Source organism: Populus alba, chromosome 7, assembly GCF_005239225.2.
Source record: "Populus alba chromosome 7, ASM523922v2, whole genome shotgun sequence".
Classification (NCBI taxonomy): domain Eukaryota; kingdom Viridiplantae; phylum Streptophyta; class Magnoliopsida; order Malpighiales; family Salicaceae; genus Populus; species Populus alba.
In genome coordinates this window covers 534,496-749,270 of record NC_133290.1, presented here as the reverse complement: position 1 = coordinate 749,270, position 214,775 = coordinate 534,496, and the positions used below count along the sequence as shown (strand labels likewise).

Below are 214,775 nucleotides of genomic sequence, written 5' to 3'. Positions count from 1 at the left end.
AAAACCATCATGTTTCAAGCAGAAAGTAACATTTTCATATCGTGCATTTGGTGTGTTAGATGAATGGACTTGAACCAACTTCTTTTATGATGCATTGGAGTGCTCCTCGACTTAGTTTTCGTTTTCCCCAGCGAGCACATGACCATAATTTTTCCTCTTACGAGACCCCAAATATCTCTAGTGTTTTTAACAAGCCCTAGCATACCGGACAAAAAGGAAGGAGCTGGCTTACTGTTTGCTAGGGTTTAGGTACTTGGCCTCGAGGGGAGACCAGGCCCTTGCTAGGACGCCGATCGTTCTTCCTTCTTTGCTTTTGGACGCTAAATGGCTGTTTAGAAATAGTGTAATACTCCAACTTGTTAAAAAAAAAAAAAGGGGGTTGGAAAACGGAAAACTAGTTTTTCAATTTTTCAAATTTGTATTGAGTTTGAAAAAAACATTTTAGAAATTATTTATAATTTTTCAATATAAATCTTGCACTTTTTTCAAATGAAGAAAAAACATTAACGATAATTTTTTTCTTTTATCTATATGTATTTTTTCAGCAATGTAGAATATTTAAATTATTACTTTTTTATACCTTTGTTTTATTTTGTGGCATAAATTTAATTTTCACTATAAATCTAAAGTTATTTTTTATGATAATCTTTTATTTAAATAAAATAAATATTTTATAATTTTTTTAAAAAAAACATCGCTTCTAAAAATACACCCATAATCAACGTGGGAAGCATCGGTTTGTTGAAGAGGCAAGTAGGAAATTTATGACAGCATCCTCGAGATCCAAGTTTCAGATTTCAACAACTCCAAGTATTGAATATTTTCAGCAAAACCTTATCTACTTCTGTGTACAAGAATGGGAGCTATTAACAGCCTGCTTTGTTGCCACTTCAAAATGTTTTCCTTTCCACTTGTCAATCCTTCCTTTCACTTCACTGCTCAAGCTTATGCTCGCTCCTCTTCAAGATTCAAGTTCATCAATGAAGGACCTTTCAGAGACTTCAACATTGCTGAATATGGAGCTCGACATCGTGCCCTGCCAATTTCCAATAACCCCTTTTACCTCTTCTCTTACACCACCACCCCCTAATGCTTTCACTCTTGCCCTGAGCATTGGAGGGCCTGATTCAATGATTTCATCCCATTAACTTGGTGGATCATCTTGTTTTCTTATCTGTCTAGTCAAAACTCAATTTAACTTTTTAAAAAAAATTCTTAAACCTTATTATTTTGATTAACCTAAAATAATTTGTGAATTAAGGTGGTAAATTATCTCGATTTAATAACTTTAGTTGTGCACCGAGTCTAACCCTTACATTTACAATCTCTAATGAATGTGCTAGATACTTAGTTTCTAAAGGAAGACATTAAGCATATTATATCCAAAATATTTTTATTTTATTTCTTTATCTCCATAATTTTAACCACGTATATTTTTTTTTAAAAAAAAGAAGAGCTACAAACATCATTAATGCCAAGTTTTATTTATTTCACAAGTAAAAGTCGGTGTGGTTAATTATCCACATGCTACCCCTTAAATATGATTTGCATTATAACCTACCATGCAACCTGCCTATGTCAATGTCTATTTATTTTATCATATGTTCATCCTTGTTTGCATTTATAGTCCTCTGAGTTCTAGCTTCCTTCCACGTCTTCCCCTTACTGTGTTTTATTAATTATAAATTTATTATAAATTTGCTGTAAAAAATGGAAATTAAGCAACAATTCAAAAATTAATATTTCCATGGCTTTGCCTGGTCAGAAACTCACCATTTGAATCTTTTTTCTTTGATCACATTGGCTAGAGGGGTTTAAAAACAAAGGAGAAATACCATTCTACCTATTAATCTATTCTTATAAAGTCTCCACTTCTAGCTGTCTTGTTTTAAGTTTTTTTTGATAATATGGTTTAACTTGTTTTTTAAATTATTTTTTCATCTCAAAAAATATTAAATTAATGATTTTTTAAGTAAATTTTTATATTTTTGATGTGTTAATGTCAGAAATTAAAAAAAATTAAAAATAAATTATTTTTATGTATTGTTTATTAAAAAAACATTTTTATAAAAGCATCATACACTATATTACAAAACACACATATAAAATTGAATGGAATTTTATCTTAAATCTTTGAGAGGATGCATGTCAACTTTTATTATTATTATGATTTGGTTGATCATAAGAAATATTTATAAAAATAATGTAAAGGTCCATTCTTGCCTACCGTTGGGACTACTGTTTGATCATAAGGAGCTGGTGGAGCGATGGTGATGTTTCTGCAAAATGAATACAAAATTAGTCACGCGTGGTCATTTTGCCATTCCATAAATAATTGCTAGGCACTTCTCCATACGTTATCATCATTATTTTCTCGTAAAAAGGCTTAAGGTATTCTAAGTTTTTATATTATGGAGATTAATAAATTCTTTTACGGCTTTTCTTCAATTAAAATCCGAAATTATAATACAAGAAACAAATCAATTTCTCACATGAAACCAATTCGTGAATCCAATTGATGGGATCATCCAAGCAAAACTATGAAGTTTCCTCTAATTCTTAGTCTCCTTTTCTCATGTCGGGAGTTTGATTGTGGTTTTTTTTTAAATATTTTTCATGTTAAAATACATCAAAATATTTGTTATATTAAAATACATCAAAATAATATATATTTTTATTTTTTAAAATTTATATTTGAAATCAATACATCAAAACAATTTAAAACATATAAAAAATTAATTTTTAGCAAAAAAAAATAATTTTTTTAAAAACACGAATATAACCACGTTTTCAAACACTCAAAGTCTAGTATAATTATTAAAATCAACTAGATTCAACATCTAAATCACAAATTATAAGGGTTAATCTCGATTAATCTTTAAAATCCAGTTCTAAATCAATTTTCTAGGTCAGTCCAATTTAATAACATGAATCCAAGTCATTTGAGAAAAATAAAATAACTTTATTACTTAAATAATTAGATTAATTTTCTATATTAAGAGAAAAACAAAAGGTAACATGAAAAAAAATCAAGAGGAAGAAATATTTTCTCTTGAGAGTGTTTTGGTTGTGTTCTTAACTAATCGGCATTGTTAATCCTTTTTTAGGGATTACTTTGCTAATGAGTGTTGTCAAGAAACCAAACCTTCTTGCTTTATCGATAATTAACTATAAAGCAGCAAATAATTACAAGCCCTTTAGCTTATTTTAATCCTTAATCAAATCACTTTATTCCTTGTTTTCAAGTGGTTGAACAAATTCCCAATAAATAAATAAATAAATAACAAAAAAATTATTAGGTAATAAGTCACAACAAGGTGTGTAAATGTGTGATGTGTCGGCAATCATGAGATGAGTAGTTATTATTGAAAACAAAAAAAAACCCAGATCTTGCTTGAGATTTACACTATGCCTTTTTTTCATCTTCATTTTTTTTTTTTTTTTATTTTCTTAGATTTTTTTGCTGAAATGTTGGAAATTAGAAGAAAATTTACAGTCTGCCTGATTGTATTGTCTTCCGATCAAAGTCATGCCTCGTTTTAAATGAACAAAATAGGTGTCAACTCTCCATCAATGGTGCCATATCAACCTTTCCTAAATTAAAAATTAAATTCATATACTGTTATTCAAACACACAAAATAATAATAAAAATAATCTCATACTTTTCCAATAAAAAAATATATTTAATTTAGTTTCTCTTGATCATCATGTACAATTCAAATATAATCATGTGAAAAATTTAGGTAAAAATGACATGTCATTATTCTTTTTTATTTTTTTTTCATTGTAAATCTTTATGTAAATACCAAGAGAATATTTTTATCGATAAAATTCATCGGCAATTTATCAACAAAAATATTCTCTCGGTATTTCTGTTTGTATTTACCGATTTTCTGATAGTAAATTGAGAAATAATTTTTTATTTTTTTAGTTTTCTAGATAATTAAGAAATAAAAAAAACACATATTCTTAAGAAAAATAATTCCATTTTTAATTAAAAATATGTTTTTCTTTTAATTTTTCTACTTAAAAAAATTGAAAAATATTTTACGAGTAAACATTGCCTTATTTTTCATTGTGCAAAACAATATTCAAGAACACCCCAACAGTTAAAAAAAAAAAAAACAGTAAAAAACTAAAAATGTTTACTAGGGCTAGGCTTTTCACCTTCTTAAAATCTTTAGAAGTTCCATGCATTCACATCATTTATGTGCATGAAATTCCTTAAAAAAATGTTCGAGCTTCAGAATCTATCAAACATGACTGCAATCATTAGATAAACTTTTTGCAAGTGACTACTACCATGATTCAATAAAGCATTTATTTTTATTATTTTGACATGTTTTAGTAATGTGATGTATGATATTTTTTAAATATTTTTTATTAAAATAATTTTAAAAAATTTTAATCTCAATACATCAAAATTATTAAAAAAAATAAATAATATTAATTTAATATTTCATCTTTAAAAAAATCAAATTAGAAGAACAGAATAAAACAATATTAAAATCAGCCATGGCTGCTGTGAAATTGACGAGCACTGTGCGTTGACTGAGTGGTCATGTCAAATGTCAACCATGCGCATCAAAGAGATGTCCTCTGATACCTTTCTCTTTCTGTCAGTGAGATGCCCTTTTCCTTTGTTGACTTTAGAGTATAGCTTTTGATTTTTTTTAAAAAATGATGCCTTTGCGTGTTGCTTGCTCGTAGCACAGTGCTTTACTGTCTTAAATTGTGGGTTTTCATTTCCAATTAGGACTGTTTGAATAAAAAATAGTACAGGTATAAAACTGCAAAATAAAATAGTTTTTATTGCATGTTTGGCTTAAGCATAATTATAGTTATTTTTTAAAATATTTTTTATATTAAAATAATAATTTTTTTTATTTTTAAAATTATTTTTAAAATCAATACATCAAAACGATTCAAAATATAAAAAAAAAATTTAATAAAAAAAATTAAATTTTTATAGAACATGGCTTCTATCGTGTTCCTAAACATTATTTTAATTTCATCATTATAAATTATTATTTTTTAATGTTTTTTGATTTATTTTAGCCTATTTTAATTATTTTTTAAAATATTGTTGTTGTCAATATTGGATTTTTAAAATACCACTCTTTCTAACCACAATATTTATTGAATTATGTTATTTTAATAAAAATGTTTCATTGTGTGTTATTTTACCTTTGTTTCCGAAAACTATGATAAAATAAAAAAGGAGATTTACTTCTTAATTTAATTGTCCAAAATCACCCTGCATTTCTTTACTCTTTTTCTTCTTTTTTTTTAGTTCACAGCTTGCTGGGCATATCACAAAATCTTGTCCACAAAATCTGTATTATATTGTGGATTATTTTGATACGCTGATCTTAAAAATAATTTAAAAAAAAATAAAAAATATATTATTTTAAAATATTTTAACATAAAAATCATTTTAAAAAGCAATTTTAATCTTATTCAAAAGACAAGTAGCCACCAACTTTGGTGTCCAATAATGGCCCAAATGGTTCAAAATCCAAACTCAGGTCCTCCATTAAATCCTTCACCTCCTTATCGCTCAAATTATTAGATATTTGATTAAGAATGTAGAGTATGCATGCGTTTTGATTCTGGATTTTGCTTCCAAGTATACACATTAACTGATATAATTGGAATTATTTAATCTCCATATTCAATAATATTGAATTAGGATGATGTTTTTATACAATTATGGACATAAATATATTAATCATATATAGAAGTGAAATCTTTCAAGTATATCAACCAAGGAATGCCTTAGGGCACACATGTTTAAAAAAATCGTTTGATTTTTCATTTATTTTTAAGTTTATAGGCACGTATAAGAGTGCATTTTTTTTCTTTTTCTAAACAGTTAAATATTTATGAAAGCACCAAAAAGAAATTATCATGAAAAAACTTTAAGTCCTAGACCTGAATTACAAGATCGAGTTAATCTAATTTAATTTTTTAAAAAATATAAAATTAATTAAAAAAAGTTAAAATAATATATTTATTAGAAAAATAAAAATCTAAATTAGATTTTGACTCAGTTACAAGTTGACTCACATACTAAATCCCTGATTAATAGGCCATCGAATCAACCTATTGGCCAGGCTAGATTTAATATTAGTGGCAAGTACATCAACAGATTACTCGAGCAACACAAGCCATGAATCTAAATGATATTTGCGGACAAAATACACGTTTGAAAATATGATTGATATTATTTTTTATAATGTTTTTTTATTTGAAAACATCAAAATAATTTATTTTTGACATTAATACATCAAAACGATTTAAAAATATAAAAATAATAATTTAAAACTAGAAAAAATCAAAACTTTTTAAAAACGACGACCCTAATACCAAACATATAAACAAATAATGCAGTACCTACGCAATCTCGGTGCTGTGAGGTGAAATCTAGACATCAGTTGAACGATAATGTACACAATTTTTGTGGGGCAAAAGATAACCCAAATCATGCAAGCAATAAAAGAAGATGTTGAGCCTATGTTGGTAACACGATCCTGTGTGTTAATTGCAGGAGACAGAGCCAAATTGTTGTGGGGGCAAATATTGCCAACTGACCTAAAAACTAACCCTATGGAGATTAATTAAACAATCAATTAACCTCATCTTCTGCCTGCCTACTTGCACAAAATAAATGCTAATTAAGCTTCTAATTAGCAAGGAAGCAAGAAGCTAGGGTTTCAGGCCAGACAACCCGTCCTAAATTGTTGTCGTTGATATGGTAATATTAGGGTTCGTTTGGGAAGTTTGCAGATTCCTGATTGTACTTTCATCTCTTTTATAAGCTCAATAAATGGGATGCTTGCTGCAATAATTTAGGACGGGTTGAATATTGAATATTGTACAAGTTATCAACACTCAAATTAATGTGTTTGTACATTTTTTTTTCTTTTATCATATATACTCTTGTGTTGATTAATGTATTTATACGATATTTTTATTATTATACTCGTGTTGAGTTTTGAAGAAGGGCTTAATATTTGCTTGGGAATGCAGTAAAAGAAGATGCTTTTGATTTTGGAAGGTGCAGCCGTGTTTTCAAATGAGACTTTAAGCTTGGTGATAGCAACATCATGTTTTTAGAGGAAATGCTGGGAGTTCGAGTCCATGTATGGAGATGAAAAGTAAATTTCTTTAAAATAATTACATGGGAGGTGAACTCACTGAATACAAAGCACAAACACCTTATACAAAATCAAATGCTTTTTTTTAAATCATGAAAACCTTTAGACATGATTGAGGTTTTTTTGACTGAATTCTTGGCTGGTAAATGATAGGCAAAACAAGTTTTTATTAGGTAAGGGACCATTCAAGGCTTCAATTAGTAAATGTAAGAGAAATACGTGTGTGAAAAGAGAAATGTGTGGAGAGAGTATTTGTGTGGAGTATTAAGAATAATATATAATTCCAATTATGTTTGAGTGAACATGCTCGAGTCTCTTTTTGTTACCTCGTGATTTTTGGCATTTATAAATACTAGAGATTATATAAGGTTACTTGAAGAAAAAAAAACACAACGAGTAATATCTAATTTTTTAAAATGCTGAGTCATTGATGGTGTATCATACTTGTCATTGGCTGATAGATTGATACTTAATAGCAAGTTATTGGTGAAAAAAGTGGTTATAATAGGAGAGTTTATGTAGTATCGGTTTTATAAATGACTATTTGTGAAAATATTGATCTAATACAGTGTAAGAGAGGTTGTTGATTAATAAGAGAGGATTACGAGGCGGTTTGGCACTTGCGGTCCAACCTGTTTTTTACAAAATTTTAATTTTTTTTTTTTAAAATTAAGTGCGGTTTGTACTTTCTGAATCGTTTTGATGTGCTGATATCAAAAATAATTTTTAAAAAATAAAAAAATATTATTGACATGCTTTTCAGCATGAAAAGCTATTTAAAAAACAACCGCTATCACATTACCAAACACCCTCTACATATGTTAAAGGTTAAGTTGGGTCAAAATCTCTCTCTCTCTTTTTTTCTTACCTTTGTACGAGTTTAGATCAAGAATATCTTGGCTCAAGACTAAAAAGAATTAGGTAGGAAAAAAAAATGGAGAAGAATGAGAAGTTCAAAATAGTCAAATCTTGGTTGCCGAGGGTTGCTAAAAGTGAAGCATCCCCATTGATAATGCTATTAACCCAATCGAGATTGAAACTGCAAAATTTTAATTTCAGTTTTTATTTTTTATTTTTAAATATGCAACATCATTATTCATACTCTAACTAAAGGAATCATAATAACTTTTTATGTCCAAAGGACCAAAGTTCTAGAATTTGGATGAGCTTGAACTTGAAAATAAAATAATAATAATAAAAAAAATTTATGTTTTTCCTTTAAAAGAAGACTTTTAGTTTGAAGGATGTGATTAAAAAGTTCCAAAATCTCAGAACTAAATGTAAACTTTAACAGGCAGGATCGGATCTATCTTTGTAATCAAGTACCTATGCCTTCCTTTTGGAATACGGCCCCACAAATTCTCAGTTTCTATGCAGCTGAAAGAAAGATTTTACTGCCAGAATTTCAGGCACAATAAAACCAAAATAATATAATTACTTTTACAAATACATGTGCCCTATGAGTAACCATTCCTTTCTCCTCCCTGAAGCACTGAAGAAGAAGCATCACTGGGCCCACCAGTGACATCCACCACATGCTTCATATTGTGAATGTGAATCATAGGCCTCATTGGTCAAGAAAGAAAAACAAAAACCCTAATTGTTCTTTTTCATAGAATAAAAATAGATTAGTCATTAAAAAATTGAGACAGGATACAACTGCCATGCTATCTTGGAGATGTGACACCTTTTCAGGTAGCCGACACGCCATTACATTGTTCTTAACACCCCATTACTCAAGCACATGCACGCATTTGCATTCTCAAACACATAATTAATATATATACAAGAGAGAGAGAGAGAGAGAGAGAGAGAGAGAGAGAGAGAGAGAGCTTAAGGATTATAAAGGATCGTCAACGAAAACGTTTTGGTATGTTGTAGAAATAGTATTCTTGAATCAAATTACATGTTAGTTAACGATTATCTAATATGTTTTTTTGTGATTCATGTTGTTTATGATTCATATATTATTATTATTATTTATGTGTTTTAATTGGATATATGTTTATTGTTAAAAAAAAAAATATGTTTTCATCAATCGTGTTTTGAATAGATGGTTTATTGTATTTATGATTTCTTATGATTGTGTTTTTTATTCAAATTAAGATGATAGAGGGTAATAGTCCTCCTTTTTTTTAAGTCCACATCTCAAGAATACACTCAATAAATTCTTTAACTAATGAAATTATAAAAAAAATAATTAAGATTTTATTTTTAAAATACCACAGATGATATAACATGGTAATAAATTGTTTTATCTTTTTTAACAAGACAATATATTACTGGAAAAATAAGTAACTTAATTAATCCTTTTATTCCATGACAAGACTCCTCTACCAGTTTCTGCAAGAATTCAAGAGACCAAAAAAAAAAAAAAAAAAGAAAAAAAAAAAGAAGAATTCAAGAGACCCTCTTGTTTCATATTCCAAAACCAAAAACAAACTCTTCCAGCCCAGTAAGTACAATTTTCCATTCCCTTTTATATTCAGTGACTGAACTCCTCAATCCAATGAAAGAAAGCTAGTTAAAGAGGGTTAGGTTTCATTTTTTTTCTTGGACACATTGAAGTGTTTCCAGTTGTTGAGCATATGTCAATGTGTCAGGCTCTGACACCTCTTCTCTCTCTCTCTCTAGATTGTACAGTAAGCCTGGCATCAATTATTCTCTTTAGCTTTTCATTGGTTTGTTGCAAAGTTTTCAGTTTCCTATGATCACATGATATGATAACCCTTGGTACATGCTGCACTTGTCAAAAACTATCTAAAGCTTCTTTGGATGTGCTTTTCTATTTGAAAAAGGTTGCCTTTTTCAACTCCATTTTGATCTGCACAATAAATTTCCAAACTTTCTTGGGCTTTTTTTATCGTATTTTGGTTGTCTTGCGATTAGTTGTTTGCAAAAGATGCCAAATTTTATTGAACAGTCCTTTATCTCTTTCTGGGTTTTGAGCTTTTGAGGGCACACTTAACTTGCTTCTGCCAAGCTGTACACCATTATCACTTCTCAGAGCATCTTTAAAGGAGTGTTTAGTTTCTGGGTTTGTTTTGTTTTTATTGAATAATTTATTATCGTGAAAAAAGTTTCCATCTTGGTTGGTTTTGGTGTCTTATTTGGTGCTCCTTAGGGTTTTGATTATTGGGGTCTGGTTTTGTTCATAATTTTTATGTTGCCTGGTGTCCTGTGTTTGGCCTCTGAATAAATTATACCACCATTATTAGCTCAAAAGCATTTCTTATCTGGATCTTGAGCATTCCATTTCTCTCTCTTTTGAAACTGATGCGATGTTGAAATCTTTTGTGTTGACAAATATCATTTGGGTTTAAACTCTAAAGGGTGATCCTTTCTTTCCTTCCGTGACAAAAAGTTCAAATCTTGATAGAAAATTTCCAATTTTTACAGTCCGGGTATTGACCAAGACTTCCTTTTCAACTATATCTTCAAGTTCTCCATCTGGGGTATCGTCGGAGTGATGCGAATAGAAGGTCTGTTAACAAATGGCAAATCTTGTACCTGGAGTCTTACTCAAGCTTTTGCAGCACATGGATACAGATGTCAAGGTTGCTGGGGAACACAGGTCATCTTTATTGCAAGTTGTGAGCATTGTACCGGCATTAGCAGGTGGTGAGTTATTCTCTAATCAAGGGTTTTATCTCAAGGTATCAGATTCATCTCATGCCACTTATGTGTCTTTACCTGACGAGCACGATGATTTAATTCTTAGTGATAAAATCCAATTAGGCCAATTTATTCATGTTGAAAGGCTTCAACCAGCCTCACCAGTGCCTATTCTTAGAGGGGTCAGGCCAGTACCTGGGAGGCACCCTTGTGTAGGGAGCCCTGAAGATATTGTAGCACCCCAGTCCCCTGGTTTTCTCAATAATAATCTGGAGAAAGTGAAATCACCCAAAAGGGGTGTTTTGGGCGGTTGTAATGTTGGAGAGAAGGATAAATCAGTGGGGGGTAGTGTGAATGGTAATTCTCATAAGGAGGCTTTGTCAGATAAGAAAGCGACTCAAACCAGATCAAAGTCTCAATTGTCAAAACTTACACTAGATTTGGATTTGAAAAGGGAACCTGCGGCAAAATCTAAGTTATTGAGTTCAAGATCAATTCCTTCTTCTCCAACTAGTTGTTATTCATTGCCTAGTTCATTTGAGAAGTTTTCAAATGGGGTTCGGCAGCAGTCAGTGACTAAGGGATCGGACAATGGATCACCTAGGATTGTAGAAAAGGCAAGTTCTGTTCGTGGGGCAAGTCCCACTGTGAAGAGGGTGCCGGTGATCAAGAATATTGTTCAGGGGATTGGGTTGGGGGCCAAAGCTTTGAGGAAAAGTTGGGAGGGGAGTATGGAGGTGAAGCATAGAGAGAAATCAAATCTGAGAGGAGCCAGACACGATCCAAAGCCTGAAGCTTGGAGTGTTTCTGTAAGTATTATCATCTATGGATTTAGTCTTCTAGCAGAGTATGATTTGTTTGAGATGTACTTGAAAAAACACTTGTTTCAGTTAAGATATAAAATGCTGTAATTTCGGAGTGATAGGCGGTTAAGTCTGATTTCATTCTTTTCTTGATCATGGTTTTCAATGTTCCTCAAGATTCAATAGTTGAGCCTTTTTTTCAAAATTAGATCCTTTTTATTTGGTTTGATTGGTAAAACTGTTGTGTTGAATTGGTCTATCTCATTCTTGTATTGTCCTGATTTCGTGTGACCCAAAAGGTCCTGAGTTGACTAAAAAATGTTGTGCTGTTTACTGCTATTCTCCATTTCACCTTTTTTGTGTTTTCCAACTCTTCTTTGTAAAATCACTATACTCGCCACCTAATGTAATTGTATATGGCAGACTCCAAGAAAAAGTACATCAAGTGAGAGATTGCCACCTAAAGAGGATTACAGGACCCAAGTATCTTCTAAGTCATCCAAAGAGGAGAATAAAATTCAGACACCTACCAAAATTTTTTTTGCAAATGGAAGTTTGGATGAACAAGACAAGTCAAATAAGCTAAGAACAACCGCTGGAAAGAAATCATCAGAGCATGCTAACAATGGATTCCCAGGAAATCTGGTCAAGGTTTCAATAAATAGCAGAAGATTGACTGAAGGAAGTGTTTCATGGAGTTCACTGCCCTCTTCTCTTGCCAAATTTGGAAAGGTAAAACTTAAATCTTGATAAGTTCATAGGCCTTCTTTCTGTTTTCCGAGAGAAAAGTAGTGGTAGATGTAAGAACATTTCCACATTTTATTAAAGCTCGCCATCTGTTGAGTGTTGAATTATGCTGCCTAAGAACATACCATTGTGTTCTCTTCTAGTGAATTACGTTGAACTATTTTTGACATTAACTATGGCTCAGGCTTAGCTTAGTGGCCACACCTCCTTTGACGAGGAGGTATTTAAAACCTGTCCCAAACAATCTCATCATCAAAAAGAAGTAGAAACAGAAAGTGCAAAGAATTTAATTAGCATTATTCTATGAAGTAAAATAGGTATAATCTTGAATGAATGATAGCAGAATGAAGTCATAGATATCTGTAACGTGGTCTGCACCTTGAAGGCTGGGACCTCAGGCCACTGAAACCTTAAATCTGCTTTCAGCTATTTGCTCTCAGTGGCATGGTCCTCTGTATTTAAATGCATGACACAATGCTGTATTGTACATTAAGTAGTTAGCTAGCGATTTGCTTTGGGGGATTGAAAATTTTCCACATAAACCAGGGACATTGCTGATATGTTAATTATTTTAGTGGTAAAGAGCTAATTCTTTTGATGCCATGGGTATTATCTGTAAACATCTAGTTCAATTGGTTTCTGGTCTTCTATTAATTACTTTGCCTTTTCAATCTTCACATGTCTATGCATTTTTTATTACAGGAAGTTATGAAGCATCGAGATGCTGCGCAGACGGCAGCAATAGAGGCTATTCAAGAGGCAACTGCTGCGGAGAGCTTACTTCGATGTCTAAGGTATAACTACTCAAGAAATAGTGGTTGATTAGAAAAGTAGTAGAAAATGTCAAAACTTCCCAGTTATGTTTACAATTTCTTTATAGCTTGGATTATATTGACTCCATATTCGAGAAATGTTGGACGAACCAAGACAACTTGAGTTCTATTTGCTTGATTAAAATGTTGGGAACACGAGAAAAGTTATTGTATAAACAATTCAGCTTAAGCTTTTCTTTTTCTCCTAACATCTTGTCCTGTGCCTCTTTCCTCTTGCAGTATGTATTCAGAGCTGACTTCCTCTGCCAGGGAAGACAACCCACAACCTGCTGTGGAGCAGTTTTTAGCTCTTCATGCAAGCTTGAATAATTCTCGCTTGATTGCCGATTCTCTTTTTAAAATTATTCCAGCTGGTTCTTCCCCGGATTCTAATGACAATCCATCTGAAGAAGCGCTAAAGGTCACATCTGATAGACGTAAACATGCAGCCTCTTGGGTTCAAGCTGCACTGGCCACCAATCTGTCATCCTTTTCAGTATTTACCAAAGATACTACTTCAGCTCCTAGTCAAGGTCAAAAGGCTATTGCCAGCAATCAATCGATTTTAGTCCTTGAAAACTCTTCTAAGAATACCACAACGAAAACTCAAGGGAAAACGCGTCCAACAGTTGGCTCCAAGCTTGTAGCTACAGGAGCTTTCCGCAAACCAGGGGATAACTCTACCATTAGTCAAAAGGCACCACCCCAACCTCCAGCAGAGTGGATCAGAGGAAATGGCCTGGATGAGGCCGTGGACTTGGCTGGAATGTTGCAGATGGAATCCCAGGATTGGTTTTTGGGATTTGTTGAGAGGTTCTTGGATGCTGATGTAGATACCTCAGCTTTGTCAGATAATGGTCAAATAGCAGGGATGTTGACGCAGCTCAAAAGCGTGAATGACTGGTTAGATGAGATTGGGTTGAGCAAGGATGAAGCAGAAACACCCCATGTTTCATCAGAGACCGTTGACAGGTTACGGAAGAAGATTTACGAGTACCTTCTTACTCATGTGGAATCCGCTGCCGCGGCACTAGGTGGTGGATCACAGCCATCACCGGCAATCCGAAGTATAGAAACTAAATCAAAGAGGTGATATTATTAGTTTTTGCAGCTTGGCCACATGCAGCGTTGGAGATGCATATAATAGTAACATACCATTAGAGCTGTGCCCCTTAACAACCAAACCAAGTGGGCTAAGGAGCTCAGTGCTGTATTCAATGTACATAAATCCTACATGGGTTTGAGGTATAGATCACTATTAATTATCAAAAAAAGGCATCAAATGTAAGTGCAGGGTTTTTTGTTTCTGTTTCTCCTGAAACTACACAAAATTAGAACAATTCCATGAACTGGAAAAGCAATATTTTCTCTCGTGTTGGAATGTGTATGAAAGTTTCTATCATAATATGATCTATTTAAATGTCATATTGTGTATTTTGATGTTGTAATAATGATTGTTTTTTAAAATATTTTATTTAGTAGATTTTATTGACTTAATTAAATTTGATCAAGTTGATACTATTTTGTTTTTAAATAAAATAATATAATTTTAATAAAAGTTATCGGTTTGATAACTATTAACCCAATAAACCAGATGATTTTTTGCAAGTTAGATCCTAGCTTGGATCCCACAACTACAACAAAACCACCACCACGACCCCTTGTATGTAATTTCATGGTTCAAGGTTTTCTCTAACCCCAGATAAAAGTTTGACATCGTTTGTTTGTGGCTCAGCGGGTTTTTTAAATTTTTTTTGTTTTTTTTTAAATTAATTATTTTTGTATTATTGATTTGCAGATATCATCTCTTTTTGCTTGTTTCTCCTCTTTAATATTTTGAAAGTAGAACCCAAGGTTAAAATTGCTAAAAAAACCAAGAAGAAATTAAATAGAATTAACAAAATCTGAGTTATAGTTACCATATTCAAACATATTTTGCAGTGTAAAAAATAATTAGAAACAGAATTTCTTAAAGAAATTGTCATCTTCATCCTTTTTTACCCCTCCTTGGTTATCTATCAATATCACTCTCAAGTCTTGCAAGTCCTGGTAGATGTTCAAGCATTCAGGCTGACCCAAGAAATCTTTGAAGCAATTAGCAAGTGTTCAGCAACTTGACGAAGCCCCTGAGATTTTCTGCCGTCAGTCTTGGTTTCACATCACGGACCGTGACGATCGGCAGACGAGCCAGAGTCATGATTCTTGCCATTCTTGTCCTTTCCAAAGTCATGTAGTTTGAAGGTGTCTTCCAAGTCCTGCCTGCCTAGCAATAACTTTGCTAAGTCATTGCAACCAATCAAAAATGTCCAAATTCCTCCCCCTTTCACACCACTCGGGTTATTTGAGAGTGTTCTAAACTTTAAATAAGAAAAGAAACTTTATATTTATATATTTATAGGGAGGTTATTTATGTAAAATCAGTGTTTAACACAAGATTCTCTCCCTTTGGTATATAGTGCAATTAGATCCAATCACCTACATCACTGGCACTTGGCCAACTGGTTCGCCAGAAATGGAGAAGAAGCTAAGACTACATGTCGTTCAAGCCTTAAAGCTACTATTTTTGCTCATCACTATCCACTTTCTCTTCCTCTTCCCTGTCACTCTCTCTGAAATCTTCTTTGAAGAACGTTTTCAAGATGGGTGGAAAGATAGATGGGTTTTATCAGACTGGAAAAGAAGTGAAGGCAAAGCTGGTACTTTTAAGTACACAGCAGGGAAATGGCCTGGCGACCCAGATGATAAAGGTATATAAAAAAATGTTAAAGAATTTTTCTTTTTGAGTTTATCTTATCCGGGGTTTGATTTTTAAGGAAATTTCGTGTTTCAGGTATTCAAACATATAATGATGCAAAGCATTTTGCTATATCTGCAAAGATTTCACCTGAGTTTAGTAACAAGAATAGAACTTTAGTAGTTCAGTATTCTATTAAGTTTGAGCAAGATATTGAGTGTGGTGGTGGGTATATTAAGCTGTTTTCTGGTTATGTTAATCAGAAGAAATTTGGTGGTGATACTCCTTACAGGTAAAGAAAGTGACCCTTTTGATTTTATTGGGGTTTGAGAATTGGAAGGTGGCTAAGCTTAAAGTTTGTTGTGTTTTTGTCTTTGCAGTTTTATGTTTGGACCTGATATATGTGGGACTCAAACAAAGAAGCTTCATGTTATCATGTCTTACCAAGGACAGAATTATCCAATCAAGAAGGATTTGCAGTGTGAAACTGATAAGTTGACTCATTTCTATACATTTATTCTTAGACCTGATGCATCTTACAGTGTGTTGGTTGATAATAGAGAGAGGGAATCAGGAACCATGTATACAGATTGGGATATACTTCCTCCGCCGAAAATCAAAGATACCAAAGCAAAGAGGGTATGATAGGAACTTGGGATTGGGTTTTGGTTAAATTCTTTTTAGGGAAATGTGGTGCTTAGATTATGAATTGCTGATGGTACTGTTGTTGATAGTTTGGTGTTTTTGGTCAAACCAAAAATGGTTGACTTTTATTGTTTTATAGCCGGCGGACTGGGATGATAGGGAATATATTGAGGATCCTGATGATGTCAAACCAGAGGTATTGCCTAATAATCTGTTTAATAACGTGGTTGAAATAGTGATTTATACATGTTCCTGATACATTCACTTGTTTTATCTGCTTTGATGTTGCAGGGATATGATTCTATCCCCCGGGAGATTCCTGATCCTAAGGCTAAAGAGGTTTGTTTGGTGCCCTCATTTTAGAATTTCCCATGTAATTATCCCTTTCTCGACTGGTTGGGGTTTGAAACACTCTATTGGACTAGTCATGGATTAACTTGCCTTTATATGGCAACGATGTTCTAGGAAGATGTCTTTCTATTTTGCTCTCCCTTATTCAACTTGATGATTGGATAGTTAGGTTATAAATAAGAAGAGATTATCTTGGTTTATTAGTTGATTTTAACAGTCGCAGCCTGGAAGACATAATATAATGGGCCTTTCTCTGTGTTGCTGCTTTGAGTAGCCTGATAATTGGGATGAGGAGGAGGATGGAATATGGAGGCCACCCAAGATACCAAATCCAGCTTACAAAGGACCATGGAAAAGAAAGGTGTGCATCCATACTACTAAACAAAAGTTTGAATAAATTACTCAAGCTGATTATAACGATTATTGAATTAAGTTGTTATCCTGATACTGCAGAAAATCAAGAACCCCAACTATAAAGGAAAATGGAAGACTCCATGGATCGATAACCCAGGTACGAATCATTCCATTAAGGCAAAGTAGTTATTTTTAGCGCTTATTTGGGGGGAGAATGCTTAGGACCATTTTCCATATATAAATGTTCAGGAATAGGAAAATGAGCATGTTGGCCTTTATATTAGCATTTAACCAAGAATGGAGTAGGCGGTATGTTCAAATTGCTGAAACCTGGTACTGGATGTTAGGCAAGTGTGTTGTTGTATAAAAAATGAAAATTTCATTCTGGGCTACTAACAGAGCATAGCAAAATGAGTTAGCTTCTAGGTTGCAGTAGGAATGTTTTTTAAATGAAAAGCAAAATGGTTTTTCAATGCAACCAGTCACTTCAACAAGGTTGTGTCTGAAGTCTCTCAAACTATGTGGTCAATCTAATAGCTTTACCAGATTTCAGTATCCAATTTCATTTTGTAAATACTCACAATCCTCATTTCCTTCTTTCTCAGAGTTTGAAGATGATCCTGACCTTTATGTGCTAAAGCCCATAAAGTATGTGGGTATTGAAGTTTGGCAGGTGGGCTCATAACTTCTTTCCTTCAACAGGAGATCATTGATACAAATTGTTTGGGGAAAAGTAGCAGACTAATAATACCAAAAAGAGTAAAATTTTGTTATTTGAAATTAAAAAAAAATGGTTGTTTTATCTGATCTGACAAATACATTTGTCACTCTTATATAACCTGGCTTTGCTTATCTGAAGTCATCTGATTAGGCAAGATAGCACATTTTATTATATTCATATTAGTAAACTGGTTAACTTGAGTGCTGACTAGCTTTTCATTCTAAATTGAAAATCTATTGACTTCAATTCATTTCTGGTTGTAATGGCTTCTTGGCTCATGTCTACCCTCTTGAGGAGTTTGGATTTGTACTCAAGTCTTTGATTTGTCCAAATAACCAAGCTGCCTTGACACTTGAAACTGATTTGAACTTCTCATTGTGCGTTTTTGGCGGAATGATTGAAATCTTTCATAATTTTTGTTTTCAGTGGAGTTTGGATTTATGCTTCTAATAAGACCCATACTGAGTTACTGTAATCTGATAAGATCAAATATTGCATTGCAGGTGAAGGCTGGTTCAATTTTTGACAATATATTGATCTGTGATGACCCACAATATGCGAGAGAAATTGTGAAAGATGTATTCCAGAATAGAGAGGTGAATTATCGATTTTATAGTCCATGTGGCTGATTGGTTCTGAGGAATATGGCTTGATTTGGATTATCATTTCATGTACATTCCAGATCGAAAAAGATGCCTTTGAGGAAACAGAGAAAGTGAGAAGAGCTCGAGAAGAAGAGGTGACTTACTTTGTTTACTTGCTTTTGGAAATATGCAATTTTTTTCTTTAACTCTGCTGTTAACCACTTTTTTGAGCACTGTCCAATTGATTTGAATCATTGCATTTGTAGGAAGCTCAGAGAGCTAGAGAGGAAGGTGAAAAGAGGAGGAAAGAAAGGGGCTCCAGGAAGCCTCGTAGAAGGGTATAGTATCTCTTTATTTCTTCTCATCAAAACTTAGTTGATACTTTTAATCTTGCATCTCTTGATTGGTAGCTGAATTAACTTTATATGATACTCCATGCTCAAATAAATAAACTTCTTCTAATGCTCCAAACCATTTAAAAATGTGAGGTACTACTCATAAAACCATTTTCAGATGATCTTTTCATAATGTTTTATTGAGAAAGAGAGATGGACAGCCAAGGAGTCACAGAAGTAAAACATCATTTTTTGATCATGATCATTGTGATGCTTTTTATTTCTTTAGTGAATGTGATTTAACATAATAAGATTCTTTTGCAGCACGATCCTCGGGATTACTTGGATGATTACCATGTAAGCATATATTCGGCACTCTTTCTCTCATTTTTCCCATTGTAGAACTTTTTTCAATAGCATCATAGCAAGTGGTAAAAGATCAATGGCGCATCTCTACTGTAGGCAGTAATTACTTAGCTTAAGCCCTTTATTTTTCATTACATTTCATAAAAAAAACGGTGCCTATATGTTTTATTAAACAAAAAACAATACTAGCAAATGAACTCTAAGGTAAACTGTTACAGCATCAATGTCATGGCAATGAAGACAATATCCAGCTTGAGGCTTTCTGAACATTGATACATTATCTACACTGAAAACTGTTTCACGCTTTAGTTCAAATAATTTAGTCTGAGCTCGGAACTTTCCTTTTGCAGGATGAACTATAAGCTTTCCATGGCTGGCTCCATCTGTGTCTTACAACTGGAAGAGATACCAAGTTTCAGATTTCTGAAGGCAGCATTGCCTGTCAAAAGTTGTATTGCTGTTGTTGTAACATTAGAAACTCACCAGGGCCACCGCAACAAATAACTTGCCCAAGTTGACATGGCAATTCAGCCACAGAGGTTTAAGTGGGCTCTCGTTATTTGAGTTGACAGTGAATTAATGGACAATTTTGAGGCTAATCATTGAAAATTCTTATGGTTTGGATGGATTAAGGATTGATTATCAGTTAAAACTTCATCTGCATGAGTTCTTTTTGTGGTTTAACTTGTGCCAAGAAGATAGCTCATATACCAGGCATGTGCCATAGAGGTTTGATCTCCACAATATTTTATTTTCCATTAAATAGCAAAATCAGATAAAAATGGATCCTTTTAAGTTTATGGTGAGGGGCCCTTCAAAGGAAATGTGGGACCTCCTCAACATGGCCTGAAAACACTGTTGGACCTCACGTCTCAAATTTTTGTCTGTTGTTAGGACTTCACCAGATCGTCTCATTCCCATCTATTTCTCTGCGCCTTTTGGAACGCGGCATAATTTCTTTTAAAAAAAAAAAAAATTAGATGATTTTATCATATCTTCTGTAATGAATAAAACCAAACAAAAATTAAGTAGAATAATATCAAAATAAAAAAATTGCAGTCCATAAAAATAGAAAAAAAAATCAAACAAAATAAGAGGCTAATGATATTTAACAATAAAAAAAACAAGTGACAATGATAATCCCATTGGCCAGCAAAACAAATGTGTGAAAGGCATTTGTCTAGTAATTTTCTATATTAATCTTTCGCTAATTTATTAGATTTAAATATTAAGATCACTCAAAATTTTATAAGTTTTCTTTAAATGTATTAGGTTAAGAATACATCTTTGATATTATTCAAGTAAATTAATCCTCATTTGGTATTCAAGCTGTTAAGAATATATTTATTAATACATAAAAATATCTAAAAACAATATAAAAAACATTTATTCTTCTATATGCATTTTGATGATAATGATGGGATACAAATCTGATACAATTTAATATGTTAATTCCTCTAAAAATATCTTTTTTCTAATGATAAAGAAAAAAAAAATTTAGTTGTTTTTAAATCTCCTCTACATGTATTGAAAAATCACATTATTAGTGAAGGTAAAATAGACTAAATTATAAGATAATTTAGAGGGTAAATTGTTACACATACAGCAAGATATAAATTGTAATTTTTTTCAGCATGAAAAATAAATATAAAAACAACTAAACTATAAAATAATTATATATTTTTAAAAAATAAACAAAAAATCATTTTTTATTATTCCAATTCTGCTGACCCATTTTCCTTGTCAGTCACCAAAAGTACTTCAATAATAATATTCATCATAATTAATCAAGTGCCAACCCACACCCATCCACAATAACTCTCTCTAGAAAAAAAAAAAACAGAGAAATAAAAGAAGAGTGAAGTGATGCAGATGATCTCCAAAGCATCCTGTGCCATGGCTACCCTCCCTTGCTCCAGGGTGGGGTTGCTTGCTTCCATTTCTTGTTTACTCAAGATCCATTTGATTTTGTTGAATGTTTTGTACTTTAGTGTTGGTTTAAACTTTAAAGTCTCTTTCTTTATGGGAAATGAGTGATCTTGATGTCTGAACCCATTTGAGAGATTGGAGAATCCTTGCTTCTGTTTTATTTTGGAGTATTATTTGCTTGATTTTTGTTTAAAGTTTTCATTCTTAACTTCTTTTAAGAAAGCCCATTTACTGTTTTGTACTAGTTTTGATGGTGGAGGTAGAAGGAATGGTGAAATTTCATTTTTCTTCTCCTAGTGGTGATGTAGGTTTTTTACCAGAAGTTTAATTGGTTGGATAGTAAAGAATCAAGTGATTTGATGTAATGGGCACTTTGTTTTATTTTTAGTGGAAGTTGAGCAGAAGGCATAATTGGTGAATTGCATGTTGACATATGAGCTTTTGAAGACAGGAAATCATCTTGAGAAGCTGAACTTTCTGTATATAATTTTTGGCCTTTCTAATGTAAATGATTTCATCCATCTATCACTGTCCATTTGCTTCATTTGGTTTTTCATATCAGGAGATGATTTTCCTTCTTTGTGGAATAGGTTCGGTGTTTATTTCTGGTGATGTAGTGGATATATACTTGCTAAAACTGTGGAGATTGAGATCCAGGACCTTATATTTTTTTCTCTTACATTGTTAGGTGAGGAGTGGGCTTTGCATATTGCCAGGCATGAGGCAACTTAGCCTTAGTAAAGGTCTTGTGTATGGATTCACGCGTTTGTTGTCTACGCCATTTAAAACCTTGCGTGGAGCAAGTCGAACACTCAAAGTTGCCCAGTTTTGCAGTGTTTCTAATATGTCATACTCATTGCAAATTGAATTGGTAAGAATCTGTGATGTTTTTATTTTGCAAGCTCTGTTGTAATTTTGAAGTGTTGAGTGCTCTTATTGTGAATGGATGCCTCATATCATTTTTTGTTACCTTCATTGCTTCAGGTGCCATGTCTTAAGGACAATTATGCATATCTCTTACGTGACGAGGATACAGGCACAGTTGGAGTTGTCGATCCGTCTGAAGCTACACCTGTTATAGATGCTTTAAGTCGGAAAAACTGGAACTTAACTTACATACTAAATACTCATCATCATCATGATCACACAGGTGGGAATCAAGAGTTGAAAGCAAGATATGGTGCAAAGGTATATAACTGGGTTCTCATTTTCTTTCTTCTCCCAACTTACATTGGATGAGATTAGATGAATTCAAGGAGCTTTGATACAAGAGCCTTATAATGGTCAAAAACCAGAGTTTCTATTCACCGTTTTAAATCTGCTGGTATTGAGTCTAATTCTTGAAACTTAGCTTAGTCTAAGGTTTTCAATGAATGCTGAGGATTCTTCATTGAGTATTAAGAGAGTCCTTCATGGTTGTTTGTAAAGTAGCTCTCAAAATTTTCTGTGGTTTTTACGGTTCCACTTCTTGTTTGTAGGTAATTGGTTCGGGAGTCGACAGGGATAGGATTCCTGGCATTGATATAGTTCTGAATGATGGGGATAAGTGGATGTTTGCAGCCCATGAGGTGCAAGTAATGGACACTCCTGGCCATACCCGAGGTTGTATTTCCTTACTGATTAATCTAACATTAGGAAATCCTGTCGATTATAGATATTCATGAGAATCATATCATTATAATGTCAAAATGGTTTCTTTTCTTCTGTTAATTTTGAAATGACACTGAAAATGCATTTTAAATCAATGCATTTCCATGCTGTTCCAAAAAAGAAAAAATAATGCATTTTCTAGAAGCATGAACTTGTGATTCACTACTTAGAATAAAACTCATGAAATATGTAAATTGCCAATATAAAATCCAAGTCACATGAAATAGTTATAAATGTATTGCACAATGGAAGGCTGCAACAGGTGATAACTTCCAATATCTGTCTTGCATGCCATTAAAATGGGGATCTTAGAATTTTCTGTTTGGAGATTATCCAGTTGCATGGGACATGTGGTATAGACTCAATACAAAAAATAAATATGAAACAGACAGTTTTTTGTTGGCTTCATCTAAACCAAAACAGAAATTTTGTCAAATTTGTCAGTAAATTTCAGTAGTGTCTTCATAATTTCTAGTAAATTGCATACATGGATAGCGCTGGTTATTTCTGGTAGGATGGTGGACGGACTTCTCTTGTTGGTTTTGGGAGGAGTAAAGAGTTTAAGACTTCATGGTTATGCAGCTATTGCAGTTTTTGTTGTTCTGACGTTCAGCATTCATTTAATTGTTATTGTAGGCCACATTAGTTTCTACTTTCCTGGTTCTGGGGCTATTTTTACCGGAGACACTTTATTTAGTTTATCATGTGGCAAGCTTTTTGAAGGAACACCTGAGCAGGTAATTCTTGACATTTATTCTTCGTTTTACCATTTTTCTGAGGTTCAAAACTATATCTAATGATGCACATATTGGGTTGGACTTTCTATTTGAGTAAAATTGTTTCAGCACATGAATCTGCAAGGTGAAATTATTTTCAAAAGAATCATTTCATCATTTTGACTTGAAGAGTATTGAATTGTTAATGATACATGTTTTCTGAACTTGAATGCTGATATATTTCCCTAGCTTTCACCGCCCAACAAAAAGAGATCTGTGATTTTGAACCTCCAAAAAAATCGTTTTCTTTTCAGTTAATTTTTCTAAATTTCTGTCTTTACTTTACAGTTTACAAGTTGTACATTTAATGAAATATTTTATAGTTAGAAGGGGACATCCCTGCAGTCAAATCTTGAGATGATTGGGTGAAACATTGGAGGATGGGATAGAACTACTTCCAATTGTGTAATCCAAATAGCAGGCCTCTTAATTAACCAACAGAATACAAGATGAAGCTAGTCACTTGATTATTATGTATGTAATGCCTTTCTGCAGTCAATATTTCGTTGTTAAAAATTTTGTCCATATTGGAGGCATTGTGGAAACTGGTTGCCCTTTTCATCTTGTTTCATGATGATTTAATACTATAGCATCTGATTGTCTTTGTTGCAGATGCATTCTTCCCTCAGGAAAATCGTGTCACTGCCTGATGATACAAATATATATTGTGGTCACGAATATACATTGGTTGGTCACTGTTATCTTTGTTTTTCGTATCCTGCTTGCATGATCTAATAAAAATCAAAGATCAAGGCCCTAACTACGATGCATCTTTTCTGACAGAGTAATTCAAAGTTTGCACTGTCTATAGAACCAAATAACGAGGCACTCCAGTCCTATGCAGCCCACATAGCACATCTTCGCAGCAAAAGTTTGCCAACAGTGAGTCGTAAGCCTTTTTATTTGTTCTTTTGAAATAACTAACCAATGATGGGCTGCCACAACGCCTGAACCCACCCCTACCCTCAAGTTCACAATGAGAGCAGGATCCAGTCCTATGCCTCTAGTACAAGGCCAGGAGAATATAGCAACGGAGTAATGTGCCGCTGGATTTTCTTATTTCCTATCTTTGTGATCTAGAATGAAAATTGATTTTATGATTTGTGCCCCTTATCAGTCTTGACAGTGCTCACATAGCCCTTCAACTCGTTAGAGATTCCTATCCATGATTGAGCTCATGATGTTTCAAACTGAAACATTGACTTTTGAAAGGTATCTTGCCTTTTGGAAACAGATATAGGCACCAAATTCAGTTGCAAGTCAAGCATTTGCCTTACAAGGGATGTGTGTGCTACTGTACGTGAGTACATACCCTCTTTGGCTTTATAGAAGCACTTAAAGTTTTATGTCCGTAGCTTTCCTGCCTGGCTCCGGCTATTAGAGTTTTTAATTTTGTAGAACAGCACAACCTTCCTCGTGGACACGCCTTGAAATGGTATTCAGTTTCAGTAAACTTGGAAGTAGCTTGCAAGCTGAGTTCCTTAGACATCAACAATCTGCATAAATTATCGATCAACTTGATTTAATTTCATAGTCCTGGATGTGTTTTTTATTTTCTTTGCTTATCATTGAACTTTAAATTTTATCTTTTTAAAGTTTTGCATAGAACGTGAGTTTTTCTGTCTTATCAGATTCCAACTAAGCTAAAGGTTGAAAAGGCTTGCAATCCTTTCCTCCGCACATCAAGTACAGAAATCCGGCAGACCTTAAACATTCCGGCAACAGCAAGTGATTCAGAAACCTTAGGCGTCATCCGCCAAGCGAAGGACAATTTTTAGATCACATACAAGATTATCAACTTGTTATAGGATAGGTGATTCAGCTATGTATTATTCTCTGCGGGTTTTGATATCTTGAATCTCCTTCGGATTCTCTAACAAAAAGAAATAGCAAATCCTGCTTTCTTCTATTTGGATAAAATGGTTTAATTCCGTACCAGCTCAGCTTTTATTAGCTGTGAAAACATTGCGAAGAAGGTATTCATTTCTGGTTCTGGTTCATGCATGATGCCATTTCTTCCACTACTGTAAACACTTATTTTTCTGCTGTTCGACTGAAGTTGGACTTGGCAAGAGCTTTGACTGTGCTCTTCGGCAAGTGCCGCTCCATGTAGCGTGAATTATGTTCAGCTGGTTCAAAGATGGAGAGCTGGATTTTCTCTCTTTGATTATAAATTCAGAAAACGAAATGCCAGAATTAGATTAGATATGTGTGACCTAGTCAACCTCGACACTGAAAGAAAAACATGGATTCAGGCGCAGGTAGTGGTTTAGAACAGAGCATGGAACTAGGAACTTAAAATTTAGGAGACAGACACGTAGGGACCACGATGCCTTTTGCCATGACTCCTAATCACTTGCAGCTAGGAAAACCACTCTGAACCATTTATTAATCAATGGCGTTTGTGGGGTGAATAATGAACTGCTTTATCATGGTGGGACACCAGCAAATGAAGGCTGGTTTTCGTTGAGTTAGGAAGAAATCTGGGCCCGCCATGGTAGAAAAAAACAAGGAATTGGGCAAGGTATGGCAGAGGCTTGTGTCTCTTGTGTTGTGGGCGAGGTTGCTTACCTCCATCTGCCTCGTGTGTTTGTTTCTTATGGCTTTGTGGTGTGGTAGGTGATGGATGGGTTTACCAAATAAAGCTGAAAAAGATCTTACATCACTCCCATCTCCCATTGAAGCAACTGGCACCAAATCCATCAAGTTGTCTCGCATAGTCACGTCTTTAATGAGAGATTTGCTATACTTTTCAAAGTATTTAAAAAAAATTAATTTTTTTTAATTTTTTTTAATGTTTTTAAATTGTTTTAATTTACTGATATCAAAAAAATAATTTTTAATATTATTTTTATTTACTTAAATCAAATTTTAATTAGATTAATTAGAATTCAAAATTAACTTATAACATTAATTGAATTTAATATATCAACTTCCAATGAGTTTACCTATTTAATTAAATGAAGAGGGTTCAATAAAATTAATATATGGGTCAATTTCACGTAATATAAATAAATTGATCTCTTTAATTCCGATTTAAAAACATATAATTTATGCACATCGAAACTATATAAATTATAAAAACTTCACTCCTCGTATTAATATTAATATACTAAGGATTCGTTTCACTCGAAATATCAATTTGAGGAAAAAAAAAAAAGAAGGATTAGGAATCTCGTAGCCTTGGAAACCTCGTAACATTCTACATGAGATTGCATCATAAAGACATGAGCACCATGTCAAGCAGATGAGTGGGCGTTGTCTCTCTTTTTAAGCCACTTTCTTGCTATTCAAAATGCACATCAAAAGCAACTTTTATTTTCAATGTCTTTAATAATGTCTTTAGGGTGACTTTAAGGGAGCAATTGTTGTTAATTTTTTAAAGAGTTTTTTTATTTAAAAATATATTAAAATAATATATATTTTTTATTTTTTAAAAAATTTTTAATATATTAAAATGATATAAAATTATAAATAAAAAATTAAATAAAAAAATTTTTAAATTTTGTGCAACCCCGTTTAGAATACAACAACAAAAGGGGGCTAAAAGGAGGATGTTCTGAAGTTTCAAGAAAGCAAATTCCTTTTCAAGTTAGCTTTTATGTCAAAGTTTATGTTTTCTTTTGTTTTATTCAACTGGTCCGACGTTGATCCATTGAATTTTAGGATAGCTCGTTTTTTAAGTTTTGTGTATCTATAAAATAAGCAAAAAGGACTAGATGACTGTACTAGACTACTTAGTTAACTATAATAGCATTTTTAATTATGGTTATAGTTATTTTTTAAAGTGTATTTTGTATTAAAATAATATATTTTTTTTATTTTTAAAAATTATTTTTAAAATCAGTGTATTAAAACGATCTAAAATATATAAAAAAAATAATTTTTAACAAAAAAAATTAATTTTTTTAAAAACATGAATACAATCACATTTTCAAATATTAATATATGTGATTTTTTTATTTAGATATGGAAATATAGTTGTCAAGGTTGATTTATAATTTGGTAATTTGTATAAGTTGATAAAAAATTAAAAATAAATTATTTGATTTTATCTGAATTAAATCACGATTTAATTAATCTAGATAAAATTTGGTTAAAAAATTCATGAATATATTTTAAAAATATATATAAATAAAAGTACTAAAATTTATATAATTTTTAATTAGTCCGAATCAACACTATCAGTATCAGTTTATAACCCGAGTTTTATACTTAGAATACTCCGTATCAAGTTTTAGAACTGTAAGATAAACTGAATCCGAGTTTCGAATATACCCTTCACCATCAACCTATGTGTAGGGAAAAAATAAATAAAAAGGAAAGCAGATCCTGTGGGACCCACCAACAATTAAGAGTCTCAATAAACGCACGCACAGTTTCCCCGCCAATTCTTTTCCTCATTTATAAACAATTCCCAAACCCCCAAATTTCAAGAACATTAACCAAAATCCTCTAAAAATGGCGATCGTCGACGATTTGATAAACCCTAGAGGAGCCCAAAGAACTTGCGTCGTGGTGCTTGGTGGCCGGAGCTTTTTAGGCCGATCGCTTGTTACACGTCTCCTTCAACTCGGTGATTGGATCGTTCGAGTCGCCGATTCGACTCCCTCCTTGCAACTCGATGCTGACTCTAATCATGGCGATTCTGTCCTTCGTGATGCTCTTGCGTCAGGTCTTGCTTCTTATTGTCAAGTCGATGTTCGCGATCTCTCTCAAATCATTAAAGGTAACAAAAAAATCGGAGATTTCGAGCGTTTCCTTTTGGCTGTATGTGTATGTGTTTGTATGGTTGGTTGGTGAGCAAGTGTGAGAAAGGAAGGGGAAATGAGAGAAAAATGGATTTTTTTTTGGATTGCTGTGGTGATTTCTGGCAGTACCGTGGTCAAATGAGGCTGTAAATTATTTGTTTAATTGTTTAACTCATTGAAATTTTGTAAAGTTACTATCTCTTATTCAATTACTTCTTGAAATTTAAAATATTAAGGAATATCATGTGTTTTTGGCTGGTAAAAAGGTAATTGAAAAGGAAAGAAATGGAGAGAAAATTACCGTGATGACATAAATCTGTGCAAGCTGCTTTAAGTTAGAGTTCAACTTGTTTTATGGTTTTTGTAATTGAAGAGAGTTACTGAGGTTTAGTTTACTGTAGTTTTGGGGTTTTGAAACGAGTGATGGAATGTCATTTGTGGGATTCTGGAGTGAGTTTCTTTTGTTTGGTTTCTAAGAAAATTGAAAGAAAGAAAAGAAAGTTTAGTTTTGAATTATTTATTCAATATAGTGTGAGTGTTAGCCCTGTAAAGTTCATATTATTTCATGAAAATCTTGAGTGATTTTAGCTTCTTAACAAATGGTTAGATGCTCATGGTGGTGGGACTCTTTGTTTGGTTGCTGAGAAAATGGGAGAAATGGATATCTGAATAATGTGAAAATTCGTGGGTGGAAATTTGAATTTGGTTAATTTTTTCTGGATGATATGTAAATGAAGAGAGCGAAATGTATGTGATCTGTCTTTTTGCAGCTGTTGAAGGATCATCTGTTGTATTTTACATGGAAGCTACTGACTTACCGAAACATGATTTCTATGATTGCTACATGATTATAGTTCAAGGTAATTAATGGGCTATTACTTTTTTATATTAAAACCATGCACCATAGAGGGGCTAGTTGGTACTGGGGGTGGAACATTTCAGAATAATTTTTGTCTGATTGCTTGTTTTCATTTTATACAGGTGCTAAAAATGTTATCAATGCTTGCCGAGAATGCAAAGTCAGACAGCTTATATATAACAGTTCTGCAGATGTAATATTTGATGGTTCACATGATATATTTAATAGGGACGAGTCTTTTCCATGCCATTGGAAAGTATGTTTGTTGCTCTAGAGATTTCACCTTTTCTTCTTTGTTTTTTTCTTTGGAGAAAGAAATTCCCTTCTTACATTTTCTATTGGGTTATGTAATTTTTCTTTTCCCTGTTGACTGGTATTTTTTTTTATCATGATACAGTCTGCAGACATGCTGAGTGATCTTAAGGCTCAAGCAGAAGCATTAGTCCTGTATGCTAACAACATTGGCGGTCTTTTAACATGTGCACTGCGGCCTAGCAATGTCTTTGGACCTGGAGACACTCAGCTTGTTCCTTTTTTAGTGAATTTAGCAAGATCTGGCTGGGCAAAGGTTTGAGGACTATTTGTGCTCAACATCTTTTGTGTGATTTTTCATGCTTTATTGATTTTGTGAGCTTCTTATACTACTGTGATTGAACTTTCCCCTACTCTTTCTGTAGTTTGCTTTAGGTATCTAGTTGATATATATTGTTTGAAGCTGTAATAATTCTTTGGTACATTGCAGATTTACCTGTTATGCAGGTAGATTTTTGTTTTCATCTTTCCATGTTTGGGTGTCATATATTGTACACCAAATTTCTTTCCATGAGCATGAACTGTGGTTTTTGAATTCTTTTGAAGTGATGTGGTTTCTCATTTCAGCTTATTATAGGAAGTGGTGACAATATGTCTGACTTTACCTATGCTGAGAATGTTACTCATGCCCACATCTGTGCAGCAAAATCTCTGGATTCTCAGATGATCTCTGTGGCTGGAAAGGTATTCCAATAGTCTTAATGGTCATGTGTGGTGAACACTTTAGTTTCTGTGTTTGGTGACATTAAATGCATAAGGAAAACATTACTTGTTTTCAATCAAATGCAGGCATTTTTCATCACCAACCTCGAACCTATGAAGTTTCAGGATTTTGTATCATTGATATTAGAAGGCTTGGGGTATCAAAGGTAAAGTAAGCATATTGATCTTTTCTTTTTCAAATGATGCTAGGTTGGTGGTGTGTTGGCTGCTGCAGGATCTTTAGAATTTCAGCAGTATAATTTAAAAAATCTGAATGTAGGGATTGTAAACCAGTTTTAAGCCTCAACCTGGTGTTGAAAGACTTAGATTTCAGCTCTAAGATGCGAACATACTTTTTTTTGTTTTCATTCTTTTGTATGCTTGTCTTGGATTTTCTCATACTGCAATCTGAATCTGAGTTTGTATTTACTTTGACTACAGACCTTCCATAAAAGTTCCCGCCAGGATAGTCAGCTATGTTCTCTTGGTTGTCGAATGGATGTGTGAAAAGCTTGGCTCCAGAAAATATAACCATGACATCTCAGCTCGCTTCTTTCATTTAGCCTCATGCACCAGAACTTTTAACTGCTCTGCAGCTCAAAAGTACATTGGATACTCACCAGTTGTCTCTCTGGAAGTGAGTTTTGTTAACTGTATGTATGGTCCCTTATGTCTTTCTTGCATTTAATTGTCAAATCATCAATGTTTTTCTTAGAAACCTTAGTTCTTTTACCCAGTCTTTGTGGCCATTCTGTTATCCTCATAATTCTTGAGCCTATAAGCTTTGAGATTTTCCAACATTCAGCACTTTTGTCCATTTGAGTGTCATTTATCTTGTAGTCCAATATTTACCTGGGGGCAAGGAAAATTGATGTTGTGGCCCCTTTGCAAATATACTCCGTCAGTATCCAACAATTGATTGGTCTTGCCAGTCTAACATGCTTGATTGATTCGGATAACATTTTCCTTGAAAGTCAAAGTGACCTTTAGATTACCAGCCTTTTTTCGGCAGGCACTCATTGCTATGATGGACATCAAATGAAATAAAAAGTGCGTTGTCATGTTTCAATAGCTTAATTTTAAGTTTTGGAACACCTACAACATAACAATTTATTGTTTGTGTTGGTTAATATGCAGGATGGCATCAGATTGACCATTGAATCATTCTCTCATTTGGCCAAGGACTCGTCTTTTGGAAGATTCTTGAATTTTGAAGATCAATCAAAAGCTGAGAAGCTGCTGGGCAGTGGTAAAGGTTGAGATTTTTTTCTGTTATGTACAAGTTAAATTGGGCTGTGCAGTAATACTGGTAGTACATTATATAGCTGTAGGTTCATGTCTCTACCAACATAACCTATGAAACTTTCAGATGAGGCTTTATTGATCTGGGCTTAGATTGATAGATTTTGCGGTCTTGATTCAGCTTCCAAGTCACATGAGGTAGATGTATTTAGCTGAATGGCCGTGACTATTGTTGCAGTAGCCACAACTAATCATTTTGGTTGTGTCTATGCTCAACTGAAACCACTTTCTGTCTGCATTAGCCTTTTCTTTTTAGTTATACATCATTTCAACCATATTTTGTAGTAAGGTGCCTTTTTTTGTCACTATAATGACTTGAACTCTCTTTTTGCAGTTTCAGACATTTTGCTGTGGAGAGATGAGAAGAAAACATTTACTTGTTTTGTTGCTCTTGTCCTGTTGTTTTACTGGTTTTTGCTTTCTGGAAAAACGTTTGCCTCGTCTACTGCCAACCTGCTGCTTTTAGTGACAACCATCCTATATGGATATGCCAATCTACCTCCAAAGATGTGAGTATTATCAACTTCTATGAAGGCCTGAGATTGAATATTACCAGGCTCTGTAACTTTATATAATTTCTTCAAATTTCTAACATATATATATATATATATATATATATATTTCTCTTCATCTTGACACCCGCCCCCCTTTTTTTTCTACTTCAAATATGCGAGTGTTATAAATGTTTTTGCTCTAAAACTCATTCTCATCAAAATCATTGTGCTGAATGTTATATCTGGTCTGTTGATTGTGATGCTTTTGCAACAGTTCCAGTTTCAACACTCCGAAGATATCTTTGTCTTCGTTTGAAATTTCAGAAAATTCAGTGAGAGATTCTATAATGTCCATAGTATGTCTATGGAACAGAGGGCATCTCACTATAAGATCATTGGCCCAAGGAGAGGATTGGAACAAATTCTTCCAGGTATAGATTATGATAGCATTTGTTTTACATTTTGAGTGATTTTATCAGTTTTCTATTTTATTTTTGTTATTTAGAACGCAATTAGTGTAGCCTTCTTCAATGGAGAGTGGGTTAAGTCCAAGTCTTCTATCAACTTCTTTTTTTTTTAGTGGATGTAATTTTCTCGTGGAAATTCTGTTGCTAAATAATTTTTATCATCAATTCAGGTGGTACTTTTTCTCTATTTCGTTAAGTGGATCCTGGTGGAATCGTTGGCTGTGGCAATAGGTTTAGGTAGGGAACAGTTTATTTTATTTATTTTATCATGATCAACTCGTGTTTGTTTCTTAGTTTGACCTTGTTGGAACTAAATGCAGCTCTGGTCTTCACCTTCACCGCCTTCTTCGTTTACGAACAATACGAATCAGAAATCGATGGATTAACCGCGATGCTCTTCAGCTTAACAAAGGGACTGTTGACGAGTTATGTTCCTGCATCCATGGCATCATTTCTACAAAACAAGGGAGTACTGCGGAAAGAGAACGGCAAGGTGGTTAATGATGAATGAGCAGCATGTGGATCGAAATCTACTTAAACTCAAATACAGAATTCAAGCTGTTCATACACAATATGCCAGTCGATTTAAGTTTCAAAACGAGCTCTATGGAGATGAGATGCATCCCCAGAAAAACAAAAAAACGAGGTATGTTAATACAGTACAGGCCGTATCCTTTTGCTAGTCTCCGAAGGACAGATGGTCGTATTCGTAGATATCCTTACTGTTAACACGTCTGTAACTCTTGTGGAATGCTAGACAGAGAATGTTCTGATATGATGATGGATAGCTTTGCATTCTGATATACAACTCTGATGGCTCTGATCTTGACTAGTGAAAAATGCTCTACCCAGATCAATCTCATAGGAACTCGTTAAAAACAAGTTTATTAAATAAAAATTTAAACAATTTGGTTCTCGTTTCATATTTGACAATGAGAATGTCACTATTTTATTTTTATTTTTTTATTAATATAGATTTCTAGATCAATTTATGTATATCTTTCACAAGGATGATATCAAAGTTATTAAGAGAGTGTTTGGCATTGCGTTTGTAACTGCGTTTCGTCAAATTTTGAATTTTTTTTTTTTTTTTTTGCTAAAATTGAGTTCGGTTTGTACTTTTCAGATCGTTTTGATGTGCTGATCTTAAAAATGATTTTTAAAAAATAAAAAAACATCATTGGCATGCTTTTCGGCACGAAAAGCTATTTGAAAAGCAACCGCTACCACACTACCAAACACGCTCTAAAACAGTTTGTTCATGATCAAAACTAATATTTGGATAACAGGTTGAGTGAGTTTATCTGGTCAATTTAAAATAATATTATTTTTTTATAGGAAAACTTAAAATTAATTTGAATCTTTTTAAATTCAAATATAGATTTTGATTGAGTTTCATAGAGTTGAGCTATAAATTCAAGTTGACTTTAATAATTAATAATTGCTTCATGTATATGGAAGCATTAAGTAAATTCCTCCCCAAGTTCGTGGATGTCACGATACTCATCACGCACAAATAATTTTATGCATGCGAAAAGTCTATCCATGAGAAAAAAAAGAAAAAAATTGGGATACAAACCTCATATTATTATAGATAATAAGAAGTAAAATTACTATTATTAATTCCTCAGCATAGAGAATAAAATTCCAAAATTATGTTAAAAGTATTTATAAAATGGCCTACACTACCAATTAAATAATTTCCATATAAATATAAAGAAAAACAGGTAAATTTGTTATCTTAATATGTGTGAGTCCCACGCCCCTGTAACCCTGTACAGAAAGAATCTTTAATGTCTTAATTCTTAAAAATATTCCTAAAAATACACTCTTAGAGTGTCTACTCAAATGGTAAAAAAATGTTTGCTAATCATTTATAATATCGTCAAATAGTTTGGTTGGTACATCAATATTATTTCAATCTTATCATTCAGTTTGAATTAAAAAAAATTTATTTTCTCTTGAATGTAGAAATCCAACTTAAAACTCTATTATGAAAATAACTTAATTTCTATGCGAAAAAAGTCAAAAAAAATAATCTTATCATTAATAATAATAATAAAAAACTTGTAAATAATTTGTTCGATACTCATCTAGTAAAGATGTACGTTTTTTTTTTTTTAAGGATATTTAAAAAGTATATTTTACTTGAAAAATATTGAGTTGATGTTTTTTTTTTAATAATTTTGATGTGATAATATAAAAAATTAAAAAATCATTTTAATATATTTTTAGATAAAAAAATATTTTTAAAAAACATTAAATATCACAATACTAAACACACTTGTATCTCATCATGCAAAATTAGCCAAAAACAACACCTCACTTTTTAAATTATAATTACTAAACATGGCTTAACTTAATAATTTAATTTGAAAAATTTAAAGCTTGATTTAAGGTAAGTTTTTAATTAAATTAAATGATATATTATTTTGATTGAGTTTTTAATAATTTAATTGATCTATATCAATTAATATCTTATATAAAAAATAACAAAATATTATAATTTTTTTATAAAAATATTGAATCAATGATTCTTATGTTAACTCAAAAACTCAAGAATTTAAAAACTGTTTTTTTTTTCTGTCCTTTAATTATGATTAAAACTTTTAGAAAAGTAAAAGTAAAAGTAAAAGAAAAATATTTAAAAATCATTATTTAACCCAACAATAAAACTCGAAATATAATTTATGAGATAACTTAACTGATTAGATTTTAAATTTATTTTATAATAATCATAGAATTTAAATTTTTTTAGAAACATTAAGATTTAGATGGTTAAAATTAATCGAGTTGGATATAAATTTATATTCGCACACTCATCAATTAAAATAAAAATGAAACGACAAACCGTTCACCACCTTACCTCCCCTATAAATAACAGCCATCCGTCCCTCACTCGTATTTACTATTTATCGTCTTCTCTCTCTAGAAAAATTCCGAAATTAATTTTTTCAACCGGCAAAGCCCTAATTTCTCAAAATCCCTCCAATGGCGCCGGATCCTATTAAATCAAACAAACCGGGAATTATAAAATCAGAGACAGACCAGAAAGACTCAATGAAAGAGAGAGAAGCGAATAATTTATGGGTAGGGAACATATCAAGAGATGTAACAGAATCAGATCTAATGAAATTGTTTGCGCAATACGGTGCGATTGATAATGTAACGACGTATACAGCAAGAAGTTATGGGTTTGTTTACTTTAAACGTGTTGAAGATGCTAAACAAGCTAAAGATGCCTTACAAGGGACTTCTCTACGTGGAAATCAGATTAAAATCGAGTTTGCTAGACCGGTTTGTTGTTCTTTTCATCTTATTAACTTTGTTAATTCTGATTTATTTTTGGGTTTTGATGATTTTGGGTTTGTGGATTTTTGTTTGAATTTGATGATTGATTTGTTGTGTAATATTATTTATTTGCGTCTGGTGATGGAGATAACAGAATTTATTAACCACAAAAAAATAATTTTTTCCCCTTAACAGAGCATCGGAGATGGCGTTGATGATTTTGTTTGAAATGGGGCGTTTTGATTTAACATGCAAGGCTTTCCTTATCAAAATCAAATCGAAATCCACATAAAAATACGGTTTAAAGTGATTTAGAGAGAAAATTATGGTTCATTTGAAAATTGGGTTTTTGTTTTTTTAAATATGATTATTGTAGTATAATGATTTATTATCAGTTTTTTTGGGTTACTTTTTGAGAGATTAATTAGAGGGTTGGTAGAGGTAGAAATATTTAAAACAGATTCTTTTTAAAAAATTCAAAGGGTCGTAGTTGATTTTTTTTCCTCCATTACAGTTTTAAAAGTGTTTTTTGATAATTAACCCGTACTGCATATTATTTGTATAGAATTACTTGAAACAAAGCTTGATTAAAATTTTTATAATTTATAATTATTATTTTCAAACTGCAACCCAAAAACTGCCACTATTGCCCGACAAAAATTCGTATTCCACTCCAATAATTATCAAATTCATATTACATTCAGCGTCATTAAGAAATAAGAGAGGAAAAAGGAATCCACATTCCATTCTACATCATCAAGAAAAAGAGGAAAAGGGATATAGCTGTTGCCCGACTCTTTTTCCTCGCCATTGTGTTCGTCAATGAATTGCAAATCATAATTGTCTGCGGTGTAAATGGCTGGCAAAGCTAAATCAAATTGTCATTCAATTCAATGGATGTCGTGAAGTTGCTGTTAGTCAGCATATTGGTGGTCAAATCCCATTAGGGCCTATGGTTTTTTCTTTAACATGATAAGTTTCTTGCATCTCTAGATACAGAGCTTTACCACGATCATAAAATATGCTAAAAAAAAGTAATGAAGAGGAAAGTTAGGGAAAAGGGATAATTTCTGGAAATTTATTAGATGTACAAACGTGAATTTGCCAATCCAAAATATATGCATAAGAATTAATCCGAGTTAAGTTGTGATTTGATTAAAAACTGAAGTTTTATAAAAAAATAAAAATAAAGAAGTAATTTGGTTAAAAATTCAGTTGATTTGTAATTTGATTATATATTTTATTGTTTTTTTAAGCAATATTGTTCATGATATTAATTTTTTTTTTGTTAACTTGAGTTAATTTTAATTAACTTACCCCACTAATGACTAGAGCCTTGCATTGTATTATCGATCTCTAAATTGGGTATGTATAACGCTACCTTACGCCTTAAGCTCGTAATCGTGTGTCTACCGTGTGGGAACTAGTACTCATCATTCATGACATTTTAGAAAGGATATATAATCAAAATTGCCTGCTGCTGAATATTGGATGAGAAGGAAAAGCCCTTGGATTCTAAATCTAAATATAAAGTTCAAATTTTGAATGTGCCTGGGGTACATGCAAAAGTTTTAATTTTATGAATTTGAAGATAAATCCCAAGCAATGAAAAACTTTTTTTTTTTTTTTTTTTATCGGATATGGTTTATTTCTTGAATTTGACAAAGTACACAATTTTACCTCAGGAATAGTTTAGGATTTTATTAGGTAAAGTAGGTCTTTAATAGCTGCATAATGGAATCTGCACCATTTTAGCCATCAAAATACTCGGTTAAACATTTGGCTTCTTCCCGTTGATCTTTGTACTTAGTCACATGTGGGAGATAGACCTTTCAAAAGCAAGTTGGAGCATGTCCGAAGACATTACTAAGAGATTCATACTCTAGAAACATGTACTAAAGCAGTTCCTCTTTTAAAGATCATTGTCTTCTTTTATCATGGCAAGGAAAAAGGAAAGAAAATGGAGTTACTCCTTTGAAAGCCTTAGTAAGTTTCATGGCTATCAACCTGAAAAACATGAAGAAAGAATTATAATATCATCTTTTCTCACCAAATGATTGTACAGTGGCAAGTTTTCAAGAATCTGTCTGTTTCTGTAAAAACTCTCCTAATGGAAAATTGACAAGCTGGTAACTATGAAGTTACTTTTGTAACAGGTCTCGAAAATGGTAATACAGGCAACATGTTTTTTTCCCATGAGAGCACGTGTCCCTTGATTTTAACAAGGATGTTTTTTTTTTTTTTTGATGTGTTTGAGAATTTACTGGTGCATAACATGTCGGGTGAGCTCCTTCTTCTTCTTCTTTCAGGCCAAACCTTGTAGGCATCTATGGGTGGGTGGAATAGGCTCATCAGTTTCTGAGGAATGGCTGGAAGAAGAGTTTCTCAAGTTCGGTAAAATTGAGGATTTCAAGTTTCGTAGAGATCAAAATACTGCATATGTTGAGTATTTCAAACTGGAAGATGCTTCCCAAGCCATGAAAAACATGAATGGAAAGAAAATTGGTGGTGATCAGTTACGTGTGGATTTCCTTCGAACACAATCCTCAAGAAGAGTAAGTTGATATCTTTTGAACGTGTTTATATCTATTTTTGGCCTAGGGACTTCACTGATAGAGCTTCCATAATACAAGAAAACTAAAGTGATTCTGGCATGTACTCAATGTGTCTGTGCTCCTATGACACCCACCCCTGATTGTTATTTTTATTTTTTTTCAAATGGAACCTTTATGTTTGAGTGGTATAGTTTTTCGTTTTTCCCTTTCGGTCCATTGTATAAACAGAGGTGACATTTTCTTTACTGGCTCCAGGAACAATTACCCGACTTTCATGATTCAAGACAGGATCAGTTTTCAGCAACACATTATGGAGTAAGACGACCTCAGGTGATAAATTGTGAACAACCCTAATTCCAATACAATTGCAAAGCTCTCTCATTTCTCCTTTCCTTAACTAGCATGTTAAGTTATTACATGTCTGCTGGTTGTATGCCCTTGTGCTCATTGCACAACCTTGAGGAGCATGTACTGCAGACTAGAGTTGCAAGCCTGAACTTATTCTGTGATTTTGTGGGAGAAACTTGGCTTCATGCAGTGATATTTGAATAGATTTTTAGTTGGTCGGTAATGCTTAAACTGGCTTAGATGAGCCAAATTTTGTTTGGTTGTAGTCTGTTCATGTGGATTATATTCTGAATTTTCGTTTTTTATGTTGTAGATACCTAAATCTCCAGGGGAGCGGAAAGATGGCCAACCCAGCAATATTTTGTGGATAGGATATCCTCCTTCTGTGCGGATTGATGAACAAATGATACATAATGCCATGATTCTTTTTGGTGAGATTGAGAAAATTAAAAGCTTTCCTTCGAGGCATTATTCATTTGTGGAATTTAGAAGTGTTGATGAAGCCCGGCGTGCCAAAGAAGGCTTGCAAGGGCGGCTTTTCAGTGATCCTCGTATAACAATTATGTTCTCAAGTAGTGGACCGGCACCTGGGAAAGAGGACTCTGGTTTTTATCCTGGAGTTAAAGGTCCTAGGCTGGAAATGTTTAACAAACATCCTTTTGCACCTATGAACATCATGTTTGATCAACCTGGTGGGCCAAGAAATTTTCCTGGTCCATTTCCACCCAGTGGCATTCATAGACCGAACCTGCCAGTATGGCCTTTTGGTCCTCAAGGTGTTTTTGACCCTATACTTCAAGGTGGAGAATATAATAATTTGGCTCCATCACATAGCGACCGAGATCCTGCATCTGGGATCCTCCCTTCTCCTGCTTCAGGTATCAGGCCACCCATGAGGTCAGTTTCTAGTGGTTGGGATGTGCTTGATCCAAGCCAGTTTCCTAGGGAGGCCAAGCGGTCAAGGATTGATTCTGCACCATCTGTTGATGATGATTCTTTTCCTGCTAGAAAGATGGATGATCGTGATTTGGGTTTGGACAAAGCATACAGGCTAGGTCCTAGAGGTGCATATCCAAGTTTCCAGGGGAATAATAGTCTTAGTCCAGTTGGTGGTAGGCTTAAGGGTCATTTTGATGATGATTTCATATGGCGTGGGATTGTGGCCAAGGGTGGAATGCCTGTATGCCATGCCCGTTGTGTCCCTGTAGGGAAAGGGATAGAATCAGAGATGTGAGTATGAAATTTGCTCTTACTAATTCTTGTCTATGCCTTTTACACATTGCAAGCATTTGAGATGTTGTAGCCTGTATCTAATTTTGTTTACTTATAACACATGCTTCTTTATGTAAAATGGTTTCACCCAATAGATTCCCTTACAGAATTATTTGTTTCTGCTAGTTGTAGAAGCTGAGATGTGGTCGGTTGGCTTGCTAAATTTCCTTGAAATGTACAAAAACTCTTTACCTTAAATGTCTGCATGAAGTTGCTCGTAATGCCTTTTCTCTATCATCATTAAAAATTTCCTGGTGTTGTTTTTTAGCTGAAACATCATTTTGCATCATAAATATTCTTTTGCTAACTCCGAGTTACAACATTCCTAATTCCTTCCTGAGTAACTCCAAGTCTTCTCCTCTGACTTCAAAATTAGCTGTCACTGGATGATACCACTCAACAATGGCTTTGTTCTCATTAGCATCTCACCTTTTCCATCATGCACTTGAGCAGTAACATCCTTTTCCACCCTAACATGTGATCTTCCCATTTTGTAGACCACCTGTCATAAATTGCTCGGCAAGGACGGGGCTGGATGTGCTGGCTAAACACTATGCTCAGGCAATTGGGTTTGACATTGTTTTCTTCTTACCAGATAGTGAGGATGATTTTGCTTCCTATACAGAATTTTTGCATTACTTGGGTTCGAAGAATCGAGCTGGTGTAGCAAAGTTTGATGATGGGACCACTCTATTTCTCGTGCCCCCATCAGATTTCTTAAAGAATGTGTTGAAAGTTGCGGGACCTGAACGCCTGTATGGTGTAGTTCTCAAGTTGCCGCAGCAGGCCCCTAACAATACATCAACACAGCAACGATTGCCTCAGCCCATCCATTTTTCTCAGTATACGAACACTCAGATTTCACCACCAGAAGCTGACTATAATTTGCTCCATCAGCAGGAGGAGCAAGTGATGTCAATCCATCATAACAGGGTTTTGCATGAGGATTCAAAGCTTTCTTCAAAACCAATTTATCCGTTGACAACAGTGTCCCATGCAGTGCTGCCAGTCCCCCAAGAATATGCCTCAAATCACAGTGCAGCATCGTCCTCTGCTGGAATTTTGACACCTGATCTTATTGCTACTCTTTCAACTTTACTGCCTGCCAATAAGCAGTCTAGTTCAGAAAGTAACCAACCAGAATTGGGCTCTCCTATTGTCAGGCCACTGTTTTCTTCAGTTATCCCTGACAAAGGAACTTCCTCTCAGGGATGGAAGCATGATAATCAAGTTTCTGGAAATACAAGTCATTTACAATTTGGGAACCAGTTGAATTATCAGGTACAGGTTCAGTCTCAGTTCCAGCCTTACCCATCTGGCCCCAGCACATATAGCCATTCAACAAATGTGATCCCTAGAAACAGTCAAATCCAAGATTCTACTGTCAGCCTATCTCATCAGCGTGCAACTCCATCCAGGCCATTGGCTAGCTTTTCCATGCCTTCTCAAAGTGGACAGTTTGCTTTGTCTCCACAGGTCAGCCAGCAAAATCTGTTCAAAGTTCCTCATACCACTCAGAAAGGCTATGGGGTGGTCCATGGAACATATGTTATGGACCCGTATAGTCCATCAGTTATTCAGAAACCTAATGATACTGATACCTTGTTTTGTCAGGTTCAGGGCACAAATTTTTCCCAGACCCAATCTGGGATCCCACCATCTGCAGACAGAGGGAATGGGGAGCTTCCCAGTCAAGTGCAGCAATTCCAACCTGCTCTTTCTGTATCCGGGCAGGGTACCTCAGAGGCTGATGCTGAGGCTGATAAGAATCAGAGATACCAGTCAACGCTGCAGTTTGCAGCCAACCTCCTGCTCCAGCTACAGCAGCAGCAGAATACCAGCAACCCTGATGCACGTGGATCTGGGAATCAGCAATGAATTTTCTCTTAAGGTAATTATTTCTGCGATGACTTGTTGATTTACTAAATTGTTGATTCCTTTTAGATGGAAGTGATAAATTGGCTGTAAATGTGGTAAATTTTGTTTGTTTGTTCAAGTGATTAGATGTGTTTGTTGTTTGTCTATGATCTTAACTAACAGGTACAATACAGAACTGAACTTTTGTCTTTCATGTTTATTTCTTTCTTAATCTATTTGCCCATTTCTATTGAATTTTTTTCAGATCTGCTGTGATTGTCATTTTGATATAGGATATGCTTTGATATAGGAAACAAAGATGTGCAGATAAGTAATTTCATGGAAGTGCTTGTACATTGATTTTGATATAGTAAAGTTGGATGTTGGGAAACAGAATTGTCGTGGCTGTTTTGAGGAGCTTGAGTTTTTTTTTAAGGTGCCCAGGAAGAGATGACTTGCTTTAGATTGGGTTAGAACTTAATTATCGGAGTTGTATTTGATATTTTGATGATACAAGGGATTTGGTTCAGGAAGAAATGACCGATTTATTCATGGAGACCGAATCTCTCCCATCCTTGTGTCTATTTCTCTCCCATGCTACAAGTATTGGTAGTTACAGTGCAAACACTATAGAATTTTTTCAAAGAGAGGCTATTTATGTTGGTCAACTGTCTGTCGTAGTTATTTATCCATGTAGCATTTCCTATCCAAGCTCTCTGGACCAACAATTATGACAGCAATGGCAATTGCAGGAGGTGCCTTTAACAATCTAGCAGTTGCACTTAATGCTTATCAGTGTAGTCTATTTCTCAACTTTTGGGGGTTTCAATAGCATAGGCTTACTCTATGATGCTCTCTGTACAAACAAAAGTAAAGAATCGCTACGAGTTTTGAGTGAGTTCTGGTTGGTAGGCTCCTATCCAAAAAGGCCTTCAATAGGTTTTCCTGTTTGTTAAATGCTGTGCTATGTCGGACATGAAACCTGACTGAAAGTAAGAACTGGTTGTGTTGTGCATCTTGAATTGAACCTAAAAAGGATTTCTTTTGCCTTGTGTAGGTAAGTGGACCCCAATTTTCCTCTCAAAGTGGCATCTGTACAGAATCTACTGCCAGGGTTGGCTATTCTGTCTATATATATCAAGGAGAAAGTGCAAAATCATAGCTGTCTAGGGTTTGAGTTTGGCTAGGGTTGGGTTGATTTTATAGTCAATTCAGGAATGTAAATGGGTTTTGTTCCCCTCTCTCAACATGGAGTTATCAGGATTTTTTTCTTTTCTTTCAATCAATTAAATACAATTTTTTCTAGTTACTGCTCTCTCCCTCCAATCTTGTACATGAATTTGACCTTTAAGGTCTCAAATGTTCATCCTTTCATCATTTACTAAGACTTTATAGTTATAATACTTGGCTCAGGGTCTAATCTGTTCTAGGACTGGAGTTGTATGTTAGCATTATAAGACCTAGCTCAGGGCCTAATCTGGTCTGAGACTGGAGTTGCGAGTTAGCATTATAAGACCTAGCTCAGGGTCTCATTTGGTTTAAGACCGGAGTGGTGGGTTAGTCAGGTCATTCATTTTTCCACCCCAAAATGATTTCCTTTTGATTAAAAATAAATCCAACTTGAAATTAAATTTAGTTCTAATTAGGCTCCGAGTTGAATGGTTGACACAACACACGCATGCATATATATATATATATATATATATATATGCTTTCTACTAGTTTGCTGGAGAGACCAGCAGAATAATTAATTTCTGAAAAGTAGAACGCCAAATTGATCAAACATCTAAAAATTGCCTGCCCAAAAATGTGAGCCCTATGCTTGAAGGAGTTGCAGCATGTTCTCTCTCTTTCTCACTCTAATCTACAGAACATTGGCAATGTGATGGCAACTCTGTAAAAGTAGATCACATGTTAAGGTAACTCCCGATACTTTCTTGTAATGAAGAAAAGCATGACTACAAGACCAAAAGTTCCTCAAACAAAGGGCTCTCAGCCAAAACATGACAGAGCAGAGCATGGATTTCACTTCCCTCTTCTTCTTCTTCTATTTATCTTCCCAGCCTTGGAGCCATGATCACAAGAACAGCCTCCATAATGAAGCAAAGGAGGGTGATTCTCATTGCGCTGCCATCTCTTGTTCTCTTCCTCTTTTTCTTTTTCTACATCTTGTTCAACATCAGAGTGAAATCACTTCTCCTATCTTCATCCAACAACCATTCCATTACACTCACCAAAACACCTCTTACAGAAACCAAATTTAGCGTCCTGATTGGAATCTTGACCCGCCCGGATAACTATGATCGCCGCCATTTCCTTCGCCTTGTCTATGGAATCCAGTCATCTTCGATAGCTGAAATTGATGTAAGGTTTGTATTTTGCAATCTCACAAAGCCTGAACAAAGGGTACTCATAGCTCTAGAAATCCTTCGGTTCAACGACATCATCATTCTTGATTGCATTGAGAATATGAACAATGGCAAGACCTATGCATACTTCTCTTCACTCCCGCATATCCTACCAAGACATTATGACTATGTCATGAAAGCTGATGATGATGTTTTCATTAGGCTAGAGCCATTGTCTTTGTCGCTAAAGCCACTGCCATGGCAAGACCTGTATTATGGTTTTGTAATCCCTTGCAATAGCATGAATCCCTTTGCGGATTACATGTCAGGGATGGGGTTTTTGTTGTCCTGGGACCTTGTTGAATGGATTGGCAAGTCTGAAATCCCTGCGAATTACACAGTTGGGCCAGAAGACAAGATGGTTGGGAAATGGTTGAAGATGGGAAACAAGGCCAAAAACAGGTTCTCCGACAAGCCTGCAATGTATGATTATCCAGGAACAAATGGTAGGTGCTCGCATGAGCTCATACCAGAAACTGTGGCAGTTCATAGACTTAAGAGGTGGGATCAATGGCTGAATGTGCTTGAATTCTTTAATGTAACTAAACAACTTAACCACTCCAAACTATATCATGTATGATTTTTGTTTTTTGTTTTTGGATGAATCATGTATGATTGATCTTGAAGGAGAACTGGGAATCCATAGCACGACATCTTGCAAGATTTGTAGCACAATGGTAAAAGGGCATGCGCCTCGCTCATAGTACGTGCTAGAATCATGTACTTGAATTGAAAACACATCTTAATTTCTTCTTCTTTTTTCCACCAAGGATAAAACACATCTTAATTTATTGATAAATTATAAATTGTTTATATGTTAGGGTTTGGTTATTGTCTTAAACAAAAAAATGAAGATAATTGAGATAAAATTGACATATCCCTATGTCTTTCATAAAAATAAATGTTTATATTTGATTCACGTATTGATATTTATATATTTTGATTACAACAATTAAATAAAAATAAATTAATCATATACTTGATTTAGATTAAATTTAAACAAGTTTATACAAAAATCATCAATAAATATAAAAAATAAATGAAAAAATAAATCAACAAGTACAAAATACAAAACAAATAAAGACTTAGTTTATCAAGGATTCATTTTAGTGCTTATTATGTAAATATTTATATTTTACTTGATAGCACAAATTAAAATGAATTCATACATTTTCACATTGTATGTATTATAGGATTGATATGCATTTAAAAAAGTTCAAGATTCAACAAGCTTATAATTATAAAAACTGGATTTTAAATTGAATCGGTTGATCACGTGACCATATCAAGTGAATCAATTAACCGCTTGTTTATCAGGGATGAAAACCTGAGAATTTGCAAGAACCGATTGATTATTTTAGTTGTCAAAAAAACAGTAACGACTATAAAATAATTAATTTTTGCTAGAAACATATATATATATATATATAATAATATAGCTATTTTAAAAGTAAAAACACCTAATTCACCCACTATAAGAATTAATTGTGTTAATTGTAATTTTTTTTTTAGATTAATATGGGTGTCTGGGCCAACTTGAGCACACCTCGACTAATCTCACGGATTATAAAGTTAACGATCATGTAAATCTTTAATGGCCCTAGAGATTGAGATTGTGGGAACTCGAACTAATAACCTCTAGAAAACAAACCTAGAACCTGACTAGTTAAGCTACACTTCTTAGGGTTAGTTAATTGTAATATTTGTTAGTATTAGTGAAACACCTAATTCACCTCCACTTAGATTAAACATCATAGTAAAATCACTTATCCTCTCTCTCTCCCTCTCTCTCTCTCTCTATCTATATATATATATATATATATTGTCTAATTGAAGGATTACATATATAATTTGAATATATATTACAAGATATTTTAAGAGTAAAAACACCTAATTCACCCAATATAAGAATTAATTGTGTTTAATTACGTTGATTGTAATATATTTTTTTAGGTGTTCGAGCTAGCTTGTGCGCATCTCAACTAATCTCATGGGTCTTGAAGTTAACAACCATGTAAACCTCCAATGACTCCAAAGTTTGTGGGATTCAAAGTGGTGACCTTTAGAAAGCAAACATAAGACCTAACTAATTAAGATATACTCCTCAGAATTAGTTAATTACAATATTTCTTAGTATTAGCAAAACACCTAATTCACCTCCACTTTTATTATTGCCTCAATCCTAAAAGAATAATAAATTCATCCAAAGCTGATTTATTTTTATGTTAACATCTTCATCTTTCCACTAAAATATATTTTTGTCTATTTTATATTTATATATTCTCTCTATAACACTAACCAAACATAACTTAAATGATTAAAAATAAATTTAAAGTAGCTCCTATTTATTGCTCATCACCTCACAAGTTACTATAGATTCACACAATAACTCATTTTATTTATTTTTTATTTAATTTTTTAACGTGGTATTTATTAGGAATTTTCGATAATGTTATTATATTCTCAAGAAAAGACTCTAGCATTGGGTTGATGCTTTATATTTTGGGAAATAATACGATTGAAATTTGAAAACTAGGGCCCAAAATTAAGAAACAATTGAAATGGCAGGACTTTTATAAAAATCCAAATGGTCCTCACGCTTTTTCCCCATATTTTGCCTTGGGGATTTGATGAGGTTGCTTTTTGGTCCCTCTCCTGATCTTCAGGGTGTTATTTGAAGGATGCATCATCAGTGGAATACACTTCGGCTCTTGTCATCTGCACTTGAGCAACTCTGTTATTTCAAGGAAAACCCTTTATATATATATATATATATATATATATATATAAGCTCATGCAAGCGAATCCAAAGGCCGATAAATTGGATTGATACATATTAACTTGGTGAATTGAATCATGAATTTTATTGGTTTAATATTATTTTTTATATAATTACATAATAAAAAATATAAAAATTAATTAAATATTAAAAAAAAAATTAAAAAAAAAAACTATAAAAATTAAATTTAAAATAAAAAGTCAAGCCATGGTCTAGGACATACCCGGGCAAGGCCATATCATTTTTTTTTTTTTTTGGTACAAAGGAGTGAATCACTCTTTTTGTTTATTAAAAAAAAGAAGTAAAAAGAAATGCATATCTCACGACACTTTTAACCACCATTATAATGACTCAAAAATTTAGGAGAGAATGGTTTTTCAAGTTATTTTTCATCTAAAATATACTTTAAAAACACTATAAAAATCTCTCTAGACTAAAATAATTTACCAACTCATAACACCCTAAAATATCCTAAAAAACAAAAATCTATATAAAAAGATAAGAACAAAACTCGATTTTTCTTTTTAGATATGGTTATTGAAAAAACTCATCACCATTAAACTCATCTTATTAAATGGAATTAATTGAGGATAAAAACGATGAGTTTTGTTTTTTAAAAAGTGACCAAACAAATAACATTTTATTTGTTGTTGTTTTCAAGCGGCTTTCTCTCTCCTCTCTCTTTTTAATTAAAAAGATTAAAATATAAAAAAAATAAAGTTTTAGATCAAGATTGAACTTTTATAAAAAAAAATAAAAATTATAAAGGAAGATAAAGCAAAGTAAGAGGATGAAAAAGAACTTCTCCAATGGATTTTAGATTAGTCATGCAGTTTTGTTTTACATTGTGGAAACTCTTTATTTTGATTTTATCTTTTTTTAACAAATTTTTAGAGAGTGATCATCAAATGGTTCGATTGAAAAGGTAAGAAAAAAATAAGGAGAAAAAAAAAACCACTTTTAGCTAAGCATTTTAATATATTTTGTAATGTAATTGTCATTATAATTGTAATTTACAAAGAAATTTTATGGTACTGAAAAAATAATTAATAAAATTTTATTAGGTACTCTCTCAATCCACTTTGAAAAAAATATTTATAATTTATAAAAATTATATCACAATTTTTTCTTCTATTTATATTTATTTATTTTATAAAATAAAAATAAAAATAATTAATAAAATATCCCTAATTACTTCAAAATTATCTCTAGCATTCCCTTACATCTACGAACGGGAATGTACTAGAATACCACTAAGCACACACTCTCGCTACTATCCCCCGACAACAAACAAGCAAAACCAAGAAACTAAAACTAACCACGTCATAATCAGCAAGAGAAACATTCACATAATTTAGTGAGACAGAGACATGGGGCTGGAATCAGTGGGAGATCTAGCTCTGAACATAATCTTAACAAAACTTGGTCCGAAAGAGACAGTAAAAGTATCATGTGTCAGCAAAAAGTTCAAGGATTTAGCTTCAGAGGAATCTCTCTGGTCATTATTTTGCCGTCAAGATCTTGATCTTTCTGCTCCTCTTGACCATCATGGAAATCATCTGCCTTCTTTTAAGGTAATTTACGATAAATTCAATCATGTTTACATTCTGGGTTCTTGTTGGTTTTTCTATATATGATGAATTCTTGGTAAAGTTTGGAGCTTTATAGTTACTTTCTGCAGCCAATCATTGAAGAAAATTTGTTGAAGTTTAGAACTTTATAGAGTGTTGGTTGTACTGAATTGCTTGTCAAAATGTGTAATTTGGAATTAACTTGGAATTGTAATAAATTAATTAGAACTTTATAGAGTGTTAATTGCACTGAATTGCTTGTCAAAATGTGTAATTTGGAATTAACTTGGAATTGTAATCAATTAATTGCTTCGCCCTTGGACTTGTAGCTTGTTGGTATGTTTTGTTGCTGATTTATTTGGTTTCTGGCTTTCTTTTTCTCTCTCTTTATGAAGAAAGTTTGGTAGTTTATAGTGTTGTTTGCACTAGATTGTTTGTCTTGATGTGCAATTTGGAACGGTAATCAATCATGTCCTTCTCCTTGAAAATTTGGTTTTGTGGCTTGCCGATTTCTTTGTGGACATGTATCCAAACAAGAAGGAAGCGTATTTTGTGGTTTATTCTTATGATGGTCACTGTTTAATCTTAAAATATGATGAATTGGGTGGGATGGCGCCTAGCTTGACTTTCATCGAGTCCAAAAGCTGAATATTTTCACTGTGCGCATATTTTTATTGTTTTTTCTTGGTATGTATTATTCATTTTTTTAAGGAATTAATGAAATTTATATTTATTCATGTAAATCTTGGAGAAAATTATTTGAGGTCATCAGGAATGGTGTGATCCGCAGGATTATAGAGGTAGTAATTGCCTATGGCCATAGTTAGAGATTACTGAAAAAGGGTTTCAAGTTGATGGCATTAAGTTGTAGTTTGGACTAATGCCTTGTTGATTTGGCTTTTATATTAGAATCATGTGATGGCATCATACATGTTTACTTACATACACACACTCTGTTTCTCCAGGCAACTTATAAGTTATGGAGAGAAGCCTTTCGTATGTATCCTTGGCCCCTTGTAAAGCGAGTTAAAAGTTGTTGGGACAGACTCACGAGCTGGTTGACCACGAACTTTCCTGAAGTTAGGGCGACCCTAGGAAAGGGTGCATCAGAAGGTGAGATTCAAAAGTTGGAAAGAATTTTGAAAGTTAAGTTGCCTCTTCCCACAAGACTCCTCTACCGCTTTCATGATGGTCAACATTTCTCAGGCAAAAATCTGTCAAGTGGCATGGCTGGTTGTCCATTGGGCCTGATAGGTGGCTACTGTTTTTATAATCACTTGGTTAATGTCTACTTATTATCACTACATGAGGTGATCTCTAAAACACGGGAAATAGTGCGGCACCTGAACTTACCCAATACATCCGAGTATATTGTTGTGGCTGCTTCATCCTCATACATCGGAAAGTTTTTCTTCCTGAACTGTTCTGATGGCCAACTCTATGTTGGGACCCACAATTTTCCAACAGATGCAGAAATGATGCCGTGTGTACCTCAGGCATTGATTAGTCCAGTCCATGATTTCAACAGTGACCAACAACAGGATGCTATGTTGTTATGGTTAGAAGAACATGGCCGTCGCTTGCACAATGGCATGATCAAACTTCTCGACAAAGGAAATATTAAAAGCATCTCTCAGTTTCCAGAAGAATCTCCTCTCTGTTCAACTGCTGTAACCTGTGGTGTAAAGGTAAGCAATTGTAAATGGGCTTGCTCGTGTAGTTTTATATCAGGGCTTTTTTTTTTTGTTTTCCTTTTTCCTCCTCTTCAGTCTTTGGATAGGATTTTATTTTTTGCTTTCCATGTAGCAAGGTTTGTACGCGATACGCAGTTGTCAAGTTAACTTGGAATGTAGAATTTAATAACTTCTTGGAGAACTGAGCAGGATAACATAGACCTGGGTTGAAATTTTGCAATTAAGGAATTTCATCAATTCTTGGGTGGGGGGTGGAAGCTATCTGTCTCCGGTCCATGTCGAGGGTTAATGGCCCTCTGGCACCTAGGATTCACTTGGAAGGGGGATTAGCTTTTTCCTGGTTCTGCACAAATTACATGCGAGTCAAATAAAAAAAAAAAATGCTAAATTTCATATGTTCCATTTCTTCAGAGTGGTATGTAACAGCTGTTTGTGTTGCACTACCTGAGGCTATATGTTTAATTCAGTGCATGCCTATAACTCTTAACCAATACCGCTGATATAATTTTTTAGAAAATCAACACAATATCTGCTGAATCACACCTGCAGTGTTATTTTGATATGGTATCAACTTATAACTTGCAACACTTTCCTAGTAAAGTGTTGGAGGGAACATATAGTCTCTGAAGTGTCCAAATTTCATGAGTAAAGCAGAGGATGATGTCAATATTATTGAAATCTTTTGGGAATACTCAGTAGAAATGTAATGTTATGCATTCTTGTCTTTGTTAAAGTGCTGCTACTGCAATTTTTATTTGTATCCACGGTTCCCCTGCTGGAATTATGACTCTCATTTTTACTTTTGCTAGAAAGATGAGTAAACATTACTTTCTTTGATACTAAATATGTACATATTTTTATTTTTGTTCTTTTTAAATAAATAGTCATGTATCAACTAAAAGTGTTAGTAATTGTTTCCAGGTTCGTGCTTCTGCTGTTTTTGTCCCAGAGGCTGTTGATCTGGAAGATATTTCTAGAAAATACGTGTTTGCTTATTCAATCCGCATGTCCCTTCTACCAGAAGGATGCATCATCAATGGAATGCACTTCAGCTCTTGCCAACTGCACCTGAGGCACTGGGTTATCAGTGCTAATGATACTGTTGTATCTAATGTCAATGCAGAGGCTGTGATAGGCAAGGTATGGCTTAAAAATTTCTTGGGTAAATATTCATTTCTATCTTGCTTTGAGTGGGAATTTCATTTTCTTTTCTTGGGTAAATAATTGGACTGCACTCACCAATCTTTCCACCCCTTTTTTCCCACCTTGTTCATAGACTTCTCAGGGTCCACCTGTGTGGCCTTCTAGATGCAACAATTGGGAGCTTCTAAAAGTGCCTACTGGGGACAAAGTAGATGATATGAATCTTATGTAATGTCTTAGTTTCCCAATAATTTAAGAAAGCTACCGGGGAGAGTGCATGTGACCTTACTGAATCCATTAGATTGGCAACTTTTATATGGGTTTCCACCCTTTGTGGGGTAACCAAACTCCCAAAAAGAGATGAAGGCATGGTGCTAATTTATTTTCCTTGATTCAACAAACTTGAGCTTTAGGTAGCGTGAAGATCTTACTGGACTGATGCAACTTCTTGGTCCAAAAAAGGGGAGTGAAAAAATAGGAACTGCTGTTGCCCCACTTGATATTTTCCGACTCTACCAATTTGCAAGTTGGATTTCTAGGCCAGTGATTGCCAAGGATGATATGCCATGAATCAGGAATTCACAATAACAATCATATGACACAATAGAAGAAACTTCTTTGTGCCTATAGAACACCATCTAAAAGGGGGGGGGGGGAAAAAAAAAAATTAGTTGCTTTTTGCTGCATATAATCATCAAAAATCCATATTATGAGGATATCTTTTGTTGTTTGGTAATTGTGCAGAATCTCAGACTTAACTTGTATGTTTGCAGTTCCCACTCTTGTTTCCAGGCGAGAAAGAATTTGTTTATGAGAGTTGTTCACCTCTGCCAACTTCTACTGGCTCTATTGAAGGTTCTTTCACATTTGTCCCTGGCAGGTAGTCCACATGGATTCTCCATATCCTATTAGTTACATCACTTCAATATCTTTAGAGCAAGGATTATAAGTCCTGGATGTGTCTGGAATGATCTTACAAAGATGGAACTGCCTTTTAGTTTTATGGCATTCTGTCACTATTTGGGGATTTTTGAGTTTCACATGACAGATACGTAAATCTCATACGCCAATTTGATTGAACTATTATCATTAAATGAATCTGTTTATGGCTGTAGGCAATGCTCACCAAAATAGGGATATATTCGGTTGCTTGATCAGAATCTTGCTAATTCTTATAGCCTTGTAATTGCCAAAACCTAACTGTGGTTTTATCCTTGAACAGAAAATTTGAACACTGCTTTATCCTAGTCCGACAATGATATTAGCAGCAACAGTCACATCTTTCATGCACTAGTTTCTAATGCAAACTTATGCGGCTTTGTTTCTTTGTTTATAACCATATTTCTTTTGGTTTCCTCAAGATTGGCAGATCCAAAAGGAACTCCATTTAAAGTTGAAGTCGGTCGGTTTCCGCTCCAACTGCCAGACTACATTTTCTGATGATCATCCTCGAGGTTGAAGGTCCTCAATAAAGAATACTTCCCTTGTTAATACATATAATAAAGTTGTGTTGTTTGGGGAAAACCTTGCTACATTTCCTGGATTGCCTGTTGTGTGCGAGCCACTGATTTCTCATTTACGAGTGCTTTGGTGGAAATGAACTATCTTCTTTCATTCTTTGCTTTTATATCTGCCATCATACTGTTTCTTAGACTATGAATTCGTTGATTTCAAAAAGTGATTATCAAAACAAAATGTTTTCAAGCCATCCCAGATAACAAGTGTTAGAAATCCTAATGCACAGCTTTTTTTTTTTTTTAGAGCTTTCTCATTTTTGAAGTGCCTAACGGTGAATTGCCAAATCAAGAAAATTTAAAATATTTTCAAGTATTGAATAGTGAATTACCAAATCTTTAGATAGATTACCACAACGTTATGGGAACATTCATAAACAAGCCAAGTTCAGGCATAACAAGCAAACTTGCAGGATTTCTCCCAATTATAACAATGTTGTCTATTGAACCCGTCAAACAAACTCCATATCAAGTCCGGTGCTAAACGCAAGTTTTGCCCCATCCAGTTTGGCTCTAGCTCGGGGTTAATCCAGTTCAATACATAATAGTGTTGATTTGGTTTTGATAGGCTCAAATCTAGGTCATAGATTGATTTGTTCAATCAACTAGTTTTGACCGGATTAAGTTTTGACTTGGTTCTACATAAAAATCAGTCTAGATCCGGTTGAGGTCTGTAAATTACCAGGTTGCCTTGCTGAGTTGAACTGGATTTTATAACAATGTGATTATCTTCTAACAGTTGATTAATACTGAATCATAACAACATGAAAGGATTACAGAGTGTCCTGTTCGGGTCTATGAACACGATAGGATGGTAAGGGTGCATCCAGATCTTATGAAAGGAACTGGTAGGGGAATTACTGGTGATCTCTCAAGAACTATGAGCTCAAATGTTATGCTAATTTATCCATTGATTACAATTTGCAAAATTTTTTAATTAGTTTTATGTTTTCGATTTGATTTGATATAAATTTACTTATCTTACAAGGCAAAACTATTACTGCTACTACTTAACATTTGACTATCCTTATCCTAAACAAACTCCCATCCACCTGCATGATTATTGTTTTCAATTTTTCCTGAGGATGTTGGGTTTGTGTGGTATGGGTTATAATAAATTTTCTCCATTTTATTTTATTCTTGTCTTTGAGAGTACTTTAGCATTGTTGAAGATTGCTTTGTGATAGAAAAAAGGGAATAACAAGGGTACATGAAATGTATTAATAATGGAATATAACAATATAAAATAATATATTTTCTATCTTTCTCAATTCTCAGTTTATTGGTCCTTTATGTCAATTAAGATTATACGTGTGTGTGTGTGTTGTAAAATAAAATCCATACAAATGGAGATAAGCGTTTAATGTAATGATGTAATAGATGGTATGTACCATGTGTATAACATAATATATCACTAGCCGTGTCATACAAATGGAGAAATGTTTTTTTTTTCTTTTTTATTTGATGATAAGTGATTTTTTTTTGTTACTAGGATGATTTTTAGGAAAAAATATTTATATTTATTTTTTATTAAGTTTATAAAATTAAATATTATGCTTAATAATTTTATTTTTTCTAATTTTTTTGGACTTTTATTTTTTTCTTTTATTGTTGGGTTTCCAAGTTTGTTTATGTTGTTTTTTAAGCTTATTAAAGGAGTTGTGAACCTTTTAAAGATGAGGCTACTTGATGTGGTGAATAATTGAGAAATAAAATTTTGAATTAAGGTTTTTGATGTGATGACCATGCTAGGTGGAATTTTGTGTTGTTTGTTATCATTTTTTTCTTGCGTTGTTTTCATCTACATCAGTTGATATTAGAGCTTTGTGTCAGTTGGTATCAGAGCCTAATGGTTTTTAATTACTGTTTGCTTGTTGTGTACTGTAAAATAATCATAGTTGGAAAAGATCACAAAATAAAATGTGTTCATGAAGGAGGGGATGAAGAGGTTACCTCTTGAGAGAAAAACGTTAAAAAGATGGTGATTGAAGATACACACAGTCATATTATAGAGCTTACTTGGCGGTTGGTAAAAAAGACCCAACGAGAATAAAAGCATAGTAATTGTAGGTCCCTGACCAATACTGAAATCTCGTTTCAGAGAAGGTAGCCTTTTGATCATGCATAACATTATAGAGATTTTGGGTTTTGAATTAAACTTCTTGATTTTGCAGGAACTTTATAAGCGAAAAAGTTTATCGATTGGTTAAATGAAGTTGAGAGGATTTTTATATACATGGAAGTTTCAGAGCAAATAAGAGTGAAGCTCATTGCCATTAGATTAAAGGGGTGAACTTCTTTCACCAAAATAAAATAAAATAAAATAAAAAGGTATTGTGAGAGATAAGACAAATAAAAGATTAATTATGGTAAGAAGATGAAGGAGCACTTTCTTTCATTATGGTAGATTCAAACTTTGTATCAATGAATCCATACATTGAGATAAGGTGGGTGAACTTTTGATAAATACACTAATGATTTCTACCAACTAGTAGCCATGAATGATATGTAAAAAACATAAAAATAGTTGGTTTCCATATATTTAAATGGATTATGATAGTCCATCCAAGATGTATTGTGTTTGCAGTCTTTGTACATAGTTTTAGAAGATATTAGAGGGCTTTGATTATAGAGAAATAACAAGTTGTTGGGGGTAACTAACAAATATAGCTTTTAGTTTTACCAGATTAACAATGAGGCGCACACCAATGAACAAACACCATTCGTTCAACCTGAATCAACAACTAAAAAAACCACAAGTCATGGTTCAAGTTCTAGATATAGTTTTAAACTTTTGGTGTTTTAGATATGGTAAAACAAACCATAATGATGACTATTGGTGGAAATGTTAGCCTAAAAAGCTAGTAAGAGATTATTTATTGGCAAGAAAGGGTAATGTATTTTTAAGAATAGAAATATTCTTGAGGTGTGTGTCAATGCTTGATAAGAAAAAAAAGATGAAAAGAAAAGAAAAGAAAGGAAAGGGAAGAAAACCGAGCTTGGACAAGGAGCCAAGCTCGATTTAGGCCTGCTGCCAAGCTACAAACTCAATGCGGGCTAATAGCAAGGTGGTAGGCCCATTTATGGCTTGCTGCCACGGTAGCAACCACGGTTTGACCCCATGCTATCTTGCCAGCAACTCCAATTTTATTTTTGCTTAATCATCAATTTCAATAACTTGAAATTCATCTTTCTCATGACATAAGAAAATATTTATAATATGATAATAAACTCTTTGAAATAAATTATTAAAGATCATTTAAATGATGATTGATGTATTTATTAAACTTTTTTAAATATGTTTTAAAAAATATGATTATCTAACTATCTTAATAAATTCACTATCTTGATTATCGATATTAAAGGTATACATAAATACATCTAATTTTTTTTTCATAGATTCATAAAATCTTTATATCTATAGAATTGATAAGTTCTTTCATGACTAGATTGTCATCTTAAAATTTTCTCATTTACAAATTAATCAATTACAAATTACAATATTTAGTGAAGAAAATAAAATTTTAATATAGTTATTTTATAGTTAAAAAATTAAGCCTAATTAAACTAAATAATTTATAAAATGTGCATGTGTGTGTGTATATATAACCTTTCTTATCCTTTCATCTAGAATTTTAAATATAAGCAAACTTGGTTGGTTCTTAAGTCTTTTAATTTCTTTCCTTTTATTCATAGGTTCTACATATCTCACATAATCAAACCAAAATCTCATCCCTCAAAAGTAAATATCAATCTAAATCTCACTTCATCCCTATTCTCACCTAACTTCCCCTTCACCTCCTATTTTACATTTTAATAATTTGTCCAAACCTTGCCCAATCCACTCTCTCTTTATAGGGATGATAATAAATACTCATTGATTGAGTTTTTTTTTAAAAGGATAATAGTTTGTTTTTAATTTAATGAGATATGGTAGCACCTATGAATAACAATAACAAGAGAAATTGAAATACTTAGAACCTATCAAATTTGGTCATATTAAAAATTCTAGATGAGATGATAAGAAAGGAAAAATAGTTTAATGCACAAACTATAAATTATATATATATATATTGAAACCACAATTTCAGATAAAATTAGATTAATATCCATTAATTTCAAGATAAATTACCATCTATACTCCTCCCTCACCCCTATCTTTTTTACAAAACAGTGGGGAAATCTTGTCCAAGCAATAAAAACTAGAAATCCAAATTTGGAAATTCACAAAGGGTAAAAAGCTATGTAATTATCAATCCCCATACATGGTAATACAAATGCATTTACACCCTCCAAAAACCTACCCTTTTTTTTAATACAAAAATACATACATACATCTATGTGTGTATAAATACATGTTTGGTGTATTGTGTAGATATAGTATATGTGTATACATATAGAAAAAAGGTAAAGTGTGACCATGTGAAATGTCTTGAATATGATTCTCTTTCTGGTTTTTTAAACTTTTTTACACTTTTGGGTTTTTGTTTTTAAAATTAGAATTAGAAGATCTAAAAGACCCCAAAATCTCTCTGAGAGAGAATTTATGTCTGAATTATTTTCCTAGGAGATTCTCTGATTTCCCTGGTAAATTCTTTCTCACCAATCCCAAGGAGCTTTCAGCTGCCTGATTTCTTGGGTTTGCTTACTTTTCCTTGCTTGTTAATAATCCCTTCCTGTTTTTCGTAATTTCTCTGTGTTTTGTGTAATCAGATCTCTCTCATTTTTCTTGGTTTTTTTGTTGTTATGCATAAAGTTTGAAGCTATGTATCAATTCTGATACTTTATTAGGTTTGTTGAGTTTGTGTCTTTAGTTTTTAGTGTTTTGTTGGAATTAGAGTGGATAATCTATTGTTTTGACGTGTAATTTGGGTGTTTCTGAGGGGTTTTTTTTTTTCTGCTTCTCTTAGGTGTTTGAATGTTGTGTAGCTTCAAAATCAAGACTTTTTGGTATTTCACTCTTTGTTGTGTGCAAAATCTTCATTTTTTGGACTGTTTGTTTTTGCCTTCTTGAGTTATTGAACTAGCTGTTTTAAAATTTGAATAGGGTTTTGGGGTTTTCGTGATTTGTCTGGATGGATAAGGATAAATCTCCTGGCAACCATAGTAGTGGTTTACCACCACCTTCTGGGAGGTATTCTTGTTTTTCACCCTCTGGGAGCTCTTATAGCGTAAAACCTGAGCAATCGCCTTCTACATTTCCTCCAAAGGCTCCTGGCAGTAGTTCAGACCCTAGTCATTTCGGTCATGGATTGGATTCTAATCGATTTAGTCATGATATCAGCCGAATGTCTGATAACCCACCTAAGAATTTGGGCCACCGTCGTGCCCATTCAGAGATTCTCACTCTCCCTGATGATATTAGCTTTGACAGTGATCTTGGTGTTGTGGGTGGTGGTACAGATGGGACAACTTTCTCTGATGAAACTGAGGAAGATTATTTGTCAATGTACCTGGATATGGATAAGTTCAGTTCATCCTCGGCCACATCTGCTTTTCAAGTTGGGGAGTCATCGGCTCCACCAGTGCCAGCACAGCCACTGGCACCACTTCCTGCAACAATGGATTTGGGTGCTGGTCCTAGCGAAAGGCCTAAAGTTAGGCATCAACATAGCCTCTCAATGGATGGCTCAACAACTCTCAAGCCAGAGATGCTCATGTCAGGTTCTGAGGAGGCATCTCACGCTGACAAGAAGTCCATATCTGCGGCAAAGCTTGCTGAACTTGCACTTATAGATCCAAAGCGTGCAAAAAGGTATCCTGTCTAACATTCTTTTAATTTTTCTATTGTTAAGGTGTGATTTGTTATATTATGAGATTGCTTTCGATGCTAATTTCATTTAGTAATATCGTGTTTGGTTGGGAAGTTTTGCATGAAAATTAAAAGGTTGTGCCTGTTCTAAGAAATTGAATGTTTTTGAAACATTTTGTTTGTTTTGGGCGTCTTTGAGTTAGTTATTGGCTCCCTAACAACAGTCTTATTAAGTGCTGAATTTAATAGTTTTCACTTTTCATAAGGTACTTGTTGTAGTGATGCTCGGCTTATGAGGGAGTTGTTTTAGGAATAGTTAGTTATACAGATGGTACAGAATCTGTGTTAGGCTGTTAAATAAAGTTTACTGGTTGTATAAAAACTATGGACTTGAATTCCTCTGCTGCAAAGTCCACATCTCTCTCCACTCACATCCTTCTTATTTTATACCCTTCTCTCCTGGGGGGAGAAAATAGACATGCAATCTTCTTATGTATTTTGGATTGACATCTGACGTGTTCTTTTCTGTTCAATCTTAGGATTTGGGCTAACAGGCAATCTGCTGCAAGGTCCAAGGAAAGGAAGATGCGCTACATAGCTGAACTTGAAAGGAAAATGCAGACACTGCAAACAGAAGCAACGTCGTTGTCTGCTCAATTGACTCTTCTTCAGGTAAGTCGCAAAAGCTCAAAGTGCTTTTTTATTTGTGAACTGTATCTGGTTTGACTTGATCGTACCATGGAAGTTGTAGCCTACCTTTCATGTTTTCTGTATGTTATTCAAATTAGTAATGTTGCTATCCAGAACACATTAATGTATGTTGTATTGATAGTAGATCTATCTTGCTTTGGTTATGTTGTGACAGAGGGATACAAACAGCCTGACTGCTGAAAATAGTGAACTGAAACTGCGTTTGCAAACGATGGAGCAACAGGTCCACTTGCAAGATGGTAAGGGTCTTGGCTGAACTTTCTAAATACAATCAGACAACTTCAGTTGCTTTTTTTGTTCCATTTTTCATCAATATTTGTTATTTCATTATGATTTTTATGAAGAGGCATATCAAAACCCATTGATGCATAAAAAGTGTACGAGTGCAAACTACAATATTGCCCTGTTTTATCTTTTCTTGCCCATGTCATCTAATAGTGATATCCACTTATGTCAGCGTATGCATGGGCTCGATATTTGGCATTAGTTGTGTATGCTTCATCAGTCTATGACATGCATATTGCCATGCACAGGCTTGTCTATTTTCTGTGCTGTGAGCAATCTAGATTTGCTTAGAACTATTGTTTCAATATGGCAGCTGTGCGCAATCACACATACAGAGACTTGTCTATTTTCCGAGCTGTGTGCAATCTTGATTTTGCTTAGAACTATTGTTCAACATGGCAGCTGTGCTCCATCTAGATTTTGCTTAGACCTATTGGTCAATATAGCATCTGCATGCACTGAACTTCTCCTCCTATGTCAGTTGACACACACACACAGAGGCTTGTCCATTTTCTGAGCTGTGCGTGATCTAGATTTTGCTTAGAAATATTGTTCAATATGGTATCTGCATGCGCTAAACCTCTCTTTCTCCCTCTTACGTCAGTTGATCAGTGAAGAAAAATTAATATACTCCTCTGTCTAGTGGCCAGGCATGCTGATTACTTGTCATTTATAACACATTTCAGTGCTAGAGGATTTTGTGGTTGTTTTTGTTGAGCTAAATATGGGATCATCTGTGGTTCTCTGTATGGTTGATTATATTGGTATTACTTTGATTATTTGTTGATATTAGCCTGGAGCATGCATTAAAACCATAGTTGGGAGTTATTTATTTCATTCCTTGATAAGGGCCTAGGGCTAGGAATTGAGCTGACTTTTCTTAATTAGTAAGATAATAGGTGTTACTTATGTTCCTTTTCAGTTCGGAAATTCTCCAAAATATGCATACTTCAGTCGTCTTAAAGTCGAGTTTTGGGTATTATTTATTTATGAGTCGGAAATGAATGCGCACTTGTTAGCATTCAACTGATGGTGTACTTTGCTTGGGATGCAATAATGTTCTGATATGGTGGTAGTTATGGATAACGATAAGAAATGTCTACCACATGAGGAAATAAATTTTGAAGTTTCTAAGATGATATAAGATATAGCCTGGGTAGATTGAGTGGCATGTAAAAGGTGTCAAGGATGCTATGCATTGAGTTATATAGATTTTTTTGGGCCTTGCTGATGGATGTTTATTGCAGAAGTGATTGTTGTTTATAAAGTTGGTGTTCAAGTAGCTCTGCCACTTCCAAATTCTCGTGCATGCTATTTATTTTGTGAATGATTTCTCATGAACTCTAAAAAATTATTGCTAACTCACCCTATGCTTTGAGGTTTATAACTTACCTTGGAAGGCGGTAGTTTTTATTCTCATCCAGGGTTGTGAATAATCTCTTTTTTTCTTTTTCTTTTTTGTATCACGCATCTGGAACTTGAGATGACTTTGTTAATACTATTAAATAGGAGGAGGTAGTCAATAAAATTTGCACAGCGTCCCTGTTTCTGTGTGGTTTTGCATATTAATTCTGAAATTATTTGGATTACCACCTTCTTTTGTTACTCGTCTTAATGATGTTATTTGTTTTGCAATAGCCTTGAATGATGCACTGAAAGAAGAAATTCAGCATCTGAAGGTACTGACTGGTCAAGTGCCAAACTATGCATCTTTTGGAGGAGGCCAGCAATTATATCCCAATAATCAAGCAATGCATACTTTCTTAGCTGCACAACAGTTTCAACAACTCCAAATTCATTCTCAGAAGCAGCAGCAGCAGCAGTTCCAGCTGCATCAGCTTCAACAGCAACAACTTCAGCAGCAGCAGCAGCAGCAAGGTGGGGATTTGCAAATGAGAGTATCAATGGCTTCTTCAAGCCAGAAAGATAATTCATCTGAGGATAATTCCTCTTCATCAAAGGACTGAGAATAGCATGATCATCAGACCAGCTACAGAATGTTCTGTCTACTGTTGTTTACATCCTAGTTACAATCTGTTGTCACATAGGACATTTACCTTTTGTCTCCAGTCTTCTAGATACATTACATTCATACCTCATTTAGGCGGGTTCTATATTCTAGTTTCCTTGAAGATTGAGTTTATAGCTTAAGCATTTAATATGTTATAGTTTATGTAGAACCTTGATGCAATCATGGGCCTTTGATGGCGATTTGTTGATTCAAAATTCTAAGCTTTGTCCTCGGGTGTACCCTTGTTCTCTACTTCTTGTGTGATATGGATGCTTGTGTGTTTGATCACCTTTGTTACTATACCACAGCCTTAAATTCACAACTTCAAGATTCTTCTAGTTACTGCATTTTTCTTGACTATTAAGCTACAAAATTCAGGATTTATTTGTCAAAACATCTTATTGATCACAAGGGGATGAAGATCTCAAGGAAAAAAAAAACTCGGGGGGAAGAGAGCTTGAAAGTGACAGAGAAGCCTGCAAGTTGTTTAACCATTGCTAAATGAAGGAAATTCCAAATTAAAGGCAACATTTAGTCATTTAGTACACAACAAAATAACCATCGAGGATGGTCTTGATGCTAGGGATAAGGAAGGGTAGCAATATGGTTATGAGCTACAGTTCCAATCCATAGCTTCCCTTCTACTTCTCTAACTTCACTCACTAGCTTCATTACCACACCCTTCGGATCCTCAAGAACTTCCAAGATTTCTCCGTTCTCATTGAAGAGGGAAACAACTGTGTACATCTTCATGCCCATCAGCCACGCTAAGTACCTCATACGGATTGGTAACCGGAAATAGACACTCTTCACCCATGGATTGTGTGTAAGAACCTCTTGTGCTGCTGTCCTGCAACAATCTATTGCAACCCAGAATTGGCCTTTTTCATTCAATCTTACATTGTCTGGAAAGCCAGGCAAGTTCGCAACAAGTTCCACCTTTCCGGTTTTCGGTCCTTCTAGCCAGTATTTCATTATTCTGTGGCATTACCATAACAAAATGATCAAGCTTATTATTACTTTGTAACCTACAAAGCGTTAATGTTCATGATGTTCATAGTCCAGTATTTGAATAGAGTACTAATTTTGGATCTTACAACACCACCGTTATGTCAGAATTCTGTGAAACTTTTGTGGAATTACAGAGATATCTATACACATTACCTGCAATTGGTGGTCTCAGTGAAGACCAGGAAAGTTTGATCCTTAGATAGCTGAACTCCATTTGGAAATGCTAAGCCATCCAATACAATGTGAGTCGTTTTGGTAGGAGGGTCATATCTGAGAAGCCTACCAGTGGATTCTCCTTCCAACAATATGAAGAAATGGTCCCTGCAAAATAAATTCCTATTAAAATCTCCAAAACTTAACAAAATTAGCCAAATCTTGTAAAAACAGCTTGTTTTTGTGTACTCTTACACTCTGTCGTATCTTTTGCTGGTGTCAGTAAAGAAGATGGATCCATTCTTGTGAATGTCAAGGTCATTTGCAAAGAGTATTGGTTCCCCTCTCACATGAGTGGCCAAAGGAGTAGCAAGTCCTCCTTCAGGTCCAGCAACCAGAAGGCCATAATAAGCATCAGCAATGTACAAATTTCCACTCTCTTTGTGGAACCTCAGACCTAATGGACGACCACACGGTTTCTCATGCTTCCATTGCTTAGATGTGGTTGAGTCAACTCCCCTAGCACAAAGTTTCTCTGACCTTTCAAAGCCAATTCAAAGAATAATTAGCATGTTTCAAAGCCAATTCAAAAAATAATTAGCACAAATTTTTTCATGCTTCCATTGCTTAGATGAACTTGATGATCCTCTTGACTTGTTGAGATATATAGTGGGTTAATTTTCAACCAAATGAAAATATTGTGTGTTTTCATGATGTCATTAATAGAACTCACCAGTTTGTGGAAACAAGAGCAAATGTTTCCCATCCAACATCCTCTCCCATCCATCTCACAACACGTCCATCAGCCAACCCAGCATAAGGGCCTCGCCCCAGGCTGTCGAACTCCAACGATTCAGGGCCGAAAACTTCATCGACAAACTCCAAATTCCCGGACCCTAATCTGCTTTTATTGTCTCTAGGCCAGTTTTCCATGACTTGCTTGTAAGGTGCAAGGTCATGCTTGACAGGCTTGAAATCATGGTGTCCCAAAGGTCCCATTTTAAACGGATCCATTATAACAAAACCTATAGCTAAAGCAAGTACAAGGAGAAGCGGATGCTGCAACAAGGTCCCATCTCTTTGTGATCCTTTCTTCTCCATCCCGAGGATCTTTGTTAGAGAGAATGTGGGTTGTGGTAAGGAAATATCTAGTAGGGGTGCGAATGGTGGGTCATGAGGACACAACTAAGTGGATTTTCATATGTTAAGGAAATTGAGAGCATGCAGTGTTTGTGATTTCATTGCGTTCAGAAGTAGGTTGTCTGTTGTTGGCCATGTTAGTTGCATTTTTTCTTATTGTTGAGAAATAAACAAGAAATTATGATTTCCTTGTGGGAATGCGAGTTGAATTTTATCAATAAATGTAATTCAATCAAGACATGCAAATGTGAGCATTTCCTTCATGAATGGAATCTTCTCAACTAGTAGTGAAAGCAAGTTTAGCTGCATAAACAGGCAATGCAATGTGTACAAAACAACTTCTGTAGGACAACTGCAGAGGATAAGCCTCATCATGATAAAGCTTCAAAGGCAATAATAGAATGTCATTGCCTTTTCAAGAGCTTTATCCCTTTGAAATCCCATCAATTAATTCTGAATTCCATGCCATTTACATATTCTTATGTCATTTGACAGAATTAAGACCAATTATTATCATTTTGTTTGAACATTGGAGGTCTAAAAAACCCCATCAATTATTATCATTTTCTACCAAGACAACTAGCAAAGAAACATGATGGTATAATCAATAGAAACAATGGTAATCAACAGAAGAACTGTTGAGTCAAATTGGAAGAGAAAATGATCTGAACAATCCATGTGATTATAGAAGATGTTTTAACACTAGTACTAGTAATTAACAACATAAATCAATCAGAATCACAGAGTCCATTGGAGCCTAGCTATTGCACTAGCAGAAGCATTGGAAGCAGTATATCAGCAAGAAAACAAGATCCCATTTACTGATTTGAATATAGTGTAGAGATCATATTGCAGCTGAAAAGAAATAACATGAAACATATGATAAAAGAACAACTGTCAGATGTTTGTAGCAAAATTACTATGTATGATACATAAATTAAAGAAAAACAACAACTAAACACAAACAAAAGTCCTTCAAACTGTCAGCAAATTAAACACAGACAATTCTTCCCTTCAGGGTTTTCGACGATCCCATTTAAAACCCTTCAAAACTTTTGAGCTATCTCCCACCACATCTTCAAGGGAAGCAAAGCCTGGTTTGTTAACAGAGGTAGAGTTGTAAAAATTATGTCCTCCCTTTATCCTTCTTTACGAGACCTTTCCTTTCGATTGTGCAAAAATAATGTTATAAATTTTCCATCTTCTAATAGAACGTTCCTGTTCTCCAAAAAATCTATCACTTGAACATCCCTTGAATAGCAGTATCTAATATTGAAATCCATAACAAGAATCTCAGTCCAAGATCCCTCAACGCCATACTTCTTCATCAGCCATACCTTGGCAGATTTCGGATTTAAACTATGATCACAACTACAAAAATAAATGGAGTCTTCAAATAACCCTACATCTACCTTTGATTTAGAATTTTGAAAATCTGGTGGCAACGAGAGTGATATAAATTTCTCAGTTTCAAATCAAAAGCACACATTCGAATCAGCCACCGAACTGTCCATGATAAGCCAATTGAATATCATTAAGCTTTTAATAATAGCTTGGAGTTCTTGATTTTTTTTTTTTTCGTTCTTAAAGCTTTCATCACCGAATATAAAAATTGCTTTTCAATCATTAATTTGATTGAGCTTTTTTCTAATTAATTTAATCTTTCTTGATCTTCAATTTTAGTATTTGTTTGAATTAGAAGAATACTTATTTTACTTGGATGATCAATCTGATTCTATATATATTATATATATTAGAAAGTTTTATTGGTTTATAAGAGAAAACAACAAATTAATCAAAGATACAAAGAAAAAAAAATTATTAGCTTTCTTATCCTATATTGTTGGGTGGATCTTGAAAGATATGAAAGACCTCTCTCGAAGCCATACTTATAACTTTCATCAAATATAGCTTTTCACATAATTCTATATGTATTTATGAGTTTAAGTTTACTTACTTTAAATTTAGCATTTGTTTCCCTCCTTTTCCTGCTAGTGTAAAAAGAAGTGTTTTGAGTCATTGTTATTTGACTCGGACCTGCTCTTATTAGAACATCTCATCAAGTCATTTCTTGTATAAGTAAAATTGAGAGTACTCCCCTTAATCCATCGAGCAAGATGGTAGAAAGTAAAATTGTAATTGCAAGATCAATCTATAGCTTGCTCCTCGAATAAAAGTTTGTTTCGGGCTATCGATCTAAATACTCCAAAAAATCCAAACATTCAGTATGAAAATAGCTCTCCGGTGAAACTTTCCACTCACCATACTATACCATTCCTGCAAGAGAGTGTCAACTGAATTCGGCGTACAACCCTGGTAACCAAGCCATCCCATGAAACTGGTTCAAAACCTCCAGGTTTCATAACAATGAAGGAGCAAATGAGAAATTGATTCAATTTCAGATACAAAAAATGGACAAAGTGCACATTGTGGTGAATAATGTGCCTATATGGAAGGAACCCTATTGTGCTGAGACTACCTAGAAGCATTTACCAAAGGAAGACATCCACTTTAGGAGGCATCCAGCCGTCCAAAGCAGATCAGAAAAAGAATTAGCCCTTGGATTACAAAATCTCTTTCGTTTATTCCATGTAATTATTTTGTTATGTAAAACCCACTGTTTTTCAGTATTAATCGATACATTAACAATATTTCATTGTGTAGAGAGAAGTATATCCCTTGGCTTGATCAGTGTCAAGGAGAATCTCGCTACTTTCACTTTGCAGCAAACCCTAGGCCCTTGGATGGTTTTTGTAATTATCTCTATTTTTTTTAATCTTATTTTGGTTATTTAATTTAAAAATTCTAATGCTAACTGAATTTTATTCTCCTTGCATGTAACGATTCTTTTCCTATAAGGATTTAGGTATTGTACTAGTATAAATCGGGCAGCCAGGTTTTTTTCCTATAGCTATAAGCTGCCTAATGACCTTCTTCCTACCTAAGTTTTTCACCACATAGCGGCTGCCTTTTCACTATTCAAAGTATTTCTTTCAACCAGCAGCATCTGAAAACAATGTCCTGCTATATATCAAATCTGCCGAATCATATCCTTGAAACAATCTTCTCCAAAGCCCCCATCTCTACTCTTAAAAGTTGCAGGGACGTTTGCAAGTCATGGAAACATATTCTTACAAACCCTAGTTTTGCCCTACTCCATCAACATGGAAGTGCGAATAATAACCTCATTCTTTGTTTGGGAACTAAATTCATAGGATCATATTTCGAAAGAAATATTTACTGGCTTGAATTTGGAGAGCTTAGCCACTTTAATCTGGCAAGAACTTGGGCGTTGGAGCCTGATCTCAACGTCGACTTTGTCAATTCATGCAACGGCTTGGTTTGTTTATGCTTGACACGATTCAATTTTGATCGTATTTTGTGCGCATCAAACCCTATTACAGGTGAGTTTGTGCATCTGCCGCAACTTGAATATGATAAGTACTGTAAAACGAATATGTGTGGACTTGGATTTAGTTCGAGCACAGGTCAATTTAAGGCTATCAGAATTTTCTCAACGAGGGAAGACAGTATTTTGCATGCTGAGACATATACGTTTAGAGCTGAGACTATTATATTTAATGATAAAGCAACACCAAGAGGCCTTGGAACTGATACTTGGAGAAGCATTGGGATCGTTCCGCAGTATAACGATTGGCGTAAATATTGTTGGAGATCTTTCAATGCATTTGTTAATGGATCTTTCCATTGGATTATCGATATCGACGACGATTATGACCGTACAAATATTATATACTCTTTCAATTTTGAGAGTGAGCAATTCAGAACATTCTTACTGCCGGTTCCTCCAATAGATGCCGACTATGGTCATTGTTATCAATATGCAGATCTTGGGGTTCTTGGGAACTCCCTCTACTGTTCTTATTTCAGTTACTTGCCTTGTGATGATTGTATTAATCTATGGGTAATGAAAGATTATGGTGTTGAGGATTCTTGGGCTGAAATGCTGGTTATAGAGCACCGTGTGCCTTTCTGGGAACCAAGGGATTTCAAGGTGATCAAGTTCTTTGAAAATAGGAATATTCTGTTCTTGGCTGACTACTACCTGTGGTTTTATGATGCTGAGAGAAAATGTTATGAAAGGGTGGAAGATGCTGAGATTATATCTTTTCTTTATGCAATATCTCATTCTCCGACCTTCGCCTCTATTAAAGATATCATGGCAGGAGGGATCGGAAACTGTCGAATGAGAGATGAAGACAATCGATCCACTGAAACTTAGCCTGTGATACATCAAGTAGGATTGCACGCTAGTTCAAAAAGAAAAGGTGCTAGGCATCACTGCTGTTGCTTCTAGTTTTTTTCCTTAGTTTTAAATCAAATTATTTGTTGATTTCCAGACTATAATCATGTTTTTCAGTTTGAAGTTATTTCATCAAAGCCATTGTAGCTTATTGCTCTCTTTGCTACTCATGGTTGCTCTGGTTGTGAATTTAATTACGTTGTTCAGCTATAAAATAACTTGATACGATAGACCATCATCTTGCATTCTGAGTTGCTGACAGATTAATCCTTTTTTTTCCTGGCAACCGAAGAAGAAAAGGCAGTAATTCATGTTAAATGCAAGAGGTTAGCAAGGGCCAACTTTATCCTTTTCTCAGGGATCTTAGATGAAAGAGTATTAGGAGCGTTGTCGACTCCAACTATCATCCATGTACTATATATCCATATATACGAGATCTGACCAACTACCCATCCTACCTCCTTTATGTTCTTTTATGATTTCTAAGAGTTGATTCATCCTTTTAACTATTGGTGTTCATGCAATTTCTAATAACAATAGATAAAGATAATAAGGAAAACAAAGAAATTAAGTTTTAACTTATTTAGGATTCCAGTGGCTAGAATGAATTCTCTGGTTTCTCTATGTTTGCTTCTGCTTAACCATACTTTTGAGGGAAAAAATGGTGGGAGTCAAGGATTAGACCATGTTTAGTTTAAGATTAATGGAAACCAATGAGGTTATTTCGATAAGTAGACAATAAATGATAGATGAAGCAAGGAGAAACCTGAAGACAACTGGAGCTATATCATGACAGAGCTAATTAAGGCTACACAACCAGCAAAGAGAGAAACAATAGACAGGATCAGAAAGTCAGGAAAAGAGGGAACCAAAAAGAGTAAAAAAAAAAAAAAAAAAAGCCAAGACATAGAAGCTCCACTGCAAGAATCTGCTGAAAAACCATATCAAGTAGAATTTCTTGATTTCGCCAGTAATGGATAAAATATTTTCCTGACAAATTTTCATCGTAAACTCAACTACTCATATCCACTCATTTGCTACCACTAGCTAACCCAATTCTCAGGCCCATCAATCATTTTTTTATTGTTTATGAGCCCCTCAAATTACAGGCAATTTCATGAATCTTAATTTCACTAGTTAATGACGAGAAGGGCATGTGGGGTTTTTTGAACACATAATGTGTCGTGAAAATGATAAATCTAAAAAATTTTTAAGAGTTTTAAGAATCTACAGAATTAGGATTGTTCAGGATTGATGTTAAGATTACCTAAAATTTATATATTTATTTTAGTTTTAAATGTTTGTTTTAAGACTTGATTGTTGCAAACCATAAATCGTTTAATTATTCAGTCTCTAATAGTAATCCACATGATCTATTAATGATAAATCTCTTAAATTTTTTGAGAAAAATTTTAAAAAAATTAATAGAGGTTACTATACCATAAATTGTTAGATTTTTTATATATTTTTTAAATGTTTTTATATTATACTTTAGTCATCGGTGTAGTGCGGGAAAATAGAAGTAGAAGTGTTTTTTTTTTTGTTAATGAATCTATTCATTGGCTTTTACGAAGAACAGGTGCCAATCAGGGAATATGTGCTTTCAATTTTGACACCGAACGATTTAGAACATTCCCACCACCTCTTCAAGCTCTTGCTAGGGGACAAATATTCTACGTATTCAAATTTTGATGTGAGCACTTTTGGAGACTCCCTCTGTATGTATTATCAGGCCAAGAACAACCTCGAGGTACGTAGATGTATGGTATGGGTGATTATGAAAGAATATGGTGTTGCAAAATCTTGGACAAAAATACTGGTCATGGAAGACTCATGTAAGTTGGAGCTGAATAGCTTCTCAAGGAATGGGGATATTCTGTATGTGCGATGCAATGAGTATTGGGGATTCTGCTTCCCCTGCGTAACGGTGGTGTTCATGATCATTGCTCAAAAGAGGCTAAGCACACTAGCACACAATATTTAACGTGGTTCAGTAAATTGCCTACATCCACAGGAGAGATAGATATTATTAGATATAGAGAAAGAATACAACACACGGAGGAAGATCACATCCATTCAACTCCCGTCTCTCATTGCTACATAGGGCAGCAGGGCTGCTGGTGGCAGCCCTTCTCTTTCTTTCTCTCTTCTTCTTTTTTGTAGCTCTCCTACAAGACTCTCTCTCTCTCTCACTAGTGTTTCTCTCTATTCTCTCCACACCCTTCAAACCATCAGCTCTGATACCAGTTGTTGGGGATACCGACGACCGGTGATGTACTGATAATTGCTCATAAGAGGGGAAGCACACTGACACAATATTTAACGTGGTTCGGCAAATCGTCTACATCCACGGGAGAGAGTCCATATTATTTAGAGATAGAGAAAGAACACAAAACAAATACATGGAGGAGGAGGATCACTCTACTCTACTCTACTCCCAGCTCTCTTTGCTGCAATGGCAGCAGCTCCTCTTTCTCTCATCCTCTCTATTGCACTCACATGCTCTCTAACTTCTCACATTTTGCTCTCTAAGATCATGCCTCTTTTATAGGCATCAATGGCAGCTCCTCTTGCTCCTTTGTCATCAATGGTGGCTGCCAAACTCATCTCTTCTTCAACAAAGGCTGCTGCCAACTTCTTCTCTTATTCAACAATGGTGGCTACCAAAGTCAATGGTTGTAGCCACCATTTGTTGCACATGTAATGGCAACATACCTAACAATCACCCCCTTTGCCATTCATGTGGGGCAATTGTTTGCTTGCTTCTTCAGCACAAGCTTGCATCTTGCAGCTCTTCCAAGCTTACCATTCTGAGAGCATCTGTGGCCAAGTTTACAGGTACTCGCCTAACCTTTCAATCACCAGAGTCACCAAAGCACACCTTTTCTCAAACAAAAGGATCACTACAACCAGATGGTCTGCCACTTCACATCTGAAGAGTGTTAATGCTTGTCTCTAGAACACAACATTCTCCTTCGAGCGTATCAACCATGCTCGGTCCGGAATGATTCATCAAGCCTCACACCAATGCTTACAACACCCCCTCAAACAGAAATTTCTATTTTCAAGTGCGACAGTCATTATCTAAGTATCTCAATATGATCACGAGCTCACCACTCTTCCAAGAGTCTACTCATCCAGGAGTTGCGTATGCCCTCTGTTCCATCCTAGGAACCACGCCTTACTTCTCCGTGAGTCTCTCGCTCTTAGTCTTAATAGTCCAGGTAGCTCTCTACCTTTAACCATGGGGACAACCCATTAAGGTTGATCCATATCTGTCTTGATACTGTGAGTATTACAATGCCATCACCGAGCTCACCACCTTGACAAGAGTCAACTTGTTTCTGGAACCTGCGCATGCCCTCTACTCCTTCATAGCAGTCGCGTCTTAATGCTCCACAAGTCATCCAATTATTGTCCAAGGCAAATGTCTTCTAGCTCATTGATCTTTAGCATGGGGGCAATATCAATGAAAGTCAATCCTGCATTTGTCTTCATACTCATCATAGCCTTTTCATTGGCTATACACTTGTCCACTTATATCTAGCCATCACATCGGCTCTAAGGCGTTCTGTAATTGGGGCTCCTATCATGACCCTCACACCTCTCCTAAGGTGTCTTCGCTCATTGTCATGGGGCGGTCTGATCTTGAGCTCTTATCATGGCCCTCACACCTTCTCCTGAGGTGTCTCCGCTCGTCGTCATACGGCGGTCTAAACTGGCCTCACATTGTGCCCCTCACACCTTCTCTCTAAGGTGTCTTTGCCTTTCATAGGCAATCGCATCCTCCTTCAGCTGGGATGCTTCAGTGGCTCTAAGATTCTCTACCACCATGTGGACTTGGGAGAGATTACTGCCACTCATTACATAGAAAGAGAAAGTTGTGAATTCTCCACCTCGATTTCTATGTTTGGAGCTTCTACGCCTTTCTGCTTGACAACTCCACCTACACCACCTCTCTTTGGTGTCTTCGCCTTTTATCACAAGCGTTTGCACCCCCTCAATTAGGTGCCTCTACAACAGCTCATCTTTTCATCCTTGCATGCATTGGAAAGGTCCTCGCGTGTTGTCTTCATCAAGAGCACAAGAGACTTCCTATTGCACATAGTCTCTGCTCTGAGCTTCATCTGGGAACTCTTCTTCTCCTTGCACCTGTTGTCTCAATACAGTACCTCGTTGGATCCTTCGGGTACTCCTGCACAATCTCCGTGTGCCCTCGTGCAATTTTTGTTCTCCAGATTTCTCCTTATTCCTTGCTTATGTTTGACAGCAGCTCATCCCGTCACAACACCTATCCAAGTCAAAATAAGGTGCCAATCTTTATCCTATTACTGTATTTCTCTTCAATTATCAGGGTCTTCATCAATGCTCCCCTCGAGAAATCACAGTCACCGAATCTACCTTCTTTGGAGAAATCACCACTCCATCAGATCCTTGATCATACGGAACCCAACTGTTCCCCTTGTGTCGTCTTCCTGCTAGTCTTCACCAATTTCATTACAAACTGTTACATATACGAAAATAGTACCGAATGGATAATCCTTTCACTAAGCAAGTTCCCAGGAAAGATTGGAGGGGTCACACTGGTCCCGCTTAAAACCCAATCTCCTAGACAGAACTTCTTAGGCCATATCTATCCATCGTACTGTCTCTCTGTATATACAACCATTTGCTAGCTTTGTTGCGGATTTCCTTTACAAGTGATTTGGAATATACAGGTTTAATACATGATTTCTCAACATCTAGCGAGATTACTAGTGCTTAGATTCGTCAAGATTGGTCTTCGTCAATTTTCACTCTCCACCTCAAATTGTCCATATCCACGGGAGAGATAGATATTATTAGATATAAAGAAAGAATACAACACACGGAGGAAGAATTGGAGCCGAGTCATCAACCGTAAGAACCGTGAGATCTGATCAAGGTGGAGAATATACAGCCAATGACTTTGAAGCCTTTTGTACACAACAAGGCATTCGACATCAGACGACACCAGCTTATACACCACAGCTGAACGGTGTAGCCGAGAGGAAGAATCGAACGATTCTTGACATGGCCAGAAGTTTGCTTAAAGTAAAGAAGTTGCCCAAGCAATACTGGGCTGAAGCTGTATCATGTGCAGTGTATCTACTGAATCGCTACCCGACCAGAAGTTTGCAAGGTGTTATTCCAGAAGAAGCATGGAGTGGTCACAAACCAAGTGTTACTCATCTACGAGTCTTTGGTTGTGTGGCATATGCAAAGATCCCAGATGCAAAAAGGACAAAGCTCGATGATAAAAGCGAGAAATGCATCTTTGTCGGATATGGTGATAAAAGGATGGGATACAAGCTGTATAATCCCATCACGAAGAAGGTGATTATGAGTAAAGATGTTATCTTTGAAGAAGATAAATCTTGGGCATGGAATGATGATCAAGAAGCAGTCAGATGGATCAACACTGATTTGATCCTTGAAGGTGAAAAAGTACCAACAGTACTTGTCGAAGAACCGATTATGCCAGCAGCTGAACCACAAAGTCCGGTACACAGATTCCTTGTATTCAACAGGAGGAACACATCAGGAGCATCATCATCAACACCACCATCAGCATCCTCATCAGAAGGACCAAGAAGGATGAGGAATCTTTAAGAGTTGTACGATACCACTCAGGTCATGAAAGATACAACCCTGTTTTGTTTCTTTGCAGATAGTGACCCATTAAGCTTCAATGAAGCTGTCACAGAAGAGAAATGGATAACAACAATGGATGAAGAAATACATGCCATTGAGAAGAATGATACCTGGAAGCTGACTTATCTGCCAGAAAACAAGAAAGCAATAGGTGTCAAATGGGTCTACAAGACAAAGAAGAATGCAAAAGGAGATGTGCAAAGATACAAAGCCAGATTAGTGGCTAAAGGCTACAAACAGAGAGAAGGCATTGACTATGGAGAAGTATTTGCTCCAGTAGCCCGGCTAGAGACAATCAGACTGATGATCTCACTAGTTGCACAACATAAATGGAAGATCTATCAACTCGATGTGAAGTCAGCATTTCTGAATGGCTTCCTAGAAGAAGAGATCTATGTTGAACAACCACTTGGATACATTGAAGCTGAAAATGAAGGCAAAGTATACAAGTTGAAGAAAGCTCTCTACGGTTTGAAGCAAGCTCCGCGTGCTTGGAATACCAGAATTGATAGGTATTTTCAAGATAATGGATTTGAAAAATGTCCATATGAACATGCAATATATGTGAAGAAAGGAGCAGATGGCAGTATCTTATTTGCGTGCCTATATGTTGATGATTTGATATTCACCGGCAACAATCCCACCATGTTTGAAGACTTCAAACGAAGCATGGTACAGGAGTTTGAGATGATAGACATTGGTCTAATATCACATTTTCTTGGCTTAGAAGTAACGCAGAAGGAAGAAGGGATTTTTATATCCCAAAACGGTTATGCCAAATATATTCTTGAAAGGTTCAAGATGGAAAGCTGCAATCCGGTATCAACTCCAGTTGAGAATGGAGTGGAATTGAGGAAGAGTAAGGCTGGAAATGTTGATCCAACTTACTTTAAAAGCTTAGTAGGAAGCTTAAGGTACTTGACATGTACCAGACCGGATATACTCTATGGAGTCGGACTCATCAGCAGATACATGGAGACACCAGACCAGCCTCACTTGAATGCAGCCAAGAGAATTCTTCGCTACATCAAAGGCACAATGAATGAAGGTATGTTTTATACCTCAAGTAAAGACTTTAATCTTGTAGGCTACTTGGACAGTGATTGGGGTAGAGATTTGGATGAAAGGAAAAGCACAACAGGGTTTGTCTTTTTCATGGGAGACACATCTTTCACATGGTCATCCAAGAAGCAATCAATTGTAACATTATCAAGCTGTGAAGCTGAGTATGTTGCTGCCAACTCAGCCGTATACCATTCAATATGGTTAAGGAATATGCTGAAGTTTTTGGGATTTCCTCAAGAAAATCCTACGGAGATTTATATTGACAATCGATCAGCAATCGCATTGGCAAAGAACCCAGCGTATCATGAGAGGAGAAAACACATTGATACACGTCATCACTTTATCCGGAAACATGTGAAGAATGAAAAAGTCCAACTGATATCTTGCAACACAAATGATCAAGTTGCTGACATCTTCACAAAGCCATTAAAAGAAGAAGTATTTATCAGATTAAAGTTCATGTTTGGCATGACATCCCTCGATTGAGTTTCAGGGGGAGAGTTGTTGAATATTAAACTCAACATCCAGAAGGTCAAGGAAGGCAACCAGCCACCAGCCACCAGTCGCCGACCAGCCGCCAGCCGCCAGCCGCCTTCACACTTGGAACAATTGATTTTTTGTATTCTAATTTCGTGTATAAATAGAGTGCCCAGCTTGTGTTTATTTGTGTGGAGAGAATTGAGAGAAACACTAGAAAGAGAATAGAGAGAGAAGGTGTGTATTGTGAGTTTTGTTGTTAATTGTAAGCTTCGGATTTTGTAATAAAACCTTGTGTTTTATCCCCTCTGAGTGTTTCAAAGCCACCACCGGTGGTTACTCCCACCAACAATAATTTGTTGAATATTAAACTCAACATCCAGAAGGTCAAGGAAGGCAACCAGCCGCCAGTCGCCGACCAGCCGCTAGCCGCCTTCACACCATCGACCGCCAGCCGCCTTCACACTTGGAACAGTTGATTTTTTGTATTCTGATTTCATGTATAAATAGAGTGCCCAGCTTGTGTTTATCTATGTGGAGAGAATTGAGAGAAACACTAGAAAGAGAATAGAGAGAGAGGGTGTGTATTGTGAGTTTTGTTGTTAATTGTAAGCTTCGGATTTTGTAATAAAACCTTGTGTTTTATCCCCTCTGAGTGTTTCAAAGCCATCACCAGTGGTTACTCCCACCAACAATTGGTATCAGAGCCCTATTTTTTAGAAAACAGAAGTGTTTTGGGGTATATCCGAATTTTCAAAATTGTCAAAAACAAGTTTTGATCATTCCACAGTGTAGAGCTTATCAATACGAACTCACTGCAGCAAAAATCAGCATCATCGGAGATCGCGGTAGCCCACACACGCCGCCTGAACATTCTGCCATGTTGACCATGCACAGCCCACGCGCGCTAGAGGTTGAAGACGACTGAGACACACGCGCGCCATACTTAAGCCGCGCCGAGTCCTAGCCGAGCCAAAAGCCGATCCAGTCGAGCCGTCATCCGCGCCGAGCCGAGCCGCGTTCCAGCCGCCAGCACGCCGATAGAATATACCCTCGAATATTCCCCGGAATATTCCCGGTTCAACCCAGTGAACCGCCCGCCGTACAGAATTGGTTTTATGACCGGTTCACCCATTTTTTGACCCGATTTCTACAAAGTCAGACCGATTCCCTAGTATTTGGACCATTCCGAATCGATCTACAGTGTCCATTTGTCCAAATTCGGCTCCCAGAAAGGTGATATAGTCATTCAAAGAGCAAAATGACTACAGAAGGTACACATACACTCATTCCGAAGCTGACCAAAGACAACTATGATAGTTGGTGCATCAGATTGAAGGCATTCCTTGGTTCACAAGAGTGTTTGGATATTGTACAAACTGGTTATGATGAACCAAAGTCCAAAGAAAGAGAAGATGTTTTACAAGAGGCATAGAAGCAAGCCCTCAAAGTCAACAGAAAGAAAGATAACAAAGAAAATACCATCATCTATCAAGGTCTTGATGAAGATACATTCGAGATCATAGCTTCCGCTGAAACATCAAAAGATATATGGGAGGCTCTCCAACAAAAATACAAAGGTGCTAACAAAATCAAGAAGATTCGTCTTCAATCTTTGAGAGGAGAATTTGAATTATTGCAGATGAAGTCCTCAGAATCTATTTCTGATTATCACACAAGGATTATGGTGATAGTCAATCAGATAAGGAAAAATGGAGAAGCCATCGTCGATTCTCGAATTACTGAGAAAATTTTGAGATCCCTAGATCCAAAATTTGTTTTTGTTGTTGTCGTCATTGAAGAGTCCAAAGAAGTGGACAAGTTGACAGTTGATGAGCTTATGAGTTCTTTACAAGCTCACGAGCAGAAGATTGTAAAGCGAAATGGAGATAAGGCCATCGAGCATGCCTTACAAGCAAAGTTGTCTCTCAAGGACAGATATGAGCAAGGGGAGACTTCATCAAGTGGATACACCACTCAAGCAGGAAGTCAACAATCCAGAGGAGGATTCTAGAGATTCCAAGGAAGAGGTTCTTGGAATACAAGCTTTAAAGGAAGAGGTGGCAGAAACACCACCAGAGGAAGCCTAGGTCAACTTTTGGAGAGAGGATATACTTTTTACTCGAAGAATTGTCATCTGACAATTAGAGACAACAATTGGAGATTAATGGCCTACGTGAAAATGTCCAAGAATAGGATGTTTCCTTTGAACATCCAGTATGATGCATCAAGGTGTTTGAGCGCCATCACCAACAGTGAAGAATGGCTTTGGCACCTGAGGCTTGGACATCTGAATTTCACAAGTCTGAAGATGCTAGCAAGCAAGAAGATGGTCAAAGGTTTGCCTCATATTGATCATCCAGATGAAGTCTGTGAGAGTTGTGTCCTCAGCAAACATCACAGATCCAGTTTTGCCAAAGAAGTCAACTGGAGAGCAAAGAGGCCACTGGAGTTAGTACACACAGATGTGTGTGGCCCAATAACGCCTATGTCGACTGGACAAAATAGGTACTTCCTCACTTTTATTGATGATTTTAGTAGAAAGACATGGATATACTTTCTGAAGAGGAAGTTAGAAGTATTCAATTGTTTTAAAGATTTTAAAACATGATCAGAACCGTGAGATCTGATCAAGGTGGAGAATATACAGCCAATGACTTTGAAGCCTTTTGTACACAATAAGGCATTCGACATCAGACGACACCAGCTTATACACCACAGCTGAACGGTGTAGCCGAGAGGAAGAATCGAATGATTCTTGACATGGCCAAAAGTTTGCTCAAAGTCAACAGAAAGAAAGACAACAAAGCAAATACCATCATCTATCAAGGTCTTGATGAAGATACATTCGAGATCATAGCTTCTGCTGAAACATCAAAAGATATATGAGAGGCTCTCCAACAAAAATACAAAGGTGCTGACAAAATCAAGAAGATTCGTCTTCAATCTTTGAGAGGAGAATTTTATTGGGGATTCTGCTTCCCCTGCGTAACGGTGGTGTTCATGATCATTGCTCAAAAGAGGCTAAACACACTAGCACACAATATTTAACTTGGTTCGGCAAATTGCCTACATCCACAGGAGAGATAGATATTATTAGATATAGAGAAAGAATACAACACACGGAGGAAGATCACATCCACTCAACTCTCGTCTCTCATTGCTACATAGGGCAACAGCTGCATAAGGCAGCAGGGCTGCTGGTGGCAACCCTTCTCTTTCTTTCTCTCTTCTTCTCTTTTGTAGCTCTCCTACAAGACTCTCTCTCTCTCTCACTAGTGTTTCTCTCTATTCTCTCCACACCCTTCAAACCATCAGCTCTGATACCAATTGTTGGGGATATCGACGACTGGTGATGTACTGATAATTGCTCATAGAAGGGGAAGCACACTGACACAATATTTAACGTGGTTCGGCAAATCGCCTACATCCACGGGAGAGAGTCCATATTATTTAGAGATAGAGAAAGAACACAAAACAAATATATGGAGGAGGAGGATCACTCTACTCTACTCTACTCCCAGCTCTCTTTGCTGCAATGGCAGCAGGGCTGCTGCCCATGGCAGCAGCTCCTCTTTCTCTCATCCTCTCTATTGCACTCACATGCTCTCTAACTTCTCACACTTTTCTCTCTAAGATCATGCCTCTTTTATAGGCATCAATGGCAGCTCCTCTTGCTCCTTTGTCATCAATGGTGGCTGCCAAACTCATCTCTTCTTCAACAAAGATTGCTGCCAACTTCTTCTCTTATTCAACAATGGTGGCTACCAAAGTCAATGGTTGTAGCCACCATTTGTTGCACATGTAATGGCAACATACCTAACAATGAGATGTTCTTGTACAGTCCCGGAAAGAAGATTTTTACAGAGCTGGACAAAAATGGGGTCACCGTCCATAATAGACAAATAGGTGGAATAGAAAGTGGGACGAGCAGCATATTTGGTTTTGTTCACAAGCCAAGCTTTGTTTCACTCAAAGACATGTTTGGCATTGATGACAACTCGGTTGAAGGCTTGAATCTCAGATTAAGACATTCAACTCAAATATCTCACTGCCTCCATTTCTGTGTAGTGACGACAATTAATGGATAAATATTAGGGTTTCTGGGGACTCCATCTTCTTTTGTTATGGTCAATATGCTAGTCTAAACCCTACAGAGGTATGGCTAATGAAGGAATATGTCATCTTAGCCAATTTATCATGGGCCGGCGACAATGCTTGTCATCGAACCTGAAACAAAATCGGTGTTTTACAAGGATGACCCATTGTGTTTTGAAGCCAGGAAGTTCTTAGATTATGGGACTGCTCTATTCTCAAGGCAGAAGTTTGTTTTTGTATGATCCGAAAACATAAAATAGGACAAAAGTGGACACGTCATGGTGTATAGAACTTTATGCATTGCCCACACTCCAAGCTTTGTTGCTTTCAATTAATGATAATAAAACAATTGCTTTCAAAACTTTTGAGCTATCTCCCACCACATCTTCAAGGGAAGAAAGCCTGGTTTGTTATCAGAGGTAGAGTTGTAAAATTATGTCCTCCCTTTATCCTTCTTTACGAGACCTTTCATTTTGATTGTGCAAAAATAATGTTATAAATTTGCCATCTTCTAATAGAACGTTCCTGTTCTCCAAGAAATCTATCACTTGAACATCCCTTGTATAGCAGTATCTAAAATTGAAATCCATAACAAGAATCTCAGTCCAAGATCCCTCAACGCCATACTTCTTCATCAGCCATACCTCGGCAGATTTCGGATTTAAACTATGATCACAACTACAAAAATAAATGGAGTCTTCAAATAACCCTACATCTACCCTAGATTTAGAATTTTGAAAATCTGGTGGCAATGAGAGTGATATAAATTTCTCAGTTTCAAATCAAAAGCACACATTCGAATCAGCCACGGAACTGTCCATGATAAGCCAATGAATAGAACCATCAACGTAGGCATCAGTAAAACTTACCCAGTTATACCGATTATAGTTTTTATATTTTGGCACAAAAATGTTTCTCCACTAGGCAGAACCAACTGTGTTGACCTCAGCTCCTATGGTAGTATCTCCATTGTAAAATATACTGATAATCTTATATTGATTCGCGTTAGGACAAGACCCTATCCCACACCGATAGAAATATTTGGTGTTCAGATGGAATGGAGGAATGATATACTCACCCGTAAGAGGATTTAGCATCAACACATCATTATATACCTTAGCCGATCCACGTACTTTGGAACGTACACAAAGCAAGCCCTGACTTGAATTCTCTACCGAAAAATCTTGGGAAAGCTCAGAACTCCATTCAAACGCAGCAGCCAGGCTCTTATCATAAGAATCACTAGATCCTCCTTCAGAGTGATCAAGAAAGTAGAGGTTTGCAGATCGCAACGAGCTGGAAGTTGAAGGGCCTTTGTCTGCACATAGTACTAAATTAGAAAATCAGTGACTTGTACGTTTAGAGCTGAGACTATTTTATTTAATGATAAAGCAACATCAAGAGGCTTCGAAACTGATACTTGGGGAAGCATTGTGATCGTTCCGCAGTATAATGATTGGCGTCAATATTGTTGGAGATCTTTCAATGCATTTGGGCCTTTTTCATTGGATTATCGATGTCGATGACGATTATGACCGTACAAATATTATACACTCTTTCAATTTTGAGAGTGAGCAATTCAGAACATTCTTATTGCCGGTTCCTGCCATAGATGTCTACGGTTATTGTTATCAATATGCAGATCTTGGGGACTTGATAAGTGCAAACACATATATTTTTATTCCTTTACACTATGATTTTTAATGTGTTTTGAGCTTATTGGTAGTTATTTTTATGAGTTTGACATAGAAACTTTGTGAATTAATTGCTAAAAGATAAGAAATTCAGCATTTTCTTTATGTTTCTGACTTGATTTCTTGTGGTAGGTTTTTCACCAAGTTGGAGTTCCGTAATATGAATCAAAGTTAAATTACATACATCAAGCTTTCCATGAAGGTATTATGGGTAGAAATCCAAGTTCGTTTAGATCTCTAATCAAACCTACAAAATCTGGCCGAAATCCTCCTTGTAGCAGGATTCTCTGCTTTCACAATACAGATTCAAAAAGAAATATCTTGAATCTCAAATATCAAAATCATGCGATTAAAAAGCCCAAATTATCTACATATCCAGGACTGCAACTTTCATGAAAGATGTAAGGTCATATAAAATTGTTTTGAAGGTAAAAATTCAGACACAAGCTGAAGGACGAGATTAGTCTCCTGATCTGATGAGGAAACTAATGGTACTAAGCATTCCACAATGTCTGAGAGTCTGGTATAGAAATGATGGTTCTTAGGATCCAAGAAAAGTACAAATCAAGCCTCTAATATTCCATGAATGAAAGAATATACATCTGGAATGGTCGGATATTGCAAGAAACCAAGTCAGAAACAAAGTCTAAATTATAGCAGAGTTGTGATAGCAACAAAGTCAGTTTTCAACACAAATTCTAAGATATTTGAACAACCTTAATGACCAGATAAAGAAGAAGGAATTAAGTAACATTAAGAAATTCTAATCAGAAAAAGAATTCTAACGAAAGACAACAACTGAGGGAGGGAATAAAGGAAACAAATCAAGGCAGAAATAATCACTCTTCTTCTTATCTGCATTGTTCTTGTCTCTCTGTTTTTGTTAATTTTCCAGCAGCTATGAACTAAAGTTTGACTTTCGATTTAGAGGAGTTTTGTTCTATTATTGTTTTAGATTGTGAGAATGGATATTTGTAACTTTATTTCTAGACATTTAAGTACTTATTTTGCTTGAATTTGATATGTAAGCTATTGTTTTTATTACAACTTTTTTAATGGGTTTTGTGGTAAGCATGCTTTTCTTTTTGTGAATTTTCATTCCATAATTATTGATTTGTATCAAGAATAAAGTAAAATAAATGAATTTATTTGATTTAACTTTCATGCTAAAAGAAAAGGGCAAGTAAATATCATTAAGCTTTTTAACGATAGTTTGGAGTTCTTGATTTTTTTTTTTTTGTTCTTAAAGCTTTTATCACCAAATATAAAAATTTATTTTCAATCATTAATTTGATTGACGTCAAGGTATTAATTAGGAGTTTTTTTTCTAATTAATTTAATCTTTCTCGATCTTCCTTGCTTAAAGAAATTTTAGTATTTATCTGAATTAAAAGAATACTTATTTTACTTTGATGATCAATCTAATTCATTGAATGAACAAATCCCTTTTGAACCGAACATATAACATTGAATTAACTCTTACGTTTTCTTTTCAAAATTTTAATGTTCTTTAAATTTTTAAATTAACAAATCCCCTGTTCTTTTTATTTTAGTATATTATAGGAAGATTAAAATAAATTTTCTTGGGGTTTAACCTGGTTTGCACAATTATACTATGAATTTATTTTGTTTGTGATAGTAAAGTTATAATTATATTTTGAAGGTTCCGATAACCGGCCAAAACTCCCTCCATTGTTCTTATTTTAGTTACTTGTCTTGTGATGATTGTATTAATCTATGGGTAACGAAAGATTATGGTGTTGTGGAATCCTGGGCTGAAATGCTGGTTATAGAGCACCATATGCCTTTCTGGGAACCATGGGATTCCAAGGTGATCAAGTTCTTTGAAAATAGGACTATTCTGTTCTTGGTTGACTACTATCTATGGTTTTATGATGCTGGAAAAAAAAAATGTTATGAAAGGGTGGAAGATGCTTAGGTTATATCTTTTCTTATTGCAATATCTCATACTTTTTACCTTTGCTTCTATTAAAGATATCATGGCAGGAGAGATCGGATAAGAGATGAAGACAATCGATCAGCAGAAAATTAGACTGCAATACATCATATAGCTAGCATTAATAGCTAGTTTGAAAGAAAAACTGCTAGCTATATGTGCTGTTGCTTCTAATTTTTTTCTTAGTTTTAAATCAAATTATTTGTTGATTTCCCGACTATAATCATGTTTTTCAGTTTGTTGTTATTTCAAGAATCCATTGTACGTAGTTAATTGCTCTCTTTGCTACTCTATGGTTGCTTTGATTGTGAATTTACATTCTTCAGCTATAAAAGCTTGAAATGATAGACATCATCCTGCACTGATGGTAAACGCAAGAGGTTAGCAAGGACCCACTTTTTTTTATATAGTAATTGAGATGCATTATTAAAACAGCATTATTAAGAGGACGACAAGTTAACAACTGCCGGTTCTTGCTGCATCAGCATTGAGTCATTCGTATGTCTTGGTCAGTCCTTCGTTCAAGTTTTAGATCGTGCCAAGTCCGGCTCCTAACTTGTACAATCTATTGTGCGCTGTCGAATTCGCATCTGCATGCAGGCTGCAAATTCCTGCGCTGTCGAATTCAGTACTTATATCAAATATAACTTTTCACATCATTCTATATGTATTTATAAGATTAAGTATGAAATTCTATTTACTCACTTTAAATTGTGTATCCATTTCTCTTCTTTTCTTGCTAGGATTGAAAATCCTGTATTTTTTATATCCATACAATTGAGTTTTTGGGTTTTTGAAATAGTATAAAATGAAGTGTTTCGAATCATTCCTATTTGACTCGGACTGCTCCTATTAGAACATCATATCAAGTCATTTCTTGTATAAGTAAAATTGAGAGCACTCCCCTTAATCCATCGAGCAAGATGGTAGAAAGTAAAATTGTAATTGCAAGATCAATCTATAGCTTGGTCCTCGAATAAAAATTTGTTTCAGGCTATCTAAATACTCCAAAAAATCCAAACACTCAGTATGAAAATAGCCCTCCGGTGAAACTTACCACTCACCGTACTAGACCATTGCTGCAAGAGAGTGTCAACTGAATTCGGTATACAACCCTGGTAACGGAGCCATCCAATGAAACTGGTTCAAAACCTCCAGGTTTCATAACAATGAAGGAGCAAATGAGAAATTGATTCAAATATTTCAGATACAAAAAATGGACAAAGTGCACATTGTGGTGAATAATGTGCCTATATGGAAGGAACCCTATTGTGCTGAGACTACCTTGAAGCATTAACCAAAGGAAGACATCCACTTTAGGAGGCATCCAGCCGTCCAAAGCAGATCAGAAAAAGAATTAGCCCTTGGATTACAAAATCTCTTCCGTTTATTCCATGTAATTATTTTGTTATGGAAAACCCACCGTTTTTCACAGTATTAATCTAAACATTAACGATATTTCATTGTGTAGAGAGAAGTATATCCCTTGGCTTGATCAGTGTCAAGGAGAATCTCGCTACTTTCACTTTGCAGCAAACCCTAGGCCCTTGGATGGTTTTTGTAATTATCTCTATTTTTTTAATCTTATTTTGGTTATTTAATTTAAAAATTCTAATGCTAATTGAATTTTATTCTCCTTGCATGTAACGATTCTTTTCCTATAAGGATTTAGGTATTGTACTAGTATAAATCGGGCAGCCAGGTTTTTTTCCTATAGCTATAAGCTGCCTAATGACCTTCTTCCTACCTAAGTTTTTCAACACATAGCGGCTGCCTTTTCACTATTCCAAGTATTTCTTTCAACCAGCAGCATCTGAAAACAATGTCCTGCTATATATCAAACCTGCCGAATCATATCCTTGAAACAATCTTCTCCAAAGCCACCATCTCTACTCTTAAAAGTTGCAGGGACGTTTGCAAGTCATGGAAACATATTCTTACAAACCCTAGTTTTGCCCTACTCCATCAACATGGAAGTGCGAATAATAACCTCATTCTTTGTTTGGGAACTAAATTCACAGGATCATATTTCAAAAGAAATATTTACTGGCTTGAATTTGGAGAGTTTAGCCACTTTAATCTCGCAAGAACTTGGGCGTTGGAACCTGATCTCAACGTCGACTTTGTCAATTCATGCAACGGCTTGGTTTGTTTATGCTTGACACGATTCAATTTTGATCGTATTTTGTGCGTATCAAACCCTATTACAGGTGAGTTTGTGCATCTGCCGCAACTTGAATATGATAAGTACTGTAAAACGAATATGTGTGGACTTGGATTTAGTTCGAGCACAGGTCAATTTAAGGCTATCAGAATTTTCTCAACAAGGGAAGACAGTATTTTGCATGCTGAGACATATACGTTTAGAGCTGAGACTATTATATTTAATGATAAAGCAACACCAAGAGGCCTTGGAACTGATACTTGGAGAAGCATTGGGATCGTTCCGCAGTATAACGATTGGCGTAGATATTGTTGGAGATCTTTCAATGCATTTGTTAATGGATCTTTCCATTGGATTATCGATATCGACGACGATTATGACCTTACAAATATTATATACTCTTTCAATTTTGAGAGTGAGCAATTCAGAACATTCTTACTGCCGGTTCCTCCAATAGATGCCGACTATGATCATTGTTATCAATATGCAGATCTTGGGGTTCTTGGGAACTCCCTCTACTGTTCTTATTTCAGTTACTTGCCTTGTGATGATTGTATTAATCTATGGGTAATGAAAGATTATGGTGTTGAGGATTCTTGGGCTGAAATGCTGGTTATAGAGCACCGTGTGCCTTTCTGGGAACCAAGGGATTTCAAGGTGATCAAGTTCTTTGAAAATAGGAATATTCTGTTCTTGGCTGACTACTACCTATGGTTTTATGATGCTGAGAGAAAATGTTATGAAAGGGTGGAAGATGCTGAGATTATATCTTTTCTTTATGCAATATCTCATACTCCGACCTTCGCTTCTATTAAAGATATCATGGCAGGAGGGATCGGAAACTATCGAGTGAGAGATGAAGACAATCGATCCACTGAAAATTAGCCTGTGATACATCAAGTAGGATTGCACGCTAGTTCGAAAAGAAAAGGTGCTAGGCATCACTGCTGTTGCTTCTAGTTTTTTTCCTTAGTTTTAAATCAAATTATTTGTTGGTTTCCCGACTATAATCATGTTTTTTAGTTTTATGTTATTTCATCAAAGCCATTGTAGCTTATTGCTCTCTTTGCTACTCGATGATTGCTCTGGTTGTGAATTTAATTACGTTGTTCAGCTATAAAAGAACTTGATACGATAGACCATCATCTTGCATTCTGAGTTGCTGACAGATTAATCCTTTGTTTTTTTCTGGCAACCGAAGAAGAAAAGAAGCAGCAATTCTTGGTAAATGCAAGAGGTTAGCAACGGCCAGCTTTAACCTTTTCTCATGAAAGAACACTAGGAGCGTTGTCGACTCCAACTATCGATCTTCCATGTACTATATATCCATATATACGAGATCTGACCAACTACCCATCCTACCTCCTTTATGTTCTTTTATGATTTCTAAGAGTTGATTCATCCTTTTAACTATCGGTGTTCATGCAATTTCTAATAATAATAGATAAAGATTATGCATTTCTAATAGTAAATAAATAAAGATAACAAGAAAAACAAAGAAATTAAGTTTTAACTGATTTAGGATTCCAGTGGCTAGAATGAATTCTCTGGTTCTCTCTGTTTGCTTCTGCTTAACCTAACTTATGAGAAAAAATGGTGGGGAGTCAAGGATTAGACCATGTTTAGTTTCAGATTAATGGAAACCAATGAGGTTATTTCGATAATTAAGTAGACAATGGTGCTTTCAATTTGGACAGTACTGAGCGATTTAGAACATTCCCACCACCTCTTCAAGCTCTAGCTAGGGGACAGCTATTCTACGTATTCGAATGTTGATATGAGCACTTTTGGAGACTCCCTCTGTATGTATTATCAGGCCCAGAACAACCTCGAGGTACGTAGATGTATGGGTGATGAAAGAATATGGTGTTGCAGAATCTTCGACAAAAATATATACTGGTCATTGAAGACTCATGTAAGTTGGAGCTGCATAGCTTCTTAAGGAATGGGGATTTTCTGTTTGTGCGATGCAATTATAAGATGATCTTGTACAGTCCCGGAAAGAAGATTTTTACAGAGCTGGACAAAAATGGGGTCACCGTCCATAATAGACAAATAGGTGGAATAGGAAGTGGGACGAGCAGCATATTTGGTTTTGTTCACAAGCCAAGCTTTGTTTCACTCAAAGACATGTTTAGCATTGATGACAACTCGATCGAAGGCTTGAATCTCAGATTAAGACATTCAACTCAAATATCTCACTGCCTCCATTTCTTTGTAGTGGTGACAATATTTAGTGGATAAATATTAGGGTTTCTGGGGACTCCATCTTCTTTTGTTATGGTCAGTATGCTAGTCTAAACCCTACAGAGGTATGGCTAATGAAGGAATATGTCGTCGTAGCCAATTTATCATGGGCCGGCGACAATGCTTGCCGTCGAACGACAATGCTTGCCGTCGAACCTAAAACAGAATCGGTGTTTTACAAGGATGATCCATTGTTTTTGGAAGCCAAGAAGTTCTTGGATTATGGGACTGTTCTATTCTCAAGGCAGAAGTTTGTTTTTGTATGATCCGAAAACATAAAATAGGACAAAAGTGGACACGTCATGGTGTACAGAACTTTATTGCATTTGCCCACACTCCAAGCTTTGTTGCTTTCAATTAATGATAATAAAACAATTGCAGATTGATTCCAACACGTTCAAAAGGAGTTTGTGGTTACCAAATTTTATTTGAAATTGAGAACAGAAGAGAGACGGGTTCTTCTTTGCTTTGGTTTCTAGTTAAGGTTTCGTACAGGGGAATTCTTCTGCTTGCTAGTTTCCACCATGCACCCAAACAAAGCTTATTGAGGTTGTGGTAATTTTTGTTTTCTGATATTTTTAAAAAGTTTATTTGTCTTTAAAAAGCATTAGAATAATGGTTTTTTGGTGTTTTTTTTTAATTTTAATGTGCTCAACATTAAAAATAAAAAAAATAAAAAAATATTTCTCATGCATCACAATATAAAACAGAATACACACGATGCTTTCTAGTGACATTATTGTCTCTCTTCATCTCGTACGACCTTGAAACTTTTAATTAGTTTTGCATATAACTATATATGTTTTGAAATATAAAATAAAAGTGTTCATCTTAGAAGTATTATGAAACTCAATCCAACTCTGGTCTGTAAATTTAATTTTTTTTTTATCAAAATAATATTATTTCAAGCATTTTGATAGACTGATAAAAAAACTTAAATTAACTTAATCAACTCATTATAATTTAAGTCATTTTCAACTACTAAAATTATATATATATATTATATATATGACGCGCGCGGGGTATGCCATGTAGCTTCTATATTTATTATTTAGACACCGTTTGGCATTGCGTTCCAAACGGTGTTTTGCCTAAATTCAAATTTATTTATTTTTTGCTAAAATTGAGTTCGGTTTGTACTTTTTGGATTGTTTTGATGTGCTGATGTCAAAAATAATTTAAAAAAAAATCATTGACATGTATTTCGGCATGAAAAGCTATTTGAAGCAACCGCTACTACACTGTCAACACGCTACTTTTACACCAAATGAAGCTTTTCAGCCACAACAAACGTGAAAGTACTCTCAACTTTCAAATACAATTTTTTGATCAATTTCTTCTTTTAATTAGGAGAAGAAAGAAGAATAGTTTGCCTGCCAATATTTCTTCTTTAACAAATAATGATATTATACGCACTCAATTGAGGGATAGTTGTGATGGTCTAAAGAGATTTATAAATATTTTATTTTAAAAAAAAATTATAAACTAAGTTATACTAAGAAATTTCTAAAAATAGATAGCATATAAATATTTAATGGATTTATAAATATCTTATCTATCTTTTGACTCATTGATTTTATATATTCGCTTTTGTCTCTCTTTCGCCTTTTTTTTGTGTTTAAATGCAATCTTTTCTTATAAGATAAACATGAAAACAAAATAACATTTCTATAAAACTTTGAGGATGAAACTGTATTTTGCGACGAAAAACTAAATACTTGGGATCATCAAAGCAGCTCCAAGAGACGTGGAGCTTTTTTGATTGGTCAATAACACAAAATCTGTCAGCAGTTACTTGATACTGGTTTCTCCAGTATCTCTCTCCAATCATACATTGTTTTTTTGTGTACATAAGCATAATTAACAAAAAAACAAATAGAGAAATAATATAATTTATAAAATATTTAAGAAAATAGCATATTTTAATTAATTGCATATCACATCTTGCAACTCTTTTAAATTATTAAATGACCTAAAAAAATTGCAATAAAAAAAAATCAAAAAATTTTTAAATGACCAATCAAAATTTTAATAACAATATTATTGAATTTATAAAAAAAACATCTTAATAAGAAAATCAAAAATAAATGAACTCCCATTTTATTAGTGATTTTTTATATTATCAAATTTTATTTTATCTAAATTTTTTATAACATTGATAATATTGTCATCGCCACTTCGATAAGCCTTCAAGATTTTTTGAGTTTTTTTTTCTTTTCATTGTAATTTTTTGCATGTTATTTAACAGTTTAAACAAGTTGTAGCAAATCTATATTATTTTTTAAATATTTATTTTTATGATTTCTAAAAAATAAAATTAAATGTGCTAAAGTTCAAAAAAAAACTCTCATACTTATCTCTGTTATTCTCAAATATCCATTATCCGCTGATCTAACCAGTTGCCAGTAAATAACAAACAGGGCAAGGTTTTTCTTCGTCAGAAACATCAAAACCAACAAAAAGCAAACTACTTTAGTTTTAGCTAAGGCAGACAAAACCTTTATTTCTGATTTATGTCTCTGTATCTAATTTGGGTTTTTAAAGAAATATTGATTCTTTGAGTGGCCCTTTGTCTTCTCTACAAAAAGGTTAGAACTTTATGGTCTTAATCGCTTGTTTACTTAATTTCTTTGGTGTTTCTAATTTTCTGGATTCTGGGGTTTAGTTACTGAAAGATTTATGTTTTTGTTACAAATCTTGTAGGGTTTGTAACTACCCTTCGTGGGTTTCTTGCTCAATTTACACTTGGGTAGATAATGACATGCTTACTTGTGTGGTTGTTATGTTCAAAGGTGGCTCTTTTGGTTTTGGTTTTGATGATTTGTTGAATTTTTTGCTGTTTTCGTCGTAATTGGTGTCGTGTAGTTCAGTTTCTTTTGCAAATACAGTGAAATTTGGTTTGATGGGGTTTAATTATGGTGACTAGTGTTGTGTATCCGGTTCTTATGTTTGAATTTGTTTTCATGTAAGAGATGTAGATTTGGAAACAATTTCCCATGGATATTCTCTCAATATAACTATATGCACCAAACCTAATCACTTAAACATGTTGATAGCTAGGATTAGTAATTAGTCCTTGAACATTAAATGCTTGTTCAGGTTAATAAAACCTCAAAGAAGAGCCTTTTAGAGAAAAAATTAGTAACTAAATTTGATGATAATGTGATATGAAGATTCTTGACTCTGAAATTAACAATCGCTTTATTTGGTTATGTTTTGATGGGTTGACCAAGTAGTCTTTAGTTATTTCAATATATTTTTTGTTTTATGAGGTGAGGGAGTGTTTAGCAACACATATCTGGCAAGAGCTTTTGTAGAATTTTGCCACTGATTGCATATGTTTGATGTTTCCCATTGTTGCTTTTGTTTTGTAACTTTTGGTTATCTGATATGTTTATGTCAAACAGAACCATATGGCTATCCCTGGTGATAGTGAGCATCAATGGATAGAGAGGGTAAAATCAGAGGGAGCTGTTCCACTACTTGATCCATATAATTGTTCAAATGGCTGGGCGTCTCCACCTGGAGAATGTTTCATGGTAAGAGGTCCAAAGTATTTGACAACTAAGGTTAAAATCCCTGGTGGTGAATCTCTTTTAAAGCCTCTTGGATTTGACTGGATCAAAGGTTCTACAAAGATTACAGAGGTTCTAAAGAATCGTAAAAGCCGTGTAAGGAAGGTTATTGATGAAGCTTTTCCAAATGGTGATAAGCCTTTTGTTTGGGCGTTTAATCTACAGGTTCCCGGTAAGGAAAACTATAGTGCTGTGGCTTACTTCGTAGGCACAGAACCAATTCCAGAGGGATCTTTAATGGACCAGTTCTTGAAAGGTGATGACGGGTTTAGAAACTCAAGGCTTAAACTGATTGCCAACATTGTCAAAGGCCCCTGGATAGTAAGAAAGGCAGTTGGAGAGCAGGCTGTGTGCATAATTGGGCGTGCCCTTTCCTGCAAGTACTGTTTCGATGAACAGTTTTTGGAAGTTGATGTGGATATTGGATCTTCAATGGTTGCAAGTGCAATAGTTCATTTGGCATTTGGTTACATCTCAATGTTGACTGTTGACCTAGCTTTTGTCATTGAGGGTCAAAGCGAGTCAGAGCTTCCGGAACAACTCTTAGGTGCCTTGAGATTTTCTGACTTAAATCCTGCTTGTGCTTCCTTATATGAGCCGTCACCTCTTGGAAGCACTGATAATTTGCAGTCTTCATTGCCGACACGCTTGTGGAAGTCAATTGGCCAGGGATTTTCTCAACTCCTTCATCCCGTACCAGGTGCTCAAGAAAATGGTTTTACCTCTGACACAGCCCATGTTAATGGAACTTCTGAGCTAAAAGAGGGCTGTGACGACTCAAAGAAATGGTAAGGGTTGTGAATTGCAATTACTTTTGTATTTTTACATTTGAGTGAGTAAAGTTTTAAATTTTGGTTTGTTTTGGTGCCATGTAAAAGTGAGCTCATAAAAAAGGATTTCAAGTTTTCAACTTTATCTTTTGTTTGCTTCACCGGAAGACTATTATAATGTCATAATGGCTTTATTCATAGAAAAGCCATCTCTTAGGAGATCATATAGACAACAGGCATGCCTAGTGAAGCCCTTTGTATGCAACCTCTTCATTAGTATGTCTTTTGGCATGAGATAATTGGCAATATTTAACGTAAGATGCCTGCCTGTTATGATTTGTTTCATCATGTGGAAGGTTACTTTACTTGCGTAACAATCAAATCCATTCAGTGCCTTTGTCTCCAAATCTGTTATCATCCCCTCCTTTTTCTTTCAGATACAAATAGTTGAGTTTTCTTCCTTGTGTCAATTATGCTCCCCCGTCAAGTTATCTGTGTTGCCTGAGTATGCAAGCATCATCAATCACCACTTTCTCCTTATATGCTTCCCAATAGCTCTTGCTTTGGAGATTTTTCCTCCTCGTGAAAGTCTGTCGACATTTTCTGTTTCCAAGACCTTTTCCTGGATTTACTATATCCTCTTAACTCTAGAAACTAACAATGTTCCCATATGTTTGGAATGTCTCAATAATTGCATTCAACTTACCTGTGCTTCTTGTGCAATTAGTCAAAACTTGAAAGATTGATTATAGCTCTAGGATATTCTTTATGTGGGAGAGTTCAAAAGGTTCTTGTTCATCATCCAAGTTCTTTATAAGATTTCTTCCACATGATTTCACTTCCAGATAGTTACATACTTGTAATAGTGCATAATCTATTCCTATCATTGTTATTTGACTTGCTGGTTCTGGAATTATATATTGTCATCAACTTCTTAATTCTTAACCAATCAATACGGTTACGAATTATATTAACAGTTTTCCACTGGTGATCATAATAATATTTGCAGATGAGTCAGATACTCCTCATGGACAGTGCATAAGCAGCTGTTGGAGTAGCTTAATAATCTAGATGTCACAGAATGATTGAAGTGGTAACAAGTATCAAATGTTCACTGCATTCAACTGCTCGATTACTAGCCGTGCCATTTAATTCTTTTGATTTGATGTACTTATGAGTAGACTGTGTTTGGGCAGTCAGTGAATCATATTATTTATTTACAGAATATTAAATTTGTTGATAGCTGATTCTGTTACATTTGTAGTTCAAAAGTATTATTTCCACAAAAATCTAGGTTGAATTTGCCATTTTCATTTCTGTTATGTACTTGGGGTTCTGAGGAGATAAATTGAACTGGTGAAGTTTCCTGAGAAAAGAACTGGAGTGAATGATGCTGCACAATGTAATCTGCCTTGAGTTGGAATTGTGCCTTGATTAAAGAAGCTCTTTCACTGCCGCTGGCTGTAGTCGTTAGTACCTTGCTGTTTCTTGAGCTACATCCTGAATTTGACCCTTCTTAGACTAATGAGTCCGATGGTTATGGTATAAGTGGCCAAGACCCTATACCTCCGGTCACCTGTAAAAGAAAGGGATAAAAGAAGGGCTAATTTGGATGGACTATAGACGCGGCTTGAATATTACAGGGCAAAAATTGCAACCTTGTGTATCAATCCTTTTTGGGCTATCATTGGCAGTCTACATAAACTATCATCAACATCACATTTTTTGGTGATAAAAACATCTCTGTTTTGGTATCTTCTGTCTATTATTGCCTTTTGGGATCCACACTTTACCATCCACACTTAACCTTCTATCTGGCTTAATATAATGTCCCGATCTGGATTGTGTTGATTATTATCACTTTGGTGTTGGTGGGGCTCAGGCAACTCAATCAAAGCAGTTTTAGGCTCCAAACAGCACTAGAAGATAAAAGAAATATATAAGTGTGGTCATTATTGAGTTTGAGGTTGGGCGACGCTTGGTGACTCTAAAACAGCTTCTTGTGGTAATACTTTCACCTTTTTCGGCTTCTTTCAACCTAAGCAGTGCATAATCTAGCAGGCACCAAAAATCAGCTAAGTCCCTCAGCAGATTTGAAACCCCAATATTAAAGACGGGAAGATGGCTGGACCCGAGGAAAATCAAGAGAGAGAAGATAAAAATGACTGCTCAAGTAAAGAATGGTTATCAATTATGTTCGTTAAATAAAATCTTAATATCGAATGCAAAAATATTATCACCATTCGACAAAGAGAATTCAAGACTAGGGGAGGGGACTTATGATCCGATCCCTTTAACTGTAGAATTTGATACCTATTACTGTCGAACGACGAAACAAAAGCTAGGCAAAACCCTAGTGCTTCCTGAAAAGTCGAGATCATCTACCTCCAATTCCTATATTGAAGCATAATCTCATTCCCAGCAATTTTTTGCCGTAGCTAAGTATGAATCAGTGACTCCAAAGTCCAAATGGAATGTGACTTTGCATAAGATAATTGATTGCATGCAAAGAAAGAATGAAACAGGAAACATTATCCAAACAACCAGTGTGCAGTTGTGCTCTAGCAATTGATTAATGCAATAGATAGTTATGGTCACATTGCAGCATGCAAGCAGAGAGTTGAGCTGCAGATGAAGCGCAAAAGATTGAACATGTTTTTAAGCTTGATAGTTATACAGAGCAGAAATATCTATCTTCATTGCATTACTATGGATATGTGAAAAAGTTCCTTTTCATCATTTCTTGGATGACATTGAGCCTCCTCCAAAAATAAATCATGAGATCAGAAGACCAAAGGTATCTGAAAGGAACAAAAGCAGCGGTACAAGAAACAAAGAACAGGGGTCCACGACAATGGTTGATAATGTCTCAAACCACATTGGTCTACAATAACATGCATCCACCATTCTAACAAATGACTGAAAGAGAAAGCTGCACCCGTTAGTCTGTCACTCTACAGCAGAAGGGACTGATTTGTTTCCATCATCTGGAGGGTTATAAACTTACAATACTTGCCTAACATGCAAATCCATTCAGTGCTTTATAGAAGAGAAGCGCGGGAAGTTTATGGTGCATATTCAATTCCTATCATTGTTATTTGACTTGCTGGTTCTGGAATTATTCATTGGCATCAACTTTTCCATTTTTAACCAATCAATGTGGTCACGAGTTAAATTAACTGTTCTCCTCTGGTGATCATAATAACATTTGCGGATGAATCAGATACTCCTCATGGACAGCGTTTACGCGGCTTGGAGTAGCTTAATAATCTAGATGTCACAGAATGATTGAAGTGGTAACAAGTATCAAACGTTCACAGCAGTCAACTGCTCCACTACTAGCCATGCCATTTAATTCTTTTGATTTGCTGTAGTTTTGAGTAAACTGTATGTTAGGGCAGCCAAGGAATCATATTACTTATTTGCAGGATATTAAATTTGTTGGCAGCTGATTCTGTTACGTTTGTAGTTCAAAAGTATTATTTCCACAAAAAGCTAGGTTGAATTTGCCGATTTCATTTCTGTTATGTTCTTGGGTTCTGAGAGATAAATTGAACTGGTGAAGTTTCCTGAGAAAAGACTGAAGTGAATGATACAGTACAGTGAACTGGTGAATTTACCTTCTCTGGGTTTTTTTAACCTAAGGCAGTGCATAGCATTAAGGACGGGAAGATGGCTGGACCCGAGGAAAATCACGAGAGAAAATAAGATGACTGGTGAAGTAAAGAATGATTGTCAATTATGTCCATTGAATAAAATCTTCACAACGAATGCGGCAATATTATCAACCATTCAACAATCAGAATTCAAGGCTCGGGGAGGGAAGCTTAAGATCTGATACCTTTTACTGTAGAGAAGGAGAAAAAAAGGTTGGCAAGTTATCTCTATGCAAAATGAGTCCATGACAAGTGTTTTGTTTACCAAATCAAAACCGTTGTTTTATCTCTTTTTGCCAAAACCCCCTGAATGAATAAGTCAAGCTTATCTACCTCCAATTCCTATATTGAAGCATAATCACATTCCCAGCAAATTTTTGCCATAGCTGGGTAAGAATCAGTGACTCCAAAGTCCAAATGGGATATGACTTTGCATATGATAATTGATTGCATTTAGTAGAGATCTAGTATAGTGGTCCATGAAAGAATGAAACAGGAAACATAATCCAAACAACTATTGTGCATTTGTGCTCTAGCCATTGATTTAATGCAATAGATAACTATAAGAATAGCATTCATCAAAAATAAAAACAAAAAAACCAATGCATCATAGTCAAACAACAGTCACATTACGAAATGCAAGCAGAGAGTTGAGCTACAATTGAATTGCAAAAGGTTGAACACAAAAAAGCATGTTCTGTTTGTAAGCTGATAGTTATACAGAACAGTAAAATATTCACTGCATTACTATGGATATGTGAACAAGTTCCTTTACATCGTTTCTTGAATGATATCGAGCCTACTCCAAAAATAAAATCATGAGATCAGAGACCAAAGAATTTCAAAAGGAAGAAAAGCTGCAGTACAACAAACAAAGAACAGGGGTGCGGGTGCACAACAATGGTTGATAATGTCTCAGACCACATTGGTCTACAACAACATGCATCCACCATTCTAACAAATGATTGAATGAGAAAGATGCACCTGTAAGTCAGTAACTCTACAGCAGAAGGGAGTGCCAACTTGAGCTTTTGATGGCCAGGAAGATGAGGCAAATCACAATGTAAGAGTCCAGCGTAACAGAAGATAATTAAATAGTATTGGGGATGACTCTTCAGTGAGTAAAAGCCCATTGTTAACAAATAGGGATAAGATCTTAGGCAGAGGTTAAACAATTTCAAAACCTTCAACTGCCAGTGAACTCATCTGCAAGGTTCTACCACTTCCAAGAAACCGCACAGAAGGCAGTGAAGGATCCGTGACAGATTCAATCTCAAGAAAATCAAAATCATAGGCACCCGACCGCTTCAAACTGACCACAAAAACAAGCACAATCCATCCAAGCATTGATATTGCCCAGTAATTGTTCATCCCATGTATCAAACCCCATGCAATAGCATATCCAACAACAATTCCTGATAAATGGCCAAGAAAACTTGCTTGTGGAACAATAATTGACGTAAATATCAATGACTCGAAAGGTGCAAAACTGATAGGAAGCGAAAGAAATCCAAAAAGATCCAACTTTGAGGATGGTTGCTTCACAGAAAGAATTGTCATCCACCCAAATACAACACATGAATACCCAACAGCCATCACTCTCCGAAAATACTGTATCTTAAATCTTTGTATCAATAAATGGTACATCCCCAGTACTAATGCCCCAGATAATACAACCAACACAAGTGTATGGTGAAGATAATATGCCACACCAAGGCCAACGTGCCCCAACTGTTCCACAACCCCTAGACTCCAAAGCGCACTCATATTGAAAACAAGATGAATAACACTAATATGTGAAAAAGCTGAAGTTATTATCCTCCAATGGTGCCCTTCGATGGCATTTTCATAACTTAATCCCACATGAGAGTACCCAAAATTTCTCTTCTGTATATAAAACCATATAGCACTACATATTCCTATTATACAGCTTGTAGCAGGTTTTTCCACAATCTCATAAAACAATGGTCTCCCCATCTATCACAAAGCCCTCCACTTCCTCTCTTTAAAACCGCAAGTTACTCAACAATGCAATACCAAATGAAGATTTTCCACTACCGAAAAAATCCACTAAAGCTCAAACAAGTATGGATTCTCCTCAAAGATCAAACTTTATCAGCTAAAGCAAAAACCCTTTTCAAATCTAACAAATTTGAATAACCCCAGATCAAAATTAACCTCCAAAAAAACTAAACTTTACACATCCATCCATTCCAACATGAATAAAAATATAAATTTCCTTTACAATCAAACACAGCCCTTTTCTCACACTGAATCCCTCATAAGGTACAAGTATAAACTATATGCTAATCCCAGTAACGGTACTAAAGTTTTGAAATTTCAATTCCAAGAACAAAAAAATAACGAAAAGTTCAGATTTTTTGACAAAAAGATTAGAGAAAAAAAAGGGCTTTTTAGAGAGATATAAATTTGTTACCTTTTTGCTTCAAATTGAATGGGAGTTGTTTGAGCTTTGTAGTTTCGTTCTTTCTTCTGGGTGCTTCCGTATTTTGCAAAGCTAAATTGGATTTGAAAGTTTATATATGGTGGACCCTTTCGAAAAGCTTTGTAACAATGGGCTTGTACCAAAATTCCCAAAGGTAGCATCTGTAAGGATAAATGACATGTAGTTTGTACCATGTGTTTGAATGACCTAACAAAAAAAAAAAACACAATTGATGCTTATAAAGATTTCTCCCAACATGTCGTTCATAAAAGATTGCTTGTCAATGACGGGTTTGGAGTTTGATAGATATTATTTTTTAAAATATTTTTTTTTTAAAAATATATTAAAATATATATATTTTTTTTATTTTTTTTATATTAACACATCAAAATAATTTAAAAATACTAAAAAATATTTTAAAGCAAAAAATAATAATTTTAATGAAAAAATGAGTTACACCTCAACATTAAATGGTGTCATAACCTAGAAGAGTTCGTAGTAGTATTAAACATTTGAGTTAGATAGTAGATTTAGGCCTATATGATAAAGATTGTTTTTTAAAGTAATTTTATTTCGAGAATATATTAAATAATATTTTTTTATTTTTTATATAAACACATCAAAATAATCTAAAATTATTAAAACAAAAAAAATTTAAAAAAATTTAGAACCTTTCAAAAAGCATGATTCAACCGCACTCTTATACACATCTGTATTTTTTAAGCTGTTATGTTAAGCTTAAGCTGCGTTTCTAAAACTAAAATTGAGTCGTTTTGAGTGCTGATGTCAAGATTTTTAAAAAATAAAAAAACATCATTGGCATGTATTTCGACACAAAAAACTTGAAAAGCAACCGCTCCAAGGAAGAAAATATCCTAAGAAAATAGTAAATTAGTCTCCTCTAATTTTATAAAATAAGTTAAATAATTCTTCTGGTTTTAATAACTAATTAATTAGTTCGCGAGTGATGATCATGTTATTTTTAATTTATTTTAAAAATAGAAAAAGGAAAGAAAAAACTAATATGAAAAGATTGGTGATTAAAAAATATATTTTTTAAACAAAGTAATATTAAATTAAATATGATGAAGACTAATCAAGAAGCTAATTGATTAGCTTTTTACACTAGAGAGAATTCTTTATTTATTTTACAAAAATTAATTCAAATCAAATGAAATTCAAAGAATCTTATTGTAAGAGGAAGTTTCCTTTTATGCGGGTGTTTGTACGGTATGACAGTGAAATATCAAAATATTGCAGTGTTCGTTGGTTTGATACGTGTAGGGGTGAGAAAAAAAATAAAAAATTTGATTAAATTAAGAAAATTAAAAAAAAAATAATTAAAAAACCACAACGTGAAAAAAAAAATAAACCATTAAATTTTTTTAAAAAAAATAACTACCGTTCGTTCAGTTTTGGTTTTATAAGGCTAAAACTAAAAAAAATAAACCGAACCCAAACCCAAAAAATAGACCAAACCAAAAAAAAAACCAAGTCAAGAACCGTTCAAACCAGTTTTTGTCATAAAAAACCAAACCAAAACTAGTCTGATTAATTTAAACTTTTTGTTTTTTAAAAAAATAAACTGGTTGATTATTTTTTTTTTATAAAAACTGAATGAAATAAAAAAATGATCACCCCTAGCTACATGCATGGCAATAAAATTATTACCAAGATCTTGAGAATTTAGAATTGGTTTATAATTAAAAGATATGAATTTAAATCTTGTTCACATCGAAAATAAAGGAACTAATTAAGTAATTAGTAAGAAATTCATTGTGATGCATATATAATTATATTATTAATGGGAGATTAATAAGAAAAAAAACAATAATATTGGGGAAAACAATTGATGAAGAGGACCTCTCATGATTATAAAATTGAAGTGCCATCTAATTGGAATTATACTTAGAGAATAGGTCATTGCCAAGGTGGTATCTTGTTTCCTTTGTTTTTTTTTTTTTAATTTCTTGAGTGCTCATGGTATATTATTATGGATCTTTTGTTATCTCCTTTAATTTAATTTTAATTTGTCGTTATTTTTTTATTTAATGTTGGAATCTTTAAAAGATATTGCTAAAAACTCAAAAGAAAAAAAGTTTAATAACTAAATTTTAAGCTTATTTGTTTTTATATTTTAAAAATATTTTTTTATATCAAACTTGATCTTTTATTTTTTTAGTTGTTACTTATTTTTTTTTTCTAAATAAATTTTTTTTTCAATTTCATCCTTTAATATTTGATTTTGATTTATTTTTATATTAAATTTGATCTTTTTATTATTGCTATTTATTTTATTTTTTATTGTATTTTTCCTAATTTTATCTCTTATTATTTTATGACTGAAAATTTTACTTTATTATTTTTTAGAATTTATTTTCAATGAGGTTAATTTGGAGGTACTACATGAAGTTGTTAACCATCTAGTAGGTGGCTCAATGATAAGAGTTTGGGACTAAAATGTTTGTTTTTCTTGTAGTCTTAGATTCGAACCATGTGATTTATAATATAATGGTCACCAATGGAGACTTACAAGGTCATTATTTTTAGGACTCGTAAGATTAGTGAGGATACATGCAAGCTAACCTATACATCCACGTGAATAAAAATAAAAAATATATTAAAATGACTTATTTCTCATATAAACAATAACCGACTTTCAATTTTTATCATACAATATATTCTCGCCACAATTCCCAATACAAAGGAGCCATTTACCAAGGGTTGGTCCATTTGTGCATTGTTCCTCGTAACAGGCAAAAAGAAGGCACAATCTCGCCTCCCTTTTTTTCCTTTGAAACAAGATCTTGCCCCAATCCTCCATTGGGTCTCCTAACCAAAAAAAAAAATTCCCAATCGGATCTGCCAATAAGTTTCAATAAGCATGGTTTGATCATGTAATGTCTACGTAATTGAGAGTTTTTCTTGTTTGAGGACCCCTTTAGAATCTAACAAATTTGTCCTCCAGAATATTTTGCCATGCTTTTTGGAGGGCCCTACACCATTAATGTCAAGATTAACAGTTAATCATCGAATTAGTTAATACGGTTGATGATTTTGGGTGCAACAAAACCCAGCAACCTTGCTTAGACATTTCCAAAATAGTTCAACCACTAACCCATCCTGAATTAAGAAGTAGCATAATCCAAGGTTATCGTTTATTTATAAACACATCATGGTAATCTACAATATCCCATGATACTACTAAAACCATGTCCTCTTGAACCGCCTCCGGCCACGACGAACACTGATCAGGTCTGTCCAGTCATGGCATCCAGCTTGTCCGGCCATGGAAGACAGCACTCTCTCCGCCAGTTTTCTGATACCTGGGAAGACAGCTACGAGAGCAATTATCGCAATGCAAGGCGTGCGTTTCTAAGCAGCTACCATTTCTCAGAAGAAAATGGCATCAGGGACAGGCTGAGGAGGTCTGTGAAGGAGATCAACGAGGTTGTCAGAGGAGTTGTTTCGGACATCCGTGAAGAGATTTGTAAGAGAAGGATTCGCATCAAAGCTTTCAGGTTCTCTTTGGGGCTGCCATGTTTGATTCTTTCTAGTGTAATAAGATGCTTTGCACCCTCGATTGGAAAGAGGAGAGAGTTGATGCAGTGATCAATTCTGAGTTCTTGCGGATCAATCACCAAGATTTGGCTACACCTTGGGACTATATTGATGACTGGATCATAATTATGTATATGATCTAATAATAATGCTGCTTTTAAATCAAGTAATTATCCTCTCATTTTTGTTTTTTAAGAGCTCTTATTTTTTACTCGGGGGTAGATTTTTTTCATTTTGTGGTTGTTAAATCTATTCTCTCACCAAATGTATCGATGAGAAAATGCAAATCATGTTTTATAAAAGTTTATTTTTTTATTAAAAATTAATTTTTTTTATATATTTTGATTATTTTGATAAGTTAATTTTAAAAAATAATATTTTAAAAATAAAAAAATATTTTTTAATACATTTCAACACAAAAAATAATTTGAAAAGTAATTACAACTACATTTAATCTAAAAAACTACAAACATATAGTTTGAATTAAAAAAAAAATTGTGTTTTAAATATATTTATTTAAAAGATTTGAATTTTTTTTTCAATATAATCAAATGAAAAAATAATATATTTTTTTTTTATATCATTTGATATACTAATATCAAAAAATAATTTTAAAAATTAAAAAATATTATTTCAATTAAAAAATATCTTAAAAAATATTCTCCTATCTCAATAATAAACAAGTCAAATTAATATAAAAAATAAAATAATAAAATAATATTATTTTATTAAAAATAATTATTAGAATTAATTCCAACAAATAATTATGAATTACTTAGATATTTTTTCGATTCATATACTAAAGTTGGGAAAAGACAACTAAGAAACCCTAGGATGGCTGATGTATATGCGACCTCCTCAACTGGTATCGCAGCCGCTTACGGAGACGTCTCCATCCATGTGATAAATGACAAGTCATTTCATGAATCAGAGCTGTTACCTTAGCAAATCTTAGGGGGAGACTTTATTGTCTTCTTTCATGTATGAAAATCTCAATTTCATCCTAAAAGAATTAGTATTATCAATTTTATTTTTTATATTAGACATTTTTTTAATCAAGTCATTTTGTCTGAAAACCAACACAGTTTCATGAAGAACAACACCAAATTCTCTTCAAAATAGTGTTGTTTCCAACATAAATGAACAAAATTGAGGAATGTCTATTACTTTAAAGACCCAATTGAAAAAAATTTAGTTTAAAGATTCAATCAAGAATTCATGAACAGTTTGGAGACTCATTTGAGGTTTCGAAAATCTAACATCAAGTTAGTTGGCATGCATGAATGTTCTATGTCAAGTGGCAACACAAGAAGACAAATGTGTGCTTGTTGCCCTCCTCGCCTTACCAATTCAACTCTTAAAGAAGTCTGAAAATAATCATGGACCATTAGTACTTGCTGTTTGCTTACAAAACCACAGCCACACATGGAGTTTGGCCCCACCATGCATTGCTGTCTCTTCCACATTTCTTGGTCTTGATTCACAAAATATCAAGGTCTTATCTGCAATCACTCAGCTTCTTGGATTCTGCACCAAGCACTCAGTTTTCTGTATCTTCCACATATTCTTGCTTACATTACTTCTCTTAGGTCTCAACTTGCTCTTCTCTCTCTTCTCTTCTATTCTTTCCTTCTGTTGTTTGTGTTCTTGGCCAAATCTTCTTTCTTTCTCTTTTTGCGTGGTTGCACTTTATTGGGGAAAAAAGATCAGCATTTCAGGTAGTTTTTTGAAACATATGTTTCACTGTCTCATTTACTGTACCTTGGCACAGTTTGAGTCCGCTCAAGAGATTGCAAGAAACTAGAGAAGGTGAACTAACAAGGGATCTGCTAAAAGAGAGGTGGGGGTTTGATCTGATTTAACTTTCAATCAAGAAGATGAAAATTCAGTGTGATGTGTGTGAGAAAGCACCGGCCACAGTGATTTGTTGTGCTGATGAGGCTGCCCTGTGTGAAAAATGTGACATAGAAGTTCATGCAGCAAACAAGCTTGCTAGCAAACACCAAAGACTTCTTCTCCAGTGCCTCTCCAACAAGCTGCCTCCATGTGATATATGCCAAGTAACTTCATTTCTCACCTTTGTTACTAATTTTTAATTGATATATTGTAATTTGTTTCTGTAATTTTCTATCAGATCTTGCTTTTGGAATTGCGATCTATCTATCTGGTTTGTGATTTGGTGTTTGCAAAGTATGGAATTTGAGTATGTTTATTCATTTTTCTATGCTCACTTTGAGTTCCAAGAAATCACAAGATGGGGAAAAATCCCAAGGAATCATTGCTGATAGGTGTGAGATCTTGAATAATAACTGTGTAATCAAGTTCTTGTAGTGTGTCTTGGCAGCTATTTGAGCATTAACTTATTAAGGGCACTTTTGCTATAAATTAATACCTTGTTCAAACCGAGAAATTCTTTGTAGATTTGTATTTTTAATGAATTTTAATGAGTTTATGGCGATTCATGATAGAGACATAAGTTATATTGAAAGAGATAAAGAGTCTCACAGGTTTAATCTATGGGGGAAGGGACTAGCTAGGGATGTCTGGTTAAGGCACTCATCTCGGATTCAAACCTCACCTAGGCGGCCTGGGTTAGTCAATGTGTGGATGTTGCCATGCGGATTCTGTCCGGTTTATCTTAGGGGGATTCCTTCTAAACCTGTTTTAATAGAAGATGAAGTTACTTGATATCTAAAATGCTTGTTTTTAACTATTTATCAAGTGACAACCGTAACGCTCTCGTTTAGTTTTCTTATTTCCATGAACTTCTGTTTTTATGGTTGTGAAGTTTTTCTCACCTGTGTCTCTCTAATTAATTTGATTTTCAGGAAAAGGCTGCTTTCATTTTCTGTGTTGAAGACAGAGCCCTCTTTTGCCGGGATTGTGATGAACCAATCCATTCAGCTGGTAGCCTTTCTGCGAATCACCAGCGGTTTCTGGCCACTGGAATCCGAGTGGCTTTAAGTTCTAGTTGCTCCAAGGACACTCAGAAGAGTTCTTTAGAGCCACCAAATCAGAGTGAACAACAAACTTCCAAGTTGCCTTGGCAGCATGCATCGAGTTTTGGTTCTTCTTGGGCTGTTGATGATTTTCTACAGTTCTCTGACATTGAAGAATCCACTGAAAAGGTAATAAGAAGTTTTTGTATTGACTCAAAAATGTCCCCCATATTTTGTTTGCAAAAATACTGTCTTCAAAAGGGATGAAAAAGTTGTGAGAAAGTGGGTATTTCTTCCCCCGAGATCATATGACTTGGAGTCTCGAACCATTGATTGATTGTGTAATGGTATATGGTTCGTCCTAATATAGTTGACCCTCAACTTAACCCTAAATGATCAGTTTTCCATCAATTGGAGAACAAGGGGCTTACAGTAGCTCCCTCGAATATAGAAACTAGCAGTCGCTTTCTGTTTATGCATTTCGATGATCCTTTTGAGCATCCAACCCTGCCTTTGCAAAACGTGGGCATGTGTTTTTTCGTTTCATGAGAACAAAATTGATGTCGGAACTGTTGGATTGACCTTTGTCTTTCAAATCTCAATGACTTCTTGTTTCTTTTCTGTGCAGAAAGAGCAACTTGGGCTAGGAGAGTTTGACTGGCTAGCTGACATGGGTCTTTTCAGTGAGCAACTTCCTCAGGAGGCTTTAGCAGCAGCTGAAGTTCCTCAACTTCCAATCTCACCACCAACCAATGTGAACTCATACAGACCCCCCAAGTTCAGCATGCCCCATAAGAAGCCTAGGATTGAAATCGATGACGATGAGTACTTCACCGTACCTGATCTTGGCTGAACTCATGGTGCTAGACTCCGCAGTTTGAGTTGAACTTGGCTGAACTCATGGTGCTAAACTCCGCAGTTTGAGTTGAACTTTTGAAGAACGACGCATACTTTCATAAGTACCTATATGCATCTGTGTATGTACATAGTCTGTATTTACATAAACATGCATGAAACTTCGTGTATTTAGAGAGTAGAGAGTAGCATCACAGTTAGTTCTACGGATTCGTTTTCTACTTTTTCATGTATTTTTGTTTGCCTTTGAAAGTGGAATTACATCAATCAGTGCTCTTGATTGTAATAACTCACATATAATTCTCAAATATTTCTCGTTTGCACATCGTGCTAGAACATTACTTGCTATTGTATGGATCGTTACTTGCTAGGTTTGCTCTTTCCCTGGAAATGCAGATCGGTCGAAATGCTGCACTCAATGTTAAGCTTCATCTCTTGGGTTTGTGCTTGCAAATCTAAAATTGAACGTCAAGGAAATGTTTTGTACAATTCAATGGATGGCACGTGATATGATGGAAAAGGAAATTGCTCCCCTTTTAGCTAAATCACCTCTAGTAGATCACGGTTCATGAGTTTTTTACTTGAAAGAAAACTTTCCATGCCAAGGGACCGTATAATGGCAATCGATCTTGATGCTGCTAAAAATGATGGTTTTCTATCACCATTGATCGGAAATTTAATGGAGCTTACCTCCCTTGGAATAAGGAAAAACAATTTTCGAGGGCCAATACCAGAAAACATAGCTAACCTTCAAAAGTTCAACAGACTATTATCGTCTCAAAATCTCTTCACAGGCAGAATGCCTCATTCTAAGCATCTTGAAATCTTAGACCTGTCGCAAAACCACCTCTCTAGCAGAATTCCAGCCAATATTATCGCTTTGAGAAGCTAGGTGCGGTTAATTAAGCTTGTCAAACAACGCATTGTTGGGCAGGCAACATTCAGGACCTCTCTGGTTGTGGCAGCTGAATACATTAGATCTTAGTGGCAACAATCTAAAAGGAATTGTGCCTCATCTTCCAATAAACTTGAGAAGATTGTCTATGAGCTATAATGTGCTATCAGGACACATTTCACCTTCAAGTGTCTTCAAACACCTCACGGTACTGGATTTGAGTGATCACAGGCTTTCAAGTCCCATTCCTCAGGAAATTCCCACTTTGCCTTTGGTAGTACGCCTTAATATCCCAACTAATAAATTCACAGAAATGGAGGTAATACCATATACCCTTGGGCAGATTTACAGCTTAGAGTGTTGGATGCACACGCTAACTGGTTGCACGGGCATCCACCCATCAGTTTAGCTAACGTAGCGAGATTATCATCAATTGATCTTTCCCATAATCAGTTCTCTGGACGAATCCCAGTAGAATATGGACCTAAACCGGGGAGTTCATGGAAAATCTTGTTCTTAGAAGACAATTTTCTTACGGAAAATCCTCCACCGCAGTTCATTGACAGGACAGTGGCAGTTTGCAACAGCCTTGCCCGCAATTGCTCAAGGTGTCCGCTGAACATACGCTTTTGAAGAGGGCAAAGGCCAGGCTAGGTGTGTTGGGCAGCAAGATCACAGAGAACTAGAGAAGTTACCATATTCACAGTGGATCATCATGAAAATTCTATGTACTCAAGTTTATAGTAGTAGTAATTTCCAATGGGATAAGTTTCTACTTCCTAATCACGTGTGGGATACAAGTTGAATTTGCATCCAAAATAAAGTTCAGTGGTTCCAGTGAAGGAGAATGTGTCATAATCTGTACCATCCATTAACGCATTTCCAGTGTTGAATAAATTTCCATTTATCCATAGGATAATTAATCTATAATGTTGCAGCTTACAATTTCTCAACACAAAACAACATAAACTTTCCCAGTTTTCAATGTGGGTGAAAAGCTAAGTGGATTCACATGCTTATCAGCAAAACAATCGCCTGTAAATCAGCTAATGTAGCAAAAAAATTCTGATATTCCGTAACTCTACAAATACATGTTTCTAACTACAACATAACAGAATGCAGTTTAGAGAAACCAATTAACACTAACATTGCCAAGCCATGCAAAAAGTGGGAACTGAACCAAACCAATGAGGAGCAAGAGATAATGGTGCCGGTTCGAATCAACGCTCCTCACCTCTGCAAAGAGTACTCTCTTCATTGTCTTCACCAAGAAAATTCCCATACATAGGCAGGTACATGGCATCAAAATGTAGTAAGAGTATCCAGGTAAGATCTTTCCAAGTACAGCAAAACACATGCCTGTGAAAGTATACCCAGCATATGCAACCATGTCTAACAAGGGTACCTCCCCACTACCCAATGAAAGGAGTATTATTTTGAGCAATGCAACCTGCATAAACCAGCCAAGCAATCCCTTGACAAACAGCCAATTGAGAGCTTCTGGGCTAAACCTGGAAAAAAAAAAACCCTAAAACTTGAGAGCTCAGATGAAATTAATTTCCAAAGTAAAAATAAAAAAGGGTGTTGGAATTCAATGATGTGATCCAATTCCAGAGATTGTTTGGCTGGTTTGAACAATGCATCCTGTCCAAACCAGTCACACAATCCCTTATCAAACAGCCAATTGATAGCTTATGGGCTAAACCTAGAATCAAATGGAACTAAACTTGATCTCAGATAAAGGAAATTCAAGGGCCAAAGAAAGACAAACAAAAGATCTGGTTGAATAAAGATGTAATGCAAGTAATTGTTCATCTGGCTGAGAAATTAGTTGCTTTATTGAAGCTTACAGATGCGCACACACAAGTCTTGACATGCACAAAAAAATAAGGAAGAGGAAAAAAAAAAGTGAGACAAAGGTGTAGTGCAAGATGCGGGAATCAGAGTGACAACTTTAAGCAACACTATCAAAATTGCCACCATATGACTGCTGCCACGGACTGCAATAAAACTGCCATACAAAAAGAGCACTTTGAAAATAAAGGATTTCCCTTCATGACCCTCTCCATCCAGCAGCCAAGGTTTGGTAAAATAGCCACTTGCATGTAAGAAAAAAGAAAAGGTGAACATGTTGCCTCTTTTTTTTCCACCCTTTAGAACTATTATCAGACAGATCAACATGATACAGTTGTGTGCTAATCAACATTTGTAAGTGCTTAAATTGCTTTTTGCTAACAGAGCTAACACCAAAAATAACTGAAGCAGTTACCAAAATGCTATCCAAAAATCTGTATGGGACTATGACAAATTAAGGTTGTGAACATGAAAAAGTTTAGCATGGGTTATGTTTGGATGGGAACAAATAGGGCTAACAGAGAAGCTGTTCATAGATGCATCCAGCACAAAAAATTGATAAGCTTGCCACCAGCACATGTACGTATTAAGGCTAAGCTGGGTTGATTGGAGAATATAATCTACTTACTTTCCATTAATTCCCAATGACAAGCCAGCAAGAACAACATAGGTACCAAATGCCATGAACGGAATGTACAGGTCCGGTGCATTTATATCATAGATTGGGGGTTTATAGGAAAGCCTGCCCCCTACTGGCTCAGTTATCCTTGTCCAATGTCCCTGAGAAAAGGATAGCAAGGACAAAAGGTCACATCAATAGGAAAAAGATGGTTTGCAAGCTAGAAGAAACATCAGATTAGATTGCTTACCCTGTGCAGGAAAGGAAACAGAACAACCTTCAATTTGTTCCTCACATAGTGGTCATTCACTTGGAAATAGTATTGTGGATCAGAGAAGTATCTACTTATCTGTTTATTTGAAAGAAAATGTCAGCTAAAATCACATAGCTCTCAAACTAAACTACAAGAATCTAATCTGTCTAAAATGAACCCATAGCATTTATGTAAATGGTGCCTTGTCAGTAGTCTAAAGACACTAGCATGAGGCCTTGTAGCGTCCAACATAAATCAAATCTGGGACTAGCGCATGCTCAACCAGAGCATCAACATTCAGTTTGGCTTACAGCAAACTTAAACCAAAATGGTGTTTGACATAAAAGTCTCAGAGTGCTACTTACATTGCTTTGCACATACTCAGAACTCGATCCCAGAATTTTCTCTCCATATGCACCCAGTCCACCTTTCATAAGTCCCGAGCCAGCTCCATAGAAGGCATTCCCAAATGGAGTGGGCTGAGGGTTGGTCGGAGGTCTTGGCACCCCAGGCTGAGGTCCCACATTGTTATACATTTCTGCACTTGAGAGGGAGAGAAATCAGAACAAGTTTGTGCAGAAGAACTGCTTATTAGCATTGAATATCTCTTAGCTGAGTCAATCAAGCACTGATTACTAATGGATGCTTAAATTCGAAACTTTTTCAAAACCCAATTGAATCCATTAAGTCATTTGAATAAAATAGAAATGAGGTTTCAAGCTTAACAGGGAACAACCTATCGCACAGTATTTTTAAGAAAAGGGGATGCCTTCAAATGAAAGTGTAAACTTGAGACCTATGAAGTTTCCATATAATTCTAAAATCAAAATCCATTCTCCTCCATCTACTGCATATCCTCATAGTTTAATTGTCAAATGGTAGAAGTTGAAATGTATACTCTTGATGGAAGCATATAGTTTCCATCTACTTTCAAGAACTCAATACCTCGACAAATATCAGTACTCCTCAAATAGTCAGAACACCATTTCATTTGGCATCAGCAGGATGGCCAGAATTTGTGACTTCAAGGCATGGAAGTTTGTGTTCCAGGGTCTAGTTCCCCATTTGGACCATCTTCCAAACACGGTTCCCGCCATCTATGCTAGCATGTAACACCAGTATATAAAGGCCCGGAAAAAAAGTAACTTGTAATCCAACCACATTCTAAGCAGCAGACACAGACTCGAGCTATGCACTCATATGGAGCTCATGAAACGACACAAAAAGGATACTTCCAGAATGCCCATTGTTCATAAAAACACAGCCCCATCCACAGTCAAAATCCTCACGCATCCTATATTCCCAAATATAATCCTCTTGTTTTCCAAACAATTAAACACCGTCACTAAACCTCTCAAAACTCTCCCACCAATCCAAAATCCATCAAGCACCTCTCAGCACCTTCACTTCTACTTCAACAATTGACATCATACACCACAACTCACAAAAATTACCCTACCCAAAATTGCATACCTACAAAATCCCTTGCCAATCCTCTTTAGAAACCAAACTAATCACATTCATTCAAAAGCCACTAAAAACTTCCTTTCCATCCATAAATCAACTCATAAATCCTCTGAAGTTCCAAACTTTACCAATAAAACAACAAAACCACCTCTCCATGATCCATCACCAAAACTCCCTCATCAACCCAAAATCTTAACAACCCATCTGAGTAAGTCCCACATCAATCTTAACCCCCAATTCCCAATTCAAATCCCAACAAAATCACACACACAAACACATACATGCCAGTCATTCAATCTATCAAATCTATTAGCATTTAAACAAACACAAACACATACAGAAAGATATATTAAATATGGATCTAAGAATCTAAGAATATGACCTGGAGATGGTGTCAGCAAGTTTCCGGTGATCGGATCTTGGGTTTTCCGGTGATGGGTTTCTGTTCTATAATGGCACCGCGCAAACTGTGTATGACTGTATGGGAATAACGGGTCCGAGGGTGCTATAAAGAGAGTGCGAATTATTTAAGCGTGGCGGCACGTTCAAGAAGTCTTTGATTTCTTATTCTTTACTTGCATCATTGGGGCAATTAGAGCCTCACATGTAGATGGTAACCTAGATGTTAAACTTGGCTTGAATTGATGGTTTGGCCTTGAAAATTTAGGATTTAAATTAAATTAAATATTAATTTAATAAAATTTGATTACTTGATAAAACTTTTTATTATTCAATTAACCTCTTCAAATTTAGCTCGGTAAATAATAATTTTTTTTGATTTTTTATTATAAAAATATTTTTATTTTTTTATTTTAAATTAATATTTTTTAATATTTTCGTATCATTTTGATATATTAATGTTAAAAATAATTTTTAAAAAAATAAAAATATATATATATATTATTTTGATGATTTTATAATAAAAAACAAAAATAACCACCATCATATTTTTAAACACCTCGTGAAATAAATGAAAAGAACAAAAAACTATTATTTTAATAAAATAGTTGGTTTAGGTTGATGTAATGATTTATAAATTGACCAAATAACCTAGTAATCCAAGTTTTTATTCAAGTTAACTCTTGAGTTGAGTTTGATAACTTGTTTTTTAAATCTAAAGTTTTTAGAGTGATTTTTTATAATTAATAAGTCCTTAAATTTCTTAAACTTGAGTTTTTTTCTTTTTCTTTTTCTTTTTAATTTATGGTGAAGAATGTATTATTAGATCAACTTTTACATTTTTAAATTTTAAATAAACAATTTGTATTCTAATTGGTTGAAATAATAAGATTTTTTTTAAAAAAATAACCTCTTTTCCAAGCAAATGCATGTCCCAATTGGTTTTCCCAATAATTTTTCAATTTTTTAGTAAAACTCTTCGTTCAAATGTTAAAAAGTTACATATTAACTTTCAATATACAATTTCCAAGTGAAAAGATTTTTTATTTTAGAATATTTATACCAACATAAATTCTTAGCTCACCACTATATCTAAGCCAACACCTCAAGGTGTTAATTCGATATATTAATTTGTGATTAACTAGTTATTAGTTATAAAAATTGATTTTGCTTTAAATAAGTTTTGAAATAAAAAGTATTTTCAAATAAATTGATAATTGTAAGAAAATAATAATTAAATGATTTCATAGTCTTGATGATAAATAAGTTTTTGAGTCGGGCTAGATTATTATTTTTTAATTAATATTTAATTATATATAAAAAAAAACAAAAAACAAAAGTACAATTTAGCTACTGTAACTATGAAACAAAGTATTGTTACAATACTCCAACATTTTTGCTCCCATCCCAAAACAGGGTTTTCCTTTTTTAAAAAAAAAAAAGAAAAGAAAAGAAAATTTCAAAACTTTTCTTTTCGTCTAGGAACTCACAAGGGAGTATAGAGTATAGACCCATCAACTATCAAGGCCTTATCTCCCGATACAATTAACACAATCCCATTCCACTCAAACGATTCCCTTCTTTCTCAACGCCAACACCAATACAGTCCCTTGCTCATGATTCTCTATCTGTCGTAACAGGTGAGTTTCAATACTCCATTGCTGTAAGTTGCCATAGTACTTCATCTTCACACCACATACATGGCACCACACAGTAGACACCAACTGGGTTCTTCCAGTATTTGGTAAAGTTGGTTTTTTTTGGTCCATGGCTTCGTATTTCTGAGCTGTAAGGTTTCTTTTTTATTATTATTATTCTTTATGATGCTCCGGTTAGTTCATCTAGGCAATATTTGTTTGTTTGTATATTTTTTTTAACCTTAGGAATTGATGATGGAATAAGAAAGGAATGTAATTCTTGATGTCAGTGAACTAAACAAAATTAAACAAAGAATTGGAGTGAGATTAAGTTTCTATCTTTTTTATTTAGTAATGTTTGTTTTACTTGGGAATTGATGATGGAAATTTGAATGATTTGACTACTTGATTCCAGGGAAGCAAAGAACATTAAACTAAGGAATGACATTGTTTGAGTGAACCAAACATGATCCTTTGTATAAAGTTGAAAGCTTTTTTTCTTTTTTCTTTTTTATGAATATATGATACTATCACTTTCTGTTTGATATTGCAGGGGATTCCATGGAATAATATCAAAAGCCATTTTTAATTTTTTTAAAATACTTTAGTGACTAATACAATTCTATTCACGAAAAAAACAAGAACCATATGGCTATTGCTGCTTTAGGACCAGCTACTTCGCTCCGGTTAAACCCGGGGTCTTCTCTTCGGTTGCTGTCTTTCTACCCCAAATCAAACCCTAGTAACCTCCCTGAAATCCTCAAAACAATAACGAAACCTCATGCCATACCTCCAAAGTTCCACCAGTTTTTTCAACTTTCAGGTTTGCCTCGCCGGAGGTTCTTCTGCAGTGTGATTTCTGGAGCTCTACAGTCTAACGAGAGTGCAAAAGTGGGATTTTTGGAGAAGGAGAAGAGTGAAGTGGGAAATAGAGTTGGAGAATTTAGAAAAAAGTTGAAGATTGCTGATATAAAGGGTGGTCCAGATGAAGGGTTGGATCGTGTAGGGAAGACCATTGTCGTGATGGGTTGGGTTCGTACTCTTCGTGTTCAGAGCAGTGTTACGTTTATTGAGGTAATAATGGTGGTTGCTTGTATGATTTCTATGATAAAGTTGTTTTAAATTGAACTATGATAAGTTGATGGGGATGTCTGTTATTAAACATATACAGGTTAATGATGGTTCATGCCTATCAAACATGCAATGTGTAATGGGATTGGAGGCTGAAGGTTATGATCAGGTATTACCATAAACAATAAAGTCATGCATATACATTTTCTAATTCGTTAATTTGCAGTGGAACATAATCGCTTTGGACTTGACGTCTCAGGGGTTGTCCAATAACAGAAAACCATTTTCCTTTTCTATTTTCAGTTTTCTTCTCTTTTTTAAATTTTTACTTTACAATGAAAAATTGGAAAGCATGTTCATTTTTTGAGAACAGAGAATAAATTTTCTACAGGAAAAAAGAAGAAATACTTCAAGATTTTAATTATTTTTCATAAAAAAATTGAAACCATAATTTCCTACGATCATCTTAATATTTGTATTTGAGACAATCTAATCATAAAATATTAATTTTATTTCTTTCAAATGAAAAATTATCATGAAAAAGTTGTACTTATTAACAAGAAAAAAAGTAAATATTTACATTACATTTATAATAAGAAAATAAATTCATGACACGAACCAAATATAACATAATAAAAAATTTAATTTTTCGCATTGGTAAAAGTGCTTGTATATAAAAGAAGAACACTGTGCTATTCATCGGTCGAAGTAAGCTGTCACTTCGAAAATGTGAAGTATTTTAGTTGAGAGGTTTTTTTTATTTCATTTGGAAAACAATGAAAAACTTGTAAAGAAAAATTGTGAAGAACCTCAAAAATATGATTTACAAACTCAATGCAAATTTGAAAAATTAGTTTTTTGGTTCGTCAGATGGAGAATTATTGTATTTAAACATGAAATTCTAGTTTTTCTTTTTCCAACTCTAGTTTCTTTGAAAGTTGGAGTATTACTCTGTTTATGAACACCTCCATAACTTTCCCTGTTCTTTTTCTTCTAAAGTTTGGTTGACATTAATAGCTGAGGGATTTTATTTAGAATTATTCCATGGTGTAAACAACTAGGAACAAGTGTACTTCTGCATACTTTCTTTTGTTTAATGAAAATCTGTTTCAAAAATGTTAAGCTCCATTGATTTATTACATAAAAATTCAAAAGTTCTCATAATATGTTTATACCATGATGCATTCATCTTACATGTTGTCCGTATTGTCGTCACCTTACCTTTATTCATGCTTTGGAGCTTATTAATAGGTAGAATCTGGGTTGATAACAACTGGCGCATCAATATTGGTGCAAGGAACTGTGGTGGAGAGCCAAGGATCAAAACAAAAGGTGGAACTGAAGGTCAACAAAATTGTTTTGGTATGATATTCTTGGCATTCTTGGTAGATAGGGAGCTAATTTTCACATGAACTCGTCACTACATAATTTGATAACATGTGTTTAACAAGTTGTACATGACTGCACCAGAAATTTGTACAGATTACAATTCTAAATATCCCTCCACCCCTGAATTACTGAAAAACTACAAACCTTAAAACTGTAACTTGCAAAATTTATATTGACTGGAGTGTTAGATGAGGCAAATTAACATATGGCAGGGAGAAACTGGGCACAAAAAAGAGTTCACAAAAACAATAGAATTTTTCAAGCTTTCTCACATTCCACCTTGCATGTGACACATAAATTGCTGTAAATCTGTACTTGCATAAAACTATAAACAGTGATAAAGGGGTTAAATGAACTCTTGAGGTGTTGGGATCATCAATGTCATGTCTATTCTATCCTCAATGATATTCTGGATGACAAGCAATTGGGAAACCTGGGTCTTGGTATGGTGTGATATGATTCCCTTTTGTTTTATGTGATCTCCTTTGGCATTTGAGTATTATTCTGCATATTACATAAAAATGTGATTCTACTCCAAGGTTTTCACCCGAAATCGCCTTTCTTCTTATAGGTTGGAAAGAGTGATCCTTCCTATCCCATCCAAAAGAAAAGGGTCAGCAGAGAATTTTTGAGAACTAAAGCTCACCTTCGTCCTAGAACAAATACATTTGGTGCGGTATGGTTCTGCTGCCTGTTTCTATTCTACTTTTTGGTTGGGTCTAGTGCCTTCCAGTCATATATGACATTACCACTTAATATGGCAAGCATGTTTTTATACCTTTTTTTCGATGTAGCTTTATTGTTCCTGATTCTTCCTCATCTTTGTAAATAATGCTAATTGACTCTAGGTTGCAAGGGTGAGGAATGCTTTAGCATATGCCACTCACAAGTTTTTTCAAGAAAATGGGTTTGTTTGGGTCTCAAGTCCTATTATTACAGCATCAGATTGTGAAGGGGCCGGTGAGCAGTTCTGTGTGACTACTTTGGTATGCACTGCTTAAGTTGTTTATGACTTCTGATTGTTACTTTTTTATTTTAGTTTCTTAAAATTCATATGTTATTATTTTCTTGTATAAACATTATTTTCAAAATACTGAAAAGCACACTGAGACGCCTGTTTTTAGCTGCAATATGGTTTACATGGTTTGCTTCAATCTCATCTAACTAATCTCTTAAAATACATAACCATGCATGATTTTTGCTAATATAATGTAGCAGAGGATAGAATCTACTTGACAAATCTATGCATATGCATAATTCTATCAGTAACTAACATTGCTACAGGTTTATAAAAATGCTGTCATACGTGATATTCTATATTAACTTTAATGAACAGATTCCAGGCTCTCAAGAAGTTGCTACTTCTCCGGTGGATAGGATTCCAAAAACAAAGGATGGCTTAATTGATTGGTCACAAGTGAGTTGAGCATGCCTTTTCTCACTATTATGCTCTAAATTAGACCTGAGTATAGTATGTCCTTCCCTCCTTTCCTCTTTGCTTTAATTTGGAAACAGGCTAGGCAAGATGACTGTAGTGTTATTGAACTCCATTGATGTAATTTTCATTGCCTTCATTCTTTCTCAGGACTTTTTTGGCAAACCAGCTTTTCTGACAGTCTCTGGCCAGCTCAATGCTGAAACATATGCCACTGCTCTTTCGGATGTATATATTTCATTTATGCTTTCTTCAGTATTTTAATGTCAGATAGTAAATAAAAACTATCTGAACCTTTCCTTATTGTACAATTTTTCTCATCTTTTAGGTGTATACATTTGGTCCCACATTTCGAGCTGAAAATTCTAATACTTCAAGGCATTTGGCTGAATTTTGGGTTAGTTTGTTTATAAGTTTGGTTCTTCCAGATCATGCACTATCCAAGTTTCTTATAATTTTTCTGTTTCTTTATTTAAGATGATTGAACCAGAACTTGCATTTGCTGATCTGACTGACGACATGGCCTGTGCCACTGCCTATCTCCAGTATGTAGTATGTTGCTTTTCACATCTTCTCTATTGTTAATTGAACACATATGGCTAAACGAAAGCTTGCATAGGCACTAACACACACAAACTTGCATATTTTTCTCATTGAATAATCAACTGACAAAAATTTTACGTGGAAGGTGAGACATATCCTTGAAAACTGCAAGGAAGACATGGAATTTTTCAATACTTGGATTGAGAAGGGAATCATTGATCGATTGACTGTATGAGCTCTCTAGTGTAACCTATTTTTCTTCAAACTTTCTGTCATGTGCTTCATACCTTCCACTTATGTTGTTTCATGATGCTGTTCTTGATTTGTTGTTTTGGCTCTGGATGTATTTTCCATATTTTTCTGACATGGTTTTCTTTGTTTTAAACTACAGGATGTGGCTGAGAAAGACTTTGTTCAGTTGACTTATACTGATGCAGTTGAACTTCTTCTGAAAGCAAAAAAGAAGTTTGAATTCCCGGTACTGCATACTAGCCCCAATATTTAGACTACTCAGATGACTATTGCTTGCTGATGTTATTCTGTATTATTAGCTAGCTGTTGCTACCAACTGTTGCTTGGACTTGGTAGAAACTATATTTCTCTTGAATTTCTTTTTTTTTCCTTATTAAGTGCCAGAAATAGTTATACTCGTAGTACCTTAAAGTGATACATATATGTTGATTATCCCTTTGAATTTCCTCTTGATCTTGGTTTCTAATAAGAGCCACTATTATCAGTCTCTGTTTCATCCGAGTGATGACAGGATCACTTATTGAAGCCTGGACTCATTACAGTAATGAAATGTTGTCTGATTTGGCAAAATGGCAGGCATCATAGTCTTTTTATTATTGATTAAAACAGGAAGACCTGCGATTCAAGCCAATCGAAGTTGTAGATTAACTGTCTAAAACTTTCACAATGAATTATTGATTTGATCTGTCTTTGGTTGGAACTGCTTTAGTAATCTGTTAAGCAAAATTACAGTTCCTTGAATGATAATTGAAAATTATACCAAGTATTTTGTTGCCTAATAAAGATCCCCTGAAATTTCTAGGTGGAATGGGGATGTGATTTGCAAAGTGAGCATGAGCGTTATATAACTGAAGAGGCATTTGGTGGGTGCCCCGTCATAATCAGAGATTATCCAAAGGTATGCAACCTGGTCTATATTCTTTCACTTTTCTAAAATTACTATAAAAATACATTGGAGTATATATTGTTCTCAGAATTAATGTTCGTGTCATGTGGCTCTTCGATCTAAAACTGCCAGGACATCAAAGCATTTTATATGCGGCAAAATGATGATGGGAAAACTGTTGCTGCTATGGACATGCTGGTTCCTCGGGTAAATCTCCATTTCCTTATTCCATTCTAACTTGTTTTTTTATTGTCAAGTAACTATTGCTTGTAATATTCTAAAGCATTTATGGACCTCTTCCCAGTGGAATAGATTATGAGGAGCAAGAAGCCATCATGATTTATTTCACATTGGGTCCTTGTTACTTGTTTGGGATGTGAAAATGAAATATTTATTCCTAATCCTGGAAAGACCAGAGAAGTAGCAAGGGGTAGGGAGTTTAAGAAATGTTGCCTTGGTAGAATTTATCATGTAATAAATTGTTTATTTGCCAGGTTGGTGAACTTATTGGTGGAAGCCAAAGAGAGGAACGGCTTGAATACCTAGAAGACCGTTTAGATGAGTTAAAGTTGAACAAGGAGAGCTTCTGGTGGTATCTTGATTTGCGACGTTACGGTTCAGGTTAGAAATCCCACTTCTTGGAGCTAACATTTTCTCTTTAGTTGCGTTTGATGATAGTTTCTAGACTGAATTCAGTGGTGCAAAGAACGCACACTACATACAATTTGGAGTTTTCAGGAGAGCTTGGGAATTTGCTTTCTGTTTTTATTTGATTGCCTTGATATCTCTAAATAGCTTAAAATCTGTTACTCGAAACACCCATTGTTGTGATCTCGTGTTTCTGTATGGCCAGTTCCTCACGCGGGTTTCGGACTTGGTTTTGAGAGGCTCGTGCAATTCGCTACCGGATTAGAAAATATAAGGGATGCAATTCCTTTCCCCCGGGTTCCTGGTTCTGCGGAATTTTAATGACGGCGTTATCGTCGGGTTCGATTTTTCTTCCTCCCTCCTGTTTCTCCTCTGCGTGCTTGGTATTTCAAATCTGCTGCTCTTGCTTTCTCCTCCTATACCAATTTTGTATTTATAGTTCCAAAACTTCTGTCCAGCTCGATGGTTGATATTCTATGAACAATGTATGGAGTAGTTAAACCATTTGTACATTCATTTATACCGAGTTGCAATCTGTCTTCAAGAATTTCCAGCATGATATCTACTGTATGAGAGTCTTGGATCTCCTATCAATGAGTGCTTTAACAGGGCAAATACTTGTAGCTTGCTAGAATATGGATTGAAACCTAGTTTTTCTTTTAAAAAAATATATTAAAATGGTATTTTGATAATGAAATTTGCCCAATTCAGTTATTTAGGAGTATGAAGTTTGGTTTATAAATGTAACTTTCAAATCAAATTAATTAATGGATCATTGATTAAATACTTGAAAACTGCTAAAGAATTTTATTTGGCAAGACCTTACAGCAAGTCTCTTTCATCAATACATTGAAGAGGGAAAAAAGGTGAGATTTTGAGATTGAAGCCGCTCTTCAATTGAATAGCAAGCAACCTAAACCGGAGAACAAGACCTAAAAAAAAAAAAAGAGGGAAGATCGAAGGACCGCAGAGCAAATTAAAAAAAGAAACGGTCTACTTTGATGCGTTCAGCAATTTGTGGACCTCGGCGGGGGTAGGAAGGGCAGGGATTGCGCCCTTCTTGGTGGTTGTGATGGCTCCACATGCATTTGCAAATCTAAGAATCTCTCTCAACTTTTGTTCATCCTGCAAATAAAAGTTCCATCTATAATATTAGAGATATTAACCCAAGAACTCAGTTTACAGGTAGTAGTAGTTCTTTTAAAATAAAAATAATCCTCCTGAAAAGTAGATTCTAAAATAAAAATTGAATTTCTAAACAGTAGATTATTAGTTTTTTTTTTAAGAATAATTTTAGTGAAAAGTGAATTCCTAAAAGATACAGATTATTTTTTAGTGTTCGACAGTCATGGAAAATAATTTCTAAGAAAATTAATTACTTTCCAATATTTAACGAAAAATAAGCTGAAATCATTTTTAACATATCAAATAAAATAAGTTGGAAAATAAAACATGTTGAATTGTTAACTTTTTTAAAAGATAATAATTCTTATTTTTATCTAATATTTTTATGGTGTTTGAAGAACATTGATTATTGTATAATATGTTTTATATTCAAATATATTTTCTAAAAATATTATATAAATTAAAGTATTTACCTCCAGTACAGATTGGTCATCAACAATCTTGCAAAGGAGTGCTCCGATGAACGAGTCACCAGCACCTGTGGTATCAATAGTCTTGACTTGGAAAGCCTCAACAGTTCCATGGAAAGCCTGTATTTCAACAAACCAATTGAGAATAATTCAGTATGAGGCAAATCAAATCAAGCCCATTTATGATCAAATCGGATCCTTCTCATTCACCTAACATTAGGGTTTCACATGTTACATCTATTTGTGGTACAAAGCTCGAGTACCCTGACGCATTAGGTAAGACACAAGCCCTATTCTTGGTGCAACAGTGTCTTCAGTTGTTGGGGTGTAAGAAAACAACTTTAGTGTTGGTGATCAAAGAATACACAGCATGCCAGCAAAATTGTATCTACGTATGCAGTTCTATGATACCAGGAGAGACGTAGCCCTAGCTTTTGGTTTCTGGGTTGCTGGAGATACAACAACAACTAGTTTGGTGCAGAGATAACACAGTAAGCATTGACTTTTTGATAAACTTGAAAGAGTTTCCAATCTTGCAATCCCAACAAAAACAAGAACGAGTTTCCGATCTAATTGAGTCAATAAGAAAATTTTTGCAAGCCATAAACAGCCAACTCAAGTATTCGCCCTGTTCAATTTGTACAAAAGAACCATATTTCCAGAAAATGATTCATCTCCATAATCAATTAATCCAGATCATGATATTAACAGCTTGAAATTCATCATCCAAAACACCGTGGTCACATCATTCTATCATATATACAACAGCTTTCATCTCCCTGGCAAGCAATCAAGTTTATGTTAATAATTTAGGCTTAACTGTGACCTAAATGATGGCCTCACTCCTATATGCTTAGGGTTTAAATAAATGAAACTCACTTTCAACATGCAGAGAGGGACAGGCACCGGCCCACCACCGTATATAATAAACAAGGCAACCACATCCATTGTGCTGGTTGGGGCTTTTGACTAAAATAATAACAACACGCACAAATTGGCATGCGTGGTATCTGAGCTTAGCCAATAGATTTGTCCGAGTTAAAGCATTTCTTTATCAATTCCATGGCATGCTCATGACCACTGTTAAATTCCAAACAAAATTCATGCTTTTGATTGCATAAGAGACACAAAAGCTTTGATCATCATTTCAAGATCAACACTTTACACCTAGACTAGGGAACAAAACAACTCATCGTGAGAAGGAATTATTGAGGACTGCCTCGTGGAATAGATTAAAGGTCAAGGATCAAACTTTCTTCACCTTTCCTGGTTCTTTCTGATTAAATAGGAAGTCATTTCATAAAATCCCAAAAGATTCAAACTCCTTATTAAATAAATCAGGTTGGGTTCCGTGATTAAAGAAAACAAGGTCCCACATCGGGAGAAAATCATGGCAGATCCAACACCCCACTAGCAAGTTGCATTATAGACAGTCATAAAATTCATCACCTACCCTTATGCCAGCTAAAAGTCAAAAAATTGATTACAGCTAACATCAAAAAATTATAAGAAACAAAATACTGAAAGACAGAGCTGTAATTACTCACCTTGGTGTAATATTTGCAACCGTTTTCACCAAGGGTGACCAATAGCAACTTAAAGTTAGGACGCCAAAGTGTCAAAGCAGTTTCGTCATCAATTTTATTACTTCCAGTGAGGAACTCAAGCTCGACATCACTGACTTTGATCACATCTGCCTCCTCCCAGATCTTCAATATCTGCTCACGCGCCTCCTCCGCTGACGGCCACAACGGGAGCCTCAGATTTGGGTCATAGGAAAGCAAGGCACCTGCTTCCTTCGCCACCTTCATTGCCTCTAGATGTGCTGATCTGCATGGCTCAACAATCAAACTTATTGATCCATAGTGGAACACCTTTGCCTGTATGCACAAATTCACACACGTGCATGAGAAAAAATTTAACAAATGAAATTCCAAGAAAATATTTTACCAGACTCTAAATATTGTAAAATAAACTTAAAATGTTATAGAAAATATTCTAAATTCGTAAATTCCCTTAAAATATTTTTCGAATATTATAATTACACAATTCCAATCATTCCTGTCTTACGTCACCGCAGGTGACATTACCATCCCCCTTTATTACATGAAAAGGAGAGATCCACTGCATGATTCTTGCCACGAATTGAGATCTCAACTGAGATGCAACCGGGCCCCACCCCCGTGGCATTGCTGGCGTGTCACTCCCCTAAAAAAATCTCTTCCCCACTCACCATCCACCACAAAATTCACCACGGTAAGAAAATAAAAATTTAACTAAAGCCGCCGCCAGCCATAGTCGATTGGTTAACTCGCTGACCTAGGGCTGCCAACTCAGGGCCTAACGCCGAATGCATTAGAGTAGGTCGAAAAACTTGAAAGAAAAAACGACATCGTTGGTTTAGGTTTGACTCGGGTTAACTCAGCCAACCAGTAACCAGGTCTTGGACAGGTTTGACCTCCGGGTCATGTTCTTAACTATGCCACCAACCCTATAACAGATTAATTTTCACCACAGTTAAAAAAAACTTAGCAATAAAAATCAAATATTTTACGTTGAATCATTACAAGAATAAACACGGTAGATAATTAAGATTAAGACTGTAAATAACCAAACTTACAGATCTTATTAACTCAAGATTTAACTCTTCGGGCCTTAGCAACATATCAGCACTTGGATTCCTATAAAACATAAACTCACGCTCTCCATCAGCGCGTAGGGTAACAAACGCCAGAGCAGTCCTTGCACCCGTGTCAAAATTAATACCGGAAGCGATCACGTCGTTTTCTTTCAAAATCCCGGCGAGCATGTGACCGAACTCATCGTCACCAAGCTTTCCGACAAACGCCGACTTTCCTCCTAGCCTCGCCACCGCGATCGCCACGTTAGCCGGAGCACCACCCGGTGCTTTCAGAAACCCCGGGGCTTCAGCGAGGGAGACGCCGGAGGTGGTCGGGACGAAATCTATTAGCATCTCGCCGAAGCTCACGATTAGTGACTTGTCGTTCACGCCATTGGAAGCCATTGCAAGAGAACGAGAGGGAGGGAGGGTAGATTTGCGTGTGTTATAGAGAGGGAAAGGAGAGAGAGATTTCGCAGGGGAAGAGAGGTTTTTTATAGAGGGAGATGAGATGGATATTTTGGTAATATGGGAAATAGTGATTATTAAGGTAATTAATATGATCTTTATTGGTAATTTGTGGATATGTTTTGAGGAGGGCCCACAGAAAAGGAAATAATATTTTTATTTATTTTGTGGAATTTGATAATTAAAATAAGGAATGACGTATGTAGATACGATGTATTTTTATTTTTTTAAGACGTATAGTATAAGGAAGGATTTAGATAGAAGTTAGATGGATTTCTTACTTTTTTGGAGAGATTAATTGTATGGATAAATGAGAAAATTAAATAAAATGATTACACTCCAAAAGCAAGAAAGAAAAAAAAGCCGCAATTTTGCGTGCTTTTAATTTATATCTTAAAAATAAAAAAAAATAAAACATAAAAATTAAAGATGCAAGATAAAACAAGAAATGAAGATAAAATTATATTTGATAATGATATCCTAGATAAGATAATTATCTTTATATTATATTTTTGTTGATAGTGAACATAATAAAAAATATATATATGAGAAAGTCTATCTTATATCTAATGTGTATTGTTATTAAACTTATATTTTTTATTTTTAAAATATATATATATATATATATATACACACACGTTTTAGTTTTATATTAAATGTTATAATTAATAATTATAGTTATAAAACTCAGAACACCCAGCATATCAACTCAAGACTTGGCATGGACTTGTTCGAGTTCAAGAGAGGATAGATGAAGAATTGAATTGGCCTAACTCGATCAAAAACCCTGATTTAACTTGGGGTAAAACATAGATCAAAAACTTGTTAATTTTTATTTAAAGGAAAAAATATTTTTAATCAAAACGACATGTTTTGATTATTCATAATAGTAACACCTTTTATCCTTATGTATCTTAATTTAATAATTTTAGAATTAAAATTTTTGTACATAAATATTTTAGAGATAAAAATTAATAAATATTATCTTTCGATATATATATATATATATATATATTATGTACTTTATATTTTGAAAGTATAAAAATTAATTCTAAAATTATCTTAAGGATATATATATTGAACTAAGAAAAACATTTATTCTCATTGTCTTTATTTTTTCTATTTCAAGATAGTAATTAAGCACTATTAAAATGAATATTTATTTGAAAATTTACATAAATAAAATATAAAAATCATAAATTTTGAGAATAATATCTAAAACGGTAAGAAAAACTAGATAAACTGTATAATGCAAAAAGAAAAACATCATGTTAGAAGATATAAAACTTGAATTTAGAATTATAAAAAGAAAATATTTAAAATAAAAAGGAAAAAAAATGATATCATCATCAACTACAGCTAAATAAAACCTCAAGAATAGACTCTCAAAACTCTAGGGAGACAATAGAAAGAAAAAGATTTGTATTTCCCCCCTCGTTGTAATTCAACTATACAGGCTGAAAATTTTATATTTATACACATAAATATTATTTTGAATTTTACAGTGCCTATATATATATATATATATAAATATATATTCTTACCATTAAAATAAAATAGAAAAAAATTCAAAATAATTATTGAGCAACTTACGCCCATGGTTTTTGCCAAAGTAGCGACCAACTCTCAAATATTTAAATATTTGGGTGTTTTTATAAGTATACTATACATCCATAAATCTGTGTTTATTCTTGTTGCTTTCTCAGCTTCAGTGTCAGGTACCAATCCTGCTAGACTTGGAAGGAAGCATGAATGGGAAGGTCCCAACAACTATAGAACAAAAACACCACCATTCATTATAAAAAAAATACCAAAATAATTATTTTTACATCGATTGGCTGTTGAGATCATGTCTTCTTAATTTATAATATATAGTCACGCTGCACGACTCTTGTTTAATAATATGAAAAATATAACCTATGGTATCTTTATTTATATATGTTTTCATGCGTGTTTCCAAGCTTGCATTTATTTATGTGCAATGAAAAAAAAAAAACATTAGAACACATCATCCAGTTTGTCCTATTCATATGGTATGTCCAAGATTATTTTCAAGTGAAAAAACCCACTCGAGAAATCTTTAAAATTGGTGTATTTTTAATAATATGGTCTATATATTATTGAAGTTTCGTATTATAATAATATCGAGATTCACTAACCAATTAAACAATTTTCGTTCAGATAAATGTGGCTAGTGTTATAATTTTTTTGAGCTTTTCGTAGTTTCTGCGAGAGTTAATGTTCACAATGGAGTTTCAAGCAAGTTAGAATGTTTGGTAATGAGATTGAATAATATTTTTAAAAAGTTTAATTTTTTATTTTTGTATAAAATAATTATTGTTTTGATGTATTGATTTTAAAAATAAATTTTTTAAAAAATAAAAAAAAAATAAAATTATTTTGTTACATTTCAATACAAAAAATATTTTAAAAAAACAGCTGCAATCACACTTCCAAACATGCGTACTTTTAATTTAAGTATATTGTTTTAGATTAATCAAAGCAATATTATTTTAATTATAAAATATTAAAAATATAATTTTAAAAAAAAAATCAAACTAAATTTTAATCAAATTAATTAGATTAAGAGTTATATTGTCTGATCAACAAGGTCAAAACAGGTTGATTTTTTTCAAAATCTAACTCTAATTAGAGACTAAGTTGGGAATCAATCCACTAAATCAAGACGGATAATTAATCATTTATATTAAGGGTTTATGATTATTTTCACCAATATCACCTGACAATTCTCTCTTGAATGTCTGGCAAGGTGTCAAGATCCCAACCACTATAAAAGAAAATAAACTCTCCACCCTTTCATTTTAATGGGTTAGGGCCAGGGTCTAATATTGAAGATAATGCTCCGATTAACTTATTCTTTATATTATTATTTTTTAGAATACTGTCTTCGTTTTTTTATAGAATAATGTCTTTATATTATTGCCTTTCAAACCCTACATTAGCATATTCTATGGGATACTAAATCTCTTGGGGAAATTTATAAATCTATTTGATAAAGTATGTTTTGACATAAATAAGGAATGCATTCACCCCTTCTTTCTTTTTTTTTCTTTTTTTTCCCTCTCCCCTCCCGTATTCTTTAATGCAAGCTAAAACTTCAATGGAAAAGCTCATAAATTACTGAAAAAAGGACAGAATTTGACTCTTGGGGTAGGGAAATTGGGTCCAGCATAATGGAGGCCATGCACATTGTCATCACGAGGAGCACATTCGGATTTGAAATAAATTTTTTTTTTTATTATTATTAATTTGAATGTTAGAACTAGTTTACGCGTATCTCAACTAATTTAATGAGTCTTAAAATTAATAATTATTTAAACTTTCAGTGGTTTTAGGTTTGTGAAACTCGAACTGGTGACCTCTGGAGAGTAAATCTAGAGTATTATCAGTTAAGCTATATCCATTAGAGTTATGATTTGAAATAATTCTTTTTTTTTTTAATTAATATAGGTGTTCGGGTCAGTTTGCGTGCATCTCGACTAATCTCACAGGCTCTGAAGTTAACAACTATGTAAGCCTCCAGTGACCATCATATTAACAACCACATAGCTCGAACCTGAAACCACATGGAGAGCAAACCTCTTAGTTCCAAGTTTTTACCATTGGGCCACCTACTAGATGGTTAATTTGAAATAATTCTCTCTTTTTTTTTTATTTACGTGGGTGTCCGGGCCAGCTTGCGCGCACCACGACTAATCCCATGGCTTACTGAACATCCTGCAAACCCAGTAAGCATGTAAGGCACCGCGGGGGTGACAGGCGTGCACGATAATTCTTGTTTGTTTAGGTGATGTGTATACCATAGTCTTAATAAAATTAAATTTTTATGATTTTTTAATTTTTTAATATTAAAAATAATTTTTTAAAAATAAAAAATAAATATTTAAATATATTTTTAAATAAAAAATTATTTTAAAAAACTTACCACCCTACCAAAACAGCTGAGGGACGCCAGATTTTTAAAGGGCACCAGCAGAGAGGAATTATATATGTATTTTTGATTGCTGGGGGTCTTGCCTTGGAAGGGAAGGTATGTGCACGTTTTATTCACTTTTTTTCCCGTGGGGCGCTCGTGCAGTCGTGCTGTAATCGGTGTATGGAGTTGTGAAATCACATGCATAAACAAAACTAATATATAGTAAGCATGTAAAATAGAGTGGAGGATGACTTGTCAACTAATACACACACTTGAAGATCAAAATTTCTTGCCCAGCTGGCTTCATTGTCGGTGCACAATAGTTTTTTTTTAATTGTTTGAAGTTAACCTGGCTTGATATTATCTAGGTTTAACTCGATAAATAGTTAAAAATACTAGATTTCGGTCAATTGACCCTTGATCTTATCTAGAATTAACTGGATAAATATTTAAAATGGTTCAAAACATTAGATTTCGGTCAATTGATCAACTATCATATTAGCTTTAATAACTATAAAAATGAGTTTCTTATTTTGTGAGGCTGCTTGAAATTGTATTGCAGACAACATATTTTTTAAATTTAAATTTTTTTATTTATAATTATTATTTTATGTTTTTAAATTGTTTGATATATTAATGTCAAAAATTATTTTTTTTTAAATAAAACAAATATTATTTTAATTGAAGGATATTATTACCATTAAAATTCAAAGAAAAGGGACTAAAATGAGAATATTAAATTGGGAATTTTGTTTTGATAATCTTTTTCGAGGATGCATGGTGATCGTATGATATGTTATGTATTGATTTCTCAAGACATTTATCCTATATGTAGAATAATATGTGGTTAATTTATCCTATATGCAAAATACTACCTACAAAAAAATTTCTCCACGCATTCTTACTTTTCTATAATATGTATTGATTATTGTTAGGATTAACTGGAACCAATTGAGGAGAGGAAATTAATACATTTTATTGGAATAATTCATTTTTTTTGTCATCTTTTAATATTAGATTTATTAAAAATTAAAATTCATAATTTATTTTAGTTTATTTTTTATGAGATTATTCTAATTTAATGACTCGAGTAAAGGGCTTATCAGGTTAAACCAGGTCTGTTATCATCATTTTTTAAGTGATTTTTTTTAACCACATCCTTGAATGTTGGATTGTTTGAGAATTTATCTTTATAACTTGTTTTGATTTACATTCTATTGTGTTATCTCGATTTCGTGATTTAGGGTTTAACAAGTTAACTTGAATTGACTCGGGTTTTTTTCTTATTCTTTTTATTTTTTTAATTTAATTCTCCAACACTAAGTTAATTTAAAATTTAACTTCAATATGTTTTTTGATTTGTTTTACATAAGATTATTATGATCTTATGATTTGGATAATAGATTTTATATGTTAATTTAGATTAACTCGGTTTGATTTAATATATTATCATCTCAATATTTATTTTAATTTCTTTTTAAAAAATTGATCCCATTAGGACGTAATGCATGATTGAATAATATATCTATTCAATAACTGACTTTTGACCAATTTATTATGATTGTGAGAGGTATCAAGTATAATTGTGTGTCTCTAGAGCCATGCTTAAGGCTAAATTGATATGATAAATACATCAGCGAGGTGTGGGTCAATGCATATAATTCTAATTTACTAGAGCATGCAAATTGATGCCAGCAGCAGCACCATCCTCCTCCTCTTATTAAAACATGGATAAGTAATAAAATTGACAATACTTCTTCCAGTTCCCCGGAATGGGACAACAGCATATAATGCCCTCCTTTGTTTAATTTTGATCCTAAAATTTTTAAGATTTTTCTAAGTATACATAGTTATAAGTCGTGGTTCAGACTCGTTATTTAAACCAATTTGTTTTTGTGTTTCAAAATTATTTTTTAAAAATTAAATTTTTTTATTTATTTTACTTTAAATTAATATTTTTTTTGGTGTTTTCATATCAATTTTGATGTACTGATATCAAAAATATTTTTTAAAAATAAAAAATTATTATTTTTATGTATTTTTGAGTGAACAATACTTTAAAAAACAACAGTAACAATACTCCCAAATACCCCTTATTCCCAAAGATCTAGATCACAAGTTGAGCAGGTCAATCTATATAGTGTTGTTTTAGTTTGAAAAAATATAATATTAAAACAATATTATTTTAATTTTTTTTTTTAAGCTAACCCAAGTATCACCAAAAATTTGACTAATTCAACCTTGTTTGAAATCAAACAATATAAATCAGAGTCTTGAGCTGGTGGTATTCTATATTAATACTGAGTTGGGTTGGATTTGATAATTATAAAATATATCTTTGAATTTAAAGTTTGTTCCGTGGAAAATGTGTGTTTCAAAGAATTAAATAAACACTATCTATTAATTTCATGTTCCAATAATCCTTATGTATTTAATATTCGCACCTTCGTACATAAAATTCAAGTTACATCTCTGCTATCAATTTCAAACTAAAACACTATGGAGATAGAATTTTCAAGTTCTTGAATTTGCTAAACTAAATGTTGACATGTTTGACAAATATTACATGTTATTATAACTTGGAGAGAGTTTTTTCTTATAGACCAAAATTCATATAATTAACTAACTCAAAACTCCTGCAAAAGCTAATTATACGAAGTAAATAATTTTTTTAGTTCTAAAATAGATGGCCTAAGTCTCCCTCTCTCCTCTCTCTTTTTTTTTAAAATAAATAATGATAAATATTTGAGTAAAAAATAAAACAAAAAGATCATCTTAATGATTCAACTATAATTTTAAAATCTAATCCTAGTCATGGGTTAGGGTTAGTTATTATTTTTTAAATAAAATAATAGTATTTTAATTTTAAAAAATTAACGATACCAAATTTTAACCAGATAGCTGCCAGGTCCCGGGTGGAGAGCGAACTCAGCTAGAGATCAAATCGGGGTATATGATCACATACCGATATCACGTGCCACTTCTGGAAGGTCACGTGACTCGGACAAGATTCTACATGAAAGAAAGAAGTAATATGTTTACTTTTTTGCAAAACGACAAGCAGCCCACTGGTCTGTAGCTATCTTTGGAGGTTCTCTAGTCAACACGCACTCCCGTAGACATGGAATTCAAAAATATATATTAACAAGATAAAGTAAGGAAAAAAAAACTGTAATAAAAATAATGGATTAATTGGTTAATCCAGGTCAATTATTTGAAAAACAACTTTTTTTTTTTTTTTTAAATCTTAAATTAATCCAGCTAGGGTTTAAACAGCATCTAATTAGGTTTTTTCCCCCCTCTTTATTTAATTTGAAATATAATAAAACATAATTTACTATGTTTATGTTAGGTTTAGTAAGTATTTGAAATTGTATTTTTTTTAAATTTAATTTTTTTTATGTTGTTAAATCATTTTAATGTGTTGATATTAAAAATAATTTTTAAAAAATAAAAAATATATTATTTTAATTTTTTCCTAAAAAAATATATTTTAAACTATAACCACCCCGCTTCTTTCTCTTGTTAAAATAATTTTCCGTCGATTGAGTTTTAATTTAATAAAATCAGATAAAAATAGAAGACTTCGAAGGTTAAAAATAAATAAATTAGCGGATGTCATTAGGCACTCGCCACCTCTGTTCTTGAATGACCTGCTGCCAATGTCATGACCTGCATCTACATGCCAATTTTCCAGAATACTAGACTTGTTACCTAGGTTTTCTGAACAACAAACACTTCACACTGTCTGGTTGCCTTCGTTCGGCCTGTTTCCGGCCCGGCTGCAGCAACTACTCCAACAAGCCACTCCTTAGAGCTTTGTCTTTATAATTGGGACTTGTCCAGGGTTAGATTGATCCCTGCCATTTCTAATGAGATGCCAGTAATTCACCTAACTTCAGTTCTAGCGTATCTTCTTTTATACTGGTAGGGTTAGCTCCTACCAGTAACTAAACTATTACCTTATTGATACCAGCTTCTTCATGTTCGCTAAAGGTTAACGAGCAAAATAGAGTGTAGGATGCATAAATTACCATTTTATGAGTGGTAATGGAAGTAAGGAGAGGAATAGATTTGGAAACTAAGTTTGATTTTGTACAAATAGTTAATTTCTGTTACACAACCTTGATTATCAGTTATCATTCTACAGTATTGATGATGAACCCAAAATTGCAGAGGAGCTCGTTTTCATTGCGGATGAGCTATCTCTGCTTTCTTCATCATCCAAATCAGATAGGTGGTCATCTTCAGAATCTGATTCGCTTAGGGATAAGTCTTCAACTTTGGAATCATCTTCAGCTTCAGACAAATCTTCATAAGTGGCACTTGCTTTTATTTCTGAAAGACCTGGAGGAAAACTATTGCAAGACAAGTCATTGTTTTGCTTTACAGGTTTCCCAGATTCCTCCAAGTCCTTTCGTGTTGGACCATCCAAGATAGACCCGGGATTCCTATTGTTTGAATCACCATAAAGTGCATTGTGCCTGTAGTAGAGCTCCAATTCTTTTTCAGCGATGGCAATGAAGTGCCTCACAGTCTCGAGCGATTGCTCGTATTTTGATTTCTCTAGTGCCTGCAAAGGCAAGGAAGAGTTAATCAACTTAGCTGCTAACTAGTTTTGAATAAGACCACAAGGTTGCATATCAGACACGTCAATGTCAAAGCCATTATCGTATACAAAAGCAGCAGGAATGGTGAGAAGATATGCCAGATGTATCACGTTTAGCTTCCCAAAAGGAGAAAAGGGAGGCTGACTGTATTAAGATGGAGGTGAATAAAGTATCGTCGCACGTGAACGTTCTATTTTCCCCTTCTCGTGTAAGAATATAAGCAAAATGACAAAAAGTGAAATTGGAAAGGCCATACAAGTGGCAAGATAAATTTAATATAATAGTTCTACAAATCAAATCACACAGAAGATTTTTTAGGACAACAAAAGGTTCAAAATTTCAAACGAATGTTACTGATTAGACAAGAGCTTCTCTTGTTTTCTCAAACCATGGGTTGATAGTGAATTGGTATCACCTGAACTAATATTGGCAAGCAAGTTTATAGCCAGAAATCAGTTGACTGGTCTTAGTCTCATCCTAGAAATAGCAAGCTCTCCTAAACAGCACAAGATAGAAATAACGATGATGAGTTGATGCTGAATACATAAATATGAAGCTCCATACTAGTGTGGGAAAATTTTGAGTGTTAAAACAAGTCACAGTGCAACCTTGCTATTACATTGACAATTTAAAAACAGCCTGCCTAAACACCATAAACATCCAGAAAGAGGAAATTTTAAGCAGTAGATAATGATGGAAGCTGTGGTACGCACCTTCTTTTTGGACAACGTATCCACAGGCGACATAACTTTTGGCTGAACATAGTTCTTCCCTCGATAAAATATGACAGTGTCATCTCCAATTATTTGTATAGGGATCCCACCACTCAATCTGGCAATTTCCTGAGCAAACTCTTGTACTTGGCCAGGTTTGCAAGAAGAATTGCAGATGACCTTTACAGTTTCATGTTTCTTCCAATGCATATGCATATTAAGAATGACACCTCCAAATACTCCTCTTCTTCCTATCGGAACATAATTAGACTTTTTCTGGGCCATCTTTTTCATGAAAAAACGCTCCTCACCAGTCAGTTCATGTGGTTTGACTTCAGGTCCCTGGATTTTAGGAACTTCATACCGCTTGAGTCTTTCAACCAGCTTAGCTTCCTTGATTCTGGCCTGTGATTATAGGAACAAGCAACGAAAAAGTAATCACCTATATGAAACATGGGAGACATTAATTGGATTTAGTAGCCTCATGACACAAAATTTCTATCCTAAAATAGTCTTCTTTCTCTGTTCTCATCACAAACAGACCTAATAAGGAGAGGAGCGGATTGATCCTCACATTAACTCCTCAATTGTTTTCCATTACACATACAAGTAATGGAAAAATTGATCCCTGCAGTATTTTTGCAAGGTGAATTTGTTCTTTTATCCTTTTCTAGTTGCATGCAATAGGCAAAAGCAAAAATCACATACAGGGAGTATTATGCTCAGAATAAATATAAGAAATGGGGTTGAAATCACGTTGATTGAATTTCACAAACACAGGATCAGGTCTTTTATCGTCAGCTAGTTATATGCACTCAACCACTGCATCTTACATTTAATAACAATACAGCTTGCAGCCAAAAAAAAATAGACCATTGTAATTGCAAAGTCCAACAAAACCAGGCTGGAAATAACAGTTCAATCATGCTCAGTCCCTCAAGCTTAGACATAATTCCGACTTCTGTATATGCAAATTTTAGCTTCCTCTTCCTCTTAGAAGGCACATTGGTTAATTTTTTTACTAAAGATCATGCTGTTGTTCGATTATCAAAGGCTAGTTGTTTCCACTTAACTAATGGGCGGCAAAATGTTATGCAAAAGAACTTCACTTCAATTAATTACTTGATTCATAACAAAAATTATAAATGGTTGAGATCACATTGATTATATTTTCTTTTATCCTAAGCTAATTGTATGCAATCGACTATAACATATCTCAAACTCAATAACTAGTTACAATAAGCTAAATAAAAATACTAAGCATCAAAATTAGCAGCCAACCAAGCCAGAAACCAAAAACAAAAAAAAACAAAAATTCAATCATGCTCACCCTCTCAAGTTTGGTCTTAATCCTCTCTTCTACATTGGCAAATTTCTGCCCCTTCTTCCTCTTAACTGTAAGCGAACGCGGGTCCTTTCTATTAGCAGCTTTTCTCTTCTCCTTCTCTTTCTTTCTCAGCAACTTCAATCTCTTCTTTGTCATCCACTTCTCTTTCTTTGGAGGGTCAGCCTCATGTGTTTCAAACTTGGGTTTTCCTTGTGATATCACTAAGTTCACTCTTCCATGACTCACATTTCTAAAACCCCATGAACGGTTTATCAAGTTTTGTGAAATTCTCTGTCTTGATTGAATCAAAATTGATTCCTGTGCTTGAAAAATTGGCCTAAGCAAGCATTTATCGTATCCCAATAAATAAATGCATAAAACCCAACATTTTTTCACATCCAAAAAAGCATGAAGTTTAAATCTTTATTCATATCTTAAATATATATGGAGAAAGAAAGTACCTGAGAAATGAAGATGGTGGCTTGAGAAGAGAAGAAGCTGCTCTTTTTAAGCTATGAAAGAATAAGGCTTTTGCCATTAAATTTATCAAACGCAACTACTTTATGCTAAAAAGACTCAATTTTTCATTCTTGAAAGAAATCAAGAAAACAGAGACTTAATTTGGAAAGGGAAAGAGAGCCCGAAAGAACTCGTTTCTTTTCCCTAAACAGCTCAGAGGAGAAACTCCATGACTGAGTGAGTTCACTCAGTTGGGCCTGGTCTGAGCCTGTCCAGTTAAAAAGGCTCTAAGGGCCGTTTTTCTGTGCAGGCAATACTGCGTTTTAAGCCTAAAAGCATAAAAGAAATGATTTAAAAAAAAAAAAAAATTTGAAACGTAGCAAACTGCATATACATTACTTTTAAAGTTTAATTCTTCTCAGGTAAAATTTCTTATAAAATAATAATTATTAAATTTGATGATCTGATAAAATTTCATGTAGTTTCATTATTTTTTGGGATTTTAATATTACTGATTTTATGGAGTTTTTTAAAAACATTTATATAGTTTTTAAAGATAAAATAAAGTGCTAATAATATACTATATAGGTTAGGAGTGATTTAAAAAAACTTATTTTATGTCATTTATGAATTTTGGTTGATAAACAGGAAAATAATGAAAAAACAAGATTAACTTATTTTTTTAAATTTTAACAATTTCTTTTATTTTTTTTAACAGAGGCGAGGTGAGATTTACATACTGGTATTGAAGATATATTATAATATTAATATTATATAAAAATATCTGTTATTGAAAATATAAATATTAATGAATTAAAAATTAACTATCAATAAAATTCTTGTGTTTTTAATTTATTGAAGGAGAATTTATTTAGCGCAGAACTATAAAATGAGTTACCGGTGGTACAATTACAAAGATCCTTAGTATGGTACTGAATTGAAATATGTTTAATAGATGAGAGACTAAAAGAAGATTGAAGGCTTAGCGGTGATCTTACGTGTGGAAGTACACTCAGCTTGCCACGTGTTTACCTACTACTCGTTACAAATAGGAAACTTTGACTTCTTCTTTCTGTCAACTCCAATCAATGTTTGCCACCTCACTCTCACCTCGCGTCCCCATTCTTATTATCCTGAAGTCGCACTTTTCTCTCTCCGTCTCATTCCTCTGTGTGGCTTGCAGGAAGTTTATCCCTGAATCGATCACTACAAATTTTTTCAAGTAAGCAAAAATTATTTTCAAAGTTTCGATCTTTTATTTAGTTTCTTGAAAGTTGGAGTTTTACTTTATTTTTATTAATTTTAAAATTGGATTATGAGTAATATAAATAGAGGAGTGATTTATAATGGGATTTGAGTATAGATTATGGAATTAAGGGCTGTTTAGATTGTGGGAAATCAAGGAAAATGATAAAGTTTGAATCTTTATGATGAAAGTTTAGATTTTTTGTCATAAAGGGTTGATTTTAGTTATGGCAATTTTTTATTTGGTTTATTGTGATATTGATAGCTATTAGAATTGTGGGTTTATGGTTTTAATGTGTTTGAATAGGGGGTTTCTTTGGCTGCTGAGAAATTGTGCGGACAAAGGAGAAACACTTTTTTTGCAATGAGAAAAGTTCATCAGTTAGAAGAAGTTAGAGACTAGATTTGAATGATTGAATTTTAGTGTTGCTATGTGTGTTTTCATGTTCCCTCTCTTGTTTTTCTGTGGAAAGTTTGAATTTCAGTTTTTCCAGCTTTGGATAGCTGAACGTGATTGTCTAGTTATGCTTAGAAACAATGTGCATATGTATCAAAAGTTGTGGAGGATACCAAGAGGAGAAAGAAGATAGATCAATTTCCAGATAATAATTTCATTTTAAACCTTTTTCATGAAGATTGAGAAATAACTAATTGACAAATACAGGTGCCAACTCACTCTATAAATGGTTAGAGTCTAGTTTGCTGTGTAGTAGGTTTGAATTGAATCTTTGGTTTTACTTGTCATAAACTTGAGACCGAATCTTTAGTTGTACTATAGACTTTCACTAATTGAATTATGTGAAGTGTTGACCTTAGTTGTGATGATCGATTCATATGGATAGCATGTGTATGCTCTATCACGGATACTTTGCGATTTTAATACATGCATAGTTGTGGTACGTAGTCTAGGTGAGTTTGCTTCGCAAATGGAGCTGGACCAATTCATTGTGTGTAAAGACTCAAAGTTTTTATGAACTAGTCTTACAATGAATTGATTTTGGTTGCTACTTTTACTCCTTTTGTAGCTTATTCTTAGTTAATCGGAATTTGCTTGTTTATGTTAAATTTTATTGGAATTTCGTCTAAAACTGGTTGCTTTGTTTTTCTAAGGCTAAACAAACTTAGCTTTTGTTTTTAGATCTTTAGTTCTTTGTAGTGCGTAACGATGCTTAGCTCTTCTTTCCTAAAACAGTCGTTTCCTTTTATAGCAATGACTCTGTAGATTGATTTAGAAAGCTAGGAACTGCATAATGATATGGTTATTGTACATGCAGAATGCCTTTTGTGGCTGCCTTAGCCCCACCTACTGCTTTTGGAAATGAGTTAGTTTCATTAGTTCCAATATCGTTTGTTTTACCTTATCTCTCCAACCATAATCTTTGAACATATTGTTTGGAGTCCCTCTTGCAAGTACAACAAAAGAGACCCTTTTTGTGAGAGAGATGCAATGAGTAACAAAAATGTGGTTAATGATATGGTAAGACATAGGCTATTGCAGACAACGAGAAACCTATTTTTTTTTTCCCAATAGTAGTAGGGGAGCCAAGACAGTTTTTAAAACCCATTTGTGCACATATATTAGTCCATAATTATATAGCTGTTCATTTTCCCAAGCCATTTGTTTTCTCGTGACTCCAAGACCGCATAGGCAAAAATAATGGTTTAGGAAAGAAGAGCTATGCAAAGTTATGACTGTGAAGCAGTGAGACCTAAGTTTGTTTAGTTTTATAAGAACTAGAGGTACTAATTTATAGACAAAATTTCAATAAAATGTAACTATACTTACCAGATTCTAACTAAATTAACTAAGAATATGCTGTAAAAAATAGACATTAATGAACAAAATTGATTCTTTATAAGATCATTTGATAACCATTTTCCTGAAAACTCAGCCCATCTCTCTCTTTTCAAAGAAAAACACATATACACCAGGTAATGGCATGCATGCATGCATGCGTTACAACTGGAAAAGGAAAAGGTTCCGCAGCATTTATGCCTGACTAAATCAGAATGGCTAAGGCTAACACTTTTCAGCCAAAGCCCATGTGGGTTATGTTACGAGGAATGATTGCTAGGCTTTGTTGTTTATGCCATTTGTGCAATCCTTTTGTTTACCTAGCTGAGAGAAATGCAAGAGTTATTCTGAAATAACAGAAATCCGGATAAAGTTTGATGCCCAGTTATTTAGCCTCATTGAATAATCAGTTCTTTAAGAACATTATGGCTAAAGACTGAACCCTCAACCTTTTCTTCTGTCTTCAAAGATATTTATCCCATGTCTTCTCTGATATGACGTCGTGTGGGCATGGAAGTCATTGAAACAATTGATGTTGTTTTTACAGTGGACTTCATCGTTGATGGTGATGCTAATGGTGATGAACCAGGAAATGCAGTTGTGGACGTTGCTAGGGCTGGTGATGAAAATGAAATTTTTGAAAATTCTGCTGAAGAAGAATTTGAACAGTATGAAGATCGTAAAATGGATAAAGAGACTTTGGATATAGATACGATAACAGATGGAGCTCCAGCTATGTCAATGATTACTGCAGATGAGCCATACTTGGGACAGGAGTTTGATTCTGAAGCAGCTGCGCATGCATTTTACAATGCTTATGCTACACGCATAGGATTTGTCATCCGTGTAAGCAAACTTTCTCGATCAAGACGTGATGGATCTGCTATTGGTCGGGCGCTTGTTTGCAATAAAGAGGGCTTCAGAATGCCTGACAAGCGTGAAAAGATTGTTAGACAAAGAGCGGAAACAAGGGTTGGCTGCAGGGCAATGATTTTGGTGAGAAAAATAAGTTCTGGTAAATGGGTCGTTACAAAGTTTGTGAAGGAGCATACTCATACCTTGACACCTGGCAAAGGTCGAAGGGATTGCATTTATGAACAATATCCGGTTAGTTCTTGTGTTCCAATCGTTAAACTACTATTAGTATTCATGGTTTGAGCTTTGACATCATAAAGTATTAAATTCTAAGAGTCACATTGGCCAAGTTAATCAACGGGGTCCCAAAGTTTTGCAATGAGGTCCATAAGGATTAAATTAATATCAGCTCAGGAACTTAAAGAACCTATAAACCTATATTTTTGCTTTCTTTGGATTCAAAGAACCAGGCAACTAAGAGGTATGCTTTCTTTTGAAATGCTATTGAACTTAGGTAGCAATATATTCACGCTAACAAACTGTGCTTGTGCACATGTCAAAGGCTGAAAAATCTCTATGATGTACTTGCAAGAGTTTTCGTGTAATTTATTTTTGGCTTAATTATGCACTGCAACATGCATTTTAATGCTTTTTTTCTTTTCTTTTGCAGAATGAACACGACAAGATTAGGGAGCTATCACAGCAGCTGGCCATAGAGAAAAAGAGATCCGCGACCTATAAAAGGCATCTGGAATTGATTTTTGAGCACATTGAGGAACATAACGAGAGTCTATCAAAGAAGATCCAACATATTGTAGATAGTGTTAGGGACATGGAAAACAAAGAGCAGCAGAGTCAGACATAGTTCCAGCATTATTTTTACCAGAGTACAAAGTCCAGAATTGGTGTACAAAATGCTGTTGGGTGTAAAGCATACATAGATATCAGAAGCTGACCTTGCTCTAGTGCTGAGTTTCAGGTGTCTAGCTAACTTGTACAGTCTATAAAAGGCATTGGCATTGCCATAGATAGCTGAAACTTAATTCTTGTTTGCATTTTATGGGGAAGCCCGTCTCGAGTCTGCTGTGTTCTGTATATAGCTTATAAATGATTTTTTTTTGTTTGCTGATTATTATTATAATTAAATCCATTTTATTGATTTTGGCTGGGTCTCTCAAGCCGGATTAATATTTTTTTTTATTAAAATGTTCTTTTTTTTTTTTAAATCCTTAATTTTGATTTGAGTTTGATTGAGTTAGCTAAATCCAGGGTAACTTGTGGGGTCATTTGGTTTGGTTGAATCAATGTTAAAATCAGGTTAAATTAAAAAACCAAAAACCTCAAAATATAAAAGGGAGTAACAATATTTTAGTCTTCATAAACTCAGCAATTTTCCTTCAACTTCAGTTTTAATTTTTACAATACAAACTTATATAGCTACTAAAAAAGTGCTAATGTGATCCTTGTCCATTGAATAGCTAACAACACCGAAAGCAATTGTCCATTCTTTTTCATCCTCTTCTTCTTTAAAATTAATTTGGGATAAATCCGGGTTGATAAACCCGCGACCCTGGCGGATCTGATAACCAAGGGGCATGGTGGAAGGTTTCGAGAATCATAGTTAATATTGGGAAATTCCAAACTACAGGGATTGATGTGGAATATTTCTAGATATATAAGGGCTAAAGTATAGTTAACGCATTAAGAAACAACAATCCCTACTGTCTGTCTTCCTTGCAGTTACTGACCGTTAACCTCAGCTTCCAGCTCCCAGGCTCAGCTGGTAAAGCTCCAAACTTTGCAACCCCTTTTAACAATTCTCCACTCTTTCTCTCTCTCACACGCAAATTCTGTATATCCACATAACCCTTCACATTAATTGTTTGTTAAGGCAATACATAGCATAGAGTTTTGATCTTTTTATCAAATTGTTCCATTTTGATATTTTGTTCAAGAAATGAAGAGAATGATAGCACTAGGATTTGAAGGTTCCGCAAACAAGATAGGAGTTGGGGTTGTTACATTAGATGGTACAATCTTGTCAAATCCAAGACATACTTATATAACCCCACCTGGTCAAGGTTTTTTGCCAAGAGAAACAGCCCAACATCATTGGCAACATGTTTTACCACTTATAAAATCTGCTTTAGAGACTGCGGGGATTACCCCGGATGAAATTGACTGTCTTTGTTACACTAAAGGTCCTGGTATGGGAGCACCTTTACAAGTGTCTGCTGCTGTTGTTAGAGTTCTTTCACAGTTGTGGAAGAAACCAATTGTTGCGGTTAATCATTGTGTTGCACATATTGAGATGGGTAGGATTGTTACTGGGGCGGATGATCCTGTTGTTTTGTACGTTAGTGGTGGGAATACTCAGGTTATTGCTTATAGTGAAGGACGGTATCGGATTTTTGGTGAGACTATTGATATTGCTGTTGGGAATTGTTTGGATCGGTTCGCTAGAGTCTTGCAGCTGTCTAATGATCCAGCTCCTGGATATAACATTGAGCAGGTATTTTGATATTAATGAGTTCTTTGAGGTTTCTGTTTCGAGGCTTTGTTGCCCCCCCCCCCCTACTTAAATCTTGCTTTGCTTTATTTTGGATTCTGTTTGCTATTGATCCTTATGTGCATTCAGACTGATAAAAACTTAACCATGTTTGGGTTTACGAGTTTTGTGTTTAGTTGAAGTCTTTTTTTTTTGTCAACTGATAATTCTCGTTCTTGAACTGAAAATAAATTTTCATCTTCAATCCGTCACACGCATACGATTTTGAAACCTTGGTTGTGAATGCATAGATAATATGAAAACTCGTCAGCTCAACTGTGTTTTAGTTATGTTTCTTGAATTCAAGCTTGATTGTCATATTGCACTCTTTGGTAGCCGTTTCTTGCTCTAATAATATGAAGCAATTAAAACATTATCAAGAGGATCCTAAGGTTATTGGATCCATCTTCTATGGTTTTAGTTTCAAACAATTAAATCCTGTCATTTTAATTTCTATTTTATTGGCTTGTTATTCTTTCTTCTTCCCCTGTTATTCTCACTTCTCAGTAAAGGTTTTTATGAAATTCATGTCTCAACATTAGTAGTTCTGTATAAGGGTTATATAAAATGGCTTTTGATACCTATGTGAACCTAAGGTTCTTAATACTAATGAACTACTTTCCATGCTCAAAACTTGAATTATATTCACTTCCATAATGTTGTCTTAACCAGCTTGCTAAGAAAGGAGAGCAATTTATAGACCTTCCTTATGTTGTCAAAGGGATGGATGTTTCTTTTAGTGGAATATTGAGCTTTATCGAAGCCACTACAGAGGAGAAGCTTAAAAATAATGAGTGCACTCCTGCAGACTTGTGCTATTCCCTCCAGGTAAACTACGTTTTCTTCTTCGCTACCATTTGCCTAAGCACACAAATGTTGTCTTAATGTTTTTGCTGCATTATCTTGTAATATAATGTAGGAAACAGTGTTCGCTATGCTTGTGGAGATCACAGAACGGGCAATGGCACATTGTGATAAGAAAGATGTTCTTATTGTTGGTGGTGTGGGTTGCAACGAGCGCTTGCAAGAGATGATGAGAACAATGTGCGCTGAGCGGGGTGGAATGCTATATGCAACTGATGATAGGTATTGCATTGACAATGGAGCAATGATTGCGTTTACTGGTCTCCTTGCTTTTGCGCATGGTGAAACAACTCAACTAGAGGAATCAACTTTCACCCAGAGGTTCCGAACTGATGAAGTACATGCAATTTGGAGAGAAAAAATGGAGTCAGCCAGTGTGAATGGTATGGAAGAACATGGGGACTAGATTGAAAAAACCGAGGTATGCCTTTTTTGGTCAGATCAGAAGATGACTTTACTTTTTTCTTAAAAACATTTGTTCAATACATTATACCATTCAAAGTAAAAGGTGACTTAAATTCAGAAGTGTCTACTTTTAAGAAACATGCATGCACTAATTCCAGATCGTTACCTCTTGCTTGCGCTCTGTGTTGTTATTGGGACTTTTCATGCCAAGGGAGATGCTTTAGTGTTTATACAATTGAAGCCATGGTGTTAATTTCACACTTTTATTTGCACATGACTGCAATTGGAAGTTCTATTTAGGGTGTTGCTTGAATGATTGACTTCTTGAAGACTGAGAGGACACTTAGAATGATTGGTTGGCCGGCTGCCGTCCGATCCACGAGTTATGGAGTATCTCACCATTTTACAGCAACAATTTGTTGATGGTCCTTCAATTCTCCATTTATTTGCCAGTGATCCCTTGTAGCAGATTTCTATTGGCACAATGAATGATGCTTTAATCTCTAAGAGAATCGATCAAGGGATAATTGGCAGCGCCGCCATACGAGGCATTGCTTGCACTCTTCCAGATTATAGCGTGGTGCCAGATTTCTCTGTAAAAACGGGACCAAGGTGAAGTCTTCCCTGCCGGGGTTGATGATTACTTGGAAACAATCTGTCTAAAATTCACATTTTTTTGATTTCTTTCTATCCATTTGGAAGATAATATGTATCTTGGGCTTTCAGGGGAATGAACTCGGAACTCTGTTTTTTTGTGGCTAATCAAGGCCAGCTTTTCATATTTCAAGACTCCCAAGTCTTAATTTAATACATCAATCCTTATATAAATCTTCCATTCGTGAGTGATTTCAGCCTGCCTGCCAGTCAAAAGCCAGGATTTTAGTTCAAGACTTGCTATCCCAGATCCATCATGTGGAACTTAGCTTCAGGTTTAGGCTTGTTTATTTACAGGAAAGTTGTTTTTTTTTTGAAAGTGAATTCCGGAGAAAGTGAATTCTGAAAAAGTATTTTCCGATGTTTGGTAGTGTTATAAAAAATGAACTGAAAAACATTTTCCAGTATTTGGTTGTGTTATGAAAAATTAACTGGAAAATAATTTATTAATGAATTAATTTTTTTTTCAAGTTTATCTAATATATATAAAATATTTAATCATTTACAATAAAAAAAATTGAAATCTAAAAAGTATAATGATGAATTTTTTTTTATTATATCCTATATTCATACCTAGCTTATTTTATAAAATATAACTATATATATCATATCATATTATAGAGAAATAAGCTTGTAAAATATTTTTTTACGTAAAACCTATTAATATATATTTTTTCAATTTTAAAAACTTAAAATAAGTTTTTTTTTTTTTCATATGAAGAAAGCCAAATTAGTTTATGGTAAGAGTTATATATTTGGGTGTTTTTTTTTTTGGTATAAAGAATTTTTTAAAAGATAAATACATACAAAAATATTTTTATGGGTTTTTGGATAAATATTTTTTTTTTGTAGTGGTAAAGGCAATTATCTCTTTAATATTTAAAAAAAAAAAAAAAAAGAAGAAGCAATCCCAACCAAATTATTACAAAACCAAATTATTACAAAACCCCACCAAACATGCCTATCACTACAAGCACTCCCTCTCCATAACCGATCCCAAACATTTTTTTTCCTCCTTTCTTAATGTTTCTCTCATTCATTCATTCCCTTCCAATCTCACTCAAATTTTACAACAACACACACACGCAGAGAGTAATTTCCTTCCTCTGACTTCACATTTTCATTTCACAAGAAACAAACACGCAGACCGGCTCCTCCTTCACAAGCTTATAATTCCATTCCCCTCTCCTATTCCCCCTCCCTCACGGTCAATTCTCCTCTCTCATTCCCCTGTTATCTGTTCCCTCTCTCCCTCTCGGTCGATTCCCCTGTTCCTGTTCCTTACCCTCTCCCTCTTCGTCGATTCCCCTGTTCCCTCACCCTTTCCCTCTCGGTCGATCTATCGGTTTCCCCGTGTTTCCTCTCTGTTTCTCTCACCATTTGTGCACAAAAAAACAAAAATTCAAGACAGAAGCAGGACAAAGATGAAAGATTGAAGGGGCAACATGGCTCCTCCTTCCCGGTTCTCCTCCCTCTCTCCCCCGGCTACTGTTAAAAAAAAAACAGAGATCTTCCACCCAGGATATGGTGGTGGATCCGGGGATGAGGTAACGGGGAGGGGATGCTTTTTGCTGGGGAAGATTGATTAATACAGTTTGGGGATTTTCAATGCCTTTCTCTGCACTTGATTTTGTGCCCTTGATTTAGTTTATTTGTTCAAAATACAAATGCCGAATGTGAGTGATGAATAGAAAAATTGTGTTTTTTGTAGTTTGATTTGTGTTATGAAAATGTTTTTTGCTGGGGAAGATCATTATTTGTGCTATTTGTTGTAATAAAAAAATGAAAGTGTTTTCCTTTTTTTATTAGAAAAAAAACACTTTCCTTTCTCAAAGCAGTTGTTTTATGTTGACCGGAATTAAGTTTCCGTTGACTTACTGTTCCATATTGTTACCAAACATGGAAAAATAAGAAAAATGAATTCCAGAAATTTGTTTTCTTGAAACAAACAGAGCATTAAAAGAAGTCTTCTCTGCTGGGTTGATAATTACTTGGAGAATTAAATTCTGTCTAAAATTCACCTTTTTTTTCCTCTCTAAATATCAATCTGGAAGAAAATTAATATGTACATTGGGCTTATGAGTTTCTCCAGAGATTTAAAGCACTTAATTAATAAGTTTACTCGTACCATGCACCTTATCAAGAAATTAATTTCGAAGGGGAATTAATGAACTTGGAACTTTGTTTTCTGTGACTAATGAAGGCCACCTTTTCGTATTTCAAGACTCCCAAGTCCTAATTTAATACATCAATCCCTGTATAAATCTTCCATACGTACGTGAGTGGTTTCCTGCCTGCCGAAAACCAAAATCTTAATTCAAGACTTACTATCCCATCTCCTTCATGGGGATCATAGCTTCAGCCTTCAAGAAAGTTGGTGAAGCACTTGGATGGGTGAAAGACAAGATTGGAGCTTTTCTCAGTTTCCTTTTTTCTAAGTTTCGTACAGTAGTAAAGCGTTATGCTCCAGGAGGGGCTGCTGCTGCTGAAAAACTGCTTCGTGGCCTCCTTGATCCTCTCTCGGAAGGAAAGTGTGAGGCTTCAGGTGATCTTTTTCTTCGTTTCCCTTTTAACTCTGCTGGTTCCTCTTCAGGAAAAGAAGCTGGAAAAGAAAATCCAGGAAAGCGTGATGATCCAGGTGATGCTGATGCTGAAGCACTGCTTCGTAGCCTACTTGATCCTCTCTTGGCAGTGGTCTCTTCACAATTTGTTGTTGAGGCTTTTTTAAGTGAATTTGTCGTGCAAGAAGCTGCAATATAGCTTTTGTTTCAAGAATTTGGCTGAGGAGAATAAGAGGGAAGCTGATATATATATATGTTGGCTTTTCTTATTATGAAATAAATTTGTAGAATGCTTTCAGCTTAATGTTTGATCTTTAAAATCCGAGTAAGTTTAATTACGCAAGAAAAATCCCAAATTCTGAACGTTAAAATTAAGATCTCAAGCAACAACTAACGATTGAACTAGTTAAAATTAAAATTAAGTAAAAATTTAATTTAACCTAACTAGAAAAAAGATTAAAAAATAACGACGAAAATAAAATAATTTCCAAAACAATAAACTTTCAATATACTATGTTTCCTATATTATTTTTCCTACATAATTGAAAAGCATGGAGAAAAAAAACCCCTCTTAACTTAATTGGCATCATCTTCATTCTTTATAAAATCACTAACGCAAAGTGATTTAATTAAATAAAAACCATTATCTAAATGGTTGTTTCATTAATAAATCAATTTATTATTATTAAAAAAAAATTAAGAACACCACCAAAACTCTTGAGAATTCATACATTTTTTTTTCTAAGCTAAACTCGGAAATCTGAGTCACTAAATTGATATGATAAGTTTTTAAACAGTTTTAATAATAATAATTTAATTAAAAAAATGAAATAAATATATAACCTATGCAATGGGATGGTTTTAGCGTTTGAGAGTATACAATTAATGAAAACCAAAAAAACTTAAGAGTTCATTAAATCATACATAAACATAACCTTAATTACTAGTTCATTTATTGAATTTTAGTAACTTCTTTATTAATTAAATATTTTTCACCTCATTAATTTGATTTCTTTTTCCCTAGTAAAATGTTACAACAATTTGTGCATGATGATAGCCCAAATTCATTAGATGGAAGACATCGTCCCACCTTAAACTCTTGCCACCTTTAAGAGTTTGTTCTTTAAAAGGTGTCCATGTAAGAGAGACAAAAAGCAGCCCTTCAAGCTATTTAGACTCTCCATTTCTTGCTGATATATATGGGATATTAATTAATATCATCGGAGGGGCTAAATTGATTGAAAACAAAAGTACATATTTCACAAGTATATTGATCAGAGGCATCAATATCTCAAGATCTTAAGAGGAAAAAAAGCAACCATTCAAAGTCTGGGGAAAAAAATCCTTGACTGTATAAAAGAGCAAGTAACTTGGACGTGTAGCATCAGCATCATCTCTCTCTGACCTCTCTTCTGCGTCTGAATCCACATTTAAATCTAATCAATACACTTTTCTTCTTTTTTCATGTCTATTTCCTTCTCAAACCTCGTAAAACTTGACCCCATATATTGTGTAGAAAGGTGAAGGAATTGAGTGAGAGGATGGTCAAGGAAAACAACAGAAATCCTTTGCAGCTGAAGTCAATAAATCACATCTCGATTGTTTGTCGATCACTAGAGAAATCTCTTGATTTCTACCAAAACGTTCTTGGGTTCTTTCCTGTAAGGAGACCTAGCTCATTGAACTTTGATGGTGCCTGGTACATACATGATACATTGTAGTATACGTTCTTGAGTTCTCTTTCTTTGTTTGTTTTAATATGGCCTCCATGTATACAGTATAGTACTGATCAAATCATTTCCTTTTCTTGATTTGATGTGAACTTACTCAGGTTGTTCAGCTGTTACGGCATTGGCATACATCTGTTGCAATCTGAAGACCCTGAAACCATGCCCAAGATCACCAAGATTAATCCCAAGGACAACCACTTCTCTTTTCAGGTATCTCTCTATATATAGCTCCCTCCCTCCCTCTGCACGTACATGAATACATGTATAAATACACTGGATTTAGAATTAAAGTGTATTGCATGCCTTCTCCAATCGGTGTTTTCCTTTCTTCGAACAGATGATTCGAGATATTTAATCAATATGCATAGCGTTTAATTACCATCTCAGAAGAAAAAAGAAAGAACATATTTATGCATTAATGATCTTTTACTAGGCTGAATTAAGAGTTTTTTTCCTTTTGGCTACAGTGTGAGAGCATGGCAATGGTGGAGAAAAAACTGGAGGAGATGGAGATAAAGTACGTGAAGACAAGAGTAGAGGAAGATGGAATGGAGGTTGATCAATTGTTTTTCCATGACCCAGATGGAATGATGATAGAAATTTGCAACTGCGATAACCTTCCTGTTATCCCACTAGCCCATGATGTTATGTTTTCTTGCTCATTTAATTACAAATTGTAAGATCTAAGATCATATTGCAGAATCCTAGAATATCTCGGGGATATATTTATATATAACCTATTAAACTTATTAATTCATACATAAATATTTTATTGCTTCAGCTCATTTATGGAATATATTAACTTCTTGATTAATCTATATATCTTATTTTGATTGTCACTTGATTAAATTTAGTTTACTCATGTGATATTAACTACTTTGTTAATTTATCTCAACTTAATTTTCATGTATAAATAAGCTTTTTTAATATTAAAAATATAGAGTTTGATACAATGTTATTATTAATTGCTTGGCTTGCGAAAATTATCTTTAAATAAAAAGATTTGAATCCAAACCAAAACAAAATATCAATGAATACAAGAGACTTGAACTAATCAATCAATCACGAGCAAGAGAAGAATCAAAATCATATTGTTGATAAGTGATGGTTAAATATTATTCTAGTTCATCGAATCTGAACTGCTTGTCTGAATCCATAGAAGCAGCCTGCTCGTCCTCTACCCGCTTCTTTACAGCATTCATCTTCGTAACTATAATATTGAGAGAGGTAATTGTGAGGAAATAATTCAAGTCCACCTTATGTCTCCGCCACCGGAGACTTTAGACAGAATTAGGCGGAGAAAAGGTCGCGGATTTCTTCGGCGATGGCAGGAGATCTATCCAGGCAGCCTGGAGATAACGGTTGAGTCACAGCGAAGCGCCGGAGGGTACGCCAGAGAGGGCCATATGGAGCCAGCCCCATAAAAAAGGCAGTATATATATATATATAGTTGTAGCTCCAATGATGGCTCTCAGGCCTGTTGGCTAAATATGCTCTCATTCTTGATGAAACATTCTTCAGCAGCTGATACAGAAGATGCAATAACAGGAGTCGATCCTGGAGCTTAATTTAAGAGAAACAATTGGATCGTACTGCCGTGAGAGAAGCTGTAAAGACGTTTTGCAATGGTGGTTTCGACAGAATGTGGAGATGGCCGACCAGAATCATGTATCAAAGACGTATATAGATGACAGAGTGAAAACTCACCATTGTTTGACGTGCTTCACGTGAGTGAAAACTCACCATTTCTTAAAAATTCTTGTGAGAAGTTGATAGCATTTTGTTTGTGAGTATTGCATTAATTTATGTTTATATATGTGTTAAATGTATTATCTAATATCCTTTCCCCTCTTCCATGGTATTAATTATCTTTATTTTATTTTTATTAGATAATAATTGAGTTATTGGAGGAAATTAATAGATTAGTGATATGGATTGATTAATACTATAGTATTATTCAATGAAATTGTGCAAAATTAAGTGGATTTTTATACTTTACTTTTGTTTTTTTGGTATTTCATATCTAATTTGCTAAAATTAAAAAAACAAACACCAATCTTCTGATATTAATCATGATTAGGTCAAAAACATGGTGAAGATAAAATAATAAGGGATTGAAACAATAAAAATAGAAAAAAGTTTAACACAATCACATACTAATTGTAACCTACACAGCCATCCAAAATAAATTTGTTTATTCAATTTGAAAGAGATTCATCACCTTTATTTTATTTGTTTTTAATAATAGCTAAATTAGTTTTTATATCTTCATTAACTAAAGTATAATGCACTAAACTCTTTTGCTATTTTTACTAGCAAAGGATTTTCTATATTAATATATATAGTTACTACGTACTTTCTTTTTTTCTTTTTTTTTCATTTCCTTGTTATTTGCTGCACTTTTGTGTTATTCCTTTAATCATATAGGTTTTTTTTTACAACGTTTTACAAAAATATATTAATTGAAAGTCTTTATATAAATTAAAATTTATTATTAAATAATATTGCAAAATAAAATGAAGTGATAATTTTTGTTTTTTTCAAACAATGGGAATGACTTTGAGTCATAAAAGCTTTATTAATAACTTTTTTTTATAAAAGCTCAAATATCAAAATTATAGTTATTAAATTTGACTTGTCTTAGCATATTAACTTAATAATCCATCAATTTAGAAGTTAGTTGATTTGAATTTTTCTTGGAATTTTATTGAAAATTGACTAGATTAAATTTTAATGATTTAGCATATCAATTCATGCCTCAATCAAAACTCAACTGGATTAATTCTAAGGGTTTTTTTTAATAATTAAATGATATTGTTTTAATTTTATACAAATTGATGTTATTTGAGTTTTTTTTATTAAAAAAATAGTATTTTAAATTAGATTTAAGTTAATTCATTAATCCATGATGCTCGAAATGAGTTTGGTATATCTATAGAAAAGTAAGTGAGCCAATATTAAAATGGATATGGAAGCAAATAAAATATTATGTACCAAAAAATAAATATTTTTTTACAAATAAAAGATAAATACCGCAACAAAATAAAATTACAAATAGCAACATTTCCGTTGCTGCAAGGGGACCAAGGACTAGTTCTTCCAAAAGACGACATGTCACATGCATTTTATAGAATTAGAAAACAAGAGTTCCCACTTTCCAACCAGCAGCTGTCAACTAGACTACATGTCGTTTCCTGAAACTGAACTTTCCTCTCTATTTCCTTCTGTGCCATGCTTCTTTCGCCACAGCTTGAAACTGTTGACTGGCTTCCAGATAAGAGAGGGAAGAGAAAATGAGCTGAGAAAGTCCTCTGACATACAACCAAAGGTTGGAGAGTTTTGGGTTGGGATTCTTTGATAAAACCAAAGGTTAGTGTTTTTCACACACTCTCTCTCTCTCTGACATACACTTGATAACTACACATACAATGACACGCGAAAGGTGAAATCTTTTTTAAATTTCTTGATGGGTTTTGTTTCTTGTCTTTTTTTTTTTTGTTTATTGTGTTGAACTTTTGGAGATGGATTGAGGAAGTGGAAGAAGCTGAAATGCTTTTCAAATTCTTTTCTTTGAAATGGACCTCGTTTGACTGCGAAGATTTTGCTAATGCAATGAAGTTTGTTTCTTTTGGTGATCTAAACCTGGTAAATGAGAATGCCATGTTGTTAATCAAATTGAATTGAATATATGAAACTATGAAACCCCATGAGCTTAAAATTTAGGACCCTGGTCAAGATTTTGTAGACCCTAGTTCATCAACCAAGATTTTGGTCAAGATTTCTTTGAAATGGAGCTGAGCATTGCTTGTTTTCTGTATCAACAATACTTGTTTTCTTTATTGGCTTCCTAGTCTATATACTTCTCTTTCGCTATCCTGACACTGTTGAGTCACCTTCTCGTGGTCTCCATGTGCTGTACTCTTCTTGTTGCTTGCCTGAATGGGAAATTTGATGATCATGCCTTCTTCTTTTTGTCCTTAGAATAGTAGTAGATGGCTGTGTCTCAATAGAGACTTGTATACATATAGATCCAACTGAAATCAACAAGGTCTAACCCACTTATTTATTGACTTGAGTAGTCTGAGCAGAGAAATATGCCATGCGAGTGTGCCTTGCATGATCGTCATGGTCAGGCATTGTTTTGCACGTGAAACTATGGGGGAAATCTAGACTTGGGGGTGCAGAAAAAACATTTAATATAATACCTGCTTTCGTTTCTTGCTTTCAGGTTTTGACATCTAAATTTATGACAGGTTCATGATGGCAGGCACCTCTGGTGAACAATTTAATTCTAACAAAAATTATAGATGTTGGCTGGCTGAAACTTTTGATGACCAAGAAACAGCAGATGATGAATTAGCTGGTAATCTTGATGGAAATGATAACATAATTCAGCAATCTATTCAAGATTTTCCAGTAAGTTTGGAGCCATTTGAACCATTTATCGGAATGGAGTTTGAATCAGCAGAGGATGCTAGGGAATTTTATGAGTTGTATGGCAGGCGAATGGGCTTTACCATACGTAACAATCGTACACGTAGGTCACTCAAAGATAACTCAATAATTGGCCGAGAGTTTGTTTGCTCAAAAGAAGGCTTTCGTGGAGGAAAGAGTCCAAAGGGAGAAAACAGAGTTTTTCAATCGCGGCCAATCACAAGGGAGGGATGCAATGCAATGTTGAGGATAGCTGCAAAGGATGGAGGAAAATGGGTTATTTATGGTTTCATAAAAGAACACAATCATGATCTAAATCCTAGTAAAATACCACCTCGCCGCTCACACAGGATTGCATTTAGTGAGGTATGTTTCAGGATTAGTTTTGTATGGTATGGTTGTTATCACGCCCATTTCAATTTTAGATCTTCATTAATTTAACTGTTCCTGCCATCTCTTCCAAAAGCTTGTATTTGCATGACATGAAATAACTGTTCTCTTCTTGCAGGATGAGAAAGATCTCAAAATCCGAGAGCTATCCACTGAGCTGCATCGTGAGAAAAAGAAATCTGCTGCTTATCAAAAGCAGCTACAGATGGTTTTAACGTATATCGAGGAGCACACACAACGTTTATCACTTAAGGCTGAAGTTGTGGCTAACAAAGTGAAAGAACTTGAGTCTGAAGAGCCAGAAGATCCAGATTCTGACTAAGAGTATAGCTGAAGATTTTCTGTTAGCATCTGTAGTCAACTAATTCTGGTTTTGCATGACAAAATACAAACGGATAAACTCATTTTAGAACTTTGCATTCACAAAGATAACTGTTGCTACGTGCTAGATTCTCCATCCCATCTGAACTTTGTAACCGAAATATAAGTTAACAACTGCAAGGTTCGATAGGATTCGCAAAGAAAGGCTGGTTTTAGGAACTGCTGTATTGAGATTACAAGCTCAAACATGAAAAATTTGTAACAGCTTTGAATGGTTTAGGGGAACCGTGTATAAATTCTAAGCAGATCACTAATCCAGAAGTCAAAATTCAACTTTGGACTCTGAGTTTCCATTGCAATCATCTACCTTGGGTCCAAGATGTGATTCTGATTATGATATATGAGCAGGAGAATTTAAGCAAATGTTTCTCTCTCCAGGGAGATTTAACCAGGTGTTCTACCTAGTCAGAACTGTATAACACCTGACACTGTTAATTTTTGGTCAGTGGAAAGGGGGAAGAAATTTTAAAATCCAAATATGCTAAGAATCTTTTCATATGAAATCCAGAACAAATTAACCTATTAATGGTCCATACATTTTCAATATGCTTCACCAAGAAGTTTCAAATCATTTGGTTTCAAATTGAAGTCAAGTCCTCCCCTTTAAAATGCAGAACTTAGTAGGAGTAGGCTGATAGGGAAAGCAGAATTAACCAAACCCTTGAGATTCAGCTTGGGATAATTATCTTGGTTTCAAACTTTTCCTTAAATGCACCAATTGTACATGGAAGGTTTTACTCCTGGTTATAAAACTTGTATGGTTAACCACCGATGACTTGCTGACTAGGGCTAAGTTGATGGAAAAACTGAGTTTTTTTTCTCTTCAAAAGAATCAAAACAACCTTATTTTCGAGTTATCTTTTAAAAAAAACCTGGATTAATCCAGGTTAAACTCTGTAATCGACAACCCAGGTCTTGAGCCAGGTTGTTGCTCGAGTTGGGTATTACAAGTAAAGTCTTACTGCCTGTAACATCTTAGCCGAGTGGGCTTTACCTAAAAAAACACACACACGGACATTCCCCACATCAGCCCTTTTTCTTGGTGCTTTGTCCCACCAACTTCACTTCACTTTCATCTCAGCCTGTCAGCCAGCAACATCTCTCCTCGCTTTCAAATCAAAAACTCTAAAAACCAACTAAAACCCTTTATTTTACCGGAATCCAGTCTTCAAATCTAGGGCTTCCACTCCTATTTCCAATCCCAAAAGGCTTCTATTGCTATGTAACGCTTCATTTCACCGGTGATTTCATCAAAATTTTGTCTTTTTCACTATTTTGTTTCCTTCCCTTCAGTGCATGTCATTATCATTTCTTTTGTGATCTCTTAGTCTAATTTTGTTTGAATTTGATTATTTTATCACTGCTAATGCTGTTCATATTAGTCTAGTAAAAATTCAATAAAGAAATATACTTTCTTGGCTGTATGATATGTGGTATTGTTGGCTGTCTAACATGATTGCCTCTATCTGTTAAATTCATTAGAAAGAAAGAATGAAAGTTATATTACTTAATACTTCTTGAAAGATAAAGATGAAGAGGTAATAAGGTGATTTGGTAAATGTTATATTGGGCTTGTGTTAACTTTCTAGCTGTAGCTTCTTTTTTCCTTCCTTTTTTTTGGATAATTTTGTTCAATGGTGGAGGAAATTTATGGAAGATAAGTTTTTTTTGTCAAACCATGTTCTCGAAGGCATTGACACAAGGCCATTCCGGGGGCAAATAATGTTACAAGGGGCTCCATTTTGTTGTTGTTGTTGTTGTTGTTGTTGCTGTTGAATTCTGAAGCTTCTTTTACAGTAAAAGAGACTTAATTGTTAAGAGGAACATATCTCTATTTGGATTTTCTTGGGGCTGTATTTCAAATTCTTATTTTGACTTGATTTCCTATCTTTAGTGAGTTTTTTATCGGATCTGTTTTTTAATTGTGATCCTACTTTTCCTTTCTTTTGCTTGTTGGAGTGTCTTGATGATGCAGTGAAACTAATTTTGAAGTTTTTTCTGTAGGAGTATATAATGGATAAACAATCTGTTCATGGGTTTGATTCCAATGAAAGTGACCTGGATTTGCAAGGTGAAGCCTATGAATGTGAAAGGATAGAAGATGAGCTTCAAGATAACTTGGATTTCTGTGTAGATGAAGATGACAAGACATCTGTGCAATGTATTGAACTAGCTGTAAACGCAGAAGGTTTAGAACCATGTGTAGGTATGGAGTTCAACTCAAGAGATGAGGCCAGAGAATTTTACATTTCCTATGGCAGATGCACTGGTTTTACTGTACGTATACACCATAATCGACGCTCTCGGGTTAACAATCAGGTTATTGGTCAAGATTTTGTTTGTTCCAAAGAAGGATTTCGAGCCAAAAAGTACGTACATAGGAAAGACAGAATTCTTCCCCCACCACCAATCACTCGGGAGGGCTGTGGAGCAATGATAAGGTTAGCCTTGAAAGGAGGAAAGTGGGTTGTCACCAAATTTGTCAAGGAGCACACTCATAAACTAATGAGTCCCAGTAAAGTTCCATGGCGAGGATCTGGGAAGCAATTAATCAGTGAGGTGTGTTTGAGGTTGAAAATGGCTTCTAAAAGTTCTTCAAACATTAATTCACTGGATGAACTGATCCTTCTTTTTAATTAGCGTTGTGGGATTATCACTAGACAATGATTGCTGGGACTGTTAAACCAGATCCTGCCAAGCTTTAACCACTAGTTCCTATATGCACTACACTAATGTCTTGTTAATGGTCTACTTGATATGGATCTGAATATTTTGTACTTATTTACTACCATAAACTTGACTTTTCCCCGAGTAATAAAGGTGGCCGTAGTCGGTCACTGCACTATAGGGAAGGAGCCGGGAAGCTCAACTTTCCCGCTAGATGCCTAATGAACATCGCCGTAGCCATAAGCAGGGAATATTGACCATATAATCTAGATTGAGTGCTGTAAATATGGTACCTCCATTGTTCACAGTTTCCCTTCTATTTCATGCTCTAAATCAATTGTCATGAAGTTATTGTGATTTCCTTAATATTCAATTTTTTTTGCAGGATGAGAAGGATAAAAGAATCCGTGAACTATCACTCGAGTTGTATAATGAGAGACAAAAATGTAAACGACGGTGTGCTGTATATGAAGAACAGTTAAATATGATTCTACAAGATTTGGAAAAACACACAGAACATGTCTCTAAGAAAGTTGATGATGTTGTCAAGAGCATTAGAGAAATTGAGGAGGAACATTCAGATGACTCCAACAGCGAATGAAGTCATTCATGATTTAACCTCTCATTTCCTGTGTTTCTGAGGATGGATGATTTTTAGGAGTCAAATGCCAACTTATCACATAAGTTTCAGTTTGTTTGGATAATCATTAAGATTGATTAGGTCAATTATCTTTTTTCTTAGAATATCAATGGCTTCTCTCTCAATTTAGCTTGGTGTAACATATTGCCATTTTTTTTTTCTCATTAAGTTTATGCAATTGTTGTTTGAATATCAGATTCAAAATTTTAGTTTCTTTGATAAATATGTCAGGGGCATTGTGTAATTTTCCTTTTGGAGGTTAATTGCTGGCTTAGCAATAAGATTGGAGAATTTTTTGCCATGATATTACTCATTGATCTGTTATTTTTCAAAGTGTGATAATGTTATTGCTCTTTTGCAGTTAAATCAGGCTGCAAAAAATTCCTGTTGTTCTAGCCCAAGAAGCACCAGAGCTAGGATTTATATATACATTGGAGGGGGTAACATAAAAATTCTAGGAGTTAACATGAAGATAAGTTAAGATAAACAAGGATCAAAGAAAAAATTAAGTCATTTCCAACATCAAAGCATCAAATAATAATTTTATTTATAAAAAAAAAAAGAAAAGAGCATCAAATAACAATAACATAGATTTTGACTTATTTATAACAATTTATAAAGCCTAGATTGGCTGCAACAATTTTTCTGGAATAATAGGAGCTCCAAAAAAAAAAACACCAAAGAGATTATTATTTTCAGTCCTTCAAAAAGTTCTAAGAAAAAAATATTTACAATACTTTTGTTTTTTTTATTTCTAATTTTAAAGTTTTGTGATGTCGAAAAGAAAGACCTCTCCTCTCCACGGCCTCCAGTCATTGGTGACTTGACTTCATCCACTTTTAAGGGGAAAAAAATAATTCCAAAACAAATATTTGATTGCGAGAAATGAGTGAATATGCTTCAATTTTCTTAACAAAGTCACCAGAAAAGTGATCACTTCAACTCATTGAACCAATCCCAACCAAAAATAAATAAATTAAATCACCATGTGCTTCGCTGTCCTGATTACTGACCGTTAGATTTAATTGGCCTCGAAATCCACAGTTGATCTCTCTTTCTAGTTTCTAACAAGACACAGAGCCCAGTGAACTTGACTTGTCTCAAAGTCTTGCAAGAGAAGCAGGAGTAAGAAAAGTAAGCTCCTTTTCACTTAAACTTTTCATTTATTTTTATTAATAATAATCTGTCTATGCATATTGCTTTTAATGTTTTATATTGTGAAATGGGTTTGCTTTAAATTGTCGAGAAAGTGAAGAATTGATGTCAAACTTGGTGTAAAAGGAATGAAGATGAAACAAAATGTTTGACTTTTATAGTCTTCGTAGGATAAGTTCTTTTTTTTATTATGTTTTAGATTGTTCGGTTGCTGAGAAAGTGGGGGAAAGAGTTTGGAAAAGAAAGTTTTGTGTGTAGTGTTAGTTATGTGGTATGGTGATATGCTTGATTTTTAAGAAAATGGGAAAACTTTGTGTTAGCTCTTACTAATGATTCTTGAAAGGAAAAGACTTTCCTTTCTTTAATTCAAAATTTTTTACTTGGAAAAGAAAGTTGTAAATGAGTCCATTGATTTATTTGTTTGGTTGTTTAGGAAAGTGAGATTGGAATAGTTTTCTATCAATGTTTTGTTGTTTTGTTTTGGCTTCGTTTGAAAATGAGAGTACTACCTAGCTATTGTCGAAGAACTGAAGAACTGAGAGCGTCGTTTTTAAGTCCCTAATTTATTTGCTTTTAATATTCAAGATGAAAATCGGTTGCCTGGAAATGTGTTACTTGAAGTGCCTGCTGATGTAACTGAAAAATATGAATACTTAAGTCTTCTGTGTTCTTGGGAATGTGTTTGTCAGCCTGAAATCTTATTGTGCTGGCTTTGTCACTGCAATGAAGCGATCAATATGCATAGCACCTAAATCAATATCTCGAGGCCAGGAGTAGCACTGGATCTCATTTCATTAGGGATCATTGGATAGAATTCTTATGCTTGGAACATAATGACCAGCACTACTGATGAGCGCAGTTTTCTGGATATTGATGAAGGTTCAGATGAGGAAATGTTTGAAAGTTTTGGTGAACATGAAGCTTCACAAGACGGGTTGTTGCAGCAATGCATTTCACAGCGTGTTGTGGATAATGGCATGATTTTGACAGAATCATCTGTGGAAAATTTAAGTGTGGATGGTTTAGAACCGTATACTGGGATGACTTTTCCATCTTTGGATGATGCAAGAGATTTCTATTATGAGTATGCCAAGCGAACAGGTTTCACCATTCGAACAAATCGGATCAGACATTCACTAAAGAGCATGGCAGTTATAGGACGTGACTTTGTTTGTTCAAGAGAAGGCTTCCGTGCTGCAAAGCACTCACTGAGAAAAGACAGAGTTCTTCCTCCACGTCCAGTTACAAGAGAAGGTTGCAAAGCCATGATAAGATTGGCAGCAAGGGATGGAGGGAAATGGGTAGTTACCAAATTTGTGCAAGAGCACAATCACAAGCTAATGACTCACTGTAAATTTCTTGGAGAATTGCCAACTATAAATATACTTAGCGAGGTATGTCTGAGATATCACTTGCAATTTACATTTCTGTTATTATAGATCAAAGTAGCAATTGTTAGAAATTAGAATATCCTTAATTAGGCTATCGACCCATGTCTTGATGTTCAACATTACAGACTTTTAAGGTGTCTAAATTTGACTTTCATTTTTAACAGTGTTTATATGCGCACTCATCATTGTTACTCAGGTTCCTTTGAAAAATCTCTTAGCAAAATTTCTAATATCACACCCTCCACCAGCACTGTTTGCTTACAATACCATGGATTTGTGGATGTTTGAATCTGTCATTGGATTTCTTAATCGGAATATTTGTTCCTGAAACCTCATCTCTCTCTTGTCAGTACCCTGAATCAAATCCAAACATGTCTTCTCTAGTTAAATCCATAAATTGATGCAGCTTTAGAATTTGATAATTATGATCTGAAAGTAATTGCATCGGTAAGCCATCCATACTTGGATGGGGAAATGAGTACATTATTGTGAAACTTTTGTTCCATGGCTATTGCCGGATTTGTTGTTTTTGTAACCCATACGCTCAAGCCCTGAGATGTTGGTCACATTTTGCCATGTTTTCAGCTATTCTGTGACCATCCGTTGCATACTCAAGTTAGGATAATAGCTAAGGTACTAACATTGCATTGTTGAAAAACCAATTGCCTGCCTTTGGAAACATATAATTTAAAATCCATGCCTATTGCCAAGGTCTATGATTAGAACCCAAGTACCCTATGGATGAAACTTAAAGATATGTTGCAGGGAAAGTGCGTTAAACCTACTGAAACAGTACATATAGCACAATTCCTCATCTTGAAGGCTCCAAGATTGAACAATGTGACATTGTAGCATGCCATACAGGAAATGATAGCTTGTGTCATTTTGAAGTAAAACCAAAGGAAAAGGCTAAACCCTTGTGCATAGGTTGTGAAATATCTTTGATTGTGAAATTGTATTTATGATGAGATTCAAGTACTGGATTCTTCCAACATTTCTAGTACTTCCTAGATCTTCCATCTTTTCATTTGCCCAACCTTGATATGCTCAACCATGTTTGCAGGAGGAAAAGGATAAGAAGATCCAGGACTTGTCTGGTGAGCTTCAGCACGAAAGAGAACGATCTGCATCATTCCAACAACAGCTATGCATGATTCTCAAAGATCTCAAGGAACATGAGGAATTCCTGTCTTTAAGAGTTGAAGATATTATTAAGACTTTGAAAGAAATTGAACTTGGTGTTTTATAGTTTTGAACGTGGATAAACTGCAATTTTTCAACGGATGCCAAACTAGAACATCGAGCTCACTTCTCTGGATTTCCACTCAAGGCTGAATATCAGCACCATACTACCATTGACACGAAACTTTTCTAGAGAGCACAGAATAGAATGTATATAAGCATTAATTTCTTTGGTGTATATGCAATGACTGTAGTTCATAATCTAAGTGGAGAATGTGATGTCTTATCTTCTTCATTTTGGAAATGACTTTCTGAGCTTTCCTCTGATCTGACATGCAACAGCTAGTGGACTTGCAAGGGAACCAGAAGCTTCATCTTTCCTTACTCAGATTTGAAATTTTCTTTGCAAGACCAGTTAATTGTTCTAGGATTTTGTTACAACTTTCAAACATGAAACATGCTTTTCTTTCCCATTTGCTAGTTGTAGCCTTTTGGGCACAATGTGATGTCTTGTCTTCTTCATTTTGGAAATGACATTCTGAGCTTTCCTCTGATCTGACATGCAACAGCTAGTGGACTTGCAAGGGAACCAGATGCTTCATCTTTCCTTACTCAGATTTGAAATTTTCTTTGCAAGACCAGTTAACTGTTCTTGGATTTTGTTACAACTTTCAAACATGAAACACGCTTTTCTTTCCCATTTGCCAGTTGTAGCCTTTTGGGCACACAAAGTGTAATTCCTCTGTAAGCCAACAACGTCTAAAGAGACATTACCATAAAATTTTAGTAGTTATTGGACTGTTTCTTTGGGTTTTATGTTGCTTTTCACTTGATTTTAGGAAAGTCGATGTTTAGTAGGTTTCTTTGACTGCAGTGGCAAACATAGCTCGTCATTTTTGGGGTTTGCCATTAAAGATCTGCGACTCAGACAACATCTAATTTTCAGGTAACCAAATTGGAAGCAAACCTGCAGCGCATTTACTCATTTTACTGCAAATAATCCTCAAGATGAGCAATTGTCTGCAGAGGAAACTTAACTCAAGTTGAAGATGTGCTGCAAAGTTCATTGATTATCAGAAGAGAAAATATAAGATTTTTTTGGAGAAACTCTACATGAAAATTCTAGTTTGCAACAGTCAAATAGCAGTCAGCTACAAAAATAACACAACATAAAACAATGATACGAAGAAACAAAGGAAACCCCCACCAAGCCAATCATAAAAAATTGAAGAACTTAAAGCCCAATACAAACTACCCACTCTAGAGTTCCAAACCCCCCCATCAGGCAACCTCCTACACCCGAGTTGATAACCAGTGACTCCGGTGATTTTGCTTTGCCTCCCGCTGACACGTGTCAACGATCGACTGACTGTAACCGTGGCATAACTGGAACAACACGGTACACTTGTACCATTGATTCAACCAATGGCAAGCATAAACACTTGGCGAAGCTGATCCTGTGTGATGATCCCCGCTGTTTCTTGATGTCCAAAATATTTACACCCCATAATAAAGATTAGTGGTCTTCGAGCATATGATTAACCCACAGCACTAAAACCACCACCCTTCATCATCTTCTTAAACTCCCTGTAATCCACCATTCCATCACCATCAACATCCACCTTCATTATCATCCTCTTACAATCCTCAAAAGTCCTCCCTTGTTTAAGACCAAGTGAGGCTAAAACAGACCTCAACTCATCAACAGTAATAAAACCATCACCATTTTGATCAAAAACATTAAAAGCCTCCCTCATATCCTCCTCCTCATCTTTCTCATCCATGAGGGACTGATACAATTCACCAAACTCATCAATATCCACACAGCCATCACCATTGACATCAATCTTTTCAATCATTTGAGTCAGCTCTTTATCAGGGATAAAGATACCAATATTCTCCAAGGAATCATTCAACTCCTTCTGCGTGATCCTCCCATCTCCATTCCTATCAAACATCTGAAAAACTCTCTTCAACTCAGCTTGGTCCATTCTTTTCAAAACAAAATTAGATGGTGATGGCGACAAAGAAGAGGGTTTCTTGGTGTTGGTAATGGCTTGGTGGGGATGGTGGTACCAAGAAGTGGGGAGGAGAAACCTAAGTTTCTTGGGGACCAAGGAGAGGAGGAAAGAGTTAAGAAGATTGTAAAGAAGGAAAATCCTTAGCAAAATAATTCGCATTAAGAGCAAGAGTGTAGAGAAAATGTTTGGTGGGAGATGTTTTGCCTTAGTTTTACTGCCTGACAAGATATACACGAGACTGAATTCGAGTCCTTATATAAAGGAGATCAGGGCATAAATTGTTGAATTCATGAGAGTATTTAAAAAAAAAAAAAAAAAAAGTTAGGTCACTTTTAGAGCTGGCCTCTCTTCTTGATCATGCTATACGCGTATTAACTAATTATATAGAATAATTAACCTTTTGTCAAAGACGCGTTGCCATTATCATTGCTGTTCTTCTTGTAGGGTTGTGTCTCTTGGTAGAATAGTAATCTATTGGGAAAATCTTTTGCTTGCTTGCTTGTACAATGAAAGCAATCAAGATTTTTTATTATTTTATTGTTAACTTCAATACATATAAAATTAATTAGGAAGATACACAAACTATTCAAACACTTACATTAATTAAAAATATATATATTATTTTTATTAATTTTTGTTATGAAAATCATCCATGAGAGTTCACCCTTAACTCTTTTTTAAAATATCTAAATTGTTGTTTTTCAAATGCTTTTTAATTTTATTTATAACAAGTAAAATTAGAAATTTTTACAAAATAAGAAGGGTAATTTAGATTAAAAAAAGTGAATCATAATGTATAATTAACAAAGGGATTAAGTGATCAATAAATAAAAATTCAAGCAATTAATATGGAATTTATTAAACCAAAAATATTAACTAGTTATTTGGCTAAACATAGAGGAACTATTAGTTTACTCAAAATAATTTCTCTGGTGAGAATATATCATATTTGTTTGACTCAATTTACAGCTTAAATTAATAATTTCTGGATTAATACACAAATTATCAGATTAATCCAGCAAAGTTAATACTCAAAGTAACTTGAAATAAAACTCGGTTAAAAACAGATTTTGAATTAGTAGATCATAACTTGCATCGAAGAGGGTTGATTTATACTTTATTTTTCTTTATTTAAAAGTTCGTTGAAAAATATGACCGTTGATGGCGGACCTAAAAATTAAAGAGAAGGGAACGTTAAAAAAAAGGGAGATACGTTTAAGAGAGGAACGCGCCAGCGGACACGGTAGATTTAATAGTGACCGTTAGATACTATAATAAATAAACGGCTCTTAACGCGTGATTGGTGGGGGTTATGACACCTGGCAACATTAAGGTGCAAGGCCGGTTTTGCCCTGTTATTTTTTATAGAGTTTGGTCTTGTGATTTGGACTCGGACGGCCTTGAAAGAGACAATTAATCTTCTTGTAAAAACTACTTGGTGAAATTATGACATTATTTAAATCGTTTGAACAAGTGATGCTATGTCAAGGATTTTTTTTTTATTAATATGAATATTCAAAGCAATTGCATATATCTCGATTAATCTTACAAATCTTAAAATTAACAACAATATAAATCTCTAGTGACCATTATATTAACAACTATGAGACTCAAATCTAAAACCATAAAAAAAATAAATTTCTTGATTTTAAATTATATTAAGGATAATTGCGTGTAAAACTTGTGATTATATGTGATTGTTAATTATAATTATTTATATAAATTAATACTATAAAATCTTATCATTCATGCGTTCATAATTCGCACACAATATATATATATATATATACTGAGTAATATATATATTTCATGACTTTTCTCGATGAATTCTCCAATATATTAGCGAGTAGCATTTTACGATTAGAGACTAAGTTTCTCGAGTGACTATTTTGCGAGATTTTTAATGTGAATTAAGAGAATTTTTAATTCAAGAAGAAATGGAAAACCAAACTTAATCCCTTTGTGAAAGAAGATTAATTTAGCCATCTCTTGTATAAAATCAAGTAAAAAAAAAATAAGAATTGAAGTTGAGTATAACGTCTTAGTCATTGAGACATGGAATAAGTGTAAAATTTTGTGTTTTCACATTGGAAATGATTTGTAGTTTTGAGTGGAGTCTGCAACTTTACGTTTTCGGTGGAAGTAACCTCTTTTAATTAAAACTATGATTAGTGATTATTTTTTAAAAATATATATTAAAATAATATTTTTTTTTTATTTTTTAGAATTTATCTTTTTATATCAATACATCAAAACAATCTAAAAATATCAAAAAAAAATTAAACAAAAAAACAAACTTAATTTTTTTAAAAAAACAAGGTTTTCAATATAATAACAAACATGTCCTAGAGCAGACAATTAAACATTTTCTTCTTGGAATATATATGTATATAGTGATTCCTTTATGTGGGACAAGGGTGCTAAACTATCTCAAATTGCAAGTTGTATAATATATATTGAACTAGTATTTCTTTCTCATAACAAAGAGATAAAAATAGTATATCATAAAATATATTTTTTTTCTAATGACAAAACCTTTCTCTAAAATTGTATGAAAAACTAATTTATTTTATGTTTGCATTTTGATTTCTACAATTAAATATATTTTTATCTATTTTATATTTGATTTTTATGCCTCTTAAACGCTAATCAAACACAACTTTAATGTTCCTTATAACTAATCTAAATAGCAAATTATTTACTTTGATCATGTTTCATGCCCCAAGGGATCATGTGGCCTGAGAATCTTAACCATCAAAATTCAAACTAGTCCCACTTTCAAGTTTCAACAGCGTGTTCTACTATTTTAAGTATTTTTGGATTTAAATGATTTAGAAGAATATTGATTAGAAACATTTCAAGAATAATAATTTGCGAGGAAAATCTAAAATGTGCTCTTAATTAAGGCATAACTTGTTAATTAAGTATTAGAGTTTTTTTTTTTTTAAAAAAAAATCATTGCTTGTTTTTGAATTATCCGTCTTGGATATAGTAAAATTCAAAAATAAAAATTCTTAGAGCTTGTTTAGTAGTGTGGTTACAGTTATTTTTTAAAGTTCTTTTCGTGCCGAAATGTATCAAAATAATATTTTTTTAAAATTATTTTTAAGATCAGTGTATCAAAACGATTCAAAACATACAAAAAAAATTAATTTTTAATTAAAAATTTTAATTTTTTATAGAACACGATTTGTATCGCGTTTCCAAACCGCGCTTTAACATTTCAACCCACTCCACCAAAGTTTGGTTTAGAATAACCTATCACCTAATACAAGATTAGGTATGCCATTATATGTGATGGGAACACATTTCACAAGACCATAATCATTTTAGGTCTAATTCCTTGCCAAATCCTCCTTGTGGGACATGAGCCACCGCGGCTCGACAGCTTACAAGGCAGCTTAGCATCACCATTATTGAGATTTTAATTAATAAGATCATAAAATAATTAATTGAAAACAAAACATAATGATGGTCATTTGCTTGGTAAGAAATATTTAATCAAGTGAGCTTCATTGTTTTATTAATTAATATTTGTTTTATAAATTAATATCGCATGTCCAAGGACACCAACAATTTTATTATTCGGGACAAATGATATGTTTTATAATTGTACCCTTTTTTTCCCTTATGTATAAGTGTTTTATTTTATTTATTTTTTTTTTTTTAATGAGTTGTGCCCTTCAACTCAGTGGGTGGAGACAGGGACAGGGGCTGGGAGGGACCCCGGCCTGCGCAGAATCTTTTTTTCCAGCCTTTTTTTTTAACAATTTATAGTTTCAGCCTTAAAACTAGTAAAATTTGATATCTTAGTCCCTCTAGAAAGATTTTTCTAATCCCCCCCCCCTAACTGAATTTTTTTCATTTTTTCATTATATCGCTAGCCAGTAACCTTTGAATTATTGACTAAAAATGCATTTTGGGCATTTATTATCTGTCGTGTAGCTAGGAAAAGCATAGCTTGTTTGACATTAAGCAAGCAAAATGAACTGGAAACATGGATATAATCAATAACTTCACGTGTCATTTCCCATAATTTTCGATGTCAAGATCTGAAACTTGCCCTTGAGTTAAGTCCAAGAAAAGGGTTTGCTTGTTTGGTCGCCTAACTTCATTTTATATTTTTTTAAAAAATAAAATTATTTATTTATTTATTTATTTATTTTAAATTATTTTTTTTCATGTTTTCATATTGTTTTGATGTGCTAATATTTAAAATTACAAAAATATATATTATTTTAATATATTTTCCACTGAAAAATACTTGATTTTATATTTTTAAAGTGTTTTTTTTTAAATTATTTACTTTAAATTAATTTATTTTTGGTGTTTTTTATATTTACTCATTTTTAAAAAAATTAAAAATATATATTTTAATAAATTTTTAATTAAAAAATATTTTAAAAATTAATTGTTATTACATTCTCCGATTCTCGAGATTGGATTAGCAAGATATAATGTTAATTAAGACTGAAGAGTGGTGTCGTCATGCGGGCAACTTGTGATTAGATCCTGTCGTTTCCTGATGTAGAATCTAATCATTAACATAGAGAGTTGACTTAAGCTACTAAGATGCTCCAGAGAGAAGGGACAACTGTGGTGATTGTAAGAATTTTAATTGCAAGTAGCCATAGACATTGGAGACATATCTGTCGCCATCTCTAATGAGCTGGCCGGCTTCACCTCCCACATTGGCGTAGGAAAAAAGTCCACAGCTTTTCTCGCCATTGCTCTTCCTCAATCATGCTCCCACGCATCAAAGAGGAGAGAAAAATGTCAACCTCCAGCTAGCTTCCATGCTCTCTTTTGACCGATATCTCGGAATTCACCACCGATAAAAACAGTACCAAGCTAGGAAAAAAAATGCAGCAAGATAGCGTGTTTGACAGTATGATAATAGTTGCTTTTTAAATAGTGTTTTGTGCTGAAATACATGTTAATAATATTTTTTTATTTTTTAAAAATTATTTTTAACATCAATACATCAAAACGATTTAAAAAATACAAACAACATTTAATTTTAGTAAAAAACAATTTAAAATTTAATAAAACACAAATACAAATATAATACCAAACGGTGTCAAAGCTCACATGCACCAGATGTAAAGGGTCATGTCAAGACAGCAGAAGACATGCCATAAGGAGCCTAACAAGTCGTAAAATAGGGCATCGAAAGCTGCAGAGTGACAAGATTGTGAGGAAAAGATGCATCCATTTTAGAAATCCCAGGTTCGGAGCCATTCTACTATTTAAGAATAAGTGTTCTTTTATTTTATTTTAAAAAAATTATTTTTTAATATCAGTATATAAAAATATTAAAAAATATATTAATTTTAAAACACATTAAAATATTAATTTTAATATTAATACATCAAAATATCTGAAAATATAAAAAACTAATTTTAAGCAAAAATAATTTTCAAAAAAAATCATGAAACATGGGTTGCACCACAACCTCAAATAGCCCCTGAAGTTGTGTTTAGTTAGGTAGTGTTTGAGAGTGTAGTAACAATTATTTTTAAAGTGTTTACCACTTGAAAATACATTAAAATAATAATTTTAATTTTTTAAAAAATTATTTTTGACTTCAGTATATCAAAAATGATTAAAAAACATAAAAATAATTAATTTAAAATAAAAAAAAATTCAAACTTTAATAAAAAGCCATGTGAAACATAGTTTATTCATAAATACAGGCAAAGTTTTATCTCAATCAAAGTTTTGTACCTAACAAAGATGCGTTGTGTGCACCATGTAAACAAATACTCTCTAAATATACGTGAATATAAAAAAAGATATATGTTTCCTGTTACATACATGATAAATATAAGTAAGAGGGGGGGGGGGAATCATGTCTGGACTCATAAAAGCATTTTCACTTTTCAAAATTATTTTTTTAAAATTTCATTTCTCATGTTTCCCTCTTTATTATATCTATTTCTTTCTTATATTATAAATATTAGTGATTATAACTTAAACACTGTAAAATTTCTTCCATTGAATTTTTTTTGGGATCACATTGCTCTAATGACCAAGACTTTATGCAGCATGTCACCAACAAACTTTCAAACCGGTAATAATGGGCTCCATTATTTTTGGATCGGCCCATCCAAACTAAGCCTCGAGACTTTTAATATAATTATTATGATCTTTCTGGTTCTCGCAATGCAATTATCCACTCGGACACATCATCCACTCCTCTCATTCTTCCCCCACATTTCAAGAGCCAACACGCTCCTTGCCAATCTTGCAAGTTTTTTGGTATTTTTATATTTTTTTTTTTTAAAAGTATATTTTTTTTAAATATAACTTTTTTATTTCAAATTAATATTTTCACTATGTCAAAGAATTCATTGTGTCAATCTATTTTTATTATGTCAAAGAAACCGTCCCAACCTAATAATTTAAGTTATTAAGTAAAGTCTCAATATATAATTTATATTATCTTTTAACATATTCTTCAAGTGAAAAGCATTTTAAACTTGAAACTTACACATGTTTATATTACATTGTGCTTAATTTTTATCAAATAAATAGAGATGGTAAGATTTGAATTCGTGACCACTTGGTCATCAAAATTTAATACTATGTCAAATAACCATCTCAATCCAATAACTTAGACTATTAGATGAGGTTCAATATATAATTTATATTATTTTTTAACACACAATATTAGGGTTAAGCCTATCATATCCATCAAATTCAAATTGCTATCCTTTAAAATTGGAATAGATATTAATTAACAATATTACAATTTTTTTTAGATTTCTTACATATTTATCTTATCATTAGTTAGGTACAGTAGCCAAAATTACTACAATAATAATAATTATAATAATAACAATAATAATCTCATTTTAAAAATGTCTAACAATGTGATTGGTTGATTTTTAAAGTGTTTTTTATTTAAAAATATATTAAAATAATATTTTTTTAAAAAAATTATTTTGGAATATCAGCATATATCTAAAAACATTAAAAAAAAATTAATTTTAATAGAAAAATTTTAATTTTAATTTTTTTTTAAAACATAAAAAATAAACATGCCATTAAATATATTAAAAACAAAAACAACCAAACAAAGAAAACCACTCGCTCGTAGTAGCCCACAGAATCTTTATTGCCCGTTTGATGTTACATACTATAATAATGACTGCCTTCATGTTTCACCAATAAAAACATAAAAAAATAATGTTTTTGCTGCGGTATACTGTAGTACTGTACTGTAAAAAATAATGTTTGATATTATAATAATAAAAATATTGTATTGTCAAACAGTACCTTGTAAAAGCTTCCAAGTTACAGATTGTATGTTAGGGGTTTTTTTCTTACTCCATTCGGAGTTTATGGGTTTTTTTCTTAATCCTAGTTTGTTGTTTTTTTTTTTATATTTTAAAAATATATTTTTTAATATTTTTAGATATTTTAATATGTTGATATTAAAAATAATTTTTTAAAAAATTAAAAAAATATATATTATTTTAATATATTTCTAAGTAAAAAATATTGTGAAAAACAACCATAACCACACTTATTTTATTATAAATCTCAATTTATAATGTCTCTTCACATTGTTATTAATTATAGTATATAATAGCCTTTTATTAAACAAAGTCATTTAAAGTTTTAATTAGATTATTTTTTAAAATAGTATTTTTTTTTTCATATTAACATTGTTTGATGAAAAACTTTAAAACCTAGCCCTTTCTTTCTAAAATAATTGTCCAACGATAAGAAGAGAACAACCATCAAATTTATTATTTACGGTTACATTCACGTGTAATTTTAAAATTCAATTAGGTTAACTCCACAAAGAAAATAATTTTATTTAAAAAATTAAAAATAATATTATTTTAACAAAAAAATTTAACAATAAAAGGATTGATAATAAAGTTTTGACTAAATCATCAAATTAACCAGAGTTTTTAATTAAATTATTATTTTTTATTCATTCTTGATCAATCTATATAAAAATTAGTTAAATTTAAAATTAATTACCATGTTATTTTAGTTTTTTTTTAAAAATACCACAAAAATTAAAATATTATTTTTTACAAAAAAATATTTTTTTATATGTTTTGGATTTTTTGATTCGCTGATCTCAAAAATAATTTTTAAAAATAAAAAAAATATTATTTTAATGTATTTTAATATAAAAAAACATTTTAAAAAATAACTAATTAATTCATATATTAATTATCAATACTTAGTTATTGTATCAAGTAAATAATATCTAATAATGTCAAACAAGATGATGATTTCTCTTTTCAAATCAAGGTCTTGCTCGAAAGAACAAGAGTTGGCCATGTTTCAAAAAATATTTATATTAGCTCTAGTCGTTGGATGAAAGATTCTGAGGCTGGTAATTTACAAGTAAATAAAATATTTTATAGAAAAGAGAAATTAAAGGAGAAGAAAGAAAAAAAAAGTGGTTTAATATATTCCTTTTCCTTTCAAAGCTTTTTTATTTGGATCTGACAAGCAATTTACCTCAGCGCCTCAATTTCTTTTTGAACTTTAACTAGATTACAATCAGGTACTCCTCTCTCCCATGAAACAACCATGTGGTCTCTTAAAACCACAAATTCTATTGGCCGAACTACATTTCTCAATCCCGAGAAAGGCCACACGCAATCACAATCCCCGTCCATGTTATTTAATGTATTCTAGCACACACAGTATTTTTTCTCGGATTTTCTAAAATACCCAAAATCACTTAAAAAATAATATTTCCTTGATTTATTGGTTTATTATTAATAAAAAAAAACCAAGATTTAGAAAACCCATGAAACACGGCATTTGCCGATTCTTCAGCCTTCACACTTCTCAGCTAGCTAAGCCAGCACAGAAGAAGTTTCTCTCGATTTTTTCTTCACTTTCTCGCCATCTTTCCCGGAAAATCTCCGATCAGGTAAATTTGTCACTCAAATACTCTGTTTAGAGACTTCAGCTCGCGCTGTTTTCCTTCTTTATTCTGAATTAAAATTTCTATTTGAGTGATTTCTTCTTAGTTTCAGCACTTCAGCTTCGTAATTTTGTTAAAATATTTTATTATTTTGTAATTGTGACCTTTTTTTTCTTCTAGTTGTAGATGTTAAATAAGGAAGGTGATGGAGGAAAGGAGTATTTTCGCAAACTTTCGAGAAAAGAACTTCAAAGTTTGTGTAAGCAATGTAGCTTGCCTGCTAGAAAATCAAGCTCTGAAATGGTCGAATCACTTGCCTTTTACTTTATGGTAATAATTTTATGAGAAATTTCAATGTCTGCTAATTATTTTCTGTAGTTGTTGAGGATGTAATTAGGAAATTAGGCAATTACTTTTTTTGGGGTTAAATTATCAGTGCGCTTTTTCTTAACTTAGTTTCTGTTAATTACATGCCTAATTTTGACGCAGCGTATAACAAAAGAAAGAAACAAGCCCTCAAATTATAGCTCTAAACTGTAGAGATAACTCTGGTTTTATAAACTGTTAATAATTCCTAACTCTAAATAATATACAAAACTGATTAAATAGGAGCTAAAACCGACCTAGTTAATGTAACATAAACCAAATAAAATTCTGAAACCTAAGAAAGAAATACAAAAATAATTAGGAAAATAATGAGAATTCTGAAACATCTTTTGGGCCTAATTTTGATCTTGATCTCAGCTTGCCCTAGCTGGCCAATCCTATAGGGAACAGGCTTGTAGAACGCACTTGCAATATTTCAGCTAGATTCAATTGCTGTATTAAAATTTATGTCTGTTTTTGTCAGAGATCTTGTTTGACTCGTCCTCACTTCTTCTTGGGATTGGACATTTCATACACGTCCCGCGTCAATTTTGTAGTGTTGCTGTTGAGATTATTTGTGTGTTTTATGAATATTTGGTGTGCTAATTGATATGAGTTCTTTAGGAAGAAAGTTTGAAATAATTACTAGTTTTGTTTGTGTGAGGGAAGTTCATTTTGGTAGAATCTGTTTCATTCTTGAAGAAGTTATCATATTTTTTGTTAGTATGCTTAGAAAATGCTTTCCAAATTTTTTGAACTTATCCATGTGTTTTATATGCCAAATTTGTAGTGTTGTTATTATTCAAAATTATTGGTATGTTTTATGGATTCTTGTTATGCTGATTGCTATGAGCTCTTCAAGGAGAAACTTTGAAGTAATCACTAGTTTTTGTTAAATAATGAATTTTGGAATTGATTTGATTGATTGTGGTTCATTCTCGAAGAAGCTATCATTTTTTTTGAATATGTTAAAAAATGTTGTGTTGCTTTCAACCTTATGTGTGTTTTAAACGTACTTGAGGAGGTTGTTGTGAAAATTAGACAAGTTTTAGAATTGGTTTGCTTGTTATGCTAGTGGCTATGAGGGTTTGATTTTTTTTTTTTTCTTTTCCCAGACAAGTTTTGAGTTGCACTTTTCTTTTGAGATTAGTTAAAATTTATTTGCTTGTAATAAGTACATTGAAAACTGATGTTTGACATATTTGCAGAGGAAGGGTTTGAATTTGGTATCGTCAGGCACAAGCATAAATGGTGTTCAAGATGCTTTACTTCACACATCTTTGATGCCACCAATGCAGCCTAAGTCTGCATTAAATTCTGTAAAAGGTTTGGGCCTTTGCAAACCAACAAAATCTGATTCTAATTTCTGTGAGTTTAGGATTATATTCCTGGCTGTAAATTGACTTTGTACCGAATTGGTATAGATTCTGATGGAAATTGATCATTATGCCTGTTGCAGATAGCTTTGAACTCAGATCTCGTCCTGGAGAGGAGATTTACAAAGGAAATAGAAATTTCAAATGCAATAATTTGGAAAGTTTTATTGGCCCTGGAGCTTATAATAAGGTTTGTTTCTTTTTATCGATGTATATTTTTGGGTGAATGTGTTTATGAAGATTTGAATGATTGAAATGCTTCCAAAGAGACCATGCATGATGCATATACCTACTTTTTTATTGATTCAAAATGTCTTAAAAGCTGCTTGTGTTAGTCAACACGAGAGTTGTTAGAGGGTGATGCTAAAGGAATCTGTTGATTTTTATACCTTTTATCTGCATTATAGGTGCTGCAACATCCGAACTCCTACTTGTTAATTTTATTTTCACTATGTATCTACAGGAAAGCTTTGGTGGCTTAATTAGTAATTTCCAAGAGGTATCTCCATCTCAGTTTTTTTCTCAATACGCTGGGAGTCATGTCAACTTTAAGAAGCCATTAAGCCTTGGTGGCAGGGTAGAAGATTCACCTCAATTTCATGGTAGAGACATAAATACTGTAGCCTGTTCTAAAGAGATTGCACTTCCTTCTATTATAACTACTGCAAATGTTCCGGCATCATTTGAATTTCATGTCAGTTCAGAAGAGGGGATCAAACTTTGTGTTGATTTGAATTCAAGCCCATTAGAGTGGATTAAGAAATATAAAAATCAGGTTTCGTTGTGCGACAATGTGGTTAACACAAAGTCTCGAAGTCTTTATGAAGAGCTTGGGTGTATTGGAGAGAGTAATAAAAAACTGAAAAGTTCTGTACTTCAGAATATTGATTCTGGCAAAAATAGGGATGAATCTATGCAAGCTGAACCTTCTCCGAGTTCAGTTGGAGAAAAAAATAGTCATGTGAGGAATGGTCATCCAGATGGAGGTAATAATTCCCCAATCTCATCACCTGTAATACCATGCAGTGTAGCTGTCGATGTTTCCTTGTACTTGAAGGAGGATCCAGGACTTGCCTCAGTCAAACCCAGTTCTGATGGGCAGAATCACAACAATCTGAACATTGAATCCTTTAGCGAAAAGGAGTGCATAGCTGCCCTTGACTCAGATATTACTGATACTCCATTAGAAAAGACAGCCTGCAATTTTGCTGTCAACTCCATATCCAATGGTTCCATAGATCATATTGCATTGATGCATCACAGTTCAAAGTGGGATGATGAAGTCTGTGAGAATTCAACCCAGCAGAACAGTTGTAATCTTGAGAATGCTAGTGTTGTATTTCCTGGGTGCTTTATGGAGATGCAGTTATCAGAAACTGGGAATTATCACAAAAATGCATCATGTTTACCTCATAAAAATGGCGAATTCTTGGATCCATATGATTCAAAGCACAATAGAGGATCTGAGCAAGATGGATTAGCCAACTCAAGTGAGAATGATCATTGCAATAACCAGGTGCCCACATGCTCTGAAGAGCAGGTTATACCTTTTCTCCCCTACTTTACTCAAACATACTTTGTTGCATTTGCATGGTTTTTCTATTGTTCTACATCTAGATTTTAAAGTGTGGCATCTGGCTATGTCCTGTGTCCTGAATGTCTTCCCACTTTCCTCGTATTAGACCATGGAGATCCAAGGTAAACCACGAGGCAATGTACTAGGCTGAAGTTATTCCAAATTATCAAAAATTTACGGGTGAGAGTTTCATCTTGCCCCGTTGTCTAAACTAAACTAATGTTGTCGCTCTATCTACAAAAATGGTTTTGCAGCCCCTCTATCTACCAAAATAAAAAAGTTTTGAAATTATCTCATCCTGTGATTTTGATGATCTTAGATGATCCTTGGGTTAAGTTCTGACTAATTCAAATATGTCAGTGAGTGTTCCAAAGCTATTCTGTAGAATGGCTTTAGTTCTGACTTGTGCTATAAGAGTTGTCCACATCTACTATTTTGTTGGACAGTTCATTCATTGCAATCCTAATTGTGGGGTGCTCTATATCAGCTAAATATTAGCATTTGCCCCTGAGATCATGGTTCAGATGATTTGTCGCTTCTATCTGACATGTTTTTGCTTTAATTTAGTTTGTGTTTGTTGCTTGGAGAACTGAATTAGAGATAGTTTTATGTGTTGTGCGATGCAAATTTCCCTCTGTTTTGTTGACAGAACTGCAAGTTTTGAACTGTCAATTAGCAATTATCCTCTGATTTATATCGTGAGATTCACAAATTTTAAACAGAAGACAGTTTGTATATCGACTACTCTAACTCTCTCATGGCTGGTCTCTTTGTATAAGTTGATTACTTGGGCAAAACTCTTCCTGTCCCTATCATGCATTCATCTTATGTGCTGCAACAGCATGCAAAAGAAGGAATCCATAAGTTGATTGCTATATGGAAGCTTGTTGAAACATTTTTGTTTGTTAAAATGCAAAATTCTAATTCTTCTTATCTGATTCCAAAACTTTTGTGGTAAGATATCCACATCTATTTTTGGTTTCTGCCAAGTATGCCTAGTGAACCTAATAAGTTGGAACCACATTATACCTTTTGCAGGAATGGAGCAATGCTATCAATGGCAGGGAGAGTTCAGTGTAATTTATTATTCTTGTAAAGTCTAATTTTCTACTTTTTATTTATGCTGTCATCTGATTTTATGCAAATCTGCCTCTTTCAGATGCTCGCAGGTTGATGACTCGTTTGATAAGAATTCTTTAAAGTCTGGTGTTATCAAATCAAGTGAAGAACTCCTTAGAAAGAGGCCACATATATACAGAGTGAGTCAGAATGGCCGTCGCAAAAGCGACACGATAATTTTGAGAAGCACAAGGCGTTCTGCTGGAAAAGTCCTTCCTAGAAGATCCATGAGGCTAGTCTCTAAGGTTCTCTCTCAATGCATTACTTTGGCCATACTACTAATTATCACAGATGGACACCTCGTTGAAGTGGATAACTAATCTTGACTGAGGCCATACAACTACCTGGTCGACCATGATCTGTATTGGCATCAGAGCGGCTAGTTTTCACATCTTATGTTCTAACCTTTTGCCTTTTCATTTCCCTTGACATATCTGTGAATCCTTGCTTTTCTTGTTTTCTTTCTTTTGGTTTCAGTGATTTCACGTTCTACATGCTGTCTGCATCAGAACAATTGGATTGATATTATTGTCTGGCTGTTTCCAAATTTAGGGTACAGTTTATGGTAAGTACAACACCCTTTTAACTACTACTTTCCTTGGGCGTGAAACATACCGACTCTCCCTTTACTTTCTGCGTGATGTTTAAAATGATGCATGTCTGGATGGTTGGCTTTATTCATTCTATACATACGCACATGCCATCCATACATGCAGATATGTATGGCGATAATTGACTTTATAACTGTCTTAATGCCCTTCTTACTTTCATTAAGTTGCAGATTCTACATTTTTTGGAGATCGGTTCATACACGAAAGAAAACTACAACGCATTCTTCAAGGTAGTTAAGCCTTGTAATTTTTCTTCTGGCACACAGCAGTCACAAAAGCAATCTGATTACGGAATTTCATGGTAATTCGGTAGATATCAAATTGTTGTTTTTTTGTTATAAATTATCTGTACCATATTTTTTTTTACTGAATGGATTTGTATATTTTTGGAATTTTCTAACTTCTGATTCTTTTATGAATTTCTTAAACAAAATATTCTTGGAATATTACTCATATTTGCCTTGATTTTTAAGTGTTGTAAATCCATGTGTATTGCGTCTTACCAAAGAATTGATCCGATGCAAGCGGAGCATCTAATAGAAATTAGAAAGTCTCAAAATATCCAGTTAATAGCCAATAATTCACAGATCATGTTCAAGTAATACTATCTTGTTTGAACTGAAACCAGTTGCAGTGTTACAATACTCGCTGCAGATAGACAAAACAACGACGGCCCTCACACTCCCTTCAGCCTCAACTCCCTTCTCTTCCTACTTATGTAGCGTCAGCCGCCGAAAACCCTCCCCATTTTCATCCAGACACTCTGCCATACTGCAATTACCATTCTGCAATCTCAAGGGAGTTTTTTTGTTTGTTAAAAAGGTTTTTTCCTCTTTTAACTTTCAGAATTCGAATCGAATTTATTTCTTAGAATGCACCTAGCTAATATTGGGAATGCATCTAGCTAATATTGGAGGTGAATTTTTAAGGTCGTTTTAGTTAACGTGCAAATTGGCTCGAAGGTACTTATTATTATTGGAGAGAAAAAATCATTCTGCTTAAATATTACTTCTTCTGCATGATGACCATTTGCAAACCTAGTTGGTTAAGGCAGGTTGTTCAAGCTGCCAGTTGAAGCACGGGTTTTGAAGGTAGAACTTTCAACTTGGATTTTCCAGGTTGGGGCTACCCTGAAGATCCAATGGGCTTTGCTATAGAAAGAACATGACGCTCAACAAAGGTAAAGTTTTGAGATTTCTCAAGTTGAAAGTTAGCTCCTCTGAGTACTTGACTTTCTCTTATCTAAAATTATTGTCTATTAGAATCAGTTCCACCGGATCCTTAGATTCTCATAAAGTGTTGTCTAAATATTTTAATAATGGATTGTCAAGGGAAAAAAAAGATTGTCTATGGAGTACAAAAACATAGGGGAACTAAGCTTCCAAGCCCCAAAAACTAATTGAGACAGTTGTCCCGTGTTATTGTCATCGTGCTCTGCGACATGCTAGTAGCTTTGTGCCCTAAGTACCGACAATTAGGTATCCCATCTTTCAAAATTGTTCGATTCGATTCTCCTATCTAAAAGCATCACAAATTTTTAACATATCAAGTTCTCTTCAAAACAATGTTGTTAATTGCCTAAATACAACTTCAAGTCAGGTTAAGAAGGTTCGCTTCTTTCTTTAACTTTCTAGATCCAAACCTTAGAGCTAGTATTCATGGAAATTTATTAAATTTATATGAAGATACCGAGTCAATGTTAGGTCACTTATTTAAGATCATCTAGAGAGAGATTTAGTCTTAGATGACCTGAAATATTTTCGAATAAAAATTACATAAACACAAGTTTTAGACAAAAAAGAGGGGAGACAATTAATTTTCTAATGGCTGGCTGGTGAGAGAACAAATTAAATAAAAGTTATTTTAAAGATCTAATTGAGAATTGGCTGATACTTTACAGACTAACTAATATATGTGTTTATTTTGCAAAAATATATTTTTTTTCTAATTTTTTTGTGTTTGTTTTTTTTTTTTGTAAAATATTTTATATAACTCATCAACATAAAATATTTTATAATCAGTTTATAATCTTAGATCATGCATAAAATATTTCATATATAGTAATTCACTCATAATATCATACAAATATTTCAATTATTATAGTGATAATCATTCTCGTTCACCATCACTTTTATCTTTCTACCACCATAATACATCATCATTCTATATTTTTTAAATGATTGCCATCTAAATTTTTTAATGTAAAATAATTTGCAAAACAAACGTACATAATTTTTTTCAGCACCTACTTTATTTATGCATGGTTGGTGTTATACATTTCTACTTCCTTGCATTTAAATATTGATATACAGGAATCAAAATAGAAAAGGCAAAAAATGGGAACTTATGAACACTAGATATAGATTATGGCCTGAAGTTTCTTAGCTACTGTGACTACTGACTACGTCTTTTATCATATTAATGATTCGTGACAGAAAATTATAAAGATTCTAACAAACAAAGAAAAAGAAAAGACATATAGATCTGTATATCTGTTTTAAAATCGTAAACATGTGTTGTTTTCTTTCTTTCTTCTTGAACTGCTTGCGTCTTTCATTTATATATGTAATTGTGGGGCTAAAGAAAGTTTGGGAATATGGTGCAAATTGTGTTTTATTAAAATTAATTTTTTTGTGTTAAAAATTGTATTTTTTTTATATATTTTGGATCATTTTAATATGCTAATTTTAAAAATAATTTTTTTAAAATAAATAAATATCATTTTAATATATTTCAGAATAAAAAACACTTTAAAAAATAATTATAACCACATTCAAGCACAATTATAACTCAAAGCACACAAATCCATGCCATGGTTGCTCTCACTTGTTGCATTTTCCAAGTCCTTCTTTACAAAGAGGATTTTTTTTCATGGTGATTTTGTTGATCTACATAACTCATTCTTGCACTTGGATTTCTCGACGTAGAAAGCTTGTTTTAACAATTACAAATAGGAATAGTAATGGATATTTACAACTCAAGTTTTTATTATATTGATAAGTTATTTATTTCTTAATAAAGTAATAAAGTAAGAGATTTTGATATTTATATCAAAAAATCACAAAATAAATTGTTTTTTTTTTCAAACAGTGAAAAACAAAATAAATTGTTTAACAAAACCGTGAAAATTTTGTTAAACAATAAGTCTCGTGTAATTGAACTCTTAAATTCAGTGATGCTGAAAAAAATATAGAATAGTTATGTGCTTTGTTTTATGAAAAGATAAATCAAGATTCGGAAAGTACATCTATGTACACCAACCAAATTTGGGTATGATTTGATTGCTCTTGCACTTCACAAGTCTTTGAGGTGATTTTATTTTGTAATATACAATTTCTTGGTTGCTTCATTCTTCACATCCATTCTTCTCTTGGGGTCACACAGATATTCCTGATATCCTAGCCAGCTAGGATTTGCTTCAAGTTTGCTGGATTCTGGCTTATGTTATTTGATCCACCCAACAAAATTAAATATTCTAATATGAAATAATCATAACTGCTTGAGAAATATATTGTGCTACACAAAAATAGAGGAAGCATGGAGACAAAAGAGAAGCATTTATTAAAATTATTAAACCTAGCCAAGTTTGACCCAAGGTAAGGTTTGAGTTATGGATTCAAGGGTCCAGTTACAGATTCGGTGAATTAATATATAAAAATAAGTTAAAAGGTTAAAATAATGTAAATTTAAAAAAAAATAAAAAAATTGATATTTTTTTTAACTAATCGCAAGTAAATCGAGATTTTTTATTATTTATTGTGAAACCAACTTGGTTTAGATCTTGAATCAATAAGGTTTTGTATTAAGCTATCAAGTAACAATGGTAAAATTGGAGCTAAACTTTTATTTTCTTTTGAATATTTATTTATTTATTTTAGATTTAATTGAATGTGGCTAAGTTTGTCTTTTAATGAATCTAAAAAAAAAATATTTGTATTTTAATAGAAAAAGGATTTTTATTTTAATCCTTAATTGTCATGTGGAAACTTAGAATCTTCCTAAGAATTAGAACAAAGATAGGAGTTGGTAGGTGTTCATTGTTTTTTCATGGAATTGCAAAATTTGGCTGGTCCCCCTAACCTTCTTTTTTTATTTTTATTTTTTATTTTTTTTATTTACGTGGGTGTCCGAGCCAGCTTGCGCGCACCACGACTAATCTCACGGCTCACTAAACATCCTGCAAACCCAGTGAGCATGTAAGGCACCGCGGGGGTGATAGATGTGCACGGTGAGGTTTAAACCCAGGATGCAGAGAAAGGAAACAAGCCCCTTCAACCGCCGGGCCAAGACCTCGAATGCTGGTCCCCCTAACCTTAATTTGATGGTATCATGCATATCCCTTGAAATCGGGACTTTTTTTTACGTTGGTTATTATGGATTTGTCTTATATGCTAATTTAATTTGAACATCACCGAGTACTTTCAAACACAGTTATCTCGGCTCAACAAGTTTACCTTCACCTGATGACTATCTAGCTGAGACTTTACTCTTTTTAGGGTTTTATATTGAATTGTTTGGAAGTTGATGCAGTCAAATCTAAGTAATTTAATGGGTTAACATGTAATTTAGTACTTGAATAAGACTCGGTCAACATGTTTTTTATAATAAATACAAAGTCATTTTGTTTTTTTTTTTTTAATATTTAAAATAATATTATATTTAAAAAAAAAACAATAAATCAAGGTTAATATGTAGATTCAAGAGTTAACTCTCCTAACTTGAGAAGATGCCGACTTTTATAACCATGTTTTCAAATAATTTAAGTGTATTGAAACTAAAATCATTTTCAATTTGACAAAAATATATCAGAAAATTAAATGTAATTAATAATAAAATAAAAGATATATTCACTAATCAATCAAATCATATTTTAAAAATTTTAATTATACAAATGTTAGATAACAAACAAACTACAAACAAGAATGACTTTAAATTTTTTTTTTGTCATGTAACTAGCTTCTTGTTAACAATCACAAAAATTGTGAAAACTAGGATTGCCTTGGCCACTACTAGATACAATCAAAAGTTGATTTTTTTTTTTTAAGTTATGTTGGTCTATTATGGTAGTTTTTTTTGTTGTTGCAGTATAAAAAATAAGTTTTACAAAAATATTTTTATTTATAATTTTTAAAAAATTAGTTTTAAAAAAATATATTTGATTAAAACTATTATAAGATAGATTCTTATGTTTAAATGAAAAGCAAATCTTCATGAGCAAGTTATTTTAGCTTCTACAAAATTAAAATTTTAAACACAATTATATGTAAAATCAATACAAAAATTATAAGTTATTTAGTTAAGCAAATAATTTTTTTCATAATTAGATAAAAAAACATAAATTATCACCCTACAAAACCATCTTAAAAAAAAAAAAAAATAACGTCGCTTGGGATTGATAAGAAGAAGAGGAGGAGGAGGAAATTACTATTTGTAATATGTAATTGTTATTTTTCTCCATCTTCATTCATTTAAATAGGAAACATGGGTACATAAACCATCCAGCTAACTATATATATATATATATATATATATATATATATATATATATTTTAACCAAACCTTCCTAATTTAGGCAACAAAGGGAATATATTCTATATAAATCATCATGAACCCTAAATCCCTAAGACTTCAAAGTGTTTTGACTAAGGGATTTGAAAAAAAAATAATCAAATTCAGTTCTTAGATTTGAAAGAAATATTCTACTCTATGGCCAAAAAAAAACCTTCAGAAATTAATTTCTTATTGGGTCTTTAATCTCCATGAGACAAACAAACCAGTTCGTGGATACCCGACAATCATTCCAATAAATAATAGTAATTAATCAACAATGATTAAATCGTGTCAACTAATATGTGCACAAATTCCAATTTCGAAACAGACCACAGCTTCAACATAATTATTAAGAATAAAAATTTTTAATTGGAAGAGATACTTTTTATGGTCTGATCATGGGTGGTAGAGCATGAAAACTTTAATGTATAGTGAAAATTATATGAAACTATATTTTTCTATATTGTGAGGTGGTGCAATAATCTCTAAACTTTATGTGATGATCTAAACTAGTATGTGATAACTACACGTTTATATCATGGTATTTTTGACACTGAGGTTGGACCTTATTTTTTTATTTTTATTTTTTTAAGTTTTAAATACATATTTTTTTTATTATTTTAATATGTTGATATTAAAAAAATATTATTTTAATATATTTTTAAATAAAAAACACTCTTCACTAATCTCAAACATAATAAAAATTAATTAGTACGTCACTCTATCACGGTAAGCCTATGGAATATATATGAACTTGAAACTTCAGGTGAGAATTATCAGCTTCACCCCTAATGAAACTAGTCATTAAAAAAAAAGGAGTTTAAGCAGCCATTAAAAACATTTATGGAAAATCTTTTGGAGGATGCTAATTATAGTGAATTCTCTTACATGTCAAGACAAATAAATTTTGCAACTCGGTATTATTTATGGCAGACCAAAGACATGCATGACTCATGAGAACAAACAAATGACAGTTTCACTCGAAAAGCTAGAAAGAGTAAAAAAGGGCTAAAAAAGAAGAAGAAAAGGAAAGCTTGAAAGAACTGTAAGAGTGTAGTGAACAAGGCATGAAAAGGATCAATTAGCATTAAATGCTTCATTTATTGTCTTCACCTACACCTGCCCATATTGCGAAGCTACAGTTTTATGGACATTTATGACTCCCCCCCCCCCCTCTTCTCTTGCCTGAAACAACAACACTCCTGCTACCACCATCAACAGACTCACCCCACTCAAAGTTCTCTCTTCAAGCATTACTAACTTTTTTCAGTAGGCCACAAGCAAAAGAGAGACTTGTTTTTTTTTTTTTTTACTACTAAAATGAGGTGGGGTTGAAGTTATACTTGAAAGAAGCTGAGTGTTGGCTCTAAATGTGATCTAATGCAAGTTTGTTGATCCGAAACATGCAAGAGTCTGTCTTCCAGTTAAAGGGTAAGTTATTTTTTGAAGCAGGAAGGTGTAAAGATCAAAAGCTGCTCAAGTTCTTGAATTTTCAGTATAAGGTGTTGTGTTTATGAGATCATAGTTTGTAGAGCTTCTTGTTTCAAGATAGCAAGTTCTTTAATCTGGGTTTTGGTTGAACATCAGTAGCTTCAAGTATGTTTGCAATGTTCGTCACATTTTCTTCTCCTTTGTTGCTTATGGATGAGGGTTGTGTGTTGTGTGGTCTTTGGATGCAAAATATGGTGTTTAGGTGTCGTTCTTGATAGGTTTTTTCACTTCATGCTGGTTACTGTTGAACACTGACAGATATCAGAACTTCACATCATGTTTTAAGAGGCTAACATGCAAGTCATAATCAAGGTGAAGTCCTCGTGTACATGTAGTGCAGGTGGTTAACCATCAAAACATAAAGTAGGTGCCATTTCATATCTTTGTATCTTGGGGTTTGGCTTGTTTGATGGGGAATTTGAGCTATTCTGTTAGAGATTTTTTTATCAGGGTCTTGATGATTGGCAAATGGAATGGTGGATATTTGGTTCAATTTGTGGTTCTATCAGATTTATGGTGGCTAGTCTCAGGTTTAGGCTCCATGTCTTCCATTGCCATTTCTTATGGTGAGAATGGTCCTGTCTTCTGTGGTCTAAAATCAGATGGGTCTCATCTTGTGAATTGTTATGGTTCAAATTCAGCTATAATCTATGGAACTCCAGCTCATTTCCCTTTTATTGGTCTAACTGCTGGAGATGGTTTTGTTTGTGGGCTTCTGTTGGAATCTAACCAACCGTATTGTTGGGGAAGTAGTGGCTATCTTCGACCAGGTGTGCCTCAGCCTATGATGGAAGAGGCCGAGTATGTAGAAATCAGTGCTGGCGATTACCATTTATGTGGTTTGAGAAAGCCTTCAACAGGCAGGAGTAGAAACCTTTCCCTTATTGATTGTTGGGGTTACAACATGACAAGGAACCATGTGTTTGATGGGCAGATTCAATCAATCTCAGCTGGTTCCGAGTTCAATTGCGGATTGTTTTCGGAGAATAGGACCGTTTTCTGTTGGGGTGATGAGGCTAATAGTCGTGTAATCAGCTTGATTCCTCAAGAAATGAGGTTTCAACAGATTGCCGCTGGTGGATATCATGTTTGTGGCATTCTAGAGGGGGTGAATTCAAGAGCCTTCTGTTGGGGAAGGAGCTTGGGCCTTGAAGAAGAGATTTCTGTCATATCAGCAGCATATTTGAACCAAGGAAATGTTGATTTTCCTCCTAGTGATCCTATGTTGTCTGTCGTGGGAGGAAAGTTCCATGCTTGTGGAATCAAGAGCTATGACCGCGAGGTGATTTGTTGGGGCTATATTGTAAAGCGAAGCACTCCAACCCCGGCTGCCATTAAGGTCTATGAAATCGCTGCGGGAAATTACTTCACTTGTGGAATTCTTGCTGAAAAATCCCTCTTACCTGTTTGTTGGGGTCTTGAGTTCCCCAGCTCTCTTCCCCTAGCTGTCTCGCCTGGACTCTGTCAAACTACTCCTTGTCCTCCCGGTTCCTATGAATTTTTCGATGCTAATCCACCTTGCAAGTCTCCAGACTCTCATGCTTGTTTGCCTTGCAGTAATGGTTGCCCTGCTGAAATGTACCAGAAAATGGAATGTACTTTGAAATCAGATCGTCAGTGTGATTATAATTGTTCAAGTTGCTATTCAGCAGAATGCTTCTCAAACTGTTCTTCTTTATATTTCAATAATGCCAAAGGAAAGAAAAGGTTTTGGTCATTGGAATTGCCAGTTGTTATTGCAGAGATTGGCCTTGCTGTGTTCTTGGTGATTGTTGTTGCAACAACTGCTATTTTGTATGTTCGCTATAGGCTGAGGAACTGTCAATGCTCGGCAAAACAATTGAAGCCCAAGAAAAACAACGGCGGCAGTACTTCAGTTTCTAAAGATAACGGGAAGATCCGTCCTGACATGGATGAGATTAAGTTAAGGAGGGCAAGGATGTTCACTTACGAAGAACTTGAGGGGGCCACCAGCGGATTCAAGGAAGAATCCATAGTGGGAAAGGGAAGTTTCTCATGTGTCTACAAGGGGGTGTTAAAGAATGGGACATTTGTTGCGGTTAAAAAGGCTATCGTGTCTTCTGATAAGCAGAAAAACTCCAAAGAATTCCACACTGAGCTTGATCTGCTATCAAGGTTAAACCATGCTCATTTACTCAACCTGCTTGGCTATTGTGAAGAGGGTGGAGAAAGGCTTCTGGTTTACGAATTCATGGCTCATGGATCCTTGCACCAGCATCTTCACGGGAAGAACCCTGCCTTAATAGAGCAGTTGGATTGGGTTCGAAGGGTTACCATCGCAGTCCAAGCAGCTAGGGGAATCGAATACTTGCATGGTTATGCCTGCCCACCTGTAATTCACCGAGACATCAAATCTTCAAACATTCTCATTGATGAAGAACACAATGCCAGGGTGTCTGATTTTGGCCTTTCTTTGTTGGGACCAGCTGATAGTAGTTCGCCATTGGCTGAGCTTCCTGCAGGAACTCTTGGCTATCTTGATCCCGAGTACTACAGGCTTCACTACCTCACAACCAAATCCGATATTTATAGCTTTGGCGTGTTGCTCTTAGAAATCCTCAGTAGCAGAAAGGCCATAGACATGCAATACGAAGAAGGAAACATAGTTGAATGGGCAGTTCCTCTGATCAAAGCAGGAGATATATCAGCCATATTGGACCCGGCGTTGAAGCCTCCATCCGACCCCGAAGCTCTGAAAAGGATTGCAAATGTAGCTTGCAAGTGTGTTAGAATGAGGGGGAAGGAAAGGCCATCCATGGATAAAGTAACAACAGCTCTAGAACGTGCCCTTGCACAGTTGATGGGCAGCCCATGCAATGACCAACCAATATTACCGACCGAAGTTGTTCTTGGAAGCAGTAGAATGCACAAGAAATCCTCTCGGAGATCTTCAGACCGATCAGCAGTCTCGGAAACTGATGTCGTCGAAGGCGAAGACCAGAGGATCGAGTTTCGCGCACCTTCATGGATAACTTTTCCAAGCGTTACATCCTCCCAAGGTAGAAAGTCATCAGTCTCGGATGCAGATGTCGATGGTAAATCCTCAGCAAGAAATTTAGGCTATGTTGCAAATGCAGGGGATGCGTTGAGGAGTCTGGAGGAAGAGATTGGACCTGCTTCACCTCAAGAAAGATTGTTCTTGCAGCATAACTTCTGAAACATTTTGAGTTCTTGGTTGTGATTTGTTGGGTTTGCATGTTTAACATCTGTAATAGTAGTGCTACCATTAGCATGACTACATTCTATCACAACCATAGATTTAAAAGATATTTAGAAGTGTTTGATAATCAATTATAAATTTATTTAAGAAAAAAAAAAATTTATAGTTTTTTTAAATTTTTTTTTTTTAAATCATGATCATAAAGTTATGCATGTCTTTTTGCCTACTTTGATTTTCAGTTTTATGATAACTTCACATTTCCTTTCTTTTTTATTTTTATTTTTATTATTAATTTGATGTTGACCAATCAGAGATCATAAAGGTATAATTCTTACATTGAATTTAAAAATTGACTTGAAAAGGAGTTTGAGTTATTATATGTACTCAAATTAATTATTTTTATTTAAAAAATTAGTTTTTTTTTTTTTTTTTTAATTCTTGTTGTTGACATTGGATGGTGAAATGAAAAGAAGCCAAGGAGAAAAATAAAATAAAAATATATATGAAAAAACTAAAAACCAAAAAAGCCCCCACGCAGGATCGAACTACGGACCTTCAGTTTACAAGACTGACGCTCTACCACTGAGCTATAGGGGCTTTTCGGGTACAGGTTGTAAAACTATATTTACTAATTATTATATTAAAAAGAAGTAATTATTAAGAGCGTTAACCGGGTGGCTTCTTATTAAAGGTGTCAAAAATGCAGATGTTGATTTATAGTAATGCATTTAATGATATAAACTCTGGCGGCTGGCCATGGAAGTTTTGTAATAGTAGTATGTTATTGACCCAGTTGAGATCACAACAACCATGCCGGCGGTGGTGGACCTGGTGGTGACAACAAAGAAAACTACGACTTTGATGGCAGTGGCCACTATGGAAGCGGTTGCTATGGCAACCCAAAAGTTAAGAAGGTAGAAGTCTGTTTAACATAGTAAACAATTTAGTTCCTATTTAATCCCTCTACCAAATAATGCTAAGTGATTCTTCAGCTTAGAAGACAAATTAGGTTAAGAAAAAACTAGATGAATCTTTTCTATCAGTATGATCTTCATAACTCATTTAACTGTATTTCCTGTAATTTTTCTGTAACACTTCAGTACAGTACTGCTTTAATGCATGGATCAAAAGTCAGATCATATGCTTTGATATTTTCAACGTGCAGCCACTGATAGATTTGATTTCCAAGCACTGCGCAGTTGAAAACTAGGTATCTTTGACCATTGATCTTAAGCTCTCTATGCTACTCAAGAAATACAGGAAGAATAAGTCTTTCCTGGGCCTAATCAATGTCTAAATACTTCAAAATGAAACTCGTCCTGGGTCTGCAGGTTATTAGATTAACCCGCTAGGCTAGATTTAATAACTAGACATAAACATGTGCCCTTTTGCTTTCTCATATTTTCATAAATCAATTATCTTTTACTTTACATATCAAGTATTTCTTGTGCATTCACAATGCTTCTTGATGCCTTCCTAGTTCCTACTCCAAGAGGAATTACTATGTTGGAATATCACATATATTTACATATTTATAATGTACATCGATCTTTTGATTATGAAACTTCAAAATTGTCACTATTGAAGTGCTCGAGCGAGAAAAATCTACATCTGCAAAACTTTCTCCTGAGCAGATTGTTGAAGAAGAAAAATTTGTCTGTAATGTACTAACTGTAAATTCTGTTGTGTTGTGTAAGATAAACTTCATGATCTTTCTCTTAACTGTAAATTCTGTTGTGTTGTGTAAGATAAACTTCATGATCTTTCTCTTGGGATATTTGGAAGTTGATCTCCAGCATCTTGAATCTTTCTCGATTCTTAGAAAGTTGTGATGGATCAGAAAACAGCTAACAAAAACTAGATAAAAATTGCCTTTGATGAGCGCCTAAATCCAAACTGAGGGGTTTCTAAACAGTGTTGCCATTGCATCCAACAGAAACCTGACAAGCTTTTCTCTTGCAACCTCCTTCTCCTTCTTAAGTTCGATATGACGAACCTGGAAATATCAGTCCATGAATTAACAGTTCATCTTCACTGCATCAAGATTACTTAAACAGCTCAAAACTGGAAAAGGATAGAAGAAAAAACGCTTGAGGGTTCCCCCAAAGACTTTGGTCAAAGTTGACAGCTTATGCTAGCCAAGGCAGGTGAGGTATGCGTATCTTACAGTGTTCAAGTAATTTATATGGAACGTAGCAGTATTAGAGCATCCCCCCATATAAAATGCAGCAGAGTTCAGAACAGGTTTTGATCATTATTACCTTGACAACATCTGTTCGTGATACCCCTGCATCTGTTATGATGACAAGGCATCTTATATCATGCTCACTTGCATATTCATACTGCTCTGTAAGGCTTGGATCAGGTTGTGGGACAAACCCGGCCTGGTGATCATAGACAAACAAACGAATTAGTACAGTGCAACTAAGACATTTGAACAAGCATGGAACAGTATTTAATTTTCAACCTTAATATTCTCTTCCCATAATTCAGAAACTAATTCCATGCGCTCAACCAATAAACCTCCTCCTCCTCTTGAACAAACAAGAACAGCGGTGGCAGCTTCATTTCTGCAGTAACAAATGGCAAGACAATATCCACTCTTACGAATATAGTTAAATATTGAAACAGTAGATTGGAAAGAAAAAGAGGAGCAAATGAAGGAAACTGCACCTAACAGGCCTGAACTCTCCAGGAGAATACTGAATAATTGTCTCTAATGCAAGGCTGGTGCCAACAGCACCAGGAGGACTTGCTCTCTGAATAAAAGAAGACATAAACATTAACAAAAATGCACGCTTCACATAAGAATTATGCTTCAAAACTATAATCTATGCCACACTGGACAATATCAAGTTGTCTTATCAAAAACAGATGGCTGAACTACCCACACATGATAGATATCAGTAAATGCACAGAACTGAATGGAAAGATGAGAAAGAGGGGAAGAAATAAGGAGCATGACATACATATTCATTATCCCACATTTGATGCAGCAAATAGTCATACCGACCACCAACAGCAAGCAATGCGCCTTCATTAACTGATCCAGGATTGTTCTCCTTAGTTAAATATATCTGGGCAAGGAAATAACAACTGGTTATCAAAACTATCAGCCAAAAAAAAAATATGCATATAGTTAGTAAGTAGATATAGAGAAATCAAACAAAGAAAGTGAGTCAGGAGCTATGCCCAGGCCTAGAGCAGCTCCGCGTATCCTTTAACAACTCTCCACCAAAATGATTATATGCTTTTTCACAATTAGGCCATTGGAATTAGCTTGCAGAATAGATAGTTCAACTAGCCAAATTGGAATTAAGAGATACCATAGATTATGTGGAGCATAATTGAACTAAAAAATATGGTACGATCATACTTGGGCCAAAAGGAATCTGCATGTATCTAGGTTGAGCTATATATCATCTGGAATGATGAAAGATTCAACACAATCACTAGGCTAATAGTCACTATCTCAGAGACAGAAACACAAGATAACTATGACCAACAAGCATTAGAAAGCAGTAGTAAAAAAATATTCTGTATGAGCATATAAAATATTATACTAGTATACACGTATGACTGCAGCTAATTTACCTGAAAAAACAAATCCCTATGATAATTTTCAGTTGGTGGCATTAAAGCATTTATGTACACATGGTTCTCTATCTTCCAAACCCTCAAATGGATAAAGAGGTCTGATAGCTCATCAAGTGCCTTCCGGATACGAGTATCTGCAGTTGTATCAGAGCTAAGTAAAAGTTATATTAGATATTAGATGAGCAAAGCAGAAACACGTTTTGTACCAGCTGGCAGAGCTCCCCTTAACCGAGGAAGGGCCTGGTCTGCTGCTCCACAGAACCTCAAACCAACAGTCTGCAACCTATTCACAACAGCTTCTGCTAAATTTAGTTCCTGAAAGAGATTGAAATTGTGGGGGGGCAGTTAAATCCCTTTCAATTGTAATATTGTAGAATATGAACTGCAATATTAAAAAACATGGCTTTGCCACTGAAGATGAATATTCTGCGCATCATGGGCCTATTAATGTACCAAGCACATTCAAGTGAGCACACAAAAAGGAAAGGGATGCAAATTGCAATAACACAGCAGGATAGAATGAGAAGAAGAAAAAAATGAGACTCCAAAAAATTGAACAGAAGTCAGCAAGAAGATATGAAGCCCAAACGAGGATAGATGGACCTAGCAAAATACCTTACCAACATAACACAGTACAAAATAATACGAAGACACTGAAAGCATCAGAAGATGATTAAGCATACAAGGAAACTTTGAAATTATATGTTTACTACTCAGTCAGCAGTGTAACAAGGAGGCACCAATAATTATTTTCCATTCAGATCTAAGTTTCTTAGAGAAAAAGGAAGAAACACTTTTCATGGTGCTACATCATGTAAACCCTGACATTTTCAGCAAGCATAAAAATCAAACGGCTGAATTATATTAATAATCAAAATTCAGGAGCGCAAAATGGCTACAAAGATTATTTAAGAGGAATGAAAAACTAGAACTTAAACAAAGTCATGTGCCTTAAATAACTAATTTCAAATGGCCTAGCAAAAAGATACAAATAGGCATAAAAGCTTCTAAAAAAGAATGCTACAGTTGCTTGAATAGCGCTGCTGTATTGTCCATGACAGAGTACCCTGGAGTACTAGAGAACTGCTCCAGTTTCTCCGTAGCAAACTTTTAGTTTTTCCTTTCAGCATTAGTTCTCCATGAGCTAGCAGTATCCCTGAGTTTAACATAGACTTTCCAAAATCTCTTGGGTTCAAAAACAAAGATTTCCATCCTTCCATTCTCTATTTACCTAAATAACTTGATACAAAATGAACATTAATAAACTCAAGATACAACTTCTGGAGGGAGCCCAAACTTTGGTATTCTTCTACAAATAAGCAAGCAGATGCTATTTTCCCTAAAAGCATTCTTAACCGTGTACAAATCAAAGATAAAAAGAAAAAAACCAAAATTCCCACAGGACAATCACACGGACCAAAGGAGGATAAAAGTGATATTGGCATTGATAAATGATGGAGGGTAATAAATGTTTTAAATTGATTTGTGACATTTATCAAACCTGCAAAAGCTGACGCCTGATAACTGCCCACTTCAACTTCCGTTCAGAGGATTGGGGGCGCAAAGAACCCATCAGAGAAAGAAGCTTCATTTGAAAAGAAGCATCTGTGAGGTCATATTTGACATACCCAATAATGCATCTCATATGTAAATCAACAGAATACCTCTGCTACTTTCTGTCTATGCTCTGGCTTGATTCCTACCCAAGACCAGATAGCATCCAGTAGGTCCCCATGATTTAGATGAATATCACAAGAATCTGGGAAAAAGAAGCGAGTTACAATGTCCATTGTCACCTGAGAAATAAACAAAAAACTTTAACGAATTCAATAATGAAGCATTCTAAAAATTGTAAATACAGTGAAGAGACTAGTTAATGAAAGATATATTGCATGTAACTTTTATCAGTCACCCCATGACAATGATAGTTGTGACTTATTCTTTTTATATAAACCTTTATTTGATGCAACTTCTTGCAACAGTATGCCAGGATTGTAAAAATCCTAAAAAACTACTAGTTCTTTGTATAGAAACCTTGACGCAACCAGTTTTCAACTATCATTTTATCCTGTATTAGAAATGGTCTATGGAGGGGTATTATTGAAAAGACATTGCCAAGTCTTATGAAACCATACAGAAACTTGGTGTTTTATTAACTTTAAGAGATAGTAACCTCAGAAAAATATTATTTACACTTACCTTCATGAAGTGGGAAATTTACAAGTATTAAAAATACAAAAATGCAGAATAGCAGAATTTGAAACATTGCATGATTGCATAAAGTATTCTCTCGATCTAAATTACATAGCTTTTATTAGATAGTTTCAAAGCATCTCAGTTTCACTTTCCATAGGTTTCAAAATAAGCATCTCAGTTTCACTTTCCATAGGTTTCAAAATATGACGTAAACCTTTCACCAAAGGTGATAGTGCTGTTACTATAAGACCAAAACAAGTCAACGTTTTATCATACACAGAATAACTTTACATTTGGATGAATCCTATTATCCTAGTCACAGTTGTACAGGATGCATAGTTGTCATCAATAATTGATATTAAAAATTTTCACATTTTTACATCAGCTCCTTTCAACATGTTTTTGAAAACAGATACCCCCACCAATTCTCAGAAGACAAGTGAACAGAATAGATAAGAATTAAAACGGCATATAACTCAACTCAGCTTACTATGGACTAACAAGAGATGAGAACTTGCAAAATAAAAGAATGGGTCTTGAAAAGATACAAAATTTAACTGTCAACCCACCACCTGACACACATCCAGCCTCTTCAGATAATCTTTTTAACTAGCAAGCTAATTTTTTTAATTGTCTTTTAATCCATCTCCATCCTATATGAACTTCATCAACATTTATTTACTCTGAGAATGAAATAGAAAGTAAAAATTCTTCTAAGGTGTCATTTTATTTAATGTATACTTAACCTTGCCTCATCAATCTCCCTTTTATACTCAAAATCTCTCTATCAATTTCTTCGATTGGAAACCCTATTTCCACAAGTTCAAATAGGCAACAGAGATTTTTCTGGAGTCCCATATCAGGGACCTTGGCAGATGCTTTAGTAAAATCTCATCATTACCTCCATAAAGACAAGTTGAGTAGTTTCACAACTATCTAAAGATTATCCTGGAAAAAACCAAAAGATAAAAAGAACAGTACCTTAATAGCCTCTGCCTCTGTCAGAGCTGATGCACCTCCAATAATGTCAAAATCTCCCTATTACATAAAAAAATGCATAATATTCAGAGTTCTGACAAGCAAGTGGATGCAAAAACATTTGATCATAGATATTGCAGATGACTCGCTGGACAAAAATTAAAATCCGTACCTGGAGATAGCGATTTGGTGGTGAATGACCAATTGCTCTTCTAAAAACAGATGATATTTCATATCGTTTGAAAGATGATTTCTGTAAGAGATAAAGTACAAGAATGGTTCACTCATTCCACATTGACTTCTTTTAGAAGATTAACAATATATTAATTGAACAGTTATGCTGAGATAACAAAGAGAAGCATGTGTATGGAGATGCTTTGCTGGGATTGGATCTTGCACAGTTCATCTTCAGTGATACATCCTAACTTTTGAGAACTTGTCTGCACACAATGTCAACATGTTCTTGAACAGAACTTCATTCTACATCTACATCCCAGATTTTGTTTGTAGAAATAACAGTTGGCAATTTTACATTTCTTTTAAGCTCATGATAACAAGTCAACAGCATGCATATTTTTATCCAAGTTTATCCCTAGTAGTCCCCATCCTGATCTCACTCAAAAATGACAAAAAGGTAAGGTATGATGCTAAAATAATTTGAAAGTAACCTTTTCCTGACCATATTAAGATAACTTCTTTCATTCAGTATAAAACCCATGTAAACGTTTAGTTTTCAGTAGTACTACAACTTTAACAATGCATACATGTAAAAACAAAATAAATCCTTGCTGGTAATTATTAATTAATCTTTCTTCCCAAACAATTATAAAAAAAAATAGTGTGCCCCTCTACTATTCAATTATTCAATTCAGATTTCCTCCCAATGATTGGTAGAAACTTGTAATAATGAGTGAGAACAGTTAACATGTCAAACAAAACCCCTAAGGTTTTTTGACTATCATCCATCAGATGAGTCTCCAGCTCCAAGTACCAGGTTTATTTTGTGCAGCAAACTTTTCAAGTCTGTTCATTTCAGATGCTTTGTAAGGACGTCAAATTCCCCAAATTAAGGAAAACTTTCATTCAATAAAGAAAGAAGCAATATGCAATATGTTTATTAGGAACCATACATGAATTGGGATTTTTCAAAACCAATATCATTTCCACTCCGCATATTTTAAATTAAATAAAAAGTACTCCCTGATTTTGACCTAGATTGCTAAACCCTGGTGATGCCAACTCCCTCTAGGTAAGTCATGGTTCAGAACAGTGTGCAGCTAACGAGGAAAGTTGAGAGAACGAAGAAAAGAGAAAAAAAAAAAAAACTACAATTGAGAAAGAAAAAGGGGATAGTCTAATCAAACCATGAGAAGATAAGCAACTACCTCCTTAAACTTGGTTGCCAATTTACAATTATCATATATATGGCAAGAAATCAATGTCCAACAGTATGGAGTTTGGTACCTGGTTTGCAATAAGCCATCTAACAAAAGGCAGACGCAGCTCATGACAAAGTTCGAGCAAATCTCCCCCATGGGTCAAAAGTTTTACAGAGTTCCTTCTCATGCAAAACCATAAGTTAGAACCAGCTCTAACACTAGACAAGAAAGATGACAGAAATATTTGGGTAGAACTAACCTGTTAAATTGTGGGGAATCATCCAATAAGCGCACGGATATTATTTCCAGATGCTTTGCACAATGTTGTTTGAACACTTCTCTAACGATTTCAATAACACAATCACGGAGCTCTGTGTCTAAATCTTCAAGCTGGATACAGGAAGTATCATCTCTGGCAATCCTCAATCTACCAGCACGTTGATGTTGGTTTTTCATGCGTAACATCTCTTCATCAAAGATAGCATTCACAACTTTATCATACACACTTCTGTCTTCAGAAGTTTGCATTGTTCTTAGCATATCTGAAAACATAAGGCAAAAGGGCAATAAGTTGAACTAATTAATAAAAAGCTACATGACCACTTCAGAAGACATAAAATTCCATATTTGTCCAAAAATAAAATATGTTAAAAAAAGTGGTCCATAAAAATTCATTATAGATTCTAAATTGCTTGTAATTTCACAGAGATCACTCCCTAGCAGTAATCATACTACTTATTTGAACTTGTAAGAAAACAATTCTGGTATTAGCGCACCACTCTTAAGAGTTATACAAGTCTTTTGTGCCCCATTCATTTGGTGGAATTATGACCACAGATTTTAAATTCCTGAGAATTGAGTATCCTCTATTGTGGTACATTCTTCTTTTTCTGATAATACAATTTCATATATCTAAATACATTCCTGAAAATTCCTCAGTTTCTGTTATTTTTACAAATTCTAACATTCAATTCTTATGAAAGTCAAAAGGTACAAAAAAAAATTAGAAATAAGCTGAGAAATGCAAGTCCAAATTTTATCATCCTTTACCATGATCTCCAAGTTTCCCTTTCTTCATCTGTTAAGACAATAATTCCTACTTGTCCATCACAATACTATTGTATGTAATTTTCAAAGACACAAATGAGCAAAGGAATACATACACACAAGAATACAAAAAAAAAATACTCACTATCTAACAACTCGGATTCCATTCTTGGAGGAAATGCATGCTTTAGAAGATCGTTGGCAGATGGACGATCTGATGGACTTGGAGACATCAAGCGCCGCAACAAGGATGCTTGCTCTGGAAATTGAGCAACCCATGAGGGAGGAAGCTCTCCCTTTTGTTTCAGATCAGATAGAATAACATGTCTCTCCATGGCTGTCCCAAAAGGGTGCCAAACCTCAAAAAACACAATTCCTAAGCTGTACATGTCAGCCTGAAATGTAGATGGGTTAGCAATCTTGCAAATAATATCTGAACAAAATGTATTACATGACTGCAAAATTGGAGCTTAACTAGCATGATGACTAATGCTGACGATTAAGTTGAAGAAGCTTCCACCAAAAGTTTACCTTTTCATCAATCTTTGGCCATCCTTGCTCAATTTCAGGAGCAGTATAAAAGTAGGTTCCAACTTCACCAGTACCGTCCATTGAAACTCCAGCTGTATCTGTAGGCAAAGCTGCATCATGATCCAGCTGCTCCAATTCCAAGAACTTGGCTGAAACCACAAATCAAACGTCTGTTAGAAAATGAACAGAGATATTCCTTTTTATTTTATAATGGAATTGAGATGTTGCTTGATCATGAATCAATGCATGCCCTCATCGGTATACAGGAACCAAATTCTTAGTTGGATGTGGTGAAAGCTCCAATTATGAGTGCTTACACATGTGCACATCATGGTCATGTTAAGAACTTCAAAGAGCACCTGTGGTAAAAGCTCCAATTATGAGTGCTTGCACATTTGCACATCATGGTCAGGTTAAGAGCTTCAAAAAGCACCTCCTTTCTTATCATGTCCAATGAGACTTTGGGGGATGATAATAACACTCTAAAAATGTTTAACCAGAATCCCAATATATCACCTTTGTTTCTTATTTTTGTATCAAAATATGGGATTGTGGGAGTGTGGTAAAACTTTTTGGAGTGTTAAAATCATCTCCTTGGACATCTTTTTTTATTTGTTTTACTGTTTTTTCACTGGAGGATTTATTGCCAAACTGAAAGGCCATTACCAATGTAAAAGACAAAAACATTTCCCTCCTAGAATCAAAGTTATAACATGAAATATTAGAATTTTCTGGTGTTAATTGTACATTATAAACACTTGCGATAAAAATCTGGGTCTTGATTGACCAATTTTGAGTATTTAAACTAAATATGAGTCTGAAGAAATTTTTAATTTTTTAAAAAAAATGTGATTAGAATTCTCTTCAACTTTCTAGCACCAAGTAGTTCTTGGTAACTTTGTAGCCATTTTATAAAATAATCCAAAATTGTAGATTGGTGCAATCCAATTAGCTTCTTTGCAATTCATTTCATCTTTTTGGCACATCATATATTCAAGAGAAATACTCACAATTGCAACCGACATAATTAATTAAATAGACAATAAACTCTAGTACTTGCAGAGAAAGAGAATTGCTCCTGGATCTTACCGAGACCAAAATCTCCAATTTTAATATCATTCCGAGCATCAAAAAATATGTTATTAGGGGTCAAGTCTCGATGAATGATTCCTTGTGCATGGATGTGTGCCAAGCCTTCCACAATTTGCCGACATAAATGCCATGCTAAGTCTTTGTCAAAATGATTGTATGATTCAAAAACCTGGCGGAGAGTCCTTCCAAAATCGAAAGCAATGAAAAAAAAGAAAAGAATGGAGCAAGGTCAATAAAATAAGTGAAAACAGTAATAAAACATGCAATAAAGCTCTTTAGTTTCATAAATTTATAGGATAAGAAGAATAAAGCAATAGTATTCCTCACAATTATGGCAAAAAGAAAAATCAGAACTCAAAAGCAGTTGATAACTTGAAGAAAGTGATTTGCTATTCAAACTGCATAAACAAAAACAAGAAGAAGAAGAAGAAGAAGACGTTACAACAAAAGATTAACAACTATATGACTTCAAGATGAAAAATAAGTAAATTTATGGAAAGTCTGTATGAATTATAGACTTCCTTTTATATTCATTGCATGGATAAAAGGGATAAAATAATCATATGCTCAAAGACATTTTTGCATTTCATGCAATTTTTTCACTGCAAATTCATGAAAGTTTATTTTGTTCTTCTCATTTAAAACAAAGGAGAAACTAACCTACAAAAATGAATGATGAAAAATCATCTAAAGAATACTACAAAGGATACAAAACAAGGCAGGAAAAAATTGAAGTGAAGAAACCACGATACCTGGGGCAAAATTCCATTTGAATGTACAGATAAGTTGATTCGAGCTTATTCTCTTGCCCAACACCAGCAGTGCTTGCACCCTTGTAGCTGAATGTGGAGCTTGCACCCTTGTAGCTGAATGTGGAGCTTGCAGCAGTAGTAGAACCCCAAGTGGAGTCACCAAAAATACCAACAACTCCTGTTTCAAACCATGCCTGGGATGTTTCACAAATATCACAATCATCATACAGGCCTGAAAAATATAACAGCATTTTTTCCTGAACCTTACATTTCTATAGCCAAAACTAAAAGTATGTCACTTTCAGAAGCTGTATAACCTCTTTGCCATAGAAAATATAAGCAGCATGCTGAATTAACACATCCTTTAAATTTCAGAAAAACTCGTAACAATCTCATATCATTCTACAAGTGACCAGTGACTGTCTTATACATTTTACATGTATGAATATCTTGACATGCTACACTTAACCAACAAAGACATGATTGTGATTCTTTCCTACTCAATAATCCACAGAACAAGCAGAAAAGAAAGTTATACCTGATAGTATCGGACAACATGCTGATGCTGCAAACGTGAAAGGGTGGCTACTTCCCTAAGTACCTCGCGATGGTTGGCACAAATCTTAAATTAAAATCAAACATAAAAAAGAAAATGTACTGCAAACTTCAAGCAAATTTTACATGATCAGAACACAAAATCAAGTTTCCACTCCATTTTTAATTTGGAAAAAAAAACAGAGGGAGTTCTATTGCACCAAAAGAGAATGATGTTTCTAGGGAGTCAAAAGAAAAGAAGACATGTTGGCATTCAATAAACCTTGAGCACTGACTTCCACTGCATAATCTAAAATAAATTTACCTCAAGATTCGGTCATTAACAGGTAGGGTTTTGTCCTTGAGGCGAATTTTCTTCACCGCATACTGCCTTCCATCAAGCTTATTTTTGCACAATACAACATGGCCAAAACCACCATGACCTGTTATCATTCATAAAGGAAACTCTAAGTAAAGCATAAATATGGTATCAACTGAACTTATGGCCACAAAAAAGGTATATTGCAGTTTTGTAATGTCAAAAAACTTTGTTGACGAATTGATGCACACAGGAGTAACACAAGGACAGCAAGCACAAAGAAAGACAGAATTTTGCCGAAAAGGGATCACACAAAAACCCTGATTCAAAACCTTATTCAACTCCTTAAATAAACCCAAAAACCAACCTAAACAAACCAGTAAACCTAAAAATAAAGGAAAAGTAATAAAAGTCCTAAACAAACTAGGAAAAATAAAGTTATTAAGCATATTATTTAATTTCCTAAACAAAATAGGAAATAATAAAAATAATTTTCCTTAATAACGTCCTGTGTCACAATTGTAATGTCAAAGCATTCAGTCACAACAATGCCATGAAGACTTGAACATGAAGTTTCATAAAGAAGCATCTAGTAAATCAGTAATTAAATTTTCAAGTACATAAAAGTCTTGGTCAAATAGTAAAAACACATTTATAAGCAAGCATCTTCATAAAGTACCTATTTGTCAGCACCTAACATTCCACCTTTCTATGATCTCACATAGACATATGTATATATATCCACAAAGAATTCAATCAGTATCTAAATAAACTCATAGAAACACTTGCACACACGCAGATATGGAGGATTATAATACCAAGGGGTTGCAGCTCTTCAAAGTCATTCAGATATCGAGAGCTTGGGAGAGATGCACTAGCCCCTCCTAAATCAGAAGTAGGTTTCCAAAACTGAGATACTCTAGATGAGACCTAGATAAAATTAATAGAACAGACAACAATGTGAAGAACAACTTGAAATTTGTTTCCAGTTGTCAAAAAAACAAAGACAGAGAGAGTGGTGAACCGTATGTTGATGGAAAACATGATCAAATGTCTTGTTAAACGTTGAGGATGGTTTAGAAGCTAATTCCCGTACTGACTCAGGAATTATCTGCACCAGGTTATCCATCATCAGAGAACATATTTAAGAAAACTTACTTTTCCCAGACAACAAAAATGACTTCGTTTCTTTCTGCAAGACAGGAAGACATATCAGATTACATACACCTAAGTTGCAGAGTTCGGTGGTTATTTGAGGCAGAGAATCAACCAATTCTCCTTTTGAGGCACAAGCAAGATGAAGAAGATGAACCTAACAAAGAAGCAATATCAGTCCATAATTGAAGTGGAAAGGAATAACCAGTCCAGACTCTTCAAACAGAAAAGGTAAGGAGAAAATATGAAGAGTATGATTCTTATCCCAATAATAAATGAAGTACCATTATAAGATCCTTTTCAATATTTTGAGATGCTTGATTAAACCCTAAGGAATTCAATGACAGTGATTCCCAAGGCTCACTTTCAAAATCTTCATCATCATTGCTATTGTCACCATCGTCCTGGTCATCATTGTCTTTTGACCCATAGCCATGCTCCTCGAGAAAAATACCCTATACAAGTATGCAGTATCTTTGTCAGTGAATATTACAATACAAATTTGACCTTGAATTTGAAGAATGATGACAAATAATGGTAGTTACTATTTCTTCAAAATTGGTGGTATGTTTGTCATACATTCTTTATTACGGCACAACAATTGAACTACTTTGTGAAAATCCATGGTTTATTCAGGCATATTTATGAAATGCACAAACAATTACCTTTTCTATTTTCATCAAGCTCTTCTCCATTTTCAATCAAAAGCTGAATTGTACTTTTTGCCCAGAATTTCAAAAGTTGAGTCTTGGTAACCTAGGATTTTTATATTTTCAGTGCTTATTTTACAAAACCTGTCCATCAAGGATGGTTTAACCCCTTTACAATTAAAGTCTTTTCATAAGCAATCTAAATCTACTGGAAAGGCAACAAAGGAGGTGCCACCCACCCATTCACAAAGCATTAAAGCTGCACAAAAAATAAAAGGAGAGCAGTGAATATACTCTCTGATTTTGACCCATGCATAATCAATAATAACTATAATGAAGAGCCCAGTGAATATCTGAAAGCTAAGAAAATTGACAGCACTTCCTTAACCACCTCATTGTTTTAACAATTTGGTGTTGGTTATTATACACATTTAGAAATGATATGTCCAAAGAAGAGCATTAAAAGGGTGGAAATATCGAGTTTATATGAAGAACAATGGAATCACAGGCAACACAAACTTAAAAAATCAAGAAGTTAACACTCAAAAGGTAGGGGAAAAAAACAAAAACAAAAAAAACATGTTCAATATTATTCACCTGCTTCTCCCCTTTCATGACAATTCCTGCCAATTCCTCCACTAGAGATCTACTTGAATTAGAAGTAGATAGGCCCTTATTTTCATATTCACTTTCTTCTTCAAGGGTATCCAACTTGGCAATAGGGGAAACCAACAGACCTTGCTTTGCCTCTTTGACTGTCATTGGCTTTGTAATCTTATCAAGTTTCTTCTCCTGTACCTCATATCCAACTTCTGAATGGTCTAACACGTGGGATTTTAATTCATCCACAGCAAGACCCCAATGCCATGACTCTCCACAGCCACTGAAGAGGTCTATGAAACCATAAACAAAAGGTCCCCTGGATGAGCAGCTCTTGTTACTAGAAACTGCAATGTCCTTCTGAAACAGCTGAATGCTGCTATTGATGGATGAGCACAAAACCTACAGAAGAAATTAATAAATTAGAGCACATGTAAACAAATAGAGAACATAAAGAATGAACAATAACATAAAAAATTACAGGATACATGACACTGCTATGACACTTTTTTTCTTTTGGACCTTCATCCCACCCCTTCCCCTTAAATCACCATTGTGTTTGACTTTGTTATTAAGTTATTAAGTGTTGCTTTCTAATCTTCACTCTATGCTATAGTTCCACCCAAAAGGAACACTCCTCAACTCTTTACATAAAATGAAGACCTAGAAATTAAAAACAAAATTTTCTAATCTGAAAACATAAGAAATATAGGACAGCCATATGGTAAATAATATCAATTCCCCAAGTCTCCGATCATGACAAAGATTAAGAAAACACCAAACCAGAAAATGCTGATAAACAGACATTGATTCATGGAATAATCATGACACAAGAAGAGCCAAAACTAACAAATCAAAAACTGAAATATATGGCTTTGCAAGTGAAAGCATGGAAGCAAACTAATGAATTGATAATAACTATATGGATATTGATTAAAAAAATTGGGAAGACAAGAGGCAATTCCATGTCATAGCTTACAGGTTCAGGTGCTGGAACCAGTGGAGCTATTTCTGAGAGGAACTCTTGAGCAGCCTCCACCAAATTGAAAATCATTACTCGTCCTTCTCGGGCATTAGAATTTGCCTTAATCGAAAGAGATTTGCAGTAAGAGAAAGGCAATTCAATTCAACCCAATAAAGTGAAATGCTGGAAGCAAAAACATAAATGTGTATTTATATCAATAAAATTAAGTACATGATAATGCATGTATATGTATGCGAAATTTAGAATAGTTACTTAAATAAATTTGAATTTATTTGAGTAAAAAATTGAAATGTTGGAAGCAAAAACATAAATTTGAATTTCAAGTTTTAAGTTAACAAAGTCATTAACTAACCCTTTGCTAAAATATCAAAGAATCACACAACCCAAAAACTTATCTTGTAAGGTGAAGATCAGAGGTAGGCTTTAATATCTTTAGCATGCCTCATGCTGAAGCACATTAACCACAAAATTTGACTAGGCAAAGGCCTACCACCCCATTGTGTTGAATAATAAGTAGATAAATGAAGAGGGTTTGAGGATTTGAAATCCTGACCACTAGGTCAAAGAGGCTATCATACCCTGTGAAAGAACCCTTGATCCAAAAACTAAAGCTATTCGGTGAAGTAAAGGATCGGCTTTACTATCTTTAGAAAATAAACGTGAAGGCAGCAAAAAAGATGCATTCAGGATTGCAGATTATGTGCATGATAGTATATTGCCAATCAAGCTCAAATTAGCCATCCTTTACCTGGTCATTTAGGAGGGAGAGAAGATTATCTGCATCACATTTTGTCAAACCTTTTTCAGGAGTAATCTGCAACCTTGGACACTTGTCTGGGTATCCAGGCAAGCACCTGATTAATAAGTTAAAGTAAAAAGGTATGAGAAGACATATGTGTTAACATTAAACAAAAATAACAGTAACCAGTGGATCACCAACCTGACTGAAAGCAGAGCTGAAACATCTAGATCCTCATAGCCCATATCTTTTGAGTAAGGCCTGCTCAAATTCAAACATAGCAAAACACAATCAAGACGAATCATATTTCATGTAAAAGTTAGAAAAAATAATGAGATAAAATGAACCTGAGCTTTATGGTGATTTGTGGAGGCGAGTCTGAAATGATCTGGCAATCTTCTTGAAATATTGCATTCCTAAATGCATAAAAGATTAGAATAAAACACAAAGACACAAGTGTGAAAAGTAAATCCTTATATAAAATGAAAGCAAAAGTGGGCACAACCTGGACAAAATTCTGATCGTATTATGGTCATCAAAGGAATACTTTAAATATAGGAAAAGTTTAAAGGTTAAAGCTTTTCTTCGATTTGCAAAGAATGCCATAGGCCATCATCAAAAGGTATTATTTGAATTAAAAGCATCCCGAAAAATATGAATGAATAAGTAGAATCTGTCCTCGGATGCTCTTTAAATCCAAACACTAACAATTTCAATGCACCAAAGGTCCAAAACCATCTCAATTACAATTGTAATGATCCTCAAGTGAATATACGATTCCAAAACCTATTCAAATTCGTCAGCAAAATATATTATTATTTGTCGTCTGAGCCCATATATATGGTATATCCCATTAGAAACCAAGTCTAAATTTCAAGTATTTTTAAGGCAGTGAAGATCACCAACTTGTAGCCTTACACCCTTCCATTCCAAAAACAACATGCTGAAATTCAAACTTTTGAACCAAACCACCAAGCACACCAAAGCATCTTCCTTTGGCTTCCAAAATCAAAATATGAATTAGAAAAAACAATGATCTAGTAGAAATGAATATATCACTAAACAATTCCATTCAAAAATCCAGACAAAAACCACTTACAAGGCAGTAATCTCTTCAGCAAGAAGCTCATTATCATCTAATGCATTATAGGAATGATCTTTTGATTGAGACCTTCCTTTGCTTCTCCTTCCACTCCCTCCTCCTCCTCCTTTCTTCTTCTTCTTTGAACTATGACCCATTCTTCAAAATCCCACAAACCCTTTTCACCTTGTAATCAGAAAGATTCAATCTTTCAACCAAAAATGTAAAGACATCAATGAATTTTCATAAACCCGGAAACCAAAATGCCTTAAAATCTCTAAAAATATACCTGTTTTTTCTGTCATAAAAAACCCATGAAGCCACCAAAGTTTCCTCCTTTTAAAAGTAAAAATATATATATAATTTGTTTGAAATCAAAAGAGATTGCTTAAATTAATTTGTGCTATGAAAAAGTGGTATTTTGGGGTGATTTAAAGAATTGAAGTTTGATTTATATACGTTACAGCTGTATTGGTGGGAGCTTGGAGGCTGGTTTTTCTAGGCACTAGAATTTGATTTGTTGGATTCTCATATTTTATTTATTTATTTACTTATTCATTTTTAGACAGCATAATGCATGTTTGTTAGATTCTCATATTTTATTTATTTATTTATTTATTGATTAATCAATCTCTGTAATAAAAAGGAAAGAAAAATGATATTTAATTATTTTAATTATTTTTTTAACATTTTGTATTAGATTGGATGAGCTTTTATCTTGGATAGCATGAATTTTTTTTTTTTTTGGATAAAATAAAAACATTATGGGTGTGGATTTTGAGCTGTAATAACACTGCTATCCTTTCAAAACATGACAAGAAATCCATGTTGGCTTTTTCCTAATGGTGAAAATATTCTCAAATCAATTTTTACACCCAAGATTGATTCCAACTTTAAATAATGAAATGGGGAATAAATTTTCTCACAACCAAAAATTGATCTCCATGAGTATTTCCATGCTGAAAGGTCCTTGTTGTGCTAGCAAGCTAGCATCATGGCATCTTCACACTAAATTTGTGGCTGCCATTTTAATTGGCTAGTGTTATAGAGTAGAAAAAAAATATAAATATATTTAATTGAATAAATAAACATGAAATTAATTAATTGGATATGTTTATATAATGATTTTAAAATGATTTTTTATACTCTAGAAACATAAAATACAAGAAGTCATGTTCTTATTGTTTTTGTAGTTTTTTATTTCAAGACAATAACAAGACGTTATTTTATGGTCTATAATAACTAAATCAACGTTAGCATTGTGAGTAATTCTTCAACTATATGTGTCGTGATAGTGATTTGAATCATAGACCTAGACATTGTTGTAGCTTCAAGTGTGCTCGAGCAAGCATTATAGATAAGATCAAGTGTGGAAAAAAATGCGTCCCTTGCATGACGGCTTTGGTCCATGTTCTTGTTCAACAAGGCTTATTTTAGTATTTAAAACTCATCCTTATCTTTATTGCCCCATCACCTTATTAATATTTTATTACTTTGATCGAGATGATTTATTTTTGTATTTTAAAAGTATTTTTAAAAAAAAATTAAATTTTATCTATTTTTATTTTAAATTAATAGTTTTTTTAATATTTTTAAATTATTTTGACAAGTTAATATTAAAACTGATTTTTAAAAGAATATTATTTTAATATATTCATTCAAACAGCTATTTAAACCACCTTTACCATGGCGTCCCCCATGACATGGAACTAAATTACTAAACTTGTTGACTGCCAGAATATGGGGATATGTTCCACTCTCTCTCTTAAAATTGTTTTTAAAAAACCATAGTTAAAAGAAAACTATCTCATATTTGGAATTTAACTAGTTAATTTATAATTATATGGTTTTATTTTATTAAAAAAAAATTTAAAATTACATTATTTAGAAAAATTTTAAATTTTATATGAATTTTGACTAGATTATGAATTGATTTATCATATTCAACTAACTAGACTAATCAATTTTCACTCTACTTCACATAAAAGTACTTCACATAAAAGTTAGCGTAGAATATGTAAATTTAACAACACCATATAAAATCACCTTATGTATTAAAAATTGATATTAAAAAAGCATTTTTTATATAAACTTTACTAGAAGTTAATGTTTTACATCAAGAAGATATTTTCATTTTATTATAGGCCCCACAAGAACTAAAACCCTGTTTGTATGTTCAAAAGTTTTTTTTTTTTTTAATGAAAATGTAAAACTAGTGAAAAAAACAGAAACTAAACGACGATCTAAACAGTCTTTTCTCAATGTACCTCATCTAACCCATGGACTTCAATAAATTTTTATATATAATATTTCAACAAAATAATTAAGTCTTCAAAGGCCCAAAGTGAAAACTGGGTTTCATCAGAGAACCTAAATGGGCCTATGACACAGGCGAGGCCCAATGGTACTTCAAATTTGTCCAGCAACTGAATTGCTCATCGCCTAGAATGCATCGCATGCTCGTATGGGCAATGTGAAGTTTTGAAGAAGGGATTTTGCATGGCACTGAGCTGATTCAAATAGCAAAATACATCCCATGTTGTGCCCTGGTGGAGATGGAGAGGAGCAAGCAAGCCCAGGCCATTGTTTTAGCCATCATGGTCAGCTCCCCTTCATCCCGTGTGTTACCTCCACAAACTTGCTTGTGGAAAGGCGAAGGCCATGATGGCACCATGATTCTTTTGTTTTCTTGTCCTTTGTTTTTAATGGTGATAGAAACATAGTTTCCTGTCTTTATTTGTGAATAGGAAAGAGAAAGAGAGGGAGAGGATATAACCTCACCCACATCTATCCAATCAAAATCCATCCTTGTATTGCTCTTGATGACATCTACTCTTCTTTCTTCACAAACTCCTTATCTCCCACCAAGAATCCAACCCTTCCTTCTTCTCCAACAAAGCCTTCACATTCCTCTCTTTGCTACCATTAATGATCATATAGCTCGCATAGTACCCTTGATCCCTTGATCTTACTTCTCTCTCAAATGGCGGCCACCAACTCTCTACAGTCCCTCCATCACCATCACTCCCTCCTCAAGGTCCTCCCCTCGGACACCTCCCCGCCCTCCTCCCTCTTCCTCAAGCCCACCACCTCCATCTCCACTGCCACTAACATTTCTCTCTCCCTCTCTACTTCAACAACCACCACTGCCTACTCCATCTCCCCCGCCACCTCCACTGCTCCCTCCACTTCCAAGACCTTCTCCCTCGACCTCCTCCAGCAACACCTCTCCGACCAAAACTTCCGCGAAGCCGATGAGGAAACCCGCAGGCTGCTCATAGTTCTCGCTGGTGAGGCGGCACAGAAACGTGGCTATGTCTTCTTCTCTGAAGCCCAGTTCATACCAGAACAAGACCTTAAAGACATTGATGAACTGTGGAAAAAGTACAGCAACAACAAATTTGGATACAGTGTTCAGAAGAGAATATGGCGACAAAAGTGTAACAAGGACTTCACCAAATTTTTCATCAAAGTTGGGTGGATGAAGAAGCTTGATACCGAGGTTGAGCAATACAACTATAGGTCTTTTCCTAATGAGTTCATTTGGGAGCTTAATGATGATACTCCTGAAGGTCACTTGCCTCTGACAAATGCACTTAGAGGCATACAGCTGCTCAACAACATTCTTAGCCATCCTGCTTTTGAGGTAGATGGAGAAGTGGAGGAAGATGAGGTTGAGGGCAATGAAAATGGAGGGCTTAAGGGATTGAGGGATAGCTCAAAGCCTCCATTAAGCAACAGAGTATTTAAAACAGATTACAGCTTCTGAGTATGAAATTTGAACACAATAAAGATGGGATTTGGGTTTTTTTTTTTTTTTTTTTACATACATGTAATGGAAGTTGTTGATCGACTGCTTTCTTTTTTATTTATTTGTCTTTATTTTCATGCTTCTGTTTATTTTAACCTTTTCAGTGAACAAATATTAAATATAAATATGCCCAGATCGACAGAATGGAGGAAACTATTGTTGTTTACTTTTAGTGAAACGGGGAGGCCTGCCTTCCAGTACCTTTGTTTGCCTATCTACTCCTTGTGAAGTTAGCTCAAGTACAAATGGGGTTTTGCTTCATCAAAAATTATTTTAATAATAGTAATAGTATAATAATAATAATAAAATATTTATCAAGATAATCATATAAAAAAAAATACAAAGATTAATTTCTAATAAAAAATTAATTTTTAATAAATTAAATGTTGAATGATGAAATTAAAAAAAAAAACTTGAAAAAAAAAACCAAGGTTAACTCATGTCAATTTTCAAAACTCGTGACTTTAATTATGAGCCTAGAATCCAAGTCCTGTAATAAGTAAATCTTGGAAAATAAAGCAACAAGTTATAAATTAATAAAATATTAGGAATGAAATTAAAAATATATATAATAAAAGATTTTAAGTAGCAAATTTAATTTAAAATCAAATGCTAATGGACAAATTAAAAGCAAAATTCAATTAGAGAAAAAAAAAAATATCAATAAAAAAATAAAAACTATATTTCCATATAATATATAAATGAAACTAAATAGGGAAAAAAATTTTAAAAAAATAATTAGTAAAAAAATATAAAAAACAAAGTGAACAACAATTAAAAATATACGTTTAAATTTAATACAATAAATAAATGAAAGGACATAGTTATATTTTTTGCATCGGTGGAAATAACACAACTAGTCATTTCAAACGGTTCCTCAAAAAACAACACTTGGATATGAGGTAACACCACACACGCGTTGCTTATTTATTGGCGCATGCGTGTTAAGCATCAAATTTTTTTTAATTATTATCTTAATCATTGAAAAGACTAAATTGTCACAGCCAACATATTAATTGTAAACACACAAATGCCCCTATAAGTTTTTTTTAAGGGTGTGAGGGTTTTTACATTGTACTTTCAAAATATAAAAAGATAAAATCAACCCTGTTCAACTTCTTAACAAAATTTGTTTTTAAAGTTACTATAATCTTTATATTATACTTATGAAATGTCAAAAGGTCAAGTTGTCCTGAAAAAATAACATAATGACTAAGTTTCCAAATGAAGAGCCATATGTACTTCTATTTTTTTATTTTCAGCACTCAACGAAACATGTAAAGCAATAGCCAAAATGACTTTTTGCTTTGTGAAGAGCCATTTTTATAGCCGTTGGCCAACAACTTCTTTTTTTTAAAAAAAAAAAAAAAAACATAGAAAATTTTGTTTATAAATACATGAAGAAAAAACTTGTAGTTTTAAATTTTTGTATTGTGTCTCACCCTTCTCTTAAATTTAAAAAAACAAGAATCGATTATTCTCCGGTTAATTATTAACATCAGTTGTGTTAATTAGCTGAAATTAAAAGGTATTATGAAAATGGATATTTCTAATCTGAATCCAATTTCTGCAGCGTATTTTCAAAATAGAAAGTTAGAAATTATGCAAAAGAGGGGTTTTGATTTTTAATTAACTTTGATTGATTTATTGTAATGTAATGTATTTTTAATTAACTAGATTTATTTATTGTTTAATGTAATGTATTTTTAATTAAATATTTAGAAATTTATTTTTATTTTAAATATATTGTTATTACTTTTATATTACTTTTATAAATTACTCATATTAATTATATAATTAATAACATCATAATTATATTATATATAAAATATCTAAATTAGTTATATAATTATATTAAAATTAATTTAACATGAAATATATTAAAATATAAATGGCTTTTCTAAATAGCTTTTTACCATTGGAATGCACATAATACAAAAAGCTATATTTATACTATTCAAAAAGCCATTTTCTTCATTTGGCTTTTCAAAATGGCATTTTCCATTGGAGATGCTCTAAGAGGTCTTTTAAAAACACCAAATTACCCTAGCAATTTTTAAAAAATAAAAGGAAAAAACAATAATTATATTATTTCAATAAATAAATAGTGATGTGTTTATATTTACAGTGTTTTCTCAATGTTCTTCATTTTTTTAACATGGTTCTACTTAATTATATTTTTATATTATCATATACAAGTTTAAATGAAAAGTTATATATAAATTAATGTTATTAAAAATCCGTTACCACCTAACAGTATAATCTAAAAATTAGTTTGGATTGGGAATAGAAACTATTTAGCAGATTAACTTGTAATTTGACTAACCCAATTAAATTATTATTTGATTTAAAAAAAGCTTAAAATAAATTGTTTAAACTTTTTTAAAAATAAAAATAAAAATGAATTAAATTAAACCACAAATTATTAAGTAAATAATTTAATGATAAAAACTTAAAATTAAAAGGTTTTTTTTTTTTATCTTAATTTCATACCCTGTGATATAATAACCATTAAAAATTTATATCAACGTTAAAAAAATATTTTAAGCCATCAAATTTATTACAGGGTCGTAAAACAGGCGAAGTTTAATAAATTTGATATAAACTTCCCAAGCCCTACGACATCATCAATTCATCCTTGTCTCGAAGAAAAGAAGAAGAAAAAAAATGTCAAGAAATCAGCAGCACCTTCTCCGGCTGGTCCTGTCTTGCCGAAAAATAACAGCTCAGGTATCAAACCCGACTACTTCCACAATAATCGCGATGGCTTCTTCCTCCGAACAAGAATCATTCCTCTCTATCTACCGCAACACTTCCCTCTCTATCTTCTCTCGCCAATCCTGGGACTCAAAAACGGCGTCGCGTGTTGGGGAGAAGCTAGGGTTTAGATTAAAGGAAATCGGGGTTAATAATATCTATGTTGATTTAAACGAAGAGTTGTCAAGGCCGATTCATTATAGAAAGCGTGTGTTGCCGTTGTTTGATTCGGTGAAACGCGTCGGCATTGAAGTTGATGGAGCTGAGAAGCTAGGAGAGATCGGTCCTGTTTGATGGATTGTCAGGATTTGATTGTTTAGTACACATTTTTTATAAAGAGAGGTACTTTTCTTGTCTTTAATTGGTTTTCCTGTATTTGAGTTGATCTTGATAATTGTAGATTATGATGAAATAAATATCACATGAAAATGATGATTTTGAGTTTTTTTGTTTCAATTTTGTGATCATTTTGTTTAATTTTTATGAAATTATTTGCCAAAGTTAGAATCTTGAGATACTGTATAGCTGGCTCAGTTCGAGAAGGGCCTCTTAGGAGTTATGTTATGGATCTGTAGCTGATCGAGGATAAAGGGTATTGGCCCTATTGGGTAATTGAGGTACATTGTGGTTTGCAGTATTGGTACGGGTAGAGGGTGTGATGTTTCCGAGAATACATGGTAGGATAAGGGTAGGCTTAGTGTTACTGGTTTGCGGGGTCATGTGAAATTGAGTGTATTTGCTCGGTTTGTTTTGATCTATATGCGAAAGAAAATAGTAAGCTTTGGATTGTTTGAACAATGCAAGTCTAGTTCTGGAATCTAGTTTGAATGCAAGTTTGTTTCGTAATGCTCGAATTGTTTGCTAGTTTTCAAGTTATTCCCTCCTTAAATGCTTCATCAACATATTTTTTATGATCCAATTCTGATTGCAAATGCATCACGAACCCGGAGCCTTTTTTTCTTTTCAGGAGGGCATGTGAATTGGGTAATACTGGGTGTAGAAATGTTATCTTTTGCAAGTGGATTTCAAGTATTGTTTGTTGACCCTTTCCTTGCTTGCCAAGATCATGATTCTGTGGTTGTCAAATTTTATCTTTTGATCTTTAGCATTGGGCAACTCCTCTATTGAGTTTGAAAGTAAACCTAAATGGTACTGTTTTGCTTACTACTTTTGCCTCTTGAGAGTTCAAATATCTTAGTAGCTTTCCTCCATGATCCTTTGCTGGATGTTTTGTGTCTGTTAGGTGAATTACTAAGATTCTTGTATCTGCTTGGATCCTTTACAAGTTAGCTTTGTGATCCTTAAACAGGTGAAGAAGTGCCTAGGATGTTGAAATAGATGGGGGGAAAAAGAGAGCAAGAATAAGAGAAGTTGGTGTAAAAGTAAAGAAAGATGTGGTGATGAAGTAAGAATACCATTGCATCATTAGTTACAGTCTTGCATCATTTTTCTTACATTGAGAGAATATCATCTCCTTTTATTAACAAACTAAGTCTAGATTGGAGTCGACATCGTCTTCATGGTATTATTTTCATCTATCTCAATCTTCCCACTCACATTTAAATACTCAAGCGTATCAGCATAACCTAGAAACCCAAATTGTCCACTCTTAATCATACTAGAGTCATGTTAAAATCGCATTAACTGATCCTGATATGCAAAATCACATTAAGTGCTTCAAAACAAGCAATATCCTCCATCTTAGTCCCAAATAGCCCATATTTCACAACAATCCCATCCCACGCCTCGCCCTCGCCCTTTACCATCTCAATCCAATTAAATTACTCATCTTCGTCAAAGGCCACAAATTCAACATCAAAAACCTCACACAAGACCTTCAATAAACTCTTTCATGTAAACACATCACCATTGGTGCAATTGAAGGTTTGATTCATTGCTCCATCAGTCACCGCTGCCCATCTATGTTGCTCAGCTAGTACTCTTGCATCTGACATGTCACTAAAGTGCTCCGATGTTTATTTGTTCCCAGAATATCGAAACGATAACCCTTGGCATCAGCAAAAGTGAGCAACATGCTGTACAGACCTCTTTAAGAAGCTCCTATTATAATCGACAGAGATGAATTGAGTATGTAATAGAAGGAGAATACGATGCAACCAGGTCTTGCAAGGCATAATAGAAATTAGGGTGAGGGAGTCTGTCTAGGTCTTCTTTGAAAGGTGGCTTGTAATGGACAAACTTGCCTGTAAGTGAAGGATCAAATATAGGACCCATGTTTTGAGTCGTGAAGGAGTAGCTGATTTTAGCGCATTAAGCACAGTGACGAGCATGCTGGAGTTCATGGAGATGTTTACTGCTTCAATTTCCATGAATTTGTAAGGAAACCCATAATGATTTCATGGGCCACTGGGAACAGTCTTGTTGTTGTATCGGCATGGTCTAAGGCATAACGGTCGCTCAACTTGGAGAGGGATGCCTTGCTGCGCCACACCCTTTCCACGGGCTGCCTGGAGTTTTTGGCTTTTTAAGTACTTCTGCCGAGCTGAGAGCTATATAAATATTTCTATGTATTTTTAAAAAAATTAAATTTTTATTTTATTTTTTTATTAATTTCAAATTAATATATTTTTAGTGTTCTTAAATCATTTTAATATGCTGATGTTAAAAATAATTTTTTTAAAATAAAAAAAATATTATTAATATATATTTTGGTATAAAAAAAATTATTTAAAAAACAACCACAATTACATTACCAAACAAGTTTTTAATCCTACCAACACCCACAATCAGGACAACTGATGCCCCTCGAGATTTATTGTTTATTTTTTTTATATCTTTTATTATTTATTTATTTTCAAAATATCACAGTGAAAAAAAATTATTATATATTTTTATTATTTTTAAAATTTTAATTTTAACATTACCAAATCAACGATAAAAAAAAAACTAAAAATAATAATTTTACAGCTCTCACTCTTGCATGCATTATGCATAGAAAATCAAAAGAAATAGAATGTGTACTGGATTAGTTTTTAGATCCGGGGATGAGCAAATTGGGCTCAATCTTAGTTAGGAAGCCCTAAAATGAGTTCATACAGAATCAAGCTTGATCAAGACTTAGGTCAAATTTGCTAAACTTAGTCATGTTTGGTACAATATGCCCCTTTCTTTTACTTTGGTAACACTTGCTAGTGCACAGCTTGAGCTACAAAAAACGTTTAGATTTTTTTTTTTTATAATCATATTTTTATCATAACTAGAATTCCAGAAGATGTTTGAATTTGGACCCAAGTTAGAATTTCAGTTCTTAGGCTAGACATTAAGCTTGATTTTGGGGACTAATTATGATCTATGCCCATAATAGAAAAGAAAAGGAAAAATTATAAGAGATTGAGAAATTGAGAAATTTTTTTTATATAAACTTAAAGAAATTGAGAGGGGGAGACTGCTTTAGTTCAAGTTAATCATAAGAGACTGAGAAATTAAGAAATGTGAAAGAGAGATAGAGAGGGAGAGATAAAGAAAGACACACAAGGAGGAAAATGGAGTCAGAGAGTGCTGTAGCAAAGCAAAGCGAACATCGCAATGAAGGGCCATTCAACTCTTGAGAAGAACAGCATAGCCCAAGAACTGGCCAGATGGTTTCTGAAATGCTTCTTATCAGCGAAGGTGATATCATCAAGCACTTCAAAACTCTCTTCCTTCTTCTTCTTCAGACCATCAACATATTCTAAAAAAGAAAAGATCAAATGTTGCATTGTTGTTAATCTCTCCGACCCAGATTAATTTGAATCCCATGCCAATTACTGCTCTTATCGCTATGATCAAGAGAATCAGAGCTAGATCCTGATCTTTATGATCCTGAAGGCGATGCGGTTCTTCTCTTGATCTCGTGACAAGAGTTTAGTCAGGTAAATATCTTTTGAAATTTAAATTGAAACTCGACTCGGGTTAAATTCCTGGTGAAGCTCGTTTTAGAAAATAAACACCAGTTAGGCGTTTGCATTCAAGCTATTAATTCTCAACAATGCAACTCTCAAGCATACATGCTACAGTCTAGATCAACACGCAAAACTTGATCCCCTCTATATTCTTGTAAGATATACAGGTTTGCCCAGCTGTTATTCACTGTATCTGTATCTGGGCATAAATAATTAATTAATACTCGTGAACCTTAATCACTGCATGTTCTTGCTCATAAAGCATCTATGTGGGAAGGATAGAGGAATAAAAGGAAGGTGAGCTGAAGAGTCAAAAGTGGTCACTAGGGTTTTCTCTTTTATTTGCTTTACAGGGGTGGAGATGAAAAGGAAGCTGGTTTTTTTTTTTTAAAAAAAAAAAATTTGATTATTTTGATGTGATGACATTTAAATAACAAAAAAAAATTAAAATAAAAAATATTTTAAAAAATAACAATTTATCTTCACCTCCAGAAATGACGACGAGGAAGCTAGATAAATAACTTGTTAAGACTAAAATGAAAGTTGGAATACTAATGTTGATTGGGTAAAGTGTTTTGATATTTATTTTTTAAAATAATATCTTGAGTTTTATAAATAAAATATATTATTATTAAAATAGTTTTATTTTTTAATGATCTAACCCCACTTGACCGGAGTAGTTGAGGATTAATAAATTTCTAGATACAGGAATTTTTTAAAAAAAGTTCGAATAGTGAAGAAATTGAGACGTTTCCTTTTACCACTTTCCTAGAACTTGCAAGCTGTGGACTAGAGTGCCCTAGTCTATGGGAAAACAACAAAAAAACCCAGAGATTCTGGCCATGAATCCCATGGCCAGAGAGCCCTAGTTTGCTTTTTGGTGGACAAAACTCCTGGTTTTTGCCGGTGGATCATGGAAGAGAGCCAATTTTTTTTTTTTTTTTTATTTACGTGGTGTCCGAGTCCAGCTTGCGTACACCACGACTAATCCTACAGGCTCACTGAACATCTTGCAAACCCAGTGAAATATGTAAAACACTATGGGGGGTGATAGACGTGTATGATGAGATTTGAACCCAGGATGAAGAGGAAGG

General features: G+C 34.1%; 27 protein-coding genes, 1 long non-coding RNA gene, 1 other non-coding gene and 1 pseudogene across 59 annotated transcripts; 20 read left to right on the top strand and 10 right to left on the bottom strand.

Moving 5' to 3' along the window:
- Window positions 1-9,492: 9,492 nt before the first annotated feature.
- Window positions 9,493-14,563, top strand: LOC118032036 (uncharacterized). 2 transcript variants are annotated; one of them, XM_035036598.2, is made up of 5 exons: window positions 9,493-9,616; window positions 10,561-11,585; window positions 12,003-12,311; window positions 13,029-13,120; window positions 13,379-14,563. In XM_035036598.2, the coding sequence occupies exons 2-5, from the start codon at window positions 10,656-10,658 to the stop codon at window positions 14,229-14,231; spliced, it is 2,184 nt and encodes a 727-aa protein (XP_034892489.1). In that variant the 5' UTR covers window positions 9,493-9,616; window positions 10,561-10,655; the 3' UTR covers window positions 14,232-14,563. The 2 variants fall into 2 exon arrangements, with proteins under 2 accessions (XP_034892489.1, XP_034892488.1); XM_035036597.2 differs by lacking the exon at window positions 9,493-9,616 and adding an exon at window positions 9,647-9,803.
- A 987-nt stretch (window positions 14,564-15,550) lies between these two features.
- Window positions 15,551-19,912, top strand: LOC118032041 (calreticulin-3). The gene is made up of 13 exons (XM_035036606.2): window positions 15,551-15,885; window positions 15,969-16,164; window positions 16,253-16,511; window positions 16,657-16,713; window positions 16,809-16,856; window positions 17,143-17,229; window positions 17,322-17,379; window positions 17,828-17,895; window positions 18,447-18,539; window positions 18,626-18,682; window positions 18,794-18,865; window positions 19,187-19,219; window positions 19,579-19,912. The coding sequence occupies exons 1-13, from the start codon at window positions 15,651-15,653 to the stop codon at window positions 19,588-19,590; spliced, it is 1,275 nt and encodes a 424-aa protein (XP_034892497.1). The 5' UTR covers window positions 15,551-15,650; the 3' UTR covers window positions 19,591-19,912.
- Window positions 19,913-21,020: 1,108 nt separating this feature from the next.
- On the top strand, window positions 21,021-25,583 carry LOC118032046 (probable hydroxyacylglutathione hydrolase 2, chloroplastic). 3 transcript variants are annotated; one of them, XM_035036620.2, is made up of 8 exons: window positions 21,021-21,148; window positions 21,846-22,028; window positions 22,142-22,345; window positions 22,636-22,759; window positions 23,444-23,544; window positions 24,196-24,270; window positions 24,367-24,465; window positions 25,215-25,583. In XM_035036620.2, exons 1-8 carry the CDS (start codon window positions 21,095-21,097, stop codon window positions 25,359-25,361), a joined length of 987 nt encoding a protein of 328 aa, XP_034892511.1. In that variant the 5' UTR covers window positions 21,021-21,094; the 3' UTR covers window positions 25,362-25,583. The 3 variants fall into 3 exon arrangements, with proteins under 3 accessions (XP_034892511.1, XP_034892510.1, XP_073266379.1); XM_035036619.2 differs by lacking the exon at window positions 21,021-21,148 and adding an exon at window positions 21,178-21,661; XM_073410278.1 differs by lacking the exon at window positions 21,021-21,148 and adding an exon at window positions 21,637-21,747.
- A 2,362-nt stretch (window positions 25,584-27,945) lies between these two features.
- Window positions 27,946-33,393, top strand: LOC118032037 (3beta-hydroxysteroid-dehydrogenase/decarboxylase). 2 transcript variants are annotated; one of them, XM_035036601.2, is made up of 12 exons: window positions 27,946-28,312; window positions 29,105-29,194; window positions 29,316-29,449; window positions 29,591-29,761; window positions 30,073-30,189; window positions 30,295-30,374; window positions 30,649-30,844; window positions 31,345-31,456; window positions 31,844-32,018; window positions 32,278-32,434; window positions 32,641-32,707; window positions 32,791-33,393. In XM_035036601.2, the coding sequence occupies exons 1-12, from the start codon at window positions 28,045-28,047 to the stop codon at window positions 32,979-32,981; spliced, it is 1,758 nt and encodes a 585-aa protein (XP_034892492.1). In that variant the 5' UTR covers window positions 27,946-28,044; the 3' UTR covers window positions 32,982-33,393. The 2 variants fall into 2 exon arrangements, with proteins under 2 accessions (XP_034892492.1, XP_034892491.1); XM_035036600.2 differs by having other exon boundaries at window positions 27,950-28,312; window positions 31,345-31,462.
- Window positions 33,394-35,355: 1,962 nt separating this feature from the next.
- On the top strand, window positions 35,356-43,110 carry LOC118032035 (flowering time control protein FPA). Of its 2 annotated transcripts, XM_035036596.2 has the most exons (7): window positions 35,361-35,767; window positions 38,071-38,316; window positions 38,572-38,646; window positions 38,978-39,894; window positions 40,434-41,412; window positions 41,551-41,827; window positions 42,851-43,110. In XM_035036596.2, exons 1-6 carry the CDS (start codon window positions 35,462-35,464, stop codon window positions 41,812-41,814), a joined length of 2,787 nt encoding a protein of 928 aa, XP_034892487.1. In that variant the 5' UTR covers window positions 35,361-35,461; the 3' UTR covers window positions 41,815-41,827; window positions 42,851-43,110. The 2 variants fall into 2 exon arrangements, with proteins under 2 accessions (XP_034892485.1, XP_034892487.1); XM_035036594.2 differs by having other exon boundaries at window positions 35,356-35,767; window positions 40,434-41,827.
- A 780-nt stretch (window positions 43,111-43,890) lies between these two features.
- LOC118032123 (beta-1,3-galactosyltransferase pvg3-like) lies at window positions 43,891-44,882 on the top strand. The gene is made up of 2 exons (XM_035036734.1): window positions 43,891-44,739; window positions 44,829-44,882. The coding sequence occupies exons 1-2, from the start codon at window positions 43,891-43,893 to the stop codon at window positions 44,880-44,882; spliced, it is 903 nt and encodes a 300-aa protein (XP_034892625.1).
- Window positions 44,883-48,236: 3,354 nt separating this feature from the next.
- Window positions 48,237-53,002, top strand: LOC118032040 (F-box protein SKIP16). 2 transcript variants are annotated; one of them, XM_073410281.1, is made up of 5 exons: window positions 48,237-48,554; window positions 49,517-50,239; window positions 51,167-51,385; window positions 52,133-52,268; window positions 52,750-53,002. In XM_073410281.1, exons 1-5 carry the CDS (start codon window positions 48,351-48,353, stop codon window positions 52,845-52,847), a joined length of 1,380 nt encoding a protein of 459 aa, XP_073266382.1. In that variant the 5' UTR covers window positions 48,237-48,350; the 3' UTR covers window positions 52,848-53,002. The 2 variants fall into 2 exon arrangements, with proteins under 2 accessions (XP_073266382.1, XP_034892495.1); XM_035036604.2 differs by having other exon boundaries at window positions 48,239-48,554; window positions 52,162-52,268.
- Window positions 53,003-57,326: 4,324 nt separating this feature from the next.
- Window positions 57,327-61,876, top strand: LOC118032043 (probable transcription factor PosF21). 2 transcript variants are annotated; one of them, XM_035036611.2, is made up of 6 exons: window positions 57,327-57,489; window positions 57,813-57,852; window positions 57,950-58,657; window positions 59,194-59,326; window positions 59,520-59,604; window positions 61,289-61,876. In XM_035036611.2, the coding sequence occupies exons 3-6, from the start codon at window positions 57,978-57,980 to the stop codon at window positions 61,615-61,617; spliced, it is 1,227 nt and encodes a 408-aa protein (XP_034892502.1). In that variant the 5' UTR covers window positions 57,327-57,489; window positions 57,813-57,852; window positions 57,950-57,977; the 3' UTR covers window positions 61,618-61,876. The 2 variants fall into 2 exon arrangements, with proteins under 2 accessions (XP_034892502.1, XP_034892500.1); XM_035036609.2 differs by lacking the exon at window positions 57,813-57,852.
- A 148-nt stretch (window positions 61,877-62,024) lies between these two features.
- LOC118032059 (protein STRICTOSIDINE SYNTHASE-LIKE 13) lies at window positions 62,025-63,926 on the bottom strand. Its single transcript, XM_035036638.2, has 4 exons — window positions 63,559-63,926; window positions 63,081-63,365; window positions 62,826-62,993; window positions 62,025-62,640 (listed from the first exon to the last, which is right to left on the bottom strand). The coding sequence occupies exons 1-4, from the start codon at window positions 63,924-63,926 to the stop codon at window positions 62,241-62,243; spliced, it is 1,221 nt and encodes a 406-aa protein (XP_034892529.1). The 3' UTR covers window positions 62,025-62,240.
- A 3,496-nt stretch (window positions 63,927-67,422) lies between these two features.
- Window positions 67,423-68,208, top strand: LOC118032124 (F-box protein At3g07870). Its single transcript, XM_035036735.1, has one exon. It carries the CDS (start codon window positions 67,423-67,425, stop codon window positions 68,206-68,208), a length of 786 nt encoding a protein of 261 aa, XP_034892626.1.
- Window positions 68,209-89,978: 21,770 nt separating this feature from the next.
- On the top strand, window positions 89,979-97,982 carry LOC118032048 (protein ENHANCED DISEASE RESISTANCE 2-like). The gene is made up of 3 exons (XM_035036622.2): window positions 89,979-90,192; window positions 91,012-91,967; window positions 92,959-97,982. Coding segments are annotated over exons 2-3 (951 nt in total). The 5' UTR covers window positions 89,979-90,192; window positions 91,012-91,017; the 3' UTR covers window positions 92,960-97,982.
- On the bottom strand, window positions 96,321-97,582 carry LOC118032051 (RHOMBOID-like protein 13). Its single transcript, XM_035036624.2, has one exon. The coding sequence runs from the start codon at window positions 97,580-97,582 to the stop codon at window positions 96,773-96,775; it is 810 nt and encodes a 269-aa protein (XP_034892515.1). The 3' UTR covers window positions 96,321-96,772.
- LOC140955795 (uncharacterized) lies at window positions 96,321-98,173 on the bottom strand. Its single transcript, XR_012170356.1, has 2 exons — window positions 98,043-98,173; window positions 96,321-96,404 (listed from the first exon to the last, which is right to left on the bottom strand). It is a non-coding gene; the product is annotated as an uncharacterized lncRNA (long non-coding RNA).
- A 4,946-nt stretch (window positions 98,174-103,119) lies between these two features.
- LOC118032057 (B-box zinc finger protein 24) lies at window positions 103,120-105,729 on the top strand. The gene is made up of 3 exons (XM_035036636.2): window positions 103,120-103,672; window positions 104,441-104,740; window positions 105,180-105,729. The coding sequence occupies exons 1-3, from the start codon at window positions 103,490-103,492 to the stop codon at window positions 105,402-105,404; spliced, it is 708 nt and encodes a 235-aa protein (XP_034892527.1). The 5' UTR covers window positions 103,120-103,489; the 3' UTR covers window positions 105,405-105,729.
- Window positions 105,730-107,187: 1,458 nt separating this feature from the next.
- LOC118032050 (uncharacterized) lies at window positions 107,188-111,124 on the bottom strand. The gene is made up of 5 exons (XM_035036623.2): window positions 110,877-111,124; window positions 109,393-109,565; window positions 109,025-109,123; window positions 108,784-108,935; window positions 107,188-107,812 (listed from the first exon to the last, which is right to left on the bottom strand). Exons 2-5 carry the CDS (start codon window positions 109,561-109,563, stop codon window positions 107,425-107,427), a joined length of 810 nt encoding a protein of 269 aa, XP_034892514.1. The 5' UTR covers window positions 109,564-109,565; window positions 110,877-111,124; the 3' UTR covers window positions 107,188-107,424.
- Window positions 111,125-112,321: 1,197 nt separating this feature from the next.
- On the top strand, window positions 112,322-119,310 carry LOC118032039 (asparagine--tRNA ligase, chloroplastic/mitochondrial). Its single transcript, XM_035036603.2, has 16 exons — window positions 112,322-112,533; window positions 113,084-113,604; window positions 113,702-113,770; window positions 114,853-114,963; window positions 115,562-115,666; window positions 115,839-115,976; window positions 116,327-116,407; window positions 116,576-116,653; window positions 116,754-116,822; window positions 116,903-116,977; window positions 117,114-117,197; window positions 117,360-117,446; window positions 118,023-118,118; window positions 118,239-118,313; window positions 118,601-118,727; window positions 118,960-119,310. The coding sequence occupies exons 2-16, from the start codon at window positions 113,179-113,181 to the stop codon at window positions 119,073-119,075; spliced, it is 1,737 nt and encodes a 578-aa protein (XP_034892494.1). The 5' UTR covers window positions 112,322-112,533; window positions 113,084-113,178; the 3' UTR covers window positions 119,076-119,310.
- A 223-nt stretch (window positions 119,311-119,533) lies between these two features.
- Window positions 119,534-123,471, bottom strand: LOC118032047 (probable fructokinase-1). Its single transcript, XM_035036621.2, has 4 exons — window positions 122,970-123,471; window positions 121,897-122,229; window positions 120,353-120,469; window positions 119,534-119,879 (listed from the first exon to the last, which is right to left on the bottom strand). Exons 1-4 carry the CDS (start codon window positions 123,372-123,374, stop codon window positions 119,748-119,750), a joined length of 987 nt encoding a protein of 328 aa, XP_034892512.1. The 5' UTR covers window positions 123,375-123,471; the 3' UTR covers window positions 119,534-119,747.
- Window positions 123,472-131,443: 7,972 nt separating this feature from the next.
- Window positions 131,444-134,757, bottom strand: LOC118032042 (uncharacterized CRM domain-containing protein At3g25440, chloroplastic). Of its 2 annotated transcripts, none has more exons than XM_035036607.2 (4): window positions 134,486-134,757; window positions 134,028-134,361; window positions 132,698-133,102; window positions 131,444-131,947 (listed from the first exon to the last, which is right to left on the bottom strand). In XM_035036607.2, the coding sequence occupies exons 1-4, from the start codon at window positions 134,560-134,562 to the stop codon at window positions 131,519-131,521; spliced, it is 1,245 nt and encodes a 414-aa protein (XP_034892498.1). In that variant the 5' UTR covers window positions 134,563-134,757; the 3' UTR covers window positions 131,444-131,518. The 2 variants fall into 2 exon arrangements, with proteins under 2 accessions (XP_034892498.1, XP_034892499.1); XM_035036608.2 differs by having other exon boundaries at window positions 134,028-134,342.
- Window positions 134,758-135,554: 797 nt separating this feature from the next.
- On the top strand, window positions 135,555-139,537 carry LOC118032052 (protein FAR1-RELATED SEQUENCE 6). Of its 2 annotated transcripts, XM_035036627.2 has the most exons (3): window positions 135,555-135,705; window positions 138,071-138,630; window positions 139,049-139,537. In XM_035036627.2, coding segments are annotated over exons 1-3 (756 nt in total). In that variant the 5' UTR covers window positions 135,555-135,704; the 3' UTR covers window positions 139,244-139,537. The 2 variants fall into 2 exon arrangements, with proteins under 2 accessions (XP_034892518.1, XP_034892516.1); XM_035036625.2 differs by lacking the exon at window positions 135,555-135,705 and having other exon boundaries at window positions 135,712-138,630.
- Window positions 139,538-139,892: 355 nt separating this feature from the next.
- Window positions 139,893-142,315, top strand: LOC118032045 (uncharacterized). The gene is made up of 3 exons (XM_035036617.2): window positions 139,893-140,890; window positions 141,599-141,754; window positions 141,846-142,315. Exons 1-3 carry the CDS (start codon window positions 140,336-140,338, stop codon window positions 142,194-142,196), a joined length of 1,062 nt encoding a protein of 353 aa, XP_034892508.1. The 5' UTR covers window positions 139,893-140,335; the 3' UTR covers window positions 142,197-142,315.
- Window positions 142,316-146,951: 4,636 nt separating this feature from the next.
- Window positions 146,952-148,564, top strand: LOC118032125 (glyoxylase I 4). Its single transcript, XM_035036736.1, has 4 exons — window positions 146,952-147,109; window positions 147,242-147,350; window positions 147,608-147,816; window positions 148,300-148,564. Exons 1-4 carry the CDS (start codon window positions 146,952-146,954, stop codon window positions 148,562-148,564), a joined length of 741 nt encoding a protein of 246 aa, XP_034892627.1.
- A 1,734-nt stretch (window positions 148,565-150,298) lies between these two features.
- Window positions 150,299-152,581, top strand: LOC118032055 (protein FAR1-RELATED SEQUENCE 5). Of its 2 annotated transcripts, none has more exons than XM_035036635.2 (3): window positions 150,299-150,509; window positions 151,369-151,940; window positions 152,083-152,581. In XM_035036635.2, exons 2-3 carry the CDS (start codon window positions 151,398-151,400, stop codon window positions 152,284-152,286), a joined length of 747 nt encoding a protein of 248 aa, XP_034892526.1. In that variant the 5' UTR covers window positions 150,299-150,509; window positions 151,369-151,397; the 3' UTR covers window positions 152,287-152,581. The 2 variants fall into 2 exon arrangements, with proteins under 2 accessions (XP_034892526.1, XP_034892525.1); XM_035036634.2 differs by having other exon boundaries at window positions 150,300-150,509; window positions 151,394-151,940.
- Window positions 152,582-153,213: 632 nt separating this feature from the next.
- Window positions 153,214-159,932, top strand: LOC118032053 (uncharacterized). Of its 7 annotated transcripts, none has more exons than XM_035036629.2 (5): window positions 153,214-153,567; window positions 154,350-154,904; window positions 155,398-156,786; window positions 157,497-158,201; window positions 159,262-159,932. In XM_035036629.2, the coding sequence occupies exons 2-3, from the start codon at window positions 154,359-154,361 to the stop codon at window positions 155,611-155,613; spliced, it is 762 nt and encodes a 253-aa protein (XP_034892520.1). In that variant the 5' UTR covers window positions 153,214-153,567; window positions 154,350-154,358; the 3' UTR covers window positions 155,614-156,786; window positions 157,497-158,201; window positions 159,262-159,932. The 7 variants fall into 7 exon arrangements, with proteins under 7 accessions (XP_034892520.1, XP_073266531.1, XP_073266530.1 ...); XM_073410430.1 differs by having other exon boundaries at window positions 153,219-153,586; window positions 157,687-158,201; XM_073410429.1 differs by having other exon boundaries at window positions 153,219-153,586; window positions 157,537-158,201.
- Window positions 159,933-160,450: 518 nt separating this feature from the next.
- On the bottom strand, window positions 160,451-161,667 carry LOC118032058 (calmodulin-like protein 3). The gene has a single exon (XM_035036637.2). The coding sequence runs from the start codon at window positions 161,558-161,560 to the stop codon at window positions 160,919-160,921; it is 642 nt and encodes a 213-aa protein (XP_034892528.1). The 5' UTR covers window positions 161,561-161,667; the 3' UTR covers window positions 160,451-160,918.
- An 8,484-nt stretch (window positions 161,668-170,151) lies between these two features.
- On the top strand, window positions 170,152-175,819 carry LOC118032060 (uncharacterized). 12 transcript variants are annotated; one of them, XM_073410637.1, is made up of 9 exons: window positions 170,154-170,312; window positions 170,493-170,636; window positions 171,881-172,040; window positions 172,132-172,238; window positions 172,512-173,564; window positions 174,663-174,700; window positions 174,784-174,975; window positions 175,221-175,308; window positions 175,519-175,819. In XM_073410637.1, exons 1-8 carry the CDS (start codon window positions 170,187-170,189, stop codon window positions 175,264-175,266), a joined length of 1,866 nt encoding a protein of 621 aa, XP_073266738.1. In that variant the 5' UTR covers window positions 170,154-170,186; the 3' UTR covers window positions 175,267-175,308; window positions 175,519-175,819. The 12 variants fall into 12 exon arrangements, 8 of the variants coding, with proteins under 8 accessions (XP_073266738.1, XP_073266737.1, XP_073266736.1 ...); XR_012170406.1 differs by having other exon boundaries at window positions 170,155-170,312; window positions 172,512-173,588; window positions 174,784-174,988; window positions 175,525-175,819; XR_012170405.1 differs by having other exon boundaries at window positions 170,155-170,312; window positions 172,512-173,588; window positions 174,784-174,988.
- A 6,251-nt stretch (window positions 175,820-182,070) lies between these two features.
- Window positions 182,071-185,724, top strand: LOC118032061 (serine/threonine-protein kinase-like protein ACR4). The gene has a single exon (XM_035036643.2). The coding sequence runs from the start codon at window positions 182,805-182,807 to the stop codon at window positions 185,571-185,573; it is 2,769 nt and encodes a 922-aa protein (XP_034892534.1). The 5' UTR covers window positions 182,071-182,804; the 3' UTR covers window positions 185,574-185,724.
- A 377-nt stretch (window positions 185,725-186,101) lies between these two features.
- On the bottom strand, window positions 186,102-186,173 carry TRNAT-UGU (transfer RNA threonine (anticodon UGU)). Its single transcript has one exon. It is a non-coding gene; the product is annotated as a tRNA-Thr (tRNA).
- Window positions 186,174-186,934: 761 nt separating this feature from the next.
- On the bottom strand, window positions 186,935-203,738 carry LOC118032062 (eIF-2-alpha kinase GCN2). 4 transcript variants are annotated; one of them, XM_035036644.2, is made up of 30 exons: window positions 203,501-203,734; window positions 203,230-203,419; window positions 202,478-202,546; window positions 202,332-202,391; window positions 202,140-202,245; window positions 201,386-201,490; window positions 200,404-200,808; window positions 199,441-199,611; window positions 199,227-199,313; window positions 199,026-199,112; window positions 198,820-198,931; window positions 198,008-198,125; window positions 197,687-197,741; window positions 197,149-197,342; window positions 196,394-196,578; window positions 195,305-195,453; window positions 194,919-195,168; window positions 193,986-194,268; window positions 193,812-193,905; window positions 192,520-192,600; window positions 192,351-192,407; window positions 190,838-190,969; window positions 190,675-190,758; window positions 189,380-189,488; window positions 189,171-189,307; window positions 188,546-188,653; window positions 188,250-188,335; window positions 188,044-188,146; window positions 187,838-187,960; window positions 186,935-187,572 (listed from the first exon to the last, which is right to left on the bottom strand). In XM_035036644.2, exons 2-30 carry the CDS (start codon window positions 203,367-203,369, stop codon window positions 187,462-187,464), a joined length of 3,801 nt encoding a protein of 1,266 aa, XP_034892535.1. In that variant the 5' UTR covers window positions 203,370-203,419; window positions 203,501-203,734; the 3' UTR covers window positions 186,935-187,461. The 4 variants fall into 4 exon arrangements, 3 of the variants coding, with proteins under 3 accessions (XP_034892535.1, XP_034892536.1, XP_073266519.1); XM_035036645.2 differs by having other exon boundaries at window positions 203,230-203,397; XM_073410418.1 differs by lacking the exon at window positions 201,386-201,490 and having other exon boundaries at window positions 203,501-203,735.
- Window positions 203,739-206,022: 2,284 nt separating this feature from the next.
- Window positions 206,023-207,099, top strand: LOC118032064 (tetrapyrrole-binding protein, chloroplastic). Its single transcript, XM_035036648.2, has one exon. It carries the CDS (start codon window positions 206,195-206,197, stop codon window positions 206,978-206,980), a length of 786 nt encoding a protein of 261 aa, XP_034892539.1. The 5' UTR covers window positions 206,023-206,194; the 3' UTR covers window positions 206,981-207,099.
- Window positions 207,100-211,296: 4,197 nt separating this feature from the next.
- LOC118032126 ((S)-8-oxocitronellyl enol synthase CYC2-like) lies at window positions 211,297-213,498 on the bottom strand (annotated as a pseudogene).
- Window positions 213,499-214,775: the final 1,277 nt, after the last annotated feature.

Excerpts from the sequence above, each read along its gene's own strand:
- LOC118032036 (XM_035036598.2), top strand. The coding sequence starts at position 10,656 with ATGGCAAATCTTGTACCTGGAGTCTTACTCAAGCTTTTGCAGCACATG. Across the intron at positions 11,586-12,002 it reads CTGAAGCTTGGAGTGTTTCT|ACTCCAAGAAAAAGTACATC; the intron begins GTAAGTATTATC and ends TGTATATGGCAG. Across the intron at positions 12,312-13,028 it reads CTCTTGCCAAATTTGGAAAG|GAAGTTATGAAGCATCGAGA; the intron begins GTAAAACTTAAA and ends TTTTTATTACAG.
- LOC118032123 (XM_035036734.1), top strand. The coding sequence starts at position 43,891 with ATGAAGCAAAGGAGGGTGATTCTCATTGCGCTGCCATCTCTTGTTCTC. Across the intron at positions 44,740-44,828 it reads ATGTGCTTGAATTCTTTAAT|GAGAACTGGGAATCCATAGC; the intron begins GTAACTAAACAA and ends TTGATCTTGAAG.
- LOC118032047 (XM_035036621.2), bottom strand. The coding sequence starts at position 123,374 with ATGGCTTCCAATGGCGTGAACGACAAGTCACTAATCGTGAGCTTCGGC. Across the intron at positions 120,470-121,896 it reads GTTGCAAATATTACACCAAG|GCTTTCCATGGAACTGTTGA; the intron begins GTGAGTAATTAC and ends GTTGAAATACAG. Across the intron at positions 119,880-120,352 it reads ATGACCAATCTGTACTGGAG|GATGAACAAAAGTTGAGAGA; the intron begins GTAAATACTTTA and ends TTTTATTTGCAG.
- LOC118032037 (XM_035036600.2), top strand. The coding sequence starts at position 28,045 with ATGGCGATCGTCGACGATTTGATAAACCCTAGAGGAGCCCAAAGAACT. Across the intron at positions 29,195-29,315 it reads CTACATGATTATAGTTCAAG|GTGCTAAAAATGTTATCAAT; the intron begins GTAATTAATGGG and ends CATTTTATACAG. Across the intron at positions 30,190-30,294 it reads TGATCTCTGTGGCTGGAAAG|GCATTTTTCATCACCAACCT; the intron begins GTATTCCAATAG and ends AATCAAATGCAG.
- LOC118032048 (XM_035036622.2), top strand. The coding sequence starts at position 91,018 with ATGGCTATCCCTGGTGATAGTGAGCATCAATGGATAGAGAGGGTAAAA.
- LOC118032045 (XM_035036617.2), top strand. The coding sequence starts at position 140,336 with ATGAAGAGAATGATAGCACTAGGATTTGAAGGTTCCGCAAACAAGATA. Across the intron at positions 140,891-141,598 it reads CTGGATATAACATTGAGCAG|CTTGCTAAGAAAGGAGAGCA; the intron begins GTATTTTGATAT and ends TGTCTTAACCAG. Across the intron at positions 141,755-141,845 it reads ACTTGTGCTATTCCCTCCAG|GAAACAGTGTTCGCTATGCT; the intron begins GTAAACTACGTT and ends AATATAATGTAG.
- LOC118032064 (XM_035036648.2), top strand. The coding sequence starts at position 206,195 with ATGGCGGCCACCAACTCTCTACAGTCCCTCCATCACCATCACTCCCTC.
- LOC118032058 (XM_035036637.2), bottom strand. The coding sequence starts at position 161,560 with ATGCGAATTATTTTGCTAAGGATTTTCCTTCTTTACAATCTTCTTAAC.
- LOC118032124 (XM_035036735.1), top strand. The coding sequence starts at position 67,423 with ATGTGTGGACTTGGATTTAGTTCGAGCACAGGTCAATTTAAGGCTATC.
- LOC118032042 (XM_035036607.2), bottom strand. The coding sequence starts at position 134,562 with ATGGCAAAAGCCTTATTCTTTCATAGCTTAAAAAGAGCAGCTTCTTCT. Across the intron at positions 134,362-134,485 it reads CCACCATCTTCATTTCTCAG|GCCAATTTTTCAAGCACAGG; the intron begins GTACTTTCTTTC and ends ATGCTTGCTTAG. Across the intron at positions 133,103-134,027 it reads TTAAGACCAAACTTGAGAGG|GCCAGAATCAAGGAAGCTAA; the intron begins GTGAGCATGATT and ends CTATAATCACAG.
- LOC118032053 (XM_035036629.2), top strand. The coding sequence starts at position 154,359 with ATGGATAAACAATCTGTTCATGGGTTTGATTCCAATGAAAGTGACCTG. Across the intron at positions 154,905-155,397 it reads GGAAGCAATTAATCAGTGAG|GATGAGAAGGATAAAAGAAT; the intron begins GTGTGTTTGAGG and ends TTTTTTTTGCAG.
- LOC118032043 (XM_035036609.2), top strand. The coding sequence starts at position 57,978 with ATGGATAAGGATAAATCTCCTGGCAACCATAGTAGTGGTTTACCACCA. Across the intron at positions 58,658-59,193 it reads GATCCAAAGCGTGCAAAAAG|GATTTGGGCTAACAGGCAAT; the intron begins GTATCCTGTCTA and ends GTTCAATCTTAG. Across the intron at positions 59,327-59,519 it reads CTCAATTGACTCTTCTTCAG|AGGGATACAAACAGCCTGAC; the intron begins GTAAGTCGCAAA and ends ATGTTGTGACAG.
- LOC118032039 (XM_035036603.2), top strand. The coding sequence starts at position 113,179 with ATGGCTATTGCTGCTTTAGGACCAGCTACTTCGCTCCGGTTAAACCCG. Across the intron at positions 114,964-115,561 it reads AGGTCAACAAAATTGTTTTG|GTTGGAAAGAGTGATCCTTC; the intron begins GTATGATATTCT and ends TTCTTCTTATAG. Across the intron at positions 115,977-116,326 it reads AGTTCTGTGTGACTACTTTG|ATTCCAGGCTCTCAAGAAGT; the intron begins GTATGCACTGCT and ends TTTAATGAACAG.
- LOC118032060 (XM_073410636.1), top strand. The coding sequence starts at position 170,187 with ATGAAACACGGCATTTGCCGATTCTTCAGCCTTCACACTTCTCAGCTA. Across the intron at positions 173,589-174,662 it reads CCACATGCTCTGAAGAGCAG|GAATGGAGCAATGCTATCAA; the intron begins GTTATACCTTTT and ends TACCTTTTGCAG. Across the intron at positions 174,701-174,783 it reads AATGGCAGGGAGAGTTCAGT|ATGCTCGCAGGTTGATGACT; the intron begins GTAATTTATTAT and ends TGCCTCTTTCAG.
- LOC118032052 (XM_035036625.2), top strand. The coding sequence starts at position 138,034 with ATGGAAGTCATTGAAACAATTGATGTTGTTTTTACAGTGGACTTCATC. Across the intron at positions 138,631-139,048 it reads GCATTTATGAACAATATCCG|AATGAACACGACAAGATTAG; the intron begins GTTAGTTCTTGT and ends TTTCTTTTGCAG.
- LOC118032050 (XM_035036623.2), bottom strand. The coding sequence starts at position 109,563 with ATGTATAACAATGTGGGACCTCAGCCTGGGGTGCCAAGACCTCCGACC. Across the intron at positions 109,124-109,392 it reads CTGAGTATGTGCAAAGCAAT|ATAAGTAGATACTTCTCTGA; the intron begins GTAAGTAGCACT and ends TCAAATAAACAG. Across the intron at positions 107,813-108,783 it reads TCATTGGGAATTAATGGAAA|GTTTAGCCCAGAAGCTCTCA; the intron begins GTAAGTAGATTA and ends TTTTTTTTCCAG.
- LOC118032035 (XM_035036594.2), top strand. The coding sequence starts at position 35,462 with ATGGCGCCGGATCCTATTAAATCAAACAAACCGGGAATTATAAAATCA. Across the intron at positions 38,317-38,571 it reads GAACACAATCCTCAAGAAGA|GAACAATTACCCGACTTTCA; the intron begins GTAAGTTGATAT and ends TACTGGCTCCAG. Across the intron at positions 38,647-38,977 it reads ATGGAGTAAGACGACCTCAG|ATACCTAAATCTCCAGGGGA; the intron begins GTGATAAATTGT and ends TTTATGTTGTAG.
- LOC118032051 (XM_035036624.2), bottom strand. The coding sequence starts at position 97,582 with ATGGGGAGACCATTGTTTTATGAGATTGTGGAAAAACCTGCTACAAGC.
- LOC118032062 (XM_035036644.2), bottom strand. The coding sequence starts at position 203,369 with ATGGGTCATAGTTCAAAGAAGAAGAAGAAAGGAGGAGGAGGAGGGAGT. Across the intron at positions 202,392-202,477 it reads CAAATCACCATAAAGCTCAG|GCCTTACTCAAAAGATATGG; the intron begins GTTCATTTTATC and ends GAATTTGAGCAG. Across the intron at positions 195,454-196,393 it reads AATTGGAGATTTTGGTCTCG|CCAAGTTCTTGGAATTGGAG; the intron begins GTAAGATCCAGG and ends TTGTGGTTTCAG.
- LOC118032046 (XM_035036619.2), top strand. The coding sequence starts at position 21,581 with ATGTTGACATATGAGCTTTTGAAGACAGGAAATCATCTTGAGAAGCTG. Across the intron at positions 22,760-23,443 it reads CACTCCTGGCCATACCCGAG|GCCACATTAGTTTCTACTTT; the intron begins GTTGTATTTCCT and ends TTGTTATTGTAG. Across the intron at positions 24,271-24,366 it reads GTGGTCACGAATATACATTG|AGTAATTCAAAGTTTGCACT; the intron begins GTTGGTCACTGT and ends CTTTTCTGACAG.
- LOC118032057 (XM_035036636.2), top strand. The coding sequence starts at position 103,490 with ATGAAAATTCAGTGTGATGTGTGTGAGAAAGCACCGGCCACAGTGATT. Across the intron at positions 103,673-104,440 it reads CTCCATGTGATATATGCCAA|GAAAAGGCTGCTTTCATTTT; the intron begins GTAACTTCATTT and ends TTTGATTTTCAG. Across the intron at positions 104,741-105,179 it reads TTGAAGAATCCACTGAAAAG|AAAGAGCAACTTGGGCTAGG; the intron begins GTAATAAGAAGT and ends TTTTCTGTGCAG.
- LOC118032055 (XM_035036635.2), top strand. The coding sequence starts at position 151,398 with ATGATGGCAGGCACCTCTGGTGAACAATTTAATTCTAACAAAAATTAT. Across the intron at positions 151,941-152,082 it reads ACAGGATTGCATTTAGTGAG|GATGAGAAAGATCTCAAAAT; the intron begins GTATGTTTCAGG and ends CTCTTCTTGCAG.
- LOC118032041 (XM_035036606.2), top strand. The coding sequence starts at position 15,651 with ATGGAGAAGAAGCTAAGACTACATGTCGTTCAAGCCTTAAAGCTACTA. Across the intron at positions 16,714-16,808 it reads CTGATGATGTCAAACCAGAG|GGATATGATTCTATCCCCCG; the intron begins GTATTGCCTAAT and ends TTGATGTTGCAG. Across the intron at positions 18,540-18,625 it reads ATGTATTCCAGAATAGAGAG|ATCGAAAAAGATGCCTTTGA; the intron begins GTGAATTATCGA and ends TGTACATTCCAG.
- LOC118032125 (XM_035036736.1), top strand. The coding sequence starts at position 146,952 with ATGGTCAAGGAAAACAACAGAAATCCTTTGCAGCTGAAGTCAATAAAT. Across the intron at positions 147,351-147,607 it reads ACAACCACTTCTCTTTTCAG|TGTGAGAGCATGGCAATGGT; the intron begins GTATCTCTCTAT and ends TTTTGGCTACAG. Across the intron at positions 147,817-148,299 it reads TGCTCATTTAATTACAAATT|AAGCAGCCTGCTCGTCCTCT; the intron begins GTAAGATCTAAG and ends CTGAATCCATAG.
- LOC118032061 (XM_035036643.2), top strand. The coding sequence starts at position 182,805 with ATGGGGAATTTGAGCTATTCTGTTAGAGATTTTTTTATCAGGGTCTTG.
- LOC118032040 (XM_073410281.1), top strand. The coding sequence starts at position 48,351 with ATGGGGCTGGAATCAGTGGGAGATCTAGCTCTGAACATAATCTTAACA. Across the intron at positions 48,555-49,516 it reads ATCATCTGCCTTCTTTTAAG|GCAACTTATAAGTTATGGAG; the intron begins GTAATTTACGAT and ends CTGTTTCTCCAG. Across the intron at positions 51,386-52,132 it reads CAGAGGCTGTGATAGGCAAG|AATCTCAGACTTAACTTGTA; the intron begins GTATGGCTTAAA and ends GTAATTGTGCAG.
- LOC118032059 (XM_035036638.2), bottom strand. The coding sequence starts at position 63,926 with ATGGAGAAGAAAGGATCACAAAGAGATGGGACCTTGTTGCAGCATCCG. Across the intron at positions 63,366-63,558 it reads GCTCTTGTTTCCACAAACTG|GTCAGAGAAACTTTGTGCTA; the intron begins GTGAGTTCTATT and ends TGGCTTTGAAAG. Across the intron at positions 62,641-62,825 it reads ACTGAGACCACCAATTGCAG|AATAATGAAATACTGGCTAG; the intron begins GTAATGTGTATA and ends GTAATGCCACAG.